The sequence below is a fragment of the Hemiscyllium ocellatum genome, chromosome 13 (assembly GCF_020745735.1).
Source record: "Hemiscyllium ocellatum isolate sHemOce1 chromosome 13, sHemOce1.pat.X.cur, whole genome shotgun sequence".
NCBI classification, from domain to species: Eukaryota; Metazoa; Chordata; class Chondrichthyes; order Orectolobiformes; family Hemiscylliidae; genus Hemiscyllium; species Hemiscyllium ocellatum.
Genome location: NC_083413.1, coordinates 35,366,803 through 35,628,445, shown reverse-complemented (window position 1 = coordinate 35,628,445; position 261,643 = coordinate 35,366,803). Strand labels below are relative to the sequence as shown.

The 261,643-nt window shown below is 40.0% G+C and overlaps 1 protein-coding gene across 1 annotated transcript; it reads right to left on the bottom strand.

Moving 5' to 3' along the window:
* Window positions 1-26,614: 26,614 nt before the first annotated feature.
* atp11b (ATPase phospholipid transporting 11B) lies at window positions 26,615-200,387 on the bottom strand. Its single transcript, XM_060834740.1, has 30 exons — window positions 199,781-200,387; window positions 178,049-178,165; window positions 173,307-173,396; window positions 171,613-171,693; window positions 167,242-167,349; window positions 151,452-151,580; window positions 144,026-144,129; window positions 143,846-143,893; window positions 141,305-141,369; window positions 137,819-137,900; window positions 135,095-135,230; window positions 134,385-134,582; window positions 127,626-127,772; window positions 123,142-123,311; window positions 119,827-119,895; window positions 118,939-119,012; window positions 116,514-116,617; window positions 109,956-110,137; window positions 107,830-108,033; window positions 102,121-102,274; window positions 99,943-100,045; window positions 98,846-98,991; window positions 97,583-97,642; window positions 94,604-94,731; window positions 94,166-94,304; window positions 88,523-88,588; window positions 86,879-86,982; window positions 82,897-83,062; window positions 32,125-32,258; window positions 26,615-29,301 (listed from the first exon to the last, which is right to left on the bottom strand). Exons 1-30 carry the CDS (start codon window positions 199,805-199,807, stop codon window positions 29,208-29,210), a joined length of 3,429 nt encoding a protein of 1,142 aa, XP_060690723.1. The 5' UTR covers window positions 199,808-200,387; the 3' UTR covers window positions 26,615-29,207.
* Between the last annotated feature and the right edge of the window lie 61,256 nt (window positions 200,388-261,643).

The following is a 261,643-nucleotide window of genomic DNA, read 5'->3' as shown; positions in this document are numbered from 1 at the left end:
ATATGCAGAAAATCACTTAAGTAGTTTTCAAATCATATTCTTGCTGTAAATGCCTCCCATGTTGGTCTAATGATGCATTTTTCAGGTACAGCTGAAAGTGACTGTAGTTATCAGGATGTTTTGGTTTTTTTATTACATATCCTTGATCTGGATTTCATACCCTGGTCTTCAGTAAAAACAGCCTGTATGTTATGCCCTGTGCTAATTTCAAATGCATTTTAAAATTGTTTAATAAACTTTAATTTATAGGTGTTTTGATGTTACACTGCCATCGAATGCAGTTGACTTTCAATCAGTTTTCACTTATCTATGTTTTGAATGCTGAAACTGTTACATGGTTCCTTTCATTTATTTGTGATATACAGCCCGTGCAGAGGCATGTCAATTAGGTTCCACAGTTTGTTACATACTCCATTAATATTTTGTTTTCAACCATTTTATTAATTCAAGTGAAACTTGTTAATCAATATTAATGAGTTAATCAATATTAATGAAGCAAATACACCTAAAGAGTAAAACAAGCCTGCTCATCTTGCTTAGAATACTGGAATTCAAAATGCAGACCTTATTTGAGCAGAATGCTGTTTTTGTCAAAAGTTAATGGCCTGGTAATTTGAGCTTTGCCACTGTTTTGAAACTGAAGAGTTTCTGGTATACTTTAATTCAATATTATTGGATAATTTAAAATGTTTCAATTATGTTCTGGTTTCTAATTCCACTATGTCATAAAAAAACAAAGACATTTATCAAGTCATACAACATGGAAACAGACCCTTTGGTCCAAATCATCCATGACAGCCGTTCAAATGATCATAGAAGGCTGACCCCGTTGTAGAAAATCTGCTTCCTAATTTTAATTTGGGAATTATACTTGTTTGTATTTTTTTTGAAGATGCATGGTACATTTTAAAGTGCAGTTCTACTGTTTTTATTTTGGTGACACTAAGTTGCAGACTTGAGTCAACCCTAATTAAAATAAGTAAATGGAAAATACAGCTTTGTGCAGATTTTCTCTAAATTGCATTTTATACTGTGCAAACATGATGTACTCGAGTACTGTATGAACTATGGAGTCAGCTAGGACTCCACTATCATTTGCACATGAGATTAGAAGATTCCGAAGAAGGCTTAGCTGTTAAAATAAGGTTACATGAACATTATAAACAAAAAAATTTAAAGCGAACATTAAACAGTGATTTTTGGATATGGCTTGAATTTAGGTACTTCTGATGCCAATATAGATTTTTAAATCAAGATATGAAAGATACATCTATTTAAAATGGTAGATTGATTTGTTGCTCACCACTGCAATCTCTTTGCCTGCTTCTGTAGAAATTCAGTTTACTAATGCGGTAAATAATTTTATATAAAATATGCAAGAACTCAATGCACAAGTCTTTTTATGGACTGAGCAGAGCTGGAAATGGACCTCACCAGGTCTGTTAATGTCTGCACATTATTTTTGTTGTGTCCTTTTATATTGGTCATGAAGCTTCTTTCCTTTGTTTTTATAAAATCACAGTTGCAGTGAAAAATTTCTCCTTCACCAAGCCATTTATTAAGCAAGATTCTAATGCAAATGCTTTTCAGTTGGACATGCAAACCTTTAATGGATTGTGAGCGTTTTTGTGTCTAAGCACACAGCTGGAATTTCATCACGATGAAATCTTCACCCCTCTTGAGTAATCAAATGTGTATGAAGGAGAAATATCACAGTTTTTTTTAGTTTGTGTTAACTTGAAAATACATCAACATGCACAGAGAGGAGCAAGCAAGATGGCGAATTGTTGGTGAGTAACTAATCATGCAGTTTTGAGCAGGATTTAAGTTCCACCTTCAAAATGAGGCTGCTGTCTTATTCCATGCTTTCCATAGGAATGGCCTGAACATTACCTTGCTATATCTTTGGATTATTCTCCAGCTTTCAAACATGATGGAAAATCTTTGTTGACTGAATGTTCTCACTTGTCCCTTGTGGGATAATTCTGTTTTCTTGATTGGTGGGAATGTATTTCAAATGAGAAAGGTACTTAGCCATATGTTTGTGCATGCCAGGCCTGTTTGTTGTAGAAAATGCACTTACTCTTTTTTGGTGTGTTTTAAGAAAAACATCAGAATATTTGATTTTGATCCTTGGAAATATTTATAGACTTAAAAGAATTGAATGCAGCATTATCAATTTTTAAAAAAATTGTTGATGGTCTTGGGAAATTTGATATCCAATTAGTAGTCTTTGTATTTCTATTTGGTTTACCCATCATTTAGTTCTTCCATGCCACAGCAGTTTCTAACTTTGGATAGACAAAGAACTACTTTCAAAGCTTTTTATCAATTTTTAAGCTTACCATTAGTTTGTTAAGTCAGCCTAACAGCTTTTCTCATGAAGAAACTGCTTGTATTTAGAACCCAAACTCAACATACCTGCTACAGTTATACATTGGAGCTTGCATCTTGTAATTTAGTCATGTTGTGTTCCCAAAATGCTCATTAATTGGAAATGTTTTCATGAAAGTTAGTGTTTCTGTATTCATGAACAATGCTGGTGTAACTAACTATTGCACTGAGCTACTCATAGCGATTTCAGATTGCATCAAAACTGTTCACTGAAGAGATTTTGTACCAGACAGACACAAACTTTTAATGTCCCCTTCAGAAGCTTGAACCTTCTTGTTGTCTACTGCAGTTATAAATTTTGTGTGCACATTTTTTCTGCACATTTAAACAAAAATATGATTGCAGTTATGGCATGATGCACATTTTAATATCAAAGCTGACTTAAGTAACACAACTACCATACTTATTAAAGGTGCTTAGTCACTTGAAGGGATGAGTGGTTTCTTTAAAATAGCCATTGGATTAAGGAATGCTAATCATAAAAAATGGGAATGTGGGGCATTTAGAATGGTAAATTATCCTTTGTTTTAAAAAAAACAGCAACTTGCAACTCCCTTTTAAAATTTCCTTAATGAATGCTCAAACTTTCTTTAAACAGCTACATGAAAAGCGGAGATCTTGTTTTCAAGGGCAATATAGACACACATCTGTTGACCCATTACAGATTCATCTGCAATTTTTATGTAGTGTGCCAAAACCATGGTCTGTCTTCGCTTGTCATAGAATAAACCAACATGTTTCAGTGTATTTTTGTCCTGTTTGGCCACATCCTTGAATATGACTTGAAAAGGGTACTTCTGTTCCTTTGGTGGTATTTTAAGGATAATGGAGAATCGAGCATTTGTTCAAACTGAACAATTGTTAACTGTGAAGTCTTCATCCTCTGGTATGGGACAGGGAAACAGTATTGTAATTCAGGCCTAATATAGTGCTTTGTACGTATTGCAATTCTGTACACTTGTAGGTAGTACATTTTAGAGTATTGAAAGCTTATTTAGAAAGAGCTTGTTTAAATGGATGTCTTGTAAATTATGTAAAATTTTTATCTCATTATGGGCAAATGTATTGTAAATTGACACAATGAAAATCTACAGGGTCCACTGAGAAATGCCAATAAAAGGGTTGTAAAAATATCAATTTATAAGAATCTCATTGCCTGTTTGCTAAGCATTGAACAAATCAAGAAACATGTTCTGAAATTGAGGTGTAATAAATCCTGTGGATCAAAAGTCGGACGCTCGTGTTAAATGTCCAAAATAAATGTGTGGGTAACTGCCTTTTTTCAAGAGCGCAAGTGTTGATTTGACTCTTTTACCTAATCACTTCCTGAATTAATTATGTGCAGGTTTTCTTAGTCTTGGATATGTTTTTTTTAAAAAATAAAAATTAGTTGTAAGTTCCTTTCCAAAACTTGCAGGAATATGAAGAGAATTAAACTCAATCCTGCTTCTGATTTAAAAGGAACAATTCTCATGAACAGATCTCATTGCAGCCCTTAACATTTCAACAAATTTGTTTTGATCTTGAACACTGCCCTTAATAACTTTCTATAGTAACTCGTTCCAGCTTGCTCATTTACCCTCAAGGGAAAGTGTTTCAGTTGACTGACCCTGTTGCCTGAATATTTGAATTTCTAATTTACAATTCATCGTACTAACATATAAATTGCTCACTATAGGAAATGTACTTGAAACAGTTTGGTTTATTTTCTCTGTAACCCTTCAAGTTCAGTTAAATCACCTTAATCAAAAAAAAGCAAACTCCATAGCAACTTTTCACCAAAGTTGAGTTTTTTTTTGCTTACAATATCTCAAAAGATATTGCTTACAATATCTCAAAAGAAATTGCTGACCAGGCCACACAAGGGTATCTAACTAAAATTTAGACAGTGGCATTGCATTTTACTACTTCAGCTGATTAAATGCTATACTTAATTTGTTTTGTCTAGCTGTAGCCCACAGATGTCTTTTGTAGTACTATATGAAACACTAATGTTTAGCTCATTATTCATATAATTTTCCATGTACCACCATTGTCTAGTATTCACTGGAATGTTATTTTAATACCAAACAAAAACTTTCATTTAGTGTAGTCAATTTTTAATAATCTGAATTACCTTTCATTTCCACCTCCAGTATTTCCTTTGCTACAATGGAATGTCACAGATATTTCCTACTTCAAAAACAAACACACTGCCTCTCCTGTCTTGATCCTGTGTGCTAGCTTTGTGAATGAGTCAATTTTTTATTCATTTTCATTATCATGTAAAAATTTTCTGAGTGTAAATAAATATTTTTCATTGCATTAAAATAATTGATTTTATTAATATGAAGATGGGCTTATCTGAAATATTTTCAAAAGAATAGTCTATTTCTCCACTTTTAGCTAATCTGTTTTTAAATAATTGAAATTGATCTGGAAAGGATGTACATGTTTCATTGGTGTGTCAATTCTTAAATATTTGACTAATTGAGCTTTAAAAGTAAACTTACCCAATTTGAGGAGTCCAATTTGGCATCAACTGTTTGCTTTTTTGTTTGACATAAAGCCAATTTTGTGGACAGGGCTAATATTTAAACCAAATTAAGATTGCAGAAACCTAACGTGCTCAAGATATAAAATTTGTTGATCATTTAATCAATTTTCGAAATATCACTGCTGTCCGTTGCCATGTCGCAATATAACACCTCAGGAATATAACTGGGAAGCTTGTTGATTAGCTTCCCGATGTACATTTACGTTTTCATTGTTTGGAAAATGATTCGTGTCCTTTGCAGCTGTCTGGCCAATACCAAGATGTAGATGAGCCAAAAATGCAGCTTGATCTGAGCAAAACCAAAGATTCATTTCTTGTCCATGCCCCAAAAATGTTACAGAAGCCAATGTCAAGATGATTAACTTTCCTATCTCATATTAATTACTGTTTGATCCCTGCTGGAATCCTAACTGAGTTTTCAAAAATTGTTCTCTCCCTCCCTCCACAGATGATTTTCTGAAAGTCAAGAACCCACATGCTCACATTTCTCATGTCTTAAAATTGACTTATAACCTCATCCTCATTTTCAGATCTCACTATGCCTTTAATTTAGTGATCTCTTTCAGACATTGCCCTCTGATACGATTCCCCATACTAACATACTTTTCTCCCAAACTTTACTTACCTACCCTTCAGAACTCTTTTCTGATAAATCCTTAACCTTGAAATACTGCTCCCCCTCAAAAAAACTTTAATGGTGTTGTTCTGATGGGTTAGCTTTGTGGCTAGGTTTTCAACATGCCACAAAGTTGCATTCCTACAACAGTCTGGCCCATGAGTACCTTATTTTAACCATATAATTTCTTGCCTAAAGCTTGACTCTGTTTGAGTATTTGATACATGCTGACAACCCTCAGCACTGCAAGCTTAAAAGTACCATGCCCCTTCACATGGCACAATCTGATTTAATAAATTCACACCAAGTCAAAAAAATGTTGGGACACGATCAAGACAGGTTCAATTAAGTAGCTTGTACAGAACCTAAAACAAAAGTAGAGGTCATAATCTAGCAGCCTGCTTGACATCTAATAGAATCATGGTTGCTCTTCTGCTTCTATTCACTTTCCAAACAACTCTGCATAATCCAGGATTTATTTTAAAAGAGACCAAAAGCATATCTTAACTAACTTTTAAAATATAAAACACCCATAAACTTCGTGGCTGGACACTTTCAAAGATTTACAACCCTATAGTGAAATTATCCTACGAGGTTGTCTACTCTACCCAACAGTCTTCACAATCTTGTATATTTTACCAATATCACATCTATTTTCGAAACTGGAAGTGAAGGTTCAATTTACTCAGCTTTGGCCAACACATTCCTCCCAGAAACACATTTAATGAACATTTACAATATCTTCTCCAAAATAAGTTGACAACCACCTGATGAAGGAGCAAAGTTCTGAAAGCTAGTGCTTCCGAATAAACCTGTTGGACTATAACCTGGTGTGTGATTTTTAACTGTACACCCCAGTCCAACACTGGCATCTCCAAATCATATTCTTTCTTGTACTCTAACCACCTTGCAATAAAGCCCAAAAGCTATTTGCCTTCCTGATTGCTTATTGTACCTGATCTGTTTTCTTCTTGGAAGTAGTAAGAACTGCAGATGCTGGAAGTCAGAGTTGATAAAAAGTGGAGATGGAAAGGCACAGCAGATCAGGCAGCATCTGAGGATCAGGAAAGTCTATGTTACAGGTTGGGATCCTTCATCAGATAACTGATCTTCTCTCTCCCTTGATAGAATGGAGCTGTTATGTTTTCTAACTTCTAGTCCACATAAATCATTTCACAATCTGGGAAACTTTGGAAAATTATATACTATACATCCAATTTCTCTACAGCCATTTCTTTCATAATCCTCGAACACGATGCTGAAGATTTGTCAACTGTAAGCTCTTGAGCTTTTTCTTTTAGCAACAGGAATTGGCCATTCAGCTCTCAAGTCTGTTCCACCATTCAATGATCTAATGCTGATCTGTGCCCTAACTTCATATTCTTACCTTTGGCCCATACCCCTCAATTGTTTTGTTATTGAGAAGATACCATCTGTCACAGATTTGAAAAATAACAATTGATCAAGTTAGTGAATTTTGAGAAGATGTGTAGCTCCAGAGGAGGTTCTGGATGTAGGTTTGCTCGCTGAGCGGCAAGGTTAGTTTTCAAACATTTCATCACCATCCGGGTGAAGCGGTGGTGGCATGGCCCGCTGTCTATTCATGTATTTAGGTTTCCTTAGGTTGGTGATGTCATTTCCTGTTCTTTTTCTCAGGGAGTGGTAAATGGTAATTGATTTAGTTTTAACTGCTGTTTCTGGAAGAACATTCCAAACTTTTACCATATTTTGTATGTCGACGAGTGTCCTAACATTTCAGCCTGACCTGCTTTGCTTTTCCAGCACCCCACTTTGACTCACCCTTAACCTTCTAAATTCTAGAGAAAATAGGCATAATTTGTATAATCTATCCTCAGACTTAACCCATGGAATTAAGGAAGTCCAGGTCTAACCTTTATAACACTTGCATTGTACTTCCTCTAAGGCCAGGATATCCTTCATCAGTTATGGTATCCAGATCAACTCTCAGTATTCCAAGTGAGGTTGAACCCGGGTTTTGTAATAACTGCAGCATAATTTCCCTGTCCTTATACTCCAGTCCTCTAGATATAAAGGCCAGCATTCCATTAGACCTCTTGACTATTTTCTGCATCTATTAGTGGCATTTTAAAGATCTATGTGGTTGAAACCTCTTTGGACGTCCACTGTTCTTAAACTCTACCATCTGGGATGATCTGAAAGTACCCTGATCTGACTTTTTTTGGGTCCAAAACAGATAACCTTACACTTGCTTACATTGAAACCAATCTGCCAGTTTTACCAATTCATCCTTTGAAATTTTAAGCTATCACCTACGTAGTCTATATGCTGCCCAACTTAGTCCTACATCCAAATTTGCTGATGACAATGACATTATCTAAGTCATTGTTGATGTGAATAACTGAGGCCCTAACACAGATCAGTGGGACATCACTGGTCACATCCTGCCAATTTGAGTCCATCATCCCTACTCTCCATCACTTGACACTCAAGGGACTCTCACCAAGGTAGAACCCCATGGAATTAAGGAATTTCCTAGCCTTGTCAGTAATTTGCCCTTATGTGGAACTTTATATGGATTCCCAGAAGGCATCTGCATGGTGGCACAGTGGTTAGCACTGCTGCCTCACAGCATCAGAGACCTGGGTTCAATTCCCACCTCAGGCAGCTGTATGGAGTTTGCACATTATCCCCATGACTGTGTGGGTTTCCTCCCACAGTCTAAAAATGTGCAGGTTAGGTGAATTAGCTATGCTAAATTGCCCATAGTGTTAGCTGAAGGGGTAAATCTAGAGGAATGGGTCTGGGTGGGTCGCTCTTTGGAGAGTGGGTGTGGCCTTGTTAGGCCGAAGGGTCTGTTTCCATACTAAGTAATCTAATCTAATCCAATAAACAACATCCATTGCACTCCCCTGTCCACAACCTTAGTCACCTTTTTAGAAAAAGAGGTTTTTCAGGTATGACCTGTTGTGAATCCATGCAGACCTTTCCTGATTAATTGCTATTATTACTAATACTCTCTGCAAATATTAATTGCTTTAAGTCACTTACCTTAGTAGCCCCTGGCTTTATTCTAAAAGAGATGATTTACGTTATCAGAAATAATCTGAAGATCAATAATTGTTTCACATATCTTTTTGCTTACTCCCTATTAATATTTCTCCTGTGTGTATGGGACTAATTTTTTATATTTCAGCTACTCTCACTTTTTATAACCATTGGAACAGTTTTTATAAGGTGTTTTTGATACAAGGTTTTTTTGGCTCGTTCACTCTGTTTTGTCCTCCTTTGCTGTTTTTAAAAATTTGTCCAGTCCTAAGGCTTAATATTATTGCTATTTTATGCAATTTAATTCCAATGGATGTATAGGCTTAATCTTTTAAATGTATTTCTGTTGAACATTCTGAAACATTTCTTTAAATGTCTCCCATGGTTTATTTACCCTCATGCCTTTTAAGTCTATTTAAATTTAGCCAGGTTCCTTCATAAATATGTAATTAGCTTTAAGTTTATAATTCTTGTCTAGGACTAGAGAATGTTTCAATTAAACATGACAGAATCGTTATTTTATGATCACATTTTCTCTCAGGATCTTTTGTGACAAGGTCACTAATTAATCTTGCTGTTGCTCAATAAGTACAAGTTGTTCTACTATAACGTGCATTTTGTTAACGCTGATTTGCTGGAACATGATTGATGAATTGCAGATACTTTCTAAAGTGCAAACTTCTAAAACGTGCATTGGCTGTAATGTGATTAGATCACCAGGACTAAGCACTGATTCTGAAACACTATTTTTCTATAAGGCAGGGTTGCACAAGGACATGACCATTGTGTTATAGAAGAACAACCTATAATCAAAAATTGCTGCAACAACTTGCAGCTGAGCTTTGTACTATTCCCCAAATCATAAAGTACTCTACGATCTCATCTTCTGGACTAGATTTGCTTTTGAAAGTTTTCAGTCTATGTATGTAAATGAAATCTTTATCTCATCCCATGCTTGTCCACTTAAAATCCTACATATATTTATTGTTTAGTACAAGGGTATACCAATGTGTTGAAGGGGTGTTGTTGGAGGGGAGAGTTTATAAACTCTGAACTTTATGATCCTTGATATTCTTAACCTCTACCTGAATCTACTTCCAAAGGCTCTATCATAAGATCATTAAACTCTAATGCATATTATCCTACTCATCTTAAATCTTAATGCTATCTTTATTGTTTTGATTTTTTAAGATTTCTAAATTTTCCCCTCACCTGATCCACTAAATTCTCTCCCACTCCCCAAACCTTGCTTTTTAAGTTTAAAGTCATATCCACAGCCTGAAGTTGTTATTCACTGATCTTAGCCTAGTTTATATGAAGTCCACCCGTGTATAAAGTGGAGCTGGAAAAAGAAAAGTAGGTCAAACAAAGAAGGGGAGTCGATGTTTCAGGCCAGAACCTTTCATTAGGACTCATCCCATTACTACTAGGGAATGAGTTCACTGAGTAGTAATGTGGGAAGGCATTTTGATGCAAACTTTACATTTAATTCCCTAATCTACTGGGCTTATGCTAGTTTGCACATTGTTCTGCATACAAGCAAGAGAATATAATCTTTTGTGGCTCTGCATATTATTGTAGACCGTAACTCCACAAATTCTCTCAGCAGAACATCTATCCAGTTCCACACACCCCCCTTCATTGTGCTGCTTGTCTAGTGTTGCAATCTTCAGAACTTCTGGTTGGCACTGGAGAAAGTATTGTGTAGCTACCTTTCTTGATCATATTCCCTTCCATTCTTCTCACTTGAATTGCTTCCAGTGCCATCTTCAGTTTGTCTGCCCACACTGCAACCTCATTTTCATTCAGCTGAGTAACAATGAGCTTAAATCTAAAAAAAAATTGAAAGAACTGCAGCTACTGTAAATCAAAAACAAAGTTGCTGGAAATTCTCAGAAGGACTGGCAGCATCTGCGAAGAGAAAGCAGAGGTAACATTATGGCAGACATGGGTACTGCAGATGCTGGAGTTTAGAGTCAAGATTAGAATGGTACTGGAAAAGCACAGCTGATCAGGCAGCTTCTGAGGAGCAGGAAAATCTATTTGAAGACATTAAAATCACATTTTAATGATCAGTGTTAGATAACCACATGTATCTCCAAGGCTTATGGGAATGGAAGAAATGATTAGAAGTAGGAGGGACAGAGAAATAAAGTAGCATCTCTGCCCTTTTGCTACTGAGGAGATTGTGAAATACTTATCAGTGAACACAGTACTAAACTGGGTGCTGAAAACTTGGGAATTTGGTGCCAGTAGAACCATTCCAGTAAGTAGTTCTCATGCTGTGATTGAGTCAAGTTCTAAATATTGAACTCAATCAGCAAAAGAAATGGCAAATTATACAACTTGCCTGAAAGTAAGTAGCAAGACTAATCAGTTGAAAGTCATTGCCTAAATAAGTGTTGGTTATTGTAGCAAGAAACTGACTTGCCACTCGCACCAAGTTAAATTGTTTTTTCTAGAAGCTGACAGTGTTTGCTATCACAAGACTGTACATGGCAGGAAGTGATCAGAATTCAACATTCTGACAATGTTCTAACAATAATACTGAAGACTGCTCCAGAACTTGCCACCCCTAGCCAAGCTGTTCCAATACAGTTACAATACTGGTGTCTACCTGAATGTGTAAAGTTGTCCTAGATATCCTTACACAAAGAAGCAAGACAAATCTAACTCAGCCAATTACCACCCCAACCTTGGTTTAAACATGGACAGAAGAGCTGAATGCCAGACATGAGGTGAAAATGACAGCCCTTGACATCAAGGCTGCATTCAACTGATTGTGGCATTAAGGAGCACTAACAAACCTGGAAATCAATAGGTATCGGGGCCAAACTCTGCTGAGTTAGTCAGTAACCCAAACTCCAAGACACGGCTGCAGGAGGTCCTCAGGATAGTGTCCCAAGCCCAACCATCTTCAGCTGCTTCATCAATGAATGACCTTTCCTCTATCATAAAAGTCAGAAAAGGGGACTTCTTCTGATGATGGTGCTGAACATTGCGCAATCTGCAACTCCGCGGATATCTGAACAAATGTCAACCCAAGCCTGGATATTTTCCAGATCTTGTTGCATTTGAAAAGTGCTGCTTGTGCCGCACAAATGTCGAGTAATGACCACTTTCAATAAAAGGCAATCTAACCACCACCCCTTGATATTCAATGGTGTTACCATTAATCAGAAACTCAATTGGGCTTGCCACATAAGCAAAATTTACAGAAGAACAGCAGAGACTATGAGTACTGCAGCGAGTAACTCCTCTCACTCCCTAAAGCCTGCCCACTATCTGCTAGACTTCTGCAAAACGCAAGTCAGGAATGTGACAGAATACTCCCCACTTGCCTGGTGAGGGTGGTTCAAAGAACACTTGACATCATTCAGGACAAAGCAGCCCACTTGGTTGGCACCACATCCACTCCCCTCCACCACCGATGTAGTAGTGCACCCTGCTGCTACTTTGCAAAGATGCACCGTAGAAATGCATCAAAGATTTTTAAACAACACCTTCTAAATTCACAGCCACTTCCATCTAGAAGAAGGGCGTAGATACATGAGAACACCACCACCTTCAAGTTCTCCCTCTAAGTCACTCACCATCTTGACTTGGAAATATATTGCCGTTCCTTTGTTGTCACTGGGTCAAATTCTGGAATTCCTTCCCTAATGGCATTGTGGTCAACTTATAGCAGGTGGACTGCAGCGGTTCAAGAAGGCAGCTCACCTCTGCCACTTCAAGAGCAACTAGGGATGGGCAATAAATGCCAGCCAGCAATGCCCACATCCCATGAATGAATATAAAAAGAAACTCTATTTCAACAGCTAAATTTTCAGCAGTTGAGCACAGAAAGAACATGGTTTGAGAACAGCAAAGGCTGAAAGGTCAACCTTGGTTCCTAATATTTGAAGATAGCACCTGGGTGAAAATCTAAATTGGAAATACCATCCACAACTCTCAAGGAATATTTTGCATCATCTGTGGTGTAAATAGGCAACATCTAATTTTAAGCAGAGGCAAGATCTGTTTGAATTTGCCCAGTAAACAGCATCAAGAGACTATTTTGAAATGGAACAGATTTAAAAGGCATGCCAGAACCACCACTCAACAGAATTTAAAGCCTTACTGAAACCTGTAATACTGCACTTTTGCAATAGAGCTTAGACAAACTGACAAACAAGGAACTTGCTCCAACATTGCCAAAGTAGAGTCCAGCAAAATTTAAAATAGTATTAAACTTATAGAATAGCAGATTGCAAGCAGTATTGAAATGCTAGAATTAAGACAGCTTTTTAATAAGAATTCAAAAGCTGATTGGAGACATTTTGTAAAGGGATGGCTGAAAAATGGGTGCCTTCAGAAATGAGATAACAAGAATCCAGAGACAGTATAGTCATGTTAAGGTGAAAGGAGAGGCTGGTAGACGTAGGGAATGCTGGATGATTAGAGAAATTGAGGGTTTGGTTAAGAAAAATAAAGCACATATCAGGTGTAGACACAATAGATTGAGTGAATCCTTAAGAGTATAAAGGAGGGGAGATTCAAGATGGCGGCAGTCTGAACGGTCTGCTGAGTTGGGCTCTGTGCCATATGCCAGAAAAGGTTGTCTCCTTTCAACCCCTCCACACCACGCCCCCCCACCCCACCCATTAGTCAGGCTGAGGAAAGTCTTGTAGTTTAAAATAAATTGAATACCTAGAGCCCCTTTAGATCAGGATTTAGAAGATCTGGAGCTGATATGAAGACATCAAAGGGAAAAGGAGCTAGAGGAGTGCAGCAGGCAGGGCACTCCCCTACTATGTCGGGTACACCACCTATGGTGGCACTCGAGCTCAATGGAGCAGATGCAGTTACTAACGGAGTTTACAAAATGCCGTGAAAAGATCAAGGGAGCACTGGAACCAATCACTGCCATGCTGGCAAAGCATGAGCAGGAAATCCAGACCTTGGATCAGCATGTGGAAGCTGTATATTAGATTAGTTTACTTAGTGTGGAAACATGCCCTTCGGCCCAACAAGTCCACACCGATCTGCCGAAGCGCAACCCACCCAGACCTGGTACAGAGGACCGTGGCCTTGGAGGACGAGAGCTCCACAGGGTGGGTCCGAACCTTGAAAGGTCAGTTTCGGCCCTGCAGGACCAAGTAGACGACTCCAAAAATCAAGTTCAGAGAAAAAAAAATCTACTGATCTTGGGCTTACCTGAGTGTGAAGAAGGTGAGAACCTCACTGACTTGGAGGGATGGCTTCTGGAGTTGGTAGGTCTGGAGATCAAGTCAGGGCGGGTGAGTGTGGAGTGGGCCTACTGGATCGCAATGCGCAGGCCGGGCGCAGCATCCCCGCCTGGGCCCAGTGTGACTCCATTGAATCTAAGGAAAAGCACTTTATAATAGAAACAGACAGAAGCCTGGGAAAAGATCCACAGGCTTTGGAATTATAACCGCTCAAAATAATGTTTTTCCATTACTTTTCTGGGGGTATAATTAAGAAAAAGAAGGCCTTTGGTGTAAAGAAAAATATGAGAGATCTAAACATTGATACTGAGGTACCCAGGCAGTACTACGTTTCAGTTCTGGGGGAACTGTCTACAACTTAGACTCGACAGAAAAAGTAAAAGAATTTTTCGATTCACTGAAATGATAGACTTTGGCTAAGAAGGAAGAAAGAAAAGAGGTGTATCTTCTTTCTCTTTACTCTTTTCCCTTTGGGGTTTTGGGCTTTATAGGCTTGAGTTTACTCAGGTGTAAAGTCCGGTATGTTTTATATTAAATCTGTTTTGAGGTTATTAGTTATTCTATTGCTCTGTTTTGTTGGGTGAGGGGTGGTTACTCCTTTGATGTGAAGATGTATGGGGCTGAGATGAGGACGACTGGGGGGAGGGATGGGCATCCATTGTTAACTGGTGGGAGTGTAAATAATAATGTTTTTAGCAAGTTTTAGCAATGTAACAAATGCTACATTGGACAAACAGGCAGAAAACTTGCCACCAGGATACATGAACATCAACTAGCCACAAACCAACATGACCCTCTCTCACGAGTATCCTTACATACAGATAAGGAAGGGCACCACTTCGACTGGGACAACACATCCACCTTAGGACAAGCCAGAGAGACACGAGAATTCCTAGAAGCATGGCATTCCAACTGGAACACTCAACAAACACATTGACCTGGACCCCATTTACCACTCTCTGAGAAAAAGATCAGGAAATGACATTGGCATAGGAAATGACATCACCAACCCAAAGAAACCCAAACATATAATCAGAAAGCAGCAATCATCAGCAGTGCTTCGTCTGGAGGCTCACTGAAGGTGTTACCTAGTTTGGTGATGAAACAGCTGAAAATGAGCCTTCCAGCTCAATGAGCAAACTGACATCCAGAATAATATTTTTTTTCTTCCTTGGGTTTGGGGCACAACCTTAACTGGAAGGTGCTAGGATGGTTATGAGATTGGGAGTGAATGTCCCCGGTGAGCTAGGCAGTTGGGGGGAGATCTTGGAAATTTGTGTTAATTTGTTTAAGTTATGGGTAGAGATTAGTTTTTTAGCTTTGGTAGTTCTGGTATGTTTGTAGGAATAGTCTTCAGATTTGATAAAGTCTGTTTTTTCTCCACTCATTGCATATTGTTTGGGCTTGACCTTCGCGGGGGACTGCGAGCTGTAGTATGCGGTCATGTTGAAGTGGTGCACCTGGAATATAAAGGGGACACACTCCACCATTAGAAAGAAAAATGTGCTCTCAAATCTTAAGGAAAGGGTCGACATTACACTGTAGCAAGACACACATTTGACTGATAGGGAAGACCAGAAGTTACAGCGGGGGAATGTGATAGGGTTTTCTTTTTCTCCCTTATCTCCAAAAGGAAAGGGGTGGCCATACTGGTATGAAAGAATCTCCCATTTCAGGTGACAGATCAAATCAAGGGTGAGTATGGATGGTTCATCATTCTCAAAGCACTAAGATACAGAGAAGAGTATGACATCCTGAATGTTTACTGTCCCCTGGCGCACCCCCTCAAATTTTTACTTGATGCAGTCTGTAACTTACTAGCTCTTGGGGTGTTCTATACAATTATAGGAAGAGACTTTAATTGTCTCATGGACCCTGGGGTAGACAGGATGTCAAGAGGGCTATTGGGTACACCACAGCAGTCTAGACAGTTAGTGGACTTGTGAAGAACTGGGGCTAGTGGATGTGTGGACGTGCCTCCACCCGAATGGGAGGGACTTTACCTTCTACTCCAAATTGCCCAAGTGCCACACAAGAATTGATATGTTCTTTAATCCATTGCTTTGTTTGGACTTGCCATTAGCCTGCAGAATTGGGAGCATAACTATTTCAGACCATGTTAAGATATATATTTAGATGTTAAGACCATGGGGCAGTTGTGCACGGATGTTTTTTTAGGACATCGATTGGGATATAGCCAGCAATCCATTAGTGCTCTGGGAGACCACTAAAGCATTCTTAAGGGGTATGATTGTTTCATATTCGGCAACAGAGAGGAGAGCAGCAGCAGTTGAAGGCAGCAAAATTAGCATATTAAACCAGATCATCTGTGGTCAAATTGCAATGGGTCACAGCTCTCTGGGCTGCTCCGGACTTGCTCACGGGGTGGAGAGAGGGGTCTCCTTTGCAAAGCAAAGGCTGTTTGAATATATGGATAAGCCAGGAAGATACCTGGCTTACCTGACTGGGAAGAAAAGTGCTCCACAATCCATTGTGTCTATCAAGGAGAGAACTTTCAATGTCCTTGTGAACTGAGGAAGATCAATGCCAGATTCTGGGAGTTTTATATAGAAATATACCAATCGGAGGGATGTGGGGATGGAAATGCGAGCATGAAATCCTTTTTGGGAAACTTGGATCTCCCTGTTATAAATGCAGATCAAGTCTCCCTTTTAAATGTACCTCTAACAGTGCTGGAAGTGGTAAGGCAACTCCAAAGTGGTAAGATACTCGGTCCAGACGGATTCCCGAGTGAATTTTACAAGGTGTTCATACATGTTGGCTGATCCACTACTGGGGATGTGTAATCACTCATATAACTAGGATTGTCTTTTCTTAGGGAGGCTAATATCTCCCTCATCTTAAAGAAAAGGAGAGACCCTGAGGCTTGCACATTATATAAACCCATCTTATTGTTGAATGTGTATTTTAAAATTTTATTGAAGGTACTAGCTGTTATTATAAAGGAGGACCAGACAGGTTTTATCAAGGGCTGCAACTTCTCCAATAACATTAGACGAGTGTCGAATAGAGTGCAAATAAGTCAACAGAGCGCGATGTCGGGCTGGTGGTCTCCCTGGCTGCAGAAAAGGCTTTTGATCGAGTGGAATGGCTATGTCTCTTTCGCTGTTCTCGATCATTTTCCCCAAGTGCGTGGCAGTGTTATTCAAAGACACTAAGGCAGCAATTATTACAAATGGGGCTAACTCGAGCAATTTTGATTTAGAGAGGGGTGGCTGCTACCATTCACCTTGGTACTTGAAACACTGGTGGAGGCTATCCAAAACAACCCTGAAATAATGGCACCGGAAGTGGGAGTTGAACACAAAAATCACATTCTATGCGGACGACATACTTTTGTGGACGTTGTTTAGATACAGTCATAGAGATGTACAGCATGGAAATGAACCCTTTGGTCTAATTTGTCCATGCCAACCAGATATCCCAACCTAATCTAGACCCACCTGCCAGCACCCGGCTCATATCCCTCCAAACACTTCCTATTCATATACCCATCCAGATGCCTTTTAGATGTTGCAATTGTACGAGCCAACCCTTCCTCTGGCAGCTTATTCCATACACATACCACATGCTGTGTGAAAAAGTTGCCCCTGAGGTCTCTTTTATATCTTTTCCCCTCGCACCCTAAACCTATGCCCTCTAGTTCTGGACTCCCCCCACCCCAGGGAAGAGACTTTGTCTATTTATCCTATCCCTGTCCCACATGATTTAGAGGTGCAGTGTTGGACTGGGCTGCACAAAGTTAAAAAATCTCACAACCAGGTTATAGAGCAACAGGTTTATTTGGAAGCATTAGCTTTCAGAGCACTGCTCCTTCATCAGGTGGTTGTGGAGTATAAGATCTGAAGACATAGAAGTTATAGCACAAGTTTATAATATATAATTTCAGCTACATCACATTATGTAAAGACCTGGATTGTTCAGTCTCATCTTGGTTTCAGTTCTTCCATATGTAAATCACAGAACATTTAAAGTAACATTTGCAAATGAACTTTAACAATTGGTGTCATGTCAGCCCAGATAATGCATTTAAGATGTGAGCTACCCTGTGTGAGACTGTGCCATAAATGGTTAGACTAATTCTAATGTAGAAAATACATTTACAGAATCTTCCAAGGATTCATGCAGTTTTTGAGCAACGTAAAATCTAATTCCACAAGTACAAATTCACCCCACAAACGAGAGCGAGCGAAAAAAAGGGAGCGCGAGAAAATGTGTCTGTATATAGTGCAATGGGGTCACCTGTAGTGTGACATGAATCCAGGGTCCCAGTTGAGGCCATCCCCATGGGTACCAAACTTGGCTCAGCCTCTACTCGGCCACTCTTTGTTGTTGCCTGCCCCAAAGTCCGCCTTGGAGGACGGTCACCCGAAGGTCTGACGTTGAATGTCCTGGACCGCTGAAGTGTTCTCTGAATGAAAGGGAAAATTCCTGTCTGTTGATTGTTGTGCCATAGCCTCTGCTTGGTCTTGCCAACATACCATGCCTGCAGCATAAAAGACAGACCATGTTGGCTGAGTCATTGACTACTTGTTACATACATGGTGGTATCCATGTCGACACTCTAACAAGTCTTGCAGTTCCTACTGAGACAGGGCTGTATGGTGCTGTCCTGAAAACCAGGCAGTTTTCTATACCAATGATCTGTTTGAGGTTAGGTGGTTGTTTAAAGGCAAGCAATGGAAGTGTGGAGAAGATCTTGGCGAGGTGCTCATCCTTATTGATAGTGTTGCTGGCTGCGAAGAACATGGCGTAGCTTTTCGGCTCCTGGGAAACACTGGACAACGAAGGGTACCCTGTCGGTTACGGCTTGTGTCGGTCTCCTGAGGAGGTCATTATGGTTCCTCGCTGACACACGTCAGAACTGGCAGTCGATGAGTTGAGCATCATACCCAGTTCTTAGAAGTACTCAAAGATGCCCTCATAAGTGCGTGCCATGTTCCTCCTCATCGGAACAGATGCTGTGTAAGCACAGGGCTTGTCCATAAGGATGGCTGTTTTAATGTTTCGGGTGGAAGCTGGAGAAGTGCCCCTCATGATTTTATAAATCTCTATAAGGTCACCTCTCAGCATCTGATAGTCTAGGGAAAACAGCCCCAACCTCTCCCTATAGCTCAAATCCTCCAGCCCTGGCAACATCCTTGTAAATCTTTTCTGAACCTTATGTTTCACAATATCCTTCTGATACGAAGACGACTAGAATTGCATGCAATATTCCAAAAGTTGCCTAACCAATGTCCTGTACAGCCACAACATGACCTCCCAACTCCTGTACTCAATACTCTGACCAATAAAAGGAAAGCTTACCAAATGCCTTGTTCACTATCCTATCTACCTGCAACGGCACTTGCAAGAAGTTATGAACCTGCACTCCACGGTCTCTTCATTTAGCAACACTTCACTGTCTGCTGAACAGATATAGTGATTTATTAGCAAACTTCTATAACATGGTTTTCTATAGCAGTTTTTCATGGCATGAGGTTGCAGAGGAACACAACTGTTGCATTATTGCAGAATGACCTGTATTTGTTTTAACAGAGCATTTGTCTTCCATAATGGACATTTGTAAAATTAAACATTCCCTGGATATTATGAGACAGTGCTTGACTTAAAGAGTTCTTCTGCAGAACAGAATTCAGGAGATTAAAGGTCTTCAAGATTCTGTCTACTACGAACAATATCTTCCAAAGACAGTATATAAGGCATAACAATCCTTCAGCAGAGAAATTATTGATTGCTATCAAGCCCAAGCAAAAGACCTGCCATTCCTCAAAGTCTGATGAGTGTGCATTTTGGGAAGACTGTGATCTGTTCATATTATAATTGAAATCAGAAACATGTAGTTGGGGATGGGGTGTAGAAGAGATGGGATGGTGGCAAATATAATATGGTTTAGGCTGACTCTGGGGAGAAAGCTTGCAGGGAGTTGCTTACAAGATAATTGTTCTGAAGGAGTTCATGTTATATTGAACTCTAATGTTTTGTTGTTTGGGGTGGACTCAGCAGAATTCTGCAATCAGTATCTGAAGGGAGCAGATGTGCTCTGTAAAGTTCTCCAGAGTCCAATGTAAACTGTATATACGAATTGATCCCAGAGATGAAGGGTTTGATGTATGAAGAGAGATTGAAGAGTTTAGGCCGATATTCTCTGGCATTAAGAATGAGGGGAGATCAAATTGAGGTATTCTAGATGATAAAAGGTATGGATTAAAAAGACATGGAGTGGATACTTCCTTTTATGGTGCATTCTAGGATGAGAGGTAGCAAATTTAAAACAGAGTTGAGGAGAAACTACTTCTTCCAAAAGGCTGTGAATCTATGGAAGCACCACCCCAAAGTGCAGTGGATGCTGGGACAGTGAGTACATTTGAGGAAGAGTTAGACAGATATTTAATTGGTAATGGGTTGAAGGGATATGGGGAGAAGGCAGGAAAATGGGGGTGAGGAGCATATCAGCCATGATCAAATGATGCAGCAGATTCAATGGGCTGAATGGCCTAATTCTGCTCCTATACTTTATGAACTTGTTGATATCATACAATAAGCTACCTTAATTACCCAAGACAAGTACCTCTACTGTTTAGATTCATTGGTGTATCCTCTACCACTAATAGGTTGACAGGACTAGCGCTGACAGCAGCAGTGGCATCTGAAAACATAACAGTGCCAAATCAAGGAGTTGTTTTGTCCAGGATGTGTCAAGCTTTGAGTGACGTTGAAGCAGCACACTGCCAGGCAAATGATATACAGCAAACTTTGATTTAATTGCCATCTTATGAACCCGCACTCTCGATAAACTGGCAAAAATTAAATACCTCAAATACCAATGTTTATTGTCTTATTCTGTTCAATTATAGTTTTAATTTATATGCCTCAATGTAAACAAATATGTTACTTAATTGAATGCCCATATGAAATATCAAGTAGATTCAGCTGAATCAATTTTTTCTCAAGTAGCACAGTCTACTGTGATATTCCAGTAGTCAGTTGAGGGTGCGAGTGAGAAGACTCCCTGCCCGTCACAGAGTCAGAGATGTACAGCATGGAAACAGACCCTTCGGTCCAACTGTCCACGGCGACCAGCTATCCCAACCCAATCTAATCCCACCTGCCAGCACCCGGCCCATACCTCTCCAAACCCTTACTATTTATATACCCATCCAAATGACTTTTAAAAGTGGCAATTGTAGCAGCCTACACCACTTCCTCCGGCAGCTCATTCCATACACATACCACCCTCTGCATGAAAAATTTGCACCTTAGGTCCCTTTAATATCTTTCTCCTCTCATCCTAAACCTATGCCCTCTAGTTCTGGCCTCCCTAACCGCTCACCTCAATTTTGTCAACCTCTGTAAGGTCACCCCTCAACCTCCGACGCTGCAGGGAAAACAGCCCCAGCCTGTTCAGCCTTTCCCTATAGCTGAAATCCTCCAACCCTGGCAACATCCTTGTAAATCTTTTCTGATCCCTTTCACAAATCTTTCCAACAGGAAGGAGATCAGAACTGCATGCAATATTCCAACAGTGGGCTAACCAATGTCCTGTACAGCCGCAACATGACCTCCCAACTCCTGTACACAATACTCTGACCAATAAAAACAAGCATATAAAACACCTTCTTCACTATCCTATCTACCTGCAACTCCACGTTCAAGAAGGTATGAACCTGCACTCCAAGGTCTCTTCGTTCAGCAACATTCCCTAGGACCTTACCATTAAGTGTACAAGTCCTGCTAAGATTTGCTTTCCCAAAATGCAGCACCTCACATTTATCGGAATTAAACTCCATCTGCCACTTCTCAGCCCATTGCCTCATCTGGTCAAGATCCTGTTGTAATTCAAGGTAACCTTCTTTGCTGTCCACTACACCTCCAGTTTTGGTGTCATCTGCAAACTTACTAATTGTACATTTTCTGCTCGCATCCAAATCATTTATGTAAATGACAAAAAGTAGAGGACCTAGCACCGATCCTTGTGGCACCCCACTGGTCACAGGCCTCCAGTCTAAAAAATAACCCTCCACCACAACCCTGTCTTCTACCTTTGAGCCAGTTCTGTATCCAAGTGGCTAGTTCTCCCTGTATCCCGCGAGATCTAACCTTGCTAATCAATCTCCCAAGGGGACCCTCGTCGAACGCCTTACTGAAGTCCATATAGATCACACCTACTGCTCAGGCCTCATCAATCCTCTTTGTTACTTCTTCTACAAACTCCAAGTTTGTGAGACATGAATTCCCACACACAAAACCATGTAGACTACCCCTAATCAGTCTTTGCCTTTCCAAATACATGTACATCCTGTCCCTCAGGATTCCCTCCAACAACGTGCCCACCACCGTCAAGCTCACTGGTCTATAGTTCCCTGGCTTGTCCTTACCACCCTTCTTAAACAGTGGCACCACGTTAGCCAACCTCCAGTCTTCCAGCACCTCACCTATGACTATCGATGATACAAATATCTCAGCAAGAGGCCCAGCATCACTTCTCTAGCTTCCCACAGAGTTCTAGGGTACACCTGATCAGGTCCTGGGGATTTATCCAGCTTTATGCCTTTCAAGACATCCAGCGCTTCCTCCTCTGTAAGCTGGACATTTTGCAAGGTGTCACCATCTATTGCCCTACAGTCTATATCTTCTATATCTTCCATATCCTTTTCCACAGTAAATACTGATGCAAAATACACATTTAGTATCTCCCACATTTTCTGCGGCTCCACACAAAGGCCATCTTGCTGATCTTTGAGGCGCCCTATTCTCTCCCTACTTACCCTGTTGCCGTTAATGTATTTGTAAAAACCCTTTGGATTCTCCTTAATTCTATTTGCCAAAGCTATCTAATGTCCCCTTTTTGCCCTCCTGATATCCCGCTTAAGTATACTCCTACTGCCTTTATACTCTAAGGATTCACTTGATCTAGCCTGTCTATGTCTTACATATGCTTCCTTCTTTTTCTTAACCAAACCCTCAATTTCTTTAGTCATCCAGCATTCCCTATACCTACCAGCCTTTTCTTTCACGCTGACAGGAATATACTTTCTCTGGATTCTTATTATCTCATTTCTGAAGGCTTCCTACTTTCCAGCCGTCCCTTTACCTGCAAACATCTGCCCCCAATCAGCTTTTGAACGTTCTTGACTAATACCGTCAAAATTGGTCTTTCTCCAATTTAGAACTTCAACTTTTAGATCTGGTCTATCCTTTTCCATCCCTATTTTAAAACGAATAGAATTATGGTCGATGGACCTAAAGTGCTCCCCCACTGGCACCTCAGTCACCTGCCCTGCCTTATTTCCCCAAGAGTAGGTAAAGTTTTGCATCTTCTCTAGTAGGTATATCCACATACTGAACCAGAAAAATTTCTTGTACATTCCTCTCCATTTAAATCCTTAACACTATGGCAGTCCCAGTCTATGTTTGGAAAGTTAAAATCCCTTACCATAATCACCCTATTATTCTTACAAATAGCGAAGATCTCCTTACAAGTTTGTTTCTCAATTTCCCTATTATGGGGTCTGTAACACAATGCCAATAAGATGATCATCTCTTTCTTGTTTCTCAGCTCCACCCAAATAACTTCCCTGGATGTATTTCCAGGAATATCCTCCCTCAGCACTGCTGTAATGCTATCCCTTATCAAAAATGCCACTCCCCCTCCTCTGTTGTCTCCCTTTCTATCCTTCCTGTAGCATTTGTATCTGGAACATTAAGCTGCTAGTCCTGCCCATCCCTGAGCCAAATTTCTGTAACTGCTATGATATCCCAGTCCCATGTTCCTAACCATGCCCTGAGTTCATCTGCCTTTCCTGTTAGGCCCCTTGCATTGAAATAAATACAATTTAATTAATTAGTCCTACCTTGTCCCTGCCTGCCCTGACTGTTTGACTTGCTTCTGTTCTCAACTGCACCAGTCTCAGATTGATCTCTTTCCTCACTATCTCCTTGGGTCACTCCACTCCACCTTACCATTTTAAAGCTTCCCGAGCAGCTCTAGCAAATCTCCCTGCCAGTATATTAGTCCCCTTCCAATTTAGGTGCAATCCGTCCTTCTTGTACAAGTCACTTCTACACCAAAAGAGATCCTAATGATCCAAAAATGTGAATCCTTCTCCCATACACTAGCTCCTCAGCATGCATTCATCTGCTCTATTGTCATTTTCCTGCCCTCACTAGCTTGTAGCACCAGGAGTAATCCAGATATTACTACTCTTGAGGACCTCCTTTTTAAATTCCTGCCTAACTCTGTAATCTCCCTTCAGATTCTCAACCTTTCCTCTTCCTTTGTCATTGTACACATTGGAACCAATGACCTCTTGTCAGCCCCTCTCCCCTGTGAGAACACTCTGCACCCTCTCTGAGAACATCCTTGATCCTGGCACCAAGGAAGCAACACACCATTCTGATTTTACATTGCTGGTCACAGAAACGTCTGTCTGTACCTCTGACTAGAAAATCCCCTAACACAATTGATCTCTTGGAACCCGACATACCCCTCGTTGGATTAGAGCCAGTCTCAACACCAGAAACCTGGCTGTTCGTGCTATGTGCCCCTGAGAATCCATCACCCTTTACATTTTCCAAAATAGCATACTTGCTTGAAAAGGGTACAGCCACAGAAGACTCCTGCACTCTTGGAGTTAACCCATCTGTGTGACTATATCTGAGACTTTCCCCCCTTCCTATAACTGCCATCCACCACTTACTGTTGCAAGCTCCTCATTGCTTCTGTCTCTCCAACCGATCCATTTGGACTTATAAGATTCGCAACCAACAACATTCATTGCAGATATAATCCGCAGTAATCCTTGAACTCTCTTTAAACTGCCACATCTGACAAGAAGCACATACCACTCTACTAAAGGTCATTTTGTTCCTTCACAATCTATAGATGCAGAAAATAACACCGCCTTATTCCTCTACAAAACACTGCCCCAGGTTAAATTATTAGTTACGGCTTATATTTTAAGTTTAATCAAGAGACATATCTCCAAAAACACAATCAAGAAAGAACCCACTCTACTCACTATTGCAGACTTTCTGTAGGCCACACTTAAAACAACAATTCACGTATCAGATTCTGTGCTGTGAACTTCACCCAATAGTTCCTCCAAGATCAGTTGTGAATTTCACTGTTTAATTTTCCCAGACGCACTCCGATGTCCAGTGATACATGAATTTAAATAGCAAAGGCAGTAACTGTGCAGGTACACTGTGGTGTCAGTTTATTTTTCTCAAATCTCCTGCACTGACCTCACTATGTGCTTCCTTTGTCTGTTCTTCTCCCTTTTAAAACTGCTGTTGTTTTGACTTTTTTCTCCCCCAAAGTTCCAAAACAATGCAACAGTATATAAAACAGTAATTGCTGCTCCTGGAATTCGAGGCATTCTGAAACAACTAACTATAAATTACATGCCACTGCACACCAAACAAGATTTTTTTAAAAACATTTCAAAACATGAGGGCACTAGACCGGAGGAGACTGCTTATTTTGTATAGAGCTGTGCACGTATTCAATCATATGCACGACCAGGCTATGCTTAGTCACGATCCTGAAGCGAAGATTTGTGTAACATTTACTCTCCATTAGCAAGACTCCTATTTGGCATAAAATAGCTTTAATAAAAGGCTTCGTGCATATAAAAATGAGTTTATTAGGAGGAACAGCAAACAGTTCGCATTACCTTTTTAAAAAGAATGACAAAGTTTCACTTTTCTTCTTCCTTGGTTCAACATTCTTAGATCAGCAATTCATGAGCTGTCCTGAGTATCTAATGTAGGTATGACGAGCTGAATTATGGAAGATATGCAGTGTAAGACACGTCTGATCAGCTGACAAAACATTGCCAATGAAAGCGTGGTGAGCTTTAAAATTGGATGCCCATTATCAGTAGAATGAGTTCAACCACTAGATGGCAACAAGTGGAAGAATACAGTACTTGTATTTGCTGTAATAGTGAATACAAAAAGAACTTAAAGCTATATAAACAAGCCTTTACATTTAGAATACAGAATTCTCTACCACACAATCTTGAAACAAAACCTCTAGATTCTTTTTAAAACGAAGTTAAATAATTGTTTGAAAAAAAAGAGACATATTAAAAGATGTCAGCAGTCACCAGGGGCTTAACCATTACAACGAAACCACAAAAATACTATTTTTTTAAAATTAACTTTTGCAAAATGACTGGTCATGGATGATTTTCTTTGAAATGTATGTCACTTCCTATATGTTCTCCATGCTAAATGTTAATCCAGTAGCTGTGCACATTCTCCATGGTGCAAGTAGATTCCCGTTCCATAGTGCCTCACCAATATTAGTCGATTATTTTACCAGTACAGCCATTGTCCTTTACTGCCCTACAACATATCATCTGGCCCAGAAGATTTTTTAGCCTTCAGTCCTTTAAACTGATCAAGTACATGCTCCTGACTGAAAGGATTTCAAATAAAGCTCCATATATTTTGTTGTACTGTACTCACCCTTGTCTGTCCTTTATTTGTAACAAAAGACTAGATTAAATCAAAATAACTTTATTCTATTTACTTACAGCTATAATTTTGGGCAAGTTTTCTTTGTAGTCCTGAAGTTGTGTGTGATTGTAACAGATGGGATTACATGAATACAAAACACAAAATTTTAACTTTAATTTTTCCCTTTGTTTATTAGTGAATATGAATATAATTTTTTATTGGAAAAGTGATACCAGAGTGGTTTAGGAATGAGAAAAATCAACAGAGGAACAATTTCAATAAAGACATAATGCAAACACAGAATGAGAACTGGTGTCAGAGATCTAAAATTTTCAGTTTTTTTATTGCTCATGTAAAACATATCAAAAGCATTTGCATCAATGTACCTTTCAGACTAAAGTATCACTGGACACAAACAAGGCTTTGGGGATCCTCACAGCTTAAGCATCTGCCTCATTATTTGCCACATGAAAAGAAAATGACCAGCTGTCAAGCCAAATTGAACCACTCCCATTCCATCACTGAAAGGGACTATAGAAACATGCTGAAACAGGTCAAGATTACATCACACAAATACTGGATCAGATTTATAAAGTTGCTCAAGCTTTGAAATGTTACATTCTAATATATAATTTCTTCTCAAACCAAATTTACAAGGCACATTTTGTTCAGATTCAATCCAAATTAAATCTCAACTCGCATTAAAAACGTTTTGGTAAACATTTCAAAATTTGCAAGACAATTATTAAATTCAAAGTTTAATTTTAAGAGAGATCCATGCAAAGTCAGCAACTGTTACAAATCTAACACCTTTAAAGTGGATCTGCAACTTTTCCTTTTTCTGCATTGGGTAGGTGTCCATGATTTTGAACTGAAATATGAATAAATGAGCTTATTGTATTTATAAAAGATGCGTTTTGCCCGATGATAGAACTTTGGACTTACTACTCCACTAGCTGCTGGAGTACAATTGCCACCTTACAAATCTCCTAATGTTACCTTAATTAGGAGTGTGGCTATAAGTGAAATTTCAAAAGCTGACGTAAAAGGCAGGGTTGACTGTGCTGTGTCCTTGCACTCAAATACCGCAACCAGTCATTAACAGCTAGTGAGATTTTTCTCCTTTTATACTTGCCTCCTGTATTCGCAGATCTTCCCATTGAAAACTGTGTCAAACTGAATGTAATATACATTCCTGACCAATTGTACCTTACACCCTTCTAATTTGTAATTTAAACCATTTTGACTGGAAAATCTGTTACTATAGACATATGAAAAAAATAAAATCATGGCTTTGGAGATTGGCTAGTTGAAAAATAAAAACAATTGTGCTGGGGAATTTTTTTTTAAACACTGCACTGATAATTGGTTAGATAATAGTGTCTGTATATTTGGGGACAGTACATAAAAACCTTACTAATATTGAGCTGCACTTCTAAAAGACCAATTTCAAGAAAACATGTAAGAAATTCATAAATAGGAAGTTCAGAAATTTTTTTCCACTAGTCAATGGGATAAACATTGAACCTTTGCTGAGGAACTCTTTCAATTCCATGAAAGAAATGAAATTTAAAAATAATCTCATTTTGACATTTACCCCTTCTTTGAAAATAAATCCACATTATAACATTTTGCTGCTCTTTGCGTACTATTTAACTACTGTTAAATAATCAGTATATGGGAAAGGTTGACATAATTCAGATCAGTAATACTGAATATATTCTGCAAAATTTGGATATAGATGGGAAGCAAATTAGTATCAGTGCAACTTCCACTTTTGACCAGTAGTTGCACTTACTAGTTATTTGCCAGCATTAATTTGTTGACAATACAGTATTTTCCTTTGCAGATATCTCAGAAACCAACATCTAGAACCAATTTTAGTGGATATCAGATGCAAGTATTATTATCTAGATTTTTCAGGTTGAAAGAAGATGTACAAATCAGTCTCAAAAGGTATACGCCAGTATGATGTCCAGCAATGGTCTTATCCCTTACTTCATCACCCAACTTAAGCAATTTGTTAAAATAAATCAGAATCTAGTCTTGGAATCCTGATAAGCACCTGGCATTTCCAACTCTGCTAAATAGTTGGCAGGTGCTGGAAGTTCAAGTAAATTGTAAAAATATTATTCCTGGTTTGTCACTTCTGCATTCACAAAGCTAATTTTCAATTCAGTTTAATTTACAGAAAATTTACAGGATAACAAACTCAAATTCAAAGATCCTGTGTAACCAATTTTGGAAACACAACAAAACCAGTTTCTGATCAAGATAGATTCTGTACACTAAATACAAGAAATTGATCAACATTTTCATTTCAAAAAAGCAGACATTTTAAAGGTGTTAACTTGGAGTGTCCCTTGTTACACTAGCTTGCAATGCATTTCCATCAAGTTCAGACTGCTTCTACCCACCAGCCATCCAGCCACAAGAGCAATTAGAATGATAAGGATATTATCACTTGAGGTTTACAAGAACAAATCGCATGCCACTTTTGGACAGAACAGCTACTTCAAAATATAAAAAAAAAACTGGACTCGGCCACAGTGCAGATTCAGCCCAGAAATGTACCAAAGGGATGTTTCCACCATTCCAATCCCTAACCATTCCTATCCAAAAAACAAAAATTAGAAAAATATAGCTCCAGAAATAGGACATCTTGTAAAAAGAGGAAAATGAGGTTACAACTATTTACAAATAAATACAAATTTAATTGTCACTTTCTGCCCCTTTTTCTTATACAATTTACTATCATCTTTGGGCTGCAATTAGATATACATGCAAAATAAAACAGATGGTCACAGACAGACCTTGATAAATATTTTCATCCATCCCCATGACTCAGAATTAAATTGGGAATTGAAACAATAACAGAAGATAAAGACACAATAACTGCCATGTCTACACTCAACTGTTAAACCACTGAAGCATTTGAGGAACCATCCATTGATGAGAGTGTTAAGATGCTTCTGTCATTAGTGTAGCAAGGATCAAGGTCGCTCCAACATCTAAAGAAAAAAATTGACAATTTGGTATGTACACTAATGTGGAAATTATGCAAATGAGTTAATAATTGCACCAGTCAATACTACATATTTTACGCCAAACACTAATGAACCAAAAGCATTTAAAATTAGTCAAAAGAAAGAAATTAACAATTTTAGCATGAACTTTCTTGATAAAATACAAATTGCACTTTTGAATTAAAACTTAGGAAATTCCTATTAGCTCATAAAATTTTGAGACAGTGTTGATATGCTACCTCTGACTGGTTACCCAATTTATTCTAACTCTTTGGAAAGGAAAACAATTCTCACAAAATTAATTGATTACAAATACAACACTGGATTAAAACAATCAGCAGGCATTCACTTTGAAGAGGGTTGAAACTTTCTTAAAAATGTTTCAATTTCTATATAAATGTTTTTAAAACTCAACGTATTAATAAAGTATCAAAGTATGCAAAACATGAATATAACCTGCGTAACTCAATTTGTTATTCAGACTTTTAAATAGATAACTGAATTAATTGTGTAGGCTAACCTGTTTTAAAATGGAGAAACCTCAACGAAGGCCCAAAGGTCAGAACACCAAAGTTGAAAAGAGGAAAGAACAGGAGATAAGACAAGTCAGGTGATGCTAAAGTAAGGATTTAAAACTTGCAGATGCCAAAGAAAGCCAAATCAATGGAGGTCTTCCAAAGTTGCGAGGTACAGAGAAAGAGTGAATTATATTACAGGATGTTCGGACAATTCAATTTCAATATGGAAAGGAACTATATAAGAATGCTTGGGAAGAACGAGAGAGAGAAATATAGAAAAACCGCAGTGTAAGAAATAATACCATAAATCATCATTGAGAAAACACCGTTTGGTCCAACAAGTCCACATATTCCAACAACACACACACACACTCACGCACACAATCTAATTGTTAGCTGACAATTTCAATTTACAGAATTAGTTTTATGCATAAAAGTCTCAATCTCCAAAAGAAACAAACAACTCCATATTTATCCTCTGGTCTATTCAGTCCCAGACTGAAGCGTTCCATCACCCCCAACAAGACAGGGACAAAAATATCTAAGTTATTCTGGGCTCAGTTGTAGCATTCTTCAGTCAGATGTTCGTGGATGCAAGCTTGATATTAGTGACTTGAACCCATAAATAGTGTCAGTGCACTATTGAAGAACTTTGTCATCACATTGTCTGAAATGCCTTTATAAAACAGTGAATCCTGCCTGCCATTCAGATGGGTGCAAAAAATTCCTTGATTTTTGAAAAGGAAAAGGGAATTTATCAAAAGTTATCTTATTACGATTTGTGCAATTTTGCTGAATGGGAATTGGTGTCTCAGAATAACTTCAACGGCTAGGAACACCTCTTACTGATGTAAGAAGATGTGTGAAAAAGCAAGACCTTTGCTTCTTTATTTGATCATTTCTATTTGTACACCAATAGCTCTATTTCTAAAAGAAGCTATGAGAATTCATTTAGAGCAACAAAAATTAAAAATACTTTACATTTTTAAAAGAATATGGAATATTCACTGGTCCCTCCACTGAAAACAATCAAATTACTATCATAAAATTAACAAAAAAGTTAAAAGAACCAATATTTTCCTTTTGCTGTGTATTTTCAGTCTCCAAACATTTTAATGGGACAAACCACAGCTAATTTACAAAATGGAAAATTGATTCCAGAAAAAGTTAAAAATGTTGACTACCGACTGCTTTAAAAAGTAATTCCTGTCAAAAATCTAATGCTTTACATCAGTAAACTTGCATTAGAAACACAATCTGCTTACTTTGCAAACCAATGCGCACAGAATTATCCTTTAAGCACAAACATGACTTAGCGAAGAAAATGATAAAAGAAATTAGGATGAACATTTGAATAGAATGAGTGCTTTAAAAAAATCATTAATTAAATGATAAGATTTGAAGCTCAACCTGTGATATTAAAGATAGTGATACTGCACACAATTACAGTACCAGCACACACTTCCAAGACCCAAGCTCTTTCATTTGCTCAAGTTAACCAGCAAGAATATCTGGCTGCTTTAGAAAAGTTGGTGAAGCATAGCAAGATATTCTTTTACATACAATGACAGGACAAATAAATCGCCAATGTAGATTTAGCTCAGTAACTCATTTATATTAAAATTTTCCGCCAAAGCTCATTCAATGCTGGCCATTTTATAAAAGGTATATGTGCTTAGATTGTGCTCTATCACTTTGTTGGATAACCATATGCAAAGTAATTGAGCCTTTGTTAAGCATATAGGTGCTTTGTAAACAGCAACTCAAAATAAAAATGAACTAGTACAAAGACACCACGCAAATTCTCCACAGAAATTTACCACTAAGATAAAACTGAGAATATTTCAAAATTAGGAGATATAGAGTTGAAGTTATTAGTTGGAAACAATTATTAATTAGCGGAGGAAAGCAACCTCAACATAAACCCTGAAGATCCACATAACCACAACAGTTTGAAAGCCCCCATTTGGAAAAAAATCTGATCATTTAGACAAACTAAAGAATGACAGGAAATTCTCACTTACACTCAACACAAACAGCAGACAATATAAACTATTTTGATAACTAATAATTTCAGTTAACTTAATGCTGAAATTAATCGTGCTCATCAGTCCTGATGCAAATTTAAGTGTTTCTCCCAACATTTTAAAATATTTTAGAAACAGGAACAGCCTTTTGTTTTATCAAGGCACACCCACAGCTGTTCTATACATCAACAGTAGCAGGGCCCTCATGTTCAAGTTTGTAAGGGAAATGCTTGCAGCACAATCTACTTAGAGAAATACCACACCTGTTGACTCGCAAGGGTTTGCACCTTCCCATTATTTGATCTAGTATTCTTCTAAGAGGTGAACATACTGTTTCTCCTCTTGAGTAACAGCAGATCGATTCCATACAGGTGATGCCAGAATTGGGTTCCATGAGCTACAGGACAGAAGTAATAAAATTATTTGCAAGAAACATGGTGTTCAATGACATACACTTCAGCCATTACTTACAAATATAATGAAAAAATTAAGGTATTATTTTGCTATATATATTTACTTTGGACTCTTGTGTATTTATGTTTGTGAATTATCATTTAAATTTTTATTATGTTTAAGTTGCAATAAATGAACAAACAGTTGAAACCTTTTTGGAATAGACTCTCAAAATTTAATTTGTAATGACAATTCAACCTCTGTTGATTACTTCAGGTCCTGGGCTGGACTTTATGATAAGACATCTCATCATGGATGGAAGAATGGAAACAAAAGGGTTGGTGATACAGAACCACCAACAAGCATCTCACTCAATAAATGAGCACTTCAAATGGAGACTCATTAACAAAGAACTTTGTTCAGAATGACTCAGTGTGTGTGTTAAGGAAAGTATCTTGAAGGAAGAAGAAATCTGATACAATGAGAAGACAACCATTTGAATTAAACAATAACACATGAAACGTATGCTCTCTATAATATTTAGAAATGCACATATTTGTATTGAACAATTCACAATGCATTATGCTCAAGTCAGATACGGTTCAAAAACCATTCAACCAGAAACATTAACAAAATAAGTGTAGCTCTCTATCATGAGATATAATAACAAGTACATTGCTAAGTCTGATGATAACTTGAAGGACATGGCAGATAAGCTACTAACATCTTATGAACAAACATCTAATCATGCAAATTTGGGTTGCTCCTTTACCAAGAAATCCACACTGGCTGTTAATTGGGGAGGTGAGGAAATTAACTAAGTCTAAAGGTGAGGGGTATAGACTATTCCAGAAGTGGAGGCATTTACAACAAAATTCTATCAAAAAGAAATTTAATACCACTCTTAACACAAACCCATGTTCTATGGTGCATGGGTGCCAACAAAATGCTATTAAACCACTGAACTCTGGCACTCCCCATATATCATATGCAATTAGATCATTCTTATACATTGCAGAAAGCAACCAAGAACATTGTCCCAGTAAGAAATTTGAATCCCACACAATCCAAAATATACCTTCACACATTTGGAGCCCATTGCAAAAGCAAAAGTAAAGATAGACTCAGAAAGAGAGATTACAAGGAAGGAAAATGCACAAGGTAACTTATGTAGAAAACCTGTTAGTTTTGAAGCATTATACTGCAAGCAATCTGATATACTTTCATTAATTCAACTTCACACAGAAATCCAAATTAACACAGAAACCGCAGCAGTATCCAAGGGATTGGGGTTTGGAGCTTGAAAGACCAATGCTCTTATTTTTCAGGAGGACATCATTTAATTATACTTTTGAGCCCCAGTCTGTTAATGAAATTAAGTGTTTAAAAAATGATATAATTGTTGATATTCAGAGGGATTTAAGCGCCCTGCTATACAAATCAGAGTTAACTTGAATGTACAGCAAGGAATTAGGAATGCAGATGAGATGTTAGTCTTTCTTGGAAGTGGGTCAGTGCAAGAGTAAGGAAGTCTTGCTCAAAGTATCATTGGGCTGAGGGGAGACATCAGCTGGATCATTGCAGTGTGTTTTGGTCTCAGCTAAAGCAAGATATACATACTTAGGAGAGGTGCAACAAAGGCTTAACAGATTGATTCCACAAATGAAGAGAATGTCCTGGGAATAAATAGAGTACAACAGGTAAACATCCTCTGGTGTTGCAAGAAAGAAATGTTCTCAGTGAAAAGCATATTGCCCTGAGAGAGCTTGACACAGTTGCAGCTGAGGGGGTTTCTCCTGGGCGTAAGAATTTTTGGAATTCTTCACACCAGAGACTGTTTCCTCAATTAGGTTAAAAACAAGGACTGCAGATGCTGGAAACCAGATTCTAGATTAGATTAGAGTGGTGCTGGAAAAGCACAGCAGTTCAGACAGCATCCGAGAAGCAGGAAAATCGATGTTTCGGGCAAAAGCCCTTCATCGGGAATATTCCTGATGAATGACGTTTTGAGCAAAAGCCCATTTTCCTGCTTCTCGGATGCTGCCTGAACTGCTGTGCTTTTCCAGCACCACTCTAATCTAGAAACTGTCTCCTCAGTTAATGAGCACATTCCAAACAGATTGATAGATTTTTGTACACTAAGAAAATCAAGAGAGGAGGACATGGCAGGAAAAAGTGGAGCTGATATAGAAATTCAGTCATGACAGTGTATGTTAAAGCAAGTTCAACTGCCATACAATCTATTCCTATTAGTTTTGTTTTGATGGTGGATAATATGTTTCTACAATTTGATTCACCAACAGTCACTAGTTAGAATGAGTTACTTAGTGGCTCCAAACCTGGTAGGAAGATAACCGCTTTCTTTTTCTAATCTCCAGTTAATGATTTCTCTATCGATCATGTCCAAAAGAGAAAAAAATTGCTTATTTTAAAAAAAGTAATGAACACAAATCTAAATTCCTGTTTGTTTCAACCAACAAATTTCAACAAAAAAACCTAACTCATGCAAGTAAATTTCCTGAGGCAACTGCAACAATTATATGCAAAGATTTGACATTTGCCCAATCATGTGATTTCAATGGAAGCAAATAAATATTGAAAAAAATTCTTCCCTCTTCCATAAAGCACTCCAAGTTTTGCTACACTGGTACCACTTCTCAATTGGATATTTACCATTTTGTCATTATTGATTTGGGAGCCTTGAAGGTGAGGGTTAACAAGGTATTTAATCTTGGAACATCAGATGCCAGTTAAGCTTTCTCTCTCACATGGTCTACTTTCAGGAAGTAGTCACTGGAATTGTATGACACTACTTCATTGGATGTTCCATGTCTAACATGTAACATAATTTGGAACACTTGTTTTGAATCAAAAAGCAAACTTCACACACAAAGGATTCAACACATCAACTGTTTTAGATCCTAGTGATCAAGCTAAGGAATGAAAGAATCCTTTGAATCAATATTCATAAAATCAGAACTGCTGCCCTTATCTGGTCTAGCCTACGTGTGACTCCAGACCCATAGCATTATGGTTGACTGTGGGCAATTAGGGATGGGCAATAAATGTTGGCCTTGCCAATAACACCCATATCCCATGAATACATTTTTAAAAATGACTCATCAGGTACTGAATCAGTCCATGCCCAAATACCAAGATATGGATAACATTCAGACATTTAAAAAACAATCAAACCATGGGATTGTGGACATTGATGGCTGACTAAGATTTATCACATACCCTGAGTTGCTTACTAGGCCATTTCAGAAGAGAGTTTAGAGCCAACTAAATAGGGTCTGGATTCACATGTGGGCCAGACCATTGAGGATAGTAGATTTCCTTCTCTGAAGGGCAGAGCCAAATGGTTTTTTTCTGGCAACCAACAATGACTTCATGGTCATTAGCAGATTCTAAGTCTACAACCTATATTCAAATTCTACCATCTGGCGTAGTAGAATTCATACCCAGGTCCCTAGAGCATTAGCTAAGTTTCTGGATTAAATTTGGGACTATACCACCAGGCCACTGCCTCCTCTTCACAGCTCACAAGCACCAGGCAATGATCATTTCTTTGATTCAATTGCATTATCATTGCTGAACCTCCCAAGTGCCAGCATCTAGAGGGTGGAGGGCGTATTGACAAGAAGTTGAACTGGTCAGCCATACGATTGCCGTGGTTCACAAAAGTAGGTCAAAAGTTGTGAATTTCGACGAATGTAACACATCTCCCGACTACCCAAAGCATGCCCACAGCTTACAAAGGCACATATCAGGAATGGCCTTCACACACGTGAATAGGATGCAATGATGCACAACTCAAGTCGTTGTTGGTTGGCACTCCATCCACCACCATTGTCACAGCCTGAATCATGAACACAATGCCAACAATGAGCACTGCAGCAACATGTCAAGCCTCATTCAATAGCTGTGTCCAGATTTCCATGATCTGTTAGGAAATGCAACAGATACATGGGAACATCATCTGCAAGCTCCATTCCATGCTACAAATCATTCTGACTTTGAACTATATCATCATTCTTTTACCATCGCTGAATCAAAGTTCTGGAACTCCTTTCTTAAGAGCATTTTGGGTGCACTAACAATGCATGGATTGCAGTGGTTCAAGACGACAGTTCACTATCACCTTTTTTGAAAGTCGTAAGGGGTGAGTAGTGAACAATAGTCAAATCAGTGATACCAACATCTCATAGAAGACAAAACAAAATCTGACAGGAGGAAGACCAAATATTGAGCTGCACTGTCTCACTCGCATTTTCAGCAATTGCTATGTTTGTCTCAGATTTAAAATACAAGCTTTCAAAAAAAGTGTGATTTCTTTATGTCCACCTCTAAACATTCAGTCACCTGATCTAGTGCTGCCATTTGGTTCCACTTAAATTGCGTCAGTCCAGCATTTGGGGCATTTTGTAACATTAAATAAGCTGCACAGATGTTGTTGCTATTGTTTCATTCAATTAGATTACATGAAGGAAGACATTCCAGGCAGGTGTAAACAAAACACATTGTATTAGAAAACTCATTAAAAGCCAAGGCAACTTTTGCAGAAATTTTCGGCAGTTGCTGGTTGTTGCAAGATCAAACATTCAACCAGCGTCAGTATCGTATCAATTTTCTACTTGTTCATTTAGTCTCTTTCCCTGTTCAAAATATCTTTTAGTATTTACACCTCTGAAATGAGCTGAAGGAATTAAAATATTCTAATAGCTGTAATAACAAACCTACAGTGCAACTCATTGTGTCAATGTAAAATTTGCCTCATTATAATTCTGACTGACCCAGTTCAAGACAGAATGCATACAGATTTTAGTTGCTTTTTCACAAACATCAAGTCAACAGCTGTGAAGAGGTTGACAAAATTGTGTCAATATTGGGCCAGATTCTATAGAAAAAATAGCAAGCTAAATTACTCACTTTTATTAATGATCTCCAGCAATTTGTATTTGCAAAATGAGTAAATCAAGAAGTTGCTACTGGAAGTGCTTTTCTGTTAGACTTGCCCACTGATACCCTAGATCAGCATGAAGTCATTACACTTACCTAAGTATAAGCACTAAACCAATATAATTGGCGTGATGCATCCCAGGAAATGCCCTTTAAATGGTGCGGAATTCTTTGAGTTAGAGCTTTTTCCCTACTGGTGCATGGCATTGAAATTAGTCAATGAAAATTCATTCATGTTTATTAGCCTTCAAAATTACAACTGCTCATAAGCCTTAGAAACAACAGGACAATCAGCTTGGGTCGGTACTTTGGTTGAAAGTGTCTTCAGGGAATGTTAGCTTCTTAATTGATATGCAGTCTTTGTTCTGAAAACGTACACAGATTTTGTTATTTTGGTTCTGAGCTTTGTACATTAAAGGTCACCATTGGAATTTAGCTGGATCAATAAGTAATTGAATGATAACAGTTTTGGGTAGTGCCAAGGATGGAACAATTTGCAGGCGAGAACACTGGGGAAGAGTGACCGATTGCCAAATTCACAGCATCCCTACCATTTGGCCCATTGAGTCCACACCAACCCTCCAAAAGAGCATCCCACTGCAACCCCCTTCCCCCAATCCCATCCTTGTAACTCTGAATTTCCCATGGCTAATCCACCTAACCTGCATATCTTTAGACTGTGGGAGGAAACTGGAGCAAACCCATGCAGACACTATATGCTATTCTATTCTGAGATTTAGATTAACAATGGAGACCAACAAATAGTCTAAAGTAGAACTTAAAAATTACATTATCAGAAGGATCTACTCTGGTAAAACAGAAATAAATTTGACAGGAAAAGCTGTAACATAACCAATCGTTAACAGAACAATGGGGTGGGGGGGGGGGGGCATGTTGAAAGATCAAGAAAACAAAATAAAATAGGTTATGATGCACATTAACGTATTCAAGTGTGAACTGTACCAAAAACAGTGAGGGGGTTGGGGGAGGAGAACGGTGGGGAGAGAAAGAGATTGAGAAGTAAAATTATATGACAAACAGACAAAAAAGATTACCAATTATAACTAAAGGGAATTGAAAATCATCTACCAGTATAGAAAAACCATAGAAACGTTATGGCACAAACAGAGGTAAAGAGGATAAAGAAGGTGAGGTGCAGGGCAAACATATAATGTTTAATGAGTATTCTGTAGCAGTGTTAACCAAGAAGATTCTGACAATACATTGGTAAAAATGCAGATAGTACCAGCCAAAGCACACAAACCCACCAACACTCTCAAACAAAAACTAAAACTTAAAAAGACCCATTACAACCCATAAACAAAACCAAGGTCATCTACAAAATTCCATGCAAGGACTGCCACAAACACTATATAGGATAAACAGGAAGAAAGTTAGCCACCAGGATACACAAACACCAGCTAGCTACAAAAAGACACGACCCTCTCTCCATCGTAGCCCTACATACGGATGAAAAAAAACACCATTTCGACTGGGACAACACATCTATCCTGGGACAGGCTAAGTGAAGACATGCCAGAGAATTCCTAGAGGCCTGGCATTCCAACCACAACGCCATAAATAAACACATAGATCTAGATGCCATCAACTCCTTAGAAAACGAACAGGAAATGACATCACCACGAACCCCATCCAAGAGAAAGATATAAATAGAAAGCAGGAGACAACAGCTTCGCTTCACTTGGAGGTCACCACTGATGATGTTATCTAGCCAGGTAATGAAACATCTGGATATCAAATCTACAGCTCAGCGAGTAAACCTACACCCGAAAGCCAATAAGTGAAAATTGATAAAGGAGATGATGAAAAAGTTGAATATGTCTGGAGAGCGACAAATGTGAAAACCTTAGTCAAGAAAGGATGGAAGAATATTCCTAGTAACTACAGGGCAGTCTGGTTGGTGGCGGATTAGGTTTTACGGATAATACAAATCAGGAATTAAATTAACAGGTACTTGAAGTTTGAGTTCTTTGGGATAGCGAGCATGGATATGGAAATGGGAGATAGGGCTTGATTAAAGTAATTTAACTTTTCAATGACAGGAGAAGATTGATGAAGAGCATGCAATGGTTTTGAGCCAGGGATTTTAAGAGAAGACTTGACAATGCTAACTAACAAAATTAATGCTCGTGGAATGGTAGGATCAGTGTCAGCTTGGATAAAAGTGGCCCTGGTGACAGAAAATAACATGCTAATATAATTTTTTTTAGACTGCAGTATCAACTATGGCTTCCATTAAGGGTGTATGATATTGGAACACAGCAAACTTCATAAGTTATTGGTAATACCAAAACTGGAGGTGTGGCTGACTGAAGAATATACCAATCACCTGCAATACACACACTGACTGAATAGGCAGATATATAGTAAATTTAATAGAGAAGTAGAAGGTGATACATTTTAGTGAAAATTGGGCAATAGAAGCAATAAGTACAAAAGTAGAAAAGTGATGTTAAACCTGTATAAAACCCTGAGTAAGCCATAATCAGAATATTGCACAAAATGTGATCACCATACCTTGTGAAGGATATATAGGTAGTTAACAAGTTGAAAAAGGGATTTACGAGAACAGTTCCAGGGATAATAGATTTTTGGACAAAGACTAGTTGGAGAAGCTGAAGTTCTCCTTTGTTTCAAAGAGAGACTGAATGGGGATTTAGTGGAGGTGTACAAGATTCTGATAAAGGTACACAAAAAAAAAAATCCCCATTAGTTGATGATATTAGAGGACATAGGCTGAAGGTTTTGGATAAGAAATTTCAAGAGGATATGAGGAAGAACTTTATAGAATAAAGAAAAATGCAGCATCTGGTTATGACCTGAAACAGGATACAAAACTTGGGCAGAGATTTTGGTCTGAAATTGGCAAGCTCAGTGTTGAGTACACAAGGTTTAATGTGCCAAATTGAAAGACAAATCCTCGAGCTGACATTAAACTTCACTGGAACCCTGCCTCAGGTTGACGGCAGAAAGAGAGGAAGGTCAAGAATTAAAATGGCAATGATTAGTTATTTGGGGTCATGCTTGCGGGATGAATGAAGGTGTTCTGCAAAGTGGTCGCACAATCTGCATTTAATATGACCTGAAAAATACTGAGTAGACTATCACCTTTTTGCTGTGTTGATTACTCATCTTGAACCATTCCTTGACACAGCAGTTAGGAGTCAATTGGGTTGTTAGAAGCTGGGAGGTACAAGTGGGCCAGAGCAAGTAAGATGGTTGATTTCCTTCTTTACATGTCAATAATTAATTGTATGGGTTTTTACAATGATCATAGTTTTAATAACAGTAGTTTTGAAACAGGATTTTAAATTCTGGACTTTTAATTTAATTTAAATTCCACCAGCTGTGATTGTGTGGTTTGAACTTGTATTTCCAATTCATTAAATTCAGCTTGGCCTCCGGCTTACTATTTCAGTGACGTCGTCACTGTCATTGTCTTGCCAAATAATGTATGTAAAACTGAGAGCAGCATTCAGAAATCACTCATTCACTTGAGAGTTTAAGAGGGTGGGGAAAAATTGAACCTGCTGCACTTAAGGAAAGATGCTACAGGAAAAGGAATCGTGTGATTGAGGATTGGTCTAGGGTTCCATGGAAGGAACAATCCTTCCAAAATGCCAAATGTAAAAGGAGGGGAAAGAGGTTTTTGGTGTAGGTATTACATTGGAAGTGTTGGAAAATTATCCTGGGAAGCAAGGAAAGGGTGAGAGCAGAAATGCAGAAAATGGAATGGACACAGTCCTGAGCTCTGTCATCAATGCAAGAACTGTTGGTTGTGTTAAAAGGAAGCATTGACAGCATAGATGAACCCCACAAAATAAAAAGGCAAGCATAGCTAGGACACATGGCAGTATCCAGAGCAACACCATTTATTTGGAAGAAAGGAGTTTAAAAAGAATTTGATAAAATGTGAGAATTAGTTCAAGCGATGTATGAAGCTGGTGGGTGATTAGTTGGACTTTCTCTTATCAAAGTCATCATCTGCTGAGATTGTGGGGTGGATGGAGAGAAGTCAGTAGAATTGTGGAATGTGTTCCCATGGTAAAAAGCATACTGTTCAGGATATAGGAGCAGAATGGAAGTTGGACGAAATAGGGAAGGAATTGTCTGAGAGTTTTTTTAAAAAAAATGTATAAGTTAGGAAGCAATCAGTTTAATGGGGAAGAAGCAGACTGAAATGACTTACCCACCAGGACAGTCATGCAGTACAGAAACAGGACTTTCAGTCCAACTCATCCATGTGCATCAAGTCTCCCAAACTAAAGCAGTCCCACTTGGCCCATATCCCTCTAAATCTTTCCTCGTCATCCAAGCATCTTTTAAATGTTGTAATTCTATCTGCCTTAAAAATATACCCCCTAGTTTTGAACTCCCCCACTCTAGGGAAAAGACCTTTGCTATACACTTTATCTATGCCCCTCAGATTTTATAAGACTCTATAAAGTTAATCTCTCAACTACCTACACTCCAGTGAAAAAAATCCAAGCCTATCCTCATAACTGAAACCCTCCTGTCCTGGCAACATCGTGGTAAATCTTTTCTGAATCCTCTCCAATTTTATATCATCTGCCTTAAAGCAGGGCAGTCAAAACTGTACACAATATTCCAAAAGTGGCCTCACCAACACATGGTACAACCTCAACATAATATACCAATTCCTATACTTAATGGTCTGAGCCACGAAGGCAAGCATGCTAAACTCCTTCTTAACCACGCTGCCTACTTGTGACTACTTTCAAGGAACTATGTACCCGAATTCTGTTTGACAACTCTACCTAGTGTCCTACCATTATCCGTATAAGACCTGCCTTTGTTTGTTTCATTAAAATGCAATACCTCGCACTTATCCACATTGAACTCCATATGCCACACCTCAGTCCATTGGCCCAACTGATCAAGAACCCTTAGTAATCTTAGATAACCTTCTTCACAGTGTTATCCACAAATTTACAAACATGCCTCTTAAATTTACATCCAAATCCAGATCATGAATTATGGGAGGGATGGAAAGTGAACTATTTAGTATTCAAGGATTATGATGTTCGAGGTTATGGAAGAGTATCTCCAGGAAACAACAATCCTGAAAATATGGTTTGATCAATTCTCCCTTTAAGTTATGCGTGTGTGTATGATGCTGTCACTCTAAGGGTCCACATACATTAATCAGCATGCCAACACGGTTTGCAACGATCTCTGATTCTGGACACTTACATTCCTCTGAGGTCCACCCAGAAGAAAATAAGATTAGCATGAATGCTAGTCTTGATGTCATTAAGTGGGGCACATGATCCAAACGGAGGAAAGAGGAAGTTTTGGAAAAGGCCTTTTAGCCACAGAGGAAGAAAATCAACATAACATATCACACCAACCTTGTCAGAAGGCAAAATGATGATCTGAGAAAATGGACTACAGTGAAGTCAGAGGGAGACAGATGAGAATGATGAGACAGGTGCAGAAATTGAAATACTGACATGGTGAGCAGTTCTCAAAGGATGCAACAAGAGTAGGAGGTGGGATCCAGGTGGAGGTAGAATACTGAAGTCTGAAAGAAGGCTCCATTGTGCAGGGTTGTGTAGCCCAGAAGAAGAATTGGGTATTTGCAAGAAAGCAAAAGAAGAGTTCAGCCTCATGTCAAACTTGAAATTCATTGAAGTGATCATTTAGGGTTAGAGGGATAAGGCTACAAGATATCATGAACACAAAGTAAGTCATAGGGAAGTGAAAAGGAAAAAGATCTGGAGAGGCATTGATAGTCATGAGCTGTTGGAGCTTGTGATGTTTCACATCTAAAATTCTAATGTAGTAAGGCATCAAATGAAACAAAAGTATGAAATGATAATGCAAAGTACAGCAGCCTTCAGATAGTGAGAGTTGGAACTAAAGAGATTAGTCTAGATTCCCTCCAGTGTGGAAAAAGGCCCTTCGGCCCAACCAGTCCACACCGACCCCTGGAAGAGGAACCTACCCAGACCCATTTCCCTCTGACTAATGCCCCTAACACTATGGGCAATTCAGCATGGCCAATTCACCTGACCTGCACATCTTTGGACTGTGGGAGGAAACCGGAGTACCCAGAGGAAAGCCACGCAGACACAGGGAGAACGTGCAAACTCCACACTGACAGTTGCCCGAGGCTGGAATCGAACCTGTGACCCTGGTGCTGAGAGGTAACAGTGCGAGCCACCATGCCACCCTGATTCTGAATATGAATAAAGAAAAATCAGAAATTGCTGGCAAAGTTCAGCAGGTTTGGCAGCATTTATGAAAAGTTTCAAGCCCAGGGACTCATCTTCAGATCCAATAGCAGCCATAAAAAGGTGATATTTATGTTACTGTTCGGATTTTGGGGTAAAAAGAGTGAACTGATAGAACCAAGAGAGAGAGGGAAAAAAAACACAGGAATAGTAAGCTGAAGAGCAAAATCTAGATTGGTCATAATAGGAGTAGTTGAAAAAATAGTTGGCTATGTTGAAAACAACCCATTTAATGACAGGACCTGGGATTGTAAGGGTAGGTAGCAGACATGGAAGATGTTGCTTATGCTCTAAAATTGTTGAATTCAATATTGATTCCAGAAACATGTAAGGTCCCCAAGCAGAAGATAAGGTGTTATTCTTTCAGCAAGCCTTGCTAGAGCACTGTACCAGGCCTAAGACAGAAATGCTGGCATAGCAACACTGTGGTGCATTGAATTTGCAGGCAACTGGAAGCAGTGATTTACCTGCACTTCACTCAATCTACTCCACAGTAGTCGGTGCTTGCAGTGTGGTCTCCTCTCCTCTGGAGAGGAAATGCATACTGGCAGGCTTCTTTGTGGAGCACAAAGGTTCTCTCATAGGAATCCAGAAGATAAAGAAATTGGGAGAATGGGATGGAGCCCATACAGGAGGTAGAGTGTGAGGCTGAATCAAAGAGGTACATTTGTACAAAGGAAAATTAAATATTGATACTCCTGCAGCTGGAATGAAGTTCCATATGAAACATTAGAATCTTATTTACATATGAAGGCTAAATACGGTTAGATTTTCTTTCAGAAGTTGCAGTTTTGTGAATATTTTGCTGTAAATATAAAATTGTACCATTGAGTTTAATTAAGAAAACAGAATGCCAATGATAGATAATTCTTAGCCCTAAATTTGAAAATAAGATATTCAGATTTGGTTACTCTATTTAAGAAAAAGGGGTGATTAGGTTCCTAAATATGGGTGAACTACTGATGTTCTCTCAGTAGAAAGAGGCAACATTAAAGAAGTTCAACATCTTTGAAAGTGGGAAATTGCATATGAAATGTATCTCAAACTGTCAAGAGATAAAAGGGAGGAAGTAGCAGAGGCATAGACCATTATTTTTAGAGAAATAATTAGAGGTTAGTTTAGCCTAACTTCAGTGGGCAAATTATTAGAAAACTTCTGACTGGTAATACAAAAATTGGTTGTGTAGCTAACTGTGAGGTTGGAGGCTGCAGATTGCCTCAATTATCAGTATAGCAGGGAAGTGGAAAATGGAATACAATTTGGAGAAATTCATTATCACACATTTGGCCTTACAAACCAGGCAAAGGAGTACACAATATAATGATACAACTCAGAAGTACAGAAAGAGGACTTGGAAGGTAGTGGGAGAGGTAGACAATTACTCACCTGTCACCAACACCATGTGCTCAGCAGTGATCTGTGCAGCAATAAATCAGTCAGATACAAATTGAACCTGCATGCTTTACAGCATTTTCCTGCAAGGGGTATGTCCATTTTCGAAAGCGGTACAAATATTCCCAGAAATATTCTAATAAGTGTTTTTTTTTAAAAAGGTTCTTTTTAACCCCTTAAGTACAGTTGAGGTACAGCTGTTCAAGTATTGTAAGTCTTGGATTTGGATTTGTTTATGATTGTCATTTCCTCATCTACTTTTCTAATATTTTAGTCAGAGAAAACACCATTGTTGATTAAAGTGGCAAACTGGAATATGTGTAATTTATAATATGTTGGAGTGTGGACCATGTAGATTTGATATAGACCGTTCATTCAAAATTACAGATTATCTTAGAGCAATTATATATTTATTTCAGCCAGTGGTGATTTAATTCCCTATTTAAAATATATCTTCCTTGAAATTTTCCCATAGAATTTATATATTATGAATGATGACCAGCAGTTGGCCAGATTCTTTAAAAATCCAGATACTCTAATTTATATTGAAACCAGCCATGACTGCCTTAAATAGGAGGTATCAAAACTCATATTTAAATATATTTTTAAAAAATTGCAAGTGACAGTCATGATAAAGCTAACCATGCAGATGTAACAAAGAGGAAGAAACCAAAGACCTTTGTTGGATGCTGGGCAAATTTCTCGTGTTCAAACTCTGATTATTTGATTTTATTTTCATGCATCACATGCATTGTGAAAAGTTGGTTTACCACAAAAAGCACAAATCTAATATGCTATCACATTTAAAGGTAAACAAAACAAAGTTAGTCAAGAATTCTATGGATTAGTTAAACAGGATCAAATACATTTCAATATAGAATTTAATAGGCATTTAACATAATACTTCAATTAAATAAAGAGCATGCACCCTGTTCCAAGCGAGTCAACAATATGTTCCAACATTCACCTAAATAAATTGCAACAAACTTCTAGTCCACTTGAAGCAAGACAATGCACAAAACACAAATGCCTTGACACCATTAGGAATAGAAATTCTACCTACAGTTAAGAACTTTCCTGCTAGCTGGAAAAATGAACTAGCAGTCACCCACTTTTCTTCCCTCTGTTCCTGCTTTCAGCAGAAGCATATCCTGAGCTGATTTTACTTTGGTCCTCTTCCTTCTAAAGGATAGAAAAGCCATGAGTCTCAGGACTAAAGATATCCCGGACATGGCACAGTGCAGAATGCTATCTTAGCACATGAAGCTAATGCTACAGTGTGTGGAATTGTACTGATGAACTCATTGCTTCTGTATGAGGATATAAAACTGATATAGACAAGTTGAAAGTTAGTTTGTTTTTATATATTGGCCAGGTCATCATTTATTGCCTGTGCCCAAATGTCCTCAAGAATGTGGTGGTGAGCTGTTTCTTTGGCAATCAAGGGGCCATTTCAGAGGGCAAATGGCATTGGCGGCCATCTTGGAGTGATACGTGCCAGAGCAGATAAGGACAGATTCAACACCTTCGGGACAATCATGAAGAGATTTTTTGAAAAAGTACAGAAGTTACATTGTCATATTTATCAACATTAGAAATTTACTGCAGACTTTTTTGAATTAATGGCATTTAAATCCTCCAGCTGCAGTGATGGGAATGGAGTTCAAATCTACAGATCATTAGTTCAAGCTTCTGGTTTAGAACCGCAGTAAGTATATCACAGTCTGATTCTAACCAACCTTAAATTGTTTGATGAAGATGATACAATTCAACTGAAGGTTATGTTGAGAAAATAATCTATAAATCAATTTAACTTGATGAACCAAAAATGCACTTTGTTTCAATTAATTCCTGAAAAAGTAGGGAAATATTTTGCTGCTCAGTGCAACTAATATCCATAACTAAACCAAACATACATGAGGAAACAATACTCTTTAGAAGTTTCTCCAGCTGTGGATAGAAGTAGTTATTTTGTGGTTCTAAATCATGAGCTGAAAGACACTAAATTATGTGCACTAATCTCAGGTGAGGCAACTGAGAGTAGGCTTTTTTTGTCACTGGATAGGAAGTGAATTCAACAGAAAAATTATGCAGCATATGCAAGTTATGCAATTTAGGTGAGAATTAATTATTGAGTTGGCTGTATTGAGCCTCACAGCTAATTGTCTGCAGCTCTTGGTTATTCAGTGTTGGATCCTAGCTAAAGTATTACTAGTGTAGTCCAAAGAACAGAACTTCAGTATCAGTCTTTTTAAATGAGGAGATATAAAAGTGGGGGTTTAAAAACCTACTATTAAGAAATTTCTCACATTCTGTACTACATGCAACTAAAGCACAGTTTAATTCACAGTAGATAAGTTCACTATATTAACTGTCAGAAACTTGTTTATGGATTTAGTAGCAAATTAGCATCGTTATATCTGTTTGAGAGAATTAAATGATTCCTGCATTATCGTAAAATCTGACCAACCATAACTAAATATCACAGCTATGTTTATATAAAGACAGTATGCAAATATTCATACAATACAATGACTTTGGTTATAGCTATAAGCTAAACCACAAGACTTCTCAACTGTACTGTCAGCACAGATGGGAAACTTCTGAACATATCCAAAACAACAGAATCAACCATAACTCAAATAAAAATCATGATTGTAAAAAAGGACAGTTAGCATTACATCCTATTCCCATTTTTATACATTTTTCTCCACTTATGCATATTGTGACATAAAAAAAATCAAATCAATTTCCACATACTTCCAATTTGCTTTCACAAAACAAAAGGCAAATAACAGAGCAGCTATTATTGACTATTACTACTAATTGAGCAGATAGAATTACATATTTAAAAAATACTAAATGGATATGTTAAATATCTTGCCTAGGAAGAATTCAAAGGTTTGCTCCTCAGCTGGTCTCAGCAGGATTAGGTACATTAACTGGACAATGTTCCAGTACAACAACACCTGCGTCTGATCATTTGGAATGGAAAATTTAGGTGATTGAGTGAACTCAGCTCAATCTGCCACTAACCTGAAGTGAAAAAGGTCAAAAGACTCGAAAGAATAGTTGACGCCTATCAAGCAGTCAATTAGGCATACATTTTATTTATTCAATCATGGGATGTCTCTCTCTGGCTACACCAGCATTTCATTGCCCCCGATAAGGTGACACCCAATGGATTTCTCTCACTGCCCTCGTCCCTCTATGAGACAGAGGTCACAGGTTTGTTCAAGATGCCTTTAGTTGCTACAGTGCATGTTGCAGATTGCACATACTGCTGCTACTGAAAGTCAGTAGAAGAAGTGGTAAATGTTTAAGGTGGAAGATGGGATGCCAAATTTCTAGTGTTGTTGGAGTTGCACTCATCGAGGCAGGTGAAGAATATTCTATTGTAGCCTGGATTTCTACTCAACATTGGCGAACACCTTCAGGAACTCAGAGGGTAAGTTTCTCACCAAATTTCTAGCCTTTGAACTGCACCCGTAGCCATAGTACTTATGACTTGTCCAGTTCATTAACTGTTCAATGGTAATCCACAGGATGTTGACAGTGTAGCATTCAGTGATGTTATTACCATGACATGTAAAAGGTACTTGGTTGGAGTGTCTCTTATTGCAGATAGTTAATCCCTGTTGTACAAATGTTACTTTTAGATAGTTGTAAGCTGAAGGACATTACAGAGAAGGGGAAAGGCGAAGCCTCAAAAGATTTCTAACATAGGTTGACTTGATCCAGGCTAGAATATAGGCAGCAGAACTTTGCATGAACTCAAACATTTTGAGGGGGAAACGGCAGCCTGGTCAAGGAGCATAGGCAGAGCTGAGTGTGGAGGTGACAAAAGCGAGAAATGAAGGCTTGAGCATCATTGTAGGCCGAGTGATATTACAGAGATGGAATTAGATTTTTTTTTTTAACTGAAGGAGTGAAAATAGTGCTGCAAGTTCAGGTGAGCTGAGCAGGGCTCCAAAGTTCTGAACAGTTTGGCTCAGAGACCGAGACAATGGCCAGGAAAGGAATTGTGACAGTGACCAGTTTCACTTCGGAAATGAAAACTAAGGGGCAAATATTTCACGCAGAGGGTGGTACATGGGGCAGCATGGTAGCTCAGTGGTTAGCACTGCTGCCTCACAGCAACAGGGTCCTGGATTCGATTCCAGCCTTGGACGTCTGTGTGGAGTTTGCACATTCTCCCCGTGTTTGCGTGGGTTTCCTCCGGGTGCTCTGGTTTCCTCCCACAGCCCAAGCTGTGCAGGTCAGGTGAATTGGCCACGCTAAATTGCCCATAGTGCTAGGTGCATTAGTCAGAGGGAAATGGGTCTGGGTGGGTTACTCTTTGGAGGGTCAGTGTGGACTGGTTGGGCCGAAGGGCCTTCTTCCACACTGTAGGGAATCTAATGTGTATGGAATGAGCTCCCTGAAAATGCTTTTGGATGTAAAGTTACTGCAATGTTCATGTTTTATTTAAGTAAATAAAGTTATTCTGTGCTCGGGATGATGTGGAACTCTGTCAGCAAGTCCCTTTATATAAACACATTTTTCACCAATATGGCACTAACAATGATTCTGGACATATCAGAATGGTGTTTTCTATATTAAAGCACACCGTATAGTTAATTTGAACTTTCACATATCCTTTGAAGTTAAAAAAATCCAATGTGATCGCTCTTCTATATCGTGATAGTTGCAATCTTGTGCAACCCAGTATTATCACACATTAGAAAGTGCTTAAAAAGTCTTCACGATGTAATAGCTTTACAGCCAACACATGTTTTAATAGTTCACGCTTTAGAAAGTGTCCCAAATTCATCAAGCGAATTAGTGTTAACAAAATATGTTATAGTAGAATGACTGTACACACATTGAAACAAAGGATTTCTTTGATAAAATTTTCTTATTATTTAAATTACCTAAAACCCCTCTTCTGCTTTGCTTCATCTACTCATAAATCTCTGTTGGGGCAGCTCATGGCCAGAGGTGGCACAAAGTGACTGCCCATGGAGTTGGCATAAAAATGACAGAAGATGTTTAGTAGCAGCAACAGATTGTTTAGTTCAGCATTAGACTGAGATCAAGAGTTAAGACAATGGTAGCTCTGCGAATAAGATGAACGCAAAGAAACAAGGTCTAGTGGAACAAAAAAATCTTACAAATTAAAATACAAGGATGTCTGTACGAACCTACAGCTGCAGATGATTGTAACTGACATTGTGATATGATGATGCCTGGCAACAGACAACCCAAAATTCGTAGTTTAGCAAGAATTAAAAGAAAGTTATGATCATACATTAATAAACACTCTTTAGGTAACTAAGTATTGAGAAATTAAGAAATCAAATCTACACCTAAGAAATTTGGCTGAATTCCTTTAAAGGGCTATAGATAGTGAAAGGAATCCTCATTCCATCAGTGCAGGGGACTGAACAACGTATGGGGAAAACAGATACAAAGGCACCAGCCTGACTTTGAGAAAATAAACAATTGCAGGTTCGCAACTTGAATAAACAAACCTAGATAATAATGATGGAGACAGCTCAAATTAATTCGTACATCCAAGATTTGAGGGAGGAAGGACAGAGACAAATGATAAAGTAAAAGGAAAACAGAATACATTTTGTAAAATATTTAGTGCTCAGGTAAGCTTATTGAACTGTGAAAGTAACTGAGTTTGTCTTATTATTAGAATTTGACTAGTGCCCAGGACGTTATCGGATGTACTACTTACCTTACCAATGCTGAAATCGCAAGCCCAGAAGCATTCTGGCCTCTTGCAGGCTCAATCTCCACGACCTCTTGGAAACCCAGAAGAGAGGTCTGACCAGCAGGACAACAAGACCTGACACCATCGTGATCCAATATCAAGGAGGCCTGACTGAACCAAGACGACTCTCCAGAACACTCAAGGCATTCCTGATGCCCAGGATGCCACTAAGAGCACACACTTAACCTCGTATGGGTTCATAAGATACAGGAGCGGAATTAGCCCATAGAGTCTTCTACACCATTTGATCATGGCTGATATGCTCTTTACATCATAACCCTTCAACCCATTACCAATGAAAAATCTGTCTAACCTCTCCTTAAATTTACTCACTGTCCTTGCATCCACCGCACTTTGAGGTAGTAAATTTCACAGATTCACACACGTTTGGGCGAAATAGTTTCTCAACGGTTTTAAATTTGCTACCCAAGACTATAACCTATTTTCCTAGAATGCCTCACAAGAGGAAGCAGCTGTACCAGGTATATTTTATCCACCCCTTTTCTCATCTTGAATACTTCAATTTGATATCTCATTCTTTTAAATTCCAGAGTATAGCCTAAACTGTTCAATCTCTCTTTATACACCAAACTTCTTGGAGCAGAAGAGTTCCCTCATCAATACCCAGGATCAACTAAGAGCAGCCACCTACCCAGGAAATGTGGGAGATGCGCACGGACTTCAAGTGAGACTAGGGTTTCAAGACCCCCTCCCCAGCATGTTTCTGGCAGACATTCAAGCCATTGAGAACAAAATAGATGAACATAAAGCCACACTCACCTTCAAGGGAATTGAGAGACTGTGGTATGCTCTGCTTTAGAGAGACAAAGCTCACTCCTGCTACCACTTGACTGTGCCTTACCATGTGGTTTTCTTAGTTTAACGAATGGACTGCTTGGCCTACTTGGGAAAGGTAGGGGATGATGGGGTCTAATCCCACTCAATACCCTTGATGCCAAGATATAGCAACCTTGGTGAGTTACTGCTCCCCGGACCCAAAATATCTTACAATAAAGTGCCATCCCTAAGATCTGCCAACCATAGTCACCTCCACTATCCTGACAGTGATCTACATCCTACCCCACATGCACTTGAGGTGTACGTTACAAATAAACAGTCTTGAGACAGAACACCTATAGGCCTTGCTCCCCATAGCCAGTGACTTCACTCAGGCCAACTTTACGATTGTGCTCCCAAAATACCATCAGCACGTCTCCTATACTACTAGAGGTCCAAACATCCTTGACCATTGCTATACAACCAAAGATGCCTATCACTTTATCCTCTGCACACATTTTCAAAAATGATAATGAACTGTGCTCGTCCTCTTGACTTACAAGTAAAAATTGAAGTGTGAGGGCCCAGGACAGAAATTAGTGCAATGTTAGCTGGAGGGAAATGGTAGAGCTTCTACAGGACTGCTCAAGAGTTGGTGGACTGGTCCATATTCAAGAACTCAGTGGCCAACCTAAATGAATATGCTACTACCATCACAGATTTTATTATTAATTGCGCAAGGAATGCATGACAAAGAATTTAAATCGAATATTCCCCAACCAGAAACCATGGATTAATCGCAAGATCCACTCCCTACCAAAGCTCAGGTCGGAGGCATACAAGTCAGGCAACTCTGACCTGTACAAGAAATATAGGTTCAATCTTCATAAGGACAGATGTCAAGAAGCAATGCAAACTAAGGTCGAGATCCCGACAACCACATGGACACCCATTGTTTGTGGCAAGGCTTACACGACATATACTAAAAAGTGAAGTTGAACAGAATCATGGACAATAGTACATTCCTATCCAACGAGCACAATGCATTTTACGCTTGTTTTGAACAGAAGGCCAGTGAAACATATCTATCCCAATAGCCTTAGATGCACCTGTACCCACAATCACCGCTGCAGCCATTAGCCTTCTTGAGCGAGAGCCCATGGAAAGCGACTGGACTGGAGGGAGTCCCTGGCCATGCACTCAGGTTCTGTGCAAACCAGCTGGGATGGAGAGGTGGGGGTATTTGCAAATGCCTTCAACGTCTCGTTACTCTTATCTGAAGTCCCCACTTGCTTCAAGACGACCACCACCATCATCCTGGTGCTTAAAAAAATCACAGTGTGCCTCAATGACTATTGTCCAGTGGCTATGACCTCCATAGTTCGGAAGTAATTCAAGATGTTACTCATGGCTCACGTCAAATTCACCACTACAAAATTGCCTTCTGGCGCAACAACTCCACAACAGATGTCATCTCCCTGGCCCTACACTCCTCCCCAGAACATCTGGATAACAAGGATACCTACATTACGCTTCTACTTATGGACTGCAGTTCCGTCTTCAACACTAATTCCAAATAAACTCATCTCTAAACGCAGAGACTTAGTTCTCCACTCCCCACCCTGCAACTGGATCCTTGGCTTTTACACCCATAGACTTGCAATAAGAATAGACAACAACACCTCCTCCACCATAATCCTCAACACCGGTGTCCACAAGACTGCGTACCCAGCCCCCTACTCTACTCATAGATTTATAACTGTGGCCAAATTCCACTGAAATTCCGTTTACAAGTTTGGTGATGACATCACCAGTCAGTCAACCAGTCAAACAATGACAAGACAAAATAGGAAAGAGACAGAGTGCTTAGAGGCATGGTGCAAAGACAACAATCTCTCCCATCAACTACCGCAAAATAAAGGAGCTGGCCACTGACTTCAGGAAGGAGCGTGGAGGGCACACCCCTATCAACATCAATGTTGCTGAGGTGGAGATGGGCGAGAGTATCAGGTTCCTTAAAGTGATGATCAGTCAGTCAGTCCTGGCCCACCCACATTGAGGTAATAGTCAAGAAAGCACAACATCTCTACTTCCTCAGGAGGCATGTCCACAAGGATTCTCAGCAATTTTTATAGATGCACCACATATTTGGGTGCACTGCAATGTAGCAAAGCTACCGATCTTCCAAAGACTGCAAGAAACTACAGAGTTGTGAACACAGCCCAGTCCATCACACAAATCAGCCTTCCATGCATTTTTCAGTCTATACTTCCTGCTGCCTTGGGAAAGCAACCAATATAATCAAAGACCCTGCCCATCCCAGTTATACACACTTCGATTGGGCAGAAGATATAAAAATTTAAATATACGTACGAACAGATTCTCACCTGCTGTTTTCAGACTTTTGAATGGACCTCTCAAATGCTAATTCTGACCTCTCTCTCTGCACCTATAACACTGTATTCTGTTCTGCTACCCTGATGCACTTTATGGTATACTCTGCCTATATAGTACGCAAAACAGCACTTTGCACTGTATCTTCGTACATGTGACAACAATAAATTAGGGATTTGAATTAATGTGGAAATATTTAACACAGACAGTAAATTTCATCTTAAAAGCAAACTCTTGTTTAAAAACACACTTACAGACAACATATGAATAGAAGGAGTCACAGTTGCAACTGCAAGATAGAGGGGCAGTATAAACCTAACCTTCCAAAGTCAGGTTGGACAGAAGCTGTTCACAACTTGTCAGCTAAAGAATTCCAACATTAGGTGTAACCATTGAACAGAGTTGAAAAACGTGGTGCTGGAAAAACACAGCAGGCCAGGCAGCATCCAAGGAGCAAGAGAATCAATGTTTCGGGCATAAGCCCTTCTTCAGGAATGAAGCGGGTGTTCCAAGCGGGCGGAGATAAAAGGTGGGGCAGGGGTGCTGGGAATACGATAGGTGGAAGGAGGTGAGGGTGAAGGTGATAGGCCGGAGAAGGGTGGGGGCGGAGATGACGGGATGATGATTGCAGGTCAAGAGGGCGGTGCTGAATCCGGGGGTTGGAACTGAGATAAGGTGGGGGAAGGGGAAATGAGGAAGCTGGAGAAATCTACATTCATCCCGTGTAGTTGGAGGGTTCCTAGGCGGAAGATGAGGTGCTCTTCCTCCAGGTGTCGTGTAGTCAGAGTCTGGCAATGGAAGAGGCCAAGGACCTGCATGTCCTTGGCGGAGTGGGAGGGGAGTTAAAGTATTCAGCCATGGGGCGGTTGGGTTGGTTGGTGTGGGTATCCCAGAGGTGTTCCCTGAAACGTTCCGCAAGTAGGCGGCCCAATTGGTGAGACAGGCCGCCTACTTGCGGAACGTTTCAGGGAACACCTCTGGGACTCCCGCACCAACCATCCCGTGGCTGAACACTAACTCCTTCCCCCTTCCCCCCCCGCCAAGGACATGCAGGTCCTTGGCCTCTTCCATCGCCAGACCCTGACCACACGACGCCTGGAGGAAGAGCGCCTCATCTTCCACCTAGGAACCCTCCAACCAATGAGAATCTACAGAAATATAAAATTACCACAAACAGGATAAGTTTCTTCACGTCATGATTAAATCCAGAAGTCACAGGAGATAGTTTATACTGCCAATTTGTAATCAAAATGACGTGTTTTGTTGGATAATACGGAGAAAGAATTCTGATAAATTCCAAGAATCAATGTGTTGCAAATTTCTTAAAATCAATATAGCTTGGTTGAGTTTGTTATCCCCATCCCCAGGGTTGATTAGAATATTTCATGTAGAAACAGAATAAATTCCTTCCTTATATGCTTAAATTATTTAAATATCAAATGCATCAGCATACATTAGTTGTAGTCTGATTTTAAAAGCACATGTACAATTTCTATTTAAAGTCATTTGAACTTTCCTGTGTCAACAGAATGTACTTGTAATAAATTGATCTAATAGTTTAAAAAGTATGAAAATCATGACAAAAAGTCTCTCCAGATTTAGTTTTAAAAATAAACACTCTACAGATGAACATACAAAATAAGACAACTTTTCTATAAAACATCATCGCATACTCCAAGACATAACTACAAGGCACTTAATGACAAGACAAAAATTTACACTAATTTTCAAAACAGTTCAAGCACTTTCATTTTATGCTTTCATAAATTCTGCAAGCTATTTCAAAGAATAGCCACATTCAGGTATGAACAGAAATATTCACTAGATCCATGCAATGCAAACAAAGATACGCCATAACTAATTTTTAACATTTTAAGCACAGATTTAGTATAATACATGCTAAGCAGAGGAGCACATTGCATTAAGGTTTCCAATCATTTTATTATTAGAATATGAATGGAATTTTTGTGACTTTGAAAAAATTTAAAACACAATAGAAGATAATACTATTAAAACATTAGATAAGAGAGAGTAGAAGTATATGCCCCTCCAAAACATAAATCTGCATACACACAAACATCCTATTTCTTTGCCAATTCTACCATATGCAAACCTCATAATCGGAAACAGTCACCTCAAATAGCTAAAATGGATCTCCAAGTCTCTCTCAAACCATATTTCAAAGTTATATCATGTTAGTTCACTATAAAAAGTATGCCAATTAAAGAAAATATGCTCAGAACCCCATCCCTTATTGGATGCAATCACAAGTACACAACTGATTATTTTCTAGATTTTCCATTTCTAAGCCATACAGGAAACATTACAACTTGAACATAAATTTCATTTTCAACAATGATTTAAGTACGTGTGCTACAGTACAGTGCTTAGCACAAACTACATTCTCAGTTGTATCAATGTGTAGACATTACTCAGTCTGAGAATTTTTGAAAAATCTTAAACAATATCCAGAGGGGATTCACCCTTGGGTGCTGAGGGACAGAAGAATGGAAAATACAGAGGCTTTGACAACATTCTCTAATCCTCCTTAGGTACAAGTTAGTGTCAGAATACTACAGAATTGCAAATACTTTACTCCTGTTCAAAAAAAGGGGGGATAAATCCAGCAATTACCAGATTGGACAAGTTGAACGGGTATGATCATTTTGAACATGGATAATGAAAATGAGTTTGGAGAAAATACCACATAGACGACCCATTAGCAAATTTGAAACTCATGGGATTAAAAGGACAGCACTAATATGAATTTTGTTAAGGGCAGAAAGCAGAGAACAAATGATTAACATTTGCTTTTACAGTGGTCTCTCCTTGGTGGTCAGTTTTGGAACTACCGTTATAGTGGAAAAACAGGGAGAGCACCTGGTCTAAAATTTCAGGAAGATGTTATCAGATTTGTGAAATGATCAGACAAACTTTAGCACAGATGTGCAAAGTGATTCCTTTTGATAGAAATAATGAGTGGAGACAATAAAATCTAAAGGTTTAATTATATATGCAAAAAAATCTTTAAATGTGACAAAACTAATAGATTAAGCTGTTAAAATATGATTCTTGACTTTATTTTTTAAAAAAAGACCAAATAGAATAGTTATACAAAACATTAATAAAATACAGATGAGGCTCAACTGGAATTGCGTGGCCATTTCTGGGTATCACACTTTGGAGTGGAAATCAAAGGAATGTACTAGATTGTTACGCAATATCTGGGGAGAGGAAAACAGATACTGTTTTGATGAGGGGTAATTGTTTTTCTACCAACACAGATGCTACTTGAGATGCAGAGTATTTCCAAAATTTTGTGTTTTTAATTTTCCATTTTCCAGCATGTGGCTTTTGCTTTTACTAGAATGGCACTATACTTGAGTAACCTCAGTTCTGAAGATTTGAAAAATTCTGCTCCTTAGACCAAGGAAAATAAAAAGAGATTTGATGGAGATGTTCAAAAGGGCTGAAGGGCTTCATTGAGTAAATGTGGAAGAAGGGTCATTAGTATCATTCTAAAAGATTAGGATAAGTATTTGAAAAATAAATGTTGGCAGGGCTATGAAAAAAAAAAGACAGAAATAGAACTGATGGTTTCTTTCGAAGAGTCAGCAGAGATACAGTGGGCAAAGTAGTTTCATTCTATGACATAAAATTCTACAATGCTTGCCTAACAACATAGTTCTAAACAGTAAGAGGATGGAATATGAACAAGTCTGTTCAATTTTACTGGTTAAAAATTGAAAGAAACTCTCATTGAAAACAGTTTTGAATAACAAGAAAACGTGTATAACTACTTATTTAAAAACAATCTGGGACTGTTAATCTGTGAAGATATAGATTCTCTGATAGAATCATAAATCATTCCCTAGTTAGTCATTCAAACTGCATTTAGTTGTAATACTTTCTCAAAAACTACATGTATTAAAGTTAAGAAATCTACCAATTGCAATATACATTACAAAATTAAAAAGTGCAATAATTTGGATTTCAATCAATCAATTCAATTTTCAAATGCATCAATATCACTTTTGGTTTTTAAAAGTGCGTTAATTATAACAAAAGTGTTAAGTGGTTATTCAAACTAGCTTTATTCTTCATATATTAATTCATGCTGATGTTGCTACTTAATAGGAAAGCAGTAAAGCCCAAAAGCAGGTGCTTGCTAAGCGGTAATCCTGCATGCAGGCAGTTGTTTCTTCATCCCATCCCAACATTCATGCCATCATGTCCTTGCCTAAGCACTGCTTATAGTCCAATCACATCTGCCATGCAAATAACTGAGCATCTGCTCCTTCCACTCTACCTAATCTTTCTCAGTTGGTTCCTGGCCCTGGCCAGTGGCTGGAGAGCAATCTGGTCATCCTCTAAAGCAACTCTGTTGATGTACATCTATAAAGGAACAGAAAAGTGAAGGAACACGTAATATATAAGTGACAAAACTGAATTTTAGTAGCTTTTCCAAGATGATCACGAAAACAAGTCATCTCAGATCAAGGTAGTATTTTAATGCAAGTTTTTATTCTTTAAAGAGGATAAACATTATTTAAAAATATTAATTATTGGGGTTATGAATAGGGCTCTTCTAATATCATTGTCAAATTTAACGTGACATATGACACAACAGTCACTCACAGCCTTGGACACTTCTAGGTTGGATTCCTGATATATGCTTCTCGCAGCTGGGCACTGATGGGTTATAAGACACAGAAACAGTCCCTTTGGCCCACCATGTCTATGCCGACCAATAAACAACTTACACTAAGTCGATGCTGACTTTGTTTTTCTTTTTAGGTAGATTGCACTGGCTAAATTCCTAAGTCAGTTTGATGCTTAGGCAAGGTACATGAGGGCTGTCACTGCTTTTGCAGCAAAATTGAAAATGAACCACTGCTTCAGATGAGGAGGAAAGAAAGCTGTGCAAAGTATCAAACACTCGACTCAACAGGTTCATAATGGTCTGAGATTGAGAAATATTACTATGTCTGGCATTTGAAAAGAATTGTGTGCTCTGGAAGCTAGTGTGAACTACATTTGTTTTATTTTTGCTCATGGGATATGGATGTCATTGTCAATGCCAGCAATTATTGTCTATCCTTTGTTTTCATAGCATCTTCTCTATGTTCTTGAGTGGCTATAGTTTGAGGGTGTAAGGATACCAACGGTGCCGCTAGGAAAGAATCCCAAAATTCGATCCAAAAGTGAAGCAACGGCAACATTGCTCTGAATCAGGATGGTACATGGTTGGGAGTAACTAATTAGCAAGGTTAGTGGCATATTGATCTCCAACACATCCACCAGAATTAAGTACCGTATGGAAAGATCCATGGCCAAACTACCTCATCTACTCCAATTGAGACCCTTTTATGATCAATTAATGACCACTCAAGAGTCTCTTCATACCACTTTTAGGATAGTCCAGCTTGGGAATGGCCGGGGGGTTGGTCTGGTGGTTGTGGTAAAGACAAGCAGCGCTCTTAGAAGTAATGCATGATGTTCACCTGCTTGCATGCATGCGAGAGGGTGTGTGCGTGCATGCTTGCAAGGGTGTGTGTGTGTGCGCATGTGCACCAGGGTGCGGTGGGGTCTTTCAAGAGCACTATGTGCCTGATTGACGGCATGGACAGTGTGCTTGTTGACAGCATCCCATCCCAGTCTTGATTCCAACTTACCCAGTACCATGGAGACGGCCAGTATGAGCAAGGTAAGTAGTGTGCATTGGGGAGTGTAAGTGCAGGAGCTATTGGCCAGGTAAGATTCCCCTACCCAGGGCCTAATTCCAAAGCCTAGTTCTATTTGATAAATGGTGGTGAGTTTCTTCAATTCCTGCAGCTTGGCAATCAAATCAAAAGACAGATAGTTTCCTTAACTGGATTAATCACTGCCACAAAGCTCAATACCAGTGTAATCCTTGTTAAACTTAAATATAATGATACCTGATGATTGTAGAATTGCTAATACTGCATCATCACCAAACGAGAGTTGACTATATTTTTAAACTCACCATGGAAGGCTACTCCAAACTAAAATTCACGATATAATTTTAAGCAGATGATTTTTTTAAACTCAGTGCTCAACTTGTAATCGCTTACCAAATGCGTTAAGTGACATATTTACAGAACAATGCTCCTCTTCACAAAAAGTGAGCTCAAATTGAAGTAATTTTGGAAGTGATACAAAACCAACCTGGATGCACTGAAAAAAGTGCATTGTGGAGAAGCAATTGTAAAGTAAAACAACTTGAAATATTGTAATTAAAAAAAAAGTTACACTAAGTATATTGAAAATAACATTGTAATTAAATTTAGCTCAAAGCAACAAATAAAACCAGCCTTTCATTTTGCCACTTTCAGCATCACTGACTGGCTAATTTTCATGATTTAGATTAGATTCCCTACAGTGTAGAAACAGGCCCTTCAGCCCAACCAGTCCACACCGACCCTCTGAAAAGTAACCCACACAGACCCACTTCCCCTCCGACTAATGTACCTAACACTATGGGCAATTTAGCATGGGCAATTCATCTCACCTGACCTGACTGTGGGAGGAAACTGGAGTACCTGGAGGAAACCCACGCAGACGTGAGGCTGGAATCGAACCTAGGACTCTGATGCGGTGAGGCAGCAGTGCTAACCACTGAGCCACCGCGTCATTCAACCAACTAATAAAGTTAGTTGACTCATCTTACACTGGTAGATGTGATTGTTTTATCACAGGATGTCTTCAAGTAAAGACGTTCTGAAAAGCTTCCATTTCATATAATGTATCACAGGAGGGAGCCATTTTGGCTTTTTGCTGTTCTCTGGCAGATCCATTTATCTGTTCTGAAAATGTGAGATGTTGCAGCTGAAAACAGCAATAACCAGCAACAATCTGGATAGGGGGATACCACAGCTGGGGCTACATTTGAGTCCTTTCAAAGCAGGCTTTCACTACTGCTAAAGTACCAATCTAGTTTTCAACAAATGTCACAAATGGCTGTGGCATGACATGGCTGTGAAAAGTTTTCACTCTTCAGACTGTCTGCAGACACTGGCACAGCTGACCATACCAGTTTTCTCCAGTACTTCTCCATCGTCATGGCACAGACAGTGCTTGTGTGGTTTCACCCGTATCAATTATGTTCAGAGACAAAAATAAAAATTGCTGGAAAAGCTCAGCAGGTCTGGCAGCATCTATGGAGAGAAATCAGATATAACGTTTCTGGTCGAATATCCCTTCCTTAGAACCCTCAATTGACCTAAAACGTTAACTCTGGTTCTGCTAGACCTGCTGGGTTTTTCTAGCAATTTTTATTTTTGTCTCTGATTTACAACATCCGCAGTTCAGTTTTCATTATATTCAGAGATTCACTTGGAATGTCTTTCTGATCCTACATTGATATCTTTGGTGTACGTGACCTTTTCCAGTTTCTCACTATCATGCTTGGTGACACCATCAGAAAACAGGTAGCTTTCATCATGGTTTACCGAGACAGACAAGAACAGCATCAAAAGTGAAGGGTTTGAGGTTTAAGGAGAATTTCATGGAATCGCTACAAGTGGAAACAGGCCCTTCGGCCCAACAAGTTCACACCAATCCTCTGAAGAGTAACCCATCCAGACCCATTTCCCTGCCCTATTACCCTATTTATGCACCTAACCTACACATCCCTGAACACTATGGGCAATTTCCCACGGCCAATTCACCTGAGCTACACACCTTTGGATTGTAGGAAGAAACCAGAACACCCGGAGGAAACCCGCGCAGACACTGGGAGAATGTGCAAACTCCACACAGTTGCCGAGGCTGGAATCGAACCTGGGTCCCTGGCACTGAGCCAACACTGCTAACCACTGAGCCAATGTGCCGTCACCGCGCAGCCCCATCCGCAATCTCGTCCTCTCTAAGAGAGACTGCACTCACTCCAGATTTTCATTCCCAAAGATATGCAAACGGTGACATAAAATTGGAAGGAGGTCATTATGGCGACCCCCATATCCGCAGAATCATTTTCCGTAGGTTCAGTTACCTGCAGGCCGAATAGATTATGGGGAACTTTCCAGAAGCAGGAGGCTGCTGGGAATGGAAATTTCCCATTGAAATGAATGGGTTCCCTCCTATCCAGGGTTTTGGATTTCGGAGGTAGGTCGTGGAACATATCACCTGCAAGTACGAGGTGGGGAGGGCAGGGTTACTGTATGATCTTTGACCACAATAAATCATACAACTACAAAAGGACAGCATATATGGAGTACTTCTGTGACAAAAAATAAAATTTACACCATGCCAAAGGGGATATTAGGAGGGATACTAAAATTAATTAAAAGATAGTTTTTATGAATGTTTTTAAAGGAAGAGAGGAGGGGTTTCAGTAAAGAATTCTGAAACTAAAGATAAACAGGTGAAAACACAAGGGTTGTAAGTGATATAACAGTTGGATGTCTGACAAGTTAGTATGACCACTGGGCAAAACCTAAAAACCATGATTTACAATGAAGTTAATATTTTAAAATGCATATCACTGGCAGCCAGTAAGGACATGTTAAAGGCCAGAAGATACTTTTTGAAATGACTGACAATACAGTTGAAAGAGACACAAAAAGATGTATGGACATTTTTAGAACTTGTTCAATAATGATATAAAACATCAGATTCAATAAAAGAACAACAATGATTAATGGATATTGCTTGGTGAAACAAGTTTGACTGGGCAATTTTTAAAAATAAAGATAAAAAAATCAACTTAGCCACAAGATATAAGAACATAAGAATGAGGAGCAGGAGTAGGGCATCCATCTTTTTGAGCCTGCTCTGCCATTCAATAAGATCATGGCTGATCTTTTCGTGGACTCAGGTCCACTTACCTGCGCTCTCACCATATCACTTAATTGTTTTTAAAAAAATCTACCTTAGCTTTAAAACTTTGACTGAAGTAGCGTCAACTACTTCACTGAGCAAGGAATTCCATAGATTTACAACCCTCTGAGTGAAGTTCCTTCTCAATTCAGTCCAAAATCTGATCCCTCTAATTTTGAGGCTATTCCCTCTTGTCCTAGCTTCACTTGCCAGTGCAAACATCCTCTTTACTTCTATCTTATCTATTCCCTGATAATTTTATGTTTCTATAAGAACCCCCTCATTCTTCTAAATTCCAATGAATACAATCCCAATCTACTCCGTCTCTCCACATAAACCAATCCCCTCAACTCCACAATCCACCTAGTGAGCCTCCTCTGTACCCCCTCCAGAGCCAGTACATCCTTTTTCAAGCAAGGAGACCAAAGTTGCACCCAATACTCCAGCTGCGGCCTCACCAGCACCTTGTACAGCTGCTTTTAAACTCAGTCCCTTTAGCAATGAAGGACAAAATTCCTAATTACTTGTTGTACCAACCTTCTATGGTTCATGGACCAGGACACCCAGGTCTGTCTGCATAATAGCATGCTGCAACATTTTACTACTCAAATAATAATCCTTTTTACTGTTACTCCGACCAAAATGTATGACTTCACATTTGTTAATATAATCTGCCAGACCTTTGCCCACTCAATGTATCTATGTTCTTCTGCAAGGTTTCACAGTCCTCTACACACTTTGCTATGCCACTCATCTTAGTGTCATCTGTAAATGTTGACACCCTACAGATGGTTCCCAACTCCAAATCATCTATATGATAAATAATTGCGATCCCAACACCAATCCCTGAGGCACTCCACTAGCCACTGATTGCCAGCCAGAATAGCAGTCATTTATTCACACTCTGCTTCCCGTTAGTCAACCATGCTGACACTTTACCCTCAATGACATGTATCCTTATCTTAAGCAGCAGCCTTTTGTACAGCACCCTGTTGAAGGTCTTTTGGAAACCTAGGTACACTACATCCACTAGGTCCCCATACTTTGCTCATAATGTCTTCACAGAATTCCAAAAGATTTGTCGAGAATGACCTGCCCTTTAATTTGCACAATATCAGAATTTATTAAGGATACAAAAGCAGCAGGACTGGTGAACAAAGATAATGAGAGACTTGAGGAGAACAGATGGGTCAGTCTGATATGGAGAATATTTCCACTGGAATTTACAGGGCTAAAAAAAATCAAAACTTTTCTGCTGCCTCAGCTTTGAGCTCTCAAATTTACCTAAATATGCTCACCCTCTAAATGCTCTCCTTGCCAAATTAATCTCTTAAAACCTACAACTTGATTATTTGTCTTAATATCAGTGCAAAACCTAGTCGGTTAACACTCCTGCAAAATGCTTTTTCATTGAATTTAACTTATTCAGTCAACTCACGAAGGTCTTCATTCAAGGGTCTTTTTTATTTGCACACTATTTAAAAAGTTCAAGCTTTTTAAAGGTATCAGTAAATCTTTCGATTTGATGACAATAGAATTGGGTGGCACAGTGGTTAGCACTGCTGCCTCACAGCGCCTGAGACCCGGGTTCAATTCCCGACTCAGGCGACTGTGTGTGGAGTTTGCACGTTCTCCCCGTGTCTGCGTGGGTTTCCTCCAGGTGCTCCGGTTTCCTCCCACAGTCCAAAGATGTGCGGGTCAGGTGAATTGGCCATGCTAAATTGCCCGTAGTGTTAGGTAAGGGGTAAATGAAGGGGTATGGGTGGGTTGCGCTTCGGCGGGTCGGTGTAGACTTGTTGGGCCGAAGGGCCTGTTTCCACACTAAGTAATCTAATCTAATTGTAGGGGCTTGGATAGTCCCACAGTGAGGTGACATATCACATTAAGGCTAAGTAACAGGTGGAGCACGTTCATTCGAGTGAGATATTGGACAGCCACTGACAAAACAAAGCCATTGTTTATACAAACATAAAAAAATAGAAAGAGGCTATTTAGCTTCGAGTCTGCTCTGCCATTCAAAAAGATCATGGCTGTTTTGCTCGTGTTTATAACTACACATTCTCATCTATTCCACCAATCTTTGGTTACCTTCTAAAGAAGAATTCGTCTAACACTGCCCTTGAAGTATTCAGTGACCCTGCATTCAAATACAAGAGTTCCCATGTATGATGCATACTGAAGGAACATATAAATTTATGCACAACTGAAAACCAAGTATGCAATTGAAGAGTAAATAAAAATGACATGACCAGCTTGAAGATCTGAAATTTAGCAAAAGCTCTACCAGCTAAAATTCCCCTAGATGGATCAGTTTGACACAACACTTGAGTAATTGCATAAACACTCTAAAAGCATTCCCTATTCATAAAATAAATAGGACAAATATAGTTGTACGTTTCTCAAATAATCTATCTTCCAGTCTATTACAGATCTGCTCTCATCTTCATAAGTATTCAAAATTTCTTAACTAGTCTCTATTCTAATTGGTAACTGACCTGAAATATCAACTGATTTTCTCTCAAAAGCTGATAGACTGCATAGTTGTTTCAGCATTTCCTGTTTTTGTTTACACTACATAAACTCATTGATTATTACTTCTGAAGGTCCTTTACGTAAGACTATATACTTGAAGTACTTAAATCCACCTGTAAAACAAAGTACAAACGTCCATTTCTTTAGGTTCTTCAAAATTGTTCAAGCAAAAACAACAGTATGTGCTAAATACCTTCATGAAGGTTCTTGTATAGTCTACTAATCAACTATTTATAATTTGAAATATAACAAATTAATTGATGTTAATTGATGTGAGGATTTATTCATCTGTGCTGAACAAAGCAATGATTTGTGGTTATAAAAAGGGGCTGTGAGACTAATATTTTAAAGTGCACAATATAAGATTTAAATATATATTTAGATAAAAGCTTTCATTAAACAGAGTTACCTTTCTTATTCAAAAATAAAACGAAACAAAACCAGCTTATTGCCATTTGTAGTTACATATGGATAACTGAGCGAATGCAGCTAATAATTCTTCTATTGCTAGAGGACTGTCCGGGAGGTTTGCATCCTCCTTTACAGAGCGGCACAATCGTGATCTAGTTGAAAAAGTAATGTAAAGCAGATAAAGGAAAATACAGTTGCACATTTGTACAAAATAAAGAAAATTCTTTATAAAAATTACTAATATACTTGAACTAAGCTAATAATTTACACATTTGTCTCTAATCTAATATAATCACCTTTACTTCCTCTCCATATTGCACCATTTCCAAATAGGAAGACCGAGACTTTACTGATGACTAAGTAGTCCCCGAGATTTGTACACCCCGAAAGGGATTGTACTTCCTTCTACTTAGCTCTGCACCATTTTCAACATTCCTATCAAGATGTAGAAGTTGGTACATTAAGAATTATTTACAAGAATCGATGTTCTGTATCTCCCTTTTCGCCTTTGAATTTAGAAAGCCTTACTATAAGATTCCTCTACCTGTTCAGATGCTAGTCAGAATAATTTCTAAATATGGTAGACATCCCACATAATGACTGGACTTAACTTTTTTTGGTATTTATTCTTTCACATCAAAATCTTCTCTGTGCTCAGTTTGGGTTCAACTAGGACTAATCAGCTTGGAACCTTACTACAGCTTTGCTGCAAATATAGGAAACAGAGGGCTGAATTCCAGAGGTGAGAAGGGAGAGAATTTTGCTAGATGATTTTGATATCTCCCTGTTTGTCAAAGATAACTTCACATTTAAGATCCAAGACAAAACAAAAATCTTACCTCCCATCTTTGATATGAAAGTACATTTGACAAAGTGAGATAGAAATCCTTTAGCAAAATGAAGTCATTGGGAATTAGGGAAAAACACTCAAGTAGCTGAAGTCATACCTAACAGGACAATGACTGAGATTACTGGAGGTCAATCACGTCAGCCCAGGACATCACTGCAAGGTTTTCTAAAAGTAGGTTCCATAGGAACAGAAGAAAGCTATTTAAGGTGAGCCTTTTCAACATTCAGTTAGATAATTCTTCATCATCTACTTCAATATCGCTTTCCAACACCAACTCCATATTCCTTAACTTCATTCGTCTTCAGAAATCTATCAACTTTTTGAAAATGCTCAAAGACTGAGCTTTCACAGCCCTCGTTTACAGCATTCCAATGATCCATCACACTCTAAATGAAGAGATTCATCCTCATCTTAGTCTTAATGCCCTACTCTTATCTCTTATTCTGAGATGATGTCCCCTGGTTCTAGTTTCAGTCATCAGGGAAACAATCTAGCTACATCCATCCTATAGGAATTACGTACGTTTCAAGATATCGCCTGTAAGTGCTGGAGAATACAGGTCCATTTTCCTCAATCTTTGCTGAAAACAACCCCACCATGTCAGGGATTTGTCTTGTGAACTTCTGTTGCACTCCCTTATGGAATTGCATTGTTCTTTAAATAAAGAGACCAAAATAAAGAGATAAAGAGTTTGTTAACCATATCCCCCTTGCATAAATTCATGTTAACTCTACCCTAGTTAATAGTGCTAAATACTAGTGCTAAACTCTACCCTAGTTAATACTAGACTAAAAGTCTGTATCATTTGGAGATGCCGGTGTTGGACTGGGATGTACAAAGTTAAAAATCTCACAACACCAGGTTATAGTCCAACAGGTTTAATTGGAAGCACACTAGCTTTCGGATACACGCTCCTTCTTCAGGTGATAGTGGAGGGCTCAATCCTAACAGAATTTATAGCAAAAATTTACAGTATGATGAGAAACTTGATGTCTGTGTCGATTTGTGTAACATTCTTGGAGATCCTCTCCACTTTAAGCCGGCGATTAGCGGTGTCGATAGTAGTCATGATTTGGAGATGCCGGTGTTGAACTGGGGTGTACAAAGTTAAAAATCACACAACATCAGCATATAGTCCAACAAGTTTAATTGGAAGCACACTAGCTTTCGGAGCGACGCTCCTTCATCAGGTGATAGTGGAGGGCTCGAAAAGTCTGTAGTTCTTCACTCTGTCCTCCCTTCCCTTCTTAAATGGTGGAGTTATATTTGCTACTTTGCGATCTGTATGAACCTTTCCAGAATTTTGAAAGATAATCACCAATGCACCTCCATAGCCATCTTCAACACATACGATCCAGTAGATTTATCAAAATTCAATCCGGTAAAGTTTTCAAGCACTACTTCTTTACTAATATCTTTTAGGTCCTCAGTTTCACAAATACTGTGGCCACTTAGTACTTCTGGAAATTTTTCTGTATCTTGCTCTATGAAGCCAGGTGAAAAGTAATTACTTTGTTTAAACTCTCTGATCTCCAATTATGCTGTCCCCACCTGTAGTAGACCCACATTTGACCCTTTACTCTTCCACATATTTAAAGAAACTTTTAGATTCTACAGTTGTATTTCTCATTAGCCTGCATTCATATTCTCTTTTTTTTTCCCTTTGCTGGGTTCTAAATTGCTCTCAATCTTCAGGTTTATCACTTCTTCCTGCCATTACAAGGCAACTTTTATTGTCTTCCATTAGCCACAATGACTCATCTTTTGCTTTAAGTGTTTGCGTCTTCAAGGAACATACTTTTTAACTTATACATGGTCTGTAATGAATGTAAAACTGTCATAGCCCACCAGACCAAATGGCTGGGCTCTCATTAGAGAGGTTTAACCCGAAGGTCACCATGTCTCAGGTAAGGAGAAAGTTGAAAAGTAGATCACTTCATGTTAACCCATGTTGGTGCAAGGATTGAACATACACTGTTGGCATCACTGTTTTATCATCAAACCAGCCATTCAGGCAACTGAGCTAACCAACCTTACAGACCATGCAGTATTTCTTTAAATACTAACCATAGTCTCTCATTGTCAAATTTTGATGCATGATCCAAATCCACTATAGTGGAACAGCCCCTCATACTTTCATATTATCCTTTGTTAATTTTTAAGACACTAAATTCAAAATGAACGATACTGCATTTAAATAATGCAAATTTCTATCGTATTAAAATCACTATTTCCCAAAGGTTCCCCTTTCAGCAAGGTTGCTAGCGAGCCCTTTCTCAACACACTATCTTCAACCTAAAACAGCCCTAGTCGATTTTTCAGCTGAAAATGTGTTGCTGCAAAAGCGCAGCAGGTCAGGCAGCATCCAAGGAACAGGAAGTTCGACGTTTCGGGCATAAGGTTTTCAACCTATTTCAGAATCTTAGTGCATAAACACTCCAGGATTTCATTCATAAGAGTCTAATTACTGATTTGGCTTAACCAGTCTATGTAAATTTACACAGTCCATTGTTGTGTTACCCAATTTATTATGCACTTTCAATTTCCTGATTTATATCCTGCTCTGGACTACCATTATCACTAAACATTGTTTAGTGTCCTTTGCTATTTTTAAGCTCCAGTCTAACAGATTTTATATTTAAATTCTTAGGTCGGTGCTCCTCTCAATGTTATTGATCTTGACCCACATTAGGAACACTACCTCACCTTAGTTTTTTGCCTATTTCCCCCAAAATGCCAAATATTCTGGGATATTCAATTCCTAATATTGGTCACTTTGTAGCCACACCTCTGTAATGGTAACTATAACATACCTATTCATTCCAATTTCTGCTTTCAAATAATCAATCTAGAGTATCTTTAATTCTGTCATTTTAACATTATTCCCCATTCTGATGAAAAATTCTATTTGTTGGTCTTTCAGGTATTGAGACTGGCTTTAATGCAACGAGGGGTACGTCAGGTACCAAGAGATCAATCGTGTTAGGGGATCCTCGAGTCCGAGGTGCAGACAAACGTTTCTGTGGCCAGCAGCAAAAAATCTCAATGGTTGCTTCCCTGGTGCCAGGATCAAGGATGTCTGAGAGGGTGCAGAATGTTCTCAAGGGGGAGAAGGGCCAGCAAGAGATTGGAACCAATGACATAGGAAGGGAAAAGATTGAGATTCTGAAGGGACATTACAGAGAGTTAGGCAGGAATTTAAAAAGGTCCTCGAGAGTAGTAATATCTGGATTACTCCTGGTGCTACAAGCTAGTGAGGGCAGGAATAGGATGATAGAGCAGATGAATGCATGGCTGAGCAGCTAGTGTATGGGAGAAGGATTCACATTTTTGGATCATTGGAATCTCTTTTGGTGTAGAAGTGACCTGTACAAGAAGGACGGATTGCACCTAAATTGGAAGGGGACTAATATACTGGCAAGGAGATTTGCTAGAGCTGCTCGGGGGATTTTAAACTAGTAAGGTGAGGGTTGGGACCTAGGGAGATAGTGAGGAAAGAGATCAATCTGAGACTGGTACAGTTGAGAACAGAAGTGAGTCAAACAGTCAGAGACAAGGTAGGACTAATAAATTAAACTGCATTTATTTCAATGCAAGGGACCTAACAGGGAAGGCAGATGAACTCAGGGCATGGTTAGGAACAAGGGGCTGGGATATCATAGCAATTACAGAAACATGGCTCAGGGATGGGCAGGATTGGCAACTTAATGTTCCAGGATTCAAATGCTACAGGAAGGATAGAAAGGGAGGCAAGAGAGGAGGGGTACTGGTGTTTTTGATAAGGGATAACATTACAGCTGCACTGAGGGAGGATATTCCTGGAAATACATCCAGGGAAGTTATTTGGGTGGAACTAGGAAATTTAAAAAAATAGGATGATCACCTTACTGGAATTGTATTACAGACCCAGTAATAGTCAGAGGGAAATTGAGAAACAAACTTGTAAGGAGATCTTTATTATCTGTAATAATAATAATAATAATAATAATATGATTATGGTAGGGGATTTTAACTTTCCAAACATCGACTGGGACTGCCATAGTGTTAAGGGTTTAGATGGAGAGGAATTTGTCAAGTGCGTACAAGACAATTTTCTGATTCAGTATGTGGATGTACCTACTAGAGAAGGTGCAAAACTTGACCTACTCTTGGGAAGTAAGGCAGGGCAGGTGACTGAGGTGCCAGTGGGGGAGCACTTTGGGGCCAGCGACCATAATTCTATTAGATTTAAAATAGTGATGGAAAAGGATAGACCAGATCTAAAAGTTGAAGTTCTAAATTGGAGAAAGGCCAATTGTGACGGTATTAGGCAAGAACTTTCAAAAGCTGATTGGGGGCAGATGTTTGCAGGTAAAGGGACGGCTGGAAAGTAGGAAGCCTTCAGAAATGAGATAATGAGAATCCAGAGAAAGTATATTCCTGTCAGCGTGAAAGAAAAGGCTGGTAGGTATAGGGAATGCTGGATGACTAAAGAAATTGAGGGTTTGGTTAAGAAAAAGAAGGAAACATATGTAAGGTATAGACAGGCTAGATCGAGTGAATCCTTAGAAGCGTATAAAGGCAGTAGGAGTATACTTAAGAGGGAAATCAGGAGGGCAAACAGGAGATAACTTTGGCAAATAGAAAAGCAGAATCCAAAGGGATTTTTACAAATATATTAAAGGACAAAGGGGTAACTGAGGAGAGATTAGGGCCTCTCAAAGATCAACTAGGCGGCCTTTGTCTGGAGCCGCAGAAAATAGGGGAGATACTAAATGGGTATTTTGCATCAGTATTTACTGTGGAAGAGGATATGGAAGATATAGAAGAATGTAGGGAAATAGATGGCAACACCTTGAAAAATGTCCATATTACAGAGGAAGAAATGCTGGATGTCTTGAAACGCATAAAGGTGGATAAATCCCCAGGACCTGATCAGGTGTACCCTAGAACTCTGTGGGAAGCTAGGGAATTGATTACTGGGTCCCTTGTTCAGATATTTGTAACATCAATAGTCACAGGTGAGGTGCCAGAAGACAAGCCAGGGAACTATAGACCAGTGAGCCTGACGTCAGTGGTGGGCAAGCTGTTGGAGGGAATCCAGAGGGACGGGAAGTACATGTATTTGGCAAGGCAAGGACTGATTAGGGATAGTCAACATGGCTTTGTGAGACATCATTTCCCATGCACAAACTTGATGGGGTTGTTTGACATAGTAACAAAGGATTGATGAGGGCAGAGTGGTAGATGTGATCTATATGAACCTCAGTAAGGCGTTCCACAAGGTTCCCCATGGGAGAATGGTTAGCAAGGTTAGATCTCATGGAATACAAGGAGAACAAGCCATTTGGATACAGAACTGGCTCAAAAGGTAGATGACAGAGGGTGGTGGTGGAGGGTTGTTTTTCAGACTGGAGGCCTGTGACCAGTGGAGTGCCACAAGGATTGGTGCTGGATCTCTACTTTTTGTCATTTATATGAATGATTTGGATGCAAACATAAGAGGTACAGTTAGTAAATTTGCAGGTGACACCAAAATTGGAGGTGTAGTGGACAGCAAAGGAGGTTACCTCAGATTACAACAGGATCTGGAAGATGAGCCAATGGGCCAAGTGGCAGATGGAGTTTAATTCAAATAAATGTGAGGTGCTGCATTTTGGGAGAGCAAATCTTAGCGGGTCTTATATACTTGATGATAAAGGTCCTAGGGAGTGTTGCTGAACAAAGACCTTGGAATGCAGGTTCATAGTTCCTTGAAAGTGGAGTCGCAGGTAGATAGGATAGTGACAGAGGCATTTGGTATGCTCTCTTTTATTGGTCAGAGTACTGAGTACAGGAATTGGGAGGTCATGTTGCAGCTGTACAGGACAGAGGTTAGGCCACTGTTGGAATATTACGTGCAATTCTGGTCTCCTTCCTATCGGAATTATGTCATGAAACTTGAAAGCGTTCAGAAAAGATTTACAAGGATGTTGCCAGGGTTGGAAGATTTGAGCTATAGGGAGCAGGTTCAAGACTGGGGCTGTTTTCCCTGGAGCGCCGAAGGCTGATGGGTGACCTTATAGAGGTTTACAAAATTATGAGAGACATGGATAGGGGAAATAGACAAAGTCTTTTCCCTGGGGTCGGAGAGTCCAGAACAGATAGCATAGGTTTAGGGTGAGAGGGGAAAGATATGAGAGAGACCTAAGGGGCAACTTTTTCACACAGAGGGTGGTAGGTGCATGGAATGAGCTGCCAGAGGAAATGGTGGAGACTAGTACAATTGCAGATTTAAAAGGCATTTGGATGGGTACATGAATAGGAAGAATGGAGGGATATGGGCCAGGTGCTGGCAGGTGGGACTAGATTGGGTTGGGATACCTGGTTGGCATGGACGGGTTGGATCGAAGGGTCTATTTCCATGTTGTACATCTCTATGACACTGTCATTTCTTTGCTTACTTTTTACATTACTGCTTTTCTGGATTATTTTGCCAGTTTTGCTTTCATCCAACCCTGAGTTCTTTCTTCATAACCACTCCTGAACATAACTTGCAAATCCCACTGTCAGAACGGTAGTCTGGTCATGCCAACATACAACTCGTTCACCTTTGTGATGTAAAATCATTGTAGTAGCTGCATTTCAAAGCTGAAGCACATTGCTTGTTAGTTATTTTAAAAGAAACCTCTTTGCAAAAGTAAGACAAGGATAGAGAGTTCTTCCAGGACAATTACTAAATTCAGCATTTGTCATAAAGCAGGTGACTGCAGACTCCTGTGGTATTAGTAGAGATGTTTATATTGTGGGTTTACTACAAGTGGGGTAAATAAGCAAGGCTATAAAGCTTTGTTTGCAGTTCACAAATCTAAGGTCGAACAATTTGTTTAAAATTTAGTTTAGAAGACACCAATATTGAGTTTAGAAGCAAGTTTAATTTCGCTATTAGGAGGAGGTTAGGGACTAAGTCACATCAGCAGAAAGTTTTAGTTCATAAAACATCCAAATTAGTAGAGTCCAGTTAGAAATCTGCAGGTAATTATAATCGTGAAAGCATTCAGATTTATAAGTTTCATGCTGACAGACTTGGAACAAGCTCATTAAATTGTTTCCATTGTTCACAGCAAAGAAACTAAGGAGTTGGTTAAGTAGAACCTCAAGGATGGAGATGGGCATATCGTTTTTCTGGACTTGACAGATGGTGTTTGCAAACAGGGTGGCACTTTGCTGTGTGTTTTGAGATATTTCTAAGCAAGTTCTATATTTAGATAGCTTGCTTTGTTGTTTTATTTCTTTGTCTAATAAACTCCTGCTCATTTTTAAATACAATCTGCGGCCTCAAGTGATTAAGCCTCTGGTGACTAACCACCCTGTTAACAAAACACAGAAAAAAAACTCAGATTTATCAAGCAAGGTCTCATTCAGAGATCTGACTTGTCCAGTAGTACCATCAGCTGGGATCATAGCATTTTGTATAACTCCTACCTACTTCAGAACTGATCCCAACGTCTAAACAACCCAATGCCCTTCGTTGTACACCAGTACTCCAGCCACATGTGAAAATCACTCACTCATTCACTTATTCCTGTGTTCATCAGCATGTCAACTGAGACTAATTCTGAGATTACTACATTTCAATTCTCCTTCCTAACTCTGAAATTTGCTTTCAGGATCTCACTTCTCCTTGCCACCCAAAGTTATTGCTATCAATGTGAACCATGCACCTGCTTGTTCAATCTCAATGTCCCTGCAGAATGTCTTCCAGACACTCGTGATATCCTTGACCCCTAAACCAAAGAGACAACCTATCACCTTGGTGTCACATCTGCGACTATAGAAATATCAAACTATTCCCCTAATTAATGAATCCCATAAACACTAATGCTCTTACATTTTTCTTCCTTCACCCTGTATAGCTGAGTTATCCAATGGTATCACCAAGCTTAATATAAGGACGTAATGGCTCAGACTTACCAATTTCCAGATAGTTATTTCTATAGTATAGACTGGAGAACTGCAGAATCCCTGATATAGCAGAATCTTAGGGAATAGCCTGGTAAGTGAAGGAAGAAAATGGGAAATTCCCCTACTCCTGGAATTCTCCAAAATTCTCAAATTAAATAGAGAATTCAGAGAGTTCCCTTGTAGTTATGCTAACAGTTACCCACGAAAAACTAGGTTTTTCATTGTCCTAAGTTAACCCCAGGGCAACCATTAAAGTAATCACTCCACATACCATAAGGACCCCAAGTATATCTCTCCCAGACCTCTTCCAGAACCTTAGCTGACACACCTAAGAGCTGACACCAACCATACCATTGGATACACCCCTCTTCCCTGAGATCTGTTATTCTGTCTCTGCCCTTGAGACCTTGTATCCCACCCCTGTTCTTGAGACCCGGGGTGACACGGTGGCTTAGTGGTTAGTACTGCTCCCTCACAGCACCAGGAACCCAGGTTCAATTCCAGCCTTGGGTGACTGCCTGTGTGGAGATTGCACACTCTCAGTGTCGGCATGGGTTTCCTCCAGGTGCTCCAGTTTCCTCCCACAGTCCAAAGCGGACAGGTCAGGTAAATTGGCCATGCTAAATTCCCCACAGTGTTAGGTGCATTAGTCAGAGGGAAATGGGTCTGGGTAGGTTACTCTTCGGAGGGTCAGTGTGGACTTGTTGGGCCGAAGGCCCTGTTTCCACACTGTGGGCAATCTAATCTTAATTCCACACCCAGATGTTCGACCAAAAAAAAAGAGGAAAAACCTCATCCCCAGGGAAACTGACACTACCCTCTTTCCTTTGGGACCACATTTCCACTCTATGCTAGAACAGACACATAGAACATAGAAAAATACAGCGCAGTACAGGCCCTTTGGTCCTCGGTGTTGCGCCGACCCAAGCCCACCTAACCTACACTAGCCCACTATCCTCAATATGCCTATCTGATGCCCGTTTAAATGCCCATAAAGTGGGAGAGTCCACCATTGCTACTGGCAGGACATTCCATGAACTCACGACTCGCTGAGTAAAGAATCTACCCCTAACATCTATCCTATACCTACCTCCCCTTAATTTAAAGCTATGCCCCCTCGTAATAGCTGACTCCATACGTGGAAAAAGGTTCTCATTGTTAACCCTATCTAAACCCCTAATCATCTTGTACACCTCTACCAAGTCACCCCTAAACCTTCTTTTCTCCAATGAAAACAGCCCCAAGTGCCTCAGCCTTTCCTCATACGATCTTCCTACCATACCAGGCAACATCCTGGTAAACCTCCTCTGCACCCGTTCCAGTGCCTCCACATCCTTCCTATAGTACGGCGAGCAAAACTGCACACAATACTCCAGATGCGGCCGCACCAGAGTCTTATACAACTGCAACATGACCTCAGGCCTCTGGAACTCAATTCCTCTACCAATAAAAGCCAGTACGCCATATTCCTTCTTCACAGCACTATTTACCTGGGTGGAAACATTTAGAGATCTGTGTACATGGACACCAAGATCCCTCTGCTCATCCACACTACCAAGTATCCAACCATTAGCCCAGTGCTCCATCTTCTTGTTACTCTTACCAAAGTGAATCACTTCACACTTGCCTACATTGAACTCCATTTGCCACCTTTCTGCCCAGCTCTGCAGCTTATCTATATCCCGCTGTAACCTGCCACATCCTTCCTCACTGTCAACAACTCGACCGACTTTCGTATCATCCGCAAACTTGCTCACCCAACCTTCTAGCCCCTCCTCCAGGTCATTTACAAAAATGACAAACAGCAGTGGTCCCAAAACAGATCCTTGCGGAACACTGCTAGTAACTGCACTCCAAGATGAACCTTTACCATCAACTACTACCCTCTCTCTTCTTCCACCCAATCAATTCCTAATCCAAACCTCTAACGCACCCTCAATACCATATCTCCGTATTTTTTGCAGTAGCCTACCATGGGGAACCTTATCAAACGCCTTACTACATCTGCCCACCCCCTGCCATTGGAACCCAACATACCTTTCTCAAAAGATCCAAAATACCCCAGAACCCAATAACCACCCTTCTCAAAAGGGCACTGGATCAAAGACCCCTCCCTCCCCTCCCCTCCCCTCCCCTCCCCCAGGATCTCTACCAGACCCAGCACCAACTACCCTAAATACTCCGTCACTTAACAGGCACCCTTTCCACCTTAAGCCTTGTCACCCTACCCAACTGAGATCTTATCCTCACAGTTACCTTATGCACTCTTCCTTTCACAGGAACCAATGTGGTTGGACATTTAAATCACAGGATACAGCAAAGTGTGCTGTAAAAAAGGGAGTGCAGTTTATCATGCTACAACTCTCCTGTAGCGCAAGGATACAGTTGCATCTATAGGACAGAGAGGAAAGGTGCCAAGGTGTTGGGATAAAACCCTGAAGACTTTTCTTAATGCAAAGTATATAACAGAATCACAGAAGTGTTAAGGTGCAGAGGGAAGCTCGTCAGTCCACTGTGTCTGCACCAGCTCCTCAAAATGAACATCACTACTTGTTGTTAATTTCCTACATTTTTTCTGAATATGCTTTATCTCTATCCAAATAATCATCCTTTCAAATGCTCAACTGAATCTACTGCCAGCATTCAGGTGATGCATTCCATATCCCAATATCTGCTGTGAGTGTTTTTTTTCTTATATCACCCTTGTTTTTTTTTTGCAAATCACTTTAAATCTATTCTGTCTCGCTCCTGTTTCTTTTAGAAGCAGGAACAGTTTCTCCTGATTTACTCTTTCCAACCACTGAGGATTTTGAAAACCTCAATCAGATCACCTATTAATCTTCTCTCCAGGGAGAACTCTTAGGAATGGGCACCAAACCTTTCCACAGATACTGCCAGACATGCTGAGCTTTTCCAGCAATTTGTTTTTGTAGCCTAAATACCACATCTTGTGTGTGTGAAGAAGCAAATGGGTATTTGCAAACCTTTACCAATGGCATGGAAATTTGATAAGGCAGTTATCAAAAGATGCATGGCTTTGAAAACAGAGGCAGTAAATACAAAAAAGTCAATCATGCTCAAGTTTTATAATTTGCTAGTTAGGCCTTAACAGGTATATTGTATACAATTCAGAACACCATACTTCAGAAAGGATGCCCATATCTTGGAGAGGGTATTTTGGCATTTGACTAAAAAGACATGAAGGATAAGAAACTTCAGTTATGGCAGGAGATTGGAGAAATTGGATTTTAATTCATTGAGCAGAAAAATTTGAAGTGGAGACTTAATAGAGATTGAGGGTTTGGAAGAAAGCAGCAACAGTTTCCTCTGGTACGAGGGTTGTTAACCAGATGTAATAGATCAAAACAGGTGAAAGAAATAAGGAAAAAAGTGTTTCTGAGATGCACAATAAACCAGATAACAGATCATAGATTCCACTGGAATGTTCAAAAAACAATTAGACTTCTATTTAATTCATTCTAGTTAATTTTAATGAATTAATTCGGGATAAAGATAATCTGTCATACTAAACTGAACATTCCTTGAAAGAGTTAGTAGTGGCAGGAGGGGATGAATGGCTTCTTTCTTGGCTATATGATGCTTTGATTTTACGTTGTTTGCAATTTGCCTCTGTCACAAAGTTATGAAAACAGGGCTTTATTTAATATACAGAAAGAGTACAAGAGCATGTAAGGAGGAACATCAGATCAGAAACAGGCCGTTTCATCTTTGAGCCTTTTCTGGCATGTCACAGATCTGGCTGACATGTGATCCAACTCCATACATTTGCCTTTGCTTCACTTCCTTAAATACATTTGGTTATCAGATTATTCTCAGATCTACAATAAACACTTGACCTAGCACCAACTGTCACTTGTAAAAGACATTTCTGAATTTCAACAACCCTTTGAAATTAGAACGGTTTCTTAACTTCATCCCTCAAGAGGCCCTGGTCAGACAATTGAGATTATGCAGATGGATATTTGATTTTTAAGATTGCGATGCTCTGAAAATCATGCTTAATGCATCATGGAAATTTGTTCTGGAGTAAAGGAAAACAAAAAGCAAATGTCGTGAACTCTATCTTTGGGCAGTTAACAAGAGCAGACTTTTAAGAAGCTCATACAAAGCAGTAATTGGCCATTCAACCCGTCAAGCCGCCTCCATATTCAAACAGATAATGGCTCCCACTACACAATTTTTCCCATATTCCCATATACTTTGATGTCTCTATTGATTTCTATCTTGAACATACCCAATGACTGAACTTCCACAGTTCACGGATGAAGAATTCTGAAGATACACCAATTAAGCAAAGAAATTCCTTCTTAGTTGTAAACATATTTGTCTTCCTTTCTTAAATAAAATAGGAGGGCAAACAAGCAAACATCAAAATGCACAGTAAAAGCTTCTTGGAATAAATAAAAAGGAAGACAGAGGCCCCAAGTGAACAAAGGGAATGCAGCAAGGGAGCCAGGAACTGGCAGAGAAGTTTAATACGTTATATCAATCTTCATGGTAGAAGACACTCCGAGCATTTCAAAAATATTAATTCAAGTGGGAAAGGGGGGACAGGGCAGAAAAGTGGAAATAACTACAATAGCTACCAGTCAAGAAGTGCTGCTAGGGAAAATAATAAAGCTAAGGATGCAATAGAGATGTGCAATTTAGAAATACTTAATATCAGAAGACAGAGTCAATACAGATTCATGAAGGTAAAATCATACCTGACAAATTTATCCAAATTTTTTACGACGACAATAAGCAGGATAGACAAAAGGAAACCAGCGGATGTAATGTATTCGGATTTCCAAAAAGCGTTCAGTAACATACCAACCAAAAGGCAACTTAATGAGATGAGTCCATGTTTAGGGTAGCATACTAGCATGGATAGATAAATAGCTAACCAAGACAAGACAGAACTGGAATAAAGGGGGTATTTTCATGATGGTAACCTGTAACTGGTAAAGTGCCACAGCAATCAGGACAGGAGCCACAATATTTGCAGTAGAGATTAATTACTTGAATGAAGAAAATAAAAATACTATTGTCAAGTTCACAAATGACACATAAATGTGAAGAATCACATCATGAATCACAGGATCCCCACAGTGGGGAAACAGGCCATTTGGCCCAACAAGTCTACACTGACCCTCCGAAGAGTATCCCACCCAGACCCATTCCCCTACCCTATTATTCTATATTTCTCCTGACTAAAGCATCTAACCTACACATCCCTGAACACTAAGGGCAATTTAGCATGGCCAATTCACCTAACCTGCACAACTTTGGACGATGGCAGGAAACCAGAGCACCCTGAGGAAATCCACACAGGCACAGGAAGAATGTGCAAATTCCACACAGATAGCTGCCAGAAGCTGGAATTGAACCTGGGTCCTGGTGCTGTGAGGCAGTAGTGCTAACCACTGAGCCACCATATCAAAATTAACAGTCTGCGAAGATATATAGATATGTAGGCGAGTAGGCAAAACCTTAGCAGATGGAATAGACAGAATGGCCCCATGCCATATGATCACTGGGTCAGTAAATACCATGCAACCATCAAATCCAAGGTCCCCACTTAGGTTGAACTTTAGCACAAAGAGCAGAATTTTTATGAATGTGCATTCAACATGAGGTTGTTTTAATTCCCTAATCAACCAAGTGAACATCAAATGAAAATTCCTCAACGCACACTTCAGCCAATTTCATGTGATTTTCTTTGGCCTTCGGATGTGGATGTTGTTGGCGAGGCCACAATTTATCACCCAAACTTAATGCCTCAAAAAGGCGGTGATCAGCTGCCTTCTTTAACCACTGCAGCTCCTACAGGATAGTTGTACATACAGTTTAAAAAAAGTGTTCCAGGATTCTGACCAAGCGACAGTGAAGGAATGGCGATATAGTTCCAAGTCAGGTGGTATTTGGCTTGGAGGGGAATTTGTTTCCATCCATCTCCTACCCTCTGCATCAGTAAAGACAAGCATGCCCTGCCCTTGGAATTCTTTGAAGAGGTGACAAGTAGGTTAGACCAGGGAAACCCAGTGGATGTGATCTATCTAGACTTCCAAAAGGCCTTTGATAAGGTGCCACACGGGAGGCTGCCGAGCAAGGTGAGGGCCCATGGTGATCGAGGTGAGCTACTGGGATGGATTGAGGATTGGCTGTCTGACAAAAGGCAGAGAGTTGGGATAAAAGGTTCTTTTTCGGAATGGCAGCCGGTGACAAGCTGTGTCCCGCAGGGTTCAGTGTTGGGGCCACAGCTGTTCGCATTATATATTAATGATCTGGATGAAGGGACTGGGGGCATTCTGGCGAAGTTTGCAGATGATACGAAGTTAGGTGGACAGGCAGGTAGTACTGAGGAAGTGGGGAATCTACAGAAGGATCGAGACAGTTTGGGAGAGTGGTCCAGGAAATGGCTGATGGAATTCAATGTGAGCAAATGCGAGGTCTTGCACTTTGGAAAAAAGAATACAAGCATGGACTACTTTCTAAACGGTGAGAAAATTCGTAAAGGCAAAGTACAAAGGGATCTGGGAGTGCTAGTCGAGGATTCTCTAAAGGTAAACATGCAGGTTGAGTCCGTGATTAAGAAAGCGAATGCAATGTTGTCACATATCTCAAGAGGGTTGGAACATAAAAGCACCGTTGTGCTACTGAGACTTTATAAAGCTGGGTTAGGCCCCATTTGGAGTACTGTGTCCAGTTTTGATCCCCACACCTCAGGAAGGACATACTGGCACTGGAACGTGTCCAGCTGAGATTCACACGGATGATCCCTGGAATGGTTGGTCTAACATATGAGGAACGGCTGAGGATCCTGGGATTGTATTCATTGGAGTTTAGAAGATTAAGGGGAGACTTAATAGAAACTTCCAAGATAAGACATGACTTGGAAAGGGTGGATGCTAGGAAATTGTTTCCGTTAGGCGAGGAGACTAGGACCCGTGGACACAGCCTTAAAATTAGAGGGGGTCAATTCAGAACAGAAATGCGGAGACATTTCTTCAGCCAGAGAGTGGTGGGCCTGTGGAATTCATTGCCGCAGAGTGCAGTGGAGGCCGGGACGCTAAATGTTTTCAAGGCAGAGATTGATAATTCCTCGTGACATCAAGAATCTAAGAGCTATGGGGAGAATGCAGGTAAGTGGAGTTTTAATGCCCATCAGCCATGATTGAATGGCGGAGTGGACTCGATGGGCCGAATGGCCTTACTTCCACTCCTATGTCTTATGGTCTTATGGTATTTCAATTAAGGGGATTTTGTCTTTTAGTGTATTGACTCTATTGACCTATTGTTGGAGCTGCCCTGATCCAGGCAAGTAGAGAATATTCCATCACACGTTTGACACCTGGCTTGTTAATTGTGAGCTGGATGTCAAGGGTAGATTAGATTCTCTCATTGGAAAATTATTGCCTCACACTAACATTAATTGTCACTTTGCAGTCCAAGATCTGTTGTCCAAGTGTTAACTGTGTAGATTTTGCGCAATCTTTCCTGCACGTTTTAGGCTTCTGCTAAAATGCACAGTAAAGGAAAGATGTGTCAACTTGAAAACTAGTCTGCTGTTTGAAACTTGTGAATATGGAGCATGATTCATTTGCAACTTATACATTGAAATGATAAAGCAAAATTTCACTTGAAGCAGCAATCTGGTATTTTTTGTATGTTAAAAGAGGTTCTATGAGAAAAGCATACTATACTTTTGCTGTAAATAAAAATATGCTGTTTAATATGCTACGTATCATGTAAATATTACATCATAATATCCTTTTAGGTTTTAGGATGCATGTATCTATGAACTACTAATCAAGGTCTGTTTCAGTTCTGTATTTGAGAGACAGGTAGGATGATGCGGACTCAGTATATTGAAACAAGAATCAGGCAATCAACTTATCATGGTAAGGTAAACATTTTGATTTTAAAGATGCTTGTGCTCTTATTCTTGATAATTGTTACATACATAGATAACAGATTGGTCTATTTATTTAACAAAGATTCTCAGTTATTCCATTATGCTGGCATATTTATAATTTCTTTTTAAAACGCCTAACCAATAAATATTCACATTACATTTCACTTTCCGTTTTGAAGGTGGCTCACCACTACTTCCTGTTTTTTATTTAATCCTATGCACAAATCAACAAGTCACAACTTTTTAACTAGCTATACAAATTATTACCTGCATATTGTAATACAAGTAACTGAGAAATAGAGTTACGCATGTGGTGAAAGATAAATCCACTGACAACTTTTATCTAACATTGCGTAAATTGTATTGTACTTTTATACAGCAGTAAAGAATATACAGTCCATCATCATTGTATAGTAGCCAACTAAAAAGGAACTGCAAGCTTATACTATGCATCTAATAAAAGTTCATGGAAAAAGGTAATGAACTAAAATATCAAATATAATGCAACTGGATTATGCTTCCAAAAACACCCATAAAAGTGTACACTTCAAGAATAAATCTCAATACATTTAAATGTGACCTTCTCGATTCAATCCTTACCTGTGACCTTTGTGCCAAGGTAGGTCGTGCATGTCTCCAGAATACTTTCCTTAGGACATCAGGGAACAAGCAAGCAACTACGATAACAATTATGCCTAGCCAGGCTGAACCACTGGACAGCATGTGTACAAAGACACAGTACATGTCTTGTGATTGCAAAAATGGCCTGAAAAGGAAGAGATTGGAGATTAAAAATATGGTAAGCGCATATTGCACCTCCACATTCAGGTGAAGCTCCTCCTTACTCCCACTTAATTACTTTTTTAAAAAAAGTAGTAACTCACACTGCAACAAATTCCAAATATCTCAACTTTAGTAAAAGTTCACACAATGGAGGTATTTGCAAAACACATTCAAAATTTTAATATGCATCTACAAAAAGTGTATTGATAACAGTTTCATTTTAACAGGACAATCCAATCCAAACTGTTTTTTTTAAGTAAAGGACTCATTATTTTAACATAATTCACTTTTCATTAAGAACGTACATGTCCTAACATATTCTTTAATCTGACTACTGCGAATATGTACAATTTCAGTCATTCCGAACATACAAGTATGTGGAATTAGAGAACAAAGTTGATTTTCAAATGGGCATTCATTATACCAAATGTCAACAATGAGATATTGTGGGCCCATAACAAATCAATGGAAAAATTATCACCTACAATGAACAGGAAAAGAAAGTACCTTAAATCTGCATACATTACGACTTTCAAAATCAAAATAATTATGCACATGAATAAACTATATAATTGTACATAGCACATTGTACTTATACAGCTTAAGTACAGTGTCACACTTAAATGCGATTAATATACTCAAAACAAATGAAAGGAAATAACATTTGAACTTCTCTTTGAACTTAAAGTTATAGAAAACAATGAGAAACAATGTTCCATTGTATTTAATGGAAATACCGTTTAAATGGTATATGCATCAAGCAGCTTGCCTGATTAGCACCACATCCACACCCACTTACTCCTTCCACAATTTACACATAGGAGCATCAGTGTACTAACTACAAGATGTACTGCAGAAATTCAGAGACTGCTTAGACAGAAACTTCCAAATCTATGATGTGGAGGTTCCAGTGTTAGACTGTGATGGACAAAGTCAAAAGTCTCATGACACCAGGTTATAGTCCAACAGGTTTATTTGAAATCACAAGCTTGCAGAGCGCTGCTCCTTCATCAGGTGGACTATAATCTGGTGCCAGGTGACTTCTGACTATGACCACAATTGTTTAGAAGGACAAGGGCAGCATGGGAACACCATACCAGTGATCCTTCTTGAGATGATTTTGGGTCCAGAAGGGTTAACTCTGCTTCATCTCCACCAGTCCCACTGAGATTTCCCAACTACTCCTATTTTTGTTTCTGGATTCCAGCATGCACAGTTCTTTGGTTCTTGCTTTCTCAGATTAAAAATGTCTTGCACAAGGCAGCCATCTAGACAAAATCAAACCCAAATGCCCAACCCTCACACTAACACAAGTCCTGCAGCTCGAGGTGATGGGACAGGATTGAGCCATCTGGCAGCCTCTCACTTTAGACTGGCACATACATAGTGGAGGTTGACTTGGTCATTTTGCAATTAAAAGAACAACAGATGATCACTTCAGTGGCTTTCTTCATGACTGAGTAGTCCTCTTAAGGATCCATTCTGCTCACCTTGCATGGGGAAGGGGTTAGATAACATTCCCTAAAATTAGACTGTTCTGTCATCAATCTGGCTGGAAAACCACAACCAGTGGGCTCAGCTACCTGTGATCTGAAAACTCAAATCTCAGAGTGGAAACCATTCCATGAAAAACAATTGTCTTGAATGATGAACTACCCTGTTTCCCATGAATGCGGGCATTTCAGAGCGATCGCTGCCCTGCAGGAGACTCTAAGAACAGGTGAAGAAAGCTTGGGAAGGTGGTTAGCTCTCCTACTGGAATGGAAAACCCTAGAATCAAATCAGGATGCGTGGACTTGGATTTGCCATCAAGAATAAACTCATCAGCTGACTGAGCTCAGTGTTAGCATCAACAACGCCTCCTTACTCAAATTACAATTGTCAAGAACAAGTAGGAAATGGTCGTGAGTTACTATCCCTCAACACTTGGTGACATAAACAAGTCCAAAAAAGGCTTATACTCTATTCTAGATGCCATAATTACCTAAAAGAAAGATAACATTATCCTTCTTGGTGTCTTCAACACCATCTAATGCACTGAAGAAATCAGCTACAAGACCAGGAAACACCAAAAATGGCTTGATGCAAATGGCTACATCAACCAAGGGATGGAAAGATCTCCATGCCTCTTAAAACTACCTCAGCGGTGATGCAAACAGAAGAACCCATCAAACAGCAAAAGGCAACTCAAAGAAGTAACAGAGAAATCACTAACCATTGGTAGACTGAGAAAACTGATCAGCTGTAACTCTGTCAACAAGCACAACATTTGGGGTTCTTTTTTAGTGTCACCAGGTCAATGAATGGACCTAGCATCTTGTCTTCAAGTTGTTACAGAGTAAGGACAGAACTCTTGACAGACAGAAAAACATCAGCCTATTCAACTAACTCTTAAACAGTGATACACTTGTACAGGATATGTTTGAGGAAATCCCCCAACTCTTCAAAGGAGATCCTGGACTCCCACCTAGTGTAGCTCAAGTTGAAGATACAATTCGACACATGAGGAATGGAAAAAGCCACAACAGTAGGCAGGATTCCACTGAACATTTTCAAATTTGGAGGAGCTCAGCTCATTCATCTCCATTAACTGAAAATCCTTGCTCAGTCATGAGCTCAATTCTCTTAACTAGACTGTTTCTCTCCCATCTATTGCTCATACACTCAGTCTATGAACAGTAAACACAGGAGGAACAGCCCATGGTTAGAGAATCAGCTCTTCACCGATTCTACTTATGACATGACTTTACTCCAGCTGGTTGTTGCAAGCGTTTGCGAGTCTTTCGGGGACACATTTGCCCACCGTCCCAGTGTATTTTGAAATCTGCACTTGGGTTGAGATGACTGGAATTAATTTCCCAGAAAACCAATATAAGCAACTCAATAAACAAAACTTGCTTCCTTTAACTGGGCTGATAACTGACTAAGCCATTGGACACGAAGTAACAATTTAACTCACTGCTATTCTGCATTTACAGATTGCTTCATATTCACAATCTTTCTTCATTTTCAAAATTCTACTTTAGTTTTATTTTACACCATTGTACTTGAATGTTCAACAATTTGGCTCTAAAACCAAGTCTATATTTATTTTTTGTGACTATTGTGTTCAGCCATTTAAAAAGAGATGAATGGTCAGCCAAAAAAAAGTGACAAATTAACATACGGGCTCAATTAAGCCACAGATTGGTGTAAGTCTTCAAATACGTTTCCAAGGATGATAACTGGATTCCCACATTTAAATTTGAGGGCAGGGTTCTACAAATTAGGTAAAAACAATGACTGCAGATGCTGGAAACCAGATTTTTGGATTAGTGGTGCTGGATTAGGCCTGCTATCTCTAGAATTTAGAAGGTTAAGAAGCAATTTGATTGAAGTCTTCAAGTAACTAGCAGGAAACGATAGTAGATAAAAATAAGCTATTTCCACTGGTTGATTCTAGAACCAGGCCACATGGTCTGAAAATTTCCACTCCTACATCTTATAGTCTTATGTTAGAAAACACTTCTACACACAAAGGATGGTAGAGGTTTGAAACCATCTTCCACAAATGGCAGTTGATACCAGATAGGTTATTAGTTTTAAGTGTGAGATATATTTTATGCTGAGGTATATTTTATTAATCAACCACAACCTCACTGAACAGCAGAACAGGCTTAAATGGGCTGAACAGCTGAGTCCTGTTCCTATGTTCTTAATATATTAAATGTTTACATTCAATTTATCAAATTATTAGTTGTACTTTTCATTATGGAACACAGGTAATAAAATATTTTGTCAGTTAGTACAAATCACTTACCAAATTATTGCTCCATAAAGCAAAGAAAATCCAAAGTAAAAAATTATTGAACCCCACATAACAAAGTGATTTATCCAGGTCCAGTAGTGTGTCTCGATTCCAAGCTGATTGCGTTTTGAAAATAGAGATGGGGTGGAGGTGAAAAAAGTGAAAGAGAGATTTATTTTTTTTTAATAAAGGATTACAAAGAAAACAGCATGCCAGGCATGAAATAAAATGGTTTAAAACACATTCTAATTAAATATTTACTTCATTGTCTTGGGCTTTAAATTTTATGTAAGTAACTTCAAATGAAATAAAGTCATTTTCAATATTACGAACCAGTCAAGTGAACAATTAATAATGGAAAACATTCATTCTTTAATAGTTTAATTATGAGGTTTTCACTTTGCATGTAGAGGTGATTACAGGAGCTTGAAGAAACTGTTTTACTATTTACTGCTGCTTGTAATGCCACCATACAAAAGGCAAACTGTTAACAGTGCCAACATAACTAAATTAAAACAATTTACCTACAAATGACCATATTTTATTTTTAAAAATGTACAACTATATTTTGTGTTAAAAATTCTCTAGTGCATACTGATCAAAGTTTTAAAAGAGTTACTGAGCAAGTGATTCAGTGAGGACGTATGCGTTATATCCCAAACATTTAATGAGAGCCTGAGATAAAACGTTGGGGGATCTATAGTCTCAATCAGTTTGTGGTATACTGCTGAGGAACCAGTTTATAATTGTTCTTTGAAATCTACAGTCAGCTAGTCTCTGGTGGGAATAATTTGAGATTTCAAGCTGCAGCTTTTGTTTTAAAAAAAAAGAGAAAGTAGTTACTGAAGAAATAAAGGTGTATTTAATTTTAGTGCAAACAATCTGTTTTGATTTGCTCAATTTTTAATTGCTCTTCGATGTATATTGCCCATGATTGTTATTGGAATCAGTATCCATTAAGCAAACAGCAATTAAGTACCACATGACTCAAGGGCATGCTTACTCAACAGTTTGACTTTGTGGCTTTAAAAAGGACATCATTGCACATTAACAGTGTAATAGTAGAATATGGTATAATCATCTCATTTTATATAAAGCAATATATCATTTGACATTGAATAAAATAAATAATTCAAAAGGATGATATATGCATGCATACAGAAACAGAATAAGTAGACCATCCTTTATGCTGTTTTTATGCCATTTGTTAGAATGTGGAACACAACCTTAAGAAGCAATTGCAAAAACTTTGTGCTTTTAAATAGAAACCAGATGAGCTTATCAATGAAAAAGGGAACGGAACAATATGGTGATAGGCTGAAATAGGGTAGATGCACAAAAAGGAGTCGTGTATGGAGCAAAAAAACCAGACTAGTTAGGCTGAATGGCATGTTCATGTGCTGTGAATCCCAAGTAACACTTTCGCTCGAATTAGCTTTTACTCAGTGATACCTATTTTTCACATAATGCAGAGCTAACAAAAAGGTAGCCTTTAAAATCTAATAATTCTTAATTTTATGATGCCCCTTATCAGTACTGATTCGTGCTACATGTCACGAAATGAAATCGGCACAGGTAAATGTACATTAGCACAAATACACTTCAATAAACTTTCCCTTATTGTTTAAGCCCTCAGCTTTAATAGCACATACTTACCTTTAAAGTAACCGTAATAAACATCACTGTAAAAACCAGAAAGCCAAATGTCCAGTTTCCAGACATCTAAATGTAAGAAGAAACAAGTTAAAACACAAGTCCTGATCTTCTACAACCCTCACAAAGAATGCATATTAATGACAAAGTGGAGTAATTGATGAAGTATTACCTTTGCTAGAAAGCAAGAAATCTCTCCTCTGTAAATTTCAATAATTATAATATTAAACAGATGGGATAGCAATCCAAATAGCCTAATCTACTAATTTGTTTTAAGTAAACTAAAATTACTTTGTAGATAATGATTAAAAATTATCAATTGAAGACCAATAACTTGTTGAACTCTGATGCTTGCATGGAGATCAGCTTGAGTAAACAGCATAAAATTATACAACCAAGTTTACATTGCTCTCAGGAAAAGCAGAACTTAAGAGTTTGAATACATACACAATATTCTCCTCAGTTGTGTCACAGGGCCAATAAAATGTTTCACATCACAGACAAATGGGCAGCTAAACTTTTTCAAGCACTTGAACCTTAAAAGGAAGGCCATTTAATGTTTCGTAAACCTCAAAGAATAAAAGTTAATACTTGCTGTGATCACAATTAAATGCAAATATTTAGCCAAGCTGTGCTTTTAAAAATGCTGCGTGTCATTAGTGATCATAGATGTGAATCGAATTTTCCTGAGTGTAAATTGGTCAAACCCTCTGTGGCGTGGGTGATTTATTAATCAATTCTTTAACTTGCTGTGTTTGAAAAGCAGATGCCAGTTCTTACGATTTCGTTAATATACATGCATAATAACACCCAAATATGCTAGCTTTATAACTTGGCTCAAAATCTTGTATCAAACAAATTGCTAAGCCTCCCTCAACAAAACCTTCCAAACCTATAGTCACATTTTCCAGAAGGACAAGGGTAGTAGATACATAGGGACAGCATCTGCAAGCTTCGCCTCTAAGCCATACACCATCCTGACTTGGAATTGTATTATTGTTTCTTCAAGTCACTTGGTCAAAACTCTGGAATAATGTCGATAACCGTACAATGTGTATTTCTACACCAACTGACTGCAGTTCAAAAAGTTAATTCAGATTGGCTATGAGGGATGGTTAATTAAAAATGCTGGTAATGTTACTGATGCTTGTGTCCTACTAAAGACTTTTTGTAAGAAGAGCTAATGTGGGTCTATAACTGCCCCCTAACCCCATCCAAATCAAGAACGGCTAAATAGGTTAGCCCTTTATTCATTATCTAGAAGCATGCGGGGTGATCCTGTAGAAATATACAACATTCTGCAGGATGTTGAGATGTTTCCATTTGTAGGCAAATCTCAATCTAGGGATCATCTTTGTTGAATAAAAACCAAAAGAACCATTCTTTCAAGGAGTACTCTCCATCATTTGTTGGGGGAAGGTTCCTCAGGTGACATTGAGCGATTACAGGAGGTCTGGGAGAAAGTTAGGAGTGGAGATCACTGGACACTTGGGAGGACATTTGAAAGAGTGCGAGGAAGATTTCAATATGTAATAGGACCCATGTTATGCAGTTAACGATTCACCATAGAGCTCACCTGGCCCCAGATGGTTTGCAAAATTTAAGCAGGGTGCATCTTCAATGTGCCCCAAATGTAAAATAAATACAGGTACCCTCACTCATTGTTTGTGGTCCTGCCACAGGCTCCATACATGCTGGAGCATTGTGGCAGCAGTAAGAGAAAGGGTCTTGGGGACCGAAGTCAAGGTGAACCTGGTTTCACTTCTCCTGGGTTTGCTGAATTTATCTCCCTCAGATGTACACGGGAAAAAGCTTTTTAACATCCTCACTTTTAGTGCGAGGAAGAACATTCTGATGTGCTGGATGTCTGAGAACCCCCCCAGGTCTGTCAGGGTGGCACAAATTAATTGCGGAAACATTCGTTTGGACTTTCTTACAAATAGGGGTGCATTAGAAAACAGAATTTTTATAAGATATGGCAGGCCTTTTTGAATTATTTGGAAGCAGATCTGTTCGCCATTTTCATCAGGGCTTTTGCCTAGCCATGGTGGTTTGGTTTAATAAGCCTAATGCCCTGAGGTGAAGAACTTTGAGCAAATATAGGTTTAATAGTTGATGCTCTCAAAGGTCGAGAGCTGAGGTTTATTACGCTGAGTAGCGTTATTTATTTATTTATTTGTTTATTATTGACTATGGTTGGCAGTTCTTCGTAAATAGTATAGTAGTTGGTTTATTGTTTGTTACAATATTATATTTTATATTTTTGTAATTTTATAATTTTGTAAAGAAACTTTTCAATAGAAATATCTAAAAATGGAGGAAGCTGTAAATCATAGACAAAAATAGATATTTCTTGGAAAGCTCAGCTGGTCTGGCAGCATCTGTGGAGAGAAACCAGAGTTAATGCTTTATGTCAAGTGACTCTTCCTCAGAACAGTTCTAAAGGAGGAAGAATCACTCAACCCAAAGCGTTAACTCTGATTTCTCTCCACAGATGCTGCCAGAGCTGCTGAGCTTTTCCAGCAATTTCTATTTTTGTCTTCGCATCTTTACTGAGTAAAGGGACAATGCAAAGGAATTTCTCTCTCTGTTGTTGTGGTTCTGTTCACCAAGCTGGGAGTTTTTATTGCAAACGTTTCGTCCCCTTTCTAGGTGACATCCTCAGTGCTTGGGAGCCTCCTGTGAAGCGCTTCTGTGCTGATTCCTCCGGCATTTATAGTGGTTTGTCTCTGCTGGTCGTGTCGTTGCGTGGCTAGTTGGTGTTCACCAATGTTTGTCATCTGTATGTGTGGCTACTAAGGATAGCTGGTCGTGTCGTTGCGTGGCTAGTTGGTGTTCACCAATGATTCACCAATGAACACCAGCTAGCCACGAAATGACATGACCAGCTATCCTTAGTAGCCTCACACACAGATGACAAACAACACGAATTCGATTGGGACAACACCACTATTATAAGGCAAGCCAAACAGACAACAGCCAGGGAATTCCTAGAGGCATGGCACTCATCCACAAATTCTATCAACAAACACATCGACCTAGACCCAATATACCGGCCACTGCAGCGGACAGCAACTGACAACCGGAAGCGGCAGAGACAAACCACTATAAATGCCAGAGGAATCAGCACAGAAGCGCTTCACAGGAGGCTCCCAAGCACTGAGGATGTCACCTAGAAAGGGGACGAAATGTTTGCAACAAAAACTCCCAGCTCAGCGAACAGAACCACAACAACGAGCACCCGAGCTACAAATCTTCTCACAAACTTTGAATTTCTCTCTCTTCCCCACATCCCCTCTTCATCCTAAAAGGGTAATGAATGCCTGGAATTCTCTGAGACTTGTGGCGGTTATATCACTCAAAGTATTTAAAAAGAGAAGGTATAAAGATTTTTGAAATACTGGGGAGGGAAGAGTTATTATTAGTTGGCAAGAAAGAGGATTGGAGGTCTGGGTAGATAAGCAATAGCCTTGTTAAATGTTGGGGCAAGATTGAGGGGCTGAATCGTCTGCTGCTGCTTATTTATTTTGTTGTTATGATGAAATTTAGGTTACTGCAACATCCTAACTATGTCTGCTGAGAAAGCAAATTTAGCAGAGTTCTTTTTATCTCCTTAACTTGAATGACCTAATACACATTTTAAGCTTATATTGTCACAAAATGGAGACCTGTCAACCACAGATTTCCATTTGAGACAGGTCTTCAACTTGCAACAGATGACATAGGACCTCATCCATCGTCACTCTTATTAAAAGAACTAATAAACAACATTTTATTATTTAATTTGGAATTTATGAGTAATATAGTTTTCATACTTGGACAATCTTGCAGGTGCCAAATTAGGTATCATGCAAGTAAACAATCAAATTCCCATGACTATACTCGAACGGCACTGAAATATTAAGTTCTACTTCATGAATATGAAGCAATAATATACACACTGAAAGTAGTTCTGTATTTCAAAATTATAAAACTTTCTACATTTTGTCAGAACCTTGCTCATTGGTCTCCCTCAAAATACAGCTCTCCCAAATACACATGATAAACAGCAACCAGCTTTGAGAACAAGCATGACTACCAATTTCCTGGCAGCAATGACAATTCTCTGAAAAGATAACTTCAAAACAGTTTGGCTTTCTCGGTATTCAAAAAATATTATTTCTCGATCAGTATTAATAGAAAATAAGGTTTTTTAAAATTAAGAACTGCAATTTACCTACTAGAAAATACTAGTTGTAAATCACACCTTGCTATATTGAACTACATTTATACATTACTAACAGATCAAAACATACATGTTTGCATGCAAGTAGGCATTTATTTCACATGACTACACTCGTTTTGAACTTCAAAATGGTCCAATAATTTAAGAAAATAATGGATAATCTCAGCACATTCTAAACTACAGTAGGCCACACAGATTATTTTAGCATGAATAAACTTTTACAGATTCCAGAGTGTTAGATATTTAAGGACAAAGCTAGTTTTATTATTTATTAAAGTATTAATAAAGACTACACTTTCTATCATGTGTAGAACAGATTGATGCATCTTTTTCAAATCCATTCATTCATATATTGGAAATATTTCTAAGACATCAAAGATCTACTTTAGAAGGAAAGTAATTGCAGTACTGAAAGTTTGTAATTTTTTGAAAACTAAACCCTCTTGTATCCAAGTGAATTGAGAAATATGAAGAATGTATAGCCTTTATCACCTTTTGCCCAACCCCATAAATGATACAAGATCCAAAACAGTCAACTCTTACCAGTTGCCTGTTAGATTTCAAAATCTGAAGTCATGCATGCGATGGGAGAGAGGAAAGGAAAAGAAAAAACCAAAATTTCAAGCATTTAGAAAAACCTATCAATTGTACAGCTATCAAAGTAACAATTACAACACTTCATCTATCCCATGTTGTACCTTCTAGAAAGAGAGAAAAAAAAATGATTGGTTAGGGCCTCATCACATTTTCAGGTGTTCCAAAGTGTGTTATAGCTGATGAATTATTGGTTCAAATTCTCCAAATATAGTACCTGATGCTGTTAATTTGAACAGTATAGCATTTCTATTAAACTCGCCAACTTTATTCATTTTCAGAACTAAAACAACCTTTAGTTATTTCCTGCGAAGTTAAAGGTAAAAAGTTATTATAGTCTCAGAGTACCATAGGACTGCTCTCTCAGAAAGAGATGACCGATGGTAAGTTTAACCTGAGGATCACCTCACCTCAAGCGAGGGGTAAAGTTGAAAAGGCTGAACATTCATTGCAAGCTCAGGTGTGGGAATTGAACCCATGCCACTGGTGTCATGCTGCATCACAAATCAGCCTTCCTGCCAACTGAGCAAACTGATCCTCATTATTTCTGGCATTATACTGATGTTGAATCCATTTAAATGTTAAGTTAATACATTTCAAACAACTTGTATTATATATGACATGGTATACTTCATCTGAATGCTATAAAGGTAACAGGATTTCAGTTATTTATGCTATTAAGGATGTAAGCAGTGATGGAAACTCTAAAAGATGCTCAGTTCCCAATTTATCAAATCTTAAAATCAAATAAACTTTAAAATAGAAGCTATAATTGAACAACAAAAAAAAAGGCTTCAAAGAATTTTAGTTTTAACAAGAAGCCCTACCTGACCATTGCCCATCATGGATGCATCATCTCCTCTCAGAAGATAAGAACCAAAGAAAAATATAAAGGCATGACAAAATCCTAGCAGTGTCCAATACAGAAATCTTTTGAGGGACAAGACCTCATTTCTGCTAATCTCTCTGTAAAAACACAAAATATCAGAGGTTTTACAAAATATCAATAATGATTTTAGTTACTTGTCTACCTAAAATGTGACATTTAACTGAGACCTGAAGCATATTTTAAATCTTATTCACGACTTAAAATTCAGATTAATACGAGTATTTCACCTGAAATTCATCATTCTAGTTTCCAGGTTGAAATGGTTATTTACTTTTTTCTGAATGCAGTTCATTGCCTCAATTCAAATAAGGAACCAATCTCTTCCATTCAGCGTGTGGAAAAGGTTTAAAGAAAACAATATTTAAATTCAACCTACTTGTACAATGATGGCTTGTTCTGAAGTATGTGGGGCTGCACATCTTGTTCAAACAAACTATAGATGAGGATGGGTAAGGAAGTGAAGCAAATGTTGTACAACGTCAGGTAAGCACCATCATATAATGTCTGTAAGAGAGGTAAATTAATGCAGTGCTCTCTAGCTATGAATTCATGTACATATATTATATACATTCTTGCTATCCAGAACGAAGACAAGACTTGTGGAAAAAAAATTACACTTGAATGCTAAGGAGGTTCAACTTTAAATGAGGAAAGTATTGTCTTCAAGATGACTTGTGGGAGATTGCTTCAAATGCATAAAAACCTGACATTTCAGGATCCTAATATTTCAGAAATGAAGAGCAATGTAGATATATTACATAAACATAACAATGCCTTTCATACCTTTGACACATCCCAAAGCACTTCACATTTTATGAATTGGTTCTTAAGTGAGCAGTTTAATGAGGCTTAGGAAGAGAATTCCAGTAATTATCATCCAGATAGCTAAAGGCCTATCTGGTGAATGGAGGGGTGAAGGGTACTAGAAGGTCCGATGATAGGAATGCAGATTCTGTTTAGAATTGTAGGACTAAAAGAGATTACATAGATGGGAAGGGCAAGACTATATTGGAATTTGAAAACAAGGCTCAAATTTTAAAAGTTGATGCATTCATTAGCTGGCAGCTAACGTAGGTCAGTGAGTACACCGGCCTGATGGGCGAATGGGGCTTATGAGCTAGAAAAGAGATAGTAGATCAAAAGGCAGTGACCAAGCTTCCATCCCAATATTCTTAAGTGGCTTGGTTTTAAAATGTTCCAATGAAGCACACAGACAGTCAACTATGTTAAAGGTGTCTATATAAACAAGTATGTTGTTTGTGTAATATACCTAATGTAATCCTCATCTATGAGGAATGTGAAAAACAGCAACAGAAGTTTGAAGAGTAATCTCAAAGCAGATGATAGACTTAAATGGTCTAACTGCTATCCTGAAAGAGGCAGAAATGGAGTCTGGAATTCCTATTATAATCATTGAAAATTCCTCAGATTCTAAAAGGATCTGAGCAGGTAGAAAAATTGAAAACGTAATCCTTCTATTCAAAAGGAGGGGGGAGGTAGAAAGGCGGTTCTAGACAAGTTAGCCTCATACTTATAATAGGAAATGTGCTAGAATCCATTATTATGATCATAATAGAATATACTTTTAAAATGTGATCAAGCAGAACCAACATAGCATTGCAAAAGGGAAATCATTTTTACCTAGAATTTTTTAAAAATCAAAGTAACATTCATGGTGGGTAGAGGAGAACTGGTGGATGTAGTGTACTTGAATTTTAAAAGAGACACTTGATAAGGCACTACAAACATTGCCATACAAGGTAAAGCACATGGTGTAGAGGTCAACATAACATCAAAAAATTACTGGTTGGTTGACAGGAGGCAGGGAATAGGGAAAAAGCATCTTTTTTTGATTGGCAAGCTATTACTATTGGAGAACCATGAACATAATTGCTAGGTCGACAACTATTATAATCTACATCAGTATTTTGGAGGGGAGAATAAAGATGTGGTAGTTAGATTTGCTGATGGCTCAAGATAGGAAGGAAGTCGTCAAGAGGAGGTAGTGTATCGGCAAACATATAGACCAGTTCAGTGTATCAGCTAAAATCTAGCAGATCGAATAAAACGTGGGAAGAGCGTGCTCATTTTAGCAGGAAGAATACAAAAGCAGTATGTAGAAAGAGGGTGCAGAACTTGGGGGCAAAAAGGAATTTCGATGGCTAGGTACATGAATCAGAGTTAGCATACAGGAACAATAAGTGAGCAAATGAATAAAGTCATCTAGATTCCATTCTCCTTACAAAAAAGTTGCTAAGTTTTATTGCAACTGTACAGAACCTCTGCTGAGACACATCTGAAGTGCTGCTTACAATTTTGATTTACTTATTAGAATACAATGATAAAATTGGGTTAGAAACAGCTCAGAAAAGGTTCACAACTTATTTTTGGGATGAAGGACTTATCTTATGAAAATCTATGTCAGCAGATTAGGCCTATATCAAAGAAGAGAGGTAATCTTATTGAAACCCAAGATTGTGAGGGGACTGGATAAAGCTGGAAGTTGTTTCCTCTTGTGGAAGACACTAAAATTTAGGGTACATGGCTTAAGAGTAAGAGGTCTCCTTTCTTTAAAAAAAATACATTAGAGATGATAGGAAATATTTTGTCTTAATGTCCTTAGATGGTGAACTTTTCTTCCTTCGAAGATAGTGGAGGCTGAGTCTTTAAACCTATTCAAGGTAGAGATAGATAGATTTTTGATAGGTAATGGAGGCAAAGGTTACATACTGCAGACAAGAAAGCAGAGCTGGAGACAAGCCACGACCAACCAGATCAGCCATGATCTTCTGGAATGGCTGGGCATGTTCATAAAAAGGCCAAATTGTCTATTCCAGCTCAAAAGTCCTTTGCTCCGATAAACCAAAGCGCAGCCATCTGGTTGCGCCATGGTCAATTGTTAAGTAAGTTGTTTTCAGATATTTAAATTGTTAATCCAATTAGCAAGTGACAATTTCAGAGCCTCAACAAGCTTTGCACAAACTGCATAATATCTTTCAAGCTGCCATGAAAAAAATAAGCCACACATCAGGAATGACTAATTCTAAGGTACATTCTTGAATTCTCTCTGGCATCTATGTAAAAACATATAGCCACACACAGATAAAATTTGTAACCATGTGTTATGTCATCCTATTGTTAAGAAATTGAAGTTCATTTCAAAAACTTGCTAGGATGAAAACGCTAACAAATGAAGTCCAGAATGCCCTGCCACAAAAAATAAATTTTACACTTTGAATAACCAGCCTCTTCCTTCAGAAGCTTGAAAACCCACTAAATGACAACTTGAAAAAGTAGAACATAAGCAGAAAATGTTTTGTCTCAAAATCATTAATTCATAAAAGATAATGTTTACCTGCTGTGAAAACAAACAGAAGAACTGATACAAAAACTGAGGCGTAATAAAGCAGACATTCTGGGAAAAAAGGAACATAAGTTTGGTTAGTCTTGGTTTTAACATAGTATCGGACACCTTTCAAAAAGAATACACATAATGTAGGCATATGTGAAACATTTCAAAATTCACACATTTAGATTTGGATTATGTTCAGCACCTGCAGTTAGATAAACTTTCTGCATAAGGTTTTTTTATATGGTCTCTTTTTGACACTACTGAACAGTACTTTGCACGTATCAGCAGAATAAGCACTGAAATTCAAACTGTGCTGAAACAATGTCCACAGAGCCCTATGTCAATGAAAGGAGAGAAAGTTATGCTTCACATTCCTGAATGCAACTTCTTATGAATGCATTCTCTTCCAAACAGCTTATTGACGTTTAACATCTCCATTCACAAAACAAGCATTTGGACACAGCCGAATGTGTATAATTCTGTTGATATTACTTTAGCTTCAGAGTCAGAAGTTTGAGAGCTCAAAATCCACTCCTGACAAAATCAAAGAGCAATAGTCCAGTGAGGAACCACTGCATTGTGGGTTGAAAAGTTAAACTGAAACCCAGCCAATTCTCTCAGCTGACTAAGAGATCACATGATACTGCTTTGAATAGAAGTAGCAGTTCTTTCCAACGTTCTGGCTAAATGTCAACCAACATTACAGAAGTCAAATGTATAGGTATTATTATAATATTGCTAGTTGTAAAAATCTTGCTCTGTACAAATTGGCTGCTGCATTTTCTACATTAGTGGCAGTTTGCGAATTGTAAAACAAGCATTAAGTATTAGCTGGAGCGGCTCAGGAGCCACACTGTCTCTGCCAGATTTGCTGCAGTGGACCATTCACTGGCCTTTCAGTCAGTTGAGATTCTCATTTCTGCTCGTTCTTCCAAAACCCTCCCAAAATGTCAGCTTCTGTCAGTCACAGCTGTCAGAAATATTCCTGCTGCAATGTCAATATCCATATCTTCTGTATTGAGTACAATAGTGACTAAACTTCAAAAGTACCTAATTGACTAAGAAGTACTTTTGTAGTTATAGAATGGTCTTTAGGGAATGTAAGCTATACATGTAAAACTGCACACAGAACATCAGAAGTCAGGAGAAAGGGACAAGGAAAAAAGAAAATGTAGAGAAAACTACTTTGTTAAATAACAGGTAAATGTTAAAAGTGTAAACAAAATCATCCATAACATTCTTTTAAAATTCATCCAGGTAACATACCTTATAAAAAAAGTACTGTACAAGATGTGATATTCTAACATAATACAAGTGGCCATGGACAAATAGTAACTTAGCAAGGAATTTGAATCTTGCTATTGCATAGTCACTATTTCTCACTGCTTGCCTTCCTTCTTTGCCCATAATACCTGTGGAAAGAAAATATTAAGACTGCATAATTTTTAAATTAAAATTCTGAAACCTTTAAATGGATTACACCAACTTAAAATGTGCAATGTATATATTTTTAAAATAAGATCTGTGTAAAATTGTAAAATATAAAACTTTAACTGCAACACAAGAGCCCAAGGCACTTCATAATGAATACAGATCACACCCACAGCATACACTGGGAGAAATATTATAATAAAGTCTTATATGCTAAGAGATGGATTTTGTGTAGGCTTTGCAGTGGCAGAGCCTTATAGGGGCTTATAGTCTGCCATTAGTGAAAGTGTCAGTGAGTGGAAAAGTGTTGCAACACAATCCAGAATGATTTTAATGTTGTACTCTATGTCTCAACTTGAGAATCAGTGAACACTCAATTCATCTTCAATTAGAGCTGTATGGATCAGTTCTACTGTCTATTACAGACCCTAGTTCACAATACAAGTAAATATCTTGTGTACACAAAATAATGATACAATTTAATTTTAGATAGGGGTTTATTAATTAGCAAGTTCAAAGGAATTATTGGAGAATCTCACAATGCATCTTTCTGACTTTGTTTCTGTTTGATTGACAGGAAGCTCAAATCTTGCTTATTACATGGCACAGCCCCACTTAATGGCTTAATTATCAAACAATGATATAGTATTGCACAATTATATAAAAGAGAAAAATCAAATGTTAGGCACCTTAAAATAGTTTTTATCAAATACACATGTAGGAAAAAAAACAAAGAAAATCTTGTGACAAATATACTTTACACACAAGAACATTCCAATTAATTTAATCGACAAGTGTCTGGAGGCTATGCGATGCATCATAACTCACTTTTAGCCAATATCCTTAGAACTGTTGACCCTATTACAACCTGCTCATTCATATGATCACAGTTGTAATATACAAACAGGCAAATTTTGCTTTACATACAGTACCTATGCCAATATTTGCTTCCATTATCATGCTGACATCATTTGCACCATCACCAATTGCTAAGGTAATAGGTTTGGCTGGCGATGTCTTTAAAAGCCTGACTACCTGCAAGTATATAAAACCAATAACAGAGTTTAAGTCATAAAATTCAAGATACAAGACATTGTACATACACAACTACACAGACATGTAAGCAAAATTTTCAAACAATTTTTAAAACTATGTTAGATGCTTTATCTGCTTAAAGCTCGCAGAGTGGATGTAGGAACACATGAGAAAAAAGTAGTCAGTGTGGCTACAATCTGAGTATGATAGTTATTTGTATGCAACATTGGAGAGAAAAGCCTCTGATTTGCCCCTATAGGCAAATGCAAGAAGAAATGAAGTTGTAGATGTTACATTTAAGATGGTTGATGTGTCATAGTCTAAAACAGGAGGTCATAATGATTCTATTCCACACAATGTGCCTGACCTGCACAGCATATTGCTTAAGTTTTGACAAATCTATCCAAAGGAAGAGAGATTTTGCATGCTGAAACTGACTTCTGTGAAACATTTCCAAAGACAAATTAGGTAACTCTGAACAGACTGATGTCAAAACTTGCTGTGCAAAACAGTCAATTATGGGGAGGATACTTTCAGGAGCTGATTATTCAACAGGAATCAGACACAGCCTCTTTATGGTGAAATTACGAAAAAGTTACTTTGTAAGCACCATCAACAAAATCAGACAATTAAAAAAAAGCACAACGTAACAGTTGTCTGCACTTAATCAGGTTTTCTTGATATTTTCTATCATCTCAACATGTGCATTGCCTTTAGACTGAAGAGGATTGATAGCCTGTTGGGTACAATTACTTGAGTGACATGGCAATCACTTCAATGTAAAATCATCTTCAGCCCTAACTCAACCAATATCATTCATTATGGGATAGAATCATTCTGACAGCATGGAATGGGGTCATGTCACCCTGTTTATCCATGATCAGCTAGTCCACTCCCCAGTCTTTTCCTGAATGTTCAAGTTTGAGGAAACTTATCCAATTCTCTTGTGAAAACCACAACTGAATCTGTTTTCTCTACCCGCTCTAGTAGTGCTCTCCAGATCCTAATCATTTTCTACATTTTCCATTCCTCCAGTTTTTCCGAGCTCTTTTGCGAACTACGTTAAACTGGCGTCTTTTCATTCTCCGGACATTTGCTAATGGGAAAAAAATCTACTCTATTGGGACCCCTCCTGATTTTGAGCACTTCTATCAAGCACCCCCCTCATTTCCAAAAAGTTCTCATCTTTTCCAACCTAAACATGTAGCTGAAGTTTCTCACACCTGGAAACAAGCTTGCAAATCATTTCTACATCTCTCTAAAGCTGTCATAGCTTGCCTGAAGAATAAATATATTTCATTGAGGAAGAACCAGTATTTTACATTTGTGTTTGCTTTTGTCTTGGATGCCTCCATTTATACAGCATCAAATTACTTCATGAACTCTTTAGTAACAGTTGTTCACTGGCCTTGCAAAACACTTGTGATCACAGCAAACAAAATTCTGTGGAATATTGTTCAAAAGCACACCATATCTCCATTTTGACCTTAAGAAAAATCCCTCCCTAAATTATGAAATGTCTGTTAAGGGATAGTATTACATATGTGCCTGACTAAACTCGTAATCACTAACCCTCGACTGACAGACAAAGTTCTAGCAGTGGTCTCCAATCAGATACAAGCTGCATTTCTTTTCATTAAACTGTGAAAACAGAGGAATTGTTACTCAAGAATTGGAATAAAACATCAACTTCCTGGTCTGCTCTTTTAAACAAAACAATAATCAGATTATACAGCCCCTCATGGAGCACTGGAACAAATACCAAAACCAAATAGTTAATGGAGACGTATGAAAAAAATACATTTACTCAACAACATTGGGTTAGTTTCATGGCCTGATCTGATAGGAAATGAGTTTGCTGCCACATTGAACCATGAAGGAACTGAACTTTAGGCACTGGTATTTTCAGACAGAATAAATTAGTTTCTATTTCAATAAAAATATACTTGAGGAAAAGAGCAACCAAGAACTTATGTCACTTGTTATACTACAACACAACTTAATGTCAAAGTAACGCAAACAAATTGCATGAGTAGACTTGTTTCTGAAACTCCAATCTTGAGCATTTAACTTACTTTTGCTTTTTGTAGAGGTGCCATTCGGCAACATAACACAGCACTGCAGTTTTTGCAGATTTCCATGAAGAGTTCTTCATGCCCCCTGAGGGCAAGTGAAAGGCTGGTTCCATCGACAACCAAGCCATGCTGAATCACATGATCATGTTTTATCCTAAAATTATAATATACTTGTTAAAATATTATACAAGTTTCTGAATCTTTTGTGTAATTAATGTGTATGTATATTAGATGAAGCATTGCCTGTGCTAACATATTTCACAAAGGTATGTAAGGTTTAACTGAAAAGTAGAATTTTATTTTCTGCATAAAAAGGATACTTTAAAAATTAGAGATCCACATGAATGGATTGATTACATCTCTCCTATACACTTGCATAAAAAATGGCATTGATGATCTAGTGGGCCTTGCTTAAGGGTGTAAATTCAGAACAGAAATGCGGAGACATTTCTTCAGCCAGAGCGTGGTGGCCTGTGGAATTCATTGCCGCAGAGTGCAGTGGAGGCCGGGACAATAAATGTCTTCAAGGCAGAGATTGATAAATTCTTGATGTCACAAGGAATTAAGGGCTACAGGGAGAATGCGGGTAAGTGGAGTTGAAATGCCTATCAGCCATGACTGAATGGCAGAGTAGACTCGATGGGTCGAATGGCTTTCCTTCCACTCCTGTCTCTTATGGTCTTATTAAGTCAACTTACTCCATTACATGTTGGCAAGACCTACTTTTTTAAACATTGTGTAAGAAAACTAAACAGTTTTATAAATTGGGATTTCCATTTTTTATAAATCAGTTTAATATTACAATAATCAGCATCGAGTGTGCAGTCATTGGATTGCTGGCATCAAACATATCGTTCTTATTTTCTTTTATTATTCTTAGTGGCAGTTAGTTAGCTCAGTTGGCTAGACCAATGGTTTAAATTGCACCGATTCCAACAATGTTAGTTCAATTCCTTTACCAGCTGTGGTTATGAAGTCCTACCTTCTCAATCTCTACACTAAGCTGCACAAATATTTTAAGAAAACACATTCGCTGCAAGCAAAACTCCTACTCTTCTCCCATCCTCACCAATCCCTCTGGTACTGCAAACTGGCTGGACCACATCAAGCAATGTCAAGCCTTAGGCTGGTCTGCCAAAACAAACATGTACTACCCAGAAAAAAAGGGGAGGGGGAGAAAGGAGTCTATAGACTCTCTCTACATTCGTGCCAACCCTTCAACTTCTATTCACCATTAACTATTTTATTGGAAGCAAATGCTCACCTCCTGTTGGCTGTTTCACTTACAGCAATCAAGTGAAAAGACAACTTTCTTGTCGCCAAAGGAAAGACCAGTCATTTACCAACACAGAATTCTTTGGCAAATTTCTACTGAAATCTGAACACTTGGTTTAAATTGCTAATTTAGCTCCTGAGACCTGGCAAACTGACACATGGTAAATAAAGTCAATGAGTTAAAGATTGGTGTAAGGAATGGGTTTCAGTTGATGAGATGTTGGCACCAATACTTGGGTAGAAAGACATTATTCCGGTCAGGCATGTTTCACTTGAATCATACTGGCACCACTGTCCACGCAAACTGAACAAGTTGTCGAGAGGGCTTTAAACCAAATAGAGGAATGGGGGTTGAGAAAGGGGATATGTAGACTTACAAAGCAAAAGGATATAACAGCATTGCAGAACAGCTATTCAGGTAATGATACCCAGAGCATAGTAGGAAGAGACAATGTACAAACATAGAAAAAGCAGCAAATGGTGGAGGCAAGAAATCGTAAGAAAAGCAAAATTAATGGCTCTTTATTTGAATTCAAGTAGTAGTCAGAACAAAATTAGTTTATTAATAGCACAGAAAGGTTAATGTGTCTAGATTTGGATCCTTCATAAGAACAATATCATGGACTCAAAACATTAACATGACTTCTCTCTTTGCAAATGCTATCATCCCTTGATTTTTTCCAGCACCTTCTGTTCTTATTGCCAACAAAAATATGTTGTGGATTCAAGCAGCAATTATGCTATTTTGGATGCAATAATGAGCAATGATTCAGATTTCGCAAGTGATCTCAGTAAAAGATCCCCAAGGAAACAGCAACTATCACTTACTAAAAAATTAGTATTGAGTTTGACAGCGAAAATCTTGGGTTGGAAGCAACTGTGCTAAATATAAATGAAAATATTTAGAAAGGAATGAGGACAGAATTGGAGTGTTCGGGCAAAGATGGTTAACAAAATGAAAAGTTTTAGAAAAGTAGTTTGTAACTCACAAAAACACATCACAGTATGGAAGGAAGAATTTAACACTATGATAAACTGACCTTGTTTAATCAAGGAACTAAGGCTAGTATCAAATTGAAAGAAAAATGCAGCAAAGATGAGTAGCAAACCATAGAATTTAGAATGCTTTCAAAAAACGTGTGGTGATTGAAATGATGTCAACCAGGTGGACCTCAGAATATGCATTCCCCGACTGGAGCTGTTAATCTGATCCAATCAAGGAGCCCTGGTTGACAGATAAGAAAAGGAGTTCAGACATCCTGTTCGCTGAGAGTATGGCTCTGAGGGAGCTGGATCAGTGTCAAGGAGTGGATACTGGCCTTTGTGTAGTTATTTTAAAAAGATGGTCAAGGATGACATTAACTCAAAGGTTGGCTGAGTTGTGCATAATGTGGAGGGCTCTCGGAGGTTGTAGCGGGACACCAACAGGATACAGAGCTGGGTTGAGAAGTGGCAGATGGGAGTTCAACTTGGAAAAGTGTAAAATGATTCATTTTGGAAGGTCTAATCTGAATGCAGAATACAGGCTGTGTGGAGGAACAGAGGGATCATAGGGTTCATGCCCATGATCCCTCAAAGTTGCCACGCAGGTTGATGGGGTGGTTAAGGCGTCTGGTGTGTTGGCTTTTCTTAGCAGGGGGATTGAGTTTAAGAGCTGCAAGGTTATGCTGCAGCTCCATAAAGCCCTGGTTAGACCACACTTGGAATATTATGTTTGGTTCTGTTGCCTCGTGAGAGGAAGGATGTGGAAGCTTTAAGAGAGGGTGCGGAGGTGATTTACCATGCCTGGATTGGAGGGCATGTCTTATGAAGAAAAGGATGAGAGCACTAGGGTTTTTCTCATTGGAGTGAAGAAAGATGAGAGGTGACTTGATAGAGGTGTGCAAGATGATGAGACACAGTGGATTGCTAGAGACTTTTTCACAGGACAAATGGCTATCACAAGGGGGCATAATTTTGAGGTGATCGGAGGAAGATTTAGAGAAGATGTCAGAGGTAGGCTCTTTACACAGTGGTGCGTGCGTAGAATGCACTGCCATTGGTGGTAGTACAGTCAGATAAGTGAGGGACATTTAAGCAACTCTTGGATAGGCACATGGATGTTAGTAAAATGTAGGGTATTGTACATTAGTTTGATCTTAGAGCAGGATAAAAGGTCGGTACAACATAGAGGGCAACAGTACTATGCTGTACTGTTCTATGATAAACTTAAGAGGGAGAAAACAAACCGAGGGCAAATTAGCACATAATAAAAATGGACATAAAACGAACAGAGGCTCCTTAGAATGAGGGTGGGCTAATAATGGGAATGCAGGAAATAACAGAGGAGTTGACTACTTTGCATTACTCTTCACTGTAAAAGACACTTATAACATTCCAAAAGCACTAAATAGTCAAGAATTGGTGTGCACACACAAGTGTGGGAGGGTTCATGTAGCGAAGGGAGGAAGAAAATAAATACAATAACTATCATTGGAGAGAAAAAAAAGTACTCAGAAAATTAACAAGGCTACAGGCCAACACACTGCCTGGACCTGATGGGTTACATCCTAGAATATTAGAAAGCAAGTAGTTGCAAAGATAAAGGATGCACTGGTAGTCATCTTCCAACAATCCTTTGATTCTGGAAATGTCCCAGAGGATTGGAAAACTGCAAATGTAACACTCAAAAAGAGAGTGAGCCAAACAAGTTAATACTAGGCCAATTTCTCAGACATTTACTAATGAAATATGCTAGAGGCTATTAAAGCGTGTCATCGCAGATCATTTTGAAATATGGAATACAAATCAAGCAGAGTCAGCATGACTTCATGTAGGGAAATGTGCCTCAGTAATTTATTAAAACGCTTTGGAGGTGCTACCAAGCAGGATAAAAAGGAAAACAGTAGAATCAATTTTTGGATTTCCAAAAGATGCTCAATAAGTTACTGCACATAAAGCTGCTTAAGATAATAAGCCATGCTGTGGAGGGTTGTGTATTAGCATGAATAGAGGAATGACTAATCAATACAATTGGGATAATGATGTATTTTCAAGATAGCAACATATCAGTGCTGGGAATAATTTATTTACAATGTATATTAATGACTTGGATGAGTGAAATTTGCAGATGATACAAACACACAGTCTTATTATAAGAGGGACACAGATCGAGTGAGTAGGTAAAACAACTTTACAAATAAAATACAGTCTGGGACAACGTGAAGTTAATGAACTTTGCAGCAAGAACAGGGCAGCTAAATATTATTTAAATAGAGAAAAACGAATAGAAAGCTGAAGCACAGAGGGCTTGAGATTCTTGTACATGAATCACAAAAAGCAAGCTCAGTAATAGGGAAGGCAAATGAAATATTAGCCTTTATTTCGATGGGAACAGAATGTAAAAATAGTGAAGTCTTACTAAATTACACGAGGGTTATTTCTGCTGTTACATCCTATGAGCTTATTTGATACTTCAGGAAGATTTTCTATGTAAGAGGTGCTACATAAATGCAAGTTGTTACCCATGGACAGTTGTAACTGCTGCTGAAACTTAATGTTTATTATTTTAAATTGATAAAATTATTTTACTGGAAACAATTCACTACAGAATAATATAAAGTACAAGTATTATGTGGAATAGGTTAAAGAGAACAAAGAATGTGATAATCTTCTAACAAGTTCCAATGCTTACTAGACCATACCTAGAATACTGTGAACAGTTTAGGTCACTTTACCCAAGGGAAGATATTTGCTAGGTTATTCCTGGGCATGGAGGGATTTTCTTACTTGGAGAGTAGGTTGAGCCTGTATTCACTGAACTTTACAAGAATGAGGAGTGACCTTATTAAAGCATAAAAGATTCTTAGGAGGTTTGGTAGGGTAGATATGTCGAGATTGAGAGTTCTCTCACAAGGGGAAACAAACAGGAGGGCATAATCTCAGTTTGAGCTCACCCATTTAAGACAGAAGTGAGAATTTTCATCTTTCAGAACAGTGAATCTGTGGAATTCTTACCACACAGGGCTATTGAGTTTGTGCACTAAATATATTCAAAGCACAGAGATAAATCTTTAATCTGTCAGGCAACCAAAGGTTATGAAGAAATGACAGCATTGTTGAACTAAGAAAAATCAAATGAGCCATGATCTCACTTAATTGGGGAACAGACTGATGGCCTACTTCTGTTCCTGCATTTTATGGTCTTGCCTTGCTGCACTGGAGAGGTTTTCTACATTAAAAGGTCTTTCACAAATGCAAATGGTTATTGATGGATGGAGATATATTTCAAACGTGAACAGTCCACATTAACAGTCAAGTTAAATGTAACTATTTCTGAAACTTAATATATACAATTTCAAATTTTTGAATGAATGGTTTTTAACTGGTAACAATTCACTGCAGAATGATAAAATGCAGATTATGTGAAATGAGTTGAGAACAGAATGTGATTACCTTGTATCAAGCCTTTGAAGCTGTGCTGCACACTCAGTGTCAGATTTCTGATCGGTAAGCTCCAAAATATTCATTGCCCTGTGAAAATGTCCACTTGATAAACTCACACTAATTGCAGTTTCCAGTTTATCTCCCGTAAGAACCCATACTTTGATCCCTGCTAATTTAAGAGCCTCTATCGTCTCTGGAACTTTGTCCTGTAATCTAAATCAAAAACCAAAGCAGTCAATATACTTATAGCAAACAACATAAACATACATAATTTCAATGTCTGATGGCTGTTCAGCAACACTGGCAAAGTATGCAACTAAGTGGACAACATCTCAGATATAGACTCAGCTCCGACACTCCATGGTTACCACAAGGCACAAATACACATCTTGAACCTATAGGAGTTAAAAATTACTATCTGTCAGAAGTACCAACAAGCCAGTTCCATTAGAATTATATTTAGAATGAGTCCTTATTTTTGGAAGTGCAGGGAAAGTGTGACCATTTCGAAATAGGCAAGGAAAACAAAGTTACATTCAAATTAATGTTGCTGGGTGTGTGACACTAATACAATAAACATGTTATTTTTAAAAATATTAATTATTTTCATTTTGAGTGACTCTCATCAGTTTTTTTTTAAACACAGAAAGGTAACATTATATGGAATTCCAAATAAACTAGCCAACTTGACATTGAAGAGAAGATGCCTAAATACCATCTTGACTGACTACTCAGAGTAATTTGTATTTACTTATATTACTTCTCCCAAAGGGTTGTGAATCTGTGGAATCCACTACCCCAGATTGTGGGGCACTGAGTATATTTAATTTTCAATTAGTATTGGGTTAAAAGTTATGAGGAGCAGGCAGGAAAGCAGAGTTGAGGCCAAGATGATATCAGTCATGATTTTATCAAATAGCAGGGCAGGTTCAAGGGGCTGAATTGCCAACGACTACTCCTTGTTCTTATATACATCCTTTGAACTTACACAAGGTATCTAGTTGGTAAGGGACAGTAAATGTGAAGTACTATGTTCAAATATGCCAGGAAAGTTGGACAAAGATATGAAAACCATAACTAATTCTGAAATAAACTACTGGATGGCTAAAAACTACTTTCAATCATTAAACCCATCATATTCTACTTTTGATAAATTCAGAACAATCACAAGGAAGAGTGAAGCCAATTAGCAACCTAAAGTAGTCTAAGATATAACAGTGTAGCATTCAAGGTTTTCATTGCTGTATTCTTAGCCAAAAAGATTAAATTGTATTAAGGAGAATTATGTAGGACTATATAGTTATATGGGAAGCTGCCTATTACTCAAAATTAAGAACAAGAACAGCAAAATGGGGTCTTTGATTGCACTGCGTGAAAGGATGGGGAAAGGCTCTCTCACTTGAAGAGCATAATACTCTTAACAACAATTCCTGATTTCACAAGAAGACAATTAGCTTTAAAGATATGCAGAACTCACGTTGGAAACTGATGGTTTACAAACAAGCCACACATTTCTCTTTTGTTTTGCAATTATTTTTTTCCTGAAAACTATATCTCCTGAAGTGTTCCTTACCTTCACATTTGCACTTTTGCACATGCAGCATGGTTAATGCTAACCTTCAAACATCAACTTCAATTCCAAAAATAATTTAATTATTCGATAATTTTGTAAATAATTGAATCCAGTTATCTGAATGAGTATAAGCAAAACTGCATTCATTCCCAGGATAGGAAGAAATACACCAAGACAACAACATTGATTACAAATTCTTAACTTTCACTGACAAATCACTGGATTGATGAAAACATCAATTGACTTATGCTTCCAGCGCATTGCAGAGGTTAGTGACATTAGTTTAAAGAAATAACCCAGACTTTCACTATGAATTATACATGAAATAAGAGATGACTATCTTCAAAACATGTAAAAAAGAAATTTCCACAAATTAATGTAGACAAAATGATAGTCATTTTGAAAATATCTGCAGCATTAGAACTTAATCCATAGAATTTGTCAGAATAAATACTTCATTAGATAATTCATATTAGATTTACATAATGTATTACTTTATGGCAAAATAGAAGAAATTATAGATATTTAATTGAAGTAACAACAAAGAAAATCATCAACATACTTGTCTTCCACACCAGAAACTCCCAGCAGATGCAAGTCTCTCTCAATAAGATTGAAAACATTGGCTATTTCTTCTTCTCGATGTTGTAGAGATGTCCTGGCTGCAAGAAGCTGCGATGCCACTTCCTCATATTCCTTTTTGTTTAGATATCTGCATGCCATACAAAGTGTTCGCAGTCCTTTCTAGAAAATATATATACACTTGGAGATTTATATAGCCGTGCTTATGTTCAAAGTGTTCAAAAGCTTCAGCCAACGAGTTTCTTAACTTTACCATTCAACTAGAAGAGAGTGTTCCACAAGGAGCAATCGGGTGGATTTGACAGGCAAAAACAAAACAGCATTTCTTGCCATTGTTTATAAAATTATGAGGGGATGGATAGGATAAATAGGCAAAGTCTTTTCCCTGGGGTCAGGGAGTCCAGACCTAGAGGACATAGGTTTAGGGTGAGAGGGGAAGATGTAAAAGGGACTGAAGGGGCAACTTTGTCGCAGAGGGTGGTACGGCTATGGAATGAGTTGCCAGAGGATGTGGAGGAGACTGGTACAATTGCACCATTTAAGAGGCATTGGGATGGGTATATGAATAGAAAGGGTTTGGAAGGATATGGGCTGGGTGCTGGCAGGTGGTACGAGATTGGGCTGGGATATCTGGTCGCCATGGATGGGTTGGATCGAAGGGTCTGTTTCCATGCTGTACATCTCTATGACTTAAAAAAAAGTCTGATAAAAGATTTTACAGATTAGACTTACAGTGTGGAAACAGGCCCTTCGGCCCAACAAGTCCACACCGACCCGCCGAAGCGCAACCCACCCATACCCCTACATTTACCCCTTACCTAACACTACGGGCAATTTAGCTTGGCCAATTCGCCTGACCCGCACATCTTTGGACTGTGGGAGGAAACCGGAGCACCCGGAGGAAACCCACGCAGACACGGGGAGAACGTGCAAACTCCTCACAGTCAGTCGCCTGAGTCGGGAATTGAACCCGGGTCTACAGGCGCTGCGAGGCAGCAGTGCTAACCACTGTGCCACCGTGCCGCCCATACTCTGATGCAGATGTCCCATTTGCTAATGGTATAGGGCACATGTAAATCTGGCGTCAAGTTGAGAGGATTTCTTTGCATGCAGCACTGACATCAGTCAATCACATTAAAACTATCTACACATAGCAAAACAGGAAGTTAAAAGCACTTAATCCTTCGCATATAAATTTTGAGTGTGAAAGAGATGATTGTGGTTGTAATAAAATGGAAAATAAAAACACAAAAGTCCATTTTAAATGAAGTGAAAGCACAAAGATAAAACGATTATCAGTGAGGATATGTAGCAATATTTATGCAGTTAGTATACGGTTATAAACCCAGCTGCACCACATTCAATATGATGCAACTTTTCTCAGTGTTTTTATAGCAAAACAAAGACTTAAGACCAATAACTATCAGTTTAAGATTCCCCTTCGATTGTACTGTAGGGTAGCTCAACAGTACATCTTTGGATAAATGTAGAATCACTGACAGCAACTTGTGGATTGTTGTTATAATCTGTGCATATTCAAACTTCAGAATATGATCTCCTCTACGTCAACAAGAGGGAACACAGACCAGGTGACCGCTTCACGAAACACCTCTCCTCGGTCAGTGAGGACAGGATATCACCTTGCTGTAGTGCTAATAATTCTGCCTTAAGCCTAGTGAAGTGTTCCAGCAAAACACAATGCAAATTGGAGGGATGTCACCTCATTTTCTGTTTTGGTACTTTATAACCTTCAGGATTCAATACTGGGGAACAACAACTTCAAAGCTGTATGTGTCCTCTATTACTATTAACATTCTCATTCATCTTTTGATCTGGACACACTATCTATTTCACTCACTCCTTTGCCCCTTTTGTCAATAGCATAAAGAAAACATATTTCCAGCCTCATCGTTCAGAAGAAGTCATATAGGACTTGAAATGTTAATTCTGCTGGATCCGCTGAATATGGTCAGCTTTCTGTTTTTATTTCAGATCACTAGCATCTGCAAACATTTGCCTTTATTCCAGAAACTGATTAGAGTTTAATTCTTAGCAAGTTTAGCAGCATCTGTGGACAGAAAAGAGTTAATGTTTTGGGTCGAGTGACCCTTCTTTAGAACACGAGTATCCAAACATTTTGGTTATTTCTTAGTTCAATTCTGCTACCCATTACACATTCTGCTTCCAGGTTTTCTGACTAATGCTGGAATGTAACATGAACACTCTACCAAAGGAAGGTCTGCCATTTTAATGGACTTACAAAAGGTCAGTATGGAGGCAGCAGGCGGAAGGATGGATGGTGGAATTTTGTCTTGTAAATTTGTGACTCTTCTCCAGCGCTCATGCTGTGGTAAGGACCAAAAGTCGTGCTCTCTCTTGGAGTTAGCACTAAGAGGCCAGTCAAAAACAAGTGTATATGGCTGGACATCACAGTGTACAAAAAGCGTGTGGCCTATTGCAACTGGAAAAAGTGCTGCAATGCAACAAAAGATTTAGTAACTTATTAAAAGGAGGAACGGTGAGTGACAACACTTGGACTTTAAACCCTAACTCTCCTCCTCCAGCATTTTCTTGCAAATACTCCTCGGTCTAACATCTCACAGCTTTACCTATTCACCTTTCTCCTCCACACAAAACTGTCAGATAGAATAGAATTATTTTTCCATAACTAAATAGTGATTTGTTTAAGTGAAGAACACAACTATATTTTAATTACCGTTAATTGTAAAACATGTTCTTTAAATAACAAAGTCATACACCCTCAAAGGTTTATGGCTTTATGATTTAGTCTCAGGCTAACAAATGTGAAAATGCTTCAAGGTAAAAGGCTTTTACTCAAGGACACATGTTTATAGATAGCTTAATTTTGTAACTTAGATGCATGCAATAGGCTTTACATATTGACACATTCTTATTTGTATGATTGTTTTGATTTTAATCTATTTTGGCCATCAACAATTATTGTGAAATTGTAGATAGTTCTTTTAGCTAAAGGATACGGATAGATTTTGGAGAACATTCGTAACTTAATTGGGACATTTAGAATGCCAGTTAATCACTGAGGTAACACATCAGAATCAAAAGCACAATTTGTTCCAAGGGTGCCATATTAGTAAAGATATATTTAAGTTGGTAAGCTGACAGACAAGGTAGAAAGTAACGTGGCTAAACTGACCACTACTTTTAAAGGAACCAATTAAGAATTGGATATGTAGTATTTAGCCAATTTGAGATGATTCGTGTGCTATTCACTTGTTGGCAAACCAATTAGGTTCAAGCGTAGTGGCTAGCAAAGATTAACAAGTGGCACTTCTTCATGGCTTGGTGCGCATGATAAAAGACAAGGAGTACTTCTATCAACAGACAGAACAAGAGACCTGCGTCCAGTCACCCAGTTTGCAATCTGGTGTCCCAGAATGGATTAATCCTATAAACCACTGCACTTGTTTTGTACTTAAGATAAACTTAAATCCTGTAAAATTTGTAAGATTATTTGTACTTAGAATGGGTTTTGTAACTAACTGCATCCAGTAAATTTTAAGATTTGCTTTCTCAACTTCATCTGTAATTGCAATTGACTTTGGTCTCTTAAAGTTAAAAGTAAACCCCAAAATCTTACTTCATTCCCATCCTTCTTTCTGACCCACCACATATACTCTCAATCCATTCTTGCCAAGGATTCCATTTCTCACATTCATAATTCTGTTTGCACTCATTCTGGAAGATAATGGATAACTCTATGTGGACTCTCAGAGCCAACAGCTGGCTGCAGCCACTATCACATTAACTGCTGCTGAGAAATAGGTGCTGGACAGACATCAATAGCAGAGCAGAATCCATGGAAAAACTATGGTCTCCCATTTAATTGGTCACATTAATGCACCCCACTTTGCACATAATTGTCAACTTAGTCATCACTAATTGAAAAAGTCATGATAGAATTTAAACCTATTTCCAATATTAGGATTGAACATCTTTCACAGGTCCTTCGAAGGCCTTGGACAAGACAAGAGTCACTCCCAGGTGAGGCTGAGCACTGTGTGGATGTACTGCTATATGACTCACGCACACCATCCGCCAAAGTACATATGTATAAACCTTCATGCAGTCAAGGTAACTAGGTTGTCACACAGTGAGGTTTAAATAACAGGTAAGCAGGTGCCAGTGACAGGGACAGCCCCTGTCATTAGACTCAGACCACTCCAAGGCAAAGCAATGCACAGTTGACAACAGATGCTATGGTTCAGGGACCACCGAGGAAGACAGCCCATGGAGCAATGAGACGAAATGCGTGATGTTTGTGTCAGTATTCCCAAAGGCGGCGATACACTTGGAGAAAGAACAGAGAGAATCCATCTCTAGCATGAAACACATCATTCCTCAGGCACCTGTGCCATCTCCATCTGCATGGAGCATCTGAGTGTATGCTGGACCAGATCAGTGCGCTCTAGCATTCTGCTCAAAATGGATGAAAACCTTGCCTTGATGGTTCAATGTCTCGCTGAAATGTTGCCAAATACTCTGCACTTTCTGCTTAACAGGAAAGTGGTCAAAATGTAAGAATAGGGCAAATGGATGTGAAGACTTTTTCCTTCCCATTCCTTACCCTCCCTTCTCCACAATGAGCCTCACATGCTGCCTCTTGCCCAATGGAGCTAGGTTAGTTTGTGGCAGAGCCAAATGGTCTACACTTGAGGATTCCAAATGATTCCACCTTACCTTTTCTGTTGCTTCACTACTCTTAAACAGGATACATTGCAAGCCACAGCAGACCCACAACCATAACAAGACTCTGTATGGAATGCACAAAAGGACATCCCCAAATCAGTTGAGGCACTCAAATCACATTTTCTGTAATCCAAAAACTTGTCTATTCGCCTTTCCATCAAGAGACTCCTCTCTTCTGTCTCTTCCACATTAGCAGCAGGGTCCTCATAACTGTCACCAACCAGGTCTTCAGAGAAGCTAGCCATATCCGACGGCTTGAAGTGCAATCTCTTTTGATAACTATAGCTAATGCAGAATTAAAGAATTACAGCAGCTCCCTGGATACCTGATGCTCACATCCATGATTATATTCTGGTCACATAAAAGCTGAGCATTAAGCAAATGGAATTTCTTCCAATGTTGAACACTCCAGGTTTATAGGAGTCCTGTGATGTACATTAAGTCTCTGATTCCCTGTAGTTGTGGAACTAAGGTATTCCAAGAGTCTGTCAATCAGTTTCAAAGTGGACATAAATGGCACCTACATAAATATGTTGGCCACCTAAGAGATGCATTTGTGTCAACAGATTGTCAGAGTTTGGAGATTTCATCAGAAGATTACTGGACAGAAACAGGAAATTCATGGTTGGCAGGACCATGAAAGTCACATGTATGTTCACTTAAAGAGACATTGTTCCAGGAAGCTGCATGACAGCATCAACCCTGCGAGAATGCCTGAACGATTATCCAACCAAATCAAGGAACCAATCCTCTGTTGATACATAGTGTTCTTGGTATATGACCTCCTTCAAGCTCCAGTGTGCTCAGCAGTCGATACTGCAAAGTGCAGATGATTGTGCAGAAGGCAACTGCTACTGTTGTTGCAGCTTCTGCTACTGGTATGGATTCTACTATCTTTCATTAGAGGTCCAAATTATAACTGGATAAACTGTTCCCATGCAAAGATGGATTTCAGGGGAGATAAGCTCAAGATGAGCAAAGTCCAAAGTAGGTGAAATGAGTCCCAAAAAGTCAGAAGTCACTTTTCAAGTAGTTAAATCCACTTCTCAAAGTCTGATGAGCACAAGCCTTTCATATAAGTTGGTTCACTGCTTTTCAATTTCACTATTTAAATACTTTTGGAGGTGTCGATCAATGCTTCCTAAATGTCCTCGCATTGTTGACACTGGCTAATTCCACAGAACAGAAAATGCAACTATTGGCAGTTTTGGGCGATAAATGCACAATTAATTGACTACTTAAATTAGTTCACAAAGCACCAATGTTTTCCTGTGAGCCTACACTCTGAGGCTGGCAAACTTGCAATTAGACTGATCATGTTTGTCTTAGTTGACCACCCATACTGGCAGTTAAAAGGTTGCCCCTCTGAAGACTTAAAATCTCATGCAATCAAAAGCTAAGTCAGTGCCAGCCAGGCTACTTCCTGTACAGTTTTCAAATGTTATTTCAGTATAGAAAATGAAAAAGATTTTCCAACCTGTTACACCAGCCATCTGAAGAAATAACGTTATCAGTTATCATATCAGCAGTTCAATGATCTTTTGTACAGCAGGGTATGAGTTCCTTTATACTATTTAGTCTATACTTAGCTATATGAAGTATGAGATCATTGGTACTACCGCCAGCAATTTAAAGAAATATCATAACCTGTCTGCTTTGGAGATTGCTGGAAATGGTTAGGTTTCAGATGCATGCATGTGTGGAAATTTCAGACTCCATTTCAGCTTTAGGAATCAGAGTAGCATCTTAACATGGTGTTGCACAACCCACTTCATCCCACATTATTCTACAAAAAGGGTGCATCACTTACCATCGCCAGTTCATCCACATGCACACTAGTTGTACGTATTTCCCCGGTTTTGGCTAATGGGAGAATTGAGGATTCTGCACCTTTAGTGAACAGGATCTTCTTTCCTGGAACAATCAGGTGTAACAAATTCTCAATTAAACAAAATTTATTTGGATGCAATTTGTTGAACATGTATAGTTCCTCATTCAGTGGGATGTTCTACACATGTAAATTGGTTCAAAGAACTTACTGCCCACAAATAACTTTAAAACATAAAATTATAAAAAAAGATAGTTAGCAAGTTTTGAGAAGATTTGTAGCTCAGGTTGAGGTTCTGTACGCAAGTGTTCTCGCTGAGCTGGAAAGTTCATTTTCAGTATGGTGACGAACATCTGAAAGTGAACTTTCCAGCTCAGCAAGCAAACTTACGTAGAAAAAGAAATACTAATTTTTGTGTAAGTGGATTATCAGACCAAAATTTATAATCATCTCATTTGTAATGTTGTCCATCATTTCTAAGCTAACCAGAAAAGAGTTGTTTACCACTGGGAAATCATTCACAGTTTGAGAATGCCAAGTTATTAAGCGTCTACATATTTTTTCCTTGCATATTTGTACATAGCATTTAATATTTTTTACTCTAAGATTAAAAGGAAGGTAAGAAAGTACTTTCAGACTTAAGACTGGTAAACAAGCTTTACTGGAGAATAGTAGGTTAATTAGGTAAACTGGTTGTCTAGTTCTTGCAGTGTAGCTCCAAAGAAAAATAAATGTGGTATGTACACTTTTCAAGCAGTGTGACTTTGGTTAATATTGTATTTGATGAAGTAGGTAGGATGCGCTTGCAACCATCCCCTTCTCTTTTTTTAAAAAACTTTCTCTACTGTTCAGTTTTGCTGCTCCTTATCAAAATTCCTGTGGCCGCATCAAAGTGTAAGATATTCTACTTGTTAATGCTGACTTTGCCAATTGTGTTTAATTTCTCAATGGCTCAGTTATCACATCTGTCTGTGAGTTGGATTTACCAAGTCAACATGGATTTACCAAAAGGGAGAACATGTTTGACAACTTGTTCAGGATTGTTGATTGTAGCATAAAGATAAGCTAGAGGATGTAGTGTACTTAGATTTTTAGAAGGCTTTTGTTAAAAGTCTAATAAAAAGATCACTAAATGAAATTACAGCACATAGCATCGAGGGAATATACTAGCAATGATTGAGAATTAGTTACTAAACAGAAAGTAGAGATACAAATAAATATTATTCTTAGGATGGCATGCGAGTGTCAATGCCAGGTCCACAAGTGTTCACAATCTATATAAACAATTTAGATGTAGAGCCCATTTAAAATGCCCATATTTACTACTGATACCAAACTGTGTGGGAATTCAAGTTGTGAGGAAGATGCAAAAAGGGTACAAGGTGGCTTCAAGAGAACTAGGACACGCTAAGTAAATGGGTTAAAACATGGTAGATAAATTAGAATGTGAGTAAGTGTTAGATTATTCACTTTGGTATTGAAAAACAGTGGAATATTTCTTAAATATTAATAGATTGGGAAGTATGGGCATCCTAAAAGATATTCTTCAGTGAATCACTAAATTCTACCAAGTAGGTGCAGAAAACAATTAGAAAGGGGACTTAAGCATAAAGATGAATAGATATTGCTGCAGTTGTACATAATTATGGTGTGTACGTACAATTTTTGCCTCCTTATCTAGGGGATATACTTGCTATTGAGGAAATGAGGGGGCAATTAACCAGATTAATCCCTAGGATAGTAATGCTGTCTTATGTTGAGAGATTAAGAAAATTTCTTATTCTCTAGAGTTTCAAAGAATGAGATGAACTTATCAAAATTTATTACATTTTTAAGAAGGATGTGACAGAATGGTCATTGGTACAGTGATTCCCTGGCTGGCAACTCTAGAACCAGAGAACAATCTCAGGATAAGGGGCAGGCCAATTAAAACAGATGAAGAGAAATTTCTTCAAAGAGGAATGAATCTTCGGAATTTCTACCCCGGAGGGCTCTGGATACTCAATCATTAAACAGACTGTGTCATTAAGGGCAATAAACAGCGCAGGAAAATAGCATTGAGAAGATGGTTAGCTATGATTTAAAACAGCGGGGCAGGCCTGATGGTCTGAATGGCCTACTCCTGTTGCTACCAAAAAATGCTCTCCAATTCAATATGTGGCTCCTGTCAGTTAATACTGTAAGAGTTGGGCAATTAATTGGCAAGCCCAGCTACAATCATATTTTCACCGTTAAACCTGGACAGTTTATCAATAATTCTGGATGGAGAATCTATTTGTGTGCTAATAATGGAAGGTATTTTTAATGTTCAACGTTTTCCCTTACATGCACACATTCATTTGATATTTATCAAGATTCATTTTGTTATTTAAACTCATATGTAGTCAGAATGTAATTATGAACGTACCTTCTGGTGTTTCGACAATTACACTCATTCTCCTGCGATTTGCATCAAACTCTAAAATATCTAGAAGCTTGTATCTGTAAGAATGAAAGGAAAACATTATATCCATCTTCAGGAATTTTTAAACCAATTGCTAAACACCATTACAAATGTATTTGAGATGTGTATTTTTCAGTATCAGCACTGTTTCATATCAAGAATGTAGCACATTCTTCTGTAAATTTACTTCATTACATTAGTTGTCCAAATAATATGGAGCTGTAGCAGGATCAAGGTAAGGAGCAAAAACTAAGAGTATTCGTGAGCAACTTCATATCACATTTGGTACTCAAACAGCACAATAATGATGCAAAGTGAAACTGCTCAGCACCAACACTATAGCTGCACCACAAAAGTGCACTACAATGTATTATGAAACCATGGCAGACAGATAAAACTGAAATTAAAGCATCATCTTTTAACAGTTTAGAACAGCAAAAGGTTCTCCAGTTTAATTCCTTTCATACGGAGAAAGACAACCTCACATAACAGAGATAAAAGTGCTACAATTGGCCTGAAGATTCTTAAGCAGAGAAGAGCAAAATAAGCTGAGGTCCAGCATTAGTTGTCATCCAGTACTGCTTCTGAGAAAGTCTGGCTGCACGTAAATGCTCAATGAGTACATCATAGGAAACAGCAATCATCCCTTCCAAAACACTCTTCATACTTTCTAGCCAGGCTGACACACAAAAAGTTTCTTGAACTAGATATTCAAGAACAGGTGACATCACTGGAACTGTAATTTAAGCATATTCAAGAAACATGGAACGAAAAGAAAAGCACGTAAAGAGAAAAGCTCATCCCCCTCCACAACTTAAGAACTCATATCAAAGCCTTGCACAGTTTTGGTACCTTTGTTCCTTTCCAAACTCGTTAAGTAATATATTTTTCTCACTTGATCCTGCAAACGTGATCCCAATCCTACAGGAAGGGAAAAAAAAATCTTCAAAGCTTTGTCAAAACAAAATCTAATACAGGTCTGTGAAAAGCATTATTAATGACCAATAAAAAGAGCCAGACAAATTTCATTGCTCAACTGATGGCCCAATATTCTAAATGTCTGGTGCACACTATCAATTATCAGTTCACAAACGTCTAGCTGCTTTGATGGGCAAAAACTAAATGAAACAGATTCAACTATTTAAAGATTCCTCAAATCATAATTAGATGATAGAAAAATTAAATTTCGTATTATTACAAAAATTTCACAGTCCATCACACACCCATGGCAAAACTGTTTCAACTTGCACACGTTAGACATTTAATGCTTCCAAGTGCTTGACATCATTGACTGTGGTATTCAACATTAATACCAATACTGGGGTGATACCACCAGCACATGCATAATAATTTTTTAAAAATATATTTTTGTCAAGTAAAGACGACACACGTAAGGTCAAGGGAAGAGAAACATCTCAGGAACTTTAACTTGGCTGAAAGTATTTCTCCATGGAAAGCAATAGGTTTACTCCCATTAAATAAACTTCTGCAGTTAAAGAAAATTGGCTAAGTCCATGCAACTGTATTGTAACCAGAGTTACCATTTACTGCAGGCTGGAAAACATTAAAGCAAAACAAACCAATCAACTAATTAAAAATATCATGGCAGCAAAGGTTGTTTGCTTCATTAAGTAACACATTTTAGAATGTGTTTAAAACCAGTTTTCCATTTCACTACCTAATCAACTAAAATGAATGACATTTAACACCCCAAACAACAGTAACATCCTTCAAGCTAATATCCAGGAATATCATAGAACATTTGACACTGAGGCATAAAAAGACACATTGGTAGTGTCCCAACCTCTGAGCTTAGGGTCAAATCTCACCTGCTCCACACGTGTAATTAACATGTTTGAATTGGTCGATTGAAAATATGAGGATATATTAGGCCAGATGACCAAAAGCTTAGTAAAATAGGCAGATTGAAGATTTGTCTTAAAGGAGGACAATAGAACGAGGAGTACAGCACTTAGGCTCAAGCCTGTTGGACTGTTCTAGATCATGGCTGATTACCCACCTCAATGCTATTTTGCCATACTTTCTCCATTTTGATTGATATCATTAGCATCTAGAAATCTATTGATAACGGTCTTGAACGTGCTCAATAATTGACATTCCGCAGCCTTCCGGGATAAAAAATTCCAAAAATTAATTTCCCTAAATGGCTTGCCTCTTACTGTCTCTATTTCCCTTGGTTTTTGCCTCCCCCTCCAAGCAAGGGGGACATCCTTTCTACCTGTCTGACCACTTGTAAGAATTTGTAAACTACAAATGAGATTATTTCTCAGTCTTTTAAGATCAAGAGAATACAGACAACCTCTAGTCATAGGACAGTCCTGCTGTTCCAGGATTCAGTCTGGCAACCCTTGCTCTATGGCAAATATATCTTCCCTTTAGTAAGATGAGCAACACTACACAGGACTCCAGGTATAGTCTCATCAAGGTTCTATACAACTGCTGTATAATAACTTCAGTCCTGCACTCAAATGTTCTTGGGATAAATGTTCGACGAGAATTAAAGAGCTAAGTGTTTAGATTAATGAATAATAACAGCACTGAGATCTAAACAGAGCTGTGAGCTGGAGGAAATCTTACAGCTAGGAGTGAGTTGAGTCCATAGAGGGATACAAATTTATAAAGTTATGATTAGCAGGTGTCTTTTCTCTAGGGCGAGGGTTTCAAGATTAGGGGCGTATTTTTACGATGAGACAAGATAGATTTAAAAAAAGACATGAAGTGCAATTTTCAAAAAAAAAGTAGTTTGTGTATGGAATGAATTTCCAGAGGAAGCAGTGGATGCAGGTACAGATATAACGTTTAAAAGACATTTAGATAAGTTAAAGTAGTGGTAATGTTTGGAGGAACATAGGCCAGGCACTGGCAGGTAGACTACTTTAATTTAGTATTATGGTCAGCATGTGCTGTATGACTCCAAGACTGAGAATTTTAAAATTAAGCTGGAGTTTGATGAATACAGTGGAGGCAAGTGAGTTGAGTTTTGAATGACAAGAATGACTTTGGAATGTGGGAGGTTAGTCAGGAATGCATCAAAATTATTAACTGCAGATGTGCTTGGGGGGGGGGGTTGAAGTTGGACATTATGGAGGTGGGAATAGGTGGTCCTGAGAGTGATGGTGCAGATGAGACTGGAAGTGAAAGGTTATGAATAGCCTGGATTACTCTCAACCAGCTGCAGATCGATAGAGTCAGTGGTAAGGGAATGGAAGTTGTGGCAGTGTTCAAAGAAATAACTTCAGTCCTCACAATATTTAACTGGAGGGAACTTCTATGCACCAAGTACTGGATGTCAGAAAAGGAATCTGACTATTTAGAGACTGAGGCTACAGCAGGCTTGGTTCCAATTATTATGGTCAGATTCAAGGCAGCTGCAAGAATTGTATCTTTAAACTAATATTTTTGATTTTGCTTTATGCAGTTTCTTTTTTGCATAAACAGGTTTTGCAGTATCAAAGCTTAATTCACAATATGGAGTGGTTAATACTGCTCATGCAGCAAAAGGGAGGGTCTTGTCTAGGACAGACAGGCACAGGCAGCTCAAAAAAAAGTATGATGGTACTTGGTCAAAAAATGGAGCGAGGGCAAATGATCCAAAACAAAATGAGCAAGTAAATAATACATTGTTGCATTTACCAGGTGACTTTGGTAATTTCAGGTAGTCCCAAAGCATTTTATAACTAATGAACTGCTGCACTAAAATGTCACCTAAGATTGTGTTCAATTTTTTTTTAAACAGAGCTTGATCTCTCAGCCTTCAATTCAGAAGCTGCTACTGGGTGTTGACATATTTGACAGTGGTTCGGCTCTTCGCAATAAACAGTTCTGATTATTTCCAGACATCTTACTCACACATGCAGAACCAACACCATAGGCATATATGCAAGATTTAAACAAATTATTTCACTTAATGTATACTTCATTAGCAATATGAGCACTTAACATATAGTGTGTAGCAACAGAATTTTCTAAATGTACATTATGCAAACACATTACAATGGTGGTACAGTTATCACACACAAAAACTACTATGCTGACATTAGATCCACAAATAAGGACATAAAAAACATTATTTCAGAATTCAGGTTTAACAAAGAAATTACATATAGCTACTGAACTTAATAGTTTGTTGTAGAAAAATATCCTTACTTTCTCGCAGCTTCTACTAAAGCCTTCTCATCTGGTGAAGCAGCATAGTATTGCAGAGAGGATGAATCAACTACAGAATTTAAATTTAATCTCCGTGGCTCTTCCTGGTCATTAATGTGCACTGTGTGACAAAGGGATATGGCCTTCAAGAACATCTTTTCCTCATCTGTCTAGGAATTGAAGCATGAATGGTCAGAACACTATCATATTCAATCAAACAAATACTTAAACAAATATGGCATGAAGAATAGGAAGATGTCTGATGTGACTGTTATATGTTTGATGTTGATCACTACAAAAGAGGACTTCATTGAAAGAACATTACTGAAGTAGGAAGGAGAGTCAGGACTGATCAGACCGAGTCAGGCCTATAATCAACACTGGATGAAGGAGGGAATGAAGAGTCGTCAAGTGGACCCGAAAGGTTAACTGTTTTCTCTTTTGAGATGCTGCCAGATCTGTGAAGATTTTCTAGCAATTTCGGTTTTTGTTTCAGATGAACTATTGTGTTCAAGATTGTGCATATTCCAGTCAAATCAGTGACATTGATCTTGGGGGAGCTGCAGTCAAGAGGAGTCAAAAATCTTAGAAACAGATAATCAGTTATCAAAGAGATAGCACCTGTTCCCAATCCTCAACCAGCAATACTTTCAACAAGTCTAACTGTTGCCTCAGTGATGACAGCATCAAATTCAGGTTTGACTGACTATCAACAGCAACTGTACAATCTTACAGGAAGAATGAGACTTTGGGCAAGATATTTGTGGAAGTTTGCACTGATGATCTTTATACTAGCAGGAAATCAATGAAAAAAGGTCAAAGTCTAAATGTTCCAAGATACCAATCAGTGTTTAAGTGAAATTAGTATTAGCGGACATGGTTATCACACCAATTTCTGATGTATACAAGAACCATGGAAATCTATATGGACGGTATTACATCAGCTGTTTAACAAAGGCAACACTACAGTAAAACCTTCATTATAATACACGATCGGGAGTGTTTCAGTCCAATTATTTGTTGTAAACTTGAGACACAGGATGAGGACTGGATGAATATTCAGTCTGTCCACTTATGAGATAAAGGTTCAATCTAGTCAACTCAGTACAATGATATCCAGCTGGCTATGTAATGAGCAAAATAATCCACAACTCAATTTCGTGCAAGTTAGAAGTAGGTGCTATTCTAAATTGACAACATAATTTCATCAGGTCATGGTGTGTAATAACACTAAAGATTGCCTAATTCAGTCTGAAATGGGACAACTCATTTTTAAAACTGTGTCCACTAATTATACTTTTTCTCCCAAGGGAAATCATCCTTTTAACACCCACCCTATTAATTCTCCTCGATTTTAAATGTTTCAATAACATCACCCTTCATTTTACTAAATTCCAGTGAATACAGACCCAATTTGCTCAGATTTTTATCACATCTCACAGACTAAACCTAGATTAAAATGTATTTCACCTCCAACACAAGTACATTTCTTTTCTTAAAATGTTCAGACAGAAATGGTCTCACCAAAATATTACACAAATGTAGAAGTACTGCTTTATTCCTCAACACCGAACCTTTTGCAACAAACAGCAAGCTGCACACCTTCCTCTTTGCTTGCTGCACCTGCATGCTAACTTCCTGCTTATCTTGCTCGAGCACATCCAAGATTCTTTGCACATCAATACTTTCAAGTTTCACACCTTTAAAAATGTATTTTGCTTATCTTCTCATAACCAAATTAGGTAACCGCACACATCTTCACATAATAAAAACACCTAGCATCTCACTTGCGTTAATTGATTTGCTGAAGTTTACGTTCCCACTGGTTTTGCATCATCGGTAAACACATTACTCTTCACTCAGTTCTTGAATAAAGATTATAAATAGCTCAAGGCCTAGCACTGACGTTTGTGGTAATTTACAATTTAAAATGCCCCACTTATGCCCCTCTCTACTTCCTAGCTATTTATGAAACTACCCATGCCAATATATTATCCATGAGTTTTATCTTGCATTTTAACCTTTAATGTGGGACCTTATTACATATTCCCCTTGGATGCCCAGTATACTACATCTGCTGGTTCTTCTTTACTTATCTTGGTAGTTACATTTTCAAGAAAGACAAAATATTATGCCTCTATAATTAGGTTCATACAGTCACAGTCAGAGGCATTCAGAAACAGATCATTTGCTCCAACTAATCCATGTCGAACATAACCCCAAACTGAACAGTTCAAAGTCTCACCTGCCTGCTCCTGGCCCATATAACTCCAAAGCTTTACCTATTCATGCACTTATCCAAATGTCTTTTAAATGTTTCAATTCCTCAGGAGGTTCGCTCCACTCCCAAACCACCCTCTTAAAAGAATAATGCCTCATACCTTTTTTAAATCTCTCTCCTCTCACCTTAAAAATGCTCGAGAGTCTTGAAATCCCTCATCCAACATAAAAGACAGCTACTATTAACTCTTTCCACACTCTTCATTATTTATAAACTTTCATAAGGTCCCCTCTGAACCCCCTACACTCCAGTGAAAAAAGTTCCAGTCTTTCTTTACAACTCGAAACTTCCATATCTGGCAACAGTCAAAAAAATGTGGTGCTGGAAAAGCACAGCTGGTTTGACAGCATCTGAGGGGCAGGAGACTATAAGCTCTTCAACAGGCATGTGAGCGAGGCCCAAAGGAGCTGACAGATAGATGGGAGTGGTTGGGGGGTTGGGGGGGCGTGGGGGAGGTAGCTGGGAATGCGATAGGTCGATGGAGATAGGGAATGATGGTGATAGGTTGGAGCAGAGGGTGGAGGATACATGGGAAAGATAGATAGATCAAGAGGGCATTGCAGAGTTGGATGGTTGGTTCTGGGATAAGGTGGGGAAGGGAAGATGAGGAAACTGGTGAAATCAACATTGATCCCATGTTTTTGGAGGTGGATGATGATGCATTCTTCCTCCAGGTGGCAGGGGGCTGACGTTTCAGAGAATCTTGATGTGGTTTCCTCTACACTGGGGTGACAGGAGGCCAACTTGCAGAATGTTTCGGAGAACGTCTCTGGGGCACACACACTAAACAACCCACCACTCTGTGGCCGAACACTTCAACTCCCCCTCCCATTCTGCCAAGGACATGCAAGTCCTGGGCCTCCTCCACCTCAATTCTAGCCAACTGATGCCTGGAGGAAGAATGCCTCATCTTCCACCTTGGGACCCTCCAATCACATGGGATCAGTGTTGATTTCAGCAGTTTCCCTCATCTGCTCTTCTCCACAATCTTCCCCCTCCGCCCCCACACCAACCATATTACCCCAGATCCAACTCAGCACTGCTATACCTGTCCATCTTCCTTCTGGCCTATCTGATCCACCCTCCATTCCAACCCATCACCATCGCTCCCCACCTCTATCTACCTATTGTACTCCCACTTACCTTCCCCTCAACTGCAGCCCCCTCGGACTGCCCCACGTTCCTGATGAAAAGCTGATGCTCGAAACGTCGACACTCCTGCTCCTTGGATGCTGCCTGGCCGGCTGTGTTTTTCCAGCACCACATGTTTTAACTGCAGCAACTGCAGTCCTCACTTTCTCCATATCTGGCAACATCTTGATAAATCTCTTCTGAACCTTCTCCAGCTCAACTCTAATCATTCCTACAACTGGACGCAGTATTCCAGAAGAGGCCTCATCCCTCTACTTTCTGATTTACAGGTATTTCCACAATGTTAATTGTAATTGAAATAATTTTTTGAATATTATATATATTGTTGAACTGTTAGTTTTGTTGCAAATCTATACGCATTCTGGTATCGAGTCATTACTTCGGTCATTTTACCTTTTTTCAACCTCTGGCCTTATCTACCGGCACACTCTTTGTACATCCTATCCTTTCCTGCAGCGTTGATTATTCTTATTGTTACCTTGTTCTGTTGTCTTCAGTTTATCTCATGTTCCCTCATTTGATTCCCTCACCCTCATTAGTTTAAAGCTCTTAGTATTGTTCTCGTTACATAACTTTCCAGAACACTGGTCTCAGCACAATTCAGGTGAAGGTCATCCAAATAGAACAGCTTCCACTTTCTCCAGCATTGGCGCGAGTGTTCCATGAATCAAAGGAGGCGATGGCCTAGTGGTATTGTTGCTGGACTGCTAATTTGGAGACCCATGTAATGACTCTAGAACCTGGGCTCGCATCCTGCTATGGTGGCATTTGAATTCAATAAAAAAAATCTAGAATCAAGAGTCTAATGATGACCATGAATCCATTGCTGATCACTGGAAACAACCATATGGTTCCCTTGTCCCGTGAACGAAGTAAAAAAAAATCAAAACCCATTTCTCCACAGCACTTTTTGAACCATGCATTCAACTCCATGATCTCTGGTAATTATACAAATAGGAATCTCAAATAGCTCTTAAGAATATCCCAGAATTTATACATTAGCATTAAAATGATGTTACAAGAATGGAAGGCAAATACAAAAGAAACTTACAAAAGTGTATTTTTCCCCGTCAGTCACTCCTTCACGGACCAAATTGCCATTGATGTATTTGTACTTAATACCATTAATAGAGCATTCCCTGAACTTCATTTCATTTTCAGTCAGCGTTCCAGTTTTGTCCGTAAACACGTATTCCACCTAATAATAGGATATATAAATTGAAGGGTCACTGAACTCAAAATGTTGCTTGTTTTCTCTCCATAGATGCTGCCAGATTGGAATTTCTCCAACAATTCCTGTTAATGTTTGATAAAAATTGTGTCTGATTCAACGTGCAGTTTAAATCCTAAAAATTTCCAATGTACATATACCGTGCAAGTGTGTTATTTCAAGTATAAAACTCAGACAAAACTTATCAAAATGGGCCAAGCAGCTATTTTCTTCTGACAAAGAAATTCAAGAAACATTGGCTGATATACACAGACATTATTGTAGCATAGGGAAAGATTAGTTTGTTTTATGAAATTTTTTTATTATCAACATCAATTCGATGGTAGCTTCCATTGTGTTTTAAACTGACCTACAAATTCCATTCACTGTTAAACTTCTCATTATTTCCGTAACAGTCTCAGTGGGGAGATTCTTAGAATTTGATAAACCAGTGTTTTTGATGTCATTTTTTAGACTTTTAAAGTTAAGCATTTTGGCATCAGGGTGTCAATTTACAGATCACTGGATTGACTGCTGTAACGTGGCAACTGGGACCCATTAATACATATTTTGTGAACTTATCGATGTTGGACAGCATCGAAAGTAGCAAGTTTCACTGCCCTCGCCACCAATGTCCCCATCCTGTGAATTAGTTAAAAAATACACATTAATCAACTTGTCACTCTGAGCCAACTTGATGCTCGCAGCATCACTGAGTGTGATAGCCCTGCCTTTTTAGTGTTTTTCCCCCTCAGCCCAGAGATACTTGGCTCATGCTGCTTCTCTCTTGCTTGCCATTTGAACCAGACACAAAAGTACTGCTTGAAATGCAGTAGGGCTCAAAGAGCTCCTCGTTCATAAGTCAAGGTTTCTTCAAAAATAGATTCCAGGATGTGGTCACACAAAACTATAGAAGCTGCAGAAAGGTAAAGGAGCTGGTTATCAACAACAGATCATGACAAATATAGTTAGAGACTTCAGAACCGTGAATGGGCAGAACATGACAAAACTAAATATAGAGAAGAATGAAGTAACACAAATGGGAAGAGAGTGCACAATAAAAGGCGCAATCTTGTAAGTGTAGAACAATAGAGACCTCTGTGTCCGGAGAATTTGTTGGAAAGTCAGTAGCAGATGTTAATGACATGTTTAAAAAAAAGAGACATGGGTTACAGGGTTGATAAACAGAGAAACAGAATATAAAAAGATCAAGCTACAACTTTAAAGATCACTGGGTATGTCTCAGCTATTGTAGAAAACTACTGAAGTGTGACACTCAAAAGTACACAGGAGGTTTATCAGGATGTTATCGGGGATAAAGATTTTCAGCATGAGGAGACAATTCAAAAAAGGTTAGGAAGTATTCTATTTGGAACAAAACATTAAAAAGGTAACCAATCAAGTTTTTTTTTTAACAATACTACGAAGTTTTGGAGTAAAGATGGAAAAATAATCCCTTTGGCGAACGAGTCAATAACAAAGATTTTACATTCAAAATCATGGAGGGGAGTTGATGAGAATCTTTTTCTATCCAATTATCAGGATCTGGATAGCTCTATTTGAAAGAGGTTGTGGAAGATAAGACAATAAATTTAAACAAGGACTTTTACAGATATACGAAAATGTAGAAAACTTACAGCTTATAATTTACAGCTTGTAGTCAAAATGTCAAGCTGTAGGACAAGGCTATTTTAAAGAGACAACATTGTGTTTGAAACTAGCTTTATACTCTGTATGTGAGATTAGCTTGAAATAGGTAAATTGAAATGCAAGTAGTGTACGCTCAAGTTTTTTTTAAAAATGTGAAATTGCTTAAAGTTTCATTTCCAAGGAATAGATCATTATTTTGTCATTATGTTGAACAGAGCCATGTAGTTAGACCAATAAATAAAGCAATAACAGTAGTATAAAGCTATGTTTAGATTAACTCAATTGAAAAACCTAAATATTGCTCAAAGATTTACATTAGATAGACATTAATTTCCACACCCGACTTAAATAAGGTTTGAAGGTCTGCTCTCTCAATACAATGAAAGGTACTGGCATTACAATCAGGTAGGAAGGATCATTACTAACAGTGCAGGAGCATTTGTCACTGAAATCAAAAACAAAAGGAGCAGGAGCAGGCTTTGGGAAAATGTCAAGCAAATAAACACAGTCTCAGTGAGAAATTAGCGAGCCCAATGACTCAACACATGACTGTATTTACAGGAAGATATACTGACATCTGGGTGCGATGCTGCATTTCAGCTACTTGCAGAATATAAATCAATGCAAAAAAGTTGGCTATAGACTGGATTATGCTGCCCATTGTTGAATGTCTGTGGAATATGGTGATTTAAAGATTAACAACTGTCAGAGGGTTAAATTAACGGAAGCAAAGACATGCCAGGGAAATGAACAATTAAAAATTGTTTTTTACCATGTTGTTAGTTGCAGCAAAGGCACTAGGAATTCAGAGGAGGTGGAACAATAGAACGAGGGAACTAAAACAAACCGCTGAAAGAACTGCTGACTGTAAATGCTTCCAACTTCTACACCAAGAAAATGCTTTTAAAATTTAAGATTATGCTGATGTTAAGTTAAAGCATTTATTACAGTGGCAAAAAGGGCATTTGATGTGGGCTTCTCTATGGAGGTAGTATGGGCTGAGGTCACAAAAAGGAGAGATCACCCTGTTGGGACTTTTCTACAGGCTTCCAAATGTTCCAAAGATGTAGAGGAAAGGATTGCAAAGATGATGCTGCATAGGAGTGAAAGTAACAGAGTAGTTGTTTTGGGGACCTTTAACTAGCCTAATATTGACTGGAAACACTATAGTTAGAGTACCTTAGATGGGTCAGTTTTTGTCCAATGTGTGCAGGAGGGTTTCTTGACAGTATGTAGACAGGCCAACAAGAGGCCACATTGGATTTGGTACCGGGTAATGAACCAGGCCAAGTGTTAGATTTGGAGATAGGTGAGCACTTTTGATAGTGACCACAATTGTTAAGTTTACTTTAGCAATGGAAATAGATAAGTATAAACTGCAGGTAAGAATTATAGCCGGTGAAAAGACAATTATGATGTGATTAGGCAATATTTACATACATAGGATGTGAAAAACAATTGTAGGGGATAAGAACAATTGAAAAGTGGAGCTTGTTCAAGTAACAGTTACATACTTATCAAGGACATGCAGTAACGGTCAGGCTTACTAAAGAAGTTTAATCTCTTGTCAGGATGAAGGAGGCGGCTTATGTAAAGATGAGATGTGTAGGCTTGGTTAGGGTGCTCGAGTGTTACAAGTTCGCCAGGAAGAGACGTTAGTCGTCTTTGGCAGGTAGGATCAAGGAAAACCCTAAAGCTTTCTAAAGCTATGTCAGGAATAAAAGAATGACTAGAGTAAGATTAGGGCCTGTCAAGGTCAGTAGTGGGAAGTTGTGCATAGAGTCCGAAGAGATAGGAAAGGTGCTAAATGACTATTTTTAGTCAATAATCACAGGGGAAAAAGAAAATGCTGTCGAGGAGAATATGGAGACACAAGCTCCTAGACTAGACAGGACTGGAGGTTCAGAAGGAGATGTTAGCAATTTCTGGAAGGTGTGAAATAGATAAATCCCCTCGGCCAGATGGGATTTATCTGAGGATTCTCTGGGAAGCTACGGAGGAGATTGCAGAGCTTTTAGCTTTGATCTTTATGTCATCATTGTCTACAGAAATAGCACCAGGAGACTAGAGGATAGCAAATGTCCCCTTGTTCAAGAAGGGGAGTACAGACTACTCTGGTAATTATAGACCAGTGAGCCTTACTTTGGTTGTGGGTAAGGTGTTGGAAAGGACTATAAGAGAGAGGATTTATCATCGAAAAAGGAATAATTTGATTAGGTATTGTCAATACGGTTTTGCGGGGCGTAGGTCGTGCCTCACAAACATTGGTTACTTCCTCAAAGAACTCAACAAACTGGTGGATGAGGAAAAAACAGTTAATGTAGTGTATATAACTATCAGAAAGCATTTGACAAGGTTCTTCACAGTAGGCATGGGACTGAAGGTGATTTATCAGTTTGGATCAGAAACTGGTTAGCTGTAAGATGACGGAGGGTGGTGGTTGATAGGAAATGTTCATCCCAGAGTTCAGTTACTAGTGGTGTACCGCAAGGATATGTTTTGGGTCTACAGTTTTTTTGTCATTTTTATTAATGACCCGGATGAGAATGTAGGAGGATTGGTTGGTAAATTTGCGGAGTCACTAAAGTCAGTGGAGGTGTGGTCAGTGTGGAAGGATGTTGCAGGTTACAGAAGGAATAGATAAGCTGCAGAGCTAGGCTGAGAGATGGGAAATGAAGTTTAATGCAGAAAAGTATAAGGTGATACACTTTGGAAGGAGTACTGGGCTAATAATAAGATTTTTGATAGTGTGGATGAGCAAAGAGATTTCTGTGTCCACGTGCATAGATCCCTGAAAGTTGCCACCCAGGTTGATAGGGTTGTTAAGAAGGCATACTGAGTGCGAGCTTTTATTGGCAGAGGGACTGAGTTTCAGAGCCATGAGGTCATGTTGCAGCTGCATAAAACTTTGGTTCAAAACCTCTGGCGCGCAGTTCTGGTCGCCACATTACAGGAAGGACATGGAAGCATTGGAAAGGATACAGAGGTGGTTTACCAGAATATTGCCTGGTATGGAGGGAAAGTCTTATTAGACTGAGGGAGTTGAGGCTGTTTTCATTTGAGAGAAGATGATTAAGAGGTGACTTACAGACATATAAGATGATCAGAAGATTAGATAGAGTGGACAGTGAGAACCTTTTTCCTTGGATGGTGATGGCTAGTACGAGGGGATGTAGCTTTAAACTGAGCAGTGGATAGATATAGGATAGATGTAAGAGGTAGGTTCTTTACTCAGAGTAGTAAGGGTGGAATGCCCTACCTGCAATAGTAGTAGACTCACCTACTTTAAAGGCATTTAAATGGTCATTGAATAAATATATGAAAGTTAATGGAATAGCGTAGCTTAGATGGGCTTTGGATCAGTTTCACAGGTTGGCACATCAAGGGTCAAAGGGCCGTGCACTGCTGTATTGTTCTCTGCTGAAATATTACAAACAATAAGCTTAGAAGAAAACTATGTCATAGGGAAAGCAACTAAAGGAAAATAAAATGTTTGCTGACACCAATGATCTAAATAACCTGGCATGCTTACTGTCAATTGCTGCCAAATAGATGTACACATGTATAACATCAAGCAGACTTAAAAATAAAATAAATAGCCCAAGTTTAAACTTTACTCTTCTAACACAATCTACCCTTTTTCATTTTTAGGCACTTTACGTATTTCTCACTATGTTAAATATGTTTATGAGAGATGTCACTGGATGCCTGCAAGCACTGCCAAAAGGAAGTCATAAAGCCCAACAGCAAAACTTAAAATTGCTGACATAAAGAAATGTACCACACTGTTTTAAAGGAAAGACAACTGGATTTTATTGCCAGTATTTGCATATGTTAAAAACTTCCTCTAAATGCAAGTCTGTTCATATCTACACATTTCCATCCTCCCTTCTGTAGGGCCAAAAGCCATTAACACTGTTTCCAAAATTGAAGTACAGACTGCACAGTGTTATTTATTTTCTCCTCATACTCTCATTTTTATGGTGGGAAACTGGAATTTTTTTATACTTGCGAATTAGTTGAAACTGTCGGTTCCTTGTTTTCAGGAATGGGAATGCAACAGATCTTTGGTACTCAGGTTACTGATTCTATGTGACAGGCTTTGAATTCATAGTTGCTTGGAATTATAAAAGTATGAACATCATTTCACAACCAATCTGCTTATTTTAAGATCATGCAACCAGAATTGGAAAATATAAAACTAAATTTTGTTTCACGTTCATGAACACTGAAGAATTCAAACATCATTGATGGCCACAACAAATTTGGAGGTATGAAGGATTCTTCAATAACATGCAACAAGTTAATTCTTCAACTGACAAAACATATACATAGTCCAGAGGTGGGAAATCACTTAAAATACTAATCAATAACCTAGCACTGACATGATTAATAGAAGGTTGAAAGTGAGAGAGGGTGGCATAGTGGCTAGCACTACTGCCTCACAGCAACAGGGACCAGAGCCCGATTCCATCCTTGGGCAACTGTCTGTGAGGAGTTTGCACATTCTCTCAGTGTCTACGTGGGTTTCCTCCCACCATCCAAAATGTGCAGGTTCGGTGAATTGGCCATGATAGTGTTCAGGGGTGTGTAGGTTATGTGCAGCGGTCAGGGGTAAATGTAGAGTATTAGGGGAGGGGAATTGGTCTGGTGGGTTACTTTTCAGAGGGTGTGTGTGTGGACTTGTTAGGCTGAAGGGCCTGTTTCCACACCAGGGATTCTATGAATTCCAACATCATATCTATGTAGGGATTCTATGAATTCTATTGAATGAAAATCGCACTGCTTCAAGGTAATGCATCACATTAACATGAAGAGCCAAATGGCCTCCTCCAGTGCGCAAAATTTCGATAATTACTTCTGCTGCAAACAGTTTAGAGACTGCTATCAGTTTCATCAGGCTTTGACTCCTCAAAAGATAGTTTATGGACTATGCAAATCAATTCTCACCTGCCCAAGTTCTTCATTAAGGTCAGAGGTGTTAACCTGTGCACGCTGACCTGTTGCATCATGGTACAAGTCAAGATCCCATACAATGAAAAAAGATCCCAAGAACTTCTGCATCTCAACGGTAACATAGAGTGAAATTGGAATGATGTAATTGTATAGCACCAAGAAAGCCAAGAAATCAGATATACCAGTCAGAATCTGTAAACAAAGCAATAATTATACCATTAAAGTGAAGCAGTATTATGATAGCTATATGAACATGATATTGAAAATGTACACATTATTCACCACATACATTTTAAACAAAATGTTTATCACTAGCTGAAAGAAAATTTCACTTGCCAAACAATGCAAGGGGGAGCAAGAGCATGGAACAAACAGGTAAAATGCGAGTGTGGACAAGAGTGCGTGCGCATGTTTTCACTACTGTTTTTTTTTAAGAAGTTGTATCCAAAGCCTTGCACAATTCTAAGGAAGGAGAAAAATAGACTCAGTAATATTTGTAATTGGTGGAAGCTTTTTCTAATCCTTAGTATTGATAATTTATAAATTGCACTTTAAAAATGGGAACCATCGCAGCATGGCTACATTCAATGCATACATGCACAATTAGTTGAGCACTGCACGTTGAAAATAACATTGTCCAAACATACAAATAGTTACAAACGTTTAATAGAGCCTAAATCAAGTTATAATCTATCCATACTCACTCTACTGCTATTTTTCTCCTGTGTCGTTCTTTCATTGTATGAAGGTTCATACCACCAAGCATATTTCAAGATGGTACTAATAACTGCTTCAATCACAAGAATTTCTAGGAAGACTATCAAAAAAGTATTCATAGACCTAAACAGAATGACAAAATATCACAAGAATGACTTAATGCATTTTCTTTTACTTCCCATGGTTCACATCATCTCAATTCTGCATGCATCTTATTCTAGATCAACTTGTTTCAGACATGCTCTAGCAAACCTCTGGAGCAGGTAAGACTTGAATCTTGGTCTCCTGGCTCAGAAGTAGGTACATGGCAAAAACATGGCATACTAGAAAAGCTCAATGCAACTTATTACATATCTATATAGAGTCAGATGTACAGCATAGGAACAGACCCTTCAGTCTAACCTGTCCATGCCGACCAGATATCCCAACCCAGATATCCCAATCTAGTCTCACCTGCCAGCACCCGGCCCATATCCCCCCAAACCCTTCCTATTCATATACCCATCCAATGCTTCTTAAATGTTGCAATTATACCAGCCTCCACCACTTCCTCTGGCAGCTCATTCCATACACGTACCATCCTCTGTGGAAAAGTAGCCCCTTAGGTCACTTTTATATCTTTTCCCCTCTCACCCTAAATCTATGCCCTCTAGTTCTGGACTCCCTGACCCCAGGGAAAAGACTTTGCCTATTTACCCTATCCATGTCGCTCATAATTTTGTAAACCTCTATAAGGTCATCCCATAGCCTCCGATGCTCCAGGTAAAACAGCCCCAGCCTGTTCAGCCTCTCCCTTTAGCTCAAATCCTCCAACCCTGGCAACATCTTGTAAATCTTTTCTGAACCCTTTCAAGTTTCACAATATCTTTCCAACAGGAAAGAGACCAGAACTGCATGCAATATTCCAACAGTGACCTAACCTATGTCTGGTAATATTCACGTTCTTAAAATCTTTATCGCATTATATATTTTCTGTTTTCACAAAAAAAGTGGCGTGAAAATGGCCAACACAGTAAGATTAGGGCTGATTATCTACCTCAATTCCACCACCTTACTCTATACTCATTCCATTTGGACTTTTGGTCATTATATTTTTAATTACTCATCTTATATTGATACTTTTGCCCAGAGCAGTAGTAATTTCAAAAATATAATCTGAGTATATGCAATAAATCTAGTTACTTAGGATACAATACAGAGTCCACAATACGGAGGAATTTTTTTTCCTCAACTTCAAAGTCTGTTCAAAATCAGGGAAAATTTTCAGAAACTTCACTGGTAGAATGCATACGGTTTTTCACAAAAATAGCAGAAGAATGGAGGTATATACGCTCAATTACATTCAGTTGTTCAACATTCAACACAATTTAGTGATCAAAAGAAAGCAGACTGAAAAGGTGGTGACAGGACATGGAAGATTCAAAAGGGCAGCAATGCAGTTAAATCACTGGTAAACTTTGTTGCCCATTCCTAGTCACTCTTGAATTGAGTGGTTTTCTGAACTATTTCATTGGGCAGTTGAGCATCAACCACATTGCTGTGGATTTAGGACCAGACTTAAAGCTAACTTCGGGCTTGATTAGCTCAGCTGGTTGGACAGTTAGTTTATGATGCGACACCAACAGGAAGTGTTCAATTCCCACACCAGCTGAGGTTACCATGAAGATACCTTCTTCTCAAACTCTCCCTTCACTTGAGCCATGGTTGCCTTCAGATTAAACCACCAACAATCAGCTCTCTCTAATGAGAGAGCAGCCATATGGTCCCTCTGGTACTATATCTTCGAGTAAAAAGTGAGGTCTGCAGATGCTGGAGATCAGAGCTGAAAAATGTGTTGCTGGTTAAAGCACAGCAGGTCAGGCAGCATCCAAGGAACAGGAAATTCGATGTTTCAGGTCAGAGCCCTTCATCAGGAATGAGGAGTGTGTGCCAGCAGGCTAAGATAAAAGGTAGGGAGGAGGGACTTGGGGAAGGGGCGATGGAGATGTGATAGGTGGAAGGAGGTCAAGGTGAGGGTGATAGGCCAGAGTGGGGTGGGGGCGGAGAGGTCAGGAAGAAGATTGCAGGTTAGGAGGGTGGTGCTGAGTTCGAGGGAATGGACTGAGACAAGGTGGGGGGGGGGGGGGGGGGGGGAGGGGAAATGAGGACTGAGACAAGGTGGGGGGAGGGGAAATGAGGACTGAGACAAGGTGGGGCGAGGGGAAGAGCGCCTCATCTTTGGCCTGGGAACCCTCCAACCACAAGGGATGAACTCAGATTTCTCCAGTTTCCTCAGAAGCCATGGATGATTATGCTTTGCAAAACAGTTCTCATTATAGGTACAGCCTCTATTAGAATGCTCTGTTTCAAGTCTTAGTTCATAATGAATTGTTCTCAAAAGCCAACTCATACTTGCTATTAATTTGGTTAGTTTTACTCAGATGTGTAGGACAATTAATTAGTTTTAAATCAATGATAAGTTGAACATGCTCTATTTCAAAATCTGATCAATCTGAATGTTTTCTTCTGATAAAACCACTATACAAGTACTTGATGTTGACTGTATGAAAAATGCAATTACTGTAGTTCCTAGATTGGCTCAGTTGGTGTCGTGACGAACATGATTGTCACCAGCCACTTTCTAAATTCAGTTTCCTTAATTAAAAGGAAAATCCAATACATTTTCTCCTCTGGAAATTTCACAGCAAGTAAATTATTAAAAAAAAACTTACTTTTCCACAGAAGAACGTTTCTGTGATTTGCTCTTATAATTCAAAGCAATCTTAGCATCCATTCCAGTGTAGACAGCCACACCTGAAAATTAATGGGCGTTATTTACGTTGAAGAAATAATAAGCTGTTAGTTAATTCAAAATACTTTAGTTCATCACTAGTATGAAACTACTTGCATCACAAACTTGTATGTAGTTTTTCATATAACAACCTGCATTTATCATTTGCAAAATTCAAAATGGCAATGGAAAAACAAAGAAATCAAAATAGATTATCAAACAATACAAAATCCAAAACCTTGAACTATATTCTTTGAAACAAGACTAAATAGAGTAATCCCTTGTGTCACAGGAATTTACCATCAGTTTTATGGTTGCAAATATCTATTTCCATTAATGATATCTGGCACAAGGTGTTACCTGACGTATGTTTAAAAAGAAAAATCAGTGTACAAAAATAAATTATTTTATCCTTAATGAATTATTGAGGGACCAACTGTGCTTAAAATGACGCACACCAGTAGGCTACTTTCATCAGGTGAATTCCCTTTTCCTGTTGACATGTCTATGAAAGGTAGGTTATGAGCCAAAACTTGAGTTTGCACATCCTCTGTCTCTGGGGGTTTCTTCTGGATGCTCCGGTTTTCTCCCACAGTCCAAACATGAGCAGATTAGGTGGATTGGCCATGGTAATCTGCCCCTAAATGTCCAGGGATGCACAGGCTGGGTGGGTTAGCTATGATAAATGTGGCATTATTGGGTTAAAGGTGGGGCCTGGGTTTGGGTGGGATGCCCTTTGGAAGGTCAGTGCAGACATGAAGGTACAAATGGCATATTTCTGCACAGTAGGAATTCAATGATTCCATTTATTGGCCATAAATGCTGCAAGCTAGGTTTTGGTCAAGCAGTATTTCTAACAAAGACAAATCAAAATATCACAGTTCATTGAAATTTTCATCCTGTTTGCAGGACTAGTAGTTTAACCTTATCCACTTAGAAGAGCTTCAACCTTTTTCTAATACCGAGTGAAAAAAAAATCACTACCTCAAATCTCCGAGAAGACCAGTGTGCTGTACTATGAAATGAAACCATTGATTAAGATTGACACATAAATGCACATTAATTGACTAAAATTGACAAATAAACACTTTCTTGATGTAGGATGAAAAATGTAGCCAATTCTCTGGAAAAGGAGGGATATGTTTCTATGCAAGTGGGAAACTAGCTAAGAATGGAAGATGCAACAATTATCCATTACTGCACTGACAATGGAGAGAAGGGAAAACTAAAGTTTAAGCTGCCAGAGACCAGCAGACCCAGAAGTAGGACTGGATCCTGAATTGGGTTGAGAATTAAGTGTGCTGAAGCTTTTGGACTTGTGAAGGCAACTGGGCAAAACATATCCCACATTTTTCTAGGATACTCTCGATCAGGTCCCAGGGATTTCTCTCCCTTTATACTTTAAGGCCTTCAATACCTCCTTTTCTGTAACGTGGACTATTTTCAAGTGATCAATACCTATTTCCTTGAGTTCCCTAGCTTCCATGTCTTTCTCCAGTGCAAATACTGAAGTGAAGTTTTCATTTAGCATCTCGCCCATCTTGTGTATTTCCAAGCATAGATTACCTTGTTTATCTTTAAGGAGCCCTAATACTCTCTCTAGTTGCTCTTTTGTCCTTAATATACTTGCAGAATCTCTGAATTATCTTTAACCTTAACTGCTAAGGCTCAATTCCCTTGTCTCCTTACTTCCCTCTTAAGAATTCCCTTAATCCCTTTATACTCAAGATGCACTTGATACAGATCCCTGCGAAGTCAGCAATCAACTTTTAAAAGTTGGCCTTACTCCAATTTAAAACTTTACCAAGACTATTCTTTTTGATAACTATTTTAATATTAATAGAATTATGATTAGATTCCCTACAGTGTGGAATGATCACTGATCCCAAAATGCTTCCCTAAGATGGAGGACAGGAAAAATTTCTGGTTGTAAGAGCTGCTCCTTTTTTTTTGAGGTATTTTAAGTGTTGGAAGTGATTTCCTCGAATTGCAGGAGCAGCAATTACTGTTTTATATGCTGTTGCATTGTTTTGGAACTTTGGACAAACATGTCAAAACAACAGCAGTTTTAAAAGAAAGAGAGAGAGAGAGAGAGAGAGACGGACGGACAGAGAGAGAGGGAGAGAGAGAGAGAGAGAGAGAGAGAGACAGAAAACCTGCACAGTTACTGCCTTTGCTGTTTTTGAATTCATGCGTCGCTGGACATTGTTAATTTTCCCAGATGCACGCCAAAGTGAATTTCACAACTAATCTTGGAGGAACCAGTTTGGGTGAAGTTCACAATACAGAATCAGAAAAGTTAATTGCTGTTTTAAGTCTGTGCAAGAGAAAGGCTGTATTAGTGAGTACAGTGGGTTCTTTCTTGATTGTGTGTTTTTGGAGAGAAGTCTTTTGATTAAACTTAAAATATAAGCTACAGGTATTAATTTAACTGGTGCAGTATTTTGCAGCGAAATAAGACAGTTATTTTCTGGGTCTGTAGATTGTGACAGAGCAAAAAATGGCCACTGCAGTGATATGTACTTCTTGTCAGATGTGGGAGTTTAAAGAGTTTAAGGGCTACTGCGGATTATATCTGCCATAAATGCTGTTGGATGCGAATTGTATCAGATCGAGTGGATCGGCTGGAGAGACAGATAGAAGCAATGAGGAATTTGCAGCAGCATGTGATGGATGGACAGGTTGGACTGAAGGGTCTGTTTCCATGCTGTACATCTCTATGACTAACACTTCAGTCACTTGCCCTGCCTTATTTTCCAAGAGAAGGTTAGAAGGTTATGAATCTTTGGAATTCAAAACAGGTGGTTGTGGAAGCTCAATTGTTGTGTTTTTAGAGTGTGACAGATTTCTAAATAATAAATGTGAAGGATTTGGGAATCCATGTGGGAAAAAAAGACATTGAAATAAATGATCAGCTATGATCGTATGAACTAGTGATGCAGGCTGAGATAGCTGAACAACATACTGCAGTCTCTATGACCTTCATTAACTAAACGTTTCCCTTCTATGGGATGGTATAGGTGGAGGGCACACAACTCCACAATGGGAGAACATAAAACCAAAAGAAACAAAACTGCATAATGCAGAACACCAAGGAAAAATGCATCTTGATAAACCCTTCCCACAGAAATTATCTTAAAATGTTGTACATGAAAATTTACTTGATTAAATTGCTCAGCTGAATTTAAGTAAAATGGTGTGCGATTCATTGCACCATTGAATGATCAATAAATTCAAAGTACAAGAAGAATAGTCACAAGAGCAGACTTACCAGTAATCTTCAGTTAAATATAAGAACTTCAATTAAAAATGTTAATTAGAAGTTAACTAAAATATGAACATGCTTGCAAATTTCTTTTACTGAAAATTTCATGATGACAGTAGTCAAAAGAAATTTTATTTAGTTGAGCAGAAACAATCGTTATACCATAAACTTCATTGGTATTCTTCAAACTTGCTCCTCGAAGTAGAAGATTTTCTGGTCCCAGAGGTCTGAAAACAGAAAACACCAGGTTACATTTCAGCAACACGTCTATCTAAACCTATAGTCTGTCAACAAGGCTACAATTCCAATATTTTTTACTTTTTTTGAAAAATTAAACATTGGAAGTTATAGCTCGAAAGCAAGCAATTTCTGGTATTCTAATGGAAGCAGTGCCAAAAGCCAACCCGATTCTCTCATTGTAAATACATTGGGTTTCTACCAGAAGGCACAACTAACATCAAAGCCAAATTTCCATGCTCTGAAGTTGAAACATTGGAGTCTAGCTAGGATATTTTGCAATAGTTGGGCAAATTTCTTGCAGTTCAGGAACAGCTTCACTAACAGTATTGTGGGCCTTCCTACAAATGGAATGCAATTGTTCAAGAAGGCAGCTCACCACCCTCTCAATGGCAATTAGGGATGGGCAATTAAATGCTCGTACAGCAGGTGACACCCACATCCCATGAATTAATACAAAAGAGAAAACCTCACGCTGGTCTATGACAAGATAACCACACTCAAAAATGCAGATAGTCTATGTGCTATTGAAAGGCAAAAAAAAACAAAACAATCTCTGCTAGTAGCATACGTAACTTTTTTTTCCCTTATTTACCCTTCTGCTCATTTTGTATCCATATTGCAACTGCCCTTTTATTCAAAGAGCTACAGCTTTTCTCAAACTCATTGTGTGGCACGGAATCAAATTTCTTTTGAGAAACATTATTCCCTAGCAAAACTTTGAACTCACTCTCACTGCAGTCAATCCTTTAGCTTTGGTTCTCATTTCCACTACCAATAACCCCATACCTTTAAATTCAAATGCGATACATTTTAGCAAAAACGTCACTTTCCCCTATTTTGGTAATATCCTTAAAATTTACGAGAGACCTAAATTCAAGTTTTCCAAATTCTGGATTCCTGTACTTCCTTCCCCAATCCTTTACCTCATCATTGATCAGCATGCCTCAGTCACCCATGAATATTCTTAAATTCTTTTAAGCTCTCTGCATTTCAACCAATTTGCTCATCCCCCTCTCTGGCTCAGCACCCTTTATTCGGACCACAGAAGACTATAGTGTCTGGTCTTTGAAAGTGCAATTCAACTAGTTCCACTTCCCAGCTCTTTTCTCAACACACCTACTGCCCAAAAAGAAAGGATCAGGAGCAACTTGATAGACTTCACAAAATTACAAGAGAAGTTGATAGAATGATCGTAAAGAGTATTTTCTCCCAAGGCACAAAAATCAATTACCAGGGGACGTAGGTATAAGTTAAAACGGGCTAAATTTAAAAGTAGAGGCTTTTGTTTTATAGAGGGTGGCAAATGCCTGTAATGCACACCAGAAGTGGTGGTGGTGAATGTAGATACAATAGCAATGTTTAAGAGTCATCTTTATAGATATATGAGTAAGCAGGAAATAGAGGAATACACACGGTGTAAAGGCAACAAGTGTTTTTTAAGTTTAGAATGGCATCACATGCTGGTTCAATGTTGGTGGGCCATAGGGCCTCTGGGACCTCTTCTGTGACAAGGCCCCAAAGATTTCCTCACCTTTTTCCCAAAGCATTCTGGGATAGATCCCATCAGGTCAGAAGACTCGCCTGCCTTAACACTTTTTTTTTTAGGAACACCCAACACCACCATTTTTTTTATATTCACCTGCCCCACAATAATCAATGCTCCCACCCCTCACCCCAAGCTGTCCTTCTCTTTTGTGAATACTACTGTAAATTATTCATTAAAGACCTCACCCACTTCCTCCAGCTCCAGCTGGAAGTTCTCTATGTCCTTGAATGGATTTATTCTTTCCCTAGCTACTCTCTTGCTCCTCACATCTGTATATGATGTCTTGGGGTTTTCCTTAATCCTGTTTGCCAAAGACAATCAATGGCACCCCCCTTTGGCCCATCTAACTCTTAGTTTGAGTGCTTTCATGCTACCTTTGCATTCTTTGAGGGCTCTGTCTATCTTCAGTTTCCTAAATCTTATGTATGCCACCTTTTGCATTTTAAGTAAGCTCTGAATTTTTTTTTATCATCCAAGATTCCCAAATCTTGCCATCCTCAACCTTCATTTCACAGGAACATACTGGTCCTTAAACCTAATCAACTACCCTTTAAAAAAGATTCCCACATGCCAGATGGGGATTTACTCTCAAACAATTGCCCCTCGTTCCTCCATAATACTGTGGTAAACAGACTTCCTCCAGTTTTGTACTTTCACCCCAGGAGTACTTTTATTCTTATTCATAAGTAACTTACAACTTATAGAATTACAGTCGCTGTTCCCGAAATAAGCTGCTTATTCTTAAATTTTGTATGTATATAAACAGAAAATGGTCACAAATTAAAGCTGCAAGTTAATCCTGGCAAACTATTTTATAACTGGTTCTCAAATATTGTGAATAATTTAGATAAATATTTTAGCTTTAGACAGGAATGCTTATGATTTTATAGCAAAGCAGGTAGAATATATTTTCATACCTCACTATGTTGTTTGGATTTTGTTGGATTCTAATTTGCCCAACAAACCTGTAAAGAAAGAAACAAACAAACAAAGTCATGAAATATTGAAGCAGAGCAAATACAAAGAAAACAAAGCTTAATTTGCTACAGAATTGGTTCACATAGATAATGTTGTACAATCATTTTATTTCACCTCACCTATACAGGTCCGGTTCTGGCTGATGGCAGGTTATGACAGCCCTCAGTGTGTGTAGTTGAGAAACAGTGCGCAATTTGGCTATTTCAGGAACTGCATGGTGTGTCTAAGAGAGAGCACAAAGATCAAAATAAAAATGTGAAGTGCACTATTGAATAAACTGCGTAAGAATCCACATGTCTACAATCTTTTTCACAATTTCAAGTCCCATTGAAGGACATTTTAAAATATTCATTTATTCATTCATCGCTTTTAACATGCCATCTGCAGAAGCTAACATTTTTGAGAATGAAGAGATGATTACTGATGAGAAACACTGTTCAACCATTTTAATTCACCCATCTAGATAGATCAGGGTGTTGCCTGCTTCAGAAGACAATTTTTTCCTCAAAAGAAAGTTCAGCTTCCAGTTATTTTGATTTTAATTGGGTAATATTTCCTAACCATTACACATATATTCCAAGTAAATCTTCAGGTATATTCCCAGATGTTAAATAAATACAGAATACAAAATTAACTAAGCACCGAAATACACATGAAAGAAACAAAACATTTAAAGTTTCTTGTCTCATGCAGAATTACCAATTTGTAGGTGATAAGCTTTAGGGTTTAAAAGACTTTCCAGTCTTAGTTGAGACTGGTAATAGTCAAAACAAGGTGAATAAATAGGAACGTATCTAGAAAACTGAGTTTTGGTGCACATTTTATTTATCCAGCTCCCAGGAGTGTGAAAAAATATATTATGGGAATCAGACGCAAGTTGTTGGAGTCATGGGTGGTAATGTTAAATGCCATGTTATTATGAAATTGTATGAATCAAAGACAATCAAGAACAATACTTCTTACTATCATTTCAGCACCTGAAGAACACCTCACTACCACACCCATCAAAAACATTGCACAATGTTGAGAAGTTACATCTCCTGTCTCATCACTGGGATAATTTCCTTCCTTTAAAGAGGAGTCCAGGTAGATAAGGTGGTGAAGGCAGTGTTTGGTATGCTTGCCTTTATTTGATCAGTGCATCGAGTGTAGGAGTTGGGAGGTCATGTTGTGGCTGTACAGGACATTGGTTAGGTCACTTTCAGACTACTGCTTTCAATTCTGGTTTTCCTGCTATAGAAAAGATGTTGTGAAACTTAAAAGGATGCCAGAGTTGAAGGGTTTCAGCTGTCAGGGAGTGGTTGAACAGGCTGGGGCTATTTTCCCTGGATTGTCAGAGGCTGAGGGGCATGAATAGGGTAAGGAAGTCTAAAAATTTTTTCCCAGGGTAAGGAAGTCCAAAACTAGAGGGCAAACACTTAAAAGAGACCTAAGGGGCAACCTTTTTAAGCAGAGGGTCGTGTGTATATGATATGAGCTGCCAGAGGAGGAGATGGAGGCTGCTACAATTACAACATTAAAAAGTTATCTAGATGGATATACGAATAGGAAGGGTTCAAGAGGGATATTAGCCAGATGACTGTAGAGTTATTTAGGATACCTGGTTGGCATAGACAAGTTGGACTGAAGGTGTTGTATATCTCTGTGACTCTAACTTATTAATGCTATTTCTCCTCCAAGTCAGATATTTGACCCGTTTATGCAATCTCTCTAATGACTGGGTCATTAATATTTAAACCCTTATTTCCCATTAAGTTATCACAAATTTTCAACAACCACTTCCATTACTGAGCTCCCAAGTTCTTGAAAATCTCATTCCTGAACAAGTGATGATGAATTGACATCTGAATGTGGAACGAGAATAACATCAGTTAATTCCAGCTACCAACATATCCCCCACATCCAACAACAAAACATCCATTTCCACACAAATGACATTTGCCACTGCTTTCATTCACCATAAAAACAGTAATAGCTGTTGTTGCACCTATAACAACGTAAGTTGACATTGCTGCCTTAAGAGTCCTCAGTCCCATTTTAGTGGTCCTACTGTTTCTGCAAGTCAAAATCAATCAATCAATCAATCACCTTTAAATCCCTCAATATAAGATATCAACTAGCCTCCACCACATTTAATTGTCAAACTCGGAGCCACAAGAACCAATGCAACATCAGTTATTTCCAATCTATTTTATCGAATTAGACTAAGACTCAAAAGGCAGGTATTCAAGTTTGCTGACAACAGAAACTGGATCAGAACAAAAATTGAGGACACAACCCTGCAACAGTAGTAGACTCACTGACATCAAGGGCATTGGGCATACATGTGGATAATAATGCAACAGTATAAGTTAGTGAGCATCAGATTAATTTCACAAGTTGGTGCAACATCAAGAGCTGAAGGACCCTGTACTGCACTGTAACATTCCATGTTCAAAAGCCAGGTTACTTCAGGTTAATGTGTGGCAACAAAGTGGAAGATAAAATAGGACAGTTGTGGGGTTATTCACTTCAGTTGTTCGAATAGAAAAGCAAAAAAATTTTCAAAAAGGCATGAAACCTCCAAACCATGATGTTCAGAAAGACTTGTGCTTATACGAGGGATGAGTACTGCAAGAAATTAATAAGTGAAACAGGACATGGCCTTTTTCCAACCACACTAGAAAATTAAAGCCAGTAAACTTTACTATGATACCACAAGGTTTTGCTGATAATGCACCTAGATACAGTGTACAATTTTGATTTCCATATCTAAGGAAGGATATACTTGCCTAAGAGACATTACACCAAAAATTCATGAGATTGCATACTGGAACAGAAACACAAGTTAATTCCACATTTCATTGAAATTTTAAAAATCATAGGTGATCCCAACATATGATGAGTGCTCTTTTTGTTATGTCAATTTGGTTTGTGTAGAAGCCAGCAGAGGGAACAGGGTGTGAAGGAACAGTTATATTTGACTGCTTTGAAACATGTTCAATAATGGCTGGGAAGGAGGGTTTGGCTTGTTGCAAGGTTTTCAACAGGTCACCCAAAATACTTCAGTTAACGAACACACTCTGTTTAGTTAGCTGAACGGAGGCAGTTAAAAGAGAGCTTTGCAACCTTCGACTGCTAGAAGTTCTATGCTATAAAAGGTGCCCATTCGGATTTGGGAGAAGTACAGGGAGTAATGAGGCATAGGTAGTTGTAGTCTTAGGAAAAGCCTTGGGAGCTTGAGCTAGACAGGAAGGAGGTTTCATTTAATGACACAAACTATCATCTCTAAGCACTGTTACCATTAAAGACATATGTTGACGCAATCATGCAGTTTATGGCCAGCAAAGGAATGATTATAAGTAATGTGTAGAGATTTGACAGAGCTGATCCACTGACAGAACTCACAAGGTCAACTGTGGGAAAGGCAAGTGGACAGGAGGGAGATGAGCTTCCAGCAAGGACAACTAGATTGTTGGGTGCAGCTAGTAGGATTGCTATCCACAAAGAGCCACCACTAATTGCCTTCATAAGGCCAAAAGGAGAAGATTGAAGAAAGGCAGAGTGTGAAGCTGTGGATTTGTAGAAGGATATAAAAGCCTAAAACAACAGCAAGACAGCAGGAAGGCCAGAGGAGTCCTGAAAGGTTAGAGAGATAGAGATGTACAGCATGGAAACAGATTCTTTGGTCCAACTCATCCATGCTGACCAGATATCCCAACCCAATCTAGTCCCACCCGCGAGCACCCGGCCCATATCCCTCCAAACCCTTCCTATTCATATACCCATCCAAATGCCTCTTAAATGTTGTAATTGTACCAGCCTCCACCACATCCTCTGGCAGCTCATTCCATACATCCCTCTGCATGTTCCCCTCTCACCCTAAACCTATGCCTTCTAGTTCTAGACTCCCCGACCCCAGGGAAAAGGCTTCCACTTATCAAATCTATTAGTTACCTCAAAAAAATTCCAGTAGATTTGTCAAGCATGAGTTACCTCTCAAATCCACAATGACTCTGTCCAATCCTATTACTCAAGCAGTTTGCTGGAAAATCTTTTATAATGGATTCTAGGAAGTCCCCCACTGCCACTGTCAGACTAACTGGTCTACAATTTTTGATTTTCTCTCTTCTTCCTCTGTTTTTAACAAGTGGAATTAATTAGCTACCCTCCAATCCAAAGGAACTGTTTCAGATTCATTAGAACCTTGAAAGGTGACCACCAATTTATCCACTATTTCAAGGTGCTACTTCCTTAAATACTTTGGGATGCAGATTATCAGAGGCTGGGGATTTATCAGTCTTTAGTCCTATCAATTTCACCAACACAAATGTCCATACAAATACTGATTTCCTTCAATTCATCCCTCTCACTAGACCATGTAACATCTTTTGGACCATTATTTGCATCCTCCTTTGTGAAGGCAGAATCAAAGCAAGTATTTGATTTGTCTGACATCTGATAGAATCTTAAAATTCTCTTGTTTCTGACCGCAAGGCCCCAACATTTGCCTTCACTCATCTTTTTCTCTTCATATACCTACAAAAATTTCTATGTTCCCACAAGCTTACTCTCATACTCTATTTTCCTCTCTTAATCCATCCCTTTTTTTCTCCTTTGCTGAAATTTAAACACCTCAGGTCTGCTTTTTCCCACTGCATAATTTATAGACTCCTCCTTTGGATCTCATACTAGGTAAATGAAGGACAGCGTGGAGGTGAAAGGAAGCATGACAACAGTACAGCAATCTAGGAGGAGGTAAGTGAAGTAGTTAAACAGGACAAAATGGAAGGCTAAAGATGGCCTTTGGTCTGGAGCAGAAGCCAAAATGTGCACAGATGCTTGTGGGACATAGGCCTAGTTGCATAAAAATTAGAATGCACAAACACCTGATAAGAAATACAAACTAAACAGCAGCTAATAGGAATATATCTAAAGTCAGAGATCCCAAGATAACAATGACCAAGGTAGAGTGGAGTCAGCTCAGTGTATCAAAAAGCTGTGGTATGAATGTCATCCAGTAATTAGAGGTGCAACTATCTAATATGAACACAGATCCGAGAGCATAACAGGGTAAAATTATAGCAGCAAAGTTGGAGGACATAAAATTAAGCAGCAGAGGTTTATTCTTCAGTCAGGTGAGTATTTCTCTAGCCAGCAATAGATTACAGCTGAAGAAACTAGTACAACCAGTTGCCAAACAGGTTCAGTGGAAAACAGAATCTTTTAGCCACAGGTATGGTGAGGTAAGGACAGGAAAATAATGAAAAATTTAAAAAGAAAACCATCATATCAAAGACAGTACATGTGTCTTACAATACAACCAATGCAGCCTAGAGCAGAATTGTCTTTTTGATGATAAATGCATGAATTTGAAGCCAAAGATAGAAAAGATCTGGATCTAGCTTTTTCCATTTTTTTTCTAGTTCAAGGATCAAATAAAAAGCTGCACATGATAGGCAGAAACAAAACAATGGTTTGTGGTACAGTATGGACATCATGCCCTCAATATATAGAGAAATCCAGGAATTTGAAGCTAGGTACAAGAGAAAAGCCATATCCCTGTCTTCTCTAGATCATTACCAGAGACCAAATAAAAGTAATACGCTATGGATTCTGGAGATCAGATTTGAAAACAAAGCCAGAGAAACTCTAAACCAAAAAATAAAGAACTGCAGATGCTGGAAATCAAAAACAAACTGGAAAAACTCAGCAAGTCTGGCAGCATCTGTGGAGAGAGAAACAAAGTTAACATTCTGAGTCGGTTCGGTTTCTTGCTACATTAATGCTTTCAGATCTGCTAAGTTTCTCCAGCACTTTTTTTTTTAAACTTTATTAGAGCTCACAAAGTAAGACCAGAAAATGGGATTTGAAATTACAGACAGTGGCTGTTTAAAGAAAGTTTACTTGATGTTTGGACTAAAATGGATCCACTGTTAGAATTGGAGGAATTTAGGAGAAGATTTTGGCTAGTAGGAAAAAATATACAACAGATGGCCATGAATCTACCTAGATAGTGAGGAACTTTCTAGAGTGCCAAGTGCCCATAAGCCATCTTGAATCTCTGTGCACCAATCCAGCAAGATCTTCATTAACATCTGTAATCTAGCAATAAGTTTGACACCATCTAAAGACAAAGTAGGTCATGACATCATATCCACAAACATCTCGTCCTTCTACAGCCGATGCAGAGTGACACCATTAGAGGATGCACTGCAAAGTGGCAGCTCACCACCACATTGATGAGGTCAATTAAGATGGACAATTACTGCTGACCCAGCTAGAAGAGACCACATTCCCCCCGGATAATTAAAATAGAGTTGATATCCAAGTTGGGAGAGGGGTGCCAAAACATGAGCTTACAGTAATATCTTTCTGCTAACTTTCCAGACTATTCACATCTCTAAATACAGCATGCCCCACAAAATCAGATCGAGTAGACATGGTGGTCAATCTTCCCTATTGACTCTGAAGTTCATGAGATCTCACTGCTTCAGGTTAGAAAGGCAAAACAAATTTCATGTTAATGATGCTTCCAATGCCCCCTCAACTAAGAAATCACTAGGTTTCCATATTCAGCACTGTGAAATAGGCTTGGAGGGAAGTAAGGTAGTGTTTATTTTGATTGGGTGATATCAAAGTTACCAAAGTTGGCCAATTCTTGCATGAACAAAGCTGGACAAATTCTGAACAATAAAGTTGCGACGGGATATGTATCAGCTGCTGAGAGGTGAAACAAGAAAATAATTTCCTTGTTCTCACTTGGCTTGCCCATTCAAAGCTTTCAAAGAATTGAATTGCACTAGCAAGATAGTCAAAGCACATGCTCTCCTACACCTATTGAAAAATGTTCTGCACAAACCGACTAGATACTACATATCTCATCCAAACTTTCTGAATTAGATTGTTACAAGATAGACAACAAAGATGTCCTGAAAATTATGCTACATACAATTCTTAAAATGACAATGTTTGGAAAATCTTGACTGAGTGTACAGACATTGAGGCCATAACATGGAAACACACCATTCAGCCTATTGAATCCATGTCAATATTTACTTTGTAGGTAGCTATTTATTTTTTTAAAAAGTTACCAAAGACATTTCACATCACTTAGAACAGATTGTATGTTCATAAATGGAAAAGTTTTCCAAAATTGATTACATCTAGCTCATTGAAAATGATGCAGACAAAACCTACACATTTTCCCCATGAACTCATCTTAAATATAACATGCAAGATAAATCTAATATTTACTGAATATTAGATACTGAAATAATACAAGTCACAAGTCCAAAAAATATTATAAAACATGCAACAAGTATTTGGCTTGCGAAAAACAAAGCCATATACATTGCATGCACTGAAGTAAAGATAACTTAAGAGTAACATTTCTATTCTACGAGAGTCAAACAAGTTTTACTGTTACTAAACAGACATCATAATGTCATCTTAAATCCTTTAATAAAAGAATGTTGCTGTTTATTTATTTTAAAAGCACACTAAAACCACCACTTCTTTCAAAGGCAGAGAAGAAACAATTTGTTACAGAAGAAAAATAGTGACCTTCAGATTTGTTTCTCCATCCAAACTTGCAGTTGTGACATAACATGTTCCATCCTCTCGATCAGTTGAAAGCAGCACTAAATCTGTGGGAAACGTTTGATCTTTTTCTATTCTGACAATGTCACCAACCTATAAGTAGAAATAAAAGGTTAAGTTTTTTCAAAGAAAACATAAAATGTTACTGCTTCATCACATTAATGAAGTGCATTACTTTAGGATTTCACAGGCAGTGGGCAACACAATATTTGCTGCCCATCAACTACTTAACTTGAGATAATGGCTGTGCTTCCTAGTGCCTTAAAAATTCGCTTAGGAGATGTGGGCATTGTTGTCAGGTAAACAGTCTCTTTGAAATGCTACAGTCCTGTTATGGAGGGAATTCCAGGATTTTTACACAATGAAGGAATGACAATATAGTTTCAAGTCAAAATTGTTGGGGGGGCTTGGACACAATTGTAGGTTCCCACCCATCTGTTGCCCTTATCCTTTTAAGTGGTGGAGGTCATTAGTTTGGAAGGTGCATTGGAGAGTTAGGCAGACTAAAGTGCCTTTAAATTGATGGCATACATTGCTGCCGCTTGGTCAGTGGTAGAGAGAGAGAGAGAGTGCTGAGGGTGGTGACTGGGGTGGCAAACAAGCTGCTTTATCCAGAATGGTGTCAAGCTTCAACTGTTGATGGCATGTGCAAAGATAATCACACATATTTTATAAGTATCTAGTTACTTGGTGATAAATACTGCTTCAGTACCTTCACATTCACTCTCTGCACCACAATATAGGGATGTGCATTATAAATGTCACTATTTTCTGTATTTTTTATTTGTGGACTAAAATGGAATAAAAAGGTCTGTATCAAAAGACTGTGGATGGAACTTCAGCACTTTTTAAAAGAAATTACTGCATCGTACTGCGCAGAGTTTACACTGTTGCTTTGTTGAGGCAGTGCTGGCAGTTGAGTGGGGAAGAAGCATGTTTGAAGTTAGCACTCATAAGGGTGCGCTTTCAGTGAGAGATTTAACCAGCAAAATATAGTTGATTGGCTGGTCCAATCATGACCATTTGAGGATGCAAAGTTATCAGCCTGGCGACAACTCTTCAATTGATTCCTCAGCAGGTCAACAGTTAGTGGGTGTGAAAGATTCATGAAGCAGTCTTTGGAACACTGGAAGGGTAGATGGTGCGCCTCTCCCTCTCTGAAGCAAGCCCATTATTTTCTCTCACCGTTGCTGTAAGCTGATGCCTTTTGCCAGTAACTTAACTTTGCAGTTAATAACTTATCAGACCTCTCTCTCCTAAGAAATGAAAGAACCTGAATGAATAAGATTGTAGAACAAAAATTCTTGACAAGCAAGACAATAGTTGTAATGAACCCCAACAGACTGGCACTATTGTACTGTACTTTAGTTTTTATCCCTCCACCCACAAAGCCAATGTCTTTTCAGTTTGTCAGTGTTTGACTCTGTGTGTAAAGGTTTGAGAAAGGGGGTCAGTGTTTTAACAAGTAGGGGCATATGTTGATAAACAAGTAAACAACTATGAGCTATTACAAATAAATAAATTCTAATCACAATAGTTCCTGTTAAGTAAAGGAATGAGTCAGTATTTTTTTAAACTAAGAGACAAGAAAAACTGCAGATGCTGGAATCTAAGATCAACAAGCAGGAGGCTGGAAGAACATAGCAAGCCAGGCAGCATCGGGGTGGTGAAATCAACATTTCAGCTGTAAACATCTTCAGGGCTGGGGTGGCTATAAGGGGAGCTGCAGATGGGAGGGGGGGAAATTGTCTGAAGCTCCCCTTGCACCCACCCCCAGCCCTAAAGAAGGTTTACACTCAACACATTGATTTCTCCACTCTCTGATGCAGCTTGGCTTGCTGTGTTCTTCCTGCCTTCTGCTTGTCGAACTTGATTCCAACAGACAGGTCAAGCAAGGACTTGCATGTTTGTTTACATCCTTAACCTTGTGGCCTACCTGGGAGTTGAGGATGCTTGAGAATCAGTGCATTTTCCCCAGAGTATAACTTCCCCAAGATAAAATGCAGAATTTTCCAAATCCATAAATCAAATCCACCCAGTGACAAAGAAATAGCAATCACCATTTTTCCAGCTGTTAAAAGTCCTGGAACTGTACCCATTAACATAACTGTGGGTGGATCTGTGATTGTAGCATGTTCAACCTTTAGTGTGCTGGAGTACTGCACTATTCCCAGAGACACCACAGAAATTGGGATTCTAAAAAGCACATAGAATTCCCCAACTTACTGGATTTTCAGACCCAGGTTGACAGAAAGCACAGGTCAGGTGTTTGTGTCAAATAAAAATTATTAATTTCAAGTAAATAGACTCTGGCTACAGATAAACAACAATGAGCTGTTGGCATAAAACTTTAGTCACCTTATAAACTCCCCTTTTACACTCAAAGAAAATAGGTTTAATAGACAGAGGAAAATGTGAATTGGTGGTGTCTGTCTTAGGAACTGTTAAGATGGTTGTTGTGATCCAAACATTGTTTCTTAGTCCTCCTTCTCCAGATGCTTTCACTAGTTTGCAGGAGAGACAGTGGCTGGTTAACAAAATTCTGACTTATTAACTAAACGTCATAGCTTGCAGCAGCTGAAAGAATAATAAACTGGCTTGCTTCAGAGAATAAAGTGAGCTCCCAAGGTGAAGGTTCGAAGACTGATCACTATCTTGATCACAGTCCCTAGCTGTTCAGCTACCTGAGAATTAATCAAATAATCACTGGCAGACAGAAGGCCTTTGTCATCCATAACTGATTACAAATCCACAGACTAATCAGCTACTTCTGGCTTGCTACATCTCCATTTGTGAACAGCCCTTGGCTCCAGCTTGTCTGCAAACTATATTTCAAGTATGGCTTAAACAAACAGCTGGATAAGTGGTGCTTACAATGAGTGTCAAGCTACTTGCTTTTAAAAGCTACACAGTAATCCTTCAATTTTTAAGAAGGCTCTTTTCCCGTTTAGGTTCACAATTTAAAAAATAGAAAAACATAAAAGACATGGTCTTTGAGCGATTCAAGATGACTTCTTAGTTAGGGGGCCAGACAAATATTTCTGTAAATTACCATTGGTAACCCAACATGATTTCCTGGTGCTAGGGTACAGAATATCCTGCATCAACAAAAGGATTGAACCAAATATTATGGTATTCATAGTACTTAAAATGAGGGAAGGCACTGAAATCTAATGGTAAGTTTTCAGGAGATAGGGAGAACTTAAAAAGTAAAACTTCAAATGGTAACCCAGATTACTCCCTTTGCCACTCGCTATCAACAAAAACACAAGACAAATTAATGAGGTAGCTTGAGGCATGGATTAAGGGCTTGACATTCTTTGGGTACTAGTAACTATTCAGAAAGGGCAGCTTGCACGTCGACAAGACAAGGTCCAATCACTTGAAAAGGTTCATTAGTGGAAGGGGTGGGGGGAAAGAGTTTAAACTAAATTGACTAGAGGATGGGTAGTACCATATAGAAGTAGAACAGACAAACGAGGTGCATAAAGGAATAAAAATGTTATATAATACAAGAAAAGAAAGTAGCATTTTAAGAAAGGTTACAAGAAACAAAAACCGGCTTAGAATGCATGTTAACAAAACGTTTAGGCAATAAAGGTTGGCAAGCCAGAAGCACAAATAGTTTGAGAAGATGATATATACTACCAATAACGTAAACCTGGAACAAAGGGAGTAGGATGGCAATGTCGATTAGAAATGACATCACAGTATTGGAACAAGACAGGATGCCGTTGAGAGAACAAAGTCATAATCCATTTGGTTCAATCTGTAATGCAAAAAATTGTCATGTCACTGAAAGCCTTCAAATGGAAAGAAAGAGGAGTAAATTTGCAAAGGTAAGCAGAGAAGTGCAAGAAAAATAGAAGGGTGGTATCGTGGGTTTTTAATCTGAATATCAATTAGAATAATACTACACTAAAGGACAGCATGGGGTGGAATTTCTAAAATATGTTTAGGACAACCTCCTGGCCAGTATGTGCTCAGTTCAATCAGGGAGGCAATGCTAGATCTGGCGTTGTAGAATAAAGTGGGCCAAGTTGACAAAATGGCGAGGGGAACATCTGGATAACAGTGATTGTTATATCAAAGTATAGATTAGTAATGGAGAAGGGAAAGGGACAACCCAAAAATCTCAAACCTGAATTGGAAGGAGGTTATCAATAGGATAAGAGGGGACCTCATCAAGGTAAAATGCAATTAAAATCAGGAATTATGGAACAGAACAATGGAGGAACTTAAAATAAATCAAGAAAACATTATAGAGTTCAATCTCAAATACGAAGAAGAGCCCCTTTAAAAAAAAAGCCCTTATTTTTGTCCTTGCTGAAATATGCCTAAATCTCTGCTTGAAACATTACCTTTAAACTTAAAGCCACAACACATAAGCAAAGCATTATTATCCTACCATGACACAGGGTTACAGGCTTAAGTTAGCAACAATTGCTTTTATCAATAATTTATTCACAAAAAGCCATCATTGTCAACACACCTTGTTTTCTGAAAAGTTTACAGCTAAAAGGTTGCATAGTTGTCTCCAACAGTCAATGTCTTGAATAAATTCACTTTCAGATACCCCCTTTAAGACGTGATAACACAAATTCAAATCCTTATAAAATAAAACTGCTTAGTATTAAATGATCCAACAGAGTGTTTACTGCAATAGAATGCAAATAGTCATTTGATAGTAGAGAGTACTGTTGTAAAGAAGAGATTTTGTTGAAACTTTTTATCTTGCACTCATTGATGCAATTCACAAAAATACAAATTTAAGGAAAAACCCAAGACTCTACTGATCACAAGCAAGGTACTGACTTTATCTAAGTAACTCTTATTTGCAAAATTCATGACATTAGATATAATTTGACTATTGAACTACACTTGCCAGATAATCATAAACGTAGAATTACAATTCGGAGACAGGAAGCCCCGATTTACAAACATTTACACACAATCCCATTCCAGAGTATAATTTTAAATATCAGAAATATGGTCACTTCCTGGATTTCTGAATGGCTGCTTTATGTTGTGTTGTATGGTCTCTTCTGACTTGCATATAAATTTTGATTTGTGAACTGACTGAGGAACAGAACCAGTTTGCAACCCAGGGATAGTTTATCACTTGGGCTCTCAGTGTGGCACACTAGCACATAGCATGGATGCTACACATATTAATACACAGACCCTTGTTCTTTTCAGTTAAAAAGTACATTCACATTTCTTGCGTGAGGTTCGACTCAAAATATAATGACAACTGTTCGCTAGTTCATTTCTCAGTGCAATGCTCTGACCAACCAACCCTGTCTGACTTAAAACAAATTTAAAATAAGCTTATCAGTTCACTGTCAATCAATGGGTGCATTTGCCATGGCAATACTTTAGCAATGAGAATGCTCACTTAATATAAACATTTGTTTTCCCTTAAATTGGCATTCTTGTGAATTGTTTTGAGGAGTGCAACATAAAATACTAAGATTTTTTAAAAGCAATTAATAAAATAGGCTACAGTTTCACTTGTATAGTAGCACCTGATCCACTGCAGCTCTAAGCCAGAGACTAAGTTAATTTGCAAAACACTCATTACCTCAGAGTTACAACCCAGAACATACCCTCCTGCTTAATTTAAACCAGCAACACAAAAGATTTATCCTTTGCAGTAATCTGTGAAAATTCGAGAAACCAGGAACTACTTAAAAATTAATAATTTTATTTCTTAAAACATATAACAGAATAACTATTTACAACTCCTTCCTCTGACCTATCTTTTATTTTCCCTTCTATTATACTAGTCCGATAAAACCCCGTGATTAACCCCCCAAAACTTCAAGTTTTCAAAACCAGCCAGGTGTCAAATCTTCTCCTTTTCTTAGGGATTTCTATTTCACAGGTCACTGATTGATCAAGGTATCTTTAAGAGAGCTATTTTCTGGACAGTTTCTACATGCTGGTGGCTTGGCAGTTCTCCATCCAACTGTTCAACTTTCCCTAATCTTATACCCCCAAAGCATCAGACTGTGTCATTGGCTTTTAAGACTGTTAATATACTAACTTCAAACTTGATTGGAATTTTTTTGGGGGGTATAATTTAAACTGATTGGCTTATTTTGAATTTTTTTTTGTCTCCAGGCAACCAGCTACACTAACTGCTGGACATGTTACATTCTATCTTGTTGAGAACACTTGGCGCTGTCAAGTAGTTCTGCTAGCTTTTAACTTTCTTAAAAAGGTACAGTATACCCACATCTTCATAACATCAGGGACTGCATGGTTTCCCTGGTTTAGCTGTATGTTCTATTGTTGAAAGGTTTAAAATTGCTCACTCTCCTTTGCAACAACACTCCATTTGCACCTATTCCCTCCCACAATCCCTCCCCCACTTCCAGCTCCACTGACATACCCCGAAACCACATTTACTTGAATCTTGCTCTCCACCAGTACTCAGCTTCTATGTTTCTCTAATGCAAAAGCTACAGCTGTCCCACGTTTACAATGCAAAAATCAGTAACAAATGCCAGTGAGAATCAGAGTCTGATTGGAAGAACAGCTGTTCAGATATTTGGTTAGTTCTATTTAAAAGGGCGAGTTCTCAGTTCAGTCACCCTCATGATTAAAATTTCCCAGGCTTTTGGAGACTAATTTCCATATACGTTGAGTACAGGGGATCCTCAATTATCCAAACTTGATGGACGGGCACTTTTCCATTCAGATAATCGATTAGTCGGTTAATTGGTCAAATGCCTTTCCTCTGGGGCTTGGAGCTTTTAAAATCTGCTCCCCGTCCAGTTGACTGCAGCAGGACACAGCGCTCGAGCCCCGCCTCCAATTCCGTTCAACACCACCCCTGGCCCCCTGCACCCATGCAACACCGCCCCCAACATCCTCCAACCACAACCCTGCCCCCCACTCCCTTGCAACACAACTCCTAACCAAGTCCAAACACCGTCTCCACCCCCAAATCAGTGCTGCCCCCCTCCAAACCCCATCCAACATTGACCCTGCCCCCATGCAACATCCCCTGCACCCCGCTGAGAACACAGGCCCAATGTTAAATTCTACCAGAAGCTACATGCGGCACCAGCTTGTTTTCCTTCAGCAGCTCTAAAAGGGGTTTGTGATCTGTTACTCTGACGAATTCCCACCTATAAAGGCACTGGTGGAACTTCCTCAAACCAAAGAAAGCCCCCGAACATTCCTTCTCTGTCTGGCATATTTGTGCTCAGCATCAGCCAAAGTCCAGGAAACATATGCTATTGGGCATTCCTCTCTATTGGGCCACTAATGATCCAACACTACACCAATAGCGTACAGGGAGGCATCACATGTCAGCGCACTCTCACTTTGGATCGTGTTGGACCAAACCCTTACATGACAATAGCTGCTTTTCCACTTCCCTAAAGGCGGCTTCTTGGCTACATAACCATTTCCAAGGCTGACCCTTTTTTTAATAGCAGGGTGCCAAGATGGAGGCCAGGTTATATATGAATTCTCTGTAATAATTCACTAACCAAGGGAAGATCTAAGCTGCAGTAGAGATGTTGGAGCCGGGGCTCCTTTGATAGCCACTTTCTCTTCCAACAGGTATAACCTGGTTTTGTCAACTCTGTAACCCAAGCAGGTCACTTGGGTGTCTGGAACATACAAGTTTTCCCTAAGGCACACAGCCACCTGAGAGAAACATTAAACACTATGGCCAAGTTCTCCAAGTGCTTTTTCTTGGTCTTCACTTATTAATACATCATCCAAATAAATGGTAACCTGGCGTGGCCCTTCTAAAACTTTCTCCATGATCTGCTGAAAAAGGGCACAGGCGGATGATAGCCAAATGGCAGCCGTGTACTTCGATATAAACTCTTATGGGTATTGATTGCAGTATACTTCTGGAGCTTCTCATCCGGTCTCAATTGCAGATAGGCATGGCCAATTTCCACCTTCAAAAAGGATAGACCCCCCTGAAAGCTTTGAGTGCAAGTCCTCTATGCAAGGGAGCAAGTATTTATCCAACTGCAAGAAGCGGTTTACAATTTGCTTAGAATCCCCACAAAGGTGAACCTAGCATCAGGCTTCACCAGCAGTATGACTGGTGCTGACTATTCTGCAAACTGTACTGGCTTGATTATTCCTTCACTCTCCGGCTTCCTGATTTCCACCTCTACTTTTTCCCACAAGACATACACGGTGGGCCTTGCAAAATCTTGGAATTGCTTCCTGGTCAACATGTAAAGTGGTTTTGGCCCCTTTGATAGTCCGAAGCCCTTCCCTGAAACACACTTGGATATTTCACTAGGCGTTCACTGAGGCAGCCATTTTCTAATAAAAAAAAACATTCAGCCAATCTAAGCCAAACTTTCTCAACCAATTCTACTCCATAAGCTCAGGCCCAAGCCTTCTACTACCATCAGGGGTAACTGCACCAACTGCTTCTCATAGGAGACTGGAATCAGAGTCACACCCTTAATCTGCAATGGCTCCCCAACTTATATTCTCAGGCTGGCTGAAGTCTTGTACAAACTTAAGGGTTGCAATCCTGTGCGAATCTTGTTAAAGACAGATTCTGCAACTATAGAAACAGCTGTGCTGGTATCGACTTCCATGGGAACTGGGTGACAAGTTAAACATTCAGTTCAGATTTGAATGTCACTAACCAATTTAATTGTTCCAACCCACATGCAGGGGAACTTTCCACGGTGTGCACTGTCCTTGGTACCTGCCTACGAGTTTTCTTACTCTAGTCAGGCCTTGTAGGACTCGTTTGCTGTTTCGAGTCTGCATACCAGCAGCAATTACAATGGCTTGCTGACCCAGAACCTGAAGAGCAGTTTAACCACTTGGCCAAGGCTCAGCTTTGTTTGAATTATGCTATGGGCTGGCTGAGGGTCCCTCTGCTCAGGATATGCCCTGCGCTTGCCTATATTCAAGTAGTGTTCCCCAAGCTCAGTTGGGCAGGTGATAGAATCCACTTCCATCAAGATGTTCTGTAGCTTCCACTTGCCACATTTTCTAATAACAAAGCCAGAGTAATGATTGTTTGAAATCCAGTTGGGCTTCAGTCAGTAGGTGTTTCTGCATGGTTACATAATTAATTCCGCATATCAAACAGCTTCTCAGCATCTCATTCAGGGTTAACCCAAAATCACATGCCCCTGAGGTTGCCCCGAGCATCAAAAATCCTGATTTGAATTCCGCCGGTTTTCTAACAGCCAAATAAAACTGATAGCATCTCAGAATTAGAAGAGATTTGGGTTCATAATATGCCTTAATGAACTCAGTCAACTTTTGGAAGGTTTGTGTCTGGTGCTTTGGAGAAAGTTAAACGTGTTATAATAATTAAAAATGCTGAGGGTCCACAAGCAGTCAGATGGATTATTCGTTGCTTTTTATTTGCTCTAATGTCATTGGCCCAGAAAAACATTATGTTCTTTCCACGTACTGGGCTCTGTCCTCAAATCCTAAAGGCATGACAGAAATGCTTACCCCAACTGCAAAATGACTGTTGCAAGCAAACGTTCTTCAGACACGTCCTGTTTTCTCCCATCACCACTGAAATAACTGCACAGAGGCCACACCCTGTCACCAAGTCACTCTTTATTTACTTATGTACAGTTTACTGGCTGTGGCTAGCCAGCTCAGAGTCAGATCCCTGAACTGGGAGATGCTTGGTCTCCTGTTCGTATATTTTGTTTTTTTTAAGTTGACTCAAGGGACTCAGTCCAAACACTAAAAGGTAAGTGCAAACACTAAAATCCAGAGTGCAAAAGCTAAGCCCTGCCATAGAACCAGCATAGTCCTTTCTCAAAAGAAAGGAAAAACAGTAACACTCAGGCTGCAACCAGCTCATGAAACAACTGTTCCCTAGCAAGAACTGAAATACAGCAGTTACAAACCGATTGTGTGGTCAGCCAGCTCAAATATCAGTCAGTTCAGCAACCAGTTACTAACTCTGGATCAGATATGTTGATGACACCTTTGTAATCATCAAAAACACAGATATAGAAAAAACACACCGAATCATCAACGCCACACTCACAGGAATCCGATTCACACGAGAAGAGGAAAAGGATAGCCAACTCCCATTCCTAGACGTGTTAGTAGAGAGAACACCCAACGGAGAATTCACCACAAGGGTACACAGGAAACCAACACACACAGACCAAGTCTTAAACTATGAAAGTAACCACCCCAACACACACAAACGAAGCTGCATCAGGACACTATTCAAAAGGGCCACAACACACTGCAGCACACCAGAACTGCGAAAAGAGGAAGAGGAACATCTATACAAGGTATTCGCCAAAAACGGATACCCACGCAACTTTATCACCAGATGCCTAAGAGAGAGACCACGGAACGAGGACATGCCACAACCAAAAGGACTAGCCACACTACCATACGTCAGGAGCGTCTCAGAACTGACAGCCAGACTACTGCGACCCTTAGGACTCATAACAGCACACAAGCCAACATCCACGCTCAGACAACAACTCACTAGAACAAAGGACCCAATACCCAGCATGAGCCAAACTAACGTAGTTTACAAAATACCATGCAAGGACTGCACAAAACACTATATAGGACAAACAGGAAGACAGCTAACAATCCGCATCCATGAACATCAGCTAGCCACAAAACGACACGACCAGCTATCTCTAGTAGCCATACTCTCAGACAACCAGCAACATGAATTTGACTGGGAAAACACCACTATCATAGGACAAGCCAGACAGAGAACAGCCATAGAATTCCTAGAAGCATGGCATTCATCCCCAAACTCCATCAACAGACACATTGACCTGGACACCATATACAAACCACTACAGCTGAAACTGACACCCGGAAACGGCAAGAACAAACCAATATAAATACCGGAAGAAACATCAAAGCAGCGCTTCACACGAGGCTCCAACAGCACTGATGATGTTCCCTAGCCAGGGAACGAAACATTTGCAGCAAAAACTTCCAGCTCGGCGAGCAGAACCACAACAACGGATACCCGAGCTACAAATCTTCAATCAGACTTTAAACCAGTTACTAAACAAAAAAACCACCAGCAGTACACTAAAACGCTCTTCTGCGCTTTCCAGTCACCTCCAGGGCAGCCCGCCCCAATAGCTTCCCAAGGTGACAGTGCTGAGGATGACCTACCTGCCTTGCGGTTCTCAGTCCACCCCTACATACCATCTGTCCTTTGCCCACTCAGACCCGCCATCCACCCTGTGGACTGCCCTGACACACCTTAAGGGAGGGAGACGTGCTGCCGTAGGAAGACGGCACGCAGGGCAGTCCACGAGCCTTCTGGATATTGACCTGCCCCTACGCACCTTCTGGATCTCGGCCTACCCCTACGCACCTTCCAGCCACCTCTAGGACAGCCCATCCTGATTATCCCTTCTTGGAACGACAGTTCTTGGGACAGCCTACCTGCCCTCTGGCTCTCAAGGTGACAGATTTCGGGACGACCCATGAGCCTCCCAACTCTCAGTAAGGCCCGCCAGACCCAGGGATACACGAGGCAGTGCTAGTGGTAAACTTGACAAGCAGGACAGAGTCCACTCCAGTACGCAAAGTCCATTCCCAGGGACACAATTCACTCCAGTACTCAGAGCCCATTCCCGTATGCAGATCCCATTGCCAAAAAGAGTCCACAACCGAAGGCAGAATCCACTCACGAAGGCAGCAAATGCACCACCCAACAGCGCACACATATACACGTGTCCAGTCTCCAGAGGGGTGTGGTCCATCCACAGAGGACCTGGCCCACTCTCAAGAACACAGTTAGCTCCCAAAGGCAGGAAATACTCACTTCCCAGCATACACACAGGTGTTCAGTCTTTACAGAGGCCTAGCCCACCCACAGAGGAACAGTTCATCTGGAAAGATGCATTATCTCACAGGGGCTCAGTGCAAACACCTAAAAAAGTATAAACACATGCAAAAAAGAACAAAAACCAGAGTGTAAGGACTAAGCCTTGCCACAACAGCATAGTCCTTCTCTCAAAATAAAAAGAAAAAAAAGAGTAACACACATACTGTAATCAACCAGTGAAACAGCAGTTCCTCAATGAGAACCGAAATACACATGAAACACATTGGCTGATTTACCCAGTCAATTTAGAAATCAGTCCTCAATAAAAAAGGGAATACCAGTTAACAAACTGGCTGCGTAGATCAGCCAGTATAGGAATCAAGTTCCCCTTCAAAAAAAAACAAAGCAACAGTACACACCGGCTGTGTGGCCAGCCAGCTCAGTCAGTGCTCAGCTTAGGAGGTCCCAATTTCCTGGTTATATTTTTTAGTGCACTGTAAACTGACTGTGACCAGCCAGCTCAGCTGCTAAATCTTCTGTTTGCATTTGTCAGCCAGGACTTTCCTGTTTGGGGTTATTAACCTGGGTCTGGGCCAATCAAGAATCTTGTAGTCAACAAGAACCAGCTGGTCCCAATCACTACATTTTCTTAATTACCATATACTATGACACTATATCCCTTTGCATTACAAAGCTCTACCATATTTCAGTAAGTAAATTATTTTTTGTTCTTCCTGCCAGATGCTTAATTTCACACTCCCACATCATGCTCTATCTCCCATATCTTGCTCATGCAATCTATATCACTTTGTAGCCTCCTTAAGTCCTCTTAACAAAAGACTTTGCTATCGATCAACAACTTTAGAAACTATACCTTCACTCTTTATCAAAGTCATTTACATAAATTGTAATGTAAAAACCCTGCGCTGATCCATTTATCACATTTTTCCACCATCAAATGACCCATTTATGGCTTTCATATAGATAAACAGTCTTCTACCAATGTTAATATGTTACCACCTTCATAATTTTTTTTTGCTTTTCTGCAATCAGCTTATCATAGGTTTCCTTCTACATTATCCACAACACATTTTACTTACTCAAAGAATTCCAATACATTGGTTAAACTGGGAGTTCCGTTTCACAAAGCCATGTTGACTCTGCCAGATAACCTTGATCTTTTCCAAGTGCCTGCTGTAACATCTTTAATAATAGCTTGTAACATTGCCCATTACAGATGTTACACTAATTGATATATGGCTTCCTGATGTTTTCTCCTTTTTTGAATAAAAAAAGAGTTGCTATTTTTGAATCTAATTAAATCGATCCAAAATCTAGGAAATTTTGGAAACTTAAAATCAATACATTTTCTATCTCACTAGCCATTTTAAAACCCCAAGTATGAAGTCCATCAGGACCCAGGAGAACCCATAGCTCCAAAAATTTCCTCCGTATCACTTCTCTAATGATTCTAATTTTTGTTTTGAGATCCTCTCTCCCTTTCATTTCCTGATTTCCAGCTATCTCTAGGATATTACTTGAGTCGTCTGTAGTTGAGGCTATTGCAAGATATCTGCTTGTCTGCTATCACTATATTTTCCATTATTAATTCCCCAAACTTATTTTCATTCACAAGCGGGGAGAACAAACAGCAGTCAAGCAGCAGGGCTGGGGGGAGTGAAGGTCAGCCACAAAAAAAGACAAATATTGATATAGCTCTGTGCTCCAGGGACTGATGCGCATGAATTTTAGCTGTTAAATCTACCAGATTCAATGTCACACTGGTCTGTTTGTTTCTGGTCATGGGGAATCTAACACTTTCTTCCATACAGGCTGGAGCTGCAGCAAGTCCAACTTAATCAATCATCAAGGATGCACACAATTGTTATAGTTAAGTGTCTAACACTTGGCAGGACTGTTGTGTGGTCACCAGTTGCATTGCTTAGACAGAACTGTTCAAGTAAAAATAATAAACAAGATTCCTGGAGATGTCTGAGAAAATCGAGGAGAGCCAGCACAAGTCTGTAGATGGAATTGCACATAATTAATCTATTGGAGTTTTTTGACGAAGTCACCAAGATATTTGTTGAAGAAATGCAATGGAATTTTAAGAAATATTTGACAAGATACCACAATACTTCTGCTTAATAAAATAGAAGGGCCAGTATAGATATTTACTAATCAACCTGTCTAAAGTTATTACACACCACTGGAGCAGGTGGGGCTTGAAACAACACCTCCTGGCCTAGAGGTAGGGACAGACCATCGTGGCACAAGAGCCCGTTACAGGAGGGGTACTGTAAGTTTTTATTAAAAACCAGACCATAGAAAATAAATAAACAATAAATGCTTGATTTTCATAGTGGAGGATGGCAGACAGCAAGTGTTGCCAGAGAGGAATCCATGCAATCATTGCTTTGAGTGCATGTATTTTGGATAGTGGAATGCAGAGTAGACATGTAAAAGTTAACATTTCAAGTCAAGACCTTTCATCAGGTTTGGATAAAGGTCAACAACCTCAAAAATTATTTTTTTTTCCCCAAGATGTTGCCTTAGTTGCTATGCATTTCCAGCATATCCTGCTTATTATTTCAGATGTCCAATAAATGGATTTTACACTTAGTATCTGCCAATGAGAAAAGAGTGATGATACATGTTCATTCAATGGCACATAGCACCAGATGGAATTTAACAGAGACCTAATGGCACACTTCATATAGACAGAGGGACCATGGGTTCACAAGCACAGAACCTCTGAAGTAGCAGGGGACATCAAGTGTGTGCTCAGCAATGCGTATGGGATGCTGTGTTTCATAGTTAGGAAGCAATGGAGTACAAAAGCAGGGAGGTGAAGCTGAAACTGCACAAAGCTCTAGTTAGGCCACAATTATGAAGACACAAAGTCCTTGAGAAGGTACGAAGATGATTCACCAGAATGGGTATTTTCAGCTATAAAAAAAGAGTTAGGTTGAAGCAACTATGGTTGCTCTCCTTACAGTAAAGGAAATTCATGGAAGATTTAATAGGAGATATAAACATTACAGGGGCATAGTGGCTCAGTGGTTAGCTCTGCTGCCTCACAGTACCAGTTACCCAGGTTTGATTCTAGCCTCTGGCGACTACCCGTGTGGAGTTTGCACATTCTCCCCATGTTTGCATGGCTTTCTTCCAGGTGCTTCGGTTTCCTCCCACATTCAAAAGGTGTGCAGGTTAGGTGAATTGGCCATGCTAAACTGTCCATAGTGCTCAGGATGTGTAGGTTAGATGCATAGTCAGGGGTAAATATAGGCTGGGGGAATGGATCTGGATGGATTGCTCTACAGAAGGTCAGTGTGGACTTGTTGGGGAGAAGGGCTTGTTTCTACATTGTAGGGATTCTATGTTTAGACAAAAAGAGAAAGCCGCTTCCCATTAGCTGGCAATAAAAGGACTTGGAGCCACAGATTAAGGGATCTACATTTAGGGAAGGCAACTATAAACAAACAAACAAACGGTCTTAAATGGACAAGTCTACTGATAACTGCAAAATCACCCACAGCTCCAAAGGTATTGAAGCACACTGTCCAAAAGTAGCAAAACTTGGAAAACACTTGCACAGTGGCAAGTAACATTTGTATCTCACAAATGCTAGGTAACAAGGATCATTACAAACATTTCCCCATTACATTGAAATAACATTACCACCAGACATTTTTGTTTAAGTTCATGGTCACTTGAGGAATAAAAACTTGCAGGGCTATGATAATACACGCAGTAAAAGCAGAGTTACTGTATTGCTCCAGAGGGCTACCATGGACTTCTGTTCTGTCATGTTTCTATGGCTGGTCACCATTGTCACACATGAACAATTAGGAGTGGGCAATAAATGCTGGTCTTGTCAGTGAACACTCACATCCCAAAAACAAATAAAAATTTCAAGACAGTACAAAAACTGCAGAAAAAAAAAAGACTTACTCTTATGTTTTGTGATCTTGTTTGGACGAGGCCACCACTTCGAATCACATACACTGGAGTGTTGTTAACTTCATTATCTGCTTTATGTCGTAACCAATCTTCATAACCCTAAGCACAAACAAAATTTTCACTAATTATGTAATCAAGAATTCAGACTTGCTGAAATGTCAAATTATGAGACCATTTGAGGAGAGAGAAAAGTAGGGACATATGGCAAAGATCCAACTGATGTTGCATCTGTACAGTTTACCTTTAGCTATTTACTAACAATTTTGAAATTACTTGGCAATTTTGAAATTAATTACTTCAGAAAATTATAAAGATTATGAAAGTTATGAAAATAACAAAGTTAGGATTTAAAGTTTAAGTGTTTGCAGTATTCAATTTTCACAACTAATGGAGAAAGTTCTCTTGATTCCACATCCAAGTGCCATTGACGGATAAAGAGCAAACCATTCTGAGGTTCCTAACTACTACAGCAGTCAACTCTACTTACAATTAGCTTTATTCCTCCCTTTAGATCGTGAGGAAAGGGAGGGAAGTATTCAGACATCCACCTAACTTTGTAGCTCCATGTATAACCATAGTCCACATTTCTCACCAGCACTTCTGATTCCAGCTTCTGGAGAATGTGGAGAATACCTGGGATCCAACTGTTCCCTCATAGGTGACGATAAACAGAGACAGTCAAACCCACCCTCTTTTTGCAGCAATAGATGCCATGTGTTTTATTTAAATGTTCCAAGGCTGCATACATACCATTATTCATTATACCATGGCTGACATTTTTGTTTAGGGCAAATATCCCCCAAGGCACCCACCCTCTGATTAGTGATCACCTTTCCCTCACTCAGCTCAAACATAATCAGCCTCACCTCAGCACCCAGTGGTGATCACCAGACCCTTCACACAACCTTGACATCAAACATTGGCCCCTGTGCGCTTCGGACAGTGATGACCCCACCCAATGATTCTTTTCCCTGACAGTGATAATCTGATCACACCCTCTACACATTTTGCCTCCCAACTCCACAAAAATACAATCTAGCATGACCAATCCAAATCCCCAGCAAAACCACCTCTTGATGCCAGACAGAAGCGAGCGCTCTGGAAGGAGAGTTAGGAGAATGGATGCATAACTGGATAAGTCCCATCTGTGATCCAGTGACATGGGACTGCCAAGCTGTGTTTTTGCACATGCATGGTAGCAATTGCATTTGAAACGTCAACCACAGGTATTTACAGAAGTGGCAAGTGCTTGGTTACGCACTTAATAATCTGAGTCCATGGATCATTTTCAATTTCAGATTCTGATTTCAAGTTAAGATTTAAAGCAAAATGGAAAGGAATGTTGAAGGAAGAGACAATAGAAATTGCAGGGGCACTGACCACAATCTTTCAGTAGCAACACCAAATAATTGAAAAGAGCGTGGTCAGTGAATATGTTTCAGGCTTGAGAAAGTCTAGTAATGAAGTTTCCGAAGGTCAACATTGGGATCTTGGCTTTTCCTGATACATATCAATGACCTAGATCTTTATATGTGGGGAACAATTTCAAAGTTGGTGGATAATGTAAAACTTAGAAGCATTGAAAACTGTGAGCATGAGTGTAGAACTCCAAATAATGGAAACAAGTTGATGGAATGAGCAGATAGGTGGCAAATCTCACTTAGGCAGTGAGAGATGATGGAATTTGATAGGAAAACCATTACAAGACAGAGGGTACAAAACTTAAATGGTTCATGAGCAGAGAGACCTGGAAATACCTGTGCATAGATAATTGAAGGTAGCAGGTCAGGTGGAGAGTGCAGTTAATAAAGCAGGCCGTGTCTAGGCTACATTAAGCAACTCACTGGAGAGGCTCCACAAACGCCCCTATCCTCAACAATGGAAGCACCCAGCACGAGTACAAAAGATAAAACTGAAGCATTCACAGTAATCTTCAGTCCAATGTGCCATCCAGTGGTCCCCAAAATCACAGATGTTCGGCTTCAGTCAATTCAATTCACTCCACGTGATATCAATAAACGGTCAGAGGCACTGGATACTTCAAAAGGTCCTGACAACGTTCCAACAACAGGATTGAGGAGTTGTGCTCCAGAACTTGCTGTACCCTAGCCAAATTATTTCAACAATGGACATTTACCTGGCAATGTAGAAAATTGCCCGGGATTATTTTGTACAAAAAAAGCTGGACAAATCCAACCCGGTCAATTAACACCCCATCAGTCTGTTCTTGATCATCATTAAAGGATTGGAAGGTATCAGTGATATCAAGGCACATCCATCTGCTTAGCAACAATTTGCTCAGTGACACCAGATTGGTTTCTGCCAGGGCCACTCAACTCCTGACCTCATACATGCTTGGTTCAAACATGGGCAAAAGAGTGAATTCCAGGGGTTAGGTGAAAGTGACAGCCCTTGACATCAAAGCTTCAGATGACCAAGTGGAACATAAAGGAGCCCTAGCAAACTGGAATTAAGAGCAAACTCTCTGCAGGTTGGAGTCATATCTGGCACAAAGGAAGAGTCATGGCTGTTGGAAGTCAATCATGTCAGCTTCAGAATCTCTTTGTAGGAGTTCCTCGGGTTGTATCCTAGGCCCAACCATCTTCGGCTGCTTCATTAATGACCTTTCCTGCCCACCATAAAGTCAGAAGTGGACAAGTTCACCAATAATTGCACAATACTCAGCACCATTTGCAAACTAATTCAGTATCAAGACAGTCATGTTCAAATGCAACAAGATCTGGACAATGTCAAGCAGGCTTGGGCTGACAGGGAGGAAGAAACAAGTTACCATTGATCAGAAACTCACTGGGCTCACTATATAGTAGTGACTTCAAGAGCAAATCAGAAGCTAAGAATATTTATGAGAGTAGTCACCTCCTGATTGCCCAAAGCCTATACATCTTTTACAAGGCACAAGCCAGCCTGTGATTGAATATTCCCCAATAGCCTGGATGAACATAGCTCCAACAAGACAAAAACAACTTGATACAATCCAGGACAAAATAGCCGGTTTGATTGGCTCCACATTCACAAGAATCCACTCCCTTCACCATAAATGCTCAGTACACACTGCTGTTACTATTTAGAAGATACACTGCAGGAACTCAAAGCTCCTTAGGCAGTGTCTTCCAAACCCTTGACTACTTCTATCTTGAAAAACAAGGGCAGCAGATATATGGGAACACCACCACTTGTAAGTTCCCCTTCAAGCCACTCACCATCTTGACTTAGAAATACATCACCTTCCTTCGCTGCCCTGGGTCAAAATCCTGGAATGCCCATCACAAGGACATTGTGGATCTATCTACAACATTGAATTGTAGTGGTCCAAATAAACAGCTCAACACCACCTCCAACAGGATTCAGGACAGATAATAAATGCTGGCTAGCCAATGATGTCCATATCCCATGAATAAGTCCAAACAAATAAAGCAAAGTGTACACTAGCATGGAGGTTGTGCTGAACCTAAATGAAACACTTATTGGACCTTAGCTGGTGGATTGTACACAATTCTCTACACAACACTAGTGGAGAAATGTAGACTCATTGGAGTGTGTAACAGAGACTTACAAGAATGTTTCCAAGAATATAAACTTCAGTTATGAGAATAGTTTGAAGTTAAAACTTAGGAGATTTACCAGAGACTTTTGAACCGAGGGCTAAGGATAGAGTAGATAGTAGGAAACTGTTCCTCCTCAAAAAAGGTTCAAATCTGTGCACTCTCTTTCTTAAAGTGATATGTATACATAGCAAATATGATGAGAGAAAAAATACTTTTTCACACAAGGGGTGACTGAAGTCTGGATTGCGTTGTGTAAAGATTAGTGGAGGCAGGTTCAATTGAAGCATTCAAGGAGTTCATTTGATAATTATTTGAACAAAAAACATGCAAAGGTACTGGGGGGGGGGGGGTGGGGAGGGGGGAAGAGCAAGGCAGGACAATGGAATTAAGTCATAATGCTCCTTGGACAGCCAGTGTAAACAAAAAGAGTTAAATGTCCTCTTTCTGCACTACAACAATTCTGTGATTCAGAAACAACTGTTCAAGAAGCAAAGATATCTTTGCTCAATAATAGTACCCTCAAAAGAGTGAAATTATTTTAGTTTCTTTCCCAACCTTGATTGGTATTCCAGAGTTGTCACATTTAGACTTGCCTCCACAAAGTGACAGACTTATGACAAGGATAAATGGACTAAAATTAAACCCAGTTTCTCAGATATCTTAATGACTAATTTCTCTGCAGTGCGAGTAACATATCTACCTTTTTAGTCAGTTTCACTTACCAAAATAAAAGTTTAAAATTCAAAGATGCACTGATTTTGTGACTAATATGATTTAAGTTAGTTTTCTTTCTTACCTGTTTGATGGCAGTTACTGTAATTACAAAAAACAATGGCAGTCCACTGGTGTATGGGCTGGTAGGAGTATCTATCATCAACTGTAACAGATGAAAATAACTAATATGAAGACAACATAAATTATTGATATGAATGTATCAAAGTACATGTTTCCAAACTTTCAAAGACTTAGCACCAAGAAGAACCAACTTGCAATAATCTGAAATCATGCTGTTGGCAATAAAATTCTGACAATACAGCATACATTGGACTATAATTGGATCAAATGCATATTACTCCTATGGAAGTAATGTGGAGAATGGCTGATCTTAAACCTGCTATATGACGTTGTTACTCCAACACAGCTTTCCTTTCCTCTCCCTTCCAAACCACAGAACAGCTCTTTCATTTCCCAATAGCAACTGCTGCGAAATTTCTACGGTCATACCTTAAATGTTTTTTTTATATTACAATTAACAGCAAAATCAAGGGATCACACTAAGGGTACAGGGTAGGCTGCTTAGTAATGATAAGGAAAATTTCTTCAGTGGGACAGTAGCAGTGCTGTGGAATTCTCTGTTACAGAAAGTGGTTGAGGACAAATGATTAGAATATATTTGTTAAGACTAAACGGACCAAAGGGTATCTAGTGAAAATGAGCACAGGATACTGAGTTGGATGATCAACTATGATCATATTGATTGCAGAGCAGGCTTGAAGGGCTTAGTGGCCCCTATTTTCCTAATCCCAACAGTAATTGCAGCTATGCAGAAATCACCTTAAAGTGGATGTATGGGTAAACTTGAAAATCTGAGAGATAACTTTTCCTTCCTGAAGGAATGGCCAGGTTATGTAGCATCTTAAAATTTAAAATCTTGGAACAGAAACCAGTCTAAGATCCTCTGAAGTGAACACTGCACATCAGATAAAATATCCAATAAATTACATTTTTTTTTAAACAAAGCATAGTTTGGCAATCTGTTTCAAAAACATGCATTCTATTTTCAGACCATAAATTTACTATACAGGGAAATTATCTTTCATATTCTGTGTTAAGCTTTGAAACCTCAAATATTTTTCTTCTAAAAACCTCAAACTATGAAATTTCAATGCTTTTGTTTTAAAATTACTAAATACAATAGTATATAGAAATAACTATCAAAGCAATTTCCACAACTGCCAAAATCATCAGAAGATGGAAGCTTATAGCAAATATGCAAGGTCAAGATAACATATTTGCTGTTTGTATTCTTGGAGGCAGAAGCTCACTCTCCAAAAAAGTGAGTTTAAAAATTTTGGCCCAAGCACATAAGACAAATAAATAGTTTGTAAAAATAAACTGAATATATTCAGCTCCATCATTAGGTTTCAAATTTATAAGCCAAATGTCCTCTTTGTTATACTATCGTCAGCACTCAAATGTTTGCTAACACTTTAATTGACTTAATTTATCTACAAAAAGAGAAATGCATTTTCTAGGTGGATAGCTGATCAATCACAAACCACATGATCCCATAGTCATCAAGAGTAGCACATAAATTGACCTCTGGGTCCCAAGCCTGAATCCAAGGCAATAACTGAATGTTTGGAGAGGGGATGACATTTAATAGCTATGGGTGAAATCAATTCAGAATCAAGTATTTGTTACCTAATAAAAGGCTTCAACTGGTCGAAAGTTGTATTCACTGTGAACAAGCCACATAGTTACACTTACTTGCACTAGAAAAATTACGAGAAAGTAAAAGTTAGCTATTCTTCGGAATTGTTCAAATAAATTCTTTGGGATAAAATTCCACACTGTGTACTGTAAGAGAAAAAGAAATGTCATTTATACTTATTACTTAGAAATGAAAATTGCACTAATAAATGGTTTCAAATGCAAAAAAATATTTATTTTGTCAAATTAGAGGCCAGTAGAGTCTTTGCTTATTGGGAACAATAATCAATTTTAATGTGACTCAAAACAAATACAAATCTAACTGCTTTACTAAGTGAGAGATCCCATCTGGGAACATCAGAAATAGGAGGTGTAGTAAGTCAATGAGATTGTGGCTGTTGTTCTAAACTCCACTTTTCTACACTATTCCCATAAACACTGAAGGTATACAACAGTTATCAAATGTCTGTTGTGAAGAACTGAATATTCACAACTCTTCAATGCAGGAAGTTATAAAGATTTACAAGACTTGAGTGAAGAAGTTTCTCTTCATAATTCTAGATGATTGATCCAATGTTGAGATTGTAACCCCTCATGATTAAATAAACCATCTTTCATTCTACTAAACCTCAGAATGCAGCTTACTCAATGTCTCTTCACATAATTATTCCTTCATTCCAGGAATCAGCCTGGTGAATATTTGCTGAACTTCTCTTAAGGCTTGTATGCCCATTCTTAGGTTTGGAAACCAAAACTGCACACAGTTTTCCACATGTAGCCTTATAAAAAGTTGGCAGATTCATACACTCCAATCTATTTTGAAAAAAAAATTTACATAATTTGCCTTATTAGTTGTTTGCTTTATTTCACAAACCATGTGCAAGGACACCCACTCCATGTGAATGCAAATACAAATACTTAAGTGATTTCGACCATTCAAAAGCCTTTAAATTTTTTCCTAACATGGGTGATTATGATAGGGGATTTTAACTTTCAACACTATGGCAGTCTTAGTCTGTGTGAAGGATTTAGATGGAGAGGAATTTGTTAAGTGAGGACAAGAAAATTTTCTGATTCAGTATGTGGATGTACCTACTAGAGAAGGTGCAAAACTTGACCTACTCTTGGGAAATAAGGCAGGGAAGGTGACTGAGGTGTCACTGGAGGAACACTTAGGGGCCAGCAACCATAATTTTATTAGATTTTAAAATAGTGATGGAAAAGGATAGACCAGATCTAAAAGTTGAAGTTCTAAATTGGAGAAAGGCCAATTTTGATGGTATTAGGCAAGAACTTTCAAAAGATGATTGGGGACAGATGTTTGTAGGTAACAGGACGGCTGGAAAATGGGAAGCCTTCAGAAATGAGATAATGAGAATCCAGAGAAAGTATATTCCTGTCAGGGTGAAAGGAAAGGCTGGTAGGTATAGGGAATACTGGATGACTAAAGATGTTGAGGGTTTGGTTAAGAAAAAGGAAGGTATAGACAGGCTAGATTGAGTGAATCCTTAGAAGAATATAAAGGCAGTCGGACTATACTTAAGAGGGTAATCAGGACGGCAAAAAGGGGGCATGAGATAGCTTTGGTAAATAGAATTAAGGAGAATCCAAAGGGATTTTACAAATACATTAAAGGTCAAAAGTGCTACTAGGGAGAGAATAGAGCCCCTCAAAGATCAGCAAGGCAGCCTTTGTGTGGAGCCACAGAAAATAGAGGAGATACTAAATGAGTATTTTGCATCAGTATTTACTGTGGAAAAGGATATGGAAGATATACAGTGTGGGGAAATAGATGGTGACACCTTGCAAAATGTTAATATTACAGAGGAGAAGGTGCTGAACGTCTTGAAACACATAAGTGGATAAATCCCCAGGACCTGATCAGGTGTACCCTAGAACTCTGGGAAGCTACAGAAGTGATTGCTGAGCCTCTTGTTGAGATATTTGTATCATCAATAGGCATAGGTGAAGTGCCGGAAGACTGGAGGTTGGCTAACATGGCGCCATTGTTTAAGAAGGGTGGTAAGGACAAGCCAGAGAACTATAGACCAGTGAGCCTGATGTCGGTGGTGGGCAAGTTGTTGGACGGAAACCTGAGGGACGGGATGTACATATTTCTGGAAAGGCAAGGACTAATTAGGGATAGTCGACATGGTTGTGTGTGTGGGAAATCATGTCTTACAAACTTGATTGAGTTTTTTGAAGTAACAAAGAGGATTGATGAGGGCAGAGCAGCAGATGTGATCTATATGGACTTCAGTAAGACGTTTGACAAGGTTCCCCATGGGAGACTGATTATTAAGGTTAGATCTCATGGAATACAGGGAGAACTAGCCATTTGGATACAGAATTGGCTCAAACGTAGAAGGCAGAGGGTGGTGGTGGAGGGTTGTTTTTCAGACTGGAGGCCTGTGACCAGTGGTGTGCCACAAGGATTGGTGCTGGGTCCTCTACTTTTTGTCATTTATGTAAATGATTTGGATGCAAGCAGAAGAGGTACAGTTAGTGAGTTTGCAGATGACACCAAAATTGGAGTTGGAGTGGACAGCGAGGAGGGTTACCTCAGATTATAACAGGACCTTGACCAGAAGGGCCAATGGGCTGAGAAGTGGCAGATGGAGTTTAATTCAGATAAATGCAAGGTGTTGCATTTTGGGAAAGCAATTCTTAGCAGGACTTGTACATTTAATGGTAAGGTCCTAGAGAATGTTGCTGAACAAAGACCTTGGAGCACAGGTTCTTGGTTCCTTGAAAGTGGAGTCACAGGTAGATAGGATAGTGAAGGGTGCGTTTGGTATGCTCTCTTTTATTGGTCAGAGTATTGAGTACAAGGTTTGGGGGGTCATGTTGCGGCTGTCCAGGACATTGGTTAGGCCACTGTTGGAATATTGCGTGCAATCGTGGTCTTCTTCCTATTGGAAAGATGTTGTGAAACTTGAAAGGGTTCAGAAAAGATTTACAAGGATGTTGCAAGGGTTGGAGGATTTGAGCTACAGGGAGAGGCTGAACAAGCTGGGGCTGTTTTCCCTGGAAAGTCGGAGGCTGAGGGGTGACCTTATAGAGGTTTACAAAATTATGAGGGGCTTGGATAGGGTAAATAGACAAAGTCTTTTCCCTGGGGTCAGGGAGCCCAGAACTAGACGGCATAGGCTTAGGGTGTGAGGGAAAGATATAAAAGAGACTTAAGGGGCAACTATTTCATGCAGAGAGTGGTACCTGTATGGATGAGCTGACAGGAAATGGTGGAGGCTGGTACAATTGCAACATTTAAAAGGCATTTGGATGGATATATGAATAGGAAGGGTTTGGAGGGATATGGGCCGGGTGCTGGCAGGTGGGACTAGATTGGGTTGAGATATCTGGTTGGCATGGACAGGTTGGACCAAAAGGTCTGTTTTTATCCTGTACATCTCTATGACTCTAAAAGGAAACACCATACTTCACCACTGTTTTTCATCTACCAAAGTCCTTGCTCACTCTCAAATTGGTGTTTGTATTTGTATCTCCCTCATTGCTAACTTTTCAACAGAACATCGAAAACTTGATGTTACACTCTCATCCCTCATTGAAAAAATAAATAACATTATAAATAAAGCCAAACATTGATCTTTGTTGTATCCCACTAGCCTGTCATTGAAAGATTCTTGTTTATTTTTCTTCACACCGTTAACTAATTCTCAATCCACACTAATGCTTACCTCCAAGCCTCAATTCAAATTTAAGGTATTAACCTCTTGGGTGACACCCATCAAACATTTCGTGAAAACCCAAGTACAATATACCCAATGTCTCCATATATATTCTAGTAGTTGCACCCTCAAAAACTTTAAAAAAGTTTGTTTTCTTAAATCCATGTTGACTCTGGTTAAGTAGTTTCGACATTTCCAAGTCAATCCTTCATAATAGATTTTAGTAATATGTGTAACTAACAGAAAGCAGAGAGTGTGGAATATTCTTCTGTTTTGCAAAATGTAACTAATGCGGTGCCAGAGGGTTGGTCTTAGGCCCCAACTACTTACAATCAATATTAATGACTTGGATGACGAGGTAAAAAGTACAATAGTCAAATTTGCAGATAACACTAAAATAGGTGGGAAAGCAAGTGGCAATAAAGAAATAAGAAATTTACAGGTTAGGTGAATGAACCAAAAAACTTTGGAGATGAAGTTTAATGCTGATAAGTGAGAATTTATCCTTTTTGATTGGGGAACAGAAAGGCAACTTATCGAAATGGAGGGAAACCTCAGAAAGCTTCAGTACAGAGGGATCTAGATCCCCTCGTGCATGAATCACAAAACTAAGCAGCAGGTAATAAGGAAGGCAAATGGATGTTTGGTGTTTATTGCAATTTTGAAATCTGCATCCTTTTTATCTTAGTCCTCCATGACATCGCAATCACTGTTCACATATCTGCTCCCACCTATAATGTTTCTATAACATTTTATGCTGGTTTATTGCATATCCCTGCTTATTTTTTATTGCTCATTAGTGATTGCGTGCCTTTGATTGCCTAGGGCTGGATTCTCTTTCTTTGTCCAGGATGCTCTTTAAACTTTGACCATACATTTTGAACCTCAGACTTTACTAATCTGGTAATTAAGCTTGGAAATTGTCTTAGGATGTTTTACTACACTTAAACAATTAAAAAATTTACAGCATTCTTTTATTACATTTTACACTAAAAAGAGCAGATGTGAACCAAGACGATCATATTAGTTAAAATTTCTCATTGTGACAGTGATCCTTGTAATCAGTGCTAATAAGTATTTGAAAAAGCAGGCATTGTAGACCCTTCATACCTTTGATGATATCATCCTATTATCTGGAAACTTCTGATGAACAAAATTCTCATACTGGGGGAAATGATTGGAAACATAAATTGTTCTTGTGGGACTTTGGTGTGGTGGGTCAAAGCCCTGCAAAAGAAAAAAAACTTGTTACATTTCATAAAGAACTATTCAAAATACCACAATCAAAATTTAAATACCACCAATTTCTGGTTTTAGGAATGAAACAGTACTCAAATCTTTCTGAACTTTGTCAATGTGATCACAACTTAAAACTAGAGGAAAGTCATTCCTGATAAAGGGTGGGAATCTGAGCAATACACATAATTGATATCAGTTGACAGAACTGAAAGCATACTTTTGTTAAAAGCTGAAGTAAAAGATTCATCCAGGTATTTGCAAGGTATAGGATGGAAGAATAGGTAAAATGGCTCTATTGGAAAGGGTGCATTTAAATGGGAAAATCCAGAACCAGGAAAGAGTTGGTCACATTTGAGCTCAAGTGAGACACTGAGAAGGTCCAAGTGCAGACGAAAGCCAAAGCTGGCCATTCTGTAGGAAAAAAACATTAATGATATTTGGGCTTCATTGGTTGGCCACCACATATTGCCCATCCTCTAAATGACCTGGAGAAGATGGTGGTGAGCTGCTTTCTTGAACTGCTGCAATTCCCTTTCATGTAGGTACATCCACATTCCTAGGATTTCAAGGATTTTGACCTAGCAACATTGAAGGAATGGTGATATACTTCCAGTGACAGCAGTGACTGGCTGAGCAAGAAACTTGCAGATAATGCTTTTCCCATGTATCTCCCACCCTTGTCTTTCTAGATGGCAATGATCGTGTTTTTGGAAGGTGCTGTCCAAGAGGCTTTGGAGAGTTTCTGCACATTCAATTTCTATATGTTACACATGGTTGCTTCCATGTATTAGTGGTGGAGGGAGTGACATTTACATTCTCTGCACCATTCAAGAGGGCTGTGTCTTAGATGTTGTCCAGCTTCAGTAATCCAGATAAGTGAAGAACATTCCATTGCACTCTGACTTTTGAATTGCAGATTGTGGACAACCTTTTAGGAACGTGCTTTTTTCTGGGGGTTAGTGGGAGGAGAGGCAGTTGAGAATAGTAACCCCCACAATGTTGAGCTGTTGCTAATGGGACCATTGCAATGGTAATGGCTTCAAGTGTCATGGGGTAATGGTTAAATTCTCTATGGATGTTTGAGAGACCTGGCTGTATTTCTGGCCATGGATTGGTCCACTACCTTATGAGTCATTCATGCAAGTGGCAGCAGACATTCCCACTTCTGATCTTATGAACGAGTGGAAGGTCATTCTCAAAGCAGCTGAACATGGTTGAGCTTAGGATACTACCGTGAAGAACTTTTGCAGTAATGCCCCGTAGCAGAGGCAGCTGACTTCTAACAATCGCAACCAACTTCCTTCATTCATTGGACAAACCAACTCGAGTCATAGAGATGTACAGCATGGAAACAGACCCTTCGGTCCAATTCGTCCATGCCGACCAAATATCCCAACCCAATCTAGTCCCACCTGCCAGCACCTGGCCTATATCCCTCCAAAACATTCCTATTCATATACCTATTCAAATGCCTCTTAATTGCTGCAATTGTACAGCCTCCACCACTTCCTCTGGCAGCTCATTCCATACACATACCACTCTGTGCATGAAAAAGTTGCACCTTAGGTCTCTTTTCTATCTTTCCCTCTCACCCTAAACCTATGCCCTCTAGTTCTGGATTCCCTGACCCCAGGGAAAAGACTTTGTCTAGTTACCCTATCCATGCCTCTCAATTTTGTAAACCTCTATAAGGTCACCCCTCAGCTTTCAACGCTCCAGGGACAACAGCCTAATAAGTGAGACAATATAAGCCAGCAAGCAGTGATCCAGATGAGTTGGAATTAAGGAAGGGTGACCATCAATAAATGTGCCAGTGAGGGTAAAATTGCATCATCAATGAACAGCAGCAAGATCGGCCATCCCCATCCAGAGATCAAACTTGACTCTGGACCTTCTGGTTCAGAGGTAGGACTACCAATATACTGCAAAATGGTGCCTTTTACAAAGCATCCCTAACAAAGCAAGTAACCAAGCAAGTCATAAGAGTTAATAGAATAATTGACTGGTCACCATTTATTTTAGGGAAAGAAGAGACCATAAGAGGAGGCCTAACTTATATGCCCTTCCTCATAACTCTCCCTTAACTTTGGTGGCCTGAGTTCCCCTACCAGGCATTGCAAGTAATTTGATTAATTGGAAACAGGCGGAATTGGGTACTGCAGCCGCTAGACTTAAGAGTCAAGATTAGAGTAGTGCCGGAAAAGCACAGCAGGTCAGCCAGCATCCGAGGAACAGATACATCGACATTTCGGGCAAAAACCTTTCATCAGGAATGATGATTCCTAATGAAGGGCTTTTGCCCAAAATGTTGATTTTCCTGCTCCTCAGATGCTGCCTGACTTGCTGTGTTTTTCGAGCACCACTAATTGGAAACAGGGTTGATTATTGGTGGCTGGAGAAAGAATCAACTGGACACAGGAGATATATTCCAATCAACCTGTTCAGAGATGCTATGGCACACCTCTGGAGTAGTTGAACTTGAACTCTGATCTCCTAGGTCAGATGTAGAGACACTTCTGTATCATAAGCGTTGTAATTATTGTAAAGGTATAAAGAAGGAATAAGTGGGACTGGTGTGTAGCAGGAACTCCAAGACTGAGCAGTTGTTGGTTTATGCTTCATTAATTAGATTGGATCCAAATTAACAGGAGTAAGACTACACAAAACAAGTAGTGAAAAGGCATAATAAAAAAAAACTCAGCAGCATCCGTGGCAATAAACAGGTAATGTTTCAGTTTATGGCCTTTCACCAGAACCAAAGGAAAACCCAACCAGAGTTTTTCAAACCAATGGAAAAGGGAGAGTGTGCATGCAAAGAGAAATTAAATAAAGAACCTCCATGATGCACCAGCCTTAAAGAGTGTTAATGGATATACTGAAGAAAAGGAAAGGTTGTTTCAAACTGAGTTTTGAATTCCTACATAAACTTGACATCCCTTCATCATTTTAAGTGTCTCTTGAATGAAGAAAAGAAACAAAGTTGAAACGGGTAATATTCTAATTCATTGTAATTTCCACATAAGTTAGCTTTAATGTTTAAGTTTCAAATGAAAATTTGAAAATACACAATACATTTAAATTTACAACAAACAACAGTATTATAAAAAATCATGAATGGTAAACAATGATGACACACTAAGAGCAGCATGCAGGATGATACTTTTAGAACGTGAGAAAACCAGGTTTTCTGGATTTTGCAGATACAAAAGGACAATGGGAAATGTGACTAAGATGTTCCAGAATTTGGCAAGTTTTAGACCCATATATGCAAGGGACTGCAAAGAAAGAAAAAAAGTGCCAGATCATTCTCTTGGCTGTAGTAGTTAGACAAATATTACAGAAATTAAAACACTGGAGTACTTAGAATAAAAGTTGAATGAATTTTTAAAAAGTTACATGAATTTGGTCAGGTTATAAATTATGCAATTTAATTAGTGAAGCTTTAGACTAATTTTTGTTTTTGATGAACATTAGTATAAGTTAGCATAAAATTAGTATATGTTGAATTGAAAGCTTATTAATTCAAAGCAAATATTTACAACAGACAAATATACTTAATCATGACTGCATTTAGGCCGAAGCTACCAAGTCATCTGGCCTCCCCATTTTTTTTCCCTCTGGTCTCCCTTTAGGAAAGTTGTTGTTAAAGTTGAAAGAGTGCAGAAAAGATTACAAAGGATGTTGCCAGAGTTGAAAAGTCTGAGCTATACGGAGGCGCTGAATAGATTGGGGCTATTTTCCATGGAGCATCGGAGGCTAAGGGATTTATAAAATCATGAGGGGCATCGATAAGGTGAATAGCCAAGGTCGTCTTCCCCAGTATAGAGGAGTCCAAAGCTAGAGGGCATAGGCCACTAGGTGGGAGGGGAAAGATATAAAAGAAACTTAAGAGGCAACTTTTTCATGCAGATGTTGGTGGATGTATGGAACGAGCCTCTAAAGGAAGTGATGGAGGCCGCTACAATTATAACAATTAAAAAGCATCTGAATGTTTACGTGAACAGAAAGGGTTTTGAGGGATATGGGCCAAATGCTGGCAAATGGCATTAGATTAATATCAGATATCTGACTGGCATGGACAACTTAGACCAAAGGGTCTATTTCCATGATGAACAACTTTTAGACTGTGTGTGAATGATGCAATTCTCAGGAAACGTTTTGTATTTTAATTTGTCATGATGGGGAACTAAATATGAATAATTGGTGGTGTGGTACATGTTTTGTCCAGATATTACTCCATATTATTTCATAAATTAAAAATACTTATGAATTGAAAAAGAGTACAATTCTCATTCCTGCTAATATCTTTATAACTTAACTGCTGCCACTGTGCACCATGAACAGGTTCCAAAGGATCCCTGAAAACTGAACCAAATGAGAAGCTAAGAATCTACATTGAAGGACATGGGTTCTCCATATTTTATCTTTATTGATCTGCATCTTCATTAAGTGAATGATCAAAAAATGTGACAAATGAAGTATAATGTGAGAAAATGTAATGCTCACTAAGCTAGGAAGAAAAGTAAAGCAAATGATTTAGAGAGAATTCAGAGGTACAGTGATCTGTGTGTTCTAGTGCATGAGTCACAAAAGGTTTCCTGCACTGGCTCACGTTACCATGAAGGACTCTCCTTCTCAACCTCTCCCCTTGCCTGTGATGTGATGACCCTAAAGTTAAACCATCACCAACTGATGCTCTATAATACGACATTGGTGAAACACTTGTACACAAGTGGAGTGACAGAAAATAAGACATGGACCTCTGCAGTGAGACTACCAGTTGAGTGACATCACGAATCAAGAATAAAGCTTATTAGTGGGTATGACTAGTGAACATTTCAAGACAAAGTATTCAGTTTGTGCTTAGGTCTCTAGTGGTTTTTTTCCCCTCTTCATTTTCTTAAGTATAACATTGATACTTTTTAAATTTAATGAAGTGAAATATCAGTGTGAAAAACACTGATTCTAGAGTCACTAAATTATATAATCGAAAACAAATACAATAGTGGTAGCAAGATGGTTGATGTTCTACTGCTGCACACCAACGTGATCCAGAATTAATGCATTTATAGTAAGTATTTGAGGAACTTTGATTCGAAACTGCAAACATTGTGACACATCTGGAAAGGTGAAGGTTATCTGGACAATTTGCTTCCAAGGGCAAACACATCCATCAAACGAGGTAATTAGAAATTGATTTGTAATCAGGAGCAAGAGGGTGTGACTGCAGTTGAGGCAGGTACAAGAATGCAGGAGCCTGCAATTGCCCAAATGTTAAGAGCTTCTGGTAAGCTATGCAGTCAAGAATGGAAACTGCAAGTAGGAGTAGTGAACTGAGAAGCTCCTTGACTCAAACAGCCATTCAAGTCAAGAGATGGAATAGGAATATAATTATGGTAGAATTAGGTTCTCTGTAGTCATGAGCAGCAGTCCCAAAGGTTAAGCTGCATGTCAGGATTAAGTAGATCCCCTCAGGGCTAAAGAAGAACTTGGGTGTGGAGGGGAGGGACCCTGTTGTTATCATCCATGTTGATACCAATGACATTGATAGTAGAACATCTGTTCTAATCCTGAAAGACTTTACAGTAATGAGCTAAATTAAAAAGCAGAACCTTCACGCAATAATACTGGAATTATTACTGATTCACGAGTAAACTGCCATATAGTAAATAAAATATAGGAGTTAAACATGTGGCTCAGAGATTGGTATAAGGTGAAGTGGGTTTCAGTTCGTGAAGCACTGGCACCCGTATTGGGGCAGAAGTGAGCTGTTCTAATGGGATGGACTTCATTTGAACTGTGCTGGGATCAGTGTCCTGGCAAATCAAAAAACTAGGGCTTTAAACAAACTTTTTTTGGCAGGTGTAGTGGGGAGAAGAGGAAATATAGACTTACAAAGCAAGGTGGATGTAGCAGCAATACAGGACAGCTATTTAGATAATGATACCCAGAGTGGGGCAGGAATGGACAGATTTCACACATACAAAATCAGAAGTAATTAGCGTCAAATGGGGAAAAAAAACTGCTAAAAATCAAAATTAATGGCTCTTGTCTGTGCAGTAACTGGATTCTAAACAGAATAAATGAATTAATGGTACAAATATAAGTAAATGGCTACGATGTTACAGTAATTAAGGATACATGGCTACACAGTTCAAAGCTGGGTATTAAATATTCAGGGAAATGATAGGCAGGAAGGAAAAGGTGGTGGGTGAGAGACATTATGAAGAGATAGTGTGTTTTAGGTTACCTTTATTAATTCACACTCAAACTCGCTATATTTTACTGCATTTTCATATACTTTCAGCCCTTGCTACAAGTAGTGTTTACCTCTGAATAATACAGAGGTAATACAGAACAATACCAGCCCGATCAAGCCTCCCCGAAATATTTTTTACATTAATCAGCCCTTACCAACCATCTCCTGGACCCGAATAGATTCCCCAATTAGTAATGATTTGGAGACACCGGTGTTGGACTGGGGCGTACAAAGTTAAAAATCACAACACAAGGTTGCAGTCCAACAGGTTTATTTGGAAGCACTAGCTTTGAATGCTGTTCCTTCATCAGGTGATTGTGAAGAAGATTGTAAGACACAGAATGTATAGAGAAAGTTTACAGTGTGATGTAACTGAAATTATACATTGTATAATTTTCAGTCATTCTAAAAGATGAGAGACTTCATAAACAATCTCCGTTACATCACACGTAAACTTTCTCTATAAATTCCGTACTTTACAATCTTATTCTCCACAATCACCTGAAGGAGCAGTGCTCAGAAAGCGAGTGCTTCAAAATAATCCTTTTGGACTATAACCAGGTGTTGTGATTTTTTTAACCCAATTAGTAACTACCTTTTAACAGCACCATTATTCCTTTAAGGAACTAATTGACAAAACAGTGCTTCCATGAACCTGCATGATTGAAACTCATACTGGCAAATAATAATAATCTCACAACCCACAGCTGCACTTTTCAGTTTAATATCCTTTGTTCTATTATTAAACACAGGTACTATGTCTGACTTATTTAGTCATGATTTGGAGATTCCGGGTTTGGACTGGGGTGTAAAAAGTTAAAAATCACAACACCAGGTTATTGTCCAACAGGTTTAATTGGAAGCACACTAGCTTTCGAAGCGTCGCTCCTTCATCAGGTAGCCACCTGATGAAGGAGCGACGCTCCGAAAGCTAGTGTGCTTCCAATTAAACCTATTGGACTATAACCTGGTGTTGTGATTTTTAACTTATTTAGAGTATATAGGCCTAGTATTTTTACTAACAATTACTAAAAAACAAAAGGACTAACATCTAATTATGCAAGCAAACTAGATAGACACACTTAATCCCATTACAGGTAGCAGCCAGCATTCAGCACGTTTAACCCATCTCCTGTTTCCCAGGACAGAAGCCCTTCAAACCTTTGTGTACTCTTGATTTTAAAAAAATTAACAGTTGTAATGAAATATTAATATATGTAAGAAGTGTAGAAAGGGGCATTGTAAGAACTGTATTTCAGGATTCTATTGCTGCCTCGAACTTGTGCTGTGATTGCTGAATAAAAGAGGCTAATTTTGCCACTCACCGATTCCAGTCGTTATTTCAACATGATCCCACATGGGTTAGCATTATTAATATAGGATGGAATAAGTACTATAGCAAGTAGTTTAGTTTTGAAAAATTAATCAGCATGGATGAGTTAGGGGTCTGTTTCTGTGCTTAATGACTCTGAGCTACATTTTACTTCAGAAAAATTTCTTTAAGCCCACTTTTGGAATACTGATTGCAATTCTGGTCTCCTTCCTATCGGAAAGATGTTGTGAAACTAGAAAGGATTCAGAAAAGATTTACAAGGATGTTGCCAGGGTTGGTGGATTTGAGCTATAGGGAGAGGCTGAATAGGCTGGGGCAATTTTCCCTGAAGTGGAGGTTGAGGGGTGACCTTATAGAGGTTTATAAAATCATGAGGGGCATGGACAGGATAAATAGACAAAGTCTTTTCTTTGGCCTGTGGGGAAGTCCAGAACTAAAGGGCAACCTTTTCAAGCAAAGGGTGGTACGTATATGGAATTAGCTGCCAGAGGAAGTGGTGGAGGCTCGTAAAGTTGCAACATTTAAGAGTCATCTGGGTGGGTATATGAATAGGAAGGGTTTAGAAGGATATAGGCCGGGTGCTGGCAAGTGGGACTAGATTAGGTTTGGACATCTGGTCGGCATGGACGAGTTGGACCGAAGGGTCTGTTTCCGTGCTGTACATCTCTATGACTCTAAATTATCAGAAGATGCAGTATCAACGTGGGTGGAAGAAAGAATCAGTAAGGGGAAGATAGTACTGGTAGGAGTAGTCTACAGCCTAATGGTAGTACAATGCGCTGAAGAAGCCAAGCACAAACAAAGTGAAAATCATCGACAGTCCAAGTCATTGCGTACCTATTCCACTGAGAACCAAAAGTGGAGAGTTGCTCTAAAAGACCAAGAGACAGTGAACGCTCCTGAAGACAGTGATGAAGTGCTCTCAACACCATCTGCAACTCTCAAACTGTTACCATCTCAGCACACCAACTCACTGTTAAGGTTGAAAAACCTATTCAATAGCTGAGAAACAATTAGACTTCTGGTGCAGATGGAATCCATTCTGAAGTCCTAAAATAAAAGACACTCATGATAAATGAACAACTTCATTGCCCTTGCCTGGAAGGGAGACAGCACACTGGGAGATCTCAGATGCCATAACTGTGACAATCCTTAAGAAAGGAGATGGGTCTGACTGCACAAATTACAGAGGGATTTCTATACTGCCTGCCATGGGTACAATCATAGGAATCTTCCTTGACCACTTCTTCCCAGTGACTGAAGAGCTCATCCCAGTTGCTACCTATCAAGAGGTACACAAAGTCAAGAAAAGTGCAGATAACTGCACCAGCATCTGTAAACCGTCTTCTTCAATTTCACAAAGGCCTTTGACTGAGTCACCTGGGAATGACTGCAGAATAACCTCCGCAAATTCAGCTGTCCAAAAAATTTATCACCATTCACTACCTACTTTATAATGACATGCAAGGCATGATCTTTAATGTTGTCAGAATATACAGATATGGTTAACAAAGCATTCGAGATCTTGGGCTTCATAAACAATAGCATTAAGTTCAAAAGGACAGAGGTTTTACTGAACCAATATAAAAGTTCAGGTTAAGCCACAATTAAGAGGACTGTACTCAGTTCTGGGCCCCATAAGGATGGAGGGCCCCGAGTGTACATACAGGAGATTAAAAAGAATGATTCCAGGAAAGAGACAATTTATCTACAAAGTTAGGTTGGAGAAGTTTGGGTTTTTCCTCCTTGCAGCAAATATGATAGAGAGGAGGTCTGATAAATATATAGGTTTAGATAACGAAACAGAAAAAAACTGTTCATTAGCTAATGGGGCAAGGACTAAGGGATACAGAAGTTCTTTTTACACAAGGTAATGGCCATGAAATTTGCTTCCCATATGTTGGAAGCAGCAAGAAAGTGAACCCTTCCTATTCATACTCATCCAGATACCTTTTAAATGGTGTAACTGTGGCAGCCTCCACCTCTTCCTCTAGCAGCTCATTCTATACATACAATACCCTCTGCATGAAAAGGTTGCCTCTTAGGTCCCTTTCAAATCTTTCTCCTCTCACCTTAAACCTATACTGGCTAGTTTTGGACTCCCCTACCATGAGAAAAGTCCTTGGCTTACCTGTGTCCATCATGATTTTATAAACCTCCAACGTATCCCTTCAGCCTCCCACACCCCAGGGAAAATGGCCCCAGCTTATTCAGCCTATCCCAATAGCTGAAACTCTCTAAATCCAGCAACATCCTTGTAAATCTTCTTGGAACCCTTTCAAGTTTCTGAACATTAAAAATCACACATCATCAAGTTTAGTCCAACAGATTTATTTGAAAGCACGAGGTTTTGGAGCAGTGCTCCATCAGATGGTTCAGGGAGACCAGACTTGAACGCAGTATTCCAAAAGTGGTCTCAATGTCCATACAGCTGCAACATGACATCCCAACTCCTATACTGATCAATAAAGGCAAGTGTACTAACTACTTCACCACATTGTCTACCTGTGACTCCACTTTCAAGGAACTGTGCACCTGTACTCCAAGGTCTCTTTGCTTGGCAACACAACTCAGGACTGAAAATGTGTTGCCGGAAAAGCGCAGCAGGTCAGGCAGCATCCAAGGAACAGGAAATTCGACGTTTCGGGCATAAGCTCTTCATCAGGAATGAGGAAAGTGTGTCCAGCAGGCCAAGATAAAAAGGTAGGGAGGAGGGACTTGGGGGAGGGGTGGAGATGTGATAGGTGGAAGGATGGTGTTAGGCCGGAGAGGTCAGGAAGAAGATTGCAAGTTAGGAAGGCGGTGCTGAGTTCGAGGGATTCGACTGAGACAAGGTGGGGGGAGGGGAAATGAGGAAACTGGAGAAATCGGAGTTCATCCTTTGTGGTTGGTGGGTTCCCAGGCAGAAGATGAGGTGCTCTTCCTCCAACCGTCGTGTTGTTATGGTCTGGTGATGGAGGAGTCCAAGGACCTGCATGTCCTTGGTGGAGTGGGAGGGGGAGTTAAAGTGTTGAGCCATGGGATGGTTGGTCTGGGTGTCCCTGAGGTGTTCTCTGAAACGTTCCGCAAGTAAGAGGCCTGTCTCCCCAATATAGAGGAGGCCACATTGGGTGCAGCGGATGCAATAGATGATGTGTGTGGAGGTGCAGGTGAATGTGTGTCGGATATGGAAGGATCCCTTGGGGCCTTGGAGAGAAGTAAGGGAGGTGGTGTGGGTGGAAGTTTTGCATTTCTTACGGTTGCAGGGGAAGGTGCCGGGAGTGGAGGTTGGTTTGGTGGGGGGTGTGGACCTGACGAGGGAGTCACAGGGGGAGTGGTCTTTTCGGAACGCTGATGGGGGAGGGGAGGGAAATATATCCCTGGTGGTGGGGTCCGTTTGGGCTGTACAGTATTGGAACTGGTCCTCCTGGGAGCAGATGTGGCAGAGACGAAGGAATTGGGAATACGGGATGGCGTTTTTACAGGGGGCAGGGTGGGAGGAGGTGTAGTCTAGGTAGCTGTGGGAGTCAGTCGGTTTATAGTAGATGTCCGTGTTGATTCGGTCGCCCGAGATAGAAATGGAAAGGTCTAGGAAGGGGAGGGAGGAGTCAGACGGTCCAGGTGAATTTGAGGTCGGGGTGGAAGGTGTTGGTAAAGTGGATGAACTGTTCAACCTCCTCGTGGGAGCATGAGGCAGCGCCGATACAGTCATCGGTGTAGCGGAGGAAAAGGTGGGGGGTGGTGCCGCTGCAGCTGCAGAAGATGGACTGTTCCGCATATCCTACAAAGAGGCAGGCATAGCTGGGGCTCATGCGGGTGCCCATGGCAACTCTTTTGGTTTGGAGGAAGTGGGAGGATTGGAAAGAGAAGTTGTTCAGGGTGAGGACCAGTTCAGTCAGTCGAAGGAGGGTGTCAGTGGAAGGGTACCGGTTGGGTCGGCGGGAAAGGAAGAAGCGGAGGGCTTTGAGTCCTTCGTGATGGGGGATGGAGGTGTACAGGGACTGGATGTCCATCGTGAAGATAAGGTGTTGGGGACTGGGGAAGCGAAAATCATGGAGGAGGTGGAGGGCGTGGGTGGTGTCCCGAACGTAGGTGGGGAGTTCTTGGACTAAGGGGAACAGGACCGTGTCGAGGTATGCAGAGATGAGTTCGGTGGGGCAGGAGCAGGCTGAGACAATGGGTCGGCCGGGGCAGTCAGGTTTGTGGATTTTGGGCAGGAGATAGAAACGGGCGATGCGGGGTTGTGGGACTATGAGGTTGGAGGCAGTGGATGGCCTCCTTCTTCAAGGACTGCAGATTCCCCCCAGACGTGATCGACGATGCCCTCCTCCGCCCTTGAGCCCCGCCCCTCCAACCGCCACCAGGACAGAACCCCACTGGTTCACACCTACCACCCCACCAACCTCCATATATAGTGCATCATCCGCCATCATTCCCGCCACCTCCAAACGGACCCCACCATCAGGGATATATTTCCCTCCCCTCCCCTATCAGCGTTCCGAAAAGACCACTCCCTCCGTGACTCCCTCGTCAGGTCCACACCCCCCACCAACCCAACCTCCACTCCCGGCACCTTCCCCTGCAACCGCAAGAAATGCAAAACTTGCGCCCACACCTCCTCCCTTACTTCTCTCCAAGACCCCAAGGGATCCTTCCATATCCGACAAATTCACCTGCACCTCCACACACATCATCTATTGCATCCGCTGCACCCAATGTGGCCTCCTCTATATTGGGGAGACAGGCCTCCTACTTGCGGAACGTTTCAGAGAACACTTCTGGGACATCCGGACCAACCAACCCAACCACCCCGTGGCTCAACACTTCAACTCCCCCTCCCACTCCACCAAGGACATGCAGGTCCTTGGACTCCTCCATCGCCAGACCATAACAACACGACGGTTGGAAGAAGAGCGCCTCATCTTCTGCCTGGGAACCCTCCAACCACAAAGGATGAACTCAGATTTCTCCAGTTTCCTCATCTCCCCTCCCGCCACCTTGTCTCAGTCGAATCCCTCGAACTCAGCACCGCCTTCCTAACTTGCAATCTTCTTCCTGACCTCTCCGCCCCCACCCCACTCTGGCCTATCACCTCACCTTGACCTCCTTCCACCTATCACATCTCCATCACCCCTCCCCCAAGTCCCTCCTCCCTACCTTTTATCTTGGCCTGCTGGACACTTTCCTCATTCCTGATGAAGGGCTTATGCCTGAAACGTCGAATTTCCTGTTCCTTGGATGCTGCCTGACCTGCTGCGCTTTTCCAGCAACACATTTTCAGCTCTGATCTCCAGCATCTGCAGACCTCACTTTCTCCTCGGACACTACACAGGACCCTACCGTTAAGTATGAGTCCTGCCCTGATTTGCCTTACCAAATGCAAAGCCTGACATCAAAATTAAAGTCCATCTGCCATCCTCAGCCCATCTTTACAAGGTACTGTAGTACTCACAACCTTCTTCACTGTACACTACACCACCTATTTTGAGGTCATCTGCATACTTACTAATCATTCCTCATATTCACATTCAAATCATTTATATAAAACGACAAAAAGCAATGGACCCAGCACCGATCCTTTCAGCACACCACTGGTTACAGGCCTCCAGTCCAAAAACAACCTTCCACTCACCTTCTGCCTCCGACTGTCAAGCCAATCTTGTATCCAAATGGCTAGCTTGCCCTAGATTGTGTGATCTAACCAATCTACCATACAGAACGTTGCATTTGACAACATTTACAATTCTGCCTTCATCAACCTTTTGTCACTTCTTCAAAAATTTCAATCAACTTAATGGGACACTATTTTCCATACAGTCAATGCCTTTCTAAACACATGTAAATCCTGTCCCTGAGGATACTCTCCAACCACCTATCCAGAGATGTTGAATCTTGTCACGAAATCTTTGAAAGAATATAAATTTATCTCCTGTATTTTGAATATTTAATCGTATATCATGGCAAATAGACTACCCAATCTTGATCTAAGTTTAGCCTTGGGCTATTGTTAAACTGATAACATTTCTTGCTCAACACTGAGGTCAGACTCCACAAGCACAGAGATAACATCCTGTTATAGTTAACTACTGTATCATCTGATCTTTTCATTGCTTTCTCAGGTCCCTTCCCTCTCCCCCAATCCTGATGAAAGGTTCTGACCTGAAACATCAACTCCCCTGCTCCTCTGATGCTGTACCACCTGCTGTGGTTTTTCCAGCACCACACTTTACCGACCCCTCTTTTCATTGCTTGTCATGTGGTTTGTCAGATTCTCTAAAGCCTTGTTCTTGCTTCACAATTTAACGTCATTCACTATAATCGGTCAATCCAAAATTCTCTCCATAATGAAGAGGACACCCATAACATCACTCATTTCCATCCTCACTTGTGCAACAGTCTACTACTTGCTGAAAGAACAGCGCTCTGAAAGCTTGGACTTCCAAATAAATCTGTTGGATTACAACCTGGTGTGTGTTTTTTAACGTTGTCTGCCCCAGTCCAAAATCAGCACCTCCACCTCATTAAAACAGATTGACCATTTGTTACTTTAAAAGTGTGAGCCACACAAAGTTGACTGCTCAATTCCTAAGCCACACAAAACTTCCACTCAGTCATCAGACTCCTGCATGCTGACTTATAATCAGCCTATCTACCAATGCACTGAGTTTAAGAACTGCATCTGTACACTTAAATCCCCTTTTAGCTCAGTAGATTGCACCATCCCTTTATAATCTTCCTTAATGCCACGACGATCGATTGCATCTTCAGCCATTAACACTCTTCAGCACAAATTCCTTCTCAATTTTTATGCCATTTTGACTCATTTTGTAAACTGCTTCTTTAACCAAGCATCCTAATATGTCCTCCTTTATTGCTGTGCATTTTTGTTGATTTCAAGGATACTGGAATCAAGGGTTATGGAGATAAGGATACTGATTAAGGTTGATCAGCCATGATCATACTGAATGGCGCTGCAGGCTCAAAGAGCAGAATGGCCTACTCCTGCACCTATTGTCTATTATGATATTGTGGAGCTCCTTGGTAGGCGCAAAAGGAGTTTAATTTTCCTGCAAGTATTACTAAATATTGTGTATTGTACTAACAACATATTTCTGAAAGACTAAAGTTCACAGTATATTATCACAGAAAATATCAAACTTAGTAGTACTAGGATTTTAACTTAGGTCATGGAGGAGTCGAGTCCCACTCCAGCCAAATGAACACAATTAAAGGTTGTTGCTTTGGTGGTATAGTGAAGCCATACTACATGATCAGTAGTACTGATTTTTGAACTGTTGTTAAATGCAAGATTCTACCAGCCTATCGAAATGGTGTAACTTCACTTTTCTTTGAAGAGCTATCCTGAATAACCCATAGTTCAGATAATGGTATAAATAAATAATCAATCATTTTCAATTCTGGAAAAATTGCTATACTGAACTGAATGTTAATTATTTCTCTCTACACAGGTGCTGCCAGACCTGACTTTTGCCAGCACTTTGTTTCAGGTTTCCAGCATCCACAGTATATTTGTTTTATTCATCATTTATCACATTAACAAGAACGATATCTGGGTTAAAACAGATAAATTATGAGTTGGAGTTGCCGGTGTTGGACTGGGGCGTACAAAGTTAAAAATCACACAACACCAGGTTATAGCCCAACAGGTTTAATTGGAAGCACACTAGCTTTTGGAGCGATGCTCCTTCATCAGGTGACAGTGGAGGGCTCGAGCCCTCCACAATCACCTGAAGGAGTGTCGCTCTGAAAGCTAGTGTGCTTTCAATTAAACCTGTTGGACTATAACCTGGTGTTGTGAGATTTTTAAACTTAATAAATTATGAGCACAGCTATGACTGTATTTCTTTAAATTTGGGGAATTTATGGATGATCAAAAATGTTTAAGATGTTTAAAAGTTTAATGAGGACAAGAGAATTAACCAAGCCTTTGGTAGGAATCCAGAACAGTAAAAAATGAGGTCTGCAGATGCTGGAGATCACAGCTGCAAATGTGTTGCTGGTCAAAGCACAGCAGGCCAGGCAGCATCTCAGGAATAGAGAATTCGACGTTTCGAGCATAAGCCCTTCATCAGGAATAAGAGAGAGAGAGCCAAGCCGGCTGAGATAAAAGGTAGGGAGGAGGGACTAGGGGGAGGGGCGATGGAGGTGGGATAGGTGGAAGGAGGTCAAGGTGAGGGTGATAGGCCGGAGTGGGGTGGGGGCGGAGAGGTCAGGAAGAGGATTGCAGGTTAGGAGGGCGGTGCTGAGTTGAGGGAACCGACTGAGACAAGGTGGGGGGAGGGGAAATGAGGAAGCTGGAGAAATCTGAATTCATACCTTGTGGTTGGAGGGTTCCCAGGCGGAAGATGAGGCGCTCCTCCTCCAGCCGTCGTGTAGTTGTGTTCTGCCGGTGGAGGAGTCCAAGGACCTGCATGTCCTCGGTGGAGTGGGAGGGGGAGTTAAAGTGTTGAGCCACGGGGTGATTGGGTTGGTTGGTTCGGGCGGCCCAGAGGTGTTCTCTGAAGCGTTCCGCAAGTAAGCGGCCTGTCTCACCAATATAGAGGAGGCCACATCGGGTGCAGCGGATGCAATAGATGATGTGTGTGGAGGTACAGGTGAACTTGTGGCGGATATGGAAGGATCCCTTGGGGCCTTGGAGGGAAGTGAGTGTGGAGGTGTGGGCGCAAGTTTTACATTTCCTGCGGTTGCAGGGGAAGGTGCCGGGGGTGGAGGTTGGGTTGGTGGGGGGTGTGGATCTGACAAGGGAGTCACGAAGGGAGTGGTCCTTGCGGAACGCTGATAGGGGAGGGGAGGGAAATATATCCTTGGTGGTGGGGTCCGTTTGGAGGTGGCGGAAATGGCGGCGGATAATACGTTGTATGCGCAGGTTGGTGGGGTGGTAGGTGAGAACCAGTGGGGTTCTGTCTTGGTGGCGGTTGGAGGAGCGGGGCTCAAGGGCGGAGGAGCGGGAAGTGGAGGAGATGCGGTGGAGGGCATCGTCGATCACGTCTGGGGGGAATCTGCGGTCCTTGAAGAAGGAGGCCATCTGGGTTGTGCGGTGTTGGAATTGGTCCTCCTGGGAGCAGATGCGGCAGAGACGAAGGAATTGGGAATATGGGATGGCGTTTTTACAGGGGGCAGGGTGGGAGGAGGTGTAGTCCAGGTAGCTGTGGGAGTCAGTCGGTTTATAATAGATGTCTGTGTTGAGTCGGTCGCCCGAGATAGAAATGGAAAGGTCTAGGAAGGGGAGGGAGGAGTCTGAGACAGTCCAGGTGAATTTCAGGTCGGGATGGAAGGTGTTGGTAAAGTTGATGAACTGTTCAACCTCCTCGTGGGAGCACGAGGCAGCGCCGATACAGTCATCGATGTAGCGGAGGAAAAGGTGGGGGGTGGTGCCAGTGTAGTTGCGGAAGATGGACTGTTCCACATATCCTACGAAGAGGCAGGCATAGCTGGGGCCCATGCGGGTGCCCATGGCAACTCCTTTAGTTTGGAGGAAGTGGGAGGATTGAAAAGAGAAGTTATTCAGGGTGAGGACCAGTTCAGTCAGTCGAAGGAGGGTGTCAGTGGAAGGGTACTGGTTAGTGCGGCGGGAAAGGAAGAAGCGGAGGGCTTTGAGTCCTTCGTGATGGGGGATGGAGGTGTACAGGGACTGGATGTCCATAGTGAAAATAAGGCATTGGGGACCGGGGAAGCGAAAATCCTGGAGGAGGTGGAGGGCGTGGGTGGTGTCCCGAACGTAGGTGGGGAGTTCTTGGACTAAAGGGGACAGGACCGTGTCGAGGTATTGGGAGATGAGTTCGGTGGGGCAGGAGCAGGCTGAGACAATGGGTCGGCCGGGGCAGGCAGGTTTGTGGATTTTGGGCAGGAGGTAGAAACGGGCGGTGCGGGGTTGTGGGACTATGAGGTTGGAGGCGGTGGATGGGAGATCCCCTGAGGTGATGAGGTCCTGGATGGTCTGGGAGATGATGGTTTGGTGGTGGGAGGTGGGGTCGTGGTCAAGGGGGCGATAAGAGGAGGCGTCCGCGAGCTGGCGTTTGGCTTCAGCGGTGTACAGGTCAGTGCGCCAAACTACCACCGCGCCTCCCTTGTCTGCGGGTTTGATGGTGAGGTTGGGATTGGAGCGGAGGGAGTGGAGGGCTGCACGTTCTGAGGGTGAGAGGTTGGAGTGGGTGAGAGGGGTGGACAGGTTGAGTCGGTTGATGTCACGGCGGCAGTTGGCTATAAAGAGGTCGAGGGCGGGTAGGAGGCCTGCACGGGGTGTCCAGGTGGATGGGGTGTGTTGGAGGCGGGAGAAGGGGTCGTCAGAGGGTGGGCGGGAGTCTTGGTTGTGAAAGTAGGCACGGAGGCGAAGGCGGCGGAAGAATTGTTCAATATCTCGCCGCGTGTTGAACTCATTAATCCGAGGGCGTAGGGGAACGAAGGTGAGGCCCCTGCTGAGGACTGATCTTTCATCCTCAGAGAGGGGGAGATCTGGAGGGATGGTGAAAATCCGGCAAGGCTGGGAGCTAGGACCTGGTGTGGGACTGGAGCTGGAGCTGGAGCTGGGGGCAGGTCCTAGCTCCCAGCCTTGCCGGATTTTCACCATCCCTCCAGATCTCCCCCTCTCTGAGGATGAAAGATCAGTCCTCAGCAGGGGCCTCACCTTCGTTCCCCTACGCCCTCGGATTAATGAGTTCAACACGCGGCGAGATATTGAACAATTCTTCCGCCGCCTTCGCCTCCGTGCCTACTTTCACAACCAAGACTCCCGCCCACCCTCTGACGACCCCTTCTCCCGCCTCCAACACACCCCATCCACCTGGACACCCCGTGCAGGCCTCCTACCCGCCCTCGACCTCTTTATAGCCAACTGCCGCCGTGACATCAACCGACTCAACCTGTCCACCCCTCTCACCCACTCCAACCTCTCACCCTCAGAACGTGCAGCCCTCCACTCCCTCCGCTCCAATCCCAACCTCACCATCAAACCCGCAGACAAGGGAGGCGCGGTGGTAGTTTGGCGCACTGACCTGTACACCGCTGAAGCCAAACGCCAGCTCGCGGACGCCTCCTCTTATCGCCCCCTTGACCACGACCCCACCTCCCACCACCAAACCATCATCTCCCAGACCATCCAGGACCTCATCACCTCAGGGGATCTCCCATCCACCGCCTCCAACCTCATAGTCCCACAACCCCGCACCGCCCGTTTCTACCTCCTGCCCAAAATCCACAAACCTGCCTGCCCCGGCCGACCCATTGTCTCAGCCTGCTCCTGCCCCACCGAACTCATCTCCCAATACCTCGACACGGTCCTGTCCCCTTTAGTCCAAGAACTCCCCACCTACGTTCGGGACACCACCCACGCCCTCCACCTCCTCCAGGATTTTCGCTTCCCCGGTCCCCAATGCCTTATTTTCACTATGGACATCCAGTCCCTGTACACCTCCATCCCCCATCACGAAGGACTCAAAGCCCTCCGCTTCTTCCTTTCCCGCCGCACTAACCAGTACCCTTCCACTGACACCCTCCTTCGACTGACTGAACTGGTCCTCACCCTGAATAACTTCTCTTTTCAATCCTCCCACTTCCTCCAAACTAAAGGAGTTGCCATGGGCACCCGCATGGGCCCCAGCTATGCCTGCCTCTTCGTAGGATATGTGGAACAGTCCATCTTCCGCAACTACACTGGCACCACCCCCCACCTTTTCCTCCGCTACATCGATGACTGTATCGGCGCTGCCTCGTGCTCCCACGAGGAGGTTGAACAGTTCATCAACTTTACCAACACCTTCCATCCCGACCTGAAATTCACCTGGACTGTCTCAGACTCCTCCCTCCCCTTCCTAGACCTTTCCATTTCTATCTCGGGCGACCGACTCAACACAGACATCTATTATAAACCGACTGACTCCCACAGCTACCTGGACTACACCTCCTCCCACCCTGCCCCCTGTAAAAACGCCATCCCATATTCCCAATTCCTTCGTCTCCGCCGCATCTGCTCCCAGGAGGACCAATTCCAACACCGCACAACCCAGATGGCCTCCTTCTTCAAGGACCGCAGATTCCCCCCAGACGTGATCGACGATGCCCTCCACCGCATCTCCTCCACTTCCCGCTCCTCCGCCCTTGAGCCCCGCTCCTCCAACCGCCACCAAGACAGAACCCCACTGGTTCTCACCTACCACCCCACCAACCTGCGCATACAACGTATTATCCGCCGCCATTTCCGCCACCTCCAAACGGACCCCACCACCAAGGATATATTTCCCTCCCCTCCCCTATCAGCGTTCCGCAAGGACCACTCCCTTCGTGACTCCCTTGTCAGATCCACACCCCCCACCAACCCAACCTCCACCCCCGGCACCTTCCCCTGCAACCGCAGGAAATGTAAAACTTGCGCCCACACCTCCACACTCACTTCCCTCCAAGGCCCCAAGGGATCCTTCCATATCCGCCACAAGTTCACCTGTACCTCCACACACATCATCTATTGCATCCGCTGCACCCGATGTGGCCTCCTCTATATTGGTGAGACAGGCCGCTTACTTGCGGAACGCTTCAGAGAACACCTCTGGGCCGCCCGAACCAACCAACCCAATCACCCCGTGGCTCAACACTTTAACTCCCCCTCCCACTCCACCGAGGACATGCAGGTCCTTGGACTCCTCCACCGGCAGAACACAACTACACGACGGCTGGAGGAGGAGCGCCTCATCTTCCGCCTGGGAACCCTCCAACCACAAGGTATGAATTCAGATTTCTCCAGCTTCCTCATTTCCCCTCCCCCCACCTTGTCTCAGTCGGTTCCCTCAACTCAGCACCGCCCTCCTAACCTGCAATCCTCTTCCTGACCTCTCCGCCCCCACCCCACTCCGGCCTATCACCCTCACCTTGACCTCCTTCCACCTATCCCACCTCCATCGCCCCTCCCCCTAGTCCCTCCTCCCTACCTTTTATCTCAGCCGGCTTGGCTCTCTCTCTCTTATTCCTGATGAAGGGCTTATGCTCGAAACGTCGAATTCTCTATTCCTGAGATGCTGCCTGGCCTGCTGTGCTTTGACCAGCAACACATTTGCAGCAGGAATCCAGAACAGAAAAGCAAGATCTTAAAATAAACTTAAAATGTTTATTTAGGGATGATGTCAGGAAGCACAAAGGATAGTTGTAGTGTATAATTCCCCTTAAAACAAACTGTTGAGTTTGGTCAATTAATAATTTTAAAACTTAGGGGAAAATGGTAATGACATTAAACAAAGTTAGGCAAATAAAGACAAAGTAAATATAAAAACTGTAATGATCTAATGGAATAGTTGAATCTAATCGACGGGCCGAATGGCTTATGCTGTTTAGTTCATCATCGCGATGTGTTTTGTATATTGACATGCCTTTAAAAGTAATTGGTTGGGAAGTTTATTTTGGACTTCATGAAAAGATGCAAGATCCTCCTACTTGTAAAGTTACAGCTGACATTTCGATTAAAGTTTATCCATGAGTGAATCACTTAAGATTACGTGCACGATCATTCCACCTCTGCTGGGCGCGGTTTTGGTATATTTCAGTGCCGAATTGAAATGACAGCAGTTATGTAGTGCTGAGTGACAAACCACAAAAAGAAGGATTACAACAGTTTACCAACTGATATTTAAGACACCAAAAAAAACTTCTGAAACCTAACCAATAGCTCCGTGAAAGGCTCCTTTTCCCCGCTAATTTATTTTTTTAAAATCTCAGTTTCGGACCAAGGAACTGGTGCTGACAGTTAAGCTGTCAGAGTGGAAGCCTTCATCAAGTCCCTGAAACTTCAGACTGAGTAGGTAGAGATATATTTCCTTCCCTAGTTATAAAACGTTTTTTTGGGGGTAAAAACAAAATCCATCACCAAGAATTCAAAACCAGGAACAGCAAAATCTAACATGAAGCCATTCCAGTCCCAGCCGCCAGCTGTCAAGCAGCTTGTTTCTACCAACTCTCGGGCCCACGACCCGGCTACACACACACACACAGCGTCCGCAGATAAACCCTCCACAAGCGGCATCCGACTTACCAGCTGCTGCCGTATCCAGCGGATCATGGCGCTCCGGTAAGGCTGCCACCTCGACTAAAGTGCAGCTCTCTCTCTTTCTTTCTCTCTGGGCTGATAATGTCCACCCCGCTCGGTCCCCGGGACCCGGCGAGGATTTAACGCCGGGCTCAGTTCCCGGGAGTCAGTCGGCAGTAGCTCGGTCCCGGGCCTCGGTCCCCGGGAGTCAGTCGGCAGTAGCTCGGTCCCGGGCCTCGGTCCCCGGGAGTCAGTCGGCAGTAGCTCGGTCCCGGGCCTCGGTCCCCGGGAGTCAGTCGGCAGTAGCTCGGTCCCGGGCCTCGGTCCCCGGGAGTCAGTCGGCAGTAGCTCGGTCCCGGGCCTCGGTCCCCGGGAGTCAGTCGGCAGTAGCTCGGTCCTGGGCCTCGGTCCCCGGGAGTCAGTCGGCAGTAGCTCGGTCCTGGGCCTCGGAAGTCAGTCGGTAGTAGCTCGGTCCAGGGCCTCGGTCCCCGGGAGTTAGTCGGTAGTAGCTCGGTCCCGGGCCTCGGTCGTCAGTCAGTAGTAGCTCGGTCCTGGGCCTCGGGAGTCAGTCGGTAGTAGCTAGGTCCCGGGCCGGCATCATCCACATCATTAGCTCACACGGTACCGGAAGTAACATTGTCAAGATGTTATCTCACTTCCGCCTAGGGTTGTCTTTTTGTGGGTGGGGGAGGGGTGATCTTTGTCATGGAAACGGATACCTAACAAACCTTACATTTACATAAGCGTCTTCGAGACCTTTGAAAACAATTTCCCCAAGGTGAGATAAAGGACTCAGATAACGATAACAAAAAGCTAGGTCCAAGAGGTAGGTTTTAAGGAGTATCTTAAAGATGGCATAGAGTTAACTAAAAGAGAGACAAATCACTGCAAATAGTCGTAGAGGTGTACAGCATGGAAACAGACCATTCGATCCAACTCATCCACACCGACCAGATATCCCAACCAAATCTAGTCCGACTTGCCATCACTTGGCCCATATCCCTCTAAACCTTTCCTATTCATATATCCGTCCGGATGCTTTTTAAATGTTGTAATTGTATCAGCCTCCACCACTTCTAGCACCTCATTCTATACACACACCATCCTCTGTGTGAAAATGTTGCCCTTGAGATCCTTTTAAATTTTTCCCTGTCACCCTAAACTGATGTCCTCTAGTTCTGGACTCTCCAACCCCAGGGAAAAGACTTTGTCTATTTACCCTATCCATGCCCCTCATGAATTTATAAACCACCATAAGGCCACCTCTCAGCCTATGACGCTTCAGTGAAAACAGCCCCAGCCTATTCAGCCTCTCCCTATAGCTCAAATCCTCCAAGACAACATCCTTGTAAATCTTTAATGAACCCTTTCAAGTTTCATAACATCCTTACGATAGGAGGGATTACCAGAATTACACAGTTTCCAAAAGTGGCCTAACGAATGTCCTGTACAGCCACAACATGATCTTTCAAGTCTTATACGCAATGCTCTGACCAATAAAGGAAAGTGTACTAAACACCTTCTTCATTATCCTAACTACCTACGACTCCACCTTCAAGGAATTATGAACCTGCACTTTGTTCAGTGACACTTCCCAGGACCTTACCATTCAGTGTATAAGCCATGCTCTGATTTGCCTTTCCAAAATGCAGCACCTCACATTTATCTAAATTAAACTCCATCTGCCACTCCAATTTTGATGTCATCTGCAAACTTTGTAACTATACCTCCTATGTTTACATCCAAATCATTAAATGATGAAAAGCAGTAGACCCTGCTAGAATCTGTCTTGAAAACAACAAATCACACTGGGTCAGACAGCATCCATGGAGAGACAGCAAGTTAATGCTTTGATTCTAAATGACTCTTCAGAACTGAAGTAAAGTGTGGAGAGGACAGCATTTATGCTGTCATTCAGCAGGGGGAGGGTGATAATCGGTGTAGGGAGATGGTGGAGAAAAGATGTTAGCAGTTTACACTAAGCAATCGGAATGTGAGAATAGCAGAGCAATGGTGTGTCTCCTGCCAGACCTGAAAGGACAGTAATTGGGATGGAGGAGGGGAGAACATGATAGCAGGCTGAGTTGATAAAGTGTGGCACTGGAAAAAGCACAGCAGGTCAGGATACCATCTGAGGAACAAAATGTTTTGGCCTTAACCCTTCATCAGGTTCTGGTGATACTGCCTGACTTGCTGTGCGTTTTGCAGCACCACATTTTGTCGACTCTAACTTCTCTAGCATCTGCAGTCATCTCTATCATCTGCAGTCATCTCTATCTCCATGACAACAAGCTAAAGACAGGAAGGAAATGGTTCACAATTTAAAGGTGTTGAACTCAATATTAAGTCCAGAGTGCTGTAAAGTGCCTAGTTTGAAGATGAGACGTTATTGCTCCAGTTTGTGCTGTGTTTCACTGGAACATGGCAGCGTGCTAAGGACAGACATGAGGGCATACAAGCAGGACACTGTGTCACATTCCATTCATTTAATGTAAACTACTAATATCTTTTGTCCACAAGCACCCTGCACCCTCTACTCCCACCAACACCCCTAGGACTATAGAGTAAATGCAGTCCCTCCACACTTCACTTCAACGCTGATGAAGAGTATTCTAGATTCTAAATGTTAGCTTGCTCTCTCTCCATGGATGCTGCCTGATCGACTGTGATCTCCAGCATTTGTTTTTTTAAGTAAAAGAGGATCTAATTTAATCAGGTTTTTGTTGCATATATGAATACAGACAAAGGTCACAAGAGGCCACCATTACACACCACTTCCTTAATGATAAAATTGCAATGGGTGGAATCTTGTGGGGCCACCCAGAACTTTGAGAAGGGCAACTGATGGAATTTAATTGTCCACGAGACAAAAGTTAAATTTTCTCATGACAACTTAAAGTTTTGTAATTAAATTCCCAGAACCTTCCAGACAGTTGGTTTTCCACACCTTCAGAGTCAAGAATCTGTTTTGCATTCATTAGCATGTAATAAATATTCACATCATTCCAGCCAATTGGAATTATGTCACCAGCATAATTTTGATAGCCAAAAAGGGAATTGCGTTCACAAAGCCAACTAATGAGGCAAAGTACCCTTCTTCTTCCAAGCTCTGGTTAGTATAAGGTCTTCACTGACTTGCCTCCTTCATTAACAATGTGTTTAATTGCACAAATGCTTACAGTGTTAAGGGATAAAGCCTTCATAAGAAGTCTTTGTGATATGTAGTCTGCCTTCTTGAAGTTAAAAGCTTATGTTGTGAGGTGAGAAGGTTGACCAGGCTCATGAGGGTGCACCAGCAAGGCAGCCACACTTGATTCCAGCAAACAAGCCTGGGAGAAACAAATGGGAATCATCTTAGATTGGAGACTAATCTAAAGGGAGATCAATTTAACAGAAAAAGAGGAGATAGAAAGGTAGAGAATGTAATTTAAAGGCAAAAATGAGGACTGCAGATGCTGGAGATCAGAGTCTAGATTAGAGTGGTGCTGGAAAAGCACAGCAGGTCAGGCTGCATCCAAGGAGCAGGAATATCGACGTTTTGGATAAAAGCCCTTCATCAGAGAGTCTCCAGAGTGGAGAGACAAATGGGAGGGGGGGTGGGGCTGGGGAGAAGGAAGCCAAAAGTACAATAAGTGGATGGAGGTAGGGATGAAGGTGATAGGTCAGAGACGAAGGTGGAATGGATAGGTGGAAAGGAAGATCGGCAGGTAGGACAGGTCATGAGGATGGTGCTGAGCTGGAAGGTTGGAATTGGAGCAAGGTAGGGGGAGGGGAAATGAGGAAACTGGCGAAGTCCACATTGATGCCCAGGGGCTGAAGTGTTGGGAGGTGGAAGATGACCTGTTCTTCCTTCAAGTGTCGGGTAGTGAGAGAGTGATGGAGGACACCCAGATACTCTGCCAAGGACATGAAGGTCCTCTTGGCTACCTTCTCCCCAGCCCTACCCTCCTCCCATTTATCTCTCCACCCAGAGGCTCCCTGAGAGTGTGATCCACAGAAGGGGAGAAATATCCAGGGTGATAGTGAAAAGACTGATAAAGAACAGAGGGAATGTTAGAGAAAGATCATAGATCACAGAATTCAAAAGCATGGAAGTAGGTGATTCAGCCCATTGAATCCACATTGACCCTTTGGTCTCCTGAGCATCCCACTCATATCCATCTCCCACACTATCCATGTAACCCTGCAATTCCCTCGACTAATCCACCTAACCTACATAGCCATGAATACTATGGGGCAATTTAGCATAGCCAATCTACCCAACCTGCACATCTTTGGGCTGGAGAGGAAAAGGCTACGCACAGTTATGAGGGGGTATGTATTCCAGAAGGAGAGTCTAGAGTGTGAATGATGCAAAGGAAAGTGTTTACAACCACCATCTTTTTTTAAAATCAGTTTTCAAACTAAGGTGCTTCACAGAAAATGCGCAGTGCAAATGGGAGGTTCCCCAGATCTGTTTGCATGTTCCTGCAGCAGAGCAAAATACACCCAAGTAAGGCACTCTAAACAGTAGAAAAATACCATTGCACCTTCAACCATATCTCATAATTCATTAACCGTTGACAAGGAGGGCACAAAAAAATCACCAGCAGTGCTGATGCTGCTGGAAGGGATCTTTGTTAATTCAACAAGCAGGAAAGTTCACTGGCCTGTGCATTTTAAAGTTAAATGCATGAAATACATTTTAAGATTGTAGGGCTGTATTGCAAAGGACAATGAAGGGCAACAACAGACAGATTGTGCTTATCATCACATTCATGGAAAACATTATTAAGATAAAAGGCAGAAATATCTTGCACATGGCACCATTAGAATGAGGAACACTCAGTCGTGAGGTATGCAGCTCAACAGATAGCTGCAGGCTTTTAACAAACGCATGAGCAGCCAAAGGTTATACTGACACATGTCAATAGCTTAAATAGAAAGAAAACTCTTACTCCCAACAATCACCTAAAAAGCTAGGGATTGTGGGGAGGTTCAAGCCTCATCTCAAGTATATTTGTCTTTGTGGAGTACACTCCAATTGTGGCAGGTTCACTCAATAATTTGGAGGATCTTGTTGTGGTGCAGTGATAGTGTTCCTACTTGGGTCCAGAAGGCCAAAGTTAAGGCCCCACTTGTCCTAGATATATGCCATAACATTTCTAACAGGTCGATTAAAAATATCTACATCTCATTTCTGATATTTCTTCACAGATCATTATTTCCACACCACATATTTGATCAATTTAACGTAGCAGCTGTAATAGCACTGTTGAGAAAGAGGGGAGGAGGAGAATTTAAATTACAGAACCAGAGACAAGAAGCTCAGGGGGCAGTAGCTTTGAATACAGTGTGGTATCTTCTAGTTGGGAGCCCACAGTGCATTTGAAAGGTCACCAATATACTTTACAGGAAAGCAATATAGTTTGGCTGGTTCACCATGGGCTCAGAAATTGAAGCTGCCTGAGCTATTGCATTTGTAGATGTCACTGGGTTCCCTTAGGTCCAGGGGGTCATTGACTGAACACATGGCACTTAGAGCTCTGTAGTATCATCTGGCCAGATTCCTGAACAGAAAAGATTTCACTCCATCAATGTCTAGCTCATTTGTGACCACAGGTAGCATTTCCTGCAGGTGTGTGCCTGTTGCGCAGGGTGCTGTCACAACACTTATATTCTACATAACTCACAGTTTCCTCAAAATCACTACCCCATTCCTGCACCATCTCTGGAACTGGTTTGTGTGTGGCAAAGGACGCCCTCATGTGGTTAATGATCTCCATGTGAAACATTCAAACTGATGCCAAACATTGCCACAGTGAGGAAGTTCATCAACGAACGCATCATTGAACATCTTTTTTTAAAGATGCGTTTCCATTGACTAGACCGCGCAGCAGGAGGATTCCGTTACTCATCAGTGTTCTTAAGAAGCTTTGTTAATGTTTCAGGATCTATGTTTCAAGGATTAGGGAAAGAGTTTTTATAGAACGCTGAAGACATACTTGAACTGTACCTTTCTCAAAAGGGGTCACTATAAGGATGTTGGAACATTATTCTTTAAAAATAATGTTGGCTTGGCTTAAGCTTAATTTCTAGAAATTACATTCCTGGATTTATGGCTGAAGTATTAAGGCAAGAGCTTTATTAAAAAGATGTTTCTCCACAGGTGGCAAGGTCAGACTAATATTTCCTGCCATGATGACTGATGATGTCATGTTGTCACATAATCAGACTCAAAGTGACAGTACACATACTTTTGCAGGAGAGGTGTTATCACTGGTCTATTTATCGAGAGACCTAGATAATGTCCTGGGAACTCTGGTTTGAATCCTGCCACAGCAGAAGGTGGAATTTGAATTTGATTTAAAAATCAGGAATTTAGAGTTAAATGATGAATTGTTTGTGGGGTTTTAAAAAAAACCCACATCTGGTTCACCAATGTCCTTTAGGAAAAACTACCACCCTTACCTGGTCTGACTAATGTGCAATGTAGGGAAGGACAATAAATGCTGGCCGAACCAGTGATGCCCTCTAAGTGGATTTTTAAAAATTATACAAATATGCAACATCCCTCCAACTTTACATCAGAGGTTCCTGCAATGAAAATATTTACAAATAAATATACAACAATCAGTAGGAATGACGCTCCAGAGAACATCGATTCCTGTGTGGCTGTCGGCATATCTCAGATGTCTGTTAGTTTTTCTCATTGGCTTTAACCTCTGGTGTATTAGGTGCACCGGGTACATCAGCTGTTGTGTCTTTTCATGAGATGATTGACTGTTCAGATGTTCGCACAATGTCATGATATTCTCCACAAGATACCACTTTCCTCAGATGCTCCAGTGTCCTCAGGTATGTCCTGATCTCTATTTAACTGAGTTCTTTGTGAATCTTCAATTAATGGTATCTCTGGTGCATTCATTCTTCAAAGTTTGTGCGAAGATTTGTAGCTCGGGTGCTTGTTGTAGTGGTTCTGTTCGCCGAGCTGGAAGTTTTTGTTGCAAACGTTTCGTCCCCTGGCTAGGAGACATCATCAGTGCTGTGGAGCCTTCTGCGAAGCGCTTCTTTGATGTTTCTTCCGGCATTTATAGTGGTCTGTCCTTGCCGCTTCCGGGTGTCAGTTTCAGCTGTCCGCTGTAGTGATTGGTATATTGGGTCCAGGTCGATGTGTCTGTTGATGGAATTTGTGGATGAATGCCATGCCTCTAGGAATTCCCTGGCTGTTCTCTGTCTGGCTTGCCCTATGATAGCAGTGTTTTCCCAGTCGAATTCATGTTGCTTGTTGTCTGAGTGTGTGGCTACTAGGGATAGCTAGTCGTGTCGTTTCGTGGCTAGTTGGTGTTCATGTATGCGGATTGTTAGCTGTCTTCCTGTTTGTCCTATATAGTGTTTTGTGCAGTATGAAAGTAACCACCCCAACACACACAAACGAAGCTGCATCAGGACACTATTCAAAAGAGCTACAACACACTGCAGTACACCAGAACTGCGAAAAGAGGAAGAGGAACACCTATACAAGGTATTCGCCAAAAACGGATACCCGCGCAACTTTATCAACAGATGCCTAAGAGATAGACCACGGAATGAGGACATGCCACAACCAAAAGGACTAGCCACACTACCATACATCAGGAGCGTTTCAGAACTGACAGCCAGACTACTGCGACCCCTAGGACTCATAACGGCACACAAACCAACAGCCACGCTCAGACAACAACTTACTAGAACAAAGGAGCCAATACCCAACATGAGCAAAACTAATGTAGTTTATAAAATACCATGCAAGGACTGCACAAAACACTATATAAGACAAACAGGAAGACAGCTAACAATCCGCATACATGAACACCAACTAGCCACGAAACGACACGACTAGCTATCCCTAGTAGCCACACACTCAGACAACAAGCAACATGAGTTCGACTGGGAAAACACTACTATCATAGGGCAAGCCAGACAGAGAACAGCCAGGGAATTCCTAGAGGCATGGCATTCATCCACAAATTCCATCAACAGACACATCGACCTGGACCCAATATACCAATCACTACAGCGGACAGCTGAAACTGACACCCGGAAGCGGCAAGGACAGACCACTATAAATGCCGGAAGAAACATCAAAGAAGCGCTTTGCAGGAGGCTCCACAGCACTGATGATGTCTCCTAGCCAGGGGACGAAACGTTTGCAACAAAAACTTCCAGCTCGGCGAACAGAACCACTACAGCATTCATTCTGATTGCCAGGATTGAACTACATATCTTCTCTCTGCTACATTGTCTCATTTGTCTGTATGGTGTAAGGTATCGGTCCAGTATGATAATGGTCAGTACCCATTTCTCACCAGTGTAATTCCTCGCCAACACTTTTTGATCTATTGGAAAATGTGGCATTTTGGTCTTGTTCTCTGGTTCTGTGTTTTTCTTGTCAACAATGTCTTTTGTTATGCATTGGGGGGGGGGCGGTGCGGTAGGAACCAGGGAGATAGTGAGGGAAAAGATCAACCTGAGACTGGTACAGTTGAGAACAGAAATGAGTCAAACAGTCAGGGCAGGCAGGAACAGAGCAAGAGCAATGTAGGACTGATAAAATAAACTGCATTTATTTCAATGCAAGGGGCCTGACAGGGAAGGCAGATGATCTCAGGGCATAGTTAGGAACATGGGACAGGGATATCATACCAATTATCAAAATGGCTCAGGGATGGACAGGACTGGCAGCTTAATGTTCCAGAATACAAATGCTACAGGAAGAATAGAAAGGGAGGTAAGAGAGGAGGGGGTACGTGGGGTGGGGGTGGGGGTGGCATTTTTGATAATGGATAGCATTACAATTGTACTGAGGGAGGATATTCCCAGAAATTCATCCAGGGAAGTTATTTCGGTGGAACTGAGAAATAAGAAAGGGATGATCACCTTATTGGGAAATTGAGAAACAAACTTGTAAGGAGATCTCAGTTATCTGTAAGAATAATAGGGTGGTTATGGTAGGGGATTTTAACTTACATAGACTGGGACTGCCATAGCGTTAAAGTTTTAGTTGGAGAGGAATTTGTTAATTGTGGATAAGAAAATTATCTGATTCATTATGTGGATGTACCTACTAGAGAAGGTGCAAAACTTGACCTACTCTTGGGAAATAAGGTAGGGCAGTTGACTAAGGTGTAATGTGGGAGCACTTTGGGGCCAGCAACCATAATTCTATTAGATTTACAATAGTGATGGGAAAGGATAGATCAGATTTTAAAGTTGAAGTTCTAAATTGGAGAAAGGCCAATTTTGATGGTATTAGGCAAAAACTTTCAAAAGCTGATTGGGGGCAGTTGTTCACAGGTAAAAAGACAGCTGGAAAATGGGAAGCCTTCAGAAATGAGATAACGAGAGTCCAGTGAAAGGAAAGGCTGATAGGTACAGTATAGGGAATGCTGGATGACTAAAGAAATTGGGGGCTTGGTGAAGAAAAAGAAGGAAACATATGTCGGGTATAGACAGGATAGATCGAGTGAATCCTTAGAAAAGTATAAAGGCAGTCGAAGTATCGTTAAGAGGGAAATCAGGAGGGCAAAAAGGGGATATGAGATAGCTTTGACAAATAGAATTAAGTAGAATGTAAAGGGTTTTTACAAATACATTAAGGACAAAAGGATAACTAGGGAGAGAATAGGGCCACTCAAAGATCAGCAAGGTGGCCTTTGTGTGGCGCCGTTGAAATGGGGGAGATACTGAACGAGTATTTTGCATCAGTATTTACTGTGGAAAAGGATATGGAAGATATAGAATGCAAGGAAATAGATGGTGACACCTTGCAAAATGTCGATATTATGGAAGAGGAAGTACTGGGTGTCTTGAAATGCATAAAGGTGGATAAATCCCCAGGACCTGATGAAGTGTACCCTAGAACTCTGTGGTAAGCTAGAGAAGTGATTGCTGGGCCTCTTGCTGAGATATTTGTATCATCGATAGTCACAGATGAGATACTGGAAGACTGGAGGTTAGCTAACGTGATGCCACTGTTTAAGATAGGTAATCAAGACAAGCCAGGGATCTATAGATCAGTGAGCCTGACACCAGTGGTGGGCAAGTTGTTGGAGGGAATCCTGAGGGACAGGATATACATGTATTTGGAAAGGCAAGGACTGATTCGAGATAATCAACTTGGCTTGGTGTGTGGGAAATCATGTCTCACAAACTTGATGGAGTTTTTTGCACGAGTAACAAAGAGGATTGATGAGGGCAGAGCGGTAGATGTGATCTATATGGACTTCAGTAAGGCGTTTGTCAAAGTTCCCAATGAGAAACTGGTTAGCAAGGTTAGATCTCACAGAATACAGGGAGAACTAGCCATTTGGATACAAAAATGGCTCAAAGGTAGAAGACAGAAGGTGGTGGTGGAGGGTTGTTTTTCAGACAGGAGGCCTGTGACCAGTGGTGTGCCATAAGGATTGGTGCTGGATCCATTTACATAAATGATTTGGATGTGAACATAGGAGGTATAATTAGTAAGTTTGCAGATGACACCAAAATTGGAGGTATAGTGGACAGCGAAGAAGGTTACCTCAGATTACAATAGGATCTTGATCAGATAGGCCAATGGGCTGACAGGTGGCAGATGGAGTTTAATTCAGATAAATGCGAGGTGCTGCATTTTGGGAAAGCAAATCTTAGTCGGACTTATTCACGTAATAGTAAGGTCCTAGGGAGTGTTGCTGAACAAAGAGACCTTGGAATGCAAGTTTATAGCTCCTTGAAAGTGGAATCGCAGGTAGATAGGATAGTGAAGAAGGCGTTTAATATGCTTTCCTTTATCGGTCAGAGTATTGAGTAGAGGAGTTGGGAGGTCATGTTGCGGCTGTACAGGATATTGGTTCGACCACTGTTGGAATATTGCATGCAGTTCTGGTCTCCTTCTTATCGGAAAGGTGTTGTGAAACTTGAAAGGGTTCAGAAAAGATTTACGAGGATGTTGCCAGGGTTGGAAGATTTGAGCTATAGGGAGAGGCTGAACAGGCTGGGGCTGTTTTCCCTGGAGCGTTGGAGGCTGAGGGGTGACCTTATAGAGGTTTACAAAGTTATGAGGGCATGGATAGGATAAATAGACCAAGTCTTTTCCCTGGGGTTGGGGAGTCCAGAACTAGAGAGCATAGGTTTAGGGTGAGAGGGGAAAGATATAAAAGAGACCTAAGGGTCAACATTTTCATGCAGAGGGTGGTACGTGTATGGAATGAGCTGCTAGAGGAAGTGGTGGAGGCTGGTACAATTGCAGCATTTAAAGGGCATTTGGATGGGTATATGAATAGGAAGGGTTTGGAGGGAAATGGGTCAGGTGCTGGCAGGTGGAACTAGATTGGGTTGGGATATCTAGTCAGCATGGACAGGTTGGACCGAAGGGTCTGTTTCCGTGCTGTACATCTCTATGACTCTATGATTTTATAACAATTTTCTGTTAAGATGTCTTGTTACCAATGTTAGCTTCAGGCCATTTACAATGTATGTCAACTACTATGAAAAATATTTGCCATTCAAAAGGTCTGACCTAGTCAATATGGATTCTTAGCCATGTCCATTCTGGCTAATCCCAGTTGTGTAAATGTGCTACTGAAGGCAGGTTGCAAATTCTTGGACAAGTTGCACATATTCCTGCCTTCTCAATTTCGGACTCAAGTCCTGACCGTCAAAAATAGCTTCTAGCTATCTCCTTTATTTTGACAATTCCATAGTGACCTTCGTGACAGTATTTGATTGAACACATTTCCTTCGCAGTGATAGAATATATAACTCTCATTCCCCATAGGAGATATTCTGCTGGTGAGGATGGTTATAACTTCTGCGAGACATATGGCATCAGTCTGGTGTTGTTTCTGTGATCCTCCAACAAAGTACATGTCCATCACTTTTGATTGTAGCAAATCATTTCTAGTGTGCCATTATCAGAGTATGCTCTACTTTTTCAAAGTAGAAAATGTCTACATAACGACTCTCTGTAGTCAGTACATTTGGCAAAGGTAGGCTAGACAGCCCATCAGCATCCTATGCAAGTTGAATTGTCAATACTCACTTGTATAAGTGGGAGCTGATAGCTTCAACAACCACCTCTGTATACAGCTCACTGCTGGAGAAGATATCCCTTTGAGGCTTAAATATTGTCGTCATTGGTCTGTGGTCTGTTAGTACGGTACATTCCTGGCCAGACAGGAATTGTTTAATGACAGAAATGATTCTGAGAGCTTCTTTCTCTCTCTATGCATTGTTCATTTCTGTTTTGTTTAATGATCTTGATGCAAAGGCTATTGACTTCTCTTCAGCGTTGGGTAATGTGTAAGAAACAACTGATCCCACTCCATGGTGATGCATTGCATGATAGTTACAACAGTAATTTTGGATCAAAAAGAGTCAGGACTTCTGGCTTTAATAAAGTCTTTTTGGCTAGAGTAAAAGCTTTTTCACTTTGGTTTTCCTACTTCAAATTTTTGGCTTAGCATGATAAATTTTGTAATATGAGAATGCTTGAGAGATAGTAATTTAGTAAGCCCAAAATTTATTGTTGAAAATGTGTTGCTGGTTAAAGCACAGCAGGTCAGGCAGCATCCAAGGAACAGGAAATTCGACGCTTCGGGCCAGAGCCCTTCATCAGGAAAAATTATTGTTCCTGGTTTATATCTTCAGTTATGGGTTTTACTTTTGAAAGTGATTTGTGTGGTTGCTTAGGATCATAGAGATGGCTGAAATATTCGATGTACGATTTTTTAAAAATCACATTTGTATTTGCTCACCCTTAGGCTATAGTCTTTAAGTCTCTGCAGAATAGCTTCTAAATTGTGGAGATGTTCTTTATCCTTTCTTCCTCAGATTCAAATATTATCTACTTAACTTTGGATTCCTTCCAGTCTCCATTCTTGAGCTTAGCTGTTGAGATTCATTTGCTTTTGGTTCCATTGAGATGCTATTTCCAGTGTTTTCTTTGATCTAAGTTCCTTTCTACGAGTAAACTCTTTTGGATTTCTTCACATCTTAAAACATACACTACTCTGTCTCTGATAGCATAATTTAATTTATCTCAGAATTCATTTGTGGAACCTGAGCCTTTTAGCAATTACCAATGGTTTGGTGAAAAATCGTTCTGTAAGATGCCTATAATTTCTCCATGAACTTTGGAATGCGGCTTGTGATTTAAAATAATGTGGTGTCTTCTGACCTGGTACTTAAAGTTGACAAGGACCGGGACTGGATGACATACACCCTAAGGATATCAAAGGAAGTGGGAGTGGAAATTGTGGGTGCACTGGCCAGAATCTTTCAGTCTTCCCTTGTCTTGGTGAGCGTGTTACAGGATTCAAGAATTACAAACATCACACTCTTTTTTAAAGGAAGTTGCTTAAGTTCAGTGATGGGGAAGCTTTTAGAAACAATTATTTCAAATAGAATTAGTAATCACATGGAAGAAGGTGGGTTGATTAAGAAGAGCCAACATGGATTTCTAAAAGAGAAATTATGTTTAACTAACTTACAGTTTTGAGTAGATAACAGAAAAGATTGATGGTGTTGATATGGGGCGTATGTGCCCTTAAAAAAGGCATTCAATATAGGGCTACACAACAGAGTTTTGAACAAAGTTATAACTCTCATTGAATAAAATGGGCAGGAGCAACATAAAGACAAAAATGTCTGAGGAAGGAGGCTATAATGGTTATTGGATTTTTTAGGCTGAAGAAAAGTGTTTTGTGGAGTTTCCCAAGGGAGTTTCCCAAGGGAGTCCGTTTGGGACCCTTGCTTTTCCAGGAATAAATTAACAACATATGTCTCAGTGTGTGGGAAACAATTTCAAGATTTACAGATGATTTGGAACTTGGAAGCATTATAAACTGAGGAGGATAGTGTAGAACTTCAAAAGATGGTGGAGTGGGCAGAAAGTTGGCCGATGAGGCTCAGTGCAGAGAAATGTGAAGTGATACATTTTAAAAGAAGAACATGGACAGACAATACAACACAAGGGGTGCAATTCTAAATGGGGTCCAGGAGTAGAAGGACCTGGATGTATATGTGGACAGATCATTTTAGGTAGCGGGTAAGTGGAAAGAGCAAATAATAAAGACAACAGTGTCCTGAAGTTTATTCTAGTTACTTGAGATGGCCTCTTGTTGCCATCCCTCAGAAACAGTACATCCAATCTTGACCAGACAGCCTGCAGGAGAACGTCCAGAGATGAATTGCTAAAGAATAGGGCTGAGTTTTGGAAGGTGTCTGACATCTCCAGGGTAGGTGAAGTTGAAGAGTAGGGGTTGAGTGATGCTCTTGTGTTGCAGAGTGTAAAGTGCCCTTTAACTATTGTGCCTGGAAAGCAGACCCCAGGCCCTGGTATGCCCTGGTGCAGCTTGCATGCCTGTCCCATAAAATTTAGCACTTTACTCGCACATAAATATGTAATGAGCTGAGAAAATCTGACTACCCCTGAGCAGAAATCTCTCCCATATTTATGGTCACCTTCACACAGTCTCAAAAAAGAGTTCTACCTGGTATGTTTTATTTTTTTACAGTTATAATACATAATTTTTCTTTCTTCAGATGAGATTTAATCACTGCGTCCCAATTCCTATGGGGATATCTCCCTTCCTGACCAAACTTTCAGTGGAGAGACTGTTGATTCACCTTTGACTAGGACTGAGGAGAAATTTACTGCAAAGATTGAATTTGACTTTGATCTACCTTCAAATTCAGAGCTGTCTGTTTGAATTGAACCTGTCATGACTTGTATTGGACTAAGTATTTGCATCTAAGTCCTATCCAAATAATTTGATTCATCAGACTCTGTATTCAATCAAAGGACCTGGCATAAGGCAGTATAGCACTAAAAGCCACTCCTTGCCTTCAATTCCCCCTCTCTTGCAATCCACATCCTAACCCATCCAGCTTTCACTCACCTGTGGCCTAGTTCCTTCCACTGCCAGCAACCTCAATCACTAAGAAGGTCCAATGGTAGCCAGTTGAGTGTCTGAGACAAACTGATGAGTGTAAGCCAGCAGTTCTCTGATAAAAACCTGGCCATAGTTAGAATCAATTCTATTTCCGACATTGCTTTAAATGTTGCTATTTAGTTACAAATTATAACAAAGGGAAGGGCAGAATCAATGATGTAAAAATAATTAACTTATCCGATTATCCGATTATCTCTGATCTGATTATCCCCCCATCCTCTAACCACACTTCATAGGAAGACTGCATCTGGTTCTTGTTTTTTTGTGCAATGTCTTGAGAAATCAAGTAGAATTAATTTTTTTTGCTGGTTTACTCATATAACTTATACCAAACAAAATAATGACATTATTGTGACAACAAAGTTTCTGAGATCCAAAAGCAGTTTCCAAAATATCAAATTTCTCATCCATTCTGACTGCTGTTTGTATATTCTGCACAAGGCTATTACTGGATATTAAACAGACTGAAATGAAAGTAAGCAGCTTAATCTTAAGATATTATGGTTTGGGAGTGTTTCTAAACTTGCTAAAAAGAATTTTCCTGTTTGAATGGCATGTTTGAATGACATTTTAAGTGACTACATCAAATAAATGATAAATTATATTTCTTCCTGGTCTGGATTTTTAAACTTGCTCCAGTAGGTCACACCCTATGTTGGGAAATTGTCATATGGGAATTACAAGGAAATTGGAGGAGTTGCAGTTCTGCAGATGGAATAGGTATTAGTTTCAGGGAGCAAGCAGAAGAACAGCAAAATATTAAAGATTCTACAAGGAATACTAATAAAAAAATCAGCTGCTGAACACCATTGACCATGGCAAGAAATCTATTGATATTAAAAAGTCCCATTTTCCAAACAAATCTTCGACAATGAGATAAGATTTTCTCCAATGAGTGATAAGAGACTTAATTGCATGAAATATTCAGTGTCATCTTCACTACCACCTAACCTCGGGACTTCTATCTTGGATTCTAGGCATCAATAACTCAGATAAATAAAAACAAAAAAAAAACAGTGAAACTCAGCAGGTCTGGTAGCATTGGTGAAGACAGAAACAGTGTCAATGTTTTGAGTACAATAGGACCTCTTTAAAACAACATCTCAGGGCACACACCCTGGGCAGCAGCCACATCAAGAATCTCGGCATCCAATTCATGTTAGCTTTACTGAACCAAGCCATATGCGGGCATGCTTTCTGCATTACAGTGGGAACCAGCACCTCTCATTGCAATGATGTCAGGATACTTTGTGCATGCAGACAAGCATCCAACTTGTGGAATGGACTAGTCCGCACTTTATGGCTCACTGTCTTAGTACTCTCTCACTTTGTGCCTATTTCAGTACTCATAACATCCTTACTTTGCCTTGCATTGCCTTGCCTTTTAGCATTTTTCTCCTCAGCCAGAGCTTTAAGATTCATAAAACTTCTGTCTTGCCATGCTGTTTAGTACAGATACAAAGCCAAACAGCAATTTGTGATTTTCAGGAGTCATCAACAAGGGAATGAACATGTTGCTGCATGGCTGTGTGCTACATCAATTTCACAGTATGTGTCTGTTGCATTAATCAAGTGCCTTTGTGCAGTATCTTAAAATCCAAAGGGAATATCTTCAAGTGAAGTCAAGGGAGACACTCTTCAGTCAGGGGTCCAACTTCAGTAATTCAGGAGTGGTCTCTGATATCAATCTAGGAGCTTGGGCACATGTTAGATAATGCTCAAGACTGACATTGTCTAGGGATCCATACCTGTACAATCCAGGGAGTGGGCTATGGTCAGGCCTGTGGTGCAAGGAGTCACAAGAAGATAGTTGGGGACCTATACAGATATTAGTCAGGAATCTTTTGGGGCTGTCTAAGTTGTTAAACAAAGTGTAGCATGTTCAGCTCTGAGGGTCCATACAGTAAAAGTCTTGGGGGTCTTCACAGGGGCCAATGCTGTGGAAAGGAAGCTGGGAACTTAATTACAGGGATTGAAGGTAGTATACTGGGATACAGAGAGGATTACAATTGAGAAGTGAGGTAAATAGATACATAAGAGAGACAATAATGCATGGAAGGGAAAGGAATCATGTGGGAGTCAACAATTAACAGCACCATGGCTTCCATGAGGGATCAGTGCACTATATTTCTGGCATGTTTACTCAATGTACCTGGGGCTGAAGGTTAAAATGGTGAGATGAGGAATTAGATAGACAGTTTAGGTAGGGATTTGGGGGAATTCAAAGTGCATAGAATTGACTGGAAGAGCTACCAAGAATGGAATATGTGAACTTTGGTGTTCATTTTGCATCATGCTGTAAATAACAAGTGTGCAATAGAATTGAAAACTGCTGTGCAAACAACTGGAATACCTTAGAACAGTAATGCTGCTCATACTGTAGGAGATAGAAGTGCATCACAAACAAAGCATAGAAGTTGTAGCATGTTAAGAATAAATTCACAGTGGGGGTAATCGAACAGTAGCATAAAAATAGACAATGCTTTTTAATTGGTTTCTCAGACATGGATGTTTCTGCATCTGCACAGTACCAGCCAACGAGGACCATGATCCTCTCCTCATGGAGGGTGATGAATCATAGGGGAATGGTACATTGATAATGAGGCAAAAACCATTCTAAGGAAGGTATCTGGACCTGAAAGACTAACTCTGATTTCACTTCACATATGCTGCCAGATCTACTGAACTTTACCAGCAACCTCTGATTTTGTTTCTGATTTACAGCATCAGCAGTTCTTTAGATTTTTATTTGATAATGAGGCAAGATTGTGATGGTAACAAGGTAGGCATTGCAAAGAGAAACAGTCCATGAAACTCAACAGGAATGATGTTTAACTGATTTCTCATAAGACTCAACCAAATACGTTTCTATGTAATAAGACTGGACATAGCGAGGTTGATTGCTTCAGGGTGCATCAGGAAAGGAAAGGGCTATTAAAACTGGAACAGTAGTTCCCTCAGAACTTAAAAGAAAGTGAGAGGTAGCTCCTGAAAATCAAGAATTCCTTGAAATGTGATGAACAGAATCAGACAATTGGAGGTTCTGAATATTTTATTTCAACGTAAGAACTATTTCTTTATTTTTGTAATGAAAATGGCAGCTAATAAAACTAATGAGATATACTGGAGCAAGTTGCTTTTGCTGACCAATCATCCAAGTTTGCCTTCCAGAGGGGCTAATGAAAAAAAGAATGATGGTATACACAGAGGTTACATACAGGTCACATTACAAACAGTTGGATTAAATAGTGACTTCGTAAGTGGATATTGTTGTGTTGTTGCAACAAACTCAACAGAATGAATTGTTTTTTTATCTTGGGGAATGATTATGATGGTTCGAAAGTATTAGCCTCCTGATGGTGTTGGAAGAATCAGAGGAGAGATAAAAAGAAACTGAAGTGCGACAAGATGAGCATCCTGTATTATTTCCTGGCTATATTGTGACTGGATTTCAGATCTGTAGAATTGGATGGAAAGAGGAGGAGTCGATGAAAAATGGTGATGCCATGGATGTTCAGTTAGCTGACTCTCTTCTAAAACTTGAGTAAAGGATGAAACTAATGAGAAAGAGGCTAACATGTTTAATTAATCTTCGTCAACAGGAATGCAAAAGACAGATACTAAATTGAGAGAACGGAATTGAGTCAGAACCAATACCTAATTGTTGTTATCCTAGAGACAAAAAGTTAATGAGGTAATGGCGATCACTTCAAACACCAGCTGAAGAGGGGCTGGCAATGGTTATCAGGTAGTAGCTCCATCAGATATTGTAATAAGATTTTGTGACCGGCTCAGAAAATTACACTGGCAGGTCATTTAGGTACAACAAACTTTGCTTTAACCGGCACTTCTCATCAACTGCACTCTTGATAAACTGTCAAAATTATATACCTCAAATACTGCGATGCCCCAATATTTTTACTGTAAATAAAGTATAACAGTGATGTGTTTTAGCCCCATATTAAGTTTCTATTACTAAATCTGTTTTTACATTGATTTTAGGAGATGTGTTGATGTTTTTACATAGTTTTTTTAAGGGATGTTGATATATTGAAGCTTCGCTTGGTTAAGGTTTACACGGTTATACAAACCTCTTGATTATCTGGAATATTCGATCAACTGGCATACTCCTCATCCCATAGGTACTGATTTGCAAAACATTTTTTATTGATCAGTGTCATGTAAAGATGTGGCAACATTTTGACAGGCATGGCATTCTTATCAAGTATGGGGAAATCCCTAAACATACTTAATTCCAATATGTGTTTTGAAGTACTATTTAACAGGGTTTTAATACATTGTGTCATACCCGTATTTACAACCAGGGATGGGAATCAATACCTTTTAATAATTGTAGATATGTTGATGAGATTTCCCGAGGCAGTGCAATTAGGGAAAATGAAGCCAAAAATGGTAGTAAAGAAGTTAGTTCATTATTTCACAAGATATCCAACAATCAGATCAAGGTTCAGATTTTATATCACAAATTTACCGCAATGATAAATTATTTGGAAATAAGATTTGTTGGAGAAAAATCTTTTGAATAGATCTAGTACACAGACCTTGAGTGTTAACACATTTATTTCATGATATATCACGGGGACAGAAAGGAAGATGAACATGAATAAATGGTCCCGAATCACTCCAGAGGGTTACAGAGTTTCACAGGTCTTTATAGTCTTACAATTAGCTGACCATTAACTATAGGATAATAGGCAGGCATGGGGCAACATGCGTAACTTTAGTCCTGGTCATGTAGCGTCTTGTTTTGCAAAGCTTAGTAGCTGATAAGCAGAAGTTAGTAATGTGGTTAGACAATAGTCTTATACAGAGGGAAGGATTTTTTTATCGCTATGCAGGCAAAGCTGCAAGGCCAAGCAGTTACAGAAATTTCGTAAACAATTCAGCTAAAAATGGTTTCTTCAGGACAGACAATGAATATCTGACAAAATTGTTTCCACAAAATCAATTGCATCTTTAACTTATCACCACAATCTCGAGGAGCATTAGTATGATATAAGGTATGTGATTAACATATATATTTATTATAGTTTATTGTGGAATTTGGAGTTTTGAATTTGAAATAGTGGCATATGGGTTTTTTGAGTTTCTGAAAGAGGTTAATGACTAACATGGAAGTATCTCTGTCACCAAGCTAATTTCTTTTAAAACACAGTGTGAAAGAAAGACTTCCAAGAGAGTAGTGAACTTGCTTCCATTGGGAAAGTTTATGAGTGAACAAGGTAAACAATATTAATCCTGCCAGTAGAAGATTCTGGAGTTTTGTTTGGAAGGTGGGATTTATGAGGATCACCAATTGATTGACAAAGCTTTTTTTTTTAGTTGATGTTTGAGCAGTTCATTAGGACACTTAGCAGAAGCTGGATATGTAAAGCCTTCTGAGAAAGGAAGAAGCTAGTTTAGAATTGTTAAAACTGTTAATTTTAGTATAAGGAATTTAGTAAAAGTGCAGACCAGAAGCATTTTGTTACAACCACAAAGAGCTTAATTGAAACTGAAAAAGATTAAAATCAGCTGAATAAAGGTTCTTGGGAGAGGCTATCAGATTCTAAAGACTGAGAATTGAAGCCACAGCTAAATTAAGTCCTCTTGGGGTGAGAGAAAAGGGAATTGTCTTCGTGTGAGGACTGGAAAGTAATTAATGAGATTATATGTTATCATGTATTCTGAAATCTTTAAATTTATATGGAATACTTATAAAAATATTTATGTTTCATATTTTTGAATAGTTTGCTTTATTCTATTTTATCTTCATATATTTTGTGTAATAAATTTCAATTCTGTTGTTAAAAACAGATCTACAGCATTGTATGGTTATGTTTCAGTGAGAGACCACCTTCATTAAAACCAAAAGAAAAAGCACAATATGATCTATTAAGCCAGATTTCAGTTGGAGATCTGACTTATCCAGTACTATCATCAGCTGGGGTCATAACAATTAGAAAGATGGTATCAAACCTTATCAGGGTTTATTGTCAGGGATCTCCTAATAATTGAGATGAAACAATTTCCTTATTACCATTTGCCATTTATAGATTTCCTTAATTCATCCACAGGATTCAATCTTTTTGATATATGGGCCCAAGGTGAGAGAATTTGTCAAATTGACTTAATGAAAAGTTCATAAATTAAAACTCAGAAACTATTCTTCTGGTCTTTGCATCATGTATCTGAGCAAAACTAACCAAAAGCATATGACTTGGCCAAAGAGCATTTGAAGAACGCTGAGTAAGCATTGAAAACTAGAGCAAATAAAATGGGCAAAGCTGAGAATTTTAGTGGAGACATGGGCCTGAATTGTCTAATTTGAAGTTAAGGTGTTTTGTCCAGTGATATTCATGGTGCCCGATTCGCCATGGTTTGGACCAAACTTTGACATCTTGCTTTTGCTTTATAAATTACCATCCAAGCTTTGTATCACCTTCCAATGGAATCATGTTTCAGAAATGCTCATTATTACTAGGACTATCTGGTGTTCGTGCCACTGGTGACATATTCAAAGCCCATTTGCATGGCACTTCAGATGCTGTAAATCAGCAACTGTCTTTCATAATGTGTGCATCATTGTTATCATTGAAGACATCCGTAAAGTCATAGAATATCATTTGTTGCAATGAGATAGGGGGAAGTATTGAAAATGTTGGAAATGGACATAAGAACAGTTAGTGGTGATGTTAGAGCAGAACTGGTGAGTATCACCAGTAAAGAATTTGGAAGTGCAAAGTGCAGGAAGGGTTAGTAGAGCCGTTGAGTGGACACAATGCGTGCAATGAGAGTTGTATTCCATGAGGCTTGGTAAAAAGAGGGCACATGGCAGCATTAGATTGATTGATGGCTCCACGAGCGTGAGGGAATAGGGAGAAGATGATGATACTTAACCTTGTAAAGCACAAACGATCGCTGACCTTCTTCCTGCCATACTGGACATTCTTTTTAACCTGGGACACAGCAGTGATCCAGTCCACTATATGGATCCAGGCCCAGGAAGCAAAGCTTTCTACCTGATTCACAGACAGGGAACTGCCTGTGCTGGTGGATAGGGTGTAGGAGGTAGGCAGTCCTTTTTCCTGCTGACTACCAAAGAAGGGCACACCACCAGACTCAACCAGCCCAGATTGGATAGCAGCCTGAGTCAGCACTGTCAAGGAAAATCAATGTCGTGAGCAAAATGTAATTGTGTAGAATATGATTGTTATTAAAATCCTTGTGGGCTTATTGGAAAAATATTATAACAATGTAAAATAGAAAGGAGGATGAAGAACGTTTGCTCAAAAATGAAGGTACCTCTCAAAGATAACTTTTCAATTTTTTCCAGCAGGGAAGTGACACAAAAGTTTATCCCAGTATTGTTATTTGGGAACTCTTCCTATCTTTGGCTACGTCCAAATTGATTTGAACTTCTTCGAGGGTTTCTCGCTGTGAAGCCTAGTGGATGCTCTCACCACATCTCAGCGTACTTATCTCATTAATTATCTGCTATGCCCCATGGTGCATTTCACATCTGATTTCTGAGCCAGTCCCATTCCCAGAATAACTTACCAGTCAGCGGATTGCCTGGGATTTATTAACATCCTTTGTCCTTGTTTTAAAAGCTCACTGTGCACCCAGATAAGCACGGTCTTCTTAGAGCTGCCCTACATGATTGGTGATATTTACTTTGGGTAAGGCAAATGGGAAATTGGCTTCCTGCTTTTCAGCAGCGTACTGGAAGTCTTGATGGACAGGGTGGTACAGACATGGGTTGTCCTCTTCCCTCAAGTCAAGGAGTGAAGGCCACAATATCAGATCTTGGCAACCCTCTTCGAGGTTGCTAAATGCATTAAAAGAGTCTCTGCCTGCACAAGTCCCACCATCTCCTCTCTGATACCACATATTTACTGTATTTCACTTTGCACTAAGGCTCATGCTCTACCACTTTCATGATTGCTTAAGAAATTTTCCCTACTTGCTTTCATTATCCTACCCATGATGCTTCTAGCACTGCAGGCTTTGCTCTGCCTAATCACTCACTTGGGACACCTCCCTAATTGCAGCAAAACTATTAACTGTCTTCATAATACTTGCCTCTCATTCCAGGAGGAAAACAAAACACAATAGGGCAGAAAGAGTCAAGATGGATTGTTTGTTGCCTTTCATTTGGCTCTTCACCCATTTTGAGGAGATGATCCTAACTCTGACTGTTCTGTGGACTCCCATCAGAGTCTTTGTCTTAATCTGCCAGGACCCACTGTGTAAAGGCTATCTGCCTTGACTTGACTAAGGACTGCTGACAACTATGACAAGTTTCCTGGCTTTGTGTTAAACAGCACTGCAAAAGAGTAAAATATTAACCTGGTACTGTGGCTGAGAGGAAAATGCACAAAAAAAGACAAGGCTAGGCATTGCAAGACAGATTTGTTGTGAGCATCCAGGTTGGTACAAAGTGCTTGACCACAATGATAGTGAGAAAAGAGCTCGAAGATGCAACCTGGTCCAGTCCATGAGATGTATGCATGTCTTAAACACAGTGACCTTGCATCAGCATCACAATGATCATTGCCATGGCACCCCGAGATGCAGCATTGGACTGCAGGAGCATACTGCAGATCCAAAGACGTGCAAAGAGGACTTTTAGAAGTTGGCACATGTCAGGTGCTGATGTCCATAGATGTGAGTTGTGTATGGCTACAGCCTTGAGTATGTGCTGATATGTTATGGTTTATTGGGGAAAGGGCAGGAAAGTGGATGTAAGGAGTTTTGGATCAACCATGTTCTATGGAATGGCAGGCGGGTTTGAGGAGCCAAACAGTCTATTTCTGTTTCTATTTCGTATGGTCTTATGTTGGTGCCTGATTACCACCATGGATGTCACTTGAAGCAAGCATCAAGCTAAATCTGCCTGATGCTTACTCTGTTTTCTTGTCAAGGTTTTCTGACATTAACTTGCATGATGACTTTGATAAAATGGGAGGCTGAATATTCATGAAGCAAGTTGTACCGTTAACTGGGTGTTTTACAAGTACTAATCCCCACGAATTGGCATCTCGTCATCTCAAGAACCTTGCATGCCTCTTACAGAAGCATAAAAGATGGCAAGAGTTGCTCTTGATGTTGAGATGGGCATGTCGCATTCTGCTACACATCTCACAGTAACTCACGTCACTCAGTCCCCCACAAGATTTTCAGCTCTTGGTTTCAGCTCTTGGATTTAAATGGATTTTTGATTTTGAATTTTCTGGAAGTGATTCTATTTCAAGGGTCAGAAATTAATTTATTTTAGCCGTTAGTCAAAACAGCATTTCCAAGAAAGTATGTGACTTTAGCTGGAGAAGCTACCAAGTGAGACAATTGCAGAATTGTTTTCAAAATCGAGCATTTCTGACTGAGAGAAAGAGGGGAAAGAGGCCAGATATAGGCTCAGTTCAGAAGATAGAATAAAATAAAAACCAGTAACATTAATCCATAATACTAATTTAATTTATAACATTAAAGACTGTACACATTTCATCAATATAGCCTAAATATATAACTTAATGAATCAGCTACAAGATGATGCGAAATCATCAAAATCACTCTGACTTCTGTCTGAATCACCGAATAATTCTTTTAACTATCATAATAGATTATTGACCTGAAACATTATCTTTTTTCCTTTTTGTACATATGCTGCCCGATTTGCGGAGCATTACCAGCAGTTTGTTATTATTGTTTTGGACTTTCAGCATTCACAGTGTTTCATTGTATTCAATTTAAATTTTAACACATTTTCATGTTCATTTATTTGCTTGGTAACTTCATATTTATCTATTATTGTTGTTTTGCCTGTTCCACTAGGTGACGTGCCTTTCGATGATTTCTTTTATCTCAGCATTTAATAACTAATTTGTTGCAATAATTAATTAATTGTATTAGACTAGTGAACAATTTTCATTTTAAAAATTATGTAGTGTCCATGCTTTCCTTTAGGAAAGAGTCATTTGCATTGTTTAGGCCAAGTATTTGTTCCTGGTAATTTTAGTAATATCTGATTGGCGGCAGATTGCAATTAATGCATGCCACAAAATCATCTTTAGCAAGCCAAACTGAAGAATGAGGATATAATATTATGCTGCCAAATTGCTATATTTGCATTCCCAATAATATTTCTAATGCAACCACCATTACTTGAGAAATATCAAAACAGAAATCTTGATATCAGTTCCATTACAGCAAATCTAATATGCTTCATAGTCAAAATTTCTTCCCACTTACTATAAGCTTTATAGCTTTCAACTCATCACAACCAATGACAGCAATTTCCTACACCATAAATACACTCCAGGCTCCAGCATCAGGCCTTCTCTCCTCTGCAGAAGCAGGTAGTATGCTAAAGTGCTATGGTTACATCATCAGAGAATTTTGACATTATATCTGCTTACAGTAAGGGAGGCCAGCCGTAAGCTGCAAATCTGAAAGACCTAGCAGTAGACTTTTCCATGTGTCTTTTTGACTTAATCACAACATTAGTTTCTGGATTTTCTCTTCTGCTGGAAGCAATGAGCTTAATGATGACTCATAACTGATGGTCAAAAAGTTTTACTTAAAAGGTAAATGTACAATGTATGACTCATGGAACTGATGGAATCCAGTCATTGCTGGAAATCCATTGACACTGTCATTCTGATCGGCTTCATCAGTTGCAATCACCAGATTGTGAAATTCTGCTGATCCCTGGAAGGAGTCCAAGGTGAAAATAAACAGGGGTATGGTGATCTCGACAGCCACAACGATGAGTATCTACCTTGTCCACTTTGAAGGTGATCTTACTTAAGGAAGCTACAGATATCAAAAATGATCTGCTGTCAATGTCTGACTCTCTTGACACCCTGACCATCTGTGTGTCTGGAAAGATGAGGCTTTGCCTCTACAGTGTCCTGAGTTGGAGATATTATCACGTGTGTGATGGAGCCCTTTATAGTGGCTGAGCTGAGGCAGCTGCTGCCCCTACTAGTGTTGTTGTAATTCCTGTGTTTGCTCCTCTTCACCCTCATCAGAGGTCTAAGATAAAGTTCAATAAGTTGCTCCCATGCTCCACTTCCAGCCTCGTGCTTGTCAACCTTGGATTTTAGCACCTGCAGTTTTTTTTTGTCTCTAACTATGAAAGCTGGTAGCTTGGAAAGCAGATGAAAGTAAAAGAAATCCCAGGAAGCAAAAATAACTTCAGAAGTGATGGAATTCACCTGAAAATTCATGACAAGTCCAGCGAGCAAAAGCTTTTTGCATTGACAAGGCAGCTGTCCTGGATCGGTCATTTAAGACTTTCCAGCCAGCCAATTTCACTGGACTGTAAATCCCAACTGTACTTTCACCTTGTTGACCCTGTTAAGTTTCACACAGCCCATGGAATCTATGGTGAGGCATTTGACCTTGCTTTTCACATACTTAATTCACAAGTGGAGATGTCCCACAGAGATTTCTCTGATACTTCTAAAGCAGCATTTTAAACGCAGAAGTCAATGGGTTCTTATTAATATCCTCGCACTGACATTTTTTGGATCTCCTACACCCACATACTTGTACATATAACCACACCCTGCTTCCTCTTGCTTGCAGGTTAAAATTCCATTCTTTACATTGGTCTACTGCAAAAGTCACGTGTTCAGCAAACTCCAAAATGCAAATTACTAAAAATCAATTTATATAGCAATAGAGGTAAAATAAATTGGCCTAAATGTTCCTAGCTGTGTTAAAATCTTTATTTAGGATTTTACTTAAATGTTACCTTCTTATTTTTCAAAGTGTAGGGTGGCAGGTCAGTGGGTAAGGTGGTATTGGTGATGATCTATAAGTCACTCGGTTCCACGATTGGTCAATTAACACACCTGTTGTCCAGCATGCAAACAATCATTTATTGTATGTTACAGTGCTGGGTTGGCAGACTCTAATTTGCCCAGAAATAGGAAAACTTCTTGGCAATCAAAAGAATCCAACAATCTTACTGAGTTTGCATAAGGTTTATATACATTAATCATCATCAGAAATGGAGCATAACCAATCAATAATTATAATCACTTCATGGGTAGTAGCTTGAACCAATGATATTGATTAAGTTGTAATGGCTTAAGTCACTTTTTCACAGCTTGTAAAATATGGTTTAGTATTTCCTCTACGAGTACTTGCAGCTTGCAAATGTGGTTAGTACTTCCTCATCTTATCCACCTACTTCTTCATAGCTTTAACTGTAGGTAGTCACGTAAGCATAGGGAAACATCAGTCTGTGGTTTCTTGTTTCTGTCTGGTTCAGAACAATCTAATTTAGCAATGCAGAAACCCTTTTGTGTATTTTTCAGGAGCCATTTTGTGTAGCTCCTTTATCCATTTTGTCCTACCTCCTAGAGGCCCATATTCTAATTCTCCCCTTTGATCACTCTGCGATCACTAAAAGAGAAGGCTAATCCAAACGAATGCCATTTAAGGCATTCCAGCCATCAACATCCTCTTTACTGTTCACCTGGTCATATTTATCATCGTCATTAACACATAGCAGTGAGCCTTCAGGTTGTAAGAGGAGCATGTTCTGGGGTGAGCCTATATCACGACGGGAGCTCATAAGTTTAGCAATTAAACACTTGACAATAGCAATGCCTGCAAACAGACAGAGGAGAATGATTCCGACATATGTAGCCAAATTGATAAATCAGTTGTACCATGAGCCCAATTCCCAGTTTCCCCAACTGGTCTCTTCAGTCATCCCATCAAGGAACACCTGGATCTCATCTTGTATCAATATTGTCAGTTCAGTCTGGAGTGCCCATAATTGTCTTGGACAATTGTACAGACCCCACCTTCCCGGGCTAGCATATAGTCTAAGGCGTACCGATTCTGCACAGAGTAAAGACGCATTTCTGATAATCCCAGTTTAATCTGTTCCAGAGCCTCTTTGGTCTTATTTCCTAGAATGGTCAGGCCTCAGATGAGGTAACTGTGGTTCTTTTGACTTACTATCCCTGTTGATCCTCCCAAACTCAAGGTACTCAGGATTCCCCAGCCTATCGAGTTCTGAATTGTCCCCTAGTCCCTTGGATTCCTTCCACTTGGAGCAAAGGTTGGCTGAGACCAACTGCTGCATCCTTCTCAGATGAAGGTTCCATTGACTTCTCCATTCGCCAGGGCAAGCTACTGTTGTGGGAACAAGGGCTCCAATAGCAACCTTATGGGGATTGTCTTTGCCATCAAGGACAAAGAAATTGATAGCTTTACGTTGGCTGAAGAAATAATAGCCTGGTTTGGTGTATATGAGGGAGGGTTTGTTAAAATAGGTTACTGAAATGTTACAGCAGGGATCCTGGTCAGGCCTACAAGAGTAAAGGGCTGACATTTTGCAAGAGGTATCGTTTGAGCACCATAAGAAATGTGCAAAGTGACCGTTGAGTGCTCGCATTGTATGGTGGACAATGGTGCGCAGAATGCTGTTCCCATTAGTCTCTCCTTTAGCTCTATTGCACATGTCTTAGCAACAGTACCAGATTCTGAAAAGAGCTATAATTGCACAAGGGAAGGGTTCCGTTCCGTGTCCATACATGGAGATGGGTATGATTACTTATACCGCATAAGGCCAGTGGAACGCAAGCCATTTGTGTAAGGTCCCTTTGTCTTACAGGAGTAGGTGAGGTAAGTCTCAATTAAACAGGAGATGTTATGTGGAATGTGAACAATTGCACACCCATAGCCAGTTCCATTGAAACTATTTTCATATGACCCTGCAGTAGAGTTAAAAAATGTCAGCAGACAGGTGACAGGAGGGCTAATACAGTATTGGAAAGTGATATTTTTCTTCAGAGGGTCAGCAGTAGGGAGCCTGACCGGTAGATTGGGATCGGGGACTGGGGACTGGGGACTGGGCAAGTAAGTCATCTACTGATAGAGAGGAATAGCATACTACTGACTCTGAGGCAAAGAGTTTCCTGTGGGCTTGTATAAATAAGTTATTTGTGGATTGAGGGGTTTCCCCTATCAGGCTTCTATTTTCTTGGGTAAGCCTGTCCTAGAAAAAGGCATTCTGCTGTTGGGCCTCCTTAAAACATGTACCATAGTAACGGGGTCGATAATGTCTATCCTCACTCGGCCTACATTTGCAGGTAAAATCAAACTGCTTTGTAGGGTTCCAGTATTCTCTCATTTCCCCCATTTTGATTGGCATGGCCAATCAATTTACAATGGTGCAAGTGGACCCAAGCTGAGCGACCGTGACTTTTACCGCCATAGGCGTGGTAAGTAAAACCTGTAATGAGCCATCCCAACTGGAGACCACAACGTGTCCACTTCTTGATGAAGACGAAGGATCCAGGCTCGATAGCCGGGGAACCATCGAGTGAGAGGAGTCTTTCATGAGCGGTTCTATCCTGGGAATGTAAGCCTCGTAAAATGTTTGTTAATGAGAGTACATAAGAAGACATGTCTTCAGTCATGTGGTAGAAATGCACACCAGTATTGTAGACATCAGTAAAAAGCATAGGGAGAGGATGGCCATAAACAATTTCAGCAGGGGTTAGCCGAGTCTTGCCAGCGGGAGTACAGTGCAAGAGGAATAAAACCAAAAGGTAATAGTTGGACCCAAGAAATATCAGTATCAGAGTCATTTTGGCAAGTTTGGTCTTTAAAGTTTGGTTGCAGCGTTCAACAAGCCCTGCAGCCTGTGGGTGATAACCACAATGAAGTTGGCGGTGGATCCCAAAATGAGAACATACCTCATTGTTGATTTCTCCAATAAAGTGTGGACCATTGTCTGAGCACAAGCAGTAAGGGATGCCAAAATGAGGAATGATTTCTTTAAGCAAAATATTTACAATAGTCTTGGCAGTGACACTAGAAGTAGGATAAGCTTCAACCCATTTGGAAAAAACATCACCAATAACCAAATCATATTCATAATTTTGACACTTTTGCAACTCAATAACATCAAACTGAAGGGTCTGGAAAGGTCCTGCAGGAAGGGGCATCTGTCCAACCGGACAAGACACACCCTTATCTTGGCATGTTGTGTTCTTGGCAGGTGAGACATTGAGCACTGACATTCTGGGCCATCTGCTGGAGGCAGGGGTGCCACCAGGTGGTCAAGAAGAGGTCAGAGGTCGAGCGAGCACCACAATGAGTAGCAGTATGTAAACAGTCAATAACCCATGAGGCAAGAGCATCAGTCATACAAATTTGACCAGCTGGGGTGGTCTAGAGTTTAGTAACAGGATTACAAAAACAGCCGGCATTGGACCACAGCAGCTTTTTGGAGTCAGAGGCATCCCTCTGTAAGATAACATCTCTAATAGTTGGCATTAGCTTGTCAGAGGTCGACTCACCCTTGTCAGGGCTTTCAGTCTGGCTCATCATTTTAGGCACAATCATTAGATGACCGCGAGAGGCTTCTTTGGTGGCCTCATTGGAAGCACGGTTTCCAATGTCAATAGGAGATTGGCCAGTGGTATGGGCAGCTCATTTGATAACAGAAACTTGTTTTTGGAGCAGGAGTGCTGTCAAAAGGTCTGAAACAAGCTAATGATGAGAAATGGAGATCCCGGAGGAGGTCAAAAATGCAGAGCTGACTAAAATCATGGACAACTCTGAAGGCATAGTGGGAATTAGTATAAGTATTTACACGAAGCCCGTACCAATGATACAGGCCTGGGTCAGGGCAAAGACTTCAGCCTGTTAGGCAGAGAAAGGCAAACAAAGCTGATTACAAGACAGAGCCATGATCATCAACTATCGCATAACCTGTGAGGCAATTACCCGCATGGAGGAATTGCCTTCAGTTAATACATTAATGTCAGCATCTGGGATAGGAACATCGTAAAGGTCTGGGTGAACTTGAATGTCTTCATTAATGAGGAGGAAACAGTCATGGTCTGGAGTGGACTATGGTGATAGGAGATGTGCAAGGAAATCAGCAGGATTTACGGTGATGCAGTACTTACAGGTTAGTCGGAGGTTGTTGGGGAGGTAAATCTCATAACGGTTTTGGCGAGCAGCAGTCAAATATTGAGTTTGCAATTGTCCTAACAGGGCGTTCATTGCATGAGAACTGTAGACAACAATATCCTGCTGGAGGGTAAGGTTCTCTGCAGACTTTAAACTTAGATAAATAGCTGTGAGGATCTGAGTACAACAGGGATTTCTAAGGTAACAGAGTCAAGTTTAGTCGGGAAATAGGCGACTAGACAGTGTTGATCTCCATGTAGCTGAGTGAGAACTGAGGAAGCACAGTTGTCCAAAATGGTGCAGTAAAGTTGGAAAGGTCTGTCGTAAAGGAGTCCTCCCAAAGCTGGAGCTTGTGACAAGGCCTATTTGAGTTTGCCTCTGAGGGGAGTTCAAAGGTTCCTTCGTAGGAAGTGAAAGGGGTTAATTTCTTGACAAAAAGGGCCATGTTGGGAATCCATTGGTGACAGAAATTGACCGTGCCAAGCCATTTGCGAAGCTGTTTCGCTAACTTTAGAATGGGAAAGTTGACAATAGGAGCAATACGGCTCTGTTCAAGGGAACGTGAGTCAGTCGATAGGATGAAACCTAGAAACTTTACCTGGCGCTAAGCAACCAGCACCTTCTTGGGGGAGACAACATAGTCTAGGCGTTTCAGATAGTTAGGGAGGAGGACGACATCAGAGCGTTTAAATTCTTCGTCTAGACTGACAACAAGGAGGTTGTCCACGTATTGAATCAAGGTAGACCCACTTGTGAGGGTGAGGGAACGTAATTGCTTCTGTAAGGCTTGAGAGAAGAGAGTTGAAGAATGTACGAAGCCTTGAGGTAGTCGAGTCCACGTCAACTGTTGACCATTAAAAGAAAAATGCAAATAGGTACTGGCTGTCTTCATGAAGAGGTAGAGAAAAAAAGGCGTGTAGTAGGTCGACTACAGCGAAAACTTTGACATCTGATGGAACAGAGGATAGGATATGGGCTGGATTTGGGACCAGGGCATGGAGGGGCTGCACAATAGTGTCAATAGCTCTTAAGTCTTGAACAAGTCTATATTGGTCTGGCCTGCCAGGTTTCGGGATGGCCATAATCGGAGTGTTACAGGGTGACTGGCAAGGGACTAGGATGCCTTGGTGGAGAAGGTCATCAATCAGAGCAGTGAGGCTCGGTATTGCCTGTTGCTTCAGCAGATCTTGGCGGATGGATAGTAGGGTAATATTTGGTATGAGAGAAATCCAAATGGGTTCACATTCTGCAAGTCCAACATGGGAGGATGTTTCAGCCCATACATCAGGGTGGACAAAATCAAAGATATCTTAGCCTTAATGATGCAGGAATATGGTTTGGCGAGGGATAGGTTGGGAGTGGTAGAGGACAGTTATTCCTCCTGGGAGTATCTGCAAATGATGACAAGAGGGATCAGCCTTGATGGTAGCATTGTAAACCAGTGGACTCAAATCTCTAGCATGGTAAGGCGGATTGACTTTCTGAGTGATGCAAGGTGCTGAGGTATTTGCCTATTTTCAGAGGTGAGCCAGTAATTGAATATAGTCTGCTTCACGTTCCGGCCCAGTAACTCTGGCCAAGATTTGTACAGTCCATTCAGTACCAATAAGGTTTATGAAAAAATCTTCAAGGGATTCATCTTGGCCTGTTTGATCATAGGCAAGGGTTACATGACCGTCCATGCTTTGAGGGCCGAGGTCAAGTGACCACCATTGAGGTTTAGTGGATACGTACAATTGGCATTCAACTGGGTCAGATTTAAGTTGGACATCATCAGGGGAGCAAGCAAGTTTGACTTGAAAAGCACACAAGTCTCGTCCCATTAGGTTGCAGGATAATGCAGTGATAATCACAAAGCGATAGAGAAAGGAACAGCCCTGGAAATAGACAGAAACTGGATCAGAAACTGGATATAGATGGGTCTCACCTTGGAAACCAGATAACTTTTGGGTTTTCTTGGAAATTTGAAGATTCATATCGGATGTCACCGAAGACATCGAAGCTCCCGTGTCAATTAAAAAGCGGTACCATCTACTTTCAATTTTAAGTAGAACTGTAGGTTCCCTTTGTGAGATAAAGACCTCAGAGGAAAATTAGTTAGTCATTGGGAAAAGGGATTGTTTTGTGAAAAGGTGGTGTATCATCGCCGACCTCTCAGTTGCATCGGTGGAAGATTGTTGGTGGTGCCCCAGTTATCTTGAGGGTAATTTCCATATTCGCCCCCTTGGTTCCCCCTTTTTGCCCCTTGGGGCCCTTGGAAAACCAATTGGACAGGTGGAGTAGCCGCAGGTCAGGCAATCACAATACCAGGGGTGAGGGTCACCACAGTTGAAACAACACTGGGGGCCACCACTGATTGGACCGTATCGGCTGCGGCTCCGTCCATGAACCAGTCCGTGGAAGGGTGGGTGCCCACTGCTGCGACGCATAGGTAGTTGTTGGGGAGTTTCCTACCAAATTCAGTCTTCACTTGGGTGAGGGGTTTATCTCTGCCTTGGTGCTTCCAGAAGGCCTTAACTGAGTGGTGGAGTTGATTGGGTTTGGTGTCAACCCAATCCAAGTTGTTTGTCTTATCTGCAGAAATGACAGAGGGCAGTAGACAATTCATTAACATAGAATTATATTTAGGATTGGGAGCCTAACAATTAAAAACCTGGTCACTAGGATAGGATTCATAACATACTTGGAAGCATTTAAGGAAGTCCTTGGCATATTCCTTATTTTAGGACGAAGTTCGAGGATACGAGTAAGGTCAAGAGGCTTTGCCAGTACAGCAGATGCATCAATAAGAGGCCATTGTTCATCATCTAGATTCTTATTTAAGGCACCAGAAAGGTGACGGAGAGCTTCAGACTTCTCCGGATATTTTTCAGTGGAGAAGAAGGATCTTCCATCTTATCTATATTACTACCCATCTTAAACCGACTTTTTAAATTAAATGTCTAAAAGACAATTTTCAAAGAAATTTAAATATTTACATCACAATTTCATTAATCAAGAAAATTATTTACCATTTGGAGCTCTAGAAACAAGACACAAACATTTAATCACCAACAAACAAATGCATTTAAAACAGACAACAATGAGTTAAATTTTCTACAGGCTGGAGGGAAACAAACTGCTCTCTCTCTCTCTCTCTCTCTCTTTCTCTCATACTCACACAGGCACACACATTTGACAACAATTTCCTCCTTTATCATTCAATTGAGGACAAGTTTTGAATGCTGTTTCACTAGTGTGCGATGTAGGAAAATGTATAACCGGAATTAATTTTAACTCTATACCCAAACACAAGATTGTCTTCCCAAATTGATATTGATTAACTTTTTCAATTACGTACGTATATCCTCGTAACCCGCAACTTTTTACCTTATATTCCTATTTGTGTCCAAGCAACTCAGTCCCTACAGCCTTTTCTCTCAGCAATCTGCCATTAATAAACAAAATTAAGAACTTCTTGATCACAGGGTCAGTGTCCCATCAGCATTCCATTTCGGAATCTAAACCACTGACTGGTGTCCCATTGGAATTCTGTTTTGGAACCCGAACCGCCTTTTGTATAATCTCTCAGTTTATTGTACCATTACAACATATCGCGATATTTCTTGTCTTCTCTCTTCTTATACAATGGTATAAAATCCATTTATCACAGAGTCAGTGTCCCATCAGCATTCTGTTTTGGAATCTAAACCACTGACAGGTGGCCTATTGGACTTGCATTTTTGGAATTCGAGCCACCTTTTTCTTTTGTCTCAATTTATTACAGAGTCAGTGTCCCATCAACATTCCATTTCAGAATCTAAACCACTGACTGGTGTCCCATTGGAATTTCGTTTTGGAACCCGAACCACCTTTGTATAATACCTTTTGTATAATCTCTCAGTTTATTGTACCATTATAATATATCGCAATATTTCTTGACTTCTCTCTTCTCACAAAATAGTGTAAAATACATTTATCACAGAGTCAGTGTCCCATCAGCATTCCGTTTTGGAATCTAAACCACTGACTGATGGCCCATCGGACTTCCATTTTGGAATCCAAACCACCTTTTTCTCTTGTCTCAATTTAGACACTACGTATACTTCAAAACTTATAATCTTTAAGGCCTCTTTTTTAAAAAACATTCCCCTCAACTAAGTCTCCAATTGATTTATAATTCTAAAACAGTATTCAATATCAAAACTACTTAAAATGTAAATTTCTGTGACTGATACTTTGTCGGGTTGAATCAGGACCAAAGTCAGAGAAGGGTCGAGCCCACCCTGAAAAACGTGAGAGGAAAACCAAACGGAGGAGGAAATACTCATGTCTGGGTGGCCAATTCCTCTTTACCTAATTGTGGTGGTCTCAAGGCACTTACACCGCTGCCGATGGTCTGTCCATACCAGCTTGAGTCACGGCACCAAATGATGATCTATAAGTCACTCGGTTCCACGATCGGTCAATTTACACACCTGTAAACAACTTTTTGTCCAGCATGCAAATTATCATTTATTGTATGTTACAGTGCTGGGTTGGCAGACTCTAATTTGTCCAGAAGTGGGAAAACTTCTTGGCAATCAAAAGAATCCAACAACCTTCCGGAGTTTGCATAAGGTTTATATACATTTATCATCATCAGACATGGAGCATGATTGCATAGTAACAATCAATCAATAATTGCAATCACTTCATGGGTAGTAGCTTGAACCAATGATATTGATTAAGTTGTAATGGCTTATGTCATCTTTTCACAGCTTGCAAAATGTGGTTTAGTATTTTCTCTTCGAGGACTTGCAGCTTGCAAATGTGGTTAGTATTTCCTCATCTTATCCATCTACTCCTTTATATCTTTAAGTATAGATAGTCATGTAAGCATAGGGAAACATCAGTCTACAGTTTTTGTTCCTGTCTGGTTCAGAGCAGATTAGCAATGCAGAAGCCCTTTTGTGCACTTTGCAGAAAGCATTTTGTCCTACCTCCTAGAGGCCCATATTCTAGTGGGTGCCAGGTAGGTAGAGAGGGATAAGTGTCTGTGGGGTGGGGTGGGGTTAATGTGGCAGGTGGGTGAGTAAAGAAGTATGGTGGAAGGTGAGTGGCTGGAGGTTAGGATGGAATTGTTGCAGTGTTTGTGATTGGGAATTCAGGACAGGTTTGTATGTGTGATAAGTGGGAGTGGAGCTTGAGATTGGCTTCAAGGTTAACTGGGAGTTAGAGCATGTTTTAATTTCTCTAATATTTCTGGATAAGTATCAAGTAAGTAAGTTGGAAGTCTCTGACTAGCTTAGAATTGGAAACTTGCTCAAGATACCAGATAATTGTGCATCAAAAGTTTAAATTTCCAAATATTTAAACTTACAATTATTATATTGGGTTTTCTGGGGAGGGTGCCTTAGTATACACCTTTCAGGTCATGACCAGTCTCCAACTATCTGAAGACCAGAAAATCTGGACCATTATTTAACTAAACTAGAGTGGAAGCAAAGATACCTGTTCCATTGCCATGATGTATGACAGAGTTGTATTGCAACAGAGGTCTTGTATTTGGAATGAGTTGCTAGTTATCCACTTTTGATCTAAAGTGCCTGTAGGCCTGAAAATTGTGTCCAGACAGTTTAGCCAGATCCATTGTAACTTTGAGATAAATTTAGCTTGTTCAACGATTCTAACAACATGTACAATTACTGTAATTAATGAAAAAGATATTGTGTTAAAAAAGCCGCAAATCTTACCAGGCCTTGTGCCAATCTCCCGTATTTCCTACTTATAAATTTGTTTTAAGCATGCCAATTTTTTCTTGTTACAATTTTCCATATTGAAGATTCTGGAAGAAAACAAAAAGTATCATGCTATTCCCCAAAGACCCTGAGTACATTATTTTGAAATTCTAGAAAACCAAAATAAGAATGAATGGCTCATTAAATGTTCAATCAGTATATATGTGAAGAAAACACTCAACTGATGGAACTTAATGACAAAATAACTATGAGTAAATGATTATTAAGCATGTTGGATTTAAGCCAATCTGATGTTAATGGATCTCCACTCACCTTGCTCATGATAAGTAAGGAATGTTGTCACTCTTTTCTGTCTCTTCTATTTATTGATCTGGTAGTTGTGTCTTTCTCTCCTTGCCTTCCACTGAATTTCTGTTTCATTCTGTTCTCAGATTTAAGTTGATGGTTTGAATGGCAGGCAAGATCAACTAAAGGGCTGAAAATCACATTCCGCAACAGAAAGTGAAGATATGCTTTGTAGGCCAACTGCTCCCTTTACATCACATTCACCTCAACACTTCATTACCATCATGTTCACTTTCCACTACTTCTCACTGCTATTGGATCCCGACCCATTCCTCTTTGCCCAGTTATCTTTCCCTGCATCTCACACCTTCTTTGTCAAACTATTTTTGCACTTATTCACTTCACCAATGTTCAGAAATAACTTCTGAGCATTCATTCTCTTGAATTTTCAATCCCATCATTTTATCCATTAACCCACATCTGCATACTTTCTTTCCCCATCCTCCACCCACTCCCATTGGTTGAGTTTGTGAAACAGAAAGGGAGGGTATGAGGCCCAAGAGGTGAATGAATCAGCAGACTATCGTTGCACGGTGCCATATAGCAAAATGTCCACTCCCTTGACTTCACTGCTGACAACCATTACAGGCTGCAGAGCTTTGTGCCATACTAAAAGGCAAGACAAGACAAGACAAGACAAGGATTATGAAGTTTTAAGTTCTAAAGCAGCAAAGTGAAAAAGCAAGGTATGACAGAGATGCTATGTATATCCAAGTAGGTGCAAAGTGAATGATTGGTAAGAAAGCAATTAAAGCACCCTGCTTCAATGAATGAGTTGGATGCCTGTCCTGACACCAGATGTGGCCAGAAAGCAACATGACAATGGTGTGTTCTAAATGATAGAACTAAAGCGGATAACTGCATTCTAAGGTGATATGCCATGATGATATGGTGAGGCGGGTTCATGTCTGATGCCAACACCATTTTTTGGGGCTTCCCCATGGAGCACAGCCTGAAATGCTTGGGACTGCTGTCCAAGATGGAGGCCTGGAGGAACAAATGGCAAGCTGGAGCTATTAAATTTATGGTCCAACTCTCATTTTAAGAATTGGCAGCATCTGGTTTCTCTCTGTCACATAGGCTAAGAGATTGCATATAAATGAGGTGACATTAGAGAGAATTAGATACAAATACTTGTAAGTCGATCTCTCACCACTCACTGGCAAAATTCTCATCTTGCCATTTAAACCTTGAGTGGAAAATCACATCCATTATTCTTGCCATCAAGAATCTCATTTTTCAATCTCATCACATTTTCCCAACTGACTCACAATTGCTTTGCCTCCGCTGGCTCTTGAAAGGCCTTCCAACCCCACTCAACCTGATGAAAATAAGGGGATATCAGAAATATAAATTTCCCCAAGGTTGGCAATGGTGATCAGTCATCAAAGGCTAGCGTTTAGGAATGTGATCAGAACCTAACTGAACATCTTCTTGCTTTTGCAATGATTGCATTTCCTTCTTTGGTCTATTTCTTTTTATGAATTCTCACTTGGCATACTTCTCCTGACCTCTCAGCAACAAATCATCCAACCTTTATTGAGCAGTGTCAGGGTGATTCCATGGTAATATATTGAAAATGGTATAACAGCATGCTCAGGCTTCACATCCTATAGCGATCACAATTTATTACAGATACAAAACAATATTTCAAGAAAGAAAAAAAGAGCTGGGTCCACTTAACAAATACTGCAAGTACTTTCCAATACATAAGGTGTTGTAAACAAACTACAAAAATGTCCAGCAGGCAATAGTTAGATAATATGCAGGTAATGACTACAAATATTAAAATCCGGAAGCGATTTGCTAGTATTTAAGCAAAACATACTAAAATAAAGTAAAAATACGTCATAGCCGCAAGCTCATATGGTAAGATTCCAAACTGTCTTCTCACCACTTTCATACCTCAAACAAACAATTGCCCACTCTGTTTTATCATATTTGAGGATTATTTAACCCTAAACAGGGTTCAAGCACCTTTCCCACTCTTCATTAATCAAGTTGGCTCTCCTCCATTCCCCAACCAACTGCAGTTATTTTTCTCACAGGCCTCCAGCCATGGCCTACATCCTTTTCTTTTTTATGATAAAGCTCCTGTTAGTATTTTTCAGAGCAGTTCTCTCGTCTGATTGCCACTCCTCTGTTGATGACTGAATGCTTAATATTCCAAACCCCAATTGTCCCTGATATGTCAAGAATTTTTTACATGCTGCAATAATAAATTTCAGATGCTTCCTCCAGAATTGGCTCTTGGACAAAATGAATCATCGATAGTTGCTTTTGAATTCAGAGCTATTAAATTTAAATAAAGAAGCAGATGGTGTAGTATGGAATACAAAATATGCTTTTCTAGATCATTCCATACTATAACCTTTCTTTCTTGTCAATTTTATAATTTTGTCCATGCTTAATACCCTTACTGTAACTGTAAATTGCAACTGTGGGGCTTTGGCTAACATAAATGCATACATTGTTTTTGTTTTCAAAGCTAGTTAGCAAATGTTAAAATGTATTTGCTTGTTTAGGTTTTCTATAAAAATGCTAAACTATCAAACTACTTCTAATACTGGGTTCCCTGGAGATTTCAGTCTTCAACATCAACATGGAGGCAGGGCTACATCAACAATTTTGGCATGTTATGTGTATGTTTAGCCTCAATAGCAATCTCAACTGGAAAATACACCAACTTGCAGGATATATTGGGGACTTTTCTTCTGATCTTTAGGATATGTCCTCCCCAGTTTTGAAACTGATGTTTCCTCATTCACAAAGGTATAATTCCTCTTTGCTAGTCAGAATCCATCCAGAAGTGTATCTGAATATGTGATGAGATCCAAACCAGCAGGATGGATCAGGCATGGAGTGGATATGAAGGCTCAGGTGCAAATCCCATCACCGCCCCAAAGATGAGAATCCATTCTGAAAGGTCAAATTAATTTTATAATGGTAGTGTTGAAAATCTCACAAATCTACTCATTATTGGAGATTTCTGTATTTTAGTGATATTTGCTTTGACATTAAATCTGCAGATAACAGAAAAGAAGATAAGAATTGCATCTCAAACATGGTTTATATCCAACTGGGAGGGAGGTTCAAATGAAACCTGGAACAAAGACCTAATACAGAGATTAGGTACGTGTTTAATTAATGAAACTGTCGGAGTTCTGAACCATGCATTAAGAGCAGCTGTGAATCTGGGGCTGGAAATGGATGTCTGATGATTTATTAGTCGGTTTCCATGAGTTTCATTTTTTTTGCTAGAAAAGGTCACTTCAATTTGAGTATATGTAAAGGATAAAAAGCTGCAGCATTTTGACTCCTTCACAGAAGAATGCAGGAACCAATTATCAAGTACTGGAAACTCTCAAAGATACTGAGCTTAATTAAGAATAAACCATCTGGGATTAAACAAAGATATGTGCCACATGAATGTATAAATTATTGCTGGTTGATATACAGTAATGTAAGGCAGTCAGAATCTGATTTATTAAAATAATAAAATTATTACGTTTTATTGAATGGCCACAAGAAATATATCATTGCCTGGTTTTGCATTTAATATGGTTTATCATTTCCGAAATGTTTTGGGATCTTTTGACCATTTTCCCATAGAAAGTAATTGGAGAAAAGTTCCTATAAATCTTTTGTTATAAAGTACATTGTATTTGTGTAAGTTAAAAGAATGATTTGCCCCTTCTCATAAACAGAAATGGTCCCTATCCAGTAACATAGCTAATACAGAAAGAAAAATTGAATTAATTAGCAATATTCATCAAAAGTGAATTGGAATTGAGACCTAAATTTCAGGATTCAACTTCAATCAACTTGACCAATTAGTTATATCCACAAAATATTGGTGAGTGCTGCAGAGTTCAACAGAAGAATGTGTGTTTTGGCATGGTAAGATATGAAATGCTGCAATTTGGATATCTATATGTAGTTTCACAACTGGTGTTCCTTACTCTGCATTCAAAATTGCATGATTTTTACGTGCATTTCTGCCCACAATAAATATTAGGTTTGCTTTCAATTTTATCCTGATTCAATGAGAGTCCAAATGAGGGGCTTATCCTTAAACTTAGGAATTGATCATTCAGGGAAAATCTCAGCAAGTTTACTTTACACAAAAGATAGCGAAAGTGTGTAACACTCTCCCAAAAAGGCTGTTAAGGCTAAGTAAATTGAAAATATCAAAACTGAGATTCATAGGTTTTTGTTTTTATTAGGCAAGGGTCATAAGTGTAACAACATCGAAGCAGATAGATGAATTTACATCCATTGGGCTAAATAAATGGGTGAGAAAGACTAGAAGAGTTGTCTCGCCCAAGCACATCATGCTCCGGTTCATTTCTGGAAGTTATAATTTGTTTTGTGGTATGGTTTGGCACAGCGATTGAAAGTAGAAATTTCAGATATAAAAGAAAATTCTGGAGAAATTCGGCAGGTCTGACAGCATCTGTCAGTCTTTTCAGTTTGTCCAGTATTTTCTGTTTATATTTCAGATTACAGAATCTGCAGTATTTAGCTTCTATTTTATATAAATTTCAGATGATAGTGTTTCTGAGCTCCTAAACAATTTCTAGGTGTAATGCTATCCCTGCTACACTGGCTGAGAGCAGCTCACCCAAAACAAGCCAGGAACCAAATGTGTTTAAGTATTGTTAGAAATTATAGAGCCTAATTACACTGGCTCAAGATCAGCTTGCAATATAATGGTTTAATTTTCCATTCAAGATTAGAGTGCCACTTTTCTTGATCCTGCTCCATATATTTAAAGTGTTCTTTAGACTCCACATTATTTATTATTAATGCCAATCTTTTTGATTATGATCATTACAAACTGCTAGATCAATATTGATTAAAAGACTCACATGATCCCTGTTCTGTATTGTACACATATTTAGTATTCATTAGGTACTGATGCATACATTACTGTTTGAATGTTTGGCTTAGCATCTGTGTTGTTGTTTAATTGTAAGAATGGGCAGAGGTGGCACCAATATTACATTCAAATTGTTTACATACTGTGTGTACTGCTACTGAACCTTGTAATAGTCTCTGGTGATTTACTGCCTTTCACTGATAAGAAACAGAGACAAATGCTCAAATGTTTCTGTTTCATTGATAATTAATTACAAACACATCAAGGAAAACAAAATAGGTGTTTTGTTTCTCATATCTGCAAGTTGCCACAACAGCATTACATTGAGAACAGCTAAAGTAGCCTCATTTGTTTTCATGAATGTTTGCTTTACACAATGTTCTCCTTTCTGTCTCCTCTTGTGGTTGTTCTTCGTCATTCCAGTTTATTTTAGTAGTCACCATTTTTATTTTGATTCTTCTTCCTTTCTCTTTCCATTTACACTTTACAGAACCTTGTTAATTAGTGTGGTTTTGTATCTTAATTAGTTTAGTTTGGAATTAAATAAGTAATATTTTGCCAACAGTTTACAAATTAAGATATTTAATTAAATAGACAATGTTTTTGGAAAAGGAACTCTTAGCACAACTTACGCACTTAATGGTAAGGTCTTGTTGCTGAACAAAGTGCAGGTTCATAGCTCCTTGAAAGTGGAGTCACAGGCAGATAGGATAGTGAAGAGGGTATGCTTTGCTTCAGAGTATTGAGTATAGGAGTTGGGAGGTCATGCTCAGACAACAACTCACCAGGATACCCAGCATGAACAAAACCAATGTAGTGTACAAAATTCCATGCAAGGACTGCACAAAACACTACATAGGACAAACAGGAAGACAGCTAAAGATTTGCATCCATGAACACCACCTGGCCACAAAACGACACGACCAGCTATCCTTAGTAGCCACACACACAGATGACAAGCAACATAAGTTCGACTGGGACAACACTACTATTATAGGACAAGCCAAACAAAGAACAGCCAGGGAATTCCTAGAGGCATGGCACTCATTCACAGATTCAATCAATAAGCACATCGACCTGGACTCAATATACCGGCCACTGCATCTGACAGCTGGAACTGACAACCAGAAGCAGCAGATACAAATCACTATAAATGCTGGAGGAAACATCACAGAAGTGCTTCACAGGAGGCTCCCAAGCTCTGAGGATGTCACCTAGACAGGGGACGAAACATCTGCAACACAAATTCCCAGCTCAGCGAACAGAACCACAACAATGAGCACCCGAGCTACAAATCTTCTCCCAAACTTTGAGGTCATGTTGCAGCTGTACAGGACATTGGTTCGGCCATGTTGGAATATTGCAAGCAATTCTGGTCTCCCTCCTATTGGAAAGATGTTGTGAAACTTCAAAGATTTACAAGGATTTTGGCAGAATTGGAGGATTTGAGCTATAGGGAGAGGTTGAATAGGCTAAGGCTGTTTTCTTTGGAGTGTCGGAGGCTGAGGAGTGACCTTATAGAGGTTTACAAAATCATGATGGACACGGATAGGATAAATAGATGAAATCTTTTCCCTGGGGTGGGGAAGTCCCGAACTAGAGGGTGTAGGTTTCGGGTGAGAGGGGAAGATATAAAAGAGACCTAGGGGGCAACGTTTTCACTCAGAGGGTGGTATGTGTATGGAATGAGCTGCCAGAGGAAGTGGTGGAAGCTGGTACAATTGCAACATTTAAAAGGCATTTGGATGGGGATATGAATAGGAAAGGTTTGGAGGGATCTGGCTGGTTGCTGGCAGGTGGGACTAGATTGGGTTGGGATATCTGGTTGGCATGGACAAGTTGGACCGAAGGGTCTCTTTCTGTGCTGTACATCTTTATGACTCTATGACTCTGTATCTCAGCTACTCCAAAGAGGCTGGCTTTTTCCGTACAGTTAGGTTGTGAAAACTGCTGCAGGATGTTACAGCAGTGCAGCCCCATTTCCCAAAATCTTGTGAAACTGCCCTCAAAAGAAACAGAGCCAAATAGTATCTCTAATAGCATTCTGTGATCGGTTGTTTAATCAGTGTTTTGTTACAGCAACTAAACAAAGTGCAAATAAGAATATTCTATTGGATAGTTACATAAAGCAAGAAATGGTTCAAACAACAGTACAGCAAACTTTAAGGACCATCAGTGAATGTTCATACCTGTGAAGCCATCGTTACCAATAAGCATTAAGCATATTCTGTTATCACTACTGCTGTTCAGTTTTCAGATCCATTGCTTCCTAATTACCACCCATAATAAATCAAGCCAATAAGAAAATAATTGACACTTGCATACTCACAATTGTAACTTAACTATTTGACTAATACAAATGAGTGTTGTTCAAACAACCATGCCATTAAAGTTACAAACCCTGGAGTTATTGTGGTCAATAAGCTTAATCTAGTTTCTAAAGTGTTCTAAAAAGGATTACTGAGAAAATAATCTAAAATGTGTGGTTACATTCAAATCAAATCGATAATTTATAAATATACTCTGTTTTACTGATAGCTGAACAACATGCATCTCTACAAATTGGAAGTGGTGTAGACAGGCAAAGGCTTTCCACTCGGTATGATATTCTGTGCATGTAAACCTTTAGCTTTTCATACTCTGAATTTTTTTTCAATAGCAGACTTAAATAAGAAAGAATATGCATTGCACATTTTAGAATGTTTTCCTATGATATAAATACCAATGATGCTTGCGAAAGACTCAGAAACTAAATTTTGCCAAATGTTGGCTGTGACTAGTTCTTAGGTGAAAATAGATGAGCTGATAGATGAGCATTAAACTAAATATTTATCTTGGATCACAAGTATATCAAGAGGTTCTCAGGATTTGGTTAAATGTAATTAAGGGAAGAGTTGACAACAGCAGTTTGCTTAAATATGAATGTGTGTCAAGAAATAATAAAAAAAGGAAAAGAAAAGATGTTGTCGGCGCAACATCGAGGGCCGAAGGGCCTGTACTGCGCTGTATCCTGTATCCTTCTAAAGGAAAGAAAAGTAATAAATCTCACATCCTTCCATCCATTTAAGATCCTTTGATTGATGGTTGGTTTGGAGGTTTAAGTTTGTTCTGGGAACCATTCATGGTCCCAGTCCAAGGTAAAGTCCAACGACTTGGAACAGAACTCTCTCTCTTGTATAATGTAGTAAACAGCCTGTACAGAAAAACAAGTATAGAGGAACAAGTTGATTGTGCTATCTTCGGCATGTATACGAATGTTCTCAGGACTCATTCAAGGTCATGCAGCTGTCAAATATCATCAAGTTTAGCCCGTCCTGTACAATCCATCCCGATGATATTTGCAAATGCAGACACAAATCAGCAACAGCCACACGAGAGCATATGATAACAATATGTAATCTACAGCAGAAACTACAATAAAAATAACCATCAGCAATACAAATAATATTACAAAAGGATGTACCATCAAATTAATGATCGCAGTGGCCTTTGGGGACCAACTCTTAAGTATATCCGACCAGCAACGTACGGTCAAAGTCGTGGTGAAATCAGCAAGCTGCCTATCTCTTATGACATGGCAACTTCCATTCAATGTGTATTTCATCCCCTTGTCACCAATGTTACAACATGGGGTAAACCTGCTAATTTAAACCGGACACACAGTAAAGCTCACCTCATGCCATAATCTGTTAAAGTTGGAGAGGCAAAGAACTATCCCAAATACCACTATTTAAAGAAAAAAAACTTCACAATTTTATTTTTGAGGTCCCAAAAGAGAGCATTAAACAACAACTATTTATAACTCCTTTCTCTAAAACCTATTTCTACCTTCCACTCTACAAAACTGGTCCAATAAATTCCCCCTTAAATTTACGGCAAAGCAATTTCAAAACTAGTTATTGTCTTCAGATGTCGAACTTTCTCTGTAGATTTCTCTAGATTGGCTTCGGTGTTCTGCTGCACAAATGTCTTATGGACAGGTACATTTCAGAGCCCTATTTTGCTGGCTGTTATGTTGGTGCCTGGCAGCTCTTTGCTGTTCTCCTTCACTGTTCAAAATGTCTAATTTTATACCCCAAAACTTTGGATCATTTCATTGGTTTGATGTCATCCAAAACAGTAAAATTCAAATTCGATTGGATTTTGGTATCTGGGGCATAATTTAAACTGATTGGACAAATTTGAACTTTGTTTTGTACCATGGCAACACAACTCCAGCTATTTGTGTCAACCAAATGTTACACTTTTTTAAATTTTTCAGCATACTCTGTGCCAGCCAGAAGTTTCAGCTCCCTTAAAGGTACAGTACACATCTACAACTTCATAATTCCTGACTAATATGGTATTTTCACAGAGAAATTTTACAATCAAGTCAGGTTGAAAAGTGATGGAAGGCACTGTACCCCAAAGGCAATATGGTAGTGCTGTACATCCTTCCAGTTTCTTAACTGATGTGGTCTGTCTACTTGGGGATAATAGATAGTGCATATATCCTTATAACAATTATTAAATGGAGGATCATTTTGGATACCATCTAAACAAATGGTGCGGGGACTGGTAATATGGGTCTACTTTTGTCCTGTCTCATGAATAACTGTGTCATTATGTGGAAATAACTGCCATGTGCATGTTCCTGCAGAATGTTCAGAAGAGCACGGTTCAAATGCTGGGTTTGGAACGGATATCCATTACCAAATGGCCATCCCTAACAATTAGTCCCACCAAGTTTTATTTGTCTTGTCAATCCACTTTCCTTTCATTTCTGGCAATCACAGTTGCTGACCAAACAAATGGGGGAGAGTATTAAAGTTAATTCTGTACACAGGTCGCATTAAAAATGCTCAAAGTAAAATTACACACATTTATGTTACAGGTGGTATATTGCAGATTGGGGTTTGGTCAGTAATTGTCATTTGGCAAATTTGAACAAATTTGCCCAACTATCACTGTGTCCTGACAGAGCTATTGGTTCCAATTCTGTTCTTAACAACTGATGATTAATTTTGTGGAATATGCAAGCTGTATAATTATTGAAACTGATCTGTTGTAGGGATACGTGAAACTATTCCCTCCCTGTTCTGTTCAGTTGTTTTCACCGCATTACATAGATAACCAATCAGATTACATATTTCCAATCATTTCGTAGTCTAATGGCATCCCCAGTCAGGCTATCTGCCTTTTTTTAAAATCTTGTTTTGCAAAGTCTCAGCATCCATAACATTTAAAGCTCCAACGCCTGTTCTGAGCCCTTCTAATATTGTACCAATCTCCCATTTTAGCCTGGTCTTTCACAGTCACATAATTAAAAGTTTGACTTTACATCCTGGAGGTTTTGACTCATTCAGGTGTTGTGAGACTAAGTACATTGGGAGATATAACCACTTTGGTGCATGTTGAGTGGAGGCATTGAATATGGACCATTCCCTAATTGTTGTTGATTAGTTTTCTGAAATGACCATATGGCCACCATATGGATTGACCATATGACCATTCCTGATGAAGGGCTTTTGCCCGAAACATCGATTTTCCTGCTCCTCAGATGATGCCTGACCTGCTGTGCTTTTCCAGCACCACTCTAATCTTGACTCTAATCTTCAGCATCTGCAGTACCCACCTCCGCCCCATATGGCCACTGTCCATGTCCTATTCACTATTTCAGATGTGTTGGTACAGCTATACCATTGATCTGTAAAGAACATGTTTTTTAATATCTCATTTACCCAGTCTGATTGCCAGGTTCTATTCGTTAACTGTGCAGTTGTATTGTATATCTTAAAGCCATTTCCATTTACCATGCCATTTGCAGTCATATTACGTGTCACAGAGTCATAGAGATATACAGCATGGAAACAGACTCTTTAGTCCAACTCATCCATGCTGACCAGATATCCTAATCTAATCTAGTCCCATTTGCCAGCATTTGGCCCATATCCATCTAAACTCTTCCTATTCATATACCCATCTTTTTAAATGCTGTAATTGTACCAGCCTCCATCACTTCCTCTTGCAGCTCATTCTATACACGCACCACCCTCTGCGTGAAAAGGTTGCCCCATAGGTTCCTTTTATATCTTTCCCCACTCACCCTAATCCTATGCCTTCTAGTTCTGGACTCAGCCACCCCAGGGAGAAGACCTTGTCTATTTATCCTATCCATGCCCCTCATGATTTTATAAACCTCTATAAGATCACCCCTCAGCCTCTGATGCTCCAGGGAAAATAGCCCCAGCCTGTTCAGCCTCTCCCTATAGCTCAAATCCTCTAACCCTGGCAACATCCTTGTAAATCTTTTCTGACCCTTTTCAAGCTTCACAACATCCTTCTGATATGAGGGAGACCAGAACTACACACAATATTCCAAACGTGGCCTAACCAATGTTCTGTATAGCTGCAACATGACCTCCCAACTCCTATACTCAGTGCTCTGACCAATAAAGGAAAGCATATCAAACGCCTTCTTCACTATCCTATCTACCTGCGACTCCACTTTCAAGGAACCATGAGCCTGCACTTCAAAGTCTCTTTGTTCAGCAACATGCCCCCAGGACCTTACCATTAAGTGTTTAAGTTCTGCTCTGATTTGCTTTTCCAAAATGCAGCACCTCGCATTTATCTAAATTAAACTCCATCTGCCACTCAGCCCATTGGCCCATCTGGTCAAGATCCTGTTATCCTCTGAGATAACCTTCTCCACTGTCCACTACAACTCCAATTTTGGTGTCATCTGAAAACTTACTTTACCTCCTATGTTCGCATCCAAATCAATTATATAAATGACAAAAAGTAGTGGACCCAGCACCCATCCTTGTGGCACACCCACTGGTCAAGGCCTCCAGTCTGAAAAGCAACCCTCCACCACCACCCTCTGTCTTCTACCATCGAGCCAGTTCTGTATCCAAATGGCAAGTTCCCCATGTATTCCATGAGATCTAACCTTGCTAACCAGTCTCCCATGAGGAACCTTGTCGAACGCTTTACTGAAGTCCATATACATCACAACCACTGCTCTGTCCTCATCAATCCTCTTTGTTACTTCTTCAAAAAACACAATCAAGTTTGTGAGACATGACTTCCCATACCCACAAAGCCACGCTGACTATCCCTAATCAGTCTTTGCCTTTCTAAATACATGTACATCCTGTCCCTTAGGATTCCCTCCAAAACTTGCCCACCACCAATGTCAAGCTCACTGGTCTATAGTTCCCTTGCTGTGCCCTTCAAATACGGTAAACATAACCCATCCCAATGCTAACAATAACCCTCTCACTGCACGTGCAATGGTATAGTGTCCAATGACATATTGATTTCCTGATCAACAAGTAAAGTTGCCTTGCACCCTTTCAGTCTCTCGTGTTGTCCACACTATATCTGCATGCCAGCCATATAAATCCGTTGCCCGCGTCAACTGATGAGTCATCCAGAGCAGCATCCATTCTTAATAAATTAGCATGTTCCTAATGATGAAGAAATCATTTTTATCTGCGTACAACCTTTGTCCACTCACTCTCTTGTTGTCAGTTTCACTCAATCTATACATTCTCACACTTTCTGCTCCGTTATCATTATCCAATAGGTATCATGTTTATATAGGTAAGTATCTCAACATGCTTAGGCAAGTATTGTGGGTGGTGTACTCACACATCACCCCCCCCGTACAAAGGTTGTCCAATATTGCAGGTTTACTAGCAGGTTGAAACTGGACACCTCCTTCTACTCATGGATGTCCCTCTTTTCAGAAGCCTGCGACAATACTTTGAGCAACCCCTGTAATGATTAGGGGTCAATAATTTAATTTGTTTTAATAACCCATTCATTCGCTCTACAAAGTCAGTTGCTTGGGGATAATAAGGAATGTGGAACATTCAACGTACCCCATTACTGCACATGTTGACCTGTAAAGGGTGAGTCATTATCTGATTGTATTCTGATGGTTCTCCATAGTAGGATATCAACTACTCTAGGCCCTTAATAGTACTGATCTATTTGTTTTGGTTGACAGGAAAATTAACATTAGCCCAGAGTTAGTGTCCACCATGGTTAATAGATATTGATGTTGTTGTAACGGGGCAACATAGTCAATCTGCCATATTTGAGCAGGCTAATCTTCTCATTTGATGTGTGGCATTGGCTTTTTTTTGGCAGTGGTACATGTTGTACCTTTTGACATATTTCACACCCACCAATGATTCCTTTCACTAGATGAACGGATAAGTGCAAACCTCGATCTCTTGCCCATTGCAAAGTGCCGTGATACCCTAGATGTCCTGATTTTCAAGTGCCATCTTCCAGTGTGATACTCTTTAGATGCATCCTTAACTGTTCTGGTATTCACTATTCCATCTACAGTATAGTTGTGATCAGCAGATTCGGAACCATCCTTCATATGGGCATCAACATGGTACACAGCAATCTTTATGTGCTATGCCTTTGCCCATATTTGGTTCCATAGTTCTGTACTCCACACAAGCTACCCAGCAATGTTCCAGTCATATAACTGCCAGTTTGGCATTTGTACAGCCATCCTATTGGCCACCATGCACGAGTCAGTATAAATGTGCAGACACTGATTCTCCTCATCCAATGATAGGACCACCACTGCTAATTCGGCATACTGGCTTGATTCCCTATTTCCTTCAGTATGTATAATCGTCTGTTTGGAGGGATGAAAGGCAGCCAACTGCCACCTCCATTAGCCACTCTTTCAGGTGGCTGATCCACCAGTGAACCAAGCATAGTGACGAGTATCTTCGGGCAGCTGTTTGAACAGAACACCCCAGTGAATGGGAGATGCAGGTATGGCCAGGTCAGAACTCAGACTTTGTTCACCTGGTGGGTATTCAGGTGTTTGTTCATGGGGTTTGGGAACACCTTTCTTTTTTGGCTCAATTAGTTATGTAACATTTCCATTTTATAATGGAGATTTGTTGGGCTGTGCTAACCTTCTGAGTTGCAACGTCAGCTAATCCCCAAGTCAGAATTGGTAATTCAGGTGTGAGGTGTATTTTGTCCTCGCCAGTCTGTCCTTCAGTTTCTGCTAGGGCCCAGTAGTAGGCCAGTAGTTGTTTTTCAATTGGTGTGTAATGCATAGCTGTATCAGTCAGCTTCCTGGACCAGAAGCCCAAAGGAACTACTTGCCCCTTTGCCTTTGCCATAAGCTTCATCTGGCTTCATCTTGTAAGCCAAGTATCTGAGGAGTCAAGGGAAGTGCTGGTGCTATGGCCTCTTTAGTGGCTGTAAATGCTTTCTGCTGTTCATTGCCCCATTCAAACTAAGATCTCTTTTGAGTAATGGCATATCAAGGTCTTAGTAATGTTATCAAGTGAGGTGTATATCTGTGCCAATATCCGAGCAGATCTTGAAGTTTCTGTACCTCAGTCTTGCTAGTAGGAACAGCCATTTCTTGTATTTTATTCTTTATTTTTCAGGGATAACTCTATCCCTTTTTGTTCACTGAATGCCTAAAAACTGCTGTGTTGGTTCCTGTGTCCTCTTCAGGTTCACTTCCCAGCCTCTGTCTTGCATATGTTGGATCAGTATGGCTACAGCTTCCGCCACCATGGTTTCCATTGGTCTGCAGATCAAGATATCATCAATATGATGTGCTACATGAATGTCTGGTAGCAGTAGACACATATCTAAGTCCCTTGCCACTAGCCCATGGCATAAGGTTGAGCTGTATAGGTATCTTTGTGGTAGCCAACAGAAGGTATATTAGTGACCTTACCATGTAAAAACAAACTGAGCCTGTGATTCTGGTGCTATTAGTATCGAGAAGGTGGCATTTGCTAGATCAATAATAGCATAGCAGGTATCTGGCCCCTGTGACAATCTTTCTCTGACAGTGACTACATCAGGCATGGCTATCAACAGTGGAGGGGCATATTTGTTGAGTTGGTGGTAATCAACTGTTATTCACCAACTTCTATCAGGTTTCTTTACAGGCCATACAAGGCTATTGTACACAGACACTGCACGTGTCACAATCCCCACAACTAACAGGCCCTGCTTAGCATCCCCAATTTCTTTGTGTCCTCCCAAACTATGATACGGTTTCATTAAAAATACCCATGTGGGCAAAGGAATAGTAAAGGGTTCCCATTTTGTCTTGGCAATAGTAACTGTCACAGCTCATTATACCAAAAGAGCACTTGCCCAGTGGGGTTTGCAAGGTGGTACTTCTTAATAAGTCCATACCAATAATATTTTCTGGTATGTTGGATATCAATTCCAGGACTACTCGTGGGGGTCCATTCCCCAAGTCTACTCTAATATTTGTTCTAATTAGTGGTGTTACTGCCCCACCAAATCCACTAATAGTCATTTTCTTTTTTTAATGTATATATTTATTGAAACATTTCTCCCTTTTGCAAAAACAAAAAATTATACAAATACAAAAGTACATAAAAGTAGAAAATATATTGTACTATTATGTTATATTACAGTAACATTAACAATAAACTGCTTACTATTCTCCAAGATACAGTCGACTCATATTTACTTAAACCAAATTAGCACAGACTCAAATTAAATAAAATAATACTAAATTAAATTACAATCCACAAAAATCAAATTACACTACATTGTACTATATTACATTACTGCACTTGTCACACCTCCATCAAGGCTCTTGTACACGGGAGTAACAATAATTATACCCGTATTTACTAGGCTCTCCCTGCCCCATCCCTTGGGGTCCCCGGACCGCCATATACAGCCCTCATGGCTATATAAATGCCCTAATCAATACCAACAACAGATCCATGTCTGTATAATTTAGAAAGGGCTGCCAAGTCTTATAAAATCACTCCATTCCGTGGTGCACCATACATGTTAGGTAATCCTGAGGGATGTGCTCCAACACAAGTCTATGCCACCCTGCAAGAGCTGGAGGCTTTTTTGAAACAATATATTAGGGTGCTAATACTGTTTTTACATTTGGGACATTTCGGGGGGAGTTCTTTCTTAAACTTTGCTAATCTCTCTGGCACCTTATGAGCCCTGTGGAGGATCTTCAATTACATCGCTTGCGTCCTATTGCATATTGAAACCTTTACATTCCCCCATACATCCCCCTAAGTTTCCGACGAGATTTCTTCCCCAACACCTGATTCCAAATCTCATGGAGCCTCTCCATATGCCCCACATTCCCTCTCTGCAGATGTATATGGTACTAACAGACAGCGCCCCACATCGGAGCACTCTACGTTCTATATCTGACTTGTCGGGCTGAGTCAAGAGCGTGGTTTTCTTCTGTATATAATCCCTAACTTGGAAATATCGGAAAAAGTCCCTATCAGGGATTCCATATTTCTGCCCGAATTGGCTAAATGACATCAAGACCTCTCACTCAAATAGATCGCCCAGGCAGGAGATTCCTTTGCCCTCCCAAGCTCTGAAGCTGGAGTCCATTGACCCTGGCATAAATCCTTGTGCTCCCACTAATGGGGTAAACGGCGAAGTCTTAAGCAAATTGCCCTCACCCTGGCACATTATCCTCCATACTTTTACTGTATTTATGATAATTGGATTTCCACAGTGCTCAACCACCAACCTAATTTTATCCGTGAACAGTAAGTTTATGAGGGGACATTTCGCCTGCGAGGCCTCCACATCAAACCCATATTGATTTTGGGTCATTGTGCAACCATTTGCCTACATATGACAATAGAGTGCCTCTTTGACATTTCTTCAGATCTGGGAGGTCCAACCCCCATATCCTGTGGAAGTTGCAACTTGGTAAATTTAATTAAGGAGTGCCTATGACACCAAATAAATGATCCAAGCCATCCCACAAACCTCCGCAGCACCTGTTTGGGTGGTAATAGCAGGAGCATCCTCATAGGAAATAACAACCGAGGGAGAATATTCATTTTAATCAAGGCTACCCAGCCCAGCCATGATATGGGTAGTCCCTCCCATCGCTGCATGTCCTGCTTTATCCTCTCAAACAGCTGCATGAAGTTACCTCCGCACAACTGCAGGGAGCAAGGGGTAATAAAAATTCCCAGATAGAGAAAACCTTTCTGTGACCACCTCAAGGGAAATTCCATTCAGCCTTCGGTACCTCCACCAATCCCCTCCATCCCCCACGGGCATGACTTCTGATTTGTAAAATTTAGCTTGTATCCCAAAAAGCTACCTAATAATTTAATTTTTTGTAATAACCGGTGTATGGATTTTTCAGGGTTAGCTAAATACAAAAGGACATTGTCCGCATAGAATGTGATTTTGTGTTCCCCAACTTCCGGTGCCATTATTTCAGGGTTGTTTTGGATAGCCTCTACCAAGTTGAATGGTAGCAGCGACAAGGGACATCCCTTCCAGCTATCCCTCTCCACATCAAAATTGCTCAATTTAACCCCATTCGTGATAACCGCCGCCTTAGTGTCTTTAAATAACACTGTCACCCACCTGGAGAAGGCCCCTCCCAGACCAAAACGATTGAGAACAGCAAAGAGATATGACCATTCCACCCGATCAAAAGCCTTTTCTGCATCCAGGGAGACCACTTGACCCCGAATCACGCTGTATTGACATATTTGTATTATATTCAACCCGTCTCATATTATTTGAGGAGCTGCAACCCTTGATAAAACCCGTCTGGTTGTCCTTTATAATAACAGGCAGCACCTTCTCCAGTCTCAGAGCCATTACCTTTGATAAAATTTTAAAATCCACATTCAGCAACAAGATGGGTCTGTATGATGTGCAATCCTCAAGGTCTTTCCTTTTCTTTAAGATAAGGGATATATTAACCTCTCTAAGAGAAGACAATCCTGGTTATATGAGTGATTACACATCCCCAGAAGTGGATCAGCCAACATGTGTACGAACACTTTGTAAAATTCACTCGGGAATCCATCTGAACCGAGTGCCTTACCACTTTGGAGCTGCCTTACCACCTCCTGCACTGTTAGAGGTACATTTAAAGGGGAGGCCTGATCTGCATTTATAACAGGGAGATTCAAGTTTTCCAAAAAGGATTTCATTCTCGCATTTCCATCCCCACATCCCTCCGATTGGTATAATTCTGTATAAAACTCCCAGAATCTGGCATTGATCTTCCTCATGTCACGAGAGACATTGTCAGTTCTCTCCCTGATAGACACAATGGACTGTGGAGCACTTTTCTTCCTAGCCAAGTAAGCCAGGTATCTTCCTGGCTTATCCCCATATTCAAACAGCCTTTGCTTTGCAAAGGAGACCCTCTCTTCACCTTGTGTGAGCGAGTCCAGAGCAGCCCAGGAGAAATATGACCCTTTGTAATTTGACCATGGATGGTCTCTGATGTAATATGCCAATTTGGCTGCCTTCAACCAGGCCTCAAGCATACGCTGCTGCTCTCCTCTCTGTCTCCCTCTCGTTGCTGAGTATGAAATTATCATACCCCTTAAAAATGCTTTGCTGATCTCCCAGAGCACTGATGGATTGCTGGCCGTATCCCGATTGATGTCCAAAAAAACCCTGAACTCCTTTGTAATATACTGAACAAAGTTGTCACCTTCAACAAAAACGGATCCATCCACTGTCTTTGGTCTTAACATCTAAATATATTGCCACATGGTCCAAAATAGTTATGCTCCAATTCTGCAGGCTAACACCAAGTCCAAACAAACCGACAGAACAAAGAACATATCAATTCTTGTGTGGGTTGGAGTAGAAGGTAAAGTCCCTCCACACATCCACTAGCCCCCAGTTCCTCACAAAAGGCATCCTGTCTACCCCAGGGCCCATGAGGCAATTAAAGTCTCCTCCTATAATTGTTCAGAACACCCCAAGAACCAGTAACTTACAGACTGCATCAACTAGAAGTTTGAGAGGGTGCACCAGGGGACAGTAAACGTTCAGGATGCCATACTCTTCTCCATATATTAGTGCTTTGAGAATGATGAACCATCCATAGTCACCCTTGATTTGATTTGTTACCTGAAATGGGAGATTCTTTCATACAGTATGGCCACCCCTTTGCTTTTGGAGTTAAAGGAGAAAAAGAAAACTCTATCATATTCCCCCTGATGTAACTTCAGGTGTTCCCTATCAGTCAAATGTGTCTCTTGCAACAGCATGATGTCAACCCTTTCCTTAAGATTTGAGAGCACCTTTTTCATTCTAAAGGGGAAGTGGTTCCTCTTTATGTTCCAGGTGCACCAACTGAACAGATCGCTAGCCATGACCGTACACTACAGCTCACAGTCCCCCGCGAAGGAGAAGTTCAATCAATATGCAATGAGTGGAGGAAAAGCAGACTGTGTCAAATCTGAAGGCTATTCCTACAAACACTACCAGAACTACCAAAACTAAAAAAAATCCCTACCCCTAACTTAAACAAATTAACACAAAAAGCACAAATTTCATAAATCGCCACCCCCCTTCCCCCTTTGCCCGTAGGAGGCATTCACTCCCAACCTCATAACCATCCTAGCACCTTCAGTTAAGGCCGCGCCCCAAACCCAAGCAAGAAAAAACATTATTATTTACACTCCCACCAGTTAACAATGGATGTCCACCCCTCTCCCTCCTCATCTCAGCCCCACACATAGAGTCATAGAGATATACAGCATGGAAACAGAATCCTCGGTCCAACCCGTCCATGCCGACCAGATATCCCAACCCAATCTACTCCCACCTGCCAGCACCCAGCCCATATCCCTCTAAACCCCTCCTATTCATATACCCATCCAAATGCCTCTTAAATATTGCAATTGTACCAGCCTCCACCACTTCCTCTGGCAGCTCATTCCATACACATACCACCCTTTGTGTGAAAACGTTATGTCTTTCTCTTATGTCTTTCTCTTCTCACCCTAAACCTATGCCCTCTAGTTTTGGACTCCCCAACCCCAGGGAAAATACTTCGTCTATTTATCCTATCCATGCCCATCATAATTTTGTAAACCTCTATAACGTCCCCCCTCAGCCTCTGACACTCCAGGGAAAACAGCCCCAGCCTGTTCAGCTCTGTCTATAGCTCAAATCCTCCAACCCTGGCAACATCCTTGTAAATCTTTTCTGAACCCTTTCAAGTTTCACAACATCTTTCCAATAGGAGACCAGAATTGCACACGATATTCCAACAGTGGCCTATCCAATGTCCTGTATAGCTGCAACATGACCTCCCTACTCCTGTACACAATACTCTGACCAATAAAGGAAAGCATACCAAACGCCTTCTTCACTATCCTATCTACCTGCGACTCCACTTTCAAGGAGCTATGAACCTGCACTCCAAGGTCTCTTTGTTCAGCAACATTCCCTCGGACCTTACCATTAAGTGTATGCGTTCTGCTAAGAATTGCTTTCCCAAAATGCAGCACCTCACATTTATCTGAATTAAACTCCATCTGCCACTTCTCTGTCCAATGGCCCATCTGGTCAAGACCCTGTTGTAATTAGAGGTAACCCTCTTCATTGTGCACTACACCTCCAGTTTTGGTGTCATCAGCAAATTTGCTAACTGTAACTCTTATGCTTGCATCCAAATCATTTATGTAAATGACAAAAAGTAGAGGACCCAGCACCAATCCTTGTGGCACGCCACTGGTCACAGGCCTCCAGTCTGAAAAACTACCCTCCACCACCACCCTCTGTCTTCTACCTTTGAGCCAGTTCTGTATCCAAATGGATAGTTCTCCTTGTATGCCGTGAGATCTAACCTTGCTAATCAATCTCCCATGGGGAACCTTGTCGAACGCCTTACTGAAATCCATATAGATCACATCTACTGCTCTGCCCTCATCAATCCTCTTTGTTTCTTCTTCAAAAAACTCAATCAAGTTTGTGAGACATGATTTCCCACACACCAAGCCATATTGCCTATCCCTAATCAGTCCTTGCCTTTCCAAATACATGTACATCCTGTCCCTCAGAATTTCTTCCAACAACTTGACCACCATCAACGTCAGGCTCACAAGTCTATAGTTCCCTGGCTTGTCCTTACCACCCTTCTTAAACAGTGGCACCACGTTAGCCAACCTCCAGTCTTCTGGCACCTCACCTGTGACTATTGATGATGCAAATATCTCAGCAAGAGGCCCAGCAATCACCTCTCTAGCTTCCCACAGAGTTCTTGGGTACACCTGATCAGGTCCCGGGAATTTATCCATCTTTATGTGTTTCAAGACAACACCTGAGCAAAATCAAGCCTATAAAGCCCAAAACCCCATAAGGAAAAAGTGTAAAGGGAAAGAAAATAGGAAAAAAAAGTTATATTATGCCACTGTCCATACGCCTCTTTTCTTTCTTCCTTCTTAGCCAAAGTCTGTCATTTCAGTAAGTCCGAAAACTCTTTTACTTTTTCTGCCAAGTCGAAGTTATAGATAGTTCCCCCATAACTGAAACGTAGCACTGCTGGCTACCTCAGAGAGTACTGAATATTTAAATCTCTCAGTTTTTTCTTTACACCAAAGGCCTTTTTTCCCTTATTTATAGTCTTAGAAATGTCATGAAAAAAAATGTTATTTTTGAGCCTTTTTAAGCCAAAGCCTGTGGATCTTCTCCCAGTCTTCTGTCGGTTTCTATTATAAAATGTTTTTCCTTATAATGCTGGAGTCACACTAGGACCAGGTGGAGATGCTGCGCCCAGCTCAGACCTGCACATTGCGATCCGGTAGGCCCACTCCACACTCACCTGGCCTGACTCCATCTCCAGACCTAGTAACTCCGGAAGCCATCCCTTGAGGAAGTCAGTGAAGTTTTCACCTTCTTCACGCTCAGGTAAGCCCAAGATCAGCAGATTTTTTTTCTCCAAACTTGATTTTTGGGGTCATCTACTTGTTCCCGCAGGGCCGAAACTGACCGTCCAAGGTTCGGACCCGTCCCTTGGAACTCTCCATCGCAACCTCTGAGGCTGTGGTCCTCTGTTCCACAACTTCCACACACTGATCCAAGGACTGGATCGCCTGCTCATGCTTTGCCAACATGGCAGTGATTGGTTCCAGTGCTCGCTCGATCCTTTCACAGAGTTTTGTAAACTTCGTTAGTAACTGCTGTTTCTTCATTGAGCTGAAGAGCACTGCCACAGGAGTCGAGGTAATGGCTGTGAGTGTGCCCAGCATAGTAGGAGAGTGCCCTGCCTGCTGCACTCCCCTAGCTCATTTTCATTTCAAACATATCTGCTCCAGATCTTCTAAATCCTAATTTGAAGGCGCTCTATTTACTTTAAACTACAGGGGTTACTAATGTGTGTGTGGGGGTTGGGAGGGGGGTGATGTGGTAGGAGCCCACCTTCCTGGGTATGGCACAAAGCTTAACACAGCAGACTGTTCAGACTGCCGCCATCTTGAATCCCCAAAAGTCATTTTCAGCCCTACATGTCTATGTGGATTGCCATGTATGATAGTAACTTCTGCCCCAGTGTATAGTAATGGAATCATAGAGTCATAGAGATGTACAACACAGGAACAGACCCATCGGTCAAACTTGTCCATGCTGACAATTTATCCTAAACTAATCTACAGTCATTTGCCAGCACTTGGCCCACATTTCTCTCAACCCTTCCTATTCATACACTCATCCAAATTCCTTTTAAATGTAATTGTACTTCTTCTGGCAGTTCATTCTATACACGCACCACCCTCTGTGAGAAATGTGGGATCTCATTGTACATTGCCCTTCCTCCAATAAATGGTGATAGGGGCATGAGGCCTTGGATCTCTGGTCATCCCACCAAACGCCCTGACAAAGACCCTGGAGTCCCGGCCCCACCCCTAATCGATTGGCCGACTGACATGCGACAACTGCCTGTCCTTCTACAGGCTGGGGTACAGTGATATTGTGGGAGATGCAGTTAATGTGGTTTCCTTTTCTCCCTCCACATCTGATTTACCCTTTGGAGAGCAGTGCATACTCCACATGTTGTACATGGTATCCGTAAGTAATCTGTCTATCTTACGCTTCTCTATTCCTACCTTTAATAATGCTGCAAATGTTTCTGTCCTGGTTATCTTTTGTTTCACCTTCGAACCCATTCCATCTCCGCTTTGTTGTTCCTGTTTGTCGCTTAGTCAGGTGGACCTCACTCTTCACTTATTAGCCTCCATATCGTCTAATTGCCCTAACAACAAAAATACCTGTCCCACTACCTGTCCCTGGTCTGGTCCCAATAGGGCTGATAGGGCACCTTTCATCCAGCCTGGACCATTTCATATTAGCCAATTCCTCATTCCAGCTGTGAAAGCTTCTTGGTCTGGACCCTAAAACTATTGAGAATTGCATTACCATGTCCCTCATACTTAGTATACCTTCTGGTATGCCTTCCCATTTTTCAACATCATCTTCCCAATTTATCTGGAAAGGGTGCTTGTTTTCTACTGCTACCATCAGTGCATCCCACAATGATTCAGTTTGCCCTGTGTTCCTAAAAATGCTATTTACGTGTGGATCAACCCTTAATGCTCCCTGATTCCCTCGGCCTGTGGCACTCTGCATGATATGGGTGGCACCCTGGTCCCATGATCATGTCAGCAAAGAGACCAAGGGTTTACCCAACTTCTGTTAAAGCATGACCCCAAATCTGGTAATTCGGACATAGAGTAATCTTACACTACTCTTGAATTTTGTTGGTTTTGTCCTCCTATTTGTTTTGCCTTATTCATTATTGAGGGTCATGGTATTTGTTCATTTTCTGAGGATGGCTCTGATAGTTGAGCACTCCCTTCCCTGTCCATCCAATGGTACTCTGAATCAGGTGAATACCAAATGTCTCCATCCCAGTGGTCAGGGTCCAATTGTAAGGTTAATAATGTGTGCACTTTAACAGGGTCAACTTTGCAAATGTGCTGTTTTGCTCTCTTTTTCTGTTGTACCTTCACCAGACAGCATACTATCTGGTTCTGTTTCTCCTTTGCCTTCCTGACTCTCTCCTGTACTATTCTGTCACAGTCAAAGAGGCCTCAAATTGCCTGTTTTTGGCCTGGCCCTCTTCTAATTCTGTACAGATAGAATGCAAAACTGTTAGCAATATCCATCCCAGTTGCGGTACACTTTCCTTACTTTTGGGGAATCCCACTAGTGTATGGCAGCCTGTATGAATTACCCTCCTTTCTCCCTTTTTATGGTAATAACCATCCCGCATTCTTGCAAGGGTCCTAATTGTACTAACAAATTAGCTATGGACCCAAATCCAGAGTCTGCTGCATTCCATCTTGGAAGACAGAAGGTCTCCGGAGCATCAGGTTGCTTGTTGCTTCTCTTAAACATTTTCCCGAATCCCATCCTCATAACCAAAAATATCTTGTATCACAAGGAGTATCCCATAATTCTTCGGATTCAGTTAAATGTAGTTATAAGAAGACTTGACAACAGCAATTTGCTTTAATATGAACATATATTAAGTAATAATAAAAATGGAAAAGGAAGGAATAAGTCTCATGTCCTTCTACCCATCGTGGACCCCTCGATCGACGACTGAGGTTAGGTTTGTTCCTGCCCCATTCGTGATCCTAGTCCGAGGTAAAGTCCAATGACTCAGAACGAAACTCTCTCTCTTGTGTAATAAGAGAAAAACAAGTTGATTGTGCCATCTTCGGCACATACAGGTACATCTTGTATAAAACGTGTTTCAGCAGTGCAATTTGGCTATATTATCGCTGAAGATTTAGGGAACAGTATTTTAGAGAATGCTTACCCCTGTTCACAGTAGCGCAATTCAATTGGCAATCATTTTGCATGCTTTGTTCTGCACATGCGCCGATGTCAGCTACCATCAGAGCATGTGAGAGATACAGTACTATTCATTTAGCAATTTCATTCTCAAAAATGAAACTAACGAATGTTCATTGCTCCCCCTCTGAGACAAGAATATTTTTGTATTGTTCTTGTATAAGTCCTGTATAATTCCTGCAGGATTGCATTACTCTTATACATACCATTTGCCTTTCTAACTTGTTTTTGTACCTGTGTATTACACAATCAAAACCAAAGCTGAAAGTGTGTTGCTGGAAAAGCGCAGCAGGTCAGGCAGCATCCAAGGAACAGGAGATTCGACGTTTCGGGCATAAGCACTTCTTCAGCTCTGATCTCC

What these genes read in the sequence shown, in the direction of transcription:
- atp11b (XM_060834740.1), bottom strand. Translation starts at nt 199,807, where the DNA reads ATGATCCGCTGGATACGGCAGCAGCTG. An exon ending in TTAATGAAGAACTTGGGCAG is followed by an intron (nt 127,773 to 134,384) that starts GTGAGAATTGAT and finishes TCCTATTATTAG; the next exon opens with GTGGAATACGTGTTTACGGA. An exon ending in CTTCAAAGGCTTGATACAAG is followed by an intron (nt 102,275 to 107,829) that starts GTAATCACATTC and finishes TTATAATTTTAG; the next exon opens with GATAAAACATGATCATGTGA.